The sequence below is a fragment of the Camelus dromedarius genome, chromosome 2 (assembly GCF_036321535.1).
Source record: "Camelus dromedarius isolate mCamDro1 chromosome 2, mCamDro1.pat, whole genome shotgun sequence".
In the NCBI taxonomy this organism is placed as follows: Eukaryota; Metazoa; Chordata; class Mammalia; order Artiodactyla; family Camelidae; genus Camelus; species Camelus dromedarius.
The window spans coordinates 5,277,562-5,565,919 of record NC_087437.1 but is presented as its reverse complement, the minus strand read 5'-3'; the positions used below and the strand labels follow the sequence as shown (position 1 = coordinate 5,565,919).

General features: G+C 45.3%; 2 protein-coding genes and 3 non-coding genes across 6 annotated transcripts; 4 read left to right on the top strand and 1 right to left on the bottom strand.

Moving 5' to 3' along the window:
- The first annotated feature begins 36,456 nt into the window (after positions 1 to 36,456).
- Positions 36,457 to 54,780, top strand: DAZL (deleted in azoospermia like). The gene is made up of 11 exons (XM_031469768.2): positions 36,457 to 36,654; positions 43,060 to 43,206; positions 43,482 to 43,573; positions 44,171 to 44,222; positions 45,354 to 45,417; positions 45,511 to 45,650; positions 47,049 to 47,120; positions 47,816 to 47,866; positions 48,683 to 48,796; positions 50,014 to 50,112; positions 52,807 to 54,780. Exons 1-11 carry the CDS (start codon positions 36,652 to 36,654, stop codon positions 52,858 to 52,860), a joined length of 888 nt encoding a protein of 295 aa, XP_031325628.2. The 5' UTR covers positions 36,457 to 36,651; the 3' UTR covers positions 52,861 to 54,780.
- A 45,390-nt stretch (positions 54,781 to 100,170) lies between these two features.
- RFTN1 (raftlin, lipid raft linker 1) lies at positions 100,171 to 277,918 on the top strand. Of its 2 annotated transcripts, none has more exons than XM_031469711.2 (10): positions 100,171 to 100,463; positions 118,240 to 118,392; positions 169,909 to 170,095; positions 193,555 to 193,663; positions 223,323 to 223,653; positions 230,565 to 230,768; positions 240,706 to 240,821; positions 264,628 to 264,731; positions 266,720 to 266,798; positions 276,550 to 277,918. In XM_031469711.2, the coding sequence occupies exons 2-10, from the start codon at positions 118,248 to 118,250 to the stop codon at positions 276,919 to 276,921; spliced, it is 1,647 nt and encodes a 548-aa protein (XP_031325571.1). In that variant the 5' UTR covers positions 100,171 to 100,463; positions 118,240 to 118,247; the 3' UTR covers positions 276,922 to 277,918. The 2 variants fall into 2 exon arrangements, with proteins under 2 accessions (XP_031325571.1, XP_031325521.1); XM_031469661.2 differs by lacking the exon at positions 100,171 to 100,463 and adding an exon at positions 100,733 to 100,822.
- TRNAV-AAC (transfer RNA valine (anticodon AAC)) lies at positions 144,249 to 144,321 on the top strand. Its single transcript has one exon. It is a non-coding gene; the product is annotated as a tRNA-Val (tRNA).
- On the top strand, positions 227,604 to 227,676 carry TRNAA-AGC (transfer RNA alanine (anticodon AGC)). The gene has a single exon. It is a non-coding gene; the product is annotated as a tRNA-Ala (tRNA).
- TRNAA-AGC (transfer RNA alanine (anticodon AGC)) lies at positions 249,406 to 249,478 on the bottom strand. The gene has a single exon. It is a non-coding gene; the product is annotated as a tRNA-Ala (tRNA).
- Positions 277,919 to 288,358: the final 10,440 nt, after the last annotated feature.

Genomic DNA, 288,358 nt, shown 5'->3' with positions numbered 1-288,358 from the left:
AAGACAGATAGATAAGGAATTAGTTCATGTGATTGTGGAAGCTGACAAGTCCCAGGATCTGTAGTCAGCAAGCAGAGACCCAAGAGAAGTGGTGTGGGTCCCGTCTGAAAGCTGGCAGGATGGAGACCTTAAAAAAGTGGATGTTTCAGTTCAAGTCTGAACACAGGAGGAGACCAAGGTCCCAGCTCAAAGTCAGTCAGGTAGAAGACATCTTCTCTTACTCAGCCCTTTTATTCTATTCAACTGATTGGATGAAGCCCACCCACTTTAGGGAGGGCAATCTGCTCTACTCAGTCTACAAATTTGAATGCTAATCTCATCCAGAAACACATGCACAGACACACCCAGAATAATGCTTGACCAAGTATCTGGTACCCCATGGCCGAGTCAAGTTGACATATGAAATTAACCACCTCAAATTGCTTAAAGCATTTCATAGGTTGTGTGTCAGTAACACAGGGAGTTGAATAAGGGGTTGCTCACTTCAGACTCTCTTTAGAACCTTGAGTGTATACTATGTATTGATTTTCTCTCATTGACCTTCACTCCTGTTTTCAGATCTGTTCTTACTCATTTTTTTAATCCTCAGCTCCAAGCAAAGGGCTTGGCACATAGTGGGTGCTCAATGGATACTGGTTACATAAATGCATGCTTTTAATGTGGAAAGAACCCAAGCAAAACTGTGAATAGTCAGTTACTTTAGGTGGATTTGGTCCTCACAAAGGAGTTGTGTTTAGGAGTTCTGAAGTCATCAGACTTCTAAATACCATTCCAGTTCTCCTACAACAACATCTTCTGAAACCTTCCTCGGGATATTCCAGAATGCCCTACTAGAGTGTTATATTAAAGTGAAAAACAAATTGATCTTTTCTCTCTTTAGGAATAAAGTAGTATAAAAATACAAATTTCAAGAGCTAACACTTTAAGTGTAATCAACTTATCAAGATCATTTTTCACCTTCAAAACATAACAATTAAGCAGCAGAACAATACATTCTAAAATCTGAAGCAGCAAGAATCCATCGGAAGAGAAAAAGAGCAAAGGAAAACCTCTATTTTCCCTCTATCCACAATAGATATCACTACATTCAACCGGAGATAAAAATCTTACAGATGTGAGAGCACTAAGGGAAACAAAATCATTGCTTCCCTAATTTTTCTGAAGGAGAAAAATGAAATTCTCCTGAACTTCCCTGATCATCAAGAAAAATCACATTATCTCAAAGAGGTTTTTAGAAGTCATATTATATTAAATAGGTTAAATAAAGGACCAAAATCTCTACTTCTGTAAACTTCATCATTCCATGATATTAATAATTTCTGAAGTTACTATGCCACTTGTGAGCTACATGATCTTGAAAGGGGGAAGGAGGAGTGAGATGGACCCTCCAATCCATAAATGGAAGCCCTCACCCAAGTGTGATGATTTGTGGAGATGGGGTTTGGGGGAGATAATTAGGTTTAGGTGAGGTCATGAAGGTGGGGCCCTTATAATCCCTTATAAAGGATTAGTGCCCTTATAAGAGAAACCAGAGAGCTTGCTCTAGCTTGTTCCCTCCTTTCCTGCCCCTTCCTTCTGTCTCTGCCACATGAGGACACAGTGAGAAGGCTGCTGTTTGCAAGCCAGGAAGAGAACCTCACCAGAACTCAACCATGCTGCCTCCCTTATCTCAGATCTCCAGCCTCCAGAGCTTTGAGAAAATAAATTTCTGTTGCTTAAGCCACCTGGTCTATGGTATTTTGTAATGACAGCCCTAACTGACTAGTGCAGGGAGGCACTAAACTTCTCTGAGCTTCAGTTCCTCATCTGTAATATGGAGGTAATTATATCTAAGCCACAGGGTTATTGAAAGATTCAATGAAATAATATATAATGAGAGCTTTTAATTAACTGCAAAGAATAGTATAAATGCATGATCTTATTCCATGATTATTTATATAACTAATTAGCATCTGTAGAGTACTTTACAGTTTATAATATACCTTTAAGCACTTCAATTTGATGGTTAAAACAACTGTATTCGATTTACAAAACAGTACGCTCATCTTGCTAATGAGGAACTGGAATTCGTAACTAGAAAACCAGGTCTTCTGACACCAAATCCAGCAGTATCCCCACTCTACTCTTAAAAGTACTGTTCAACTTTAACAAGACACCAAAGAGGTGTGATGAAGGCTCTACACAAATGTTAAGAACTTTCCTCTCTAGCTATTGCCCACCAACTCCTTCCATTCATTGTTTATATGGTGGGTGGTACTGATTTGTTTCCGGCACAAGTATGAAGTGTAGGCACTCCTTGTTAAGAAAGAAGGTGAGACGCTCCTTGACTTCAGACTATACTACAAAGCTAGAGTAATCAAAACAGCATGGTACTGGCACAAATAGGGACATGGATCAATGGAACAGGATAGAGAGCCCAGAAATAAACCCACACACTTATGGTTAGTTAACTTACAACAAAGGAGTATACAGTGGAGACAAGACAGCCTCTTCAATAACTGGTGCTGGGAAAAGTGGACAGCTACATGTAAAAGAATGAAATTAGAACATTCTCTAGCACCATATACAAAAATAAACTCAAAATGGATTAAAGACATAAGTGTAAGACTGAATACCAAAAAACTGGAGGAAAACATAGGCAGAACACTTTGACATAAATTGCAGTAATAGCTTTTTGGATCAGTCTCCTAAAGTAAAGGAAAGAAAAGCTAAAATAAACAAATGGGATCTAATTAAACTTAAAAGGTTTTGCACAGAAAAGGAAACTGCTGGCAAGATGAAAAGACAACCTACTGAATGGGAGAAACTATGATATGACCAATGAAGGGTAATATTCAACATATATAAGCAGCTCATACAACTCAACATCAAAAAAACCAAACAACCCAATTAAACAATGGGGAGAACTGAACAGACACTTTTTTTTTTTTTCCAAAAAGGACATACAAATGGCCAACAAGTATATGACATGGTGTCAGCATCCCTAATTATCAGGGAAATACAAATCAAAATCACAATGAGATATCACTTCACATTTGTTAGAATGGCTACTATTAAAAAGATAAGAGATAATAAATACTGGCCAGGATATGGAGAAAAGCAAACCCTGGTATATTTTTGATGGGAATGTAAACTAGTGCAGCCACTGTAGAAAACAGTACGGAGGTTTCTCAAAAAACTAAAAATAGAACTACCACATGACCCAGCAATTCCACTCCCGGGTATACATCCAAAAAAACCACAAAACACAAAAACGCTAACTCAAAAAGATACATGCACCTCAATGTTCATAGCAGCATTATTTTTAGCTGCCAAGATATGGAAGCAATCTATGTCCATCAACGGACGAAGGAATAAAGATGTGATAAATACATACAATGGAATATTACTCTTCCGTGAAAAAGAACAAAATTTTGCCATTTGCAACAACATGGATGGACTTGGAGGGTATCACGCTTAGTGAAATAAGTCAGGAAGAGAAAGAAAAATATCACTTTTATGTGCAAACTAAAAAATACAACAAACTAGTGAATATAAAAAAAAAGCAGACTCAACAGATGTAGAGAACAAACTGGTGGTGATTTATCAGTGGGGAGAGAGGGGTGGGGAAAGGCAATATAGGGGTACAGGATTAAGAGGTACAAACTACTAGGTATTAAATAAGCTACAAGGATACACTGTGAAAACACAACTATACAAAAGCCTTGGGATGCAGCAAAGGCAGTCCTAAGAGGGAAGTTCATAGCAATATGGACCTTCTTCAAAAAATGAGAACAATCTCAAAGAAACAGCCTAATCTACCACTTAAAAAAATTAGAAAAAAAAAAAGAACAAAACCTAAAATCAGCAGAAGGAAAGAAATAATAAAGATCAGGGAGGAAATAAATGAAATAGAGAATTAAAAAACAGAAAAAATCAATAAAACAAAGAGCTAGTTTTTTGAAAGAGTAAAAAAACTGACAAACCTCTGACCAGACTCACCAAGAAGAAAAGAGAGAGGACACAAACAAAATTAGAAATGAAAGAGAAGCAATAACACCCAACACAACAGAAATACAAAGGAACCTTAAGAGAACATTATGAACAACTATATGCCAACAAACTGAACAACCTAGAAGAAAGAGACAAGTTTCTAGACCACCAAGTATCAAGTCCATCAAAACTGAATCAAGATGAAATAGATATATTAAACAGATGGATTATTAGAAGTAAAACAGAATCAGTAATAATAATAAAAAAACAAACCAAAAAACTCCCTGCAAACAAAAGTCCAGGACTAGATGCCTTCACTGGGGAATTCTACCACATGTGCAAAGAAGAACTTATACCAATCCTTCTCAAAGTCTTCCAATAGAATGAAGAAGAGGGAATCTGCCAAACTCATTCTATGAAGCCATCATCACCCTCATACCAAAACCCAACAAATACACTACCAAAAAAGAAAATTACATGCCAATATCTTTGATGAATACAGATGCAAAAATTTTCAACAAAATATTAGCAAAACAAATCCACTAACACATAAAAAAAGATCATACACTAAAATCAAGTTGGATTCACCCCAGGGACACAAGGATGTTTCAACATATACAAATCAGTTAATGTGACAGCATACATAAACAAAAAGAAAAGACAAAAATCACATGATCATCTCAATAGATGCAGAAAAAGCACTTGATAAAATTCAACATGTATTCATGATAAAAACTCTTACCAAAGTGGGTATAAAGGGAACATATCTCAACATAATAAAAGCTGTTTATGACAAACCCACAGCCAACATAATACTCAACAGTGAAAAGTTGAAAGCCTTCTTGGTAAAAATCTGGACTAAGACAAGGATACCCACTCTTACCACTTCTATTCAACATAGTATTGGTAGTCCTAGCCACAGCAATCAGATGAGAAAAAGAAATGAAAGGGATCCAAATTGTAAGAGAAGAGGTAAAATTATCACTATATGCAGGTGACATGATACTATATATAGAAAACCCTAAGGACTCCACACAAAACCTATTAAAGCTGATAAACAAATTCAGCAAAGTAGCAGGATACAAGATTAATACACAGAAATCTGTTGCATTTCTTTACACTAACAGTGAAATATCAGAAAAGGAAAGTTAAAAAAATCCCTTTTAAAATCGCATCAAAAAAATGAAATACTCAGGAATAAATCTGACCAAGAAGGTAAAGACTTATATGCAGAGAACTATAAAATATTGATTAAGGAAATTAAAGATGATTTGAAGAAATGGAAAGATATCCCATACTCCTTGATTGGAAGAATTAATATTGTTAAAATGGTCAGACTACCCAAAGCAATCTACAGATTTAATGTAATCTCTATCAAAGTACCCAGGACATTTTTCACAGAACTAGAACAAATAATCCTAAAATTTATATGGAATCACAAAAGACCCAGAATTGCCAAAGCAATACTGGAGAACAATGCAGGAGGCATAGCCCTCCCGACTTAAGACAGTAAGTACTACAAAGCTACAGTAAAGTATACTATTGGCACAAAATCAGACATATGGATCAATGGGAACAGAACAGAGAGCCTAGAAATAAACCCACACATCTACAAATAACGTTCAACAAAGGAGGCGAGAATATACAATGGAGAAAAGACAGTCTCTTCGACAAGTGGTGTTGTGAAAGCTGGACAGCTGCATGTAAATCAATGAAATGAAAACACTCCCTCACACCATACACAAAAATAAACTCAAAATGCCTGAAAGTTTAAATATAAGACAAGATACCATAAACACCCTAGAAGAGAACATAGGCAAAACATTCTCTGATATAAATCACAGAAATGTTCTCCTAGGTGAGTCTACCAAGGCAACAGAAATAAAAGCAAAAATAAACAAATGGGACCTAATTAAGTCTATAAGCCTTTGCGCAGCAAAGGAAACTATAAACAAAATGAAAAGACAACCTACAGAATGGGAGAAAATATTTGCAAACGATGTGACTGACAATGGCATAATTCTGGAATATACAAACAGCTCATACAACTCAATAACAACAACAACAACAAAATAACCCAGTCAAAAATGGGCAGAAGACCTAAACAGACATTTCTCCAATGAAGACATACAGATGGCTAACAGGCACATGAAAAAATAGTCAATATTGCTGATTATCAAATGAATGCAAATTAAAACTACAATGAGATATCACCTCACACCAGTCAGAATGGCCAGTGTTACAAAGTCCATAAACGATTAATGCTGGAGAGTGGGGAAAAGGGAACCGTTCTACACTGTTGGTGGGAATGTAGTTTGGTGCAGCCATTATGGACAATAGTATGGAGATTTCTTTAAAAAACCAAAAATAGAGTTACCACATGATCCAGCAATCCCACTCTAGGGCGTATATCCAGAGGAAACTAAGTTGAAAAGACACTTGCACCCCAATATTCATAGCAGCACTATTCACAATAGCCAAGACATGGAACCAATCGAAATGTCCATCAACAGATGATGGGATAAAGAAGATGTGGTATTTATCTTCAATGGAATACTACTCAGCCAGAAAAAGAATGAAATAATGCCATTTGCTGAAACATGGATGGACCTGGACATCATCATTCTAAATGAAGTAAGCCAGAAAGAGAAAAATACCATATGATATCACTTATATGTGGAATCTAAAACAAAGACACAAATGAATTTATTTAAAAGCAGAAAGAGACCCACAGACGTAGAAAACAAATGGGGGGGGAAGGGGGAAAGAGAGGGATAAATTGGGAGTTTGAGATATGCAGATACTAACTACTATCTATAAAACAGATAATCAACAAGATCCTACTGTACAGCACAGGGAACTCTATTCAATAGCTTATAGTAACCTATAATGAAAAAGAATATGAAAAGGAATGTATATGTATATGTATGACTGAAACATTATGCTCTACACCAGAAAAAATTTTTTCTACACCAGAAATTGACACAACGTTGTAAACTGACTCTACTTCAATATACAAAAAAAAAAGAAGGAATATATATATATTTTTTAAAGGATATGCTGTACAACATGGGGAATATAGCAAATATTTCATAATAATTATAAATGCGATGTAACTTTTAAAATTGTGACCCGCAATCTTATACACCTTGTATCATATTGTATGTCAACTACACTTCAATTAAAAAATTAAAATAAAATAAACAGAAAGAGGATGAGAGAAGATTCCTGAATGACTATAACAATTACAAGAAATCTGAAAATTTGGCAGGCAGAGCAGAACGAGAAAAGAGAAATATAAAGGTTGGTTAATGACACAGATTCTTGATTCTAATCTCAGCTTTCTCAGTTATGAACTATGAACTGTTAAGCAAGTTAACGTGAATTGAGCCTCAATTTCTTCATCTATAAAACGAGGATAATAACAAAACCTACTTCACATGGCTGCTTAAGAATTAGGTGAGTTGACCCATGTAAAGTGCTTAGGACAGCTTCTGACACAAAATAAGAGTGCAGTTTATGTGACCTCATGAAGGTGACAGTGGCAAGGAAAAGGTGGATGACAACAAAAGAAAGGAGGATTCACAGCCCCTTCCTCTCTTTTCGGGAGACAGAAGCCTGTGTGCCTTCGTGAGCTACCAGTGTTGGATTTGCTGGCTGGGGACATGGGTAAAGGGACCACATAATTTATAGCTTTTGAGTGCAAAAGAGGATTCTAAAAAGAATTCATATTAGGTAATTTTGTGAAATAGTTTTAAATGACCATTTGCTTTCATTCTATTAATAGACCTATAAAAGAGTTTTATTCAAAAACTATTTTCAAAAAGAAAATTAATTCCCCAAAATAAATGCATTGCATATTTTGTACATTAAAGCTAAATTAAAAACTTCTTTATAGCGCTTATGTGCATTTTAAAATATAACCCAAGTAGAACAGTTATATTTGATGTATATTCATTTACTTTAATTAGGTTCTTAGCTGACTCTCTAACACCACCATTGATATTTTTCCAAGGTAGTCTTACTTTTTTCATAAAATAACCTGTGACCTTCTCTAAAGGTGCGTCTTGTGGTTAATAATTTCAAAAGTGTTGACACCTTCAGTGACTCCTCGCTGTAGACCACACGATTTAACTGAGAAGCTATTCCCTCTGTAGATGCTGAGGTCCCTGGTAAAATCACAGTAAATTCTGCTACACAGAAGACAGTCTCAACTCTAACTTTTAAATTTTAATATTTACGTATTTCAGCCCAAATATTTTTACATATTTTGTCTTTTTGTCTCCATTCCAAATTACCCTTCTTCAACAGACAGTATTATAAAACTTGTCAAATAAATTAGCTCTGTTAATGATCACTATAGATACTACAGAATACAGCCTTCTCAATCTCACTGCCTTCTAATAATATCAATTTATCCAATTTAAAATGAGGGCTCAAAGACAAGGAGGGGGAGCTCCGTCCCAAGAGTCCATCCCACTTCTGGAACATTCTTACTGCCCCTCTGCTCTCCGCCTACCTTCCCCTGACTTGGCCTCCACACTTTCTGTTCTCCTAGGCTACATACAACCACTTGTTACGTGATTCCACTCCATCCTGGCAATGTTCCCTTTAATGTCTCCTCCCACCTGGTTCCACAGGACACAAACCACGTCTGACCTGTTCACGGTTCTGTCCAGTCCAGTGCTCGACACGTAGTGAGACCTCAGTAAATAATAATGGAACAAGTGAACGAACAACCCACCCTAAGAAGGAACACATAATCAGATTCAATCTGTAAGAACCCAATAAGATCCCATGAAATCTGACTTAAAGCCATTTTTCCCCTTAGTAGTAACGTTACAATGGAGAGACCTGGTAGACCTACTATGTGATCAAAACTAACATCACCAGGAATAAAGCATATTGACACCATGTTCCCACTGACAGGATGCACTGAGAAAGGCACATCGTCGCTTCAGTGGTGCTCCTGCCAAAAAGCTATAACCTCAATCTAACCATGAGAAAACATCAAACAAACCCAAATTGAGGGCCGTTCCACCAAATAACTGACAACTGGCCTGGACTCTTCCAAAGTGTTAAGGTTACAAAAGACAAAGCCTGAGCAAGTGTCACAGAGTAGAGGCGAACACAGAGACATAACCATTATATGCAACGTGGGGTCTAGGATCGGATGCTGGAGCAGTAAAAAGGGCAAAAGGTAAAAAGTGAAAAGCTGGAAAATTTGAATAATGCTTGTAGATTATTTAATAATATTTTACCAATGCTAATTTGGCACTGACAATAGTACAGTGTCCATGTAACATGTTAACATTAGGGGAAATTGGGTAAAAGTTAAAAGAAGTATTTTCCCCAGTTATTTATTCAAAGACCAAAACAAATATTCTGCAAACAGCTACCTTAAATGCCAAATTTACAATGTTTTCTCTTGCCTGAGAACCTCCATTGGTTAATTTATTTTATTATTTTTTTTAATTGAAGCGTAGTCGGTTTACAGTGTGTCAATTTCTGGTGTACAGCGTAATGTTTCAATCATACATATACATACACATATTTGTTTTCATATTCTTTTTCATTATAGGTTACTACAAGATATTAAACATAGTTCCCTGTGCTGTACATAAGAAACTTGTTATCTGTTTTTGCGAAGAATCTTCTTGTATTTCGAAGTAAGAAATAGTCTGCCCACGTTCATAAGGTGTTCTATGTGAATTGATCGGTCTTAGTTGTAATTTTTGGCGTATTTGTGGGAGAGGATGTGTCCTTTTACTCTGCCATCTTGGCAAGCCCTCCTTCATTGGTTCATTATTGCTGACTTATCAAGCCTGCCCACTGTCAGTGCCCCTTCCTGCCTGCCTACCTGTGGGAGCAGACCCTCCCCATTCCCTGCAGCAGCTCTGGTGTTGTCAGCACTGTCCTTGTCTTTGCACACACCCGGTTTCCCAGTGGCCAATGTCTCCCCCTTTCCAGCTTCTGCCAAAGGCGTGGGCCCTCCCCATCTTTAATGTGGCCCAGAGGTCACCTCCTGAAGGCCTCCCAGAATTTGTCCTTCCAAGGCTGATGATTCCATCCCCTCTCATGGCCTGGCCCTTGGATGAATCTGTGCCCTGAGGCGTGACTTTATTATGTGCTGTGAAGTCTCATCTTGCTGGTATGCTGTGACCCCAAATAACTTATGGTGCCCATAACCCCTAAGGGTCCCTTCAGGCCCTTTCAATGTAGGATGCATGTAGCCTGTAATGAGGAGTTTATGAGTGAGGAATGTGAAGGCCCAGAGAGGCTAAGTGACTTGCCTGGAGTCCCACAGTGTGTGAATGGCGGGGCCCACACTGCCCAGCTCTCCTGAGTGGCTGTGCTGTGCTAAGCACCCGTCTCAAGACACACTGGGGAGATGAGCTGCAGGCAGGCCGAGTTGCTGCAAGTCTGGACAAGGAGTTTGGCCTTCAGCCTATTACAGTGAGGCACCATGCAGGATTATAAGCCTGGGCCAGCTCTCATCATGTCACTCTCGCACTCAAAAATCTGCGTGGTTCCTACATAATAAACTCTACACCACAAACTCTAAAACCCTTAGGGCAGCACTCAACCATCCCCTATCCAACCTGCTTTTGATTTACTTTGCCAACCTTACCTCCTACCTTTCCCTGTCACGTCATCCAAATTCAAGCGAAGGGTAGGCTTATCCACCCCCATGGTCTCCCCAGCACCCAGCAAAGTAGCTGACACGTTGAACAAAAGAACCCCAGTTTCTTCCCAAGTGTTGGGCAGTAATGTTCCCCCAGTCAGTGAAGCCTTTCCTTCATCTCATCTGTGTTTCCACCTCATTTATTAAGGCCTAGCCTAAATGCTTCCTTCTCCCCAAAGTCTGTTGTAACAAAATCCCTCCTGTTAGAAGAGTGGCAAGCTGCCGCCCTCCTCTAAGGGTTCACACATCTCATCTCCTTCCAAACGCGCCATCTTTGGCAGGGCCGGGTCTGTGTCTGTTTTGCCTCTGTTGTAGAGGCTGTGGTGCCCGCCGCCCCCTCCAGAGGCCCTCTGCCAGCCCCATGCCCCAGCTCCCCTGAGGACTGACTGCAAACGGCTCACAGATGCCTCCTCTGTCCTGAGACTAGACTTCGTCTGGCAGGCTCTCCCTTGCCCCTGGAGGTGACACCCCCGGTCCCTGCAGGGGCAGTCCACAGCCAACAACTGACTGATACGAGGTACAGAAAGCCAGCCCCCTGGCCTCAGTGGCCACCACCCGGAGCTGTGGGTGCTCTGGAGCCCCCACAAGTCAGGCCAAGGCCGCCCGAGTCCACGTCCTTGCTCAGCACCTCCCCCTGTCTCATCGGGCTGCACACTCGCCCTTCTAGGTCTGTCCTCGAGGCCATTCCCTCAATAAATCACTTTCAGGAAAATTCCCATTTCAGGCTCGCTTCTTGGAACCTGATGCAGAGCACGTGCAAAACAGCAACACCCAGCTAAAGACGGCGCTGACGGTGACCACGCGTCGGCAATGTGTCATACACAGCAGACATTTTACGTGCGTTATCTCATTTGACCTTCTCAACAGTCCTATGCAAAGGAACTGCTATCCTTCTTCTGCAGAAAAGGTAAGCGAGGCTAAATGCTAAAATCAGAGTCATGATTTCAGCTCAGGTCTGTTCTTCCCACCACGCCCAGCTGCCTCGTGAGCATAACCTCAGGTCTCAGAAGAACTCAGTACATGTTCGGTGAGCAAATGAATGAACCACAGAGATGCTTTCTCAACCCTATCTATGTAGTTTAGGGTTGGTTGTTGCTTTGTCCAACTTAAAAAAAAAAAAAAAAAGAAATGAGAGCCAGTACTGGGGTTCCTGCAATTGATTACGGGTTCCAGGGCAAATACAATGTGTTAAGCTGACCAAAGCATCACACAACTGGAATCAGAAAGGATCGACTTTTATACTAAGTCATCAGCAGCTTTTTTAAGTAACCCCACCCATTTTTTTCTGTACACTTATTAAACAAGCATCTTCAGCCTCTAGCAACATTTTATAGCTTGCTTGTTGATTTCTTTATCTTCTACCTGTTCAAAAATGCCGGACGGTTCTCATTGCAGTGGGAGGAAAAGCTTAAAAGAAGTAGGCACATAAGTCCAAAGACCCTCTTGTTTCCATAACAGACCTTGCAGTCTGGAGAAAACACAACTTTCTCTCGTAAAAGGCAAGGAAAACACAAAGTTCCCACACATGCCAGGCCACGTGACAATTGTTTCTTCTCATTATAACCCTTATTAAAAGTAAAATATAGTCATGACAGAAGGGAGCTTTTGCTCTCTTTAAAATGAAAAAGGAATAAATTCTAAAAGTAGATCGTGGTGGAGACTGCACAACTCCATAAATTCACTAGAAGTCATTAAACTGTACATTTATGGAGTGTGAATTTTATGGTATGTAAATTTTACTTCAATAAAGCTGTAGAAAAATAATAATCAGTAAGGGAGGGTAAGCATAGATGAAACAAAATTGATAGTATGTTGATCATCATCGAAGCTGGAAAGTAGGTAACGGGTTTGTTACGCGATGCCTTCTACTTCTATGGATGTTAGAGATTTTTTCATAATAGGAAGTTTACAAAGGAATGGAGTAGGGTCAAGACAGACCGCACCTTTGGTCTTCCCCATTAAACCCTGCCAATCAAGGGAATATTTTGCCACTTCTCCACACCGTTGCACGTGGTGAATAATTACAATGATAATTACAATAATAATGACGGTAGTTGCCACTGAGTGAGTTCTTACTGTGGCCAGGCGCTGGGCAAAGGGCTCTGAAGTGTTACATCTTTCCAAGAGCACTAGGAGGTAGGTACTACATTTTTTTTTTAAAGATGAGTAACATGACATCCAAATTTCTTTCTGTAATTTAATATCTTAGTCTGTTCAGGCCACTATAACAAAAACATCATAAACCAGGCAGCTTAACCAATGAACACTTATTTCTCACAGTTCTGGAGGCTGGAAAGGGCCAGCAGATTTGGTGCCTGGTGAGGACTCACTTCCTGGTTCATAGATGACAATCTTTTTGGTGTAACTTCACTTGGTGGAAAGGACCAGGGAGCTCTCTGGGGCCTCTGCTATAAGGTCACTAATCCCATTCATGGGGGTTCCACCCTCAATGACCTACTCACTTCCCAGAGGCCCCACCTACTAATGCCATCCCCTTGTGGGGCAGGTTCTCTATATATGAACTTGGGGGTGGAGGACACAAACATTCAGTCTCTAGCATTTAGTTACTAGCACTGTACTACTGTCAGCTTCTTCATTTTGACAAATGCTCCATGGCTATATAAGATGGTAACCTTAGGGGAAGGTGGGCGAAGGGCATACAAGAACTGTCTATAATATCATTATAGTTTCCCTGTAAATCTGAAATATTCCCAAAGGGAAAAAACTTAAAGATGAGTTACAAATGAGCAACATAGTAATCGCTCAGTGAGTGATGAAATCTTGCCCTTCCCTTCAGGTGGACAGAATTGAGAACTGCCTTAGCTACTGCACTGATACGAGCCATGTCCCCTCACCACAAAGAAGGTTTAGTTGTAGACTCCCCAGGTGGTGATACTGGATGAGAAAGAAATATTTCTTTATTTAATGAGAAAGGGAACTATTTTGTTCCTTCACCTAGGAAGGGAGGAAGAAGTTTATCCTTAAGGACCGTTCCCAGTGTCCCCTCCTTCACTGAGACCTCCCTGACCACCTGTTTTAGAGTTCATACACACACACACACGTCCACATCTCCGTGTTCTCCTGCCCTCACGGCTATTACCATTCACTGAAACCGCATTTATTTTCACTCCATCTTCCCCCATCCCACTAGCACATCAGCCTCCTGGGCTCAGAGCCAGGGTGTCTTGTTCACTGCTGTCTCATAGGGAGGGCGGTACTATTTCTACTCACATTTTACAGATGATGAAACTGAGGTCCAGGAAGTGTAAGAAATTTGCTTAGGGCCACCTGACACTATGAAACTGTTGGGGAAGAAAACTGTCTTTTTCCTTCAACCCTCCTAGGTACCCAACTGGGGCTCTGCAACAAAAGACAGATTAACAAGAGAAAGCGTACAAACTTATTTATGTCCTCCATGACACAGGAACTTTCCTAAGGAAATGAGGACCAGAAGTAGTTAAATCTGAGTGCTTTTATAGTAGGTTTGATGGAGAGTGTTAAGTTGTGGGAAAATGTGACTGGACAAAGGGCGTGCACTAAGAGTCTCCATCGGGGGGAACTTAGTAAGACCTGTCTTTTCAGATTCCTCTGTCTTGGAGATAAGGATGCTCCCTTCTTCCAGGTGTAGGGAGGGCACCTCTCACATGAGAGTCTTGTGACCTCCTTCAGAGGAAGGTCAGAGAGTGCTTAAACTTGCCATTTCTCATATTCCTTCAGCTTACCATATTCAATACTTCAAGGGGTCATATTTGGGGGTAGCCTGTCCTAAACACTCCTGGCGCCCCCTTCCTCGTCAAAACCATGTGAGAGTGCTACACCAGGGAGAGAGAAATAATGCGTGTGCTTTAAAAGCACAGGGGACGTGGCAGTTACTTCTGACACGGGTGGTGGGGTGAGAGCAGGGGATTTCAGAAGAATGTCACGAAGGGAGAGAAACACAGGTTGGGGCTTGAGGAGGGAGGAAAGAGTCTCTACGAGCAGGGGAGAAGGGAGCAGAAGATGATCTCAATGAGAGAGATCACCAAGAGTGGCAGTGTGGGCGTGCGGAAGTGCATGGCGTTTTGGGGACAGCCACAGGTGTGAGAGCTTGGGGGCCCCCGAGACCAGGGATGGGATCAACAGGAAGGGTAGGTGGGGGTAGGAGCCTGCAATGGTTCAAAAAGACACCCGCACAAGATTGGAAGTAATCCTCAATGATTCCAGCCCTTCTTTCCCTGAAGGGGGTCCTGACATTGCCCCCTCCCAAGGCTGTCCACGGATGACGGAGCAAGAGTGAGAACGGGTCAACTGGCCTCCAGCGCTCAGCCTGGCACCTGCCCACTCAGTAGTGCTGTCGGCACAGAGAGCCGGAAATAAACGCTCAGCTCTAACAGGACCAAAACACGGGTATTTTTTCCAGTAAACAGCCTCACTTCACCTCATTTGAACTCACAGGACACATCTCACTTTGTCCTGCTCGCAGGAAATTGATCCAGGAATGCAGGAATTTACTGATAAGATGTCTAGGTTGAAAGAAGAGCTGAAGTGCACACTCTTTTGTCCTCCTTTACCATATTTTTTTAAAACGAGGGCCATTTCTTAAGGAGAAACTCAACCTGGGTACGAACTTTTGCCCAAAGGGGTAAAAAATGTAGAAAGTCAGTTTCTGCAAAAAGCTTTAAAAACCAATATCCTTGCTCAGATTTTGGAGTCTAAATATTATTTAAGCAGGAAGTTTTCAGTTCTTAATTTCATACTTCCTTGAGCAAAAGGAGGCCCAACAGTTTAAATCAGATATTCTCATAAAAACAATGTTTATTTTTAAATGGACTTGAAGAAACTAGAAAATACTGTATGTATTTGATCTACATATGATAGAAAAGCATTATTAATATTTCTTTTTTGTTTGTTTTGATTTGTATTTATTTGATCATTAGGTAAAATAGATATAGATATATGTATATATATATATTTTTTTAATTGAAGTACCGTCAGTTACAATGTGTCAATTTCTGGTGTATAGCACAGTGTCCCAGTCATGCATAGACATACATATATTCGTTTTCATATTCTTAATATTTCTAAGTAAGCCATTTTGCCCTGCATACTAGTAATGCATTATACTTACTAGTCACCTGGTTCTAAATTCTTTATTCCCAAGTGCACCTGTGACAGTACATAAACTCTGCTAATGAATCCCAGTGCCTTGTCTGAGAAGAGATTTAGGATAATTAGAGGAACTAAAGTATGCCTTGTGAGTGAACTCGGAGCGGACCGCAGGAAGACGTTTCTGCTTCCACTGCTGCTGTCAGATTTGTAAGAGTATACACAAAGGCTGGAGACCACCTGGGGTGGCAACCAGGGAGTGTGCAGAGCCCGTGTCTGAGGCCCTTCCCAGACTTATCCCCGGCGCTGAGATCCATCCGCGGGGTAACCACGACCAGCACAGCCAGCAAGCCCTGGGAGACGCAGGAACAGCGCCCCCACCCTTGGGCGTTAGCACTTGTCCTCAGTCAGACTAGTTCACCGCCCGTGGTGGAGCAGGAAGGTTTCCCTCTCCTCCCCCTTTACTGTTCAGGTGGTTACGTCGCTGCCGAAACACCTGTGGATCACTCACTGGTTGTAGGCAGTGAACTTTCCCCTGTCTTGAGGTGAAATCCCCAGCAGGATTCCAGCCACGCTGCCAGAAGAGGGAATTCCTCTCCACCACCCACTGCCAACAAGGACTTGATTTCAAATCCCTAAATCTAAGGCAACCCTCAGAAGCTGCCTGGGCCGCCCAGCTTGGGGGACTGCAGGACCCCCTTTTGCCAGCAGCTGCCCCATAAAGATGGAGTTTAGATGGCTAACCATTGCGGGTAGAACACAGCCATTTCCTCCTAGGGAAAAGTGGCCCCAAATAGGTTACTCTACAAATTACTGTACAATAAGCCAGTTTTTCTTTAAAAAAAAAAAAAAAAAAATCCAGCCCCTGTCACGATAGCGCTACCATGTTATCCTAACTGGAATCTTAGAATTTGAGACTTTAAAAAGTGACTTTGTGAACTATTATGCTGTACACCAGAAAACTGACACAACATTGTAAACTGACTGTACTTCAATTTTTTAAAAATTAATAAATAATTAAAATTTTAAAAATAAATAAATAAAAAGCAACTTTGAGATGATCTCATCTAAGCATGCCAACTTACAGATGAGGAACTGAGCTCAGTGCATCCGCATAACTTACTTAAGACCCTCCAAAGGATTCGTATTCCCTGAAGCTAGAAAAGAAATCTCCAGGTGCTGGAATAGAAATCTCCAGGTCCCAGTCTGGTCCTTCTGGAGCTAAAAGGTGCTATGCTGGTGAGAAGCAGAGCCCCGGGATGAATATGGCCCATTCTCACAGAGAAATTTTCATGTAATGCTAATTTATTAACACATTATTTTTATACTAAAATACACGTTAATTTTTTTTTTAAGTAAAACAAGTCTCCTCAAAGAAACTTTGTGCTTGTGGGAGAGTTTAAGGCTATGTTCCCAAGCCATGAACACCAGAGCTGTGCTGTCAGTATGGTAGTCACTAGACACAAGTGGCTATGAGCACCGGAAATAAGACAAGTCGAGATGCGCTGCAGGTATAAAACACACACCTGGTTTTAAAGACTTAGTTCCAAAAAAGAAGAACATTTCTCAATAATTTCTTATGGTTACATGTTAAAATGATAATACTTTAGAAAAATTGGTTTAAATAAAAAACATTATTAAAATTAATTTCACCTGGATTTTTTAACTTTTTAAAAAATGCTCTTAGTAAATTGGAAATTACGCTTGAGGTGTGCATTATCCTTCTATTGGACAGTGGTTGGACCAAAGGGTAGATACCAGGGCCGTTCAACAATTGGGTTCTCTTCCGTCCAGGCACACAGCAGGACTGCAGGTCCCTGCCCCCTATGAAATTAGGTGTGGTCATTGGCTCTGGCCAATGAAATGTGAGCAGAAGAGACATATGGTCTTCTGGGCAGTGCACTGAACTGCCCTGCAGGGCACTGCAATGCCCTCCAAGCAGGTGGTGGACATGACTGTGGAGACTGACCGCCGTCAAGCTGTTGGGAGCTGAGGCTTCTGCTGACTTGCCCTAGATATGGAAGGTGAGCACAAAATTAAATAGAACTCTCTGGTGTAAAGGTGTGCAGGGCACTCTGCTACAGCAGCATCTTCCAAATTTGCTCAACCACAGAACACTTTGAAGGGGTGATTTACTGACAGGACATTAGCGAGAGTTCGTGAGATATAAAGCATACTTAGCTCAGTGAAGACAGCAAAAACAGATCGCACAGATCAATTAATTGGGCCAATGATCAAATCTGATTTGCATGTCTTATTATTCTTAGACTAAAACCCCAAATAAATCATTTTTATGTTAAGAATGAGCAAATGAAATCATTTATTCTACTTTTTCAAATACATTACATTTCACCAAAATTTTTCATGACAATAATATTTTGTGCCTTTTTAAAAATCATGAGCCTGCTTAATATCAGAAACACTATTGCTGATCAAATTGCTGTTCCTAAATTTTGTTTTTACTATATTATGATCTGAAAAAAACTACATTTTCCATAAAATGAAGAACAATCTGATCAGTGTGCTTTGCTCTATTTAGGGACGACTGAAGCAGGATTCTCCAAAATTTGTTTTATCCTGAATAGCTCACTTCCTTCCTTTTTCAGAAAATAAAGTCTGTAGTTTTTCACTTTCACTTTGAAGGGTTCACTTTTTTGCTTGTTTTAGATTGACACAGTTTATGAACTATTAAGATTCTGCTTTTTGTTTAAAACTCTTCTTTCCATCTTAAATCCACAGAGAACAAGTTTATGTAGTATAAATATTTTTACATGCAATCAAAGCTAAATATTATCAAATTAGTAGTTTGGGATTAGCAGATACACACCACTATATATAAAATAGATAAACAACAAGGTCCTACTGTGAAGCACAGGCAACTATATTCACTACCTTTTAATAGCCTACAATGAAAAAGAATATGTGTGTATACATGTATAACTGAATCACTATGCTGTACTCCAGAAACCAACACAACATTGTAAATCAACTATACTTCAACTTAAAAGACCCCAAAACTAAATATTATGATTTATTTTGTATTTAGATAAAATGTATCACAACTTTTTAAAGTGGTTTTTAGTATATTCACAAGTCATGCCACCGTCACCACTAATTTCAGAAGTTTGCATCACCCCCAAAAGAAACCCCATCCCTGTTAGCAGTTCCTCAGCACTTTCCTCTCCCCTCAGCTCCTGGCCACCCTTTTTGTCTCTGTTTTTGTCTTTTCCAGACATTTCTTACAAATGGAATTATACAAGATGTGGTCTTCTGTCTGGCTCCTTCAGTTAGCATAATGTTTTCAAGGTTCATCTATGCTGTAGTCTGAATCGGCGCTCCATTCCTTTTTATGGCTGTATAATATTCCATTGCATGGAGAATTACCACATTTTGTTTTTCCATTTATTACTTGATGGACATTTGGGTTGTTTCAACTTTGAGCTATTATGAATAATACTGCTATGAGCATTCGCATACAGGCTCTCATGTGAAAATGTTTTTAATTATTTTGGGTTAAATTAAAATTTTAAAGCAAAAGGTAATTTTTAAGATGAAATGTATAACACAGATTTGGGTAAATTCTGCCCCTGTAGCAAAGTGTAGGTTAGATAACATGCATCTGTGCATCAGGTGGTGACTTCCTGGAGACCAGGGGCATGCTGGGAGACTTCCAACTGGCCTGCTGTGGTCCCAGCTTCGGACAGGCAGAGGCTTTCTCTTCAAGCCCCCATTGTCCACAACCACCACCTTCTACTAGGTATCCACACCTGCCTCTGCTTTCCAGGGGGTTCCTGGGCATCCTGGCTGCTATCCACTTGTGGTGAGTTGGAGGGAGGCCCTGAGCAAAATCTCAGAGCACAGATGGCCACCTCTCACGCTGGATGGCAAACGTTCATCATGCTGGCCACTGTCCAATGGCACACCTCTCTAGACCACACCAGGAGGCACAGAAGGGCCCATGCTTGGCTTCGAGAGGGACTCCTGGGATTGGAAACACACAGTGCTGATTCTGGTGGGAGCTTACAGTCCCTCACTTGTATGCTGCACCCCTTTCAAGTGGCACCTCCCCATCTTTCCTGATATATTTCTTTCCAATCCCACATTCTTTTTAACTATCTACCTTTCACCAGCATATTTTGAATTCAAGACTCAAATATGCTACCTTTATTTTTTTAATTTCTTTTCTTTTTAAAAATTTTCTTCTTTTTTTGTTTTTTCTTTTCATTTCTTTTTCTTCTCCCTGCTACCCCTCCACCTGCCCCCCCATTAACAGGGCACTGGGGATTGGACCCAGGACCTCATGCACACCAAGCACGTGCTCTACCTTTCAGCTATATATACCGCCTACCCCTCCTCCACCTTTATTTTCTTGTCCTCAGTGCCTCTGTCCACGCAGAGGGGAGGGTGACTCACGTCTGGCTACCTAGGTTGGGGGAAGGAGGAGGTAAAAAGCCCAAGGAAATGAAACTGATTATCACACATGACTTCGGAGTGGAAAAGGAAGTGGAGAAGAACACCAGTTGTTCATTTGCAGCATCATCCCACCCAGCAGTGTGCTCGGGAACACCATGCCACCTCTGAGTGATAAATTATCCCATGAGACTGACTACAGGTTTGATATTTTCCTTAGACGTTTAAGAAGAAAGAAATTCACTAGTATCACTGTGACTCTTCCCCCACTGAACTCTACTGATGCCCAGCACAACCTTAACCCACCATGGGACTCAGTTTTGGAAATAAGGCACCTCAGGGCATGCAATCACTCAAAGTAGCTGTTTTGAGCTTCGTATCATTAGATGTCCTCAGTTGGCCCCATTGAGGAGTCAGCACAGCTAGGCTGTGTTGCAGAAACAAATAGCCCCAAAATTGAATTGGCTTATAACAACAAAGGTTATTTCTTGTGTAGCTCTGTGCCCACGTGGGTCTGCTGTGGCTCTGTTGTGTGCCATTCTCACTCCAGGATCCCCACCGACCGGGCCTCCACTATCTGGAACGTTGATAACACGAGGAAAGCGAGAACAGGGTGAAGCAGACACTGGCTCCTTGCCTTGCCCCAAAGGGACACACATTACTTCCTCCTACATTTCATTGGCCAAAGCAAATCAAATCACACAGCTATGCCTAAAGCCACAGGGTGGGGATGAACAATTCTCTCATGGGGAGGGCACTTTAGTGAGGAACCCTGAATTTTAGGGAATAATAAATAAGTCAACTACATGACCAGAACCAGAAAGCCTCACAAAATTTGGACCCTTGTGAGGGACCTCAGTCACCAAGCCATACCTTCTCTTCCCCTGCAAAGAGTTCTTCTTTGAGATCACTTGGGTCCTTTGGTTCTGGGACCACATCTCCTGGTCAAAGCCATCTCATTCAACTCCACCATCTTTCTCTAACTTTGAATCTCAGAAAGTAGGAACTGGGGTCTCAGACTCTTCCCTCTGAGAAGGCCCTTGGCTCCTTTTGCAAATTGGTCTCCTTCCTCTTTGGCAACGGGCATGGCATTCTCTATCTGTCCTAGTCCCTCCTCAGAAGCAATGTCAAGGGTAGGAAAGCCATCTCAGCAATGGGCTACATAGATAACTCCAACCCCAATCCCAGGCCAAGTCATGGAGGGCTCGAGACGTTTGAGCCACTGTTTCCCCATTCATGACTTCCTCCATACAGGGGTGTTGTCGAGTTATAGAGTAAGTGCCACATCTTAGATATAAAACCATGTGATCAATTAAAGTCAGCAGGAAATGTAGTAAGTCAAAGTGCTCAACACATTCTATCAAAGATGCATGCTTGTGTTTATTATCCTAAATCTAAAAGCCTTCCTTCTTTTAAAAAAAAAAAGTTACTTTAAAAATTTTGTTTTTTTATTAAGTGTAGTTGATTTACAATGTTAGTTTCAGGTATACAGCAAAGTGATTCAGCTATAAATATATACACACATATATATTTTTTCTTTTCAGATTCTTTTCTATTGTATTTTATTACAAGAAACTGAATATAGTTCCCTATGCTATATAGTAGGTCCTTATTGTTTATCTATTTTATATATAGTAATGTGTATCTGTTAATTCCCAAACTCTTAATTGATCTCCCCCTCACCCTTTCTCCTTTGGTAACCATAGTTTGTTTTCTATGTTCATGAGTCTATTTTTGGTTTGTAAATAAGATTTGTATCCTTTTTTTAGATTCCACATATAAGTGATATCATATGATATTTGTCTTTGTCTGACTTACTTCACTTAATGTGATAATCTCTAGGTCCATCCAAGTTGCTGCAAATGGCATTATTTCATTCTTTTTTATGGCTGAGTAGTATTCCATTGCATATATAGACCACATCTTCTTTACCTATTGATGGACACTTAGGTTGCTTCCATGTCTTGGCCATTGTAAATAGTGCTGTTATGAATACTGGTATGCATGTGTCTTTTTGAATTAGAGTTTTCTCCAGTTATGTGCCCAGGAGTGGGATTGCTGGATCATATGGTAACTCCATTTTTAGTTTTTCAAGGAACATCCATACTGTCCTCCAAAGTGGCTGCACCAGTTTACATTCCCACCAACAGTGTAGGAGGGTTCCCTTCTCCACATCCTCTCCAGCATAAAACCCTCCCTTTCTTTGATCATATCAATTAAGATTGCATTCACCTGCAAATAACAGAAAGCCCCAAAACTGACAACTTAAATAAGAAGGTACTTAAGGGAGTATTTTTTTTCATTTAACATGACGTTAACAAAGCTGGTACTGAAGCTCCACGATGCTACCAGAGTCCCACGCAGTTTCATTTTCTATTCTTGCACCTTTAATATGATGATTTTCAGGTCCGTGTTTGTCAATTCACGGTCCTCCAATGGTTACTGTCCCTCCATACCTCGCAACCACGTCCAAGGAAGAAAAGAGCAAGAATGATGGGCAAGAGGGCTTCCTCTTCAGGACGCTGTGCCTTTTCATTCAGGAAGTGACACAACGGGGGCTTCTGCCTGTGCCTCGTTGAGCTGAAGTGTGTCATTCGTCCACTAGCAGTGCTAAAAAAGAAAAATTCCGCTTTTACAACCTCTGTAGTTGGAACAGATAAGGGAGGAAAGGGTTGGAGGTTGAGTTTGAGTCAGCTAGCCTACAACGTCTGCCATGATCCCTCTCTTGTGAGGTTTTACCCAGAATCTCTTTGTCCGGTCTGTAGCCCCACAATGCCACCTACTTCTGTGCCTAAATTAGGCATTTGATTAGATTGCACGTATCTCCTGTGAAGCCACATGATTATACTCCTGGGAGTGGCTGGTTTCCCCAGCTTCCCTGTTTGAAACCTCTGCAGTCCTTCCTTGGTAAACGCTCTAACGCCAGTTGGTTTTCTTCCAAGTGTTACATAACCATATTATTCTTGGGTGATCAAAATTATGCAAAGAAATAGATGTTGCTTTCCGTTATATCTTAGAGACTCTAGTTGGTATTAATCTGACCTGATTTTTCACTAGATTTTTATTTTTAATTCTGTTCTTGGTTCAAGGCCATTTTTCTCAGATGGAGACCATTAATTTCTAAAATACTGATTGAACCTGGTCACACCGAAATATTTTATTCTCAGTTTTACTCCTCACTATTTGACTTCCCTTAACATGCACCAAAAAAGCCCATACTATCAGGCGATAAAAAAATTCCATTGCACCCTTTCCCTAGAGAAGTGGGTATCTCTAGTTAGATAAGTATGGAAGACCATTTCAAGTGATTCTTACCTAAATAAAAAAGCCTGTTTCAAAATAATTTGCTGCATCTTACCTAGTAGAGTCAGTGACAAGCAGTATAACAATTCAGTTGTAAAAACACTACCATGCTTTCAAAAGGGGATGTGCAAATAAGAACCTATAAATTCCAATAGCCTGTGTGCTAAAGCCAATAGTAAGCAAAGGCTAAGAAGAAAAGGCAAATATGATTACTGTCAAAGCATGTATGACCAATCTTATACTTCTTTGGATTTAGTGAGATGCAGGAAAATATGGAGAAAGAGGAAATGGACTCAGATTTCGGTCTCAAACAAAAATCTACAGACGTATTTAAATTTGGATGTCCCATCTGTTAGATGAAACAGTCATCTGTCGTATGTCTGTCCTCACCTAATTCCTGTAGCACCATCCTGCCCCTTCCAACTTCTGGGCAGCTTGCAACAAATATATGGAGGGTGGTGCTGAGGGCAGCAGAGAGAGTGTTTCAGGATATCCTATGGCAGCTTCTGAACGCTTCCTTAGAAGCCTGCTGGCATTCACCTGCTGCTCCTTGTCTTTCCCTCCTCCTTTTTCCTGGCCAGAGTGCAGACGTGATGGACTAAATGGAGCCTCCGTCTTGGACCACAAGGTGTCCTTGAAACTAGATGTCACGTGTGGTGGACTTACCAGACCCAAGCAGCCCTGAGACGTGGGGAAATTCCTCGAGCCACACCTGCCCTGGACTGCCCACCTCCAGACTTTCATATGAGAAAAAAAAATTATCTTCAATCTTATTTTTGCCACTGTTGTTTTGAGGCTATACTTCAGACACACCTAACCCCAGTATACTTAGGGAACAGCTGAAACATTTAAACACTTCCTCCATATTTTTACATCCTCTTTATGGGTGACCTGCCTTTCCCCTGTCCCCATTATCTTCCCCAGCAAAAGGTAGCCGAGCCTCTGGAAGGAGGAGGAGAACACAGGCAAGACCTAGAAAAGAAGAGGTGTCCCTTGTCGCACAGGTGCATGGTGGGAAGAAGAAAGGGGAGCACAGGCCAGGCTGTGAGGCCCCTGTGTCCTGACATCCTCACTCCAGGTCAAAGGCCCAGAGGGCCAGGATGTGTCAGAAGAGGGGAGGAAAAGCCAAAAGCTGAGGGATCCTGAGGGGAGGGCCTCACCCATGAGCTGGCGGGCACGTGGAGTAATGGTGGTGGAGCTGGCTGGGCAAGGGTTAGGACAGAGCCAGCCCTGAGCCCTCCCAGAGCCCCCTCGCCCCTTCTCAGACCCTTGCTGTGCCTTGTAGCATGGATTGTGGTGGGGCTTGCAGAGGGGTGTGGAGGTGGCCGCCGCCCAGACCCACTGTTACAGGAGTCTCAGGCTCCAGGGTCTACAGCCAGCAGGGGAGTTAGCCACTCTCAGGGACCCAGCCAGACTCCCCATGGTCATCAGCACAGGGAACCACCCGGTCACTCTGCAGCCACAACCAGTGAGGGCCCAGTGTGGATCAGAGGCCCTTCCTCTCCCTCCAACATGAGGCCTTATAAAACCTCCATCTACCAGCTGCCATTTTTAAAAGAAACAGAAGGGAAGACTTAATCTGATCCTAAGACACAAATCGAATGAATTCACCCCAAAGGGGACTACTGATGTCAAGAGAGACTGAAATACTACCAACAGGGCAGTCAAGAGCTTTCCCCCTCCATTCACACCGTCCACTACCCCTCACACCCTGTGACCCCACGGGGTTGAAGAAAGTTACACTTAAGGAAGTGGCCTCTTCTGTGTACATCTGAATGTGACATGGGTGGATACCAGACCTTGGTAACCCTTGCAGTATCAATAGCAGTGGATTTTTTACCCACTTCTGGGTATATATTCAGAGGGAACTCTGATTCAAAAAGACACCTGCACCCCAGTGTTCACAGCAGCACTACTTACAATAGCCAAGATGTGCAAACAACCTAAATGTCCATCGACAGGTGACTGGATGAAGAAGTTGTGGTGTATTTATATGATGGAATACTACTCTGCCATTAAAAAAACAATAAAATAATGCCATTTGCAGCAACGTGGATGCACCTGGAGATCGTCATTCTAAGTGAAGAGAAAGAAAAATACCATATATCACTCATATGTGGAATCTGAAAAAAAAGAAAAAGAAAATAGGACAGTATGAATTCATCTACAGAACAGAAACAGATTTGCAGAAATAGTAAACAATCTTATGGTTAACAGGGAAAGGGAATGGGAAGGGATAAGTTTGGGAATTTGAGATTTGCAAATGTTAGCCACTATATATAAAAATAGATTTTAAAAAGTTTCTTCTGTATAGCACAGGAAACTATGTTCAACATCTTGTAATAACCTTTAATGAAAAAAAAATGAACATGAATATATGTATGTATATGCATGACTGGGACATTGTGCTGTACACCAGAAATTGACACATTGTAATTGACTACTTCAATTAAAACAAATAAACAAGCAAACAAAAAACAGTGGTGGATTTTTAAAGATGAGAAGTCTGTGTATCTGCTGCCAATACTATGATAAGAAGGTGTGGTACTTATATAACCATGTCTTGAAGCACTTTGCTAAAACAACAGTGTTTATTTACTGGGTACAAGAGTACATTTTTCGTGGCTCTAATGTAAATTAGACTGTTTCTGCTTGGAATAAAAACAAAAAATGTATCCCCCTTATTGTTATTTTGGAGACATCTGTGGTCCAGTTGCAGCATCTGGAACCTGTTGAATCCAGCTCTTTCTACAAACAAAAAAAATTCTAATATTAACTTTGTTTTTTAGAGACATGGATATTTGCTTACACTGGGGCTGTTTGATATAAAATGTTTAGAGTGTTAGGAAAAAACAGATTTGTCTAATTTGTGGCTTGAAACAAAAGCTTTTGTGATACTGAATTCTGGAGAAATTTTGTTTTTACTTGCCAGGCTTGGCACAAATGCCCATTAAACATTTGATCTGTTAACAAAGTAGCATTCCTTTTAAACAATGAGCAGACATGTCAAAAAAACTCAAATGACTTTAGACTTAAAACATAGCCAAGCAGTCTTTTATTCATCTTTTAATCATTGTCAATTAAATAGGAATTTTTTGAAGTTCTTTAAGGGGAAATATAATTTGGTATCATGTATGCTTAAAATTGTTAAACTTTCCTATGAGATTAATACTATTCTGAGTTAAAAAGAAGTCAAGATCCAAATTTTACACTATTCAATGAAGGCCAGTGTTAATGTTTCTAATGTTAAAGTTTATGTGTAGCACAGCTTTAGCCAAAAGAAGGAAATTAAGAAATATGTACAAAGAAGCCAAATATACTTTTTCCTGATTGCTTCTTTGGAAATTAACTTATCTCTTTTCAGATTCTGAAAGTAATTCACGTCCTATGCGGAAAATTTGAAAGATTTAGATTAATATGATGATGGCAGACCCATAGTACCACCTCTTAGAGATGATACAACCACTGTTTTTATATTGGAGTATATCTCTTTATTCTTTTGTCAATTTGCTATAGTTCAGAAGATTATAAATTTATCAGACCAGCCATCTGGAACTGCCTTTTGCTAATCTGATAGATACTATATCACCATGTTTTTCCTTTCATCTGCTCTGGAACAGTTAAAAATATTAACTAAAAAAGAGTAGCGACCAACCAGCCAGCCAATCACTCAACAAGTATTAGGGATGCTCATCACCCCTCGTGGTTAATACTCGTTTAAGAACTACAGGAAAGAGAGTACCTAGTTGATTTCTGCCTGGAGGAATTTACAGGCTACATGCCAGGTGAGACTAACATGTGTGAAATCATTAAAAAAAAAATAGGACAGTAAATACTATAATAGCTATTATCAGTGATTATTAATTGAGACCATTTAAGTGAGTCTCCGGCTTAATCAGGCTCATCTGATTTCAAGAAATAGAAACCCACTACAAGGAGACTTCCTGGAAAGATGACAAGCTCTACCATCAAATGTAAGGCACCAAGGCACTGGCATCGGGAGCCGCTGATTGTTGAGTTCTTAATTCAGATTCTAATGGGAGAGAATCTGACTGACCCAGTTGAGTTCAACGTTCATTCCCAGCTGTAGCCAGAACTCACGTGACATCCTGAGTTACCCAAAGGGCAGACACGGCTGACACCTGTTTCACAGCCATCCCCTCTTCTTCCTTGACAATAGATCCCACTTCTGGATTCAAGCAGGAATGTGCCCAAGCCCACAGGGATGAATCAGGACTGGTTCAGGTCAGTTATTATAAATGTATTTCCCTTTTGCCAGATATGCACTTACCCAGACCCCACTCTGAGCTGGAAGTGGACACATTGCACAGATCTGGCCAATAAGATACAAAACAAGTCTACTACAAAAGATTTTCCTCCCAAATAAAAGAGAGGTGTCAGAGGAGAGTTCCTTCCTTCCTTCCATGAGGATAAGGCATGCTTTATGGTACCAACCAAAGAATCCCAGAGGTGCCAGTTCAGAGCCCTGATATCACTGAGCCTTGACAACAGCACTGGCACTGCTCACATCCAGACTTCATATTTACGAGGTGTTTTTTTTTAATCAGTATTATTTAATCACTTCTAGTCAGGCATTTTGTCACCTAGATCCCAAAAGCACCCCAACAGTAGTTATCTCTTTCGGGGCTGTGGTAGGAATAGGTTCTCTCAGAAGTGGGTTGAGGACGGGAAGGAAAATACTGGCACATCTGGTGCTGCTTTTTACCGTCCGGGAACCAGACACCTATCCTTCCGTCTACCCTCTCCTTCCACTGATCCTCTAAGTATGACCCCCCCTTTTACAGAGAAGAACACAGAGCTTCAGGGAGGTAAACAACTGCCCCTCCTCCCATCGTTAAGTGCTGGACACAACACAAACGCAACGTAAATCCAAGGACGGGCTAACCTCCTGCCCCAGTTGCACAGGTGTTACCACCCAAAATCGCACGTTACGTCCTCTGGGCACTGAAATGGCTATGAGAGAGGAAGATAAAGGTGGGAGAGACAGAACACTTCACAGAGGAGAGGAGGCTTGATTAGGCTTTCCAGAAGAGGGAGAGTTCAGAGAGGAAGCGCAAAGCCGGGTGGGAGTTCTACGTGGAAGGACTACAGAAGGCAGCACGAGAAGGGCATGCTGCTGGGACAGTCTGATTTTGGCTACGGAGCTCACATATTCAAGGGCTCTAAGAGTTGGGCTGAGAAGGTAAAGTTTAACACGCTAAAGCTGGAACCAGGGCATGCTGGAAGGTTTGTGAGCAGAGCAGGAGGGCAACACGCTGACAGTAGTGTCTGACGGAGGTTTAGGTGCCATGGACTCCAGTCACAGAGCCGTTGGAATCATTCAGGCACAGAACCAAGAGACTGTGCCTTGATTTTTTTAGCCAAGGGTATGTCCTACGGTCTAAAAGAAAGTGGTAAGAACATAAAGGAAGATCTGTTAGAGAATCAGTTTAAAGGAAACCAGAACTTGTTGACTGACCTGATATGGAAAATGGCAAGTGTTTCCCTCAACTATCTTTTTCTTTTCTTTTCTTTTTAAAAAAGTATGTGTAGTCTCTCTTTTCTGTGTCTTTTCTTTCCTTATTCTCTAATTTTCTTTCAACTTGTGCTCCAGTCTTCTGTCCTTTCACTTCCTTTTCCTCGTCCAGGCTGGCTGAAATGCTGGCTGCGGCTACAAAAAACAAAACATTTTGCCAAAAGGGAAGCCACAGTAGTTCTAAAATTATAGACAGATTTTTTTTTCCGTCCATTCCACATAGGACCCAGGAAAACCCTTAGTGGGGAAAAAGAAACATCACAGCTTCGCCTTTTGAGGTGATGAGAGATGAATTTATGTTGGAATCAGTCACGTTTTCTGAGCCTTAGATGTGAGCTCTAGACGCTGCTCCTGTGAATGTCGTGTTTATTCACCTGAAGTCTCCCTCCTTTCTCTGCAGATAATCTCACTCTAAATAGAGGGGACCACAGAACAGAACTTCAAAAGTTGTTGGATCTTACCATATTGCTGCCCTCAGCAGATTTCTTTGGGGTTTTTTAGGCAATGGCCTAAAAATACCTGAATAAATAGAAAAGCTCTTTAGAAATCATACCCTCTAACAGTTTTCTCTGTCTTTGGCAATTCCGAGTTCCTAAAAAAAAAAAAAAAAAGTTCTTTGAAAGTGAAGATTTAACTGATTCAAGTAAGAGCTCTTACCTGGTTTGTCAGGAGGACGTCCAAGAACAGGTTGATGTTCAAAGGCACTAAAAGGTTCAAGAGCTGTTGTTTACACCAGATATTTCCTTTTCTCTCGTTTGTGGCTAACATCTCTTCAGTTGAGAGAAAGTAATTCCTGGAAACGAAGGCAACTCTAATTCATTACACAGGACTAGAACTTCAAGGAGGCACCAATACCGCCACACACTCTGCCCAAGGGGCTGAGGAGGAAAAGAAAGAAGCCGGACTCCAACAAAACAATACACAAAAGACAAGCAGCCCAAAGGAAAATGGCCAAAGGCTGTGAACAGGCGGGAAGAAGGACCTGGTGAGTTAACAGACAGCAGAAGGAGGCTGGGCACCATGAGCAGCCAGGGAAACGCAAAGCCAAGTGAAAATGAGGCTGCAAAGTTCAAGGGTAGTAGGGGCCATATTGCCAAGTGAACAGACAAATACACTCACAGCTGTAAATCGGTATGTATCCGCGCAGCACTTTAAAGGGCAGCTTCCTGCTACCTAGTAAGACTGGAAACGTGCGTATCCCACGACCCAGGGGTTACACTTCTTGGTGCTCACTACAGAAAAATAGTCTTGTGGCCCCAATAGACAGGCCCATTGCGTATTATTGATGGCAATGAAAAAGTGAAAACAACCTAAACGTCCATTGACCAGGGAATAGCTAAGTAACGATGGGATATCTGTATTATGTAAAATTATGTCCCAGTTAAAAGGTATTAGGTAGATCTAAACATTGACATGAGAAGCCTCTGGGGCGTATTGTTAAAAGAAAAAGATCTACTTGCAAGATGCATCTGGCATGATACCCTTTGTGTTACATACAACAAAGTAGTACACATTCTAAATATACACAGAGTTTATAATTGCAAATACGTAGCGTAAGTGGTACGCATTTTCCACAAGTATACTGAAGACCAAGTACTTTTTCCATTAGGACAAGTATTTTCTATGAGCACAAAGAGCAAATATCTCATGTAAGTACACAAAAGGGGATGCTGCGCAAAAAGTCTTCAAGGATTCATAGTTCAGTGCTTACCTCTGGGGAGGGGTCTGGGATGCAGAGTTGGGGGTCAAAAGCGGCTTCAGCCTTTTCTTGAATGTTTTTAATTTCTTTAAGAAAATAAAACATATTCTTCCATATTCTCAAAAATGGATAAGGAGAAGGAAACGTTTAAATATGGAAAGAGCACCACTATGGAAGTGGAGGTGAAAAGTGACCAGGGCTGAGGAAAAGAGGAGACGGGTGAGCCCTACCAGACTTTCTCCCTGCTCCCCCACGAGGAAAACTGCTTCTGCTTCTCCCATTTGCCAAGTCTGCTCAGTGATGCCTCTTGACTCAGAAAAAGCAGCTTCAAAGCCACTGGGAGGAGCACATGCATGAGCAGGGAGCCAGCAGTGGGAACCGAGGCTCTGGAGACGAGGCTGTCACACACTTTAGATGTGGGGAAAAGGACTAGGAGATACTCTGCAAGGCAAAATTCAGAGGTAAATTTCTGTTAATCAGGTAACCTCCTCAAAGGCCAATTGTGTTGGAGAAACTCACTGGTGTAGGTTGGTTTGTGCGTAGAGTTGGGGGGTTGGTTTCTTCTTGATGGAATCTCTGAAGTCCTGATCCTGGCCCTATTTATTAATATGGGTATATCAGAAATTTTTTAAAAAAACTTTTTTTCTTTTTAATGAGAAAAGACTTGCAGCCTTCCTGTTTACTTGGCTGCTCTCATATAAACCAGAGATTTCATTTGTCCCACTGTATTAGCTATTTCTTCTTCGACGGAGTTTGCTAGGATAGCATAATTGTTAAGAACTCAGACTCAGAAGCCAGACTGGATTAAAACTGCCACTCTGATCTTTACCAACTGTGTGATCTTGGGCAAGGTGTTTGACCTCTCTGTGCCTCTGTTTCCTTCTCTATAAAATGGGGATGGTAATCATAGGATCTATTATTGTTATAAAGATTGGACAAACTAATAGAAATAAAACAGAGCAGTGCCTGGTACATAAGAAACATCATATCCATATCAGTGATTTTTGTCATCATTATTAACTCTAACAAGTCAGTCACTTTCGTGGTTATACGTTTAGGCCGGTCTTACAAGGCCACTGTGAAGATTAGGTCACCTTGGTTCAGGCCAATCTCCAAATTCAGGCAACTTGCTTAGGAGATTAAGTGCTGAATGAATAAACAATTATGTAGGTACTAGGGTTAAAAGTGAACAAGCAGGGCTTAAGCAACACTGCTCAGTGGACAGACATCCCTGCAAGTATGCACACGTGCACTCAAGATGCGTGTTGCCATCCTGAGCCATGTGAACACGGGCGCTAGAGAAGCTAAGCTACCATACCTTGAGATTTAAATGGGACTGCCTCAAACTCCAGCCCATGTGCAGTTGGAATAGCGCACAGGTCTCTTCCTCTCTCTGGGAATTCTGAGTATGATTTATGCATTTCCAGGTCATTTCTGGCTCCAAGCTTCTGTTCCTGATGAATTATTTCACCCGCGGATCGTCCTGCTGCAGACCATGCAGTCCCTGTCTATACGGTGTTGCCACAGAGAGAGCAAAGATGCCCTTCCTTGATATCCCTCACAAAATGCCACTGGCACAAAGCCTCTGTGATGCAGCAGTATCTTACAAAAGGTCGGAAGCAATACAGGGCATTATGCTATAAAGTCAGAGCAAAGAGCCATAAATTTTTCAGCTATTAAATCAATTCTTCAAAGACCTTTGGCTGACCTCACTCACCACCTCTCTGGTCAATGTTCTTTGTTGCAAGCAACAGCCACAGAGGTTTTGGCTGATCTAAACAGGAAAGGAATCTCACATGCTGGTCCAGTGAAGAAGCTTCAGCTGTTACTGCTGGACACTGAATTGCACTAAGGCCTGCACAACTGACAGCAATGGACATTGCTGGTCTAACTGATGCCAGGGCTGTGGCTGCCACCCTTCTCTCTGCAGTCACTGCTTTGTGGCATCATCAGTTCCCTATTCAGAACGTACAGTGGGTGCATCTCCTAGGTGTTGTATAGGTCCCGTGCCCAGGTCTAGCTGCAAGAGAGGCTGGGAAAGCAGTCCCTCCCTAGTAGGTGAGGGATTCTCAAATCCAAGAATACAAGTTGTTTACAGCAAATGTTCTCTATGTCAGTGCTTCCTGAACTCTAATGTGCTTGCGAGCCATCTGGAGATCTTGTCAACATGCAGATTCTGATCAGTAAGTCTAGGGTGGTGCCTGAGATTCCGTAACACTGCGCTGATGCAAAGCTGCTGGTCTGAGCACCACGCTTTGAGTAGCAAATCTCTACAACAAAATTCAGTTGCACAGTAACTTAAGAAACATTTTTTTTTTTAAATTCCAACGTCTGGGTTTCATCCTCAGCTGACTTACTTGGTCTGGGGTAAGTTTTGGGAATATGAACTTTTAAATGGCTCCAGATGATTCCAAGGTACTCTGATAGCAACTATCACTGCAGGCTCTAACTTCTTGTCACCTTGCTAGATTATTTCTTTTTTCTAAATTCCCATACTTTCACTTTTCCAGCCTTGCTTGGTTTCCCCTTCAAATTCAATTACCCTCATTTATCATGCAAAACAATTTGACAGCCCTCCTCCCAGTTGCCTGGACTTAACTTTGCATATCCAGAGACTGGATAAAGAGCTCTCCTAATCCAGTAGTATGTTACCTGTTGCTCTTGGAAATTGTGATTTGAAGTGATCCATGGACAAATATTGTTTTAAATTTTAGTTATATATTTTAATGTGCATTGCTTATAAATGTAACTAACAAAATAAATGTGAGTTCATAGGTATTTTTGCTTAGGACAAGTCAGTTTTTTTTTAATTACATAAATAATAATATAGAGATTCAAAGCAGATACCTAAGTTATGAAACTGGTCTGCAAATGAATGAAGTTTGAGAGTGTTTATATTGCTAATTGTAAGCCTTCTATCCAAAGTCACTGGCTTTAGTAGCACAAAGGAACTGGCAGAGGAGTTTAAAAATATGTCTTTTTTCTTCTCACTTCTCTATCAGTCCCTGGAGGATAAAGCAATATAGAGATTTATTTCTGAATTTATGTGAATTATACCACTAATCTTAATACAGTAAAATGGTTACGGTTTTGATCTTAAATAATAATTCTTTTTCTCTACATTAAGTGAAGATTTCATAGAGTTTTAAGAAAATACCACCTACCTTTGAAAAAGTCATGAGCTAGACAGAAATAACTGTAAGAATTGCTTACAGAATATGAAAAATAGGTTAAATTCCTTAATCGGTTAATCTTTGACAAGAAAATGGGTGATTTTTTAAGAACTGTTGAAAGCTAATCTACAAATCCAGGGATCCCAAAACTCCTAAGCAGGAGAAATTTTTAAAACTCTACACTTTTTCACACCATTGTAAAATTTCAGCAAAGAAAAACAGATCTTAACCAGCAATTAGACTGACAGCGGATTTCTCAGTAGCAACAGAAACCAGAAGATAACAGAATAACATGTTCAGTATTCGGAGGGAAAAAAATGACAACCGCTAACCTAGAATTATATATCCAGTAGAATTATCTTCAATGAACAAGGGCAAAATAACAGTATTTCGGGTGGGAAAAAAACTGAGTTTACCACACATCACACTCATTAAACGAAATTCTATAGAATTTACTATGGGCACAAGGAAAACAATCCAGAAGATCTGAGATAGGCAAAGAAATGGTAAGCAAAACATTTTCACATGTGGTTTCACACATGCAGATGAGTCTCAAACCATGATGTCTAACTCATAGAAGAAACAGGATAGAACTAAAATAGTGATTAATAATAGCTTATAAATTGGAAGGGGTGTGCAGACCTTTGAATTACTCAAGAGAAAAGACAGCAGTTTTAGATTGTTTACAAGTTATAAAATAGTAGAAAAATCACCTTAAATAAAATATAGTGTATGACTCCAAGTAAGTTGAGAAAAAGACACACACTCTCACGTGCACATATACACACACCCCAAAAGAAGCTTCTCTGTAAATTTCTGGCATTTAATCTTCATTGTCAACCATTCTTATTCATGGTAAACAGTATTTTATAATTTTTCATTGTGAGCTTAACTTTAAAGGGTTTTTTTCCTCATGAGAATCCCTTTCAGCCTTCTATGGAAGCATCCCTCCAGGCTGGTTTTATGCTTGTTTCTGCCAGGCTTTCCAACTGCACCTTATCTGCGGGGGGGGGGGGGGGGGGGGGGGGGGCAAGGTTAAAAGGAATTAATTTCTAGGTTTTGAAATTCCAACACACGAGTGCTATAAATTTAAACTCCAAATTCGTGAGATGCAAGTCTAGGGTTTTTTAATTTCATCAGAGTTAAATAATTTTCTTTCTTTTCATCCAGAAATGGGACGAGCTTCCTCACCTGCTCCTCCACGGGGTGTTTTACATTTTCCCCCATCCATTTTTTTCCTGAGGGTCAATGAATGGCTTTTTATAGTGTACAAGTTCCAGCTCCCAGCGTGAGCTACTCCAAACCCTCACCTCCTCCTCTGTACATTCAGGCCTCAAGTTACAGAGACTGACAACACCTTGCCCACACCTAAGATGACCAATTTCCTGGTCTGCTTTAGACCTGGCTTCCAAGGATGTGGGGGTTTTCAGTGCTAACACCAGGAAGGCCCAGGGAAACTACACCCCAGCCCTCATACGGATGGCCTGGGAAGAATCAGTTCAACAAGTCATTGCTCTGATTTTCAGTTTATTTACGTTTCTGGCATCTTGGGATTTCCCTTCATTTATGAGTTTAACAGCACATTCGAAATAAGGTTAGTTATTATCCAGTAATGCTAGGTGTTTGTGCTCAGTTTTCCAGTTACACAAACCCACCATTTTGCCAGCTTCCCCAAATAACATTTTATTGCTTTTTATCAGCACCATTAGCACAAAAGCGATGTTTGAGGATAAAGTCACAGCCAGGTACAGGTACACCCTGTGGATAAAAGGTGCTGGAGTGGTTCCCAACCTTGTGCGATTTGCTCCACCAACTGCCCCACGTCTCACGCCTGCTCTCGGCCCTGTTTCTCTGAACTTGAGAATGTTCTAGAACTCTCTAAGCAGGCCTAGCTTCCTCCTGTGAGGCCTAGAAGAAAAATTCTCCCCCTGGCAATTTATACTCCCCGGGCCAAGAAATGTTGGACTGTTCCGTTCTCTCCTACATCTTGGGGACCTAGCAATTGTAGGTCCATATAAGTGTTTCTATAAAGAACGAACATCTCAAAAGCCAAGCGGGCCTGCCCTAGCTGGTGTTTCTTCCAATCCAACCCCATCTCCCTCAGACGTGACAGAAAGTCGTTCAAGTTTCTGGATGTTTGATGTCTCTCTCCCTGTTCTCCACATGTGTTTCTATTTTCTCTTTCTGTAGGCATTTCAGTCGATTTGGGGGCCGCTGTGAGGGATAATCGCAATTTGGCTAATCCTGTGCGTTCAGGACGCCATTTTGAAACTAGCGCCCGGACACATAAACTTCTTTTTTTCATTTTAACATATATTTGCGTATGCGTACTTATTTCAGGAGTGCTTCTAAAACACTTTCGGGGTGACTTGCGCGTCTGTGGGTCTGCGGGCCCGCCTGCGTGGGGACGGCGCTCCCTGGGGCCACGCCGCCGGCCGGCGCGCACCCCCTACGCACCCCCCTACCGAGCGCCGTCGTGCCTCGTGAGCCCCCCCGCTTGGGGGCAGCGACGCTGCCACCCATTGGCTGAGGCAGCTCCAACGAGCCCCCGTGCCGGGCGCAGGAGCCACCCCCGGGCGCCCCGAGAGCCACGCCTCAGTCCGCCCGCGCCCCTCGGCCTCGCCACCCGCCTCGGACTCTCCGGCCCTTCCGTCCGCCTTTGCTTCCTCTGCCCAGTCGAAGGCGGGCAGCGGGCACCATCAGGCCTAACAGCCGCCCAGAGTGGTGCCTGAAGCGCAGCCTCTGCTCCCCCTCAAGCCCGTCGGCGGGAACCCGAGCTGCCGCCATCATGGTGAGTGGAGGAGGAGGAGGCCCTAGGGGGGTCTTCCCGGGAGGCCGGCGCGCGGCGGGGAGGGGGTCGAGAGCAGGGTTGACTGGCTTTCCAGGGTTGGGGCGCAGCCTGAAGGCGGGAAGACGCGGCTGGGGCGCGGCCTGAGGGGCGGGAGGCCTAGGCTGTCGGAAGGGAGGCCCGGAGTGGTCGCTGAGCACGTGCACAGCTCCGAGGCCTTCCCGCCACCGACTGGATATGGAGGGCCCCGTTGGCCCTCCGGTTGGGGTGGGGGTGGGGACTCCGCTCTCACCCATCCCCCCGCGGCCCGGAAGCCTCGCTTCCGGTGCTCACCTGAGGAGACGAGGCGGCGCGGCGTCCGCGAGGTGGCGTAAGGACGCCAGCGTGGCCTCGTAGGCGCACGCGCAGCCTCGAAGGCTCGCGTGTGCTGCCGCTGGGCTGGCGCTGCCTCGGGCGGCGGGCCCACCGGGTCCCGGGTCCGGGATAGGGGTGGGGCTCGTGGGGGGTTAGGGATGTGCCCATGCGGGAGGAGGGACGAGCCCCTGGGGCGGCCGCGCGTCCACCTCAGCAGAACCGTGCCAGACTCCATCGTTCCCGCAAGGGTGGCGCCACCTCCGCCTCCGAGGGACCGCAGGTTTGGGAAGTCGGGGAATTTTTTACTCGGGGAACACATTTCCCCTCTAGAGAAACGGAAATTTCAACAAAATGCCTCTTAGAGTAGCTAATACTCTTTTGGGTGACATTTCTGAGAGTTTTGTGAAATGCGCAGATTTACCATCTCGAGATGCAGCTAATTCTGTGATCACTTCTGACCATCAAGTCACAAGTGTATTATATGCTAAGTGTAGTTATTTGTATTATAATTATTATTCTCCGTTTTTAGAGGTAAAGAGAGGAAAGTTGTACACAATTTGTGTTAGTATGTACAAATTTTAAAGTAAAATTTATAATTATGCTTATTGTAATGTAAAGCTATTTGTAATGATTATTTGTGTCATGTAGTTATTCATGTCGATAGTTACTAATCACTACTAGTTACTATAATTGTTTATAGTTTTTTCTCTCCATTTTTAGAGGAAAAAGAGGGAAATTTAGTGGCTTTATTGATTTTTTTCTGATATAAAAGTAGTATATTAACTCGTTGATAAGTAATCATTGTAAGAAAGTGGAGGTCCATCTTAATTCCAGCGTTTAACCACTGTTAAAGTTTTCTTGTACGTATGTCCTTCCAGACTATTTTCATGCATGTATTGCATATAGAGAGGTGTATTTTATTTTCTAAAAATCGTACTGTGTCATATAATACTGTTTTACAGCCTGCATCCTTCAGTTAATATAGTGGGCCTTATTCCAAAGAGAAATTTAAAATAATTTGAATGTATAATGTTAGGATATAAGACTGTACCATTACAGGGGGAGGGTATAGCTAAGTGGTAGAGGGCGTTCTTAGCATGTACGAGTTCCTGGTTTAAATACCTAATACCTCCATATAAATAAATCAACAAATTTTAAAAACCTAATTACCTCCCCCCCAAAATTAAAAAAAGACTGTACCATTACTTTTGCCCAATTCCCTTATAATGAATAGTTTATCTATATTAAAACAATACTATAAGTATCTTTGTGCAAAAGTTTTGACATGCTTATTATTCTATTAATAACTTGAAATAAATTTTCAGAAGTGGAATCACTGGGTGAAAAGGTTATGCCCATTTTATAACAATTTTGAATTATGATACATCTTTCCTAGTTCCTCTTGGTAAATTATGCCTACCTGCTGATAGTGTTTAGAGTGATCTCTCTACATACTTTCCAGTGAAAAGTGTTATAGTTTTTACAGTTGCCAGTCTAATAGCTGGAAAATATTTCACCGTGCAATGTGTTCTTTTTTTTAATCATTAGTGAAGTTAAAGTTTGTCGTTAGCTTTTTACATTTCTTTTTGATAGATTCTTAATCAACCTTTTTATTTGGATACTTATCTTAGCGATTGTAAAAACTCTGTTATTAACTATTTGTCAAATATAGTGGAAAAAATTTATGGTGGTGATAAGGAGGTACCCTGATTCCTAATTTCAGTGGAAATCACTATCGTGTTTCACTTTAAACTTGATGATAATTTAGAATTACACTGATAGAAAATAACATTCTTCCACTGGGTTTTTCTAAAAATTAAGAAATGAATGCTGTATTTTATCGAATGCTTTTTCTATGGTGAATTACAGTAACAGGTTTCCTAAGAATGAACTATCCCTGCATTTCCAATATAAACTACTTAATTGTGTATATATATATATTGCATCTCTCTGTTGAGGGCAGGAGTGGACCATCTTAATCAGCTTTTGTTATTTAGATGGTGTTAGTTTTAGAAAATGCTTTTCAAAATTTAAGAAAAGCTTTTAAATTTCCTTTCTCTTCCACTTTCTTTACTTTGTACCACTTTTTGTCTAGGGTGTGCCCCTCACACAAATTGTTTCTTTACAGTTTAAGAAAACTCCCAATGAAACTGAGCTAGAAATTGAGTGTTCTTTCTTTTCTTAAGATTGTTTTTTTTTAAATGTGCATTTCTCTAGAAAGGTAGCCATGTAGTTGAGATTTCTAAATTTAGTCTTATAGAACATTCTTCTAATCTGTTCTCATATCCCGTTTTTCACAACTAATTTTCTTTTTAGCTTTCCCAGGATTGTTTGTTTATTATTTGAATGTTTTTCCCTTAAGAGTTCACTCTTTGATTACTTAAAAGGTTTTATTCTGATTTTCATTTTCTATTTCCTTAATAGAATTTCCTTTCTCTTTAATAGCTACTTTTTTCTGTGGATATAATGCTGATGACTGCAAATTTTATGGGCCTTTATCCTAGTCAGTATACATAGGTTTTAGTTGGCATGCATGTAAACATAATAGTTAAACGAAATGTTGTCAAAGACCTGACATGCCAGGCGCATTAGTAATGAAAAGTTTTGTTTTGTTTTTCAGCTTTTAGTTATCTTTGTTATTTGGTTATCCAAATATAATGGAATATATTACTGTAAATAGCAGTGATGAGAATTGTGTATATGATGGCCTCCAAGTTCATCCCTACTTAATATCCCAGCATCCCAAGTCACTTGAAGGTGTAATTAAGAAAAGTAATCACTACTTTAATTTACAGGCAATTTATTTTCTGCATACTGCTATTGATAGTTAAGACTTAATACTTTAACACCAAACTTTTTGCTTATCCTCAGAATTCATTTGTGTAGTATTTTTGGCAGCAGTTTAAAAGTGGTCAAAAATTGTTTATTGGTTGTGGATTTGTATGTATGTTATGATTGTATATAAATACAGACACAGTAGAAGTTTAAAAATTCCTGCTGTTCAATTTTTGTAAAAATGGAGTACTTTGCTTACTTTAGCTTTGAGCACCATCTGCTGGCTGAGGACTAGGACATAATGATGCTTTCTTTAAGGCTATGACACTAGTAAAACGATTTGATGAATTTTATGCTTAATATCTCAATTAAGCAGACAGCCGATTTGTACGACCCAACCCCAAACAAAATGTTTTATAGTATCTAATGGCTTTGTTCTTTTCTCAGATTACTGTTTAGTTGTTTCAAATATCCATTTTACTTTTGCAAATAGAATATGAGAATTAGAACTTTCCTTTTCAGTTCTGGCAACACCATCACAGAGTTTCTCAACTGCGCCCCCTTGCAAATTTGGGGCCATGTAACTCTTTGTTGTGGGGGCTGTCCTTTGCATTATAGGATGTTTACTATATCCCTGGCCTCTACCGGTCAGATACCTGGTGCACCCCTCAGCTGTGACAATCAAAAATACTCCTGGGCCAAAAAAATCTCCCCTGGTTGAGAATCAGTGCATTGTCATAACCCGTTATAATCTGGCACTGTTTCCTGACCTGATGTTAGATGTCTAAATTAAAACACATCTATCCATTATGGTTCACAGACATAATTCTACAAATAATTTATCAGATAAAGTGGTATTGAAAGTTCATCCACAAATGAAGGGGAAATTGAGAAGGAGAAAAGAAAGTCTACAGTAATTTCAGAACTGCTATTTTGTTTTACTTGTGCTTTGGATTTTTGACTGAGCTAATTAAAAGGGATTGGTTGGTAAATTGACGTGAAGGGAAATCTAATGTCAAATTCTCGATAGTTCGAGGTATGTGACTCATGTAATGTAATTCCCATGTTTAAAAAATTAAAATTATAAAAACTAAAATATAGGAAAGCTTTAGAAATAGTTTTACTCTCTTCCACTTCATTGTCATGAAATATCACTGTACCATAGTTAAAGGAAAAAAATTAGGAAGTGTGCAGACAGGAACACAAAACAACAAGTATGAATACAAGTTAACAGAGAAAAGCCAAAACACTCAAATTTGGTAATTATCTTTGGTAATTTTGTTTTTATCTCCAATTAGTATAGCAGTTTGTAGTCTTAAGTTTACCAGTGATTTCTAGCCTCTAACAAAATAGGAACTCTACATACTTTTCATTATTGTTAGTAATTTCTATAAATTATTTTGCTTATCTTTTTAAGAATAATTACTGGTTTCTTTTGTCCTTGTTTTTGGTTTCCTTCATAAGCTGATATGTAATAGTTTTATCTCTCTCTTGCGTCCTTTGTGCTCACTACTTATAAAGGGATTTCAGATAAGCTGATGTGTGTAAAATAGTTTCTTCAAGTTCCATGTCAAATTAGTTGTTAATTAGTGAAGTATCCACCAAAAGAGTACATAAATTGTAAAACCAAGAAAGAAACCTTTTTTTAACCTATTGAAAATAAATTCACATAACAGGCTGCTAACTTGTATTAGCATACCACTTTATACTTTACAAAAGAATTCATAGGTGTTTCCTTACTTCATTCTCAAAGCAGTTTTTCTGAGGGACATGAACCTAGATGACTAAATCAGTTTTTGTTTCAGTATGCTGTACAGCCTTTCCAACATACATATTACCAGTAAATTCTGCTTCAGAAAAATCTACGTTAATCTTAGTGCGGGAAGCCTAACGACAGAGTTTTGACCAGAATTCATGTGTGGGCCTCTATCTGAAAATAAAGATAGTTATTTATATCTGTCAGCCCACTGTGAAAATTAGAATATCAATAGAACTTATTTGATATTATTGAAGAATAAAACTGTTATTTTAAAGATGCTTTGAACACTCTAAGGTTAGGGAAAAGGATTATAAGCCCCCCAACTTTTTTTTTTTAAAGCAAGTTCTATGATATACAAACAAATAATGTCATAATCCATTTCGAAGGTAAAGCAGGCATACTAACACAGAGTGTTAAAATTACAAAATCCGTGTTAATTTTGGTAATAGAAAGATGAGGCAACTATTTATAATAGCCAAGACATGGAAGCAAAAAAAAAACCCTACCCAGACATGGAAGCAACCTGAATGCCAATCAACAAATGATTGGATAAAGAGGGGTACTACTCAGGCATTAAAAAGGATAAAGTAATGCTATTTGCAGCAACTTGGATGGACCTAGAGATTGTCATCCTAAGTTGCTGCAAATGGCATTACTTTATCCTTTTAAGCCAGAAAGAGAAAGAAAAATACCATATGATATCACTTATGTGTGGAATCTTAAAAAATGACACATAGGAACTTATTTACAAAATAGAAACAGACTCATAGGCATAGAAAACAAACTTATAGTTACTGGGGGGGAAAGAGTGGGATGGAGGACTAAATTGGGAGTTTGAGATACTACTATATATAAAATAAACAACAAGATCCCGCTGTATAGCACAGGAAACTATATTCAATATCTTGTAATAACGTATAATGAAAAAGTATGAAGAGGAATATATATGTATATAACTGGATCACTATGCTGTACACCAGAAATTAACACAACATTGTAAACCAACTATGTCAATTAAATAGAATTTTAAAAAAGATGAGGCAAAACAAATTAGTTTAAAACTTCATTTGTTTTCTTTTTGATGCAGCTTTTTTTTTAACTGTTTATCTTTAACATACTTTTGAATAAGGTACTCAGAAAAATGAAAATTTGCTTATTGCAGCAGAACAGGATGACTTTAGTAACTTTACTTTTTACAAATCTAAACTTTCACAAATCTAAATTGTTTTTTGCCAGTTCACATAGTATTTTCACAAACTTGATATCGGTATTCTACCCCAGCTTTGTACAAGAGATGGTGCTGAGCAACGTTGGGTTGGGGAAGTACTGAAACCTTTTGTTAAAATTTCATGTTGATCTGCTCTGATTACTCTAGATCCTGAGCCTGAATTCAGGTGTTATTGATGACTAATTTATGACAGTAATTTATATGAAAATATTTTGTACTTTCAAAACATATTTCACGTCATCTGTGATTTTAACCTGCTATCTAGTGATGATATCTGCTTTGCAAATTACAGTCTGCTGCAAATCCTGAGACTCCAACCTCAACTGTCTCCAGAGAGGCCAGCACCCAGTCTTCATCAGCTACGACCAGCCAAGGCTATGTTTTACCAGAAGGCAGAATCATGCCAAACACCATTTTTGTTGGTGGAATTGATGTTAGGGTATTGTATTCATATTTCATTTATTTTTAAAAGTATTTTGTGAATAGTGGGATTTGGGCCCTGTTGTAACCATAAGGCCTTTTTTGGACACTTTATGCAAGTTTGGAATTAATTTTATGTTTAACCTATAGGGACTAAAAATATCGTTGACAAAGAACTACAGGTAGTTTGGGGATACTTGGGAGAGACAGTTCCAACATCATCAAATCTTTACAGTATAATTGAAAATTTTGAATGTTGAATTTTTACTCTTAAAGTCAAATTCTTCTCCATAGATGGATGAAACCGAAATTAGAAGTTTCTTTGCTAGATATGGTTCAGTAAAAGAAGTGAAGATAATCACGGATCGAACTGGTGTGTCCAAAGGGTGAGTAAAACGTATGTTTAATATAAAGTGTCGTAAATGCCTGAACTATATAGCATTTGTAGAGTTTCAGAAAAGAAGAATTCAAAACTTATATAAATTCTTAAATTCATATAAATGAAATTGGCTGTTTTGTAATTTCTTTCATGTAGAGGATAAGTTTGCTGCCGCTCTTTTATTTAATCATTTGCCTGTTTGTATTTAAATGTTTTCCATCTTCATTTATTTCACATAAGTGGATTAATCATTTTTATCAAAGAATTACTTTCTTCACACATTTCAGTTTCTGAAATTTTAACAATCTTGCCATAGATATTAAGTTAAATTTACGTACATAGGAATTTTCTGTTAATGAATAAGTTTCCCACACTACCTTTTTTTCCTCACAGTCTTAATCTTAGTGCATTCTGATGTAGATCAGGGTAAGAAAACAAAAAGCAGTAGTATTCTGTCATGTACCTCTTACAAGCATTTATCTCAGTATATTCTTCATCCTTTATCATGCTTAGCTTCTGTCAGTTTATTTCATAGAATACCAGAAGTTTTAAACCATGTACTGTTATGGTGGTGATTTTATATTTCATTTATCTGCCTTTATAGCTATGGATTTGTTTCATTTTATAATGACGTGGATGTGCAGAAGATAGTAGAAGTAAGTACTTTTCTTATGGAAAAAAATCTCTTAACTAGATGCAGTATTTAGTATTGTTTGAGTCCTGAATATATAGTCAGTCTTGTATAAGATAACAGAAATAAATATACTTCCTGTTTGACGTCCGAACTTAGAGTAATCTTACATAACTTATCAGAACCTGTTTATTTTTTTAAAACACCTTTATTGTGGTATGGTTCCTGTACAGTAAGTTATACATATTTCAAATGTACAATTTGATGAATTTCAATAGATGTATGCACCAGTGAAACCACTACCATAATCAAGATAGCTAACATTTCCATTACTCCCCAGGAGGTGCAATTTTCAAATTCCCAATTTATCCGTTCTTACCTCCTTTACCCCCTGGTAACCACAAGTTTGTTCTCTATGGCTGTGAGTCTGTTTGTTTTGTAGATAAGTTCATTTGTGTCCTTTTTTTTTTGGATTCCACATATAAGCGATAACATATGTCATTTTTCTTTCTCTTTCTGACTTGACTTCACTTAGAATGGTGATCTCCAGGTCCATCCATGTTGCTGCAAATAGCATTATTTTATTCTTTTTCATGGTTGTGTAGTATTCCATTGTCTGTATATGCTACATCATCTTTATCCAGTCATCTGTTGGTGGACATTTGGGTTGTTTCCATGTCTTGGCTGTTGTAAATAGTGCTGCCATGAATATTACGGTGCATGTGTCCTTTTTAATTATATGTTTCTCTGGGTATATGCCTAGGAGTGGGATTGCTAGATCATATGGTGTCTTATTTCTAGTTTTTTAAGGAGTCTCAATACTGTCCTCCATAGTGGCTGCACCAGTTTACATTCCCACCAGAACCTGTTAATTTTTGATTGCGCATTCAGCTTCATGAACTAGAGACAGGAAAGATTAGAGATAAAGTATAAAAAGTGTTTGATCAAATTCCACAACACCTCTCAACATTTGCTTAGCATAGTGAGGATAAAGTAGCTTCATACTGAAGCTACTTTAGCTAAATTCTGATTTAGTATGTTCTTACCACTGATCTTCTCTAATAGTAGAAATTTTAGAGGACTTGGGTGTTTACCAAAGCTTTGGAAGTTAAGACTTGGACATTGATTCTGGTTTTGTTACTGTTTTTATTTTCAGTCACAGATAAATTTCCATGGTAAAAAGCTGAAACTGGGCCCTGCGATCAGGAAACAAAATTTATGTGAGTAAAGAAAGGAATTGTTTTTGTTGACGTATGTGTGGCCTCTCAGAGAACTAAAAAATAGGCTTTATTTTCTTTGTATTCTTTAAAAAGGTGCTTATCATGTGCAGCCACGTCCTTTGGTTTTTAATCCTCCTCCTCCACCGCAGTTTCAGAGTGTCTGGAGTAATCCAAACACTGAAACTTACATGCAGCCTCCAACCGTGATGAATCCAATAACTCAGTATGTTCAGGTAAGAATTATAAAATTCCTTGTTTTCATTTATTATAGTACTGGAACTCTTACAGATGGGGGCACCTTAAAAGTTAAGTCAGTCTCACTTCTTACTGTCTGTGGAATTATGTCTACAATTTCCATAATAAGTGACAATATTATCCTTGTTTGAGTACTTTTGAGGGACAGGAAATCTGTTACTTCTGTTAGAAACCTGTCATTCTTAGTGTTATTTCTTATACTAAGCTAAAATCTGCTTCCTTATGATTTGTAAGCCTTCGTCTTAGAACTGACCTCTGTAGCCAGGTGGAATATGTCTCTTTCCCCCTTTTTTCCCCATGTGATAACTCCTAAAATATTTGAAGGCAGCTTTCCTCCTGTGATAATCTGGTTCTTCTGTAGGGTCAGCTATTCTTTGTTTGCAGTGATTTCCAGATACCTTCTCATATAGATAATTGACTTCTGGATACAGTCTGCTTCTGGAATGGATAAATTTCTGATGACTTAACTATATTTATAAACCCCATGGATTTCTGGCACGTAATTTATCTTGTCTTGGTTCCCTTAGTATTTGAAGTGGGATTTGGAATACTTACCTACTATTGATGATAAATAACATTTATTTTCTTAGTTCAGTTTACTTTCTTCAGCTTAAAAGACATTTTATTTTTAGAAAGAGACAAAATAATAGTAAAATAGTTCTGCAATGTCTCTCATTTGTTTACATTTTCCATCTACCTGGAGTGTAGGGTATATCTTTTATTATTCCTACTTGAAACATGACTAGAAGAAAAGCCCTACTTGTTCCTAATGTTTACCGTGAGATATTATTACTGCTTCTGGTATATTTGTGTATGCTACTACCTATATATTTTCAATCAATAAGTATCTATTGAAAAATATAAGACATTGTACTGTCTCTTCCAGTTTGGGGTTACATACTTCCCTTAACTTTTAGAAGTGAAATACAGAAAGAGTCTTAAAGTCTGTAGAAGGGCTCCACATTACCTCACAATGCTGTGAAAGGAATACAAAGCTGCCTAAAAATATTTTTGCAAAAAAAAATAGCAAACATGTATTAATATAACTTTAACTTGGAAATCTATTCTAATAGATCCTGATCACCATGTAAGAAAGAACTTCTAGGTGGGAATAAATGCACAAATAAGATAAACCTAGGCAAGCAAAATCACTTTTCCCTTATTTATCTCTACCTCTTCTCAAACAAAAAGACTACCATTTGACAGAGAATACTTACTTCTTCATGAAGCCAGTCACTCAAATAGAATCCTGCATTATCTATAAAAAATTAAGATTCCCTTATTTTCTTATTTTTGTTATATTGGGAATAATAGTACTTTGAAATTTTTAAAAATGCACTTTGTTATTTCATTCTTTCTGTAAACTTTATTTTCAGGCTTATCCTCCTTATCCAAGTTCACCAGTTCAGGTTATCACCGGATATCAGCTGCCTGTTTATAATTATCAGGTAATTTAAGAGGGATCAAAATGATTTACTTTGGAATATTATTGAGGCCTTTATTTATATAAATTTCCCTAATTGTCATTTAGAGTGTGCCTAAAATTTAAGAAAAAAACTTAGAATTAGTCTAGAATTGGGGCTTCTCTATTATTGAGGAATAAAGGAATAACATTTTTACAGGAATGAGCTAAATAAGCAAGAAGTTTTCTCTTATACTCTGTTGCATGATTTGGTGTCCTCTCTGTATTCTAACATGTATTCTTCCATCTTTACTGTCTTAATAGCTGGAACATCCAGGCTTACTTTTGTAAGTTTTTCTAGGGGGAAAGGTTGAAATAAAATGATTAATTCTTAGTGCATTGAATTCCAGTTATGTTTGATAGTGTTTATTTAAGCTGACTGTGAATTTCTGCCCATAGATATGACCTTGACCATATCTATGGTAATAAACTCAAGGGCCTACTATCTGAGTTTTCCTGAAAGTCAACTCCAGAAAATTGAGAAAAAGATGGAGTTTATGTACAAAAATAAAAGTAAGATCCTCAGATATTAGAAACATGAAATACCTCTTTCTTTCATTTTGTTTCTTGTTATTATAACACATACAAGGAGCCAGCATGACAGATACCTCAACATTGTCTATCTCTTATCTTTGTGAAAATGTGAAGGAATATTTAAATAATTGTTATTTCCTTTTCAAGGTGCCACCGCAGTGGCCTGCTGGAGAACAGAGGAGTTATGTTATACCTCCGGTAAGGTGGTGAATTAGCCAGACATGTGCTTCCTATTCTTTAAAGTATTTTACTGTTTAATTCATGCATTTCTTAACCCTTTGCCATATCAGGTATTCTAGAAATATTTTAAATGCCTGTTTACATTATGTGTTAGGTTTTATTTCTTGTCAACCCAAGGATATACTCCCATGGGAGAACTTGTACTTTTTGTTTCTCAAGGGTTTTTTGTGAACTTAGCAATGGCTGCTCTGCATACAACAGTTGCTCAATTACTTGTTGATAAACTATGTAACTAAGAATAATAGTATTAATACCTTTGCTAATTCTAATTCCAGGGATTTAGAATTAGTATTGAATCTACCTCTAGTTTTCTACTCGTAAAAAAATCTTTTGAAGAGAAACAAACATGTTTTGCTGTGAGTACTGTTATGTGTTGTATAAGAAAAGAAATAAAACAAAAGAGGGTGCTACCTCTAAAACACCTGAGCTTTTGTTACCTTCTGCCTTTCATCAGGATTGGGTATTTGTAAGCTATGAGTTAAAATTCTCAGGCACTGGAAAATTCCCTTCCCATTTCCTTACTACATGTTGGAGTTCCTTTTTTCTTAGAGAAATTCTCCTAATTCTGATTATGTTGACATCAAAATAAAAGATTACCTTTATTGCATTTCAATTATTCAGTTTAAAATAAAGTTTCTAAAATAATGTATTTGAACCTTTAGCACAACCCACATTTAAACTTTCAGTATCAGCTCACCATTTTGAAGAATAGATTGTTCAGAAATGTATCTAATATACATCTCTTTAATTACATTTTTATCATTTTAAATGTAGGCTTACACAACTGTTAACTACCACTGTAATGATGTTGATCCAGGAGCTGAAGTTTTGTCAAGTGAATGCTCAGTTCATGAAGCTACTCCATCCTCTGGAAATGGCCCACAAAAGGCAAACATCTAATTTTTGTTTGTTTATGTTTTCATATTTTTCAGATTTTAATAATGGCCCTTTGAGAAGCAAGCATCTTTGCTCAAATTTAAACAAATTATAGGGCTTGAGTCACTGCTAACTTTGCAATTTATGTAAAAGTTAATGAAATTTTAGGCACCCCCAAACTTTGAATGTGTATATGTAGTTGCTGATTCACTAGTCCTTTTCTCTCTTCCTTTTTCATTGTTTGTATTTTTATAACCATACTTTAATATGTATTGTATTAATATGATTTGCAGAATGCAATGGGTAGGTTTCCTCAAGAGTCCTACTCTTCAAAAGAGCAATTAGTATGAATTATATCTACCTTGTCTTTTATCAATTTAAACATTTACTTAGCTAAATAGTAATTCACAATTATTTATAATAGTCTCTCTATAAGATTATATATGGTAGCAGTTCTCAGGAGTGGTGGAGTCACTACTAATTAATCAGTGTGTATAATAATTTATAAATTATATTTGTATACTTTATAAGGATTAATAATTATTTATAATAAGTATTACTAGTAATAGTTACTAGTAATAAGCAGAGTTGTTTCTTTTTTATCATTAGAGCAGATCCCTGTAATTACAGTGCTCTCACTCTTGAATTCTCATGTGTTTTCTTGAATGGGTGGGGATATGGAAGTAATTGATGTGGTTGGAATATGCATAATATTGAAGGATTCCCATCGGAGTATGTGTACTTCCTGTGTTTCTCAGTGGGAAAAAATGAGAACTACTAAACTGGGGTGAAAAAGTTCTTTGATTTGTTGCACAACTTAAAATTTGAAAAAAAATCAAAATAGCTTAGGGTATAATTATATTATCAGATTTTAACCTGAATAAAATATTTCTTGAAATGTTGATCTTCACCGTTTCTTATCTAACAGGAAAAATTAAAAGAGCCTTAGGCAAATATCTTATTAGGATTTTACTAATGGAGCGTTTTTAACCAGTACTCTTATCACTAAGGTCCTAAAATAATTCTTAAGTTTGGTAGAAAAGTTACATACTAAGTGACATGTGGTAAGAATGATAAATTACATGAGAATTCTTTACAAATATATATATGTGTGTGTGTGTATATATACATACATATATATATATATAAAATCATTAAACTTTTTCAGAAAGCTTATTAACAGTGAGTAAAAGTCGGAATAGTTTTTACTGAAAATTTCTGTGTTTCAGAAATCTGTCGACCGAAGCATACAGACGGTGGTATCTTGCCTATTTAATCCAGAGAACAGACTGAGAAACTCCCTTGTTACTCAAGATGACTACTTCAAGGTATGAAAGGAATAGTATGCAGGATAAAAAGCACGCTTTGTCAGCAAGAAACACCTTTTTTTCTGTAGTATATATATATATTTTTTATTTTTGAAATTACATAGAGTGTATGATTGAATCTTGGCATTTGACTATAACCCAGTAAACCACTTTGAGTGAGTTTTACATGGCAGTGTATTCTAGCTGCTCTGATCTTGATTTAGTGTGGTTTGCCCTTAAAGAAACTTTAGCAGAAGCCTGTAATTGAGAGAGTTCTCAGAAGAGTTGAAAGAGAGTATTGGCTTCATCAAATAAAAAAAAGAAAATTTTAGGTACAGAAAGCAGAACTTAAGAGTACAAGGATATTGGACTAAAGAGAAGAAAAGAAATTGATCACTTAGATGATGTACCTGAAGAATGTAGGGGTAGAAGAGGTAAAGAAAAAGAACTGAGTGAAAAGAAATGGAAGTTGATTTAGAGTTGCTAAAATGGAAAAGAATGTGGGTGTTTGAATTTAAGAAAGTTCTGGTTTCTAATCTTGGTTGTATCACCTTGACAAATCACTTAAATCATATTAAGGCTTCAATTTTTACAAGCCTAAAATGAGGATTCTCTAAGATCCCTTTAGTTATGAGTCCATGATACGGAAAGGAACTGGTCACTCCAGTGGGGGAATACTATTGTGCTTAGTAAAGGCAAGTTTTTTCTTTTCTTTTTTCTTTAATAATAGGTTTTTTGGTATATAATCTGAGAATAAAATAAATTCACCCTTTTAAAGTGTGCAGTTCAATACTTTTTAGAATGTTCAGAGTTGTTCAACTACAACCACAATCAATTTTAGAATATTTTAATCACCCCAGAAATAAACCCCCTACCCATTAGCAGTCACTCTCTATTCCACTGCCAACTTCCCTAGCCTTGGGCAAGCACTCACTGACTTTCTAAGGATTTGCCTATTCTGGACAGTTCATATAAATAGAATAATACAAAATGTGGCTTTTTGTTACAGTTTCTTTCACTTAGCAGAATGTTTTCAAGTTTCATCAGTGTTACAACATGTATCAGTACTTCATTTCTTTTCATTTATGAATCTAGCACTTTGTGTTTATCCATTCATCACTCATCTGATAGACATTTGGGTTGTTTCTACTTTTGGGCTCTGATGAGTTAGTAATGCTATGACTATATGTACAAATTACTGTGTAGACACGTTTTTATTTCTTTTGAGTATGTAACTAAGAATGTAATTGCTGAGTCACATAGTAACTATGTTTAACCTTCCAAGGACCTGCCAGAGTTTTTCCAAAATGTACCATTTTACATTCAAAGGGAATTTTTAAACCATTGCTTTGTATCTTAAAACAAGGAAAGGAGAATAGCTCTTTTCCATCCATGAGTAAACATAGGACAAAGCTGAAAGCAGTTTTAAAACGAATACTAAGGACTTCCTTTAGTGCAGAAGACTAGAGCTGTAGCAGAATTAAGTTCTTTACCATCTTCTCAGTAAGTAAGCATACTCATTTAAAGTTGACATTTGTTCCTCTGTTTTCCTACCTATATAGACAGTACAATTTAAAAGGAAAGAACTGGGGGTTGTATAACAGCTTCCCTTGCCCAAAGTTCTGAAGGTTAAATAGGTAGTATTTAAAAGATTTGTTTGTGAAGCAAAAAATCATCTTTAAACTTGAGTTTTCACCTAGTGTTAGAAGTCTCCCTTTGAATCTTTCAAAGTTTTCTGCTCCTCTGGGCTAGGAGTCAGAAATTGGTGGTCTGCAGTTATCTAGCATCTAGACCTACTATGATTCACTAAATGTTGTTACTGTATTAGTTGAATTTGAATGTACTGAGGCAGGGTAAACACTGTTTCCATGGTAAATTCCACTCAATTCCAACTCCTTCACAAGCTTTCATGTCCTACCTCTGAAGATACTTGATTTTGTGACCACTTTTCTGGGCTTTTGCCTAAATAGGATATTGCCCTGTTGATAGATTACGTAATTTCCGGAAGTCACCCTTCTTAAATGACAGCTGAATTTAATCCCTAGGAAAGAGGCACAGTTCAGCTAAACATGTGGGGAAGAAAATACTATTGTGTTATTACTGGTTTACTCAGCTCCATTCTTGTTTGTAAGGCCTCACTTCTATCTGAACATCTACAGGCAACATAAAGTGGAAGGAAAATTTTGTGTATGTTTTTTATTTTTGTAAAAATTAAGGTTTGATTTCCTAAAAAATGATATATCTTCATTACAGGTTAAGGATATGCCTTTAAATATGCCAAAACTTTTATCTCTTAACCTAAAAGCATAGGATTTCAGATTGAAGTGTAGTGCTGTTCTCAAGCCATAATTTCTATCAGATGTACTTTGATTAGTAGAAAATAGGACTTTTAAAATTTCATGTTTTTCACCAGCTGTCTTTGGGACATCTCTGCCAAATCATTAATTAAGAATTTATGTAAAAGGGTATATTGAATCTAAGTCTAATTTTTCTGAGTTACTGAGATTTCTTTTTTAACTAAATTGTTGAATAAAATTAGTCATTGACACATTTGTTATCCCAAAGTTCAAGAATGCTTCCCCAAAGGATCATTTTTCTCTCATTACAGTTTTTTAAACCCAAAATAAGTGCTTTAAGTATTTTGCAACTCTCTTAGGTCTTAGTGATAATAGGAATTTTCAGTGAAGTAAAGAGGACTATTTCTGTCTTTTCTAGGACAAAAGAGTTCATCATTTTAGAAGAAGTCGGGCAGTGCTTAAGTCTGTTTGATCCTCTCTGCTAACTTTCTGATCTCATGGGAAGTTGCAGGTTTTGAATATTAAGAGACTGAAAGTTTTTCCACTATTATAGAAATTTAATTCTGAATTTTGATAAGTCACACTCACTTTCTTTACAAGTTTTATTAGATTGCCTAGTTTTATTTTACAGTGAAACTTTCATTAGATGTTCATTTAGAAACTGGTTCTGTGTTGAATATATAGTTAAAAGTAAAAAAATAATCGAGACTGGAAGGAATTGCTTTAAGATTTATCTGTAAGGACTTTTTAATTGACATTTTAAGGGTTTAAAAGCAGATGCTGACTTTCCAAAAAAAATTGTTTTAGAAAACCTATTTCGAAAGGTCAGAATTTTGATAGTTTGAATACAGGCATTTCACTTTTCCAACAAATAGCTGTGACAGTACAACATCTACAGTATTGTGCTTTACACTTAGGATTTGTCCAGAAATTTACCACAAAAGCAGAGTTTAAAACTGCATTTTTAATCAGTGGAACTTAGTATATAGTTAGCTTTGTTGAAGTTTTCCTTATCTAAACTCAGTAAAACAGATTCTAAACAAACAGTCCAATCAGTGGGTCTTACATTTATTAGTTCAAAATACTTTATATTTTATCTAGAATCCACACATAGAGTTATCTGATTGGGATGGTAATTAGGATAACTAAAATTCCGGGCCTAACTTTTTTTAAAGAAGCCAAAAACAAACTAAACTTTACTAGGTACGTAAGCTTCTCAGTCAGTTACCATTCTCCTTTTTTTCTTTTTCATTTTTTTCCCTTGAAATGCTAAAAACTCAATGGCTGTATCTTAAATTGTGCAAAATACTGGTATTAAAGACAAACTTTTTTTATGTCACTTAAAGGTTAATCAGAGTATCTGAAAGGAATTGTTTTTATAAAAACATTAAAATATTTGTTATATGTTAAAGGACAGATTTTTATTTTTTAGCCTATTATATTTCCTTTTTTAAAGTGAAATATGTCCAGGAGAGTCAAAGTAGTTTTGGCGTTTCTAAACCACAAAAGTTTTTCAGTAAGCATATCCCAAAACTATACTAGAGTTAGCATTAACAGTCTATTTCTAGATTAGCGATTAGCTAGGCTCCTCTTAGATGTTGTGTATCGTGATGAACAGCTAGAGCCCCAGAGCCCCTTTGCCGAACCAGTCTTTCTGTTCCCGTCTGTACCACCATTCTTCCAGGAGGTTTGCTCCTAGAACAGGCGATGCAAAGAAGAGAAGTAGCAGTATAAGCAGTTGGAGGGTTAAGCCTTGGAAAGGAAGCAGTGAGATAAAACCTTTCTAAGGGAAACGCTTGTATCAGCATCATTTGACCTGCCATGGACATGAGTTTCATGGCTTCCTGGGTTTTCTTTCATTGAAAAGAAAAGACTCCTTCACTAAGACATGGAGACTCCATTTATCCCTATCCTAGTGAAGCTTCCATGGCCATATCATCAGTGCCCATTGTCTTATAATTCCTAATAATATTCATTCTGAATCTGAAGGGAAGAGTCTTTTAACTTAAGAATCCCCAAGAGGGCTTTCTAATGCCTCAGAATTTGAAAGTGGCCCTTAAATTTGTCCTTTTTAAAATTCTACTTTGTATGTGTGTGCTGTAACATTCTTTCATGTATTATTCTGTGATTAAATCTCCAGGTTACTATAAATGATACCAAATTCTAAAGAGCCAATTCTGATTATCCCAGTATGACCTTAAGAAAAGTAAGGGAATAAACTTTTTTTTGTCTGCTGTTTTGTTGGACTGAAGTATTTAAAAGAGTAATGTAGAAAGAAGAGGCAAAATCTTGAACCTTTCAAAATGGAAAATTAATTTTAAACTTAAAAGTATGTTCATATTGCCTATGCTGATACTGTATTTGCATAAATGAATAAATAAAAATAAAGAAACTTTTTTTCAAAAGTGTTTTGACCTACTTGTTCATATCATAGTATCTAAATGAACAGTGGAAATTTGAGTGGGTAGTATTTGACAAGGTTTCAGGTCCTTGACATTCAGAGGTGTAAATATTCAGTTTCTGAATCTGGCAAAGTTAATTTATAAAAGCAATTTTTGTCACATTGTGTTTTTATTGTTTTATGAAATTAAGAGAGAGATTTTCATGAGAAAATAATCCCTCTTACGTTGAAAATGGTTAACAGTGGGTTCAGTGCATTATTAACAGAGCAGTGCCTAGGAAGAATGCCAGAGAGTCATATTATGACTGCAGTTTGATGCCCAAGGGCCCTCTATAAACAATTGGGACTCTATAAACACTTTGCACACTTCAGGCCTAATAGGTCTGTGACGCTTTTATTTTAGGGTATTGCAGTTGCTGATTATAGAGGTAAATTTTACATATTTCATTTACTTCGTGTGGGGTTGCATTCAGAAGATCATGACTCACCACCTCTTCCAGTTCTAGCTCCAGTACTCCCAGTTCTATAAGCTGAGGCCATAGGAGAGAAAAGTCTCCCCTTGGGACACGCCAGTGTCATATTCCGTAACTGACTCATTACCAGAAAATGTGTTTTGATACCAGTTCTGAAAGATAAAAGAGTACCTTCTGAATCACCAGAGCTTAAATGTTGATGTTTAAAGTATAATTTGCTGAAGATCAGTAATCCTTAAATTTGTGTATATATAGACATAAATTCATACTAACCATTATCCAGATCATTTGGTTAGCCCTGACTAAGCTAAAGGACAGTGTATAACATTTCGAGGCCCCCAAACTAGACAAAATGTCTTTAAAAGGTTGCTTTAAACCTACTTGATATTTTAAGCATATGTGCAGTTGAGGGTTACCACAAAATTCTCGATAAAAAGTCGTCTTTAGGATTGAAAAAATTTAATACACCACTTTTTGATAAAAAGTTGCAAGTGACGGTAAAATCATGCAACTCCAAAAAGGTTGGTTACCCCTGTAGGAAGTATATTCTGCATACTTTTTTTCCCCTTTTCCTAATAAGAAAATGTTATCTTTGTAATTGTTCAAAATAGCATCAGTATTGATTAGCACCCTTAAACTGCAAGGAAGTCATTGACTTTCAAAATAAATACTCCACTGCAGTCCCCTTTAGTCATAAAGCCTCATACCCACTTCTCAAAGTCTCTTGGTTGTCTTTAAAGGTAAATTCATAGAGATGGACTGCCGCGTTGCCTGGTCGTCTTGCCCGCTTCCACTGCTGTAGTTGGACGGTAATAAGGAGCAGTAGCGATAAGGCAGCGTGCCAGTCTGCTCTCTCAAGGAAGTAGTGAGGGGGTGGGAAACCGCAAGGGGGAGAGAAGCTTTCCATTGACCAAGTTTTGCAAATGGGCCCAGCTGTTGAGTAGGATCATTTGGAATCCCTAAAACACTTGTAGATGAAGATTGCTCCTGTACATACTTTGATAACTGTAATCTAGCCCTTCCCAACATTATGTGTACCATGTCTCTCTGTGCGTAACTGAATCTTTTTGAGCAATTCCTCACCACACATCATCAAAGACTCTTGAGTTTTCCATCTGTAGACAGTACATTTGGTAGTAGGAAACAATAAACAGAAGTTCAAACTATAAACATTCGTTTTTGAATGCTCATGCAAAATATTCAATCTGCATAGCAAAGAAATGATAGGTAATTCTGCATTGCATTTGGAGTTAAAAACATCTGTCCAATATGGCTATAGCTGTGGGTGAATCTCAAAATGCAAAAAAATTGGCTTTGATACAGAAACTGAAACTACCACTGTACAGTTAGGCTGTGTGGTGGCTATATTTTATGTTTTTAACTGGTCTGAAAGTTTTCCAGTTCAGTTTCTAGTTTTCACAAGGCACACAGAGGTTTTGTATCTTATTTGCACCTTTACTAAGGCTGGATGCCAGGAATATGCCTTTTCTCACATATAAAATCCCCAGATACCAGTTCACTCGGTCTTTAACAGAACGAGTTCTTGCAATGACTGGGATATTGGGGTGTGAAAGCTCTTTATAAATTTGAAGCAAAAGTAACATTTCAAACAGTTCAGAGAGTTAGAGGTTTTAATCCTTAAATCAGTTCTTTTTTTTTTACAAAAAACAAATGCAACAGAAGTACATTAAGGCTCTAATCTATTGTGTTTCCCCAAAATAAAATAACTGGAGACACACTCTATTCTGGCTCAATTTGGAGTAGAACTGTTTACTATAGAAGAAAGGCAGGGCCAACCCAACTGATGCGCCCTGGTAAAGCCAGAGCAGCTGTGCCCTTGCACACTTGTCAGACGTTTTTAATATCACCAACCCACTTCTACCCCCTGGAATAAATCCGGCCAGACCAGTGAGAATGGGGGGGCAGGGAGCAGTAATTTATATTACAGAGGCCATTTTCTGTGTTTTTACCAAAGCTAGATCCCCTTCACAGTGTGAGTAAAGTTTGATATTTAATGCTAAATGAGAAAAGTTTCACTCTGTGCTTTTTTTTTTTTTTTTTTCCTTTTCTGAACATGGCTTGGTTGCTGCTCATCATTCTGGTTGGTGGTGGGTCTGTCTTTGACAAAAGAAAAACCTATACACTCACCATCCAAGGTTTTTGTCCATGATTAGATCAGCCCTGATTTAGTATGTCACGTTTCAGTGATGCCAATTTCACAGGGAAGTCAAAGAACATCAGAACCATCATCAGATGCTCGTCAGAGATTCAGACTCCTGGACCCCATTCTCAGATGTGCTTATTCTGCAGGCCTGGGTGGGCTCAGTAATACACATTGTTAATAAGAGCCTCAGGGGATTCTGATCTCAACATTGACCTTGAGAGATACTGTCCAAGATGGGGATCTCTCAGTTACCACCTCAGTCTACCCCTGGCTTTGGGATAGCTGAATTTGGGGAACACCACTGTCAGGTCCATTTTGATTCCTTCATAAGGGATTTTTGTTGACTTAATCAATCTTTCCCTGCCAAGCCTCTGCCCAGGACTGCCAGTTGTCCACAGGTAAGGGCGACTTACGAACAGGCTGAAAAGTGGGTTGAATGAAGTCTGAAAGCCAAGACTGGTGACCAAAATGAATGGTAAGAGTGCAGAAGAAAAGCTGGATTTTGAGGCCAACTGTATCGTCCAGCCGAAAGCGAGGGACCAGGCTCAGCTGGGAGGGGCAGAGTGGACTTTTTGGAGGCCAAGATCCCATACTTGCCTCCTGCAGGGAAGACCGGTGTCTTTGGCCCACTTGGCAAATTTTAATAAGAGATACTACCTGGATTTTAGAAAAATATGGCCTGTCATTTCTCCTGTTTTCTGCCTTGGGGTTAACTAATATGCCTTATCCTTAACAAAAATATTAGTAACAAATCAATATTGGAAATAATATGTTTAAAAAACCAAGTTCCAGAGAGAGTCTGGAGCATATTGAAATCCATATTGTGTTTGTGTGTGTGTTTAAAAAACTCCCCCATAAGTTATGTAAAAGTATAAAAATAAGTATACCTTTAAAGAATAATGGAATACCTAAATTAACTTAAGAAATAGGTATGTACCAATAAATAGCAATCCCCTCCTCAAAAAAAAAAAAAAAAAGAATATTCCATTAATTTAAAAGTGCTGGAGGGGTGGGTATAGCTCAGTGGTAGAGCTCATACTTAGCATGCAGGAAGTTCTGGGTTCAATCCCCAGTACCTCTGTTAAAATAAAAATAAGTAAAAGTTCCCTATGTGCCCTCCCTGATCACACCCTCTTCCTCCTTAACAAGAGGCAACCACTAGAAAGAAAAATACCGTATTATATCACTTACATGTGGAATCTTAAAAAAAAAAAAAGACACAAATGAACTTATCTACAAAACAAAAACTCACAGATACAGAAAATAAACTTATGGTTACCAGTGGGGAAAGAGGGGATATAGGAATAAATTGGGGCTTGTAGATACACACTACTGTATATAAAATAGATAAACAACAAGGTCCTGCTGTACAACACAGGGAACCTATGTTCAATACCTTGTAATGGCCTTTAATGAAAATATAAAAAGGAATATGTATGTATGTACAACTGAATCACTATGCTGTCCACCAGAAATTAACGCAGCGCTGTATATCGACTACTTCTATTAAAAAAAGAAGACATAACCACTAAATTGAATTTTGGTTTAATTAGGCCCTAAATCATTTGTTGTTTCTTTTCACATTTTTTGTTTTTAATTTTTTTTTCACCTTTGTTTAAAGATTTGTTTATTTAAAGACTTTTTAGAGCAGTTTTAGGTTCACGGCAAAACTGACAGGAAGGTACAGAGATTTCCCATATACCCCTGACCTCATAAATGCGTAGCCTCCTCCATTTGTCAGCATACCCCAACAGAGTGATACGTTCGTTACAACTGACAGATGTACATTGACCCATCATAATCACCCAAAGTCCGTAGTTTACTTTAGGGTTCACAGTTGGTGTTGTACATTCAATGGGTCTGGACAAATGTATAATGACAGACTCCATCACACACTGTATTTTCACTGCCCTATAAATCTGTGCTCTGTCTGTTTATCCCTCCAGCACTACCCGTAACCACAACTTCTTGTCCATATAGTTTTGCCTTTTCTAGAATTCCACATAGCTGGAATTATATAGTATGTAGCCTTTTCAGATTGGCTTCTTTCACTTAGTAATATGCATTTGTTTCCTTTATGTCTTTTTATGTCTTGATAGCACACTTCTTTTTAGCACCAATAAATAATAGTCTATTGTCTGGATTTACCAGAGTTTATCCTTTCATTACTGAAGGACATCTTAGTTGCTTCCAAGTTTTGGCCATTATGAATATGAATAAAGCTGCTGTAAACATCTGTGTGCAAATTTTTGTGCAGACAGAAGTCTTCAATTCCTTTGAGTAAATACCCAGAGTGCAACTGCTGGATCACACAGTAAGAGTATGTTTAGTTTTGTAAGAAACCACCAAACTGTCTTCCAAAGTGGCTGTACAGTTTTGCATTCCCACCAGCAATGAATGAGCATTCCTGCTGCTCCACATCTTTGCCAGCATTTGGTGGTGTCAGGGTTCCAGATACTGGCCATTCTAAGAGGTAAGTAGTGTTACCTTATTATTGGTTTAGTATGCATTTCCTCGATGACATACAACGAGGAGCATCTTTTCATATGCTTATTTGCCATCTGTATATCTCCTCTGAAGAAGTGTCTGTTATGGTCTTTGGCCCATTTTTTAATTGAGTTGTTTGTTTCCTTATTACTGACCTTTAAGTATTTGTATATTTTGGAAAACAGCTGTTAAATCAGATATGTCTTTTGAAAATATTTTCTCCAAGTCTGTGGCTTGTGTTCACATTCTTTTGAAACTGTCTTTTGCAGAGCAGAAGGTTTTAATTTTAACAAAGTCTAGCTTATCAATTATTTCTTTTGTGGACCATGGTGTTGGCCCATAAATGTCCATTGCCATACCCAGTGTCATCTCGGTTCTCTCCTATGTCATCTTCTAGGATTTTTGTAGTTTTGCATTCTACATTTAGGTGTGTGATCCAATTTGAGTTAATTTTTGTGAAGAGTGTCCAGATTTTTTTTTTTGCATGTAAATGTCCAGTTGTTCCAGCAACATTTGTTGAAAAGATCATCTTTGCTCCATTGCCTTTGCACCTTTGTCAAAAATCAGTTGACTATACTTAAGTGGGTCTCTTTCTGAGCTCTCTATTCTGTTCCATTGATTTTGTTTTCTTCTTTTCTTTTTTTTGTCTTTCTTTTCAATAGCATTATTGCATCATTGGGTACAATAAACTAGGTATATTTAAACTGAACAATTTGATGAGTATTGATGTATATACAACCATCACAACAATCAAGACAAGTAGCATTTCCATCACCTCTTCGTAAATCATTCCCCATTTCACACCCAACTACTAATCTGCTTTTTTTCACTAAAGGTCTGTTTTCACTTTCTAGAATTTTATATAAATGGAATCATAACAATCATAACTCTTGTGTCTGGCTTCTTTCACTCAGCATAATTATTTTTAGATTCATCCGTGTTGTTGCATGTATCAGTAGTTTTCTTCCTTTTTATTGCTGTGTTGTATTCCATACTAGAAATTTACCCCAGTGTTTGTCCATTCTTCTGTTGATGGACATTTAGATTGTTTCCAGCTTTAGGCTATTGCAGGTAAAGCTGCTGTGAACATTTGTGTACAAGTCTTTGTATGGACATATGCTTTTACTTCTTTTCTTCAAGCACCTAGGAATTGAGTGGCCAGGTCCCATGGTAGGGGCATTCAAAACTTTTAAGGAAACTTCCAGACTGTTTTCCAGAAACGCGTAAGAATAAGGTACCATCATCTTATCTCCTGTCACATTGGTGCTACTATAATGTTTGAAGATTCTTATACAATTGAATGTGAGCATCTGTTTCACCTGTGCCTTTGTCTGGAGATTTCTTTTCTTTGTTTTTGCTCCTTTAGTTCCTAAAACAGTCCTTTGTATAAGGTGGATGTTTAATCAGCCTTGGATGAATGAATATCAGGTAATGGTTTATCTGAAAACGATGAGTTAGGCACCAACATGAATAATAGAGCAAAATTTGAGAGATTGAGAGAAATAAAACTGGTAAATAAAGTAACATTGTCTTTTAAAAATTACGCAAGTAATTCATTATGGAAAAATCAGAAAATACCAAATAGTTTAAAAGAGAAAATAAGTAACCCGTGATCCTTCTCAATTCTCTCTTAAAAAAATGTGGTGGTGTTCTATTTCCCACCACCCCTGAATATGCTCGTAAAGGTAGGGCCAGTGATCCTCAATTCGGGCTGCACATAGAATCCCCCAGGGAGCTTGCGATGGGACGAAGCCCTCATGAATGGGACCAGTGCCCTTGTGAAGGGCCCGAGGGTGCTCTCTTGTCCCTTCTGCCATGCGAGGACGCAGTGAAAATCAGCCACCTCGGATGTGGGTCCTCACCTGACCCCCGAACCTGCCAGCATTTGACCTCGGACCTCCCAGCCTCCAGAACTGTGAGAAGTAAATTTCTGTTGTTTATAAGCCACCCCGTCTGTGGTATTTTGTTACAGCTGCTCAAACAGATAAGACAGAAAGCTCTTTTTAGTAGGTCCCATGCCTGAGTTCCATCCCAGAGATTCTAATTTAATTGGTCTGAGGTGGAGTCTGGGTGTCAACAGTTTCCTTTTAAATCAACTTTTTGGAGGTATCATTTACATTACAATAAAATGCATCTGTTTTAGGTGGAAAGATCGAGTTTACCAAATGTATATCCCCCTGTAAACATGACTCAAGTAGAGGACATTTCCATCATTCCCCAGGTACCTCTGTTCCATCCCCAGGTGCCCACTGGCCTGACTGGTCAATCACTGTAAGTGAGTCTCTGTAAGCATTAGAATTTCCTACACAAGGAATCGAGCAATCTGGCTTCTTCCAGTCTGCGTAATGTTTATGCGAGTCATCATATTGCTACGTGTTGCAGTAGTTCAGTCTTTTTTTTTTTTTTTTTTACTGCTGATTAGCATTCCATTGAGTGGAGGTACCACATTCTGTTTCTCGATTCACCTGTTGTTGGGCTGGACATCTGGGCTGTTTCCACTTACGAACCAGTATGAACAGTCACATAAAGGCTTTTGTGTGGATACGTGTTTTCATTTCTCTTGGTGAATACCGAGGAGTGGAGTTTCTGTGCCATATGCTAAGTGTCTGTTTAACTTTCTAAGAAACTTCCAGACTGTTTCCCAAAGCAGCTGTATTATTTTGCATTCCCACTGGCCACGTGAGCATTCACTTGCCCTACATTTTGGCCACAGTACTAGGTATTGCCAGTCTTCTCCATTGTAACCATCCTAGGGCAAAGCAGCTTTAAAGGCTCCCCAAGATAATGCGCTTTTCCGTATGTAATACATCAGTAGAAAGTCAAGGGGAAAGCAGCCCCCTAAGTGATTCCAGCGTGCAGCCGAGGTTGAGAACCACCGAGCTAGACTACACAAACAAGTTCCGAATAGTTGAATAATGGCAGATATTATACTTTTGCCTTCTTATGCCTTCACGGTTGGTTTTTTTCCCCTCCTTCACCCACTCATTTACCCCAAAAGAGCTCCTGAGCCCTTCACTAAGCACTGGAATACAGAGAGAGCACAACACCCTGCCCTCTAGAAGCTCAGTGTCAAGTAGTGTTTTTCTCTCTTAACCAGATTTCAACATATACGACCAGGGTCACTTCAGATAGCTTGGTTTTCTGACTGGTCTTGGGATTTTGCAGCTCTGGCCCCTGTTCAGTCCTGATGGTGGGGAGGGGCCACGGGGCCACAGGGTTCGAGATGCTGCTTTGTTGGTTTTGCGCTTTCCCCTCTCTGCCTCCTACCACCGGGATTTTCTTACGAATCTATTTAACTTTGGGCACAATGTCTTTAAATGAGGGCGCAGGGAATAGAAACAGTAAAAAGTAAAATGGTCATAGTTTTCCCCCTGTGATCACCCTGGTGCCTGCACACACCATCACGGCTGGTTTCTGATCTTTGTATTTTATTCCTCTCCCTTGTTTGTTTCTTTAAGATAGAAAATCGTCAATAAGCAGAATAGTCTAATAAAGATAAGACAAATTGGCATAATATTATAAAAATCATCACCGGAAACATAGTAAAGGAATAAAGTAGATGGGTGAAAATAAGACGGCGTATAAACCGAACAAAACTCATGTGTAAAATTGTTACTAAATAGCAAAATATTCTCTTATTTGCAATTAAATTTACACTATAAAAAAATTGTGAAATAGTACAACAAAGTCTGCCTCCCTGGAACTGTTAGAAAGAGGTATAAAATTGAAACAGTGTCTATTTACAATTTTTTTTTCAGTCTTCTAGGGCAGAGGACAATGTTGAGGTTGTTAAAATCGGCTCCTTACTTGCAAACCAGATTTTGCAGAGCAACTAGTAGAAAACAAATCCCATTCTCCTTTTCCTTGGGGCCTTAGTGGTTCCAGAGATCCCAGAAGTCCTGTGGAAAAGTGGCTGATGAAAAAATCTGACAAAGAGGAGAAAGTTATTAGTCCAGCTTTGCGTCCAAAGAAATCTCGTCTCCCACATGGATCAATTTTCATCCAAAAAATATTTTCCAGAGGAATTTCAAGCCAATTTAATCCCTCAATTGATATTCTATACAATGGAATAAAATCATTTTTAATATTTGCTGTGTTTATTTTTATTTCACTGAAATTTCTTTTCACTGCAGTGGTTCCTTTTCTATTTATATTGTTTTTACACAGATTGGATTCATTATCAGTTTTTCCAGCTTGCTTAAGGTATGATTGACAAAAACTGTATGTATTTAGGTTGTACAAGGTAATTTTTTAGGGAATACATGATGATTTTATATGTGTGTGTGTGTGTATGTGTGTATATAAATGATTACCATGATCAAGTTAATTAACACATCCATTGCCTCACATACTTTGTGTGGTCAGAATGGTTAAGATCTATTCTCAGCATATTTCAAAATGCACCACAGTAGTACAGTCAGCATGCTGTACATGAGACCTGCAGACCTTACTTATCCTGTAACTGAAAGTTTATAGCCTTTGACCAACATCTCCCCATTTCTTCTGCCCCCCAGCCCCTGGCAACCACCAGTCTACTCTCTAGCTCTGTGAGTTTGACCTTTTCAGATTCCATATGTAAGTGAGGTTATACAGTACTTGTCTTTCTGTGTCTGGCTCATTTCACTGAGCATAATGTCCTCTGGGTTCCTCCATGTCGTGGCAAATGGCAGGATTTTCTTATTTTTTATGGTCGAATAATATTCCTCTGTGTGTGTGTGTGTGTGTGTGTGTGTGTGTGTGTGTGTGTGTGTGTGTGTCTCCCCTATTTTTAATTCATTCATGCCACAGTGGACGATTAGGTTGTTTCCGTATCTCAGCTGTTGTGAATAAAGCTGCAAGGAACATGGCAGCGTAGATATCTCTTTAAGACACTGATTTCATTTCCTTTGGATACATACCCAGACGTGGAATTGCTGGATTGTATGGTAGAGCTGTTTTAATTTTTTTTCCGACTCTCTGTACTGTTTTCCATCAGTGGCTGCACCAAGCTGCATTCCTGCCAACTGTGTACCAGGGTTCCCTTTCCCCACATCCTTGCCAACACTTGCTATCTTTTGTCTGTTTGATAATAGATCAGCTTCTTGAACCACACCAATTTTCCTCACTTAGTTCCAACTATTGTGGTTTTGGTTTTTGCTTTCCAAATCCAGATTTCCCTAGGGTCACATTTTGTGTATGTAAATTTTTGTCAAGAAAATATAATCCTCCTGTCCTTTTTGAGTCAATAGCATTTTTTGCCATATGTAGTTTCCTTTGTCATCAGTTTTATTTTGTGTTCATTATTTCTACCACTAGTAACAATTAGGAATTAAGCAAAAATTGGTTGTATTTATATCCTAGATAATCAATGAGAAAAATTCAGAGTAATTTTGTGAGACAGAGATAGAGGAGCAGAAAAAGAGAAGGACTACCATTGCGTATGGATGGCTAAACTCCGTTACTGGTGGGATCAAAGGTACGCAATGGGTTCAAGATTTGCAAGTATTAAATACTATATGTAAAAATAGATAAAAACAAATTTCTTCTGTATACCACAGGGAACCATATTCAATATCTTGTAATAAGCTATAATGAAAAAGAATCTGAAAAAAAAAATATATATATATATATCTGAATCACTTTGCTGTACACCTGAAACTAACATTGTGAATCAACTACACTTCAATAAAAAATTTTTAAAAAGAGTAAATAGTAATATTGAAGGCTTTGTGGACCTTATGGTTTCTGCACAGTCAGCTCTGCCGTTGTGACGTGGACACAGCTGCAGACAGTATGTAAAGCAGTGAGCATGGCTGTGTGCCACTAAAACTATTTGCAAAAAAAAAAAATGATTTGGTTTATGGGCCTCAATTTACAGACCCCTGATTTAAAGAGAAAATACGTATCTGGATTTATTGACATGGAGAGTTCATCATAATATACTACTGGGTAGAAAAATAGCAGATTTGTTATTGTGGTGCCACTTATGTAAAATGAAGGTTTATATGTGTACATAGGCTTAGCGAAGGGTCTAGAAGGCTGATCAGCAAATGTTAATGAAGATACTATCTTTCGGTCGAAGGATTTGGGATGATTTTTTTCTTCTTTATGTTTTTATGTATTTGTATTATTAAAAAACATTTTCATTTAATAATATGTACCCTGGCAAAGTAATTCCACGGCTGTTGTTAGGGTCACTGCATACAGTTGTGCAGCCTGTGCACTGCACAATTTGAGAAGATGCCTTTCACATAGATGACAGTGTGAAGGATGCCCCCTGGAGTTGAATCATGGAACAGCCCTCCTACCTCCCAGTCTCTGTGTAGCCCTGTCCAGTTCATTCAACAGACATTTATTTGGCACCTACTATGTCAAACATTGTTCTAGGCACTACAGAAATATCAGCAAAAGTAGACAAAAGTGTCTGCCCTTGTGGTGATGACATTCTTGTGGGGGAGGAATAAAGACTGAAGTGTGTTAGAAAATAATAATAAGGCAGAGTGGTCAGAGGATCCAGGAAGCTGCAGCAGGGATCGGGTGTCTGGCGGAGGGACTAGCTAGTGCAAAGGCCCTGAGGCCCCTTTACTGAATGAAAAAAGGCAAACTGAACAACAGCCCAGGGAGGTTTCAGTGATGGCCTAGAGTCAAAACAGAGTCAGCACCAAAACCAAGGCCTTTTGATTCTGAGGTCAGGCTTCCTAAGAACCTGGGACCAAAGACATACACATCTACAAGATACGGTGGCATTGGTGAAAAGAAGTCTTGAATTCGATTCTGCAGACTTTTATGACAAGCCAAGACATTTGACTATATAATGATAGTAGCTAACATCACATGAAAAAAAAGAAAAGATGACATATATGAACCTGTCAGGGGATCCACTACAGATTGCTGCTTAGAAAAGGCAAGTTGAAAATTAGCATTTAGAGTATAATTTCTCTACATCCTTGCCAATACTTAGTCTAGTCAGTCATTTTGATTTAGCTTTTCAAATAGACATGTAGTGGTTTTAGTTTGCATTTCCCTGTGTTTCTCTGTCATCTGTATGTCTTCTTTGTCCAGGTGGGGAGGGTACAGCTCAAGTGGTAGAGCATGTGCTTAGCATGCACGAGGTCCTGGGTTCAATCCCCAGTACCTCCTCTAAAAATAAATTAATAAATAAACCTAATTACCTCCCCCTCAAAAAAGAAAAAAAACGAAGCTAACAAATTATTTGCCCATTGTTTTATTTAATTATTTGGTTTTTTAATCCCCAAATTTTGAGTTTTTATTTATTCTGGATGCAAGTCTATTATCAAATATATTCTGTGGAAATATTTCCTCCCACTCTCTAGCTTGTTTCCTCATTCTCTTAACAGTGTCACCTGAAGACTGAAATCTGATTTATCTATTTATTCTTTAATGAATCCTACTTTTGGTGTCATATCTAAGAAATCTTTGCCTAACCCAAGGGCATGAAGATTTTCTCCTTTGTTTTTCCTTCTAGACATTTTAACAGTTTAGGTTTTACATTTAGGTCCGTGACCCATTTTCAGTTTATTTTTACGTGTAAAGTGTGGATTGTTATTTTTCATTGGAATAGCCAATTGTTCTAGCATCATCTGTTGAAAAGACCACCCCTTCTCCATTGCTTGCATTTCCCACTTGAGGAAAAGAAATCAGTGCCCATGTATGTGAGTCTGTTTCTGGGCTCTCTATTCTGTTTCGTGGGTCTCTTGTCAATACCTGATGTAATTAACGACCAGCCGTGGGGAGGGACCGTGGTGTGTAGTTTGTCAGTGATGTCAGTACTCTCATTGTGGCCGATTTCAAGCTTCCTTTCCTCCTTCCTTCTCTTTCCTTCCTTACTCGCACCCCCCCCATTCCTCCCTCATTCCCTTCTTCCTTCTCCCTCCTTTCATCCTTTCCTTCCTCTCTTTTCTTATTCTCTGCCCCCTTCCTTTTCCAGAACATACACTCAATTACAGAAAGATCCAAACGTTTGTCTTAGCTGTTGCTTAAAAGTGCCAGACACACAACAAATGCTCAATAAATATTTGTTGAATGAATGACTCACCTATTTTTAATCCTGTACTTCCAGCATTTAAGAAGTGTTCAAAGTAAAATAAAATAAAAATAAAAATTTTGTTTTTAATTTTTATACAACTTTTAAATGGTACTCTCCATTTACAGTTATTACAAAATATTGGCTGTACTCCCAGTGTTGTACAGTACACCCTTGACATTCTTGAGCCTATCTTGCACCCAGTAGTTTGTACATCTCACCCCTTCACCCCTTCACCCCCCATATCGCCCCTCCCTCTCCCAACTGGTAACCATATAGTTTCTCAGTATCTGTGAGTTCACTTCATTTTTGTTATATTCACTTGTTTGCTGTATTTTTTAGATTCCAGTTATAAGTGATATCTTACGGTATTTGTCTTTCTCTGTCTGACTCATTTCACTTAGCATAATGCCCTCCAGGTCCATCTATGTTGCTGCAGATGGCATTATTTCATTCTTTTTCATGGCTGAGTAGGATTCCATTGCATGTATATAAATAATCACATCTTTTTTTTATCTATTCATCTGTTGGTGGACACTTAGGTTGCTTGCATACCTTGGCTTTTGCAAATAGTGCTGCTGTGAGCATTGGGGTGCACAGATGGCATGGATTCATAGTAACCAAATAACTTTCATCGCTTTCAGGTTCACAAAGCACTGCCTCACACGTCATCTCCTATGACCTGGGCACCATCCTGAGAAGTAGCCGTGTTCCTCTTCCCACTTTACAAAGACCCTGAGAGGGGGAGGTGCCTGGCCCAGGTCAGACCACAAGTGACATTCTCTGCAGGGTTTGACTCCCAGTCTGGGGCTCGTCCCCACAACTGCCAGTGACCCCCTGGCTCTGGTGGGATCTCAGCAGGAAGGCTGGTGGCTTCAGGGAGGGTTGTCCCAAGGAATAAGGGAGAAATGGAGATCGGGAAGGGGCAGTTGATACTAGGGGAGAGGCTCACCTGGGCCTCTGCAAGGCTGTGCCTCTCCCCTGAGGGCCAGTGCAGTGGTGATGGCAGATCCTCCAGGCCCATTCCAGCCACTGGATTCCCACGGCCCCTTCCCCCAGACCTAGCAATCCACAGAGCAGGCTCACTCCTAGCCTCCCCGTTTTCTCACACGGCTATAAAGATGAACAGCAGAGATGGGAAGCCGGAACCTACCTACAACCTGAATTCAGTCCCCATGTATGACTTGCTTAGCCCCTACAGTGTTTTAAAATGTGGGCCAGTTTACAGAGCAGGAGCTTCCACGTGGGTAGTCGATTTCTTTCGGCAAAGAGGAAAATCTGGCCACCCTCTGAGACAGGACACAATTTCCCATCACCTCTCTGACCCCGAGGACAGCATCACCTGCATTTAACTTCATGCTTACACTTGTTTTTCTTACTGTTGAGAAACATACCTCTGAACCCCCATCTCTACCCAAAGGAGGAAAACAAGATATGTGGGGCCTCGTGATTTTATTGCATGACGACTGGTAGTCCTCTGAGTCTGAGAGCCTGGATTTACATCCGCTTTCAAACACACCCTGAGTCCTCTCAGCAATCCCACAAAGACGGCTCCGAGAACCTCCATTTGGGTGAGGACCCTGGAGTTCAGAGAGGTTGAGGGGCTTACCCAAGGCTTTATAATTAAGTAGAAGTAGGTATAGAACTTGAAGATAACGTCTCACCCGGCAGGCAGGGAAATCTGCATACATTGCATTTGCCGCCCCAGGCGGCCTTTGTGTGCGCGCAGCTTGGCGGAACAGCCCTGTGTAATCTCCCACATGCCCGTTAGGTGGCGCCCGAAGCCAACAAAGCTTTCCAGGACAAAGTCTTTTGTGGAAATGGGTTTTCTTCCATTATTACTGAATTTTAAACCAGAATAGGTTTTCCTCTTTCTTTCTTTAAAAAAAAAAAAAAGTATTTCACACAAAATAGAGCGTGGCTTTCGTGCCAGGCGTAAAATGAAATTTGCCTTAATCCATCGCCTAGGGAGACAGTGCGTGCCACAATTGACATCTGTTAAATTTTAAATGAAGGAAGCGCGCAGTAAGAAGGTCTGAAACACATTCTTTGTTCAAGTCGTGCAGACGCTGCTCAGCTGCTCTGTACAATTAGGAATCAAACAAGCACTTTTCTTCCCCAGCCAGCGTGGCTGAAAGCCCCAGTGAGGGAAAAGGCAGAGGGCGGCTGGACCTGCGCTCCGGGCAGAGCAGGGATGAGGAAGCTTCATCTTACCTGCTCCTGCAGAGAGAACCTCCCCCCCTCCTCACCTGTTTCTATTTTTTTGCAAAGTGTGAAGAACTTCATATGGAGCAGGCAGATCAGTTTTTAACCATCGGCGTATTATGGTGAAATCTATTCCTACATCAATACCCATTTGTTCTCCTGTATTTCATACCAGCAAAGAAGCAGGAACCAATCCCTCCAAAGTTAGCCCTTGCTACCTCTTGCCCAAGCTTCCTTATTCAGAAGAGAATGAAAGGAGACATAATTCCGACATGCAGCTTAAATACCAGTGAACTATTTGCTCCTTTTAAAGATGTACTGAGATCATCAAATGAGAAAGCGAAGCCTTGGCTATCAAGCCAAATATTATAGTTATGGAATGTGGTATTTGCTGTATTGGAATTTTTTAATAAATGTGGGACTAGGCAGAAAGCCTTTCAGTTTTAGCCCTTTGTTTCATCTTTTTCCTGATCCCTGTAATGAGGTTAGGTGTCTACAGCTGTAAGAATCAGTGCTTCCCAACTAGCCACCCACATTTCCCAGCACCTGTGTGGCTGGGTCTGGCAAACAGGAATGTGATTGGAAGTGACGGGTTGCAGTCTGAGGCACTTAAGAACCAGCGCGGCTCCTCCATCTTCTCTTCCCAGCCTTGAGATCCCGGAGGCCACGAGCTCCAGATAATGTTCCTCTAAGACGCCGGGGAGACTGGAAAGCAGAGCCCCCTTCACTGACTGCCCTGGACATGTCACGAGAGAGAAAGATGCTTTTTTGTTGTGCGAAGCCATTGAGATTTGGGCTTAATTTGTTACCGTGGCATAACTTGTCCCATCCAAGAACTGGACTGCGCCTTTGATCGCCAGAGCCTGAGCCTCGGTAAGGACTCAGAAATGTTTGTTAAACCCGTGACTCGTTTGGACAGGCTTTCCTTAGGTTATTTGGAACTACTTCAGTATCTGAATAAACTCTCCTTTCTCATCAGTCAGAATCAAGGCTTGCCGTTTTCAACTAAAAACACCAGCTTAACATAAGGCATTCAAGAAGAGTTGTTTCTCTCTCTTGTTCTGGAATCATCTCTTTTTTTTTTTTTTTTTTTTTGACAGATTACTCTTCTTTTCAACCTTTTCTTCTTTTGTCTTACGATGTACTAATAGGTCAAAATGTACAATTGAGATACATGTAAGTATTTAGTCTTTTTCCTTTTATTCAGAAAATGTTTCCAAGTTAACAATGACTTTTTTAAAACATATGATCTCATTTATATGTGAACAATGACTTTCTTATTTCAAAAGCATGATGTGTTTATTAAAGAATAATCAGTAAATACATATGGGCCAACGAGGGGAAAAAGGGCCCATAATCCCCATGCCCAGAGAAAAACAGTTTATATTTTACTGTGTGGCTATAAATATAGTGTGACTTTTTACAGAATTGTTTCATATTATACATATTTTAAAATCAGTTTCTTTTCACTGAATATATTAAAAAAATGTTCATGTCAGTAAATATATTTCTGTAACACTATTTCAGTGACAACATAATATTCCATTTTGTGGCTATATGATCATTTAAAATTTTTTTCTTTATTTCTTAAGTATCATAAACACCTACCAGATCTTTGCCCATATTGTATCCTTTATTATTTTTTTAAGATAAATCCCCAAACGTAGATTTCTGGCTCAATAAAAAGACACATCTTAAATACTTTCGATATATAATGTCAGATTGCTTTCCAGAAAGGTTCTACCAAATTAGAGAAATAAGTGCATTCCCCTGCATTCTTGCAGAGTATTGTATCTTTAAAAATATTTCCAATTTGGTAAAACCCCCTGTTGCAATTTGTATTTTTTAATTATTGGTTAATCTATTGGTAAAACTTTCTTTATATGTTTATTCTAATGATTTTTTGCTCATATGTTCCATTTTTCTGTTGAGGTGTTACTGTTTTGTTATTGATTTGTAAGTGTTCTTTACATGTTTTGGAGATTAATTCCTTATGATCATGTATATTGCAAATATTTTCTCCAATTTTTTAGTTGCCTTTAAACTTCTTATATACAGACATTTCTTTTTAATTTTATATAGTCAAATGTATCTAGCAATTTTTTTTCCTGGAATTTCTTCTCAGCAGTCATGCTTAGCCAGGCCTTCCCCACCCTAATATGACATAAATATATACTCATATTTTCTCCTAGTTATGTTGTGGTCTTGTCTTTTCATTTAAACATTTAATCCAGTTGTAATATATTTTGGTATGTTATTTTGTAGCCAGCTGTTCCCAGGCTATATAGTTAATCTATCTTCTCTGTTGCAATTGCTGGTCTAGTATACAGTAAGTTTTGATTTCTAGATTTCTGATCCAGTGATCTATTTTTTCATTCCTACGTTGGTAACAAACTTCCTAAATTATAGTATTTGGAAATACGTTTTACCATCTGGTAGGGCCTGTCCCCTTCCGTTTTAAAAACCTAGTCACAAACAGTTTCTTCCAGGAGAACTTAAAAATCAACTTGGCAAGTTAAAAAAAGTGAAGTCCCATTAAACGTTCAGGTTGATTTGAAAATAACTGGTATCTTGACAGCCCTGAGCCTTCTCGTTCGGGTGCATGATGTTTCCCTGCACTGTTTGAGTCTTCTTTCTTGTCTGGGTGGTATATTTCTGCTGTTTTTCGTCCTGAGTGTGCTATGATTTTTCCTCATTCTATTTGCCAATTTTTATGGCTGAATATTATTCCATCGTATGTCTGTACCATCATTTATTTATCCATTTGTTGTTGGTGGACGTTTGGGCTGTTTCCACCTTTTGGCAGTTGTGAATAGCGCTGCCCTGGACGTTGTGCCCCTGTGCTCGTGTAAGTCTGTCCTCAGTTCGTTTGGGGACGTCCCTGGGAGTGGAATTGCAGGGTCATATGGAAATCCTATGTTGGCTGTTTGAGGAATTCCAAGCTGTTTTCCAAGCCACTGAACCACTTTGGAATCCCACCAGCAATGTACAAGTTCTAGTTGCCCCACATTCTCACCAGTGCTGGTTATTTTTTTTTTTAATTGCCATCCCAGTGGGTGTTGAGGTGGCACCTCAGTGTGGCTTTAACTTGCATCCCCGTAGTGACGAAGGACGCTGGCGTCTGCTCATGTGTGCGCCGGCTCTTGTATATCTTCTTGGGAGAAATGTCTGTTCAGCTCCTTTGTCCATTTTTGAAGGAATTGTTTGTCTTTTTATTGTTGATCTCCTAACTTTTTGACGGGAAAAACTGCTAATTGAAAGTTGCTATTTCGCACAGAATACTTTCAAAAGCAAACTCTAGAAGACTCAACACAAAATGACTTAAATGATTTTAAAAAATGTTCAAATGTTTGCATGGTTACTACATGCCAGGTACTACTCTAGCATTTTCCATGTATTAATTTATTTAATTCTAACAACACTACAGAGTAGGTACTGTCAGTATCTTCAGTTCACAAATCAGGAATTAGAGACTCAGAGAAGTTCAAATTCACACAATTGGTAAAGCTGGAATTTGAACCTGGGAAGTCTAGCTCTGCCATCTCAGGTCTGAGTGACTCAGTAAATAAGAAAGATTTATTTTCTCACGTAGTAAGTCTTAGGGAGATGATGCTAGCATTGGGTGGCTTAGCAGGAAAACATAATTCAGCACTCAGGATATTTCTATCTTCCTAACATGGAAAAGGCCATCCTACACATGCTGCCTTGGCCTCTCCTGGTCACAAAATGGCTGCAGTAGCTCTAAGCATCACATTCTTCCCCAGCAACATCCAAATGCCAGAAACAGCAGGTTTCTTCTTTTTTAAGAATGGAGAAAACTTCCCTGGAAGTCTTTCTGGCCAACTTCTCATTGGCCCATGTTAAACCAGTCACTGACACGGCGGATGGAACTACAATTTGGGACATAGCTGAACCCAGATTTGTACCCTGACACTCCAGTGGGGACCAGCCTTCCCTGCACCACCTGCTGCTCAGCTCCTGAACAGAAGTGGTTTTCTTTTAACCAGGGAGTAGATCATGGCCCTTAGGTTGGTGACCTACAGCTTCTGCCTCGTTGTCACTTGCCTTTGTGGGTTTCAAAGCCAGTGACATTTTCTCTGTGGGCTGGTGACTCCTCACCCTTGATTGTTCCTAAACCCTCCCTCTGATTCCTTTTAGGCCACGGATGCAATGCACGCATGCGAATCTGAACTTCTGTCGCACGGCTGTTTGCAAAACCCTGTTTGCCAGCTTCTCTCCTGCCTCCATTTCCCTCTGCCTATCACAGGGGCACGTGTTTCTTTAGGTGACCTTTGTGTGTTCACGCTGATTGCAGATTTAAACTGTAAGCCCCAACCCTCATAAAATCCTAGCTCCCCTATGTAAAAATCCCCCGAAGTAGTGCTTAATTTCACACGCTTGCCAAATCCTAAATCCAAAGGCAAAATCCAATATCCCTTTGTGCTGAAACTAAAGCTCTTGACTATGGGGCACTCCTTCTAGCAGGGATTTAAATTAGGAGTCCCCCGGTATTTTAGGTGTCATCGCACTCTCCTGGCTAAAAGGACATGGACAAAGCTTTCTTCCACATTTACAAGGGTTGCAGACAACCTCTCCAAATAGCCAAAGTGAAGAAGTCCTGGACAAACCATTTTAATCCACATTCATACGGTGGATGCACTGCCTGGGAACGCCTGTGAATGTGCCTTCTCCTCATTCTCCTGCACACTGCCCCTGAGCCAATTTTAATGTAGTTCTGATAATGAAAACAAGAACAAACATGCTTAACCTTCACTTTTTGAAGATGAATGCTGACCACTTCAGAATCTGAGACAAAGCTCTATCAGCATCTGGTCACCGAGTCTACATGGTGACCTTTCTGTAGTCCCTTTAGGCTTCTGCCAGGTGGCTGCCATCCCACAGAAAGCAAACTCAAGTCCTGAAGCTGCTGGGAGTGAATTTCTTGTTACAAGGTGGTAGAGAGTGTCCCATCACAGGAAGGACCCAAGCAGAGTAGCTGAGCTTTTGTTACCGAGTCCGAACTCGTTCTGCTTGCCACACGCCAGGGCAGTAAATCGGGAGACCAGGTGGCAGGACAAGGAACAAAGACTTTATTCGGAAAGCCGTCAGACTGAGAAGCTAGGGGACTAGTTTCTTGGAAAACCATCTTCCCAAGTCAGAATTCAGGCTCCTTTTACACTAAGGGTAAGGGGTGTGGCTGGTTGTTGCAAACATCGTTGGTGTTGCAAACATCGTTGGTGTCGCAATCCTTTTTTCCTGTAGGTCAGGTCATGATGTTCCTGCAAACCTCCAACAAGGCAAATGTTATTTTCTATTCTGCAACTTTTTATCTCTATACGAATGGGAAAGTGTTACACCCTTAAAGGTCAGAGCCTTGAAAACGGGCTCTCCTGTGTACTTCAGGCTCTAGGCAATGTTCTTTTACAGAAGGTGCACAACCAGCAGGACTGAGCCCAGGAAACAGAGCACAGGGTTTGCGCCAAAGGAACAGGTCTAATATGAAGTCAGATTTATTCTTCCCTACTATACTTTTGTCCAGATTCCTGAATTCGGAGAGGCTGAACATAAAGAATAGATTTAAGATCTCTCCCAAAGGAGTCTAAGATGAGTCAGGAAAAACTATGTATATACGGTGCTTTACAAATCATAGAACCCTTAGACACATTTTGTCTCATTTCAGCTTCAAACAACCGTATCAGGTAGGCAGGTTTACTATTTTCATTTTAGATATGGAGAAACCAAGGTTTGGATAGAGGTTAAGCGATTTCTCCGGGTTGGCACATTTAGAAAGTGGGTGGTCTCAGAACCCCGGGGTCAGAGACACGGCTGCACTCAGGACAAGGGACAGGCTGTCACCGTGCATGGCTGGGGCGTTGTCAGGAGGCAGCCACACAGAGAAATGCCTGCTCTGGCCCGGGCCTTTCTCCTACATCCTAGGCTGGCCCCCCGCAAAGCTGTGTGTCTTCAGGGCCCCTTAGGGATCCTCTGTCGGTTAGTATAGTTCGGAGCTGCCCTGTGTCCTCAGATGTAAAGTTTGTGAAGCTCACGGTTGAAACTTACCTGATAGTTCAGCCCATTCCTGGGGTGTTTCCTCTTTCAAAGGACCAAGGGCAGAGGCACCCTAAGAGTGGGGCTGTCGGGTGGGCCCTCGGCATGGGAGAAGGGGTTACTTATGCTCCGCGGGGTCCTTCTAGGCTGCCCACCCGGCCACTCCGCCTAGTTGATTGTGTGTGAGCACAAAGGACAATACCACCGCGTGGTGGGGAAAGAATGCTGGGGGAGGGGCCAGGATGTCCGCTTCAGCCCCCCACAGCCCCCAGCCCGCTGTAGACAGAGGACAAATCCCCTTGTGTCAGGGCCTGGGAACGGAGCTTTCTTCCACGTGGTTCTTCCTATCGGAGTTTGCCCTATTCTGGTAATTCAATGGGAAATGCATCCACCCAGGAGTCTGGGCTGGCCCCGAAAAGGAAGGTAAATATAACAAAGAGAAAGTCATTGCCAATTTTAGAGCCCGTGTGTTTGCAAGAATAAACAGCGGAGTGGGAAAATGGCGTTTCACCACACGTGGTAGCTAAACAGGCAGTAGTCCAAGCCAGAAATCAGCTTTGCATCTTTTTCCCATTTGGGTTGGCCAGTGCGGATAAAGGAGGGGGAAGCAAGTATACACGGATGCCTTTAAATATGATATCTCTGGGTAAAAAAAAAAAAATTAAGTCTTGCTATTCCTAACGCACCAGGAAGTAGTTCCATTTTCATTGAACCTGGGAGATTTTTTCTCTCTCTGCCTAAATATCTTTGACTGCATACTACAAGGTTTGGGCCTGTTGGTAATAGGTTTTCTGACTCTGAGGGCCTGACGAAACTGATGTGCAGAGAGAGGTTAAGTGACTTGCCCAGGGCTGCACAGCTTGGACACGTGGAGTCGGGACTCTCGCCCAGGCCCCTGACCGCCCCAGTCCAGTGGATTAAGGCAGAGGGGGGCAAGGCACCCCAATACAGAGCAGGATAAATACGCTGATACTAACATGATATTTCACCCCACGCAGTTCTTCTATGCAAACTACACTGCAGGCACCTGCTGGCTCAGAGGAAGGATGCTCAGAAGTAAATGTTTTCAGGGCTTGAGGGATACAGGCTCTTAAAAATCTGAGCTCGAAAGGAATGAAAGCCCTAAATTTATGCCAGAAACAATAGACTTGGAAGAATAAGTGAGTTTGCAAGAGCGGGTCCTTCTCACTCCAGAGAGCAGGAAAGAGAGGGGAGAGTCTGGATGTTCATACCTCTCATTGAGAAAGGCGGCTTGGGCAGGTACATTTCACACCCACCCACGGGGGATGTGGGCATCGCATGCTTCACAGCGGCCTTGGAGACGAGCAGGGCCAGAGGGGAGGTCTTCATGAACCAGGGACATGAAGGACACTGCCCTTCCTTGCAGGCTCTGTCACCACGTCAGCCCCTGGAGTGCAGACTCAGCCCTGGGAGCGATGGAGCCGAAATATGCTTGGAACCATCCACAGTTGCCACTGTGTGTTTAGAAATGATCAAACAGCAGCGATCTGATACTGTTCAGTGTCATGTCATAGGAACCCCAGGACTGCCTGCGATTCAGTGTCTATCACCCAGCAGAAGGGGGCTTTGGAAGGGCAAACAAATTCAGCCGCGGTCCAACAAAGACACTTGGACTTCTCCCCGCTGCCCGAGGGCTGCTCTGCTCTTACACCAACACCAGCGGTTCCTGAGATGCCCAGTGGTTCAGCAGTCCTTCTCCACGAGGAGATTGGGACGTCTCTAAGACACTCCACTCTGCTCCAGTTAACATGGGGTCTCCTCCACAACCTGCCATTTCAGACTGACACACCGTTTCCCGTGTTTTGGTGGAGCATGCCTGACACAGGGAAAACTCTCTCTCCTTACAGTTCAATCCAGTTTAAAGTCTTATCGGTGTCACAGGTGAGCACAGGATTGGAGGAGTGTGGGTCATTTCAGAACACGAGCAGGAGCCCACACGTCCTCACTGCCTCTTTGCAAGTGGGTTGAGTTTTGCTGTGGGCGTCTGACTGGGGTGAGGTGAGCAGGCGTGGTCTCCGCTGGCTGAGGACCTTGCTGGGAGACTCACTGGCACATGTTCCTCCCGGTGTGACACTTAGGGTGATAGGTAACCACAGGAGCCTGGGAAGAGCTGAGGAAGTGATCACTGGAGAGGTGGGAAGGCACTGCTTCTCCAGAAGAAGCCAGCCTGGGTGTGGTGCTGTGAATTGCACAGCCAGGGGAACAGGACAGCACTCCTGGACAGTGGTTCTCAAATTGCATGCCGAGGCACCCTGAGATGCCGCAGTAAACACAAAGGAGCACTGAAGGATGGTTTTGATTTTTTTTTTTTTTTTTTTTTTTGGTTTAGATTTTTGAGGGAAATGCATTAGCCTCTTAGGTCCTGACTAAAACTACTAGCTCGAAATAGCTCACATTTCAACATTAGATCATGACATCATGTCTTTGTGAAGCTGGGCTGCAGATGGTTGCTTTGATAAAAAGCATGCATTGTGCAAAAATCAGCAGGGGCTAGGAAGTAATGATGGTATCCAGTCCGAGTCCAAGGATGGAGACCTTGTGCCATGCCCAGCAGGCACACACGTACCATTAGTAAGCAATTGTGGTTATTTAAAAATGAAAGAAAATAGTATTTATTTTGATCTGTTTGTATGATTTTTTTTCCAAATAGCTGCTGAGTTATTTTAAGACAGACATGCTTAAATCATTTGAAACTGACTAATTCATAGACAAATCTTTAGGGTGTTTCTTTTGACCTGTGGGTGAAAAATTCCTGAGATGTTAAGGGAGCTGTGAAGCAAGAAAATTGGGGAATCTCTGCCCCAGAAGGTGGGCAAGCTAAAATGAACCTGGGTCCCTAGAGGAATTGCCCTGAGTTGCCCACTACCCTAGATGGTCATTTGGGGGAAACAAACTCTATTTTGTTTGTGCCTTTGTAGTTGGGGTCTCTTTGTTACAGCAGCTTAGCCTGTTTCCTTGCTGATACAGTGGGGCTCAGTAAACATTTGTTGATGAATAGACTTGGCGTTGATTTCCTCTATAGTTTCTTATTTTGGATTTGCTTCTGGAACAGTAATAAAATAAGTGAGTTATGAAAAAAACACATATATATATAAAACAACAAGGGGCCATGTGAAGTGAAAGGGAGAGAAGAATGGACACTCACTGGTTATTTGAGCTAGGGTAAGTTCCTTGAATGTCAGGTTCCTCATCTATAAAATGGGAATAATTCATCTACCTTACAGTGGTGGAAACTGGAATAATTTATACCTTATGGTGAGGGAAACTGGGTAAGGTAATAATCATGAAAACATTTTAAGGGGTATTATATAAATAGTTAGTCTTCATTATTGTGGCATTTATGAAGATACTGATGACTCAAGGATTATGTAAAGGGGTCTTTTCATAGGCGGGAAAGCCCGAGTTAGGGCAGTCTAAATAATTGACTTTCTTCTTCTTTAAATCAAACTTTATTTGCTCAAAAGCAGTTAAGCACTGCCATTTAGGGCTAAATTTTAACAAGTAAAGAATCGTTTATCCCTTGAAAGTAAAATTCCAGCCCAAATAACTGACCTACTTATATGGTGAGACTACCAATACATTCATTGGGATTCCAAAAACGTGTAATTCTCTAAAGTAGTTAAGCCATTTTCTGTTGTACAGAGACCTTGCATTTATTAGAAATGAATAAATGTCTTTCTTGTCTTTGTCAACACCATTGTTAAACTCCACTCCACCCCTGTCTGAGTTCTAATATCGTATTAATGGGATCTGATTTGATCACTGTTTTGGATAAATCAGTCAGATCTAAGGAACCCAGGAAAGAACAACTTGGGAGGGGGACCTGGACGGGACACTGGTCATTCAGAGGCTGTCCGGCATCCACTCCCCTCTGTGACCATCCTCTCAGGGATCTTCCATCATGGGGGGTCTGAGAGGGAGGAACACAGTCAGGGAACAAGGTCCTGCCCCTTGGGCTCAGCCTGCCCTCCAAGTTCAGAATCCTGAAAACCATGGGGCAGGTGGTGGTCCTGGTGCATTGCAGGCTGAGGAGGGGTGTGGACCAGATGGTTTCCTGGGATGTGGTCCTTTTCACAGCCCCCTTGGTTCTGGGACCCCAATCTACCATCAAGTCAGTGAGCCCCAGATGTCTTTCCAATTACACCCCTTTCTGTCCAAGAGAGCCAGAAGCAGGGTTTTTTTTTTTAACTTGTAAATAATAAGATATTTATCTAAATCTAGTACAAGCAGCCTCACTAATATGCCCTTTTCTGAACAGTTTTTCATCCACAAACACTTGTTGAGCTTAATCTAAGGTGTTATTGGTGCTAAGTGTTTAGCAAGAAGGAAATCAGAGTGATTGCAGAAACAAGAGCAGGCATCCCTGTTTTGATCTAGAATTCCTGAATTGCAGATTTACGACGTATCTGGAAAAAGTCTGTGTTCTCTTAATACATAGCCGTGTTTCCATAATTGATATAGTATGCCTTCTTCATGCTCTTCATCTGTGTGTGGCTGCAAAGATTATAAAGGAAAGTTTCTCTTCCCAAAGGAGAACTCCTTTACGGAAAATTGTCTTTTTTTAAAAAAACCACAATCAGGCTTCTGATTGTCTGTTTATCTCCCTTTACTAAAACCTCACAGGCATTCTTTATTCTGACACTTACAACTCTGAGTAAGAACACCATCCGTCTTGGGAGAAAAAAACGTAAAGAGATGGTTTCTTTCCCAAATATGCTTACTGTTCAATTTAAAGTGTGTCTGTGGTGGAGAAGGCGGGGGTTGGGGGGAGTGGTGGATTCTTCTTGAAACATTTGAGAGGCTAGTTATTCAGCACTGTCTATTTTCAATAACCTTTGTCATCTGAAGTTATGAAGAATGTAGGTCTTTGGGAGTTGACTTTCTTGATGCTGGAGGTATATCCTAAGGAAATAGACGTAACGGCCAAATGGCTATATTTCAGCTGTGATGTTTGCTCTGAAGAAGAGACTAATTAGGAATGCAATTCTGTCTTCTTGCGCATGGCATTATTTACCTTACCTTCTTAATTTCTGATTGAGTTTTGTCTGTGCCGATCGCTGAGTTCAGTCATTTCCCCCTGGATTTCTACTTCCCTCCAACTCTACTGCCACCATCTTGGTCCAGGTTTTTGCCACCTTCTGCTCATATTAACACAAGCTTTTATCTGCTGTCATTGTCTCCAATCTCACCTCCCACTGCCAGTCTCCATTTTCAATAGCTAGAGAGATCTGCTAAACCCACGAATCTGGTCATTTTGTCCTCTGTTACATATCACTCAATGTCTTCTCATTGTCTTAGGATGAAAAATAAACTCCTTCACCGGCTGAAAAGTACAACTTAATCACTTTATTTTTAGCGTTAAAAAAAACAAAGACCCTGAAAGATGAAAGGATCTTATAGTTCATTATTTCAAGCAAATTCACCAGAGCTGGATTTTTAAAATTTGTAACTTGCCAATATCCTCATCTTTCAATAACTCTTGATTAGTCAATGAATCTGTCAGATTTCACACTTTTGACAAGGACAAAAAAAAAAAACCCTCAAATGGTGAAGAAACAGAAATGCCTGGTTCACTGGAAAGAAGATGTTGACATTAAGCAAAAATGTTTAAGTTGGCAAAAATTAGAGCCAAGAAAGAGTGGAGGAAAGAGCCAAGCCTGTCCATCAGGGGTGTCTGGGACGTGCCCACAGCCAGACTGGAACAGACAATCCCCGAAGCTGAAAGATGTGTGGGCAAAATGTAACTCTGACCTTGCGTCACTCTTTTTTAAAGGGAAATGGGTGTGTGTGAGTGTGTGTGTCTGGATCAGTGGGAAGTAAAAACAATATAAGATTTTAGAATGAAATTGTTCAGACCGCCATAGCTTCCTGTGAACGTACATCCTAAGAACACTGGGAGCCAGAGGGAGAGCGTTAATGTCAGAAAGGAACAGCTCTAAGGACCCTGACTTCAGGTGACTCAACCATTGGGTGGCTCCCCCCAGAGTCCCAGTCTACCTACAAGAAAAGGCTCGTGCAAAACTCTGCTTTTGTATTCCCCTGGCAAGAAGTGATGGATCAATCTACAGAGATCCACTGCTTGCTGAAGGTTGAGGTCCCAGAGATCTGTCAAATGACAGGGCTGGCCGTGAAAATTCTTTCATCTGTGCTGGGGATGCATTCTTTAGAGAGCCCATGACATCACCATTGTTTTCTGGAGGAAAGGTCTGGAGACTATGACATATTGGGCACGTCCCATGAACCACACTATAGACTGTGATTTATTATGGCGTTGTGGTTATTCCCATTTTAAAGATGGAAAGATGGAGTCTTCAGATTGACACCTGCTGTTACCTCCATGCTCAGCATCCTCCCCCTTGGTTTCTGGTTTTCTTTGAAAGTCATGCCTTCCCCAGTCTTGGTGGGGGGTTGAGGGGAGGCTGCCACCCATGGTATCCTGCTCTTTTCTAGCCAGTCCCATGCTCTTCCTCAAGCATCCCAGTCTTGGTAAAGTATCACATGGATGGAAAATGTGATAAATTTTCTGCTAAAATGTCTGCTCCCGTGATCCCTGCCTATCCTTTCTGAGATCTGGTTCTTCAGCTTGTCTTCTTTGTACTTCCTTTCTGGCCTCAGTTGTCCAGAGTCCTTCTCTGTTGCTTGTGATCAGAGAGCCATGGCTGAAGCTGGAGGGCCAGCAGCTTCCTCAGACACATTCCCACTGCTCACCCCTAGGCATTCTGCCCCCTGTCCTTGCTGCCTGTGGTCATGATCTGCATGCCCTGTGCGCGTGATGCACGTAGGGTCGGACTCTTTTCCACACGAAGAGAGTGGACTCCAGGGTGCTTGCTGCGCTCCCTGCCGGGCACAGCTGCCCCCGTTCACGGCCGCGGGTTTGTGTTTCTCAGTACAGCTGCGCTGCAGGCGAGCTGAGGTCCCATCTCAGCGCGCTCTGAAGGTGGCCTCCACGTTCCCACCCGCTGAACTGCTTCTGCGTCTGACTCTCCACCGGGAGCATCACGAGACTAGCTCTGGAAGTTCCCGTTGAGTAGAGCAAAGCAAGGGGTTTAACTCTCGCGTGGCAGGAGGTGTGTATACATACCACAGTGTCTACTGATGATCCAATGCTTTATCTAACGCTTTCAATGAAATGCGATTCATCACAAGAGCACGTGTATACATCTGAAAACTAGTGGTATAACCCTGTGGGAGACACGTTAGAGACTGAGTTCATGGACAGTAAAGCTTGTGGGTGGATTTGAGGACCTCTTTGCACAAACTCTGTGCATCCCCACCCACAAAATCCTCACTGCCGACAAGCGAGGAACCAGCGCAATAATCCACGCGGTATTGGTTATCACAGCAGGACTCATGCATCAGAGCGCCGGGGCCTCGGGGAGCAGCAGCCGGATGGAGAAGTTGCGCTGGGCTTGCCCTGCGAAACAGACCCGTAGGGCACTCAGGTCCTGCAGGCACCTTGGAGAGGGTGTTTGACTTGGGTTGGGGGCAGCTTTGAAAACAAATTTTGCCACCTTATGGTTTGCTTGGATTTCTTTGAGCCAATTCTCTTTGAGAATGAGCAGTGGAAACTTAGCGAGTACAAGTCCTGCTTTTAGGAACTCCACATTTCTTGTTCAAACTGCCTTGTGCTTGAGAACTTGGGCCAGCAGCTGGGGTTTGGCAACCGTGCCCTGTACGCTTCAGATCTGGTGGAGTCTAAGGTGCAGTTGACTGGATGAGAGATTTGTGCGGGCAGGGGGAGTGGGGGGAGGAACCCCAGTCTGCAAGGAGAAAAGGGATGTTTGTTTAGTCTTTTAGGGGATGTAAGGCTAGAGGGACGGACCCCGTGGAATTGACTGAAGCAACCACAGCTGATGTTGGAGTCAGGAAAGGCCCATAGCGGGGCTCCCGTCCCGTCACACATCATCAATTACTCCAAACAGGGAGAGACTTGGGCCCTCTGACGCCATCAGGGAGGTGCTTCTACCTACTCTCCAGCAGGAAGAACTCTTCTCTCTGCCCTAGGCCTGCCCAGGCAATCAGAGACGTAGCAGCCCAACCAATGAGACACCTCCATGCTTTGCAACCCCAGTTCCTCCGATGGACTCTCTGGTTATCACAGCCCTGCCAGCTCCCCCTTTTCCTCTATAAAAGTGAGTTCCCCTTTCCAATTCTTTAGCTTTGCCTATGTCCACAGCTCCTGAACTGCAGTTCCTCTGGCTATATCCAAATAAACCCACTCTTGCTGGTAACATAACTGGCTATTATTTAAGCTGACAGCCCCAAATGGAAGAAAGAATGCTATGGAAGAGGGGAAATAATTAGGGTGTGACTCCAGCCCAGCCCCAGAGACTAATAATAAAAGCCAGCATTTATTGATCACTTAGTCAGTGGCAGGCCCAGTCCAGCACCTCACTTAGCCCTCGCAATGAAATTACTGCTGTCTCCATCTTAGGAGAAACGGAGCTTTAGGATGGTAAGTAATTTTCTCAGAGTCACTATCCAGATCTGTGGCTCTTGGGGACCTTCTTCATGTGTAAAATGGAGATGGCAATCCCTCTTATGTCAGGATTAGATTCTGCCAGAATGACAGAAAACACAGACTAATTAATAGTAGCTTAAACAAGAGAAGTGTATTTTTTCCTCACATAAATTTTGGAGATGCACAGTTCAGAACTTGTATGGTGGCTCCATGGTGATCAAATACCCAAACTTTCTATGTATTTGTTCTGCCATTTTCTCCACGTTTCTTCTACCTCATAGTCCTATATGGCTGCTCTACCTCCAGCCATCACATCTGCTTCCATTCATTGGGAAGGAGGAAGGAGTAAAAGAGCACACCCCTCCTTTTAAGATGACTTTCTTCCTGGAAGTTGCACATGCCCCTTCTGTTTACATCCATTGGTCGGAACTTAGCAAATGCCAAACCTAGCTACAAAGGAAGCTGAGAATTGTTTTGCTTCTGTGAGGCCACATGTCTTGCAAAAAATTGGGAGTTCCATTATTAAAAAGGAAGGGGAGACTGGATATTGAAGCTGCTTGTAAGATGAAATGAGTTAAATGTAGGTACGTTGTCCAGCTGAGGGTCTCCTGGCACTGAGTGTATACTAGACAAACACTAGTTGTAAATCTTTCTTTCCTTCCTTTACAGATTTCCTATAAAACATTCCTGTAAGACATTCCAATTTGGCCGTATCTGCTTTTATATATGAACAAAAAGCTGATCAAATACTTACCTTTTGAGGCTCTTATTCTTTTCTAATTTTTGTAATTTTGTTACAGCAAACATTTTTTTTAATGCATCATTAATTTTTTTACATTGCTTGCTGTTCCTGAAGGTTTCTTAGAATCTTAGAATCCTTGGCTTCCGCAACTTTCTGTTATTGTAATTAAGGCCCATCCCAGAAGGCAAATAAAAATGGCATCAGTGTCATCATAAAGTGATAACTGAAAAAACAAAATATCGCGCTCATCTTTTCTTGGCCTTGAGATCACTATTGACATTCCTGCCACTTTCCAAATGGCGAAGGTCTGCCAGGTACAAGCTGTAGAGCTTGGGCAATTCACCCCCTACCCTAAGCCTCAGCTTGCTAGTCTAGAAGACGAGGCCGTTTCTCCCATCTAGAAACGGATGGGAGAGACACTCTCCACGGACACCTGGCACACTGGCTGGCTGCCACACGGGGAAATTGTTCTTTGCTCATGTGGCGGTCCAAAAAGCCATCAGGCTTAGCTGGAGATTTTGATGGAGGCTTCAAGTTCACGGCATTTTAGCTTTTGTTATCATAAAAAGTAAGCACTTAACAAGATTGTTCATAGCAGATTTATTCACAATAGCCCCAAACTGAAAAATAGCCCAGGCCCTCAACAAAAGAGTGGCTAGACGAATCCCAGCCTGTGCACACAAAGGCGCACTGCTCAGCAATCAGAAGGAAGGAGCAGCTTGCAGACCCAGCCACAGGGCTGGATCTCAGAGCCATTTTGCTGAGTGAAAGGAAGACAGCCGCAGAAGAGTACATCATGTACGATTCCATGAGGCTGTGGCCAAATTAATCTGTGGTGGAAAAGACAGACAGAACAGTGGTTGCCTCCGGAGATTGTGGGCAGGGAGGGACTGAGAAGGGATTTGAGGGAACGCTCTGGACTGTTCCAGGGCCCCCCCTCGGGAGCATTTCTTACAGTGGTTATTCTGCACCCTTGGGTGGAATTCTTTCTTCCAGTCTGTGTCTTCACCAGACTGCGGGTTCCAGGAGGCAGGGACTAGGTTTGGCCTCACAGACCCCAGCACAGGAGCTGGCTTGGGGCAGATACCACTTAATGCTCATTGAAGGAAGGAGAAAGTGAGGAGGAGAGATGCGGCCGTAAGGATGCACCCAGCTCACCTCCAAGCACAGGGAGCGCAGGTGGTCAGGGGCCCGGTCGCTGTGCTCGGAGGTGGAGGTACAGCTTCACGTCGGCGTGGGGACCACAACCAGTGAGTGAGCACAGCAGAACCCTGAACCAGTCCTGTTCTGTGGAGACACAGGACCCCCTGGATGGCCAGCTTCGGCTCGAGGACTCCCTAATAGAACCGACTAAACCTCATCTGGATGACAGAGCCATCTAGACACTCCCTCTCTCCTCCGCCCGGGGCCAGACTGGCATCAATCACCACAGGACCACTCTCCAGGTCTTTCCCAGCTCACCTCCATTTTCTCCAGCAGGAATTCCTCTAATAAAACCCTTGCAAGTTGCATCCCATCACAGAGGCTGCTTCTCAGACAATCCAAACTCACATGGAGGAAAGGGACTGAGTGAGGAAGGGGCCAGCCCTGGCTTGGCCCGCAGCCACGCCCTGACTGCGTAGTGATGACAGCAACTTCTCTTTGCTGGCTGACGGTGCCCTACATTGCAATTCATATTTTCCTGACCTCGGCGTCTTGCCTCCCTGGTTAGCTTCCTGAAGGGGGACCGACTGACCAGTGTGCTGTGTGTAGTTTTCGCCTTTTCCAGGGTAGGAAAGCAGCACCCACCCACAGCACCTCGTACACAGAGGAAGCAAAGTCCTGGGCACTCAACACACAGCCATGCGAAGGATGACAAGTGATGTGTTCCAAACCGTGGCTGGTGACCCATTACTGGGTCAATCGAGTGTCGATCACCATTGAAAAAAAAAAAAAAAAAAGGAAACAGAATTAAACAGAATAGACCAGAACAAGGTATAAATACAGGATATGTCACCGAAAGAAGAGGTCAGATTTGCGTCCTGAGTGCTTTGTTGCAGTTCTTACGGATAAGTGTGTTTGGACCAGGTTGTGAGGTAAAATGTATTCCTCAATGGTGGTGGGTCATGGTCAGAAATGCTTAGAAAGTGCTGATCTCCTGATGTTGTCTAGTTCAGCGTTTCTCCAGGATGCATTTATCAACCAAAGTGTTCCTTTCAAAAGGGATTTCCGAGTCACATGGGTAGAACAACCCGGAGCAAACCACTGACCCAACGCAGAGGACATCTCAAGCCTTCTCAGCCTGCTTGGAGGTTCACAGGAGCTCAACATACTCGAGGCTGTGTCTGCATCATTAAATCTACTGAACATAGAACTTTTCAAACATGTTTGAGTCCTAAGTGCCTCCTCTCTCTTCTATTTCTCATCGCCCTGGAGCACCTACGGCTCTACATACAGGGAGACACGCTGACAGCTCAGCCCCGCCCCGTAGACTTCTCACCGCACTGTCCTTGTTAGCGGGATGGGAGGCGTGGCTAGGGAGGGGCTGACCCCCACCTCTTGGCGTCTGACCTCCTACCTGGACAATAATTTTATTTATTTATTTATTTATTTATTTGTTTGTTTGTTTATTTAGTGGAGATACTGGGGGTTGAACCCAGGACCTTGCGCATGCTAAGCATGCGCTCTATCACTGAGCTATACCCGCACCCCACCCCCCCAGACTATGATTTTGCACACAGTTTCTTCTTACACTCAGAGACCCACCCAGGGGACGTGGACACCAAATGGCTTTTCCCATTACTCCCCAGTAGGCCCCCAGGATGCACTTGACCTCTCCCCTGGCTCTTCTGTGCCAAGTGCATGCATCTGCAAGCCAGTCATCTGTCCCGGGGATGAGTCCTGGGCCATGAAGAGAGGGCAGTTAAGTGGCCCACATGGGGCCAGAGCTGTGACCTGGGCCTCATTCCCCCTACTCAGCATTATGGAATGAAATAGGTGCATCCCAACAAATGAAAGTAAGTCCTATCAGCCTGCCAGGACCTGCTTCTCTCCCCTAACGGGCAAGGACGTTAGTCTGACTCAGAGGACAGTCTCAGAGTCGGGAGGTCTGGGTTCCAGCCTATGTCCTTGCTGTGGGACCAGGCGAGCCCCTGGGCCTTATGAGTAAAATCAGGAGTTAGTCTAAGTGATCACATTGACAAGGAACAGTAGAGGCAAAGTAGGCCTCAGAAAGCTTCAGTTCATGTCTTTGGTTGAAAAGATGAAGAAACCGAGGCCCAGAGAGGCCAAGTAACTTTGATGAGTCCACAGAGCACAGGTGAGAACTGGGCTGTCTGGCTCCTGTTTTGGCCCATTCCCATCTGCCCAGGCTGTCATCTGAAGGTCCGCTCTATAGCAATATTTTCCAGTATGTAAAGTAATCACAGTAAAGGGGCAGGCAGCATACACAGCTCATCTTGGAGGTCCATAAGTGGCCTCTAAAAAAACAGGAAATAATTTCAGAAATTGTAATTGTTTAACAGCAGTATTTGCACACTATGATATTTCTAAGCACTTAAAAAAATCTTCTAAGCTCAGTATAAGAACATGAAGAATTTTTTCCATTTCCCCTTGATAAACTTCTCCCTTAATTCCAAATAAACAGCATGTGTGTTATTGGGTATTTGTCCGACCTCTGAATTAATCAAGACTTTCAGGTGCAGTGGACAAAAATCCAAGTAAACTAGTTTGAAAAGAAGGGGGATTTATGGCTCACATAAGTGGAAGTCCATTCACAATTAGATTCAGAGACTTAAGACTCGTTAGTTCTTTTTCCCTTGTTCTCACATGCCCTCTAAACTCTGCACATTTCTGTGTGGCTGTGGCCACCTTTTCTCCTTCTGAAGTTATGCTTTCTCCATATGGGAGAAAGCATACACTTCTGCCAAATAGGTGTTGTTTCTTCCCTCTTCCTTTTTTTTCTGATAGAAGATTGATGTGATACCTGGAGTTGCAGCAGCTATCTTTCAACCACGAGGGAAAGGCCAAAAAAAAATCATGAGTTGCAAACCAGGGCCAGCAAGTTGCTGCCTTGAGACTTTCTGTTATGTAAGAAAAACAATCCCGTATTTGTTTAAATCAATGTAGTCAGTTTATCTCATACTTGCAGCCAAAATATTCCTAACTAATACAATGGATAAATCAGATTCATTGTAGCCATAAATAAAATCTTAAAAGTTATAGAATCTGGTAGAGGTCTATGTCTCTATTTATTCTACTCTTTTGAGTTCTCAGTTATCCATCCTTTCAAACTTTGGGGAAGATGAAGAAGACACAGTTCTTTTACCCAGAGGAAGCTTACAATTAAATAGAACTTAAAATTTAGGCCAATGTTGAACAAAGAATTCCTGCTCATATTTAATTCCCCAATGCTGCAATTAAGCCCACTTGCTTTTTATTTCATCCTTTGTAGAGCTCAAGAATGGCTAGTTACCATCTTTTTAAATAAGGAAGATGACTTAATTAAAAATACACTTCTGTCTCTGTGATTGTGTGTGTATGTGTGTTTCAGTTTGTTTTCCCTGGTTAATTAACACCAATTTCTTTGACTTTCTTCACAGATCTTATTTTTCAAACTTCTAATATTTTATGAGATTTGATCAGACAAAATTTACAGGTAAAATTTATGTGATCTCTTAGGATCTCTGATCTAGCTAGAGAACAAAATTGTGAAGACCTTTGAGCCTCCTGCTTTCAAATCCCTTCAGCCTCAAAGCTGGAGCCACACAGCCTCTCCTGGGTGATTAAATCTCCATGTTTGTGACTCTGACTCCAAGCTCTGGAATCAAGATTGTCACTGGTAGAGGAATAAGATGCAACCTAAGCTGAAGGACATCTGACTCTGAATGGGGTCTATGGGCCTCTTTTTAAAATTGAAGTATAGTTAATTTACAATGTTGTGTTAATTTCTGGTGTACAGCATAGTGATTCAGTTATACATTTTTATTTTCATATATATACTATTTTTCATATTATTTCATATTACTTATTATAGATTATTATAAGATATTGAATATAGTTCCCTGTGCTATACAGTAAGACCTTGTTATTTATCTATTTATATGTAATAGTGTGTATCTGCTAATCCCAAACTCTTAATTTATCCCTCCTCCCCTTTCCACTTTGGTAAACATAAATTTGTGTTCTATGTCTGAGTCTGTTTCTGTTTTGTAAATAAGTTCTTTGTATCATTTTTTTTAGATTCCACATATAAATGATATATGATATTTGTCATTCTCTGTCTGACTTACTTTACTAAGTATGATAATCTCTAGGTCCACCCATGTTGCTGCAAATGGCATTATTTTACTCTTTTTTATGGCTGAGTAGTATTCCATTGTATAAATATACCACAGCTTCTTTATCCAGTCATCTGTTGATGGACAGTTAGGTTGTTTTCATGTCTTGGCTATTGTAAATAGTGCTGCTATGAATATTCGGGTGCATGTGCCTTTTTGAATTAGAGTTTTTTGATTTTCTGGATATATACCCAGGATTGGGATTGCTGGATCATATGATAAGTCTACTTTTAGTTTCTTGAGGAATCTCTCTACTGTCTTGCATAATGGCTGCAGCAAACTGCATTCCCACCAACAGTGTAGGACACTTCCCTTTTCTCCACATCTTCTCCAGCATTTATCATTTGTAGACTTTTGAATAATGGCCATTCTGGCTGGTGTGAGGTGATACCTCACTGTAGTTTTGATTTGCATTTCTCTGATAATTAGCGATATTGAACATTTTTTCATGTGCCTATTAGCCATTGTATGTCTTCATTGGAGAATTGCTTGTTTAGGTCTTCTGCTCATTTTTGGATTAGATTTTTTTTTTTTTTTTTGTTATTAAGTTGTTTGAGCTATTTTAAATTCTTGAAGTACATTTTCTTTTTGCTTAAGCCAGGGTAAGTAGGTTTTCTGCCCTGAACCCCACACGTCTGCTAAGTGCGTCCCCAAATCCTGTTTGGAGAAGACACCTAGGATGTGCCATGAATGGTTCTCCCACTAAACTCTTTAACACCCCCATCCTCAGGACTGACCTCAGGACTGACCTGAGACTCACGTCCTCCCCTGCTGGTCCCTATAGAAACCAGTCCCTGAACACACCCTCAGGTCCCTCCTGTAGCAGGGCCCTTGCACCTCACCCAGATTCCCAGCGGCTCTTCTACTGTTTGCTGCTAAAAGCTCGCACGGCCATCCTCACCTGAGAAATGCCCTTGGGAAACTGGAGTTCCAGCCCCTCACCTGGGGCTTCTTTGAACGAGTGCTTGACTGCTGTGGGTGCACAAGAGCCCTACCTTCTTGCCTCAATGCAGAACAGATACCGCAGGGCAACGTATGCCCCAGAAGTCCTCGTGAGATCAGACTGAGGCTAGACCTCATCTGAAACCACATCCTTGTTGGCATCACCTCCTTCCTACGGTCTTAAAAAGTGACTGGCACAAGGATCCCTATTTCAAGCTCTGCTTCTAGAGAACCTGACCTGTGGCACATTGTAATTTCCAAAGGTGGTGACCACAATGTCTCTCATCCCATGGGCTCTTCTTACCACGTGACTTCTCTCATTAAGGGGGGTGGTGTCTATGTCCCTCCCCTCAAATCTGGTTGAGTGTGTGACTGCTTTGAATAACAGGGTATGGTGAAAATGTCACTCTGTGATTCCAAGTTTAGGTCATAACAGGGGCCCTTGCACCTCACCCAGATTCCCAGCAGCTCTTCTACTGTTTGCTGCTAAAATCTCGCATGGCCATCCTCACCTGAGAAATGCCCTTGGGAAAACTGGAGTTCCAACCCCTCACCTGGGGCAGTGGAGCTTTGGCACTTTGGTGCGATTTGTTGTTTAGTGACAGAATCTGGAGACCTAAGACATCAATCTTTAGCCTTTATGCAAATGTGTATGATGGTCTGATCCTCCCTGGTCCTGTCTGGCAGCGCAGACAAGCCAAGTTCTGGCAATGTCCGTTGATAATCCTCCTGGCAAACACACTTGGAAAAGCTGTGGCTTTACAGGATTCCACTATCTGGAAATGGGACATCGCCATCATTTGTGGGTTATTGCTGTCATTCCAACACCCCGGCGGGTTTCTGTGTCAGGAATAGATGATGCTGTACTGGTTGTGTAGTCAGGCAGATGAGTCAGGGGCTGTATTTTCCCTTCTGAACACATTTTACTTATAATATGAATAATGCTTTCTGGGAAATCCCCAGATGTCAAGGTTTAAAAATCCTGAAGCAGCTGTTAGTTGTGACTGGGTTTTGTTTAAGTAAAAATGCCAAAGAAATTTTCTTCTGAGTGTTACAAGGAGAACCAAAACTGGGAACTTGAAAGTGAGGTATGCTACTCTCAGAAAGTAACAGGAATGATTACTATCATTGTCTCCTTGGGCCAAAGGCTCTCTCTCTCCAAATGAGCTGAGGATTGAATGAGTCTTAATATGCAAGTCCTACAAGGTATGCATAGATGTGTGTGTTTTAAAAAGCTTGGTGTTTTTCTTGCATATTTCAACCAACGTTTTTAAAACAAGAAAATGAGCATCTAAAGTATATAGACTCAGTTTTAAAAAGAAGACAGAGTCACAAAATGGGTACCTCCCCAGACAAAACACCACCGGGTATCTTTGGCTTAGGTTTGTTTTGCAGTAGAGACCAGGAGAAGCAGGAGGGTGGTCTGGAGACCACTGGGGAGTTTGCTTCAGGTTATTAACCTCACACTTAGAAGAACATTTGGTATGCCCCTGAAATCTCAAGATTTACGTTCATTCATTGTTCATTTTCTCATATATCTCTTTAGACCCAGGAACTCGGCAGCGTAAAGTCTGGGAGAAGTGGAGGAAATCAAGATGGTGAGAGGGTCCTTCTTGAACAAACTGTTTCTGGGCCTCTTCTTATACTCCTTTGTTCCTGACTGTTCTGGTTATCCATTGCCGTGTAACAAGTAACCCCAAAACCTAGTGGCTAAAACAACAGCCATTTAGTTTTTATCATGACATTTGTGGGTCAGAACTGGGGGAGGGCTAAGCTAGGTGGTTCTGGTGGTGTAAGTCAGTGAGGGCTGGAGTGGCCTGGGGCTCACTGGGCATCTCTTCCTCTCCTCATGTGCTCGCTGGTCCTCTCCATGTGGTCTCTGTGTGGGCTAGTTTGGGCTTCCTCACAACATGGCGACCTCAAAGCACTGAGCTGCTTGCTTGGTCACTGAACGTTTGGAGAGTGAACTCCAGCTATCTAAGAGGAAGCTGCATTATCTTCCAGCTACAGAAGTCACGTGGCTTTACTTATGCCACATTCTATTGGTCACAAATATGTCACAAACTGCTCAGATTAAGGACGGGGAAATTAGACTCCCCTTTTGGTAGGGGAATGGCAAGGTTCTTGGGCAGGAGATACTGTTGGAGGCCGTCTTTGGAAAATATAATTAGCTGCACAGCCCAAGTCTGGTTCCTCGAGTCCCTGTCGATCCTGTGAGCTGCCTAAAGAGGGTTTTCAAATTTTCTTTACACCTTAAGGTAGCCAGAGCCCAGGTCTCTGGTGTGCAATGAGAACCCTGCCTGACACACTCTAAGTTTATTTAAAATGACGTTTACATGTAGATTCTTGGTTAGAGCCTTTAATGGGGCTTAGAGCAAATACAAGAGCAGAGGCAACTTTTGGAACCAGAGTTTCCCTCCTGAAGATAATCAGATTAGTGTAATGACTTTGAAAGGAAAGGAGAGGTGAGAATACGACCTTGCCTTGTTATGTCTTGACCACTGAGGTCTAGTCCTGCATGACTTTACTGGCTGTCTTTTCAGAAAGTGCTAACACTTGTCAAATATTGATAATTTCTTAATAATAGCCTTGGGGCTAAGATGCTTATACTAACGCCCAGAGAAGAAGGCAGATGCTTGAGTCTGGCCTGTTGCTATCCAGCTGTTGCTTAGCTGAATTTGCATGCCAAAACCAGGCCTCAGCCCTGTTAAAAAGTTTCTCGTGCTCTCCTCTAAGGTGCCAGTGCCTTCAGCCTGACCTTTGATACTTTGACTTGGAACACTAGAGCCGAGAGAAAAGGCCTCGGTGATGATTGACGGATGGAGAACTTTATTCCAGGACTCCCACTTCAGCCGAGTAGAACTGATGAAAGGGAGGGTAGTGGACCTGCAGCCACTGGCATTTAAACCCTCTGAATGTGATTCAAAAAGGGCTGGGGAGAACAGAATGAGTTAGGAGGAGGGAGAGAGTGGGCTTTTCAAGAAACATTTTTTTCCCTGAACCTCCATCTCTTGTATTTTTATTTATTTATTATTGTTTTTTAATTCGAGTATAGTCAGTTTACAATGTTGTGTCAATTTCACATGTACACCATAATGTTTCAGAAATACATATACATACATATATTCCTTTTCATATGCTTTTTCATTATAGGTTATGACAAGATACTGAATAGATTTCCCTATACTATACAGAAGAAACTTGTTGTTTATCTATTTTAAATATAGGAGTTAGTATCTGCAAATCTCGGACTCCCAGTTTTTCCCTTCCCACCCCCTTTCCCCCCTGGTAACCATAAGTTTGTTTTCTATGCCTGTGAGTCTGTTTCTGTTTTGTAAATAAACTCATTTGTGCCTTCTTTTTCAGATTTCACATATAAGTGATATCACATGGTATTTTTCTTTCTCTCTCTGGCTTAGTTCACTTAGAAGAAACATTATTAATCCAACATGTAAGTACTGTATTAGCTCCTGGCATGAATGGTGCTACGGTCTGAATGTTTGTGTCCTCTCAAAATTCATGCGTTGACATCCTAATCCCCATAGTGGTGGTATTAGGAGGTGGGGACTTCGGAAGGCAATTAGGTCATGAGGGTGGAGCCCCCATGAATGGGATTAGTGCCCTTATAAAAGAGGCCCCAGAGAGCTCCCTGGTCCTTCCCACCATGTGACGTTATATAAAAGAGATGGCCATCTAGGACGTAGGCCCTCATCAAACAGCGACTAGTGGGGGGGGGGGCACCTGAGGGGGATGATCCTGGATTTCTCAGCTTCCAGAACTGTAGGAAATAAATGTTGTGTATAAGCCACCTGTCCTATGGTGTTTAATTACAGCAGCCGGAATGGACTAAGACAAATGGTACTCCCTTGTTTATCCTGTTCATTCATTCATTCATCATATTATTTTAGAAGTCAGGGCATTCCAGGAAATGGAGGAATGACTAGATCACAACCATGAGAGCCCTCCTGCAGTTGGGGAAATTGGAGAGGAATAAATGGCTACCTATCAGGCCATGAGGTTAAATCTCAGTTAACAAAACCTTTTGAAGGAAGCCCTTTATTAAAAAATAATATCTGGAAAGACTTTTTAGGAGCTGATATCTTGAGAAGCTGTGTTCACAGTGTACCACCTGGCCCACGTGCTAACGTTAAGAGTTTCCTCCTATACAGCATGGGGAGGGGTGGGTGGGGCACCTTATGTCCATTTGCTCATCATCAGTTTCAGCCTTCAAGTGTCCAGTCTCTCCCAACACCACACACATTCATCTCCTATTAGCATAGTAGCTACTCAGATATGCTAAGCATAAAACTTACCTTACATTTCTATAACAACATGTCAGAGGGGACAGAGGTGGTGGAAACTTATTCCCAGTCAATTTCGGGACTGGCCCCAGCTCCCCTAGAGTTGTGCATAAGTCCAAATTGGGCCAAAGCCTGAGCAGGCTTAGGGAACCCGATCAGTGTCACCGACATCCAGGGTGGCATCCATTCCAACAGCTTCACATCCTCTGGTTGCAATATATAGTGGCAAACTGTCTTCTCCAGCTGTCTAAATTGGTGCCAAAGGAGTTAATACCGAGTAACAAGAAGTACACTGGGGGATGGGAAATCAGATCAGTTAATGTATAAAAATATTACCCCATTTTTCTTCAATGAGTTATTTCCACAATCACCTTTATTTTATTATTTTTTGGCATCTGTGGAATATATAGGCTTCCTACATATTCATATGTATACATATTTTTTCTCCCTCAGGTAATAAACTTTTTTCACAAATGCAAGTTAATAGGTATGTCCCATGAATGGAATAACCAGGGAAGGGTATGGATATGAAAAGCTTTTGGTAAAGCCAGAGACTTCCTCAAGCTGCCAAAAGCCGCGTGCTTCATCCTACAATCCTGCAATTTATTCTCCGACTGCTCTTTGCTCCAGAAAGCAAATCCTATCTCAGCCACAGGAGGGCCCCAGCTCCCCGGAACAGCCGGGCTGACAGACTGAGAATTCAGAGGTAAAAATGAGGAGCAGATTCAGGAGTAGAATAACACTAATTTTTTTGTTTGTATTGGGATGAATGGAACAGTTGGCAATCATCCAAACATCTCCTCAGATTGACGCTGCCTGGGGGTGGCATCTGCCAAGTCTCAGTTTGATACACTCTGGACAAAAGTCCCTGGCCTCAGCCAATCAAGGCGTAGAAGCAAAATATCCTAACCAGCTCCCTGCCCTACCCGAGTTCACACTCCCACCTGGCTGAGGCAGTCACAGGTGTGTTTGGACACCGGCATGAGGATGCCGACTCCATTCTGACCAGGAGTGTCGGGGACTTGCCAGAGTGGGGCATCAATGAACACAGGGCAGGGGGCTCCTCCCAAACCACTGGCTCTGGGGCACAGAAGTCCGACCTCCTTATAGAAACGAGGGTCACCCTACATGGGGCCAGCTTTCTGCAGCCCTTTCTTATGGAGCAGCCACCCAGCCAAACTGTGATCTCACTGTGGCTGCAGACTCACTTAAACTATTAACCGTGATGATAAGGATGAATAATTCCTGTACCTCCAGGGCATTCACGAGGCTGCTTATCTCTCCAGTTGGCCCTGCAGTGTGGCTGTTCAGATCTGGTTTCCGTGCTCCTGCAAATAAACAATTAGGTCAGTAGCTCTTGAGGTTCCGTCACTTTTGATGGGTCTGTTTTCTGCATAAGTTGTTACTGCTCTCTACAGAATCATGGGGACTGGGCTATTTTGAGCTCCACTGGGAGAAGCCTGGTAAGATTGCGGGGTGGGGGTGGGAAAGAGGTGGGCAGAACAGAGGGGGAACTGGGATCCTCCTGCTCGGAGCCTCGGTGGTGCTGGGATGCATCACAATGCCTCTGGCTGCTGGTACCCATGGCCTTCATCATCTCCCGAGTGGGGCGGTGCAGCTGAGGCCAAGGGAGGGAATTGCTCCAGCAGTGGGGCTCCTGTAACCGAGCTTTTACAGGAATTGTACAGTCTGGCCCCGGCTGCTTCTTACGCTTGCCTAGGCTGGCTTAACTCCCCTCCTTTCCACAGGGGGTGTGAGCTTCCCTATTAACTTGGGGACTGCGTTTTATCGACCGCAAACACTCGGGAGCCCAGTTCTGGGGCCATCTGTGACCTGTCGGGCTGTAATAGCTTGGTTTGCCCCGTGTTCGGCTCCCTCCCTGAGTACTTAGTGTTAAATCATAGAGGGGGAAAGTGTGAGCAGAGGAAAAACAGCACTATTACATGACCCCCGATGAGACCGCTGTGATAGAATTAAAAGCTGCCGCCCTAGGACATTCTAACAGATGACATTGTGAGGTTGCCAAGGTAACCCACCAGGATACAGTTCCAGCATCTTTGGGGTTGATGCTGGGTAGGCGAGGTCAGTCAGAGGTGAGGCCCAGTGTGTCCCCTGGCTGGCCAGTCCACGACAGTCAAGTGGAGAATCAAGGCCGACCTCTCCAAACACAGATGAACCCAGCCTCGTCTCCTCATTGGCTAGTCCAGGTGAAAGACAATCAGAATGCTTCCTATGGTTCAATGTAGGTTCCCCAGAGCCGAAAAAGATCTGGAGACAAAACGACTCACCTGGTGGCTCCATGCATGTTTATTAAACACCTACCATGTACCGGGTAGGAAGCATCAGAATATTTAGGGGGAGAGGTCAGGAGCTCTAGGAAACCCTAAAGAGATGCAGATCCTAGCAGAGAAAAAAAAGACATTTAAGACATTTACACACCGTTAGTACTCAGGAAAATCGTGAGTGGAAGAAAATGAAAACAATCAGAATAATATTAATCTCAAGGACTGGGTGTTTAAAAAATGATGTGCAAAAATCATACAGAGTAGAAATGATTTGCTTTAAAAGAAATCAGCTTCCTTCCCCCGACACACCAAGTTATGATGCATTCCCCCTTTCTATCTTCTTGTAAATACTCTTGTGTTTACTTTTGAAAGTCTGGTTAACACCTATAAATGTTATTTTCTTTCTCCCATGTAAGGATCATAAAGATTTCAGATGTAGTAACTCAGGGCCTTGGGCTCCTTTTGGTGTCAGAGGTGGGTGTTCAAAACCCTCATTGGTACCATGGGACACTTGCCTTCACACAATACTGTTTGAACATGGACTTGGGCTGTCCTCCAGTCTTGTTACTTTCCTCCACTTGGTAAACTAAGTCTAAGTGGTGGGGAGGGTGAGGGAGGTCGGAGGTGATGGTGGTGAGAGAACCCAGCAAGTGGTAGGGGGCAAAGGGAAAGGCGCAAAGAGAAAAATACAAACAAAATGATAGTGGGGGAGGGGAAGGAACACAGGACGGAGGTGCCAGAGAAAAAGCAGACAAGGAAGAAAATCTCCGAGAAGCTGTGGTTCCAGGAATTCCTGACAACAACACAGTGCTTCCTCACCCCCTGAGGGGCGTTATTAGTACCAGAGGGACAATATTAAAACACTCATGGGGCCTAAACCAGCTCTCCATCCTGTGGCTCCAATGCCTGAGGTCCCCTTTTTACCCAACCAGAAAATGTAGGTAATTGATTAGATTATGTCAGCTGTCTTGTTGTAGACCCCTTTTTAATAATCTTAGTAATAATAACAAGGATAACAGCTAAGTTATAGAGTGCTTTTCTAAACACTTGACATGTAAAACCCATGAGAAAATGCTATTTAACGAAGGAGGAAGCTAGCCCAGGGCAGTTAAGTCACTTAACCCAAGTCATGCAAAACACGGATGGAGGCCAGGAGGCCCACCTAGGGATTTGGCTCTGGGGTTCCCACTATTGACCCTTACACTGTAATTTTGCTTTGTTTAAAAAGCTCCAAGAAGAAAGACTTTTATAACGGGTTCACTGCCTCCCATTTTTCCTTCACTAACGCAGCCCTGGCCTGGCGCTTCATTTATATAACCGTCTCCTTGGGCAGCCGAAAGTTGCGAAGCCAAGATGGTTCCCCAGATCTTCTCAAACCTTCTGGGCGCCTGAAGTTGGTGGGGACAGTGGCATCATCCCCCTCCCTAAGCACTAACTCCCAGATAAAGTAGCCGCCTGGGGAGGGGCCCACCTGTGGAATAGGGCGGAGGAACGGTGCTCTCTTAATGATCCTCCCTCTCCTCCCCGTCCCCCCGCCATCAGCAGTTTGGTGGCAGTAGCCCTTCAGAACCCCAGCCCCAATTCTGAGGGGTCCCAGTCCCCCACGCGCGCTCCTGACGCGCACGCGTTCGGCTAGGAGGGGTGGAGAGGGTGGGTGGGTGAGCGAGCCTCTGACCTCCGAGCCAAAGGACCGCCAGGGTCGCTGGCGGCGGGGGGCGGGGGCGGCGGGGGCGGCGTGCGTAGCGCGCAGGTTGCGGGCCTCGTGGACGCGGCGGCGCGGAGGGAGCGCGGAGCGGGCGCGGGGCGGGCCGGCTGCTGAGGCGGCGGCTGTCAGGGGCCGCGCAGCTCCCCCGAAGATGCAGCGCAGCATATTTTGCACATGAGTTCAGAGGAAGAGGAAGTGTAGCCGGCGGACGCGCAGCGGCGACGGGGGCGCGTCGGGGCTGGAGCCGGAGCGCGCCGGGCTCAGGGCGCAGCGAGCGGGAGCGCGGCGGCCGCGGGCTCTTCGGAGGAACAGACGGACGCACGAGTCGCGGGAGGGACGGACCCACGAGCACGCCGCGCCGCCTCCCCGGTCCCCACCCACCGGCGCCCACGCCTTCCCCGCGCCGCCGCCTCTGCATGGCACAAACTTTCCTCCCGGGACGGAACACGCTGTCTCCGGGAGCCCGCGCCCGCGCCTTCTCCTCGGCTCGTCCAGAACGGTAGGTGCGCGCCTGCAGGACTGGGGCGGAGGCGGGCGCCGGCGGAGCGGGACCCCGGCGGGCAGGGGGAGCCCCACGGGGCGCCTCCCTGCAGGTTGCCGGGGCTCGGCGTGCTTCCCAGGCGCCGGGGCTGCCCGAGGGCCACCTTCCTCGGTCCCCCGCGCCCCCGGCCGGGATTGGATGGGGTCGGGCCCGGAGCCATGGGACGCAGGGGTCTTGGGCCAACTTTTTGGTTAAAAAAAAAATCATATCTGGCGCGCTATGGGGAGAGGCACCTCAGAGCAGTCTGTTGGGGATCGTGGATTCCTCATGCTCGAGGACGCCTAGGAAGGAAGCGGAGGGAAGCTCCGAGGCTACAGGTGGGTCTAGGACACTGCTGCCTGGGGTGCTCGGCAAAGGTCAGGCTGGCCGCGGAGTCCAGGTTCGGGAGGGCGCGAGGCTGGGGTGGGCTGGGGTGAGGTGGGGTGGAGACTCCTCCCGGCCCTTCCATGTGCGCCCTGGGACAGGGGCTTGTTCCCGGGGCAGGGGTGCTGGATGGGCGGGAACAGACCTGCGGCGCGTTCAGAGGAAGCGACAGGGCTACTGGACGCCCAGAGACTCGGGGCACGGGAAGTCCCCGGCCCTGAAAACGGGCATTTCCCTCTGTAGGGTTGTTTTTGTTGTTGTTGTTGTTGTTGTTTTCCCCCTCGTCCTCATCCACTTTCCTAGGCTCCAGGGTCAGGGCGGGGGTGGTGGCGGCGTTTCTTTCTGGAAGCCTGGTGGCCCGCCATGCACAGCCCCCTCCTGGGCCAGGGCTGTGCCCTTGACCTAGAGTGTCTTTGGTAGCGAGAACCGCGAGAACGGCGTGGAGGCCAAGGTGCACTCCTTGGGCACGCTGCCTCCCTGTTGATTGCTGCCCTGTGCGTTGTGGCTGATCCCAGGCACCCTCGATGGTGTCTGTGAGTTCCTTAGGGGGCTTCAAACAAACAAAAAGTATTAAACAAAAAAATAAGTCTGACACCAATCCCTGCATTTGAGTGGCTGCCCCGGTTCCCAGCAACAGTCTCTTCTTGTAATTAGTACAGCTGTTTTCAGATGCTGGGTGCAGTCCTGCCAGGAGTCTTCCAGTCCCTGCTATCCTGTGTCATCTCAGGATAAGTGAGGCCCTGCCAGGCGGAAGGACAGGCGTAATGTGAGCGACCTTTGGGCCTGTGGGTGGGGCGTGCCCTACACCCCACGTGTCCCCTGGCGGCAGGGATTCCTAATTTGTCCCTCTGAACAGCTGAATTCCCCACCAAGTTCAAGTGACCCCAGATGTCACCATCCCACAGAAGGGTTAAGCAGCAGGCTGTTTGGGGCTCTTTGCTGCGTGTGTGCTAACCTCAGTGAAATCACTTTAACCTCGGATGGAGCTCTGCCTCCTCTTCTGCCTTTGGTGGGGTTTCTGGCCAGAGAGCTGGGACGTCATTCACTGGCTGCGTTTTGTATAGCAAGTCACTGGGTTGGTTTCTCTTTTGTTTGTCTTTTGGCTGCATGGACATGGGGCAGATGGAAGTGGGGTGCAGTGAGCTAATAGATTTGGTGCAAGAATTGAAAGGGAATAAATTGGGGGTACAAGTCAGTGAGTTCTTTTTCTCCCTCTTAAGCAGGAATTTTTGGCTTCCGTTCAAATAATTGCTTTGTCTGTAGGGAAGCAGGCAGAAAATCTTTGGCATGAGTGATGGGAGTTCCTGTAAAGCCACTTGTGTTCTTCCAGTCCTAACTTTTAAACAGAATTGAAATTAAAGGAACCCATGTCTTGGTGGTCATTGGTGTCTTGCTCAATTGCTAAGTTGGTGGGCTGAGGAGAGGGCACTGGAACGCTTTTCCCTGCCCATCTTGTTTTAAAAAATACAGAAAAGTGGCGAGAACATTGACCACCCAAATACCCATATCTAGACTCTGTGATTTTCCAGTATTGGCTTTATTATACACCTGACCATTATTGTTTTATGTATTTTAAATTAAAATACAGACATTGGTCCAGATCACTTCGAAACATTTCAGCACACATTTTATTATTCAATCTATGCACATGATTTTCCTAAGGTAAAATTTATACATAGGGTGAATTTATATATACATACATATATGCATATGGTGAAATGTGCAAACCTTGAGAGTAACATTTGCATAATGTTTTGACAGACGCGTGCACCTGTGTAACCTCAGTATCAAGATAGAGAATGTAGCTGTCACCCCCAGAAAGTTCCTTCACCCCCATTCCCAGTCAGTCCCTGCCCCGACCCCTTATGTGGCAACCGGCTGCTTTGGTTGTTTCTCACTCCAAGTTCGTTTAGACTGGTCTTGAACTTCCTAGAGATTTATCCATGTTTTAAGTACCAGTCATTTGGTCTTTTTTTTTTTTTTTTTTTTCAATTGCTAGGTTATATTCCAGGCTAGGTCTCTACCACATTGTGTTTTTGCATTCCCCTGTTGATGGACATGTGAGTTATTCTCAGGTTTGGGGGTAGGGGACTGTGAATGAAGCTGTGATGAATATTTGTGTACAAGTCTTTCTGGGGATATACGCTGTCCCGTCTCGTGGGTGAATGGAGTGGGGTTGCTGGGGCATAAAAAAGATGTATGTACACCTTATAAGAAACTGTTAGACCTTTTTCCCAGCGTGGTTGTACCATTTTGCACTCCCACCAGCAAAGAAGCCAAATGTGAGATTCCAGATACGACCACTGATTTTCCTCTCCCAAAGTCAGGAGCGTGGTCGACCAGTGTTCTTCCGGGGCCAGAGGGGGCCAGAAATTGGGACCACCCAAAACCATCTGAATCACGTTGTTTCCATAGGTGGAGGAGCTGAGAAAGGTCCCTGACTCTTCCAGGAAATGGGTTTACTCTTAAATTATTGCAGACAATCAGACAAATATTTTATTTTTAGAGATCTTCAGAGAAGGGAATTCCACAGGGGAACATACCCTTGATTATGAAAGAAGATTGAGTGCTTTCTATATAAAGAAAAATAACCCTCAAGAAGTTCCACGAAACTTCTGCTTCAAAAGTCCTGGGGGATTTTTGGCCTGTTGGTCTGGTTTCTGTGAACCTGGTGGAGATTCCTGTTGGATCTCACCGGCCTGTGCAGCTGGTTGTTGAAAGTGGTGATGTCTGCTTTGGGAGGTAGATCAGAGTTGAGGTTTTTGAAGGCTCTAAGAACAGCTCTCCTGTCCAAGTGTTTTGGCCTGTCAACACCCCCTTATTGTCCTGGCAGAGAACATGGGCTGTTCCCCCTGGGGTCCCCTTACACCTTAGTCCCTGTCAGTGGACCAGTAGCCAGACCTGGTTTGGCTGATCCAGGAAACAGGAATTGAGCCTCCTGCCTGATTGGGTCCCCAGGATGAAGTTTTTGCATCTCGCCGGTGGGTCTCAGTGGGGTCAGATGACAAATAGGACTGAGTCCTAAGACACTGGGCTGTGTGTGGGGGACTGTTCTCCTCATCCCACAGCCTAGTACGGCGCCTGCCACAGAGCAGGGGCCCCGAATGAGTCCTGCGACTCTCAGTACCCCTCTGGGTGACTGCCTCTCAGGAGGGGGACAGGGAGGGCTGAGATGTCAGGACCCCAAGACATATTTTACTGTGGCCTGGGAAAGAGGTCCAAAGTGTTAGGAAAACTGTGCCAACTGTGAACTTTCATTCTAGTAGCACCGTTCTTATTTTATTACAGATTTTACTGTTGTTCTTAGCAAAATAATAATCATAGCTACTCCCTTGCCAAGTGCCCACTCCTCACCAGGCGCTGTCAAGCACGTTGCGTGAAGTTCCTGAGTGTTGTCCTTGTGAAAGGCGGATACTGTTATTATATGCATTTTGGCCTTAAGGAAACTGACACTTAGCAAGGTTAAGTAACTTGCCCTGAGTTCACATTTTCATGTTTCCTAGACATTAAGGGAAGAGATTGGGATGTTCTGGTTTTGCAAATGCAGATTCCATCTGCAAGCACAGATTTCCAGATGCATGAAGCCATCGTAGAATAGAAGTGTTAACTGGAGAGGTGGAACAGAGTTGCAAGAAATGGCACCCTGGAATCACTCTCTTTTTTAATTTAATAAAAAGTTTCTTTTTTTTTGTTTATTGAAGTGTAGTTGATTTACAATGTTAGTTTCTGGTGTACAGCATAGTGATTCAGTTTTTTATACATATATATATATTCTTTTTCATAATAGGTTATTATAGGATATTGAAAAGAGCTTCCTGTGCTGTACAGTAGGACCATGTTGTTCATCTACTTTATACATGGTAGTTTGTATCTGCTGATCCCAAACTCCTTCTAATTTATCCCTTCACTTTGGTAGCCGTACTTTTGTTTTCTATGTTTGAGCCTGTTTCTGGCTTGTAAATAAATTTATTTGTATATATATTTTTTTAGATTCCACATATAAGTGATATCATGTATGATATTTGCACTTCTCCCTTTGACTTACTTCACTTAGTATGACGATCTCTAGGTCCATCCTTGTTGCTGCATATGGCATTACTTTATTGTTTTTTATGGCTGAGTAGTATTCCATTGTATAAATATACCTCAGCTTCTTTATCCAGTCATCTGTTGGTAGACACTTAGGTTGCTTCCATGTCTTGGCTATTGTAAATAGTGCTGCTGTGAACATTGGGGTGCATGTATCTTTTTGAATTGGAGTTTTCCTCTTTTGCAGAAATACGCACAGTAGTGGGATTGCTGGGTTAAGTTTTTGGTCTTTTAAGGAATCTCCATGTTGTTTTCCATAGTGGCTGCACCAATTTACAATCATACCAACAGTGATAGGATGGTTCCCTTTTCTCCACACCCTCTCCAGTATTTATCATTTGTGGACTTTTATTAAAAGATGGCCATTCTGACTGGTGTCAGGTGATGCCTCATTGTAGTTTTGATTTGCATTTCTCTGATAATTAGCGGTATTGAGCATCTTTTCATGTGCTTATCGGCTGTATGTCTTCTTTGGAGAAATGCCTGTTTAGGTCTTCTGCCCATTTTTTCACTGGGTGGTTTGCTTTTTTGTTATTGAGTTGTATGAGCTGTTTGTGTATTTGGAATCACTTTCTTAAGTCTTTTTTCTTTTTCATTTTGTTTTAAGCTTTCTGAGATCTGAGGCCTAGACAGAGGTATGCATTTTGGTGACAACTTAAGATGTTATTGGTTGATGATGACTGTCATTTTATTGTAGGGAAAGAAAGACATTGCCAGCTGTTTGGTTTGAGTGTCTGTCTCTGAGCTGTCCAGTACAGTAGCCAGCTACATGTAGCTATTTACATTTAAGTATGAATGAATTAAAATGAAATAAAGTAAAAAATTTTGTTCCACAGTCTCACTGACCACCTTTCAGGGGCTCTAAGGCCACATGGGGCTGTTGGCTGCCGAGTCGGGCAGGACAGATGTACAGTATTTTCATCCTCGCTGGAAGTTCTGTTTGATGGTGTTACTCGACAGTAAGCACATCTCTTTTTCCCTTCAGCTTAAGAATTGGCAACGCTCTTGGCTATTTTTCACTGACAAAGAGATAAATGTAGCCAGACATTTCTTTTATGTTTACCTTTTAAAGGTGTGTGTGTCTTTGTGTGTGTGTGTGTGTGTGTGTGTGTGTGTTTGTGTGTGTGTGATTTTTTTCCCTCCCATTCACATTCAGGTTTTGACATCAGTTTGAGTTTCCCTTTTTTCCTGGGCCCCCAGAGGGGCTTTCGTTATCATCACCGTGTATTTTACCAAGATGCTTTCTCTGAAAAGATCGGTACGCTGGCAAGCTCTGGCCACGGCTTGAGTCCTGTTAATTCCTCGCTCTCCAAATAAGAATTCTGTTCAGCTTTTAAATATGCATCTGTGGGACTTACTCCCTACCTGGGTGGAATTCAGGAAGAAAAATCGCTCTCAGCGGGGCCAGAACCAAAGAGCTAGAAAATCAGGTTGCATTGTATGTGTGATGGCTACCTGCCAAGACTGAGGTGGAGGAGACACCGTCTGGGGCACCTGCGAGCTGGTTGGGCGTTTTCCTGGGTCTGGCCTGTCCCCGTGGGTTGGGGGTGCTGGAGGGCCCGCAGCATCATGCCTGGTGGTGAATGGTGGTGGGGAGGGTGCTCGGCTCTCCCCTCCTCCACGGTGTCCACCACTTAGGGTCGGTTCAGAGGAGAGGGACCCCCAGACCCATCAGGGCTGGGGAGTCAGCATCAGCTCTGTTTGCCCAGCATGTTTGAGACTCATCAATTCTTATGTTACTTTATGAGGCTGTATTGGCTGTTTCCACACTTTTTTAAGCAGCAAGCCGGCTGCACATCACTGACAATTTGGTTTGGCTTTTACAACTGAAATATCCCGTTGGCCCATCCAGATGCCCCTGGATGGACGGCATTTATTCTTTGCAGAGGATCATCAGTTTCTGTTCGTGTGTGTGTGTGTGTGAACTCCCTACTTAGTGTTTCACCCCGAGGAAGTACTGCTGGGGAAGCCTTCAAGTTTTGTGGAAGAACTCCCAAATTCCCCAGATTTGGAGAAATGTTTATAATAGACCTTATCCATGAAGTCGAATGAGAAAAGATCAGATGCATCGCAGACTCTGGTTGATGGAACACGGCCGTATCAGGTGTAACCGAATTTCAGAAATACAGAGTACAGGACATCAGACTCTTCATGTAAATACTTCCTTAATTTAGAGAGGTCTTTCGGGACTTCTCCAGTGTCTTGGGACACTTTATGAGCACCATTCAGTGTGGTGTAATGATGTCAGGTTGACAGGAGTCTTTATACTGGAGAACAAGTCACACTAGTGCTGGTGCTGACAACAGTTAACACGTAGGCAGCTTTCTCTGGGTGCCTGGGCTCTTCCAAGCCCTGCCCAGTAGTCTCGTATTTAGTTCTCCCCCTACAGGTGGGTTCTGCGGTTATCCCCATTTCAGAGTTGAGAACCCTGAGGCTAAGTGGCTTCCTGGTGGTCACTCAGCTAGTGGTCCGGCTTGAGAGCCGTATGCTATGCTGTGCTGTTAGGAGGGTGAACTTGAGGGTGACAGGCTAATATTCCATCCAGAAACGTCCCGGATGATAGGCACCTGTCGTACTCCCAAAGAATGTTGATGGAGGAGGTACTTATTGTCCATTGTTGGGGCAGGGCATCGGGATAGCTGCTGTTGGGGACAAAAGAGATGTGGCTGCCTTCGAGAAGTTTGCTGTCCCTGGGAGGACGAGGCCATCCCCAAAGCCCCAGGGCTCTCCCCTGAACTCAGGACTGGTCCACACCACCTCCACCTGGACGGAGTTAACACATCCAAAGCAAACTTCCGTCTCTCCTTGTCCAGCTGCCCCTCCCAGGGCCGCCCCAGCCTCCCAGGTCACAGACCCTAGAAGCGTCTAGGGTGCTCTCTTTTTCTCATGACCTGTTTCCAAACCACCAGTCCATCCCACTGCCTGCCTTCAAAACGTATCCAGAATTCAGCTGCGGCGCCCTCCTCATCACCATCTGGTTTCCCTTTTCCCAGGGTCAGAGTGATTATGTCTTCCCTGAGCTGGAAACCACCTGAGGGCTCCCATCTCACTTGGGACAAAGCCAGAATCCTGACCACGGCTGCCCGGCCCCACCTACCTGGGCAGCTCCGGGACATTCCGGCCGTTTGCACCTGCGGCCACCATGCCAGTGGCACCTGCCCCCTTATTGCTCTGTCACCTTCCTTGGGATCTTGCTCACTGTCACCTTCCAGGGGAATTCTGCCCTGAGGGCTCTTTAAAATTGCGCCTCCTCCCCTGTACTTGCGATCCCTCTTCCCTGCCTCACGTGTCTTTACGTGATGTGCTTTTAAGATGAAAACTTCATTCATTATTTTTAATGTGTCTAGTATCTGTTTCTCTGCTCCTGAAATTAAGGTCCGTGAGGGCGGGGCTGTTCTTGTTCTGTTTTGTTTTGTGTCCCCTGGTTCACTTTGGTGCCCCAGCAGTTGGACATGTGCTGAGGGAGGGCGTGATGGTTAATTGTACGTATCAGGTTGGCTAGGCGGCGGTTTCTGCTCAAATGGCAGTCAGTGGAAGTGATGCTGCGGGGGATTTTGAAAGATGTGATTAACGTTTGAATTCGTAAAGCAGGTCACCCTTCGTAATATGAGTGGACTTCGTCCAGCCAGTCCGAGGACTTAGGAGAAAGGACTGCGGTCTCCCGAGGAGTAAGGAGGGATTTCTGCCTCTAGGCAGCCCTGGGACTCGGGTCTGCCATCACCACTTCCCTGGGTTTTTGGGCTGCTATTCGGCCCTGTAGATTTTGGACTGGCCAGCTGCCAAGCCCAAAAACAAGTCCTTTAAACAAATCTGCCCTGACTTCCCTCTCCATAGATCTCTGTAGATTTCTTCTCACACACACACACGCGCACGTGCGCGCTATCCTCCTGGTTCTGTGTCTCTGACCTGAGTACAAAAGGTGGAGATGGCAGGGAAAGGGGTGTCAGGCGGGGGGTCAAGTGGAGGTAAAGGAAGGGTGTCTGGAAGCCTGCTGTGTAGGCAGGACAGCACTGGCTCAGCCCAGCCCGGTTCCAGGGTACGTGCAGGGAGCAGAGGCTGCAGGGCTGGGAAGGAGGGAGGGTGGGTGAGGTCCAGGCTGAGGACTCCAAGCTGGGCAGCAGGTGTGATTTCTGCTCTTTGAGCCACTTGTGTGTGCAGAATGGTGGACCTGGCAAACACTGATGCTAGGCATCAGGTGGATGAGAGACCAGGGGAGCCGGGGGAGAGGAAGGCTGCCGACAGTCCGGAGGAGGCAGTGGCGGGATGGGAAGTGTCCCCAGCGCTTGGCACCCCGCTAGCTGCAAGGGTGAGAATGGTGGCAGGAGGAGGCTGATACCTGGCGTCTGGAGCCTGGATGAGATCGAGGGCAGTGGTACCACCCGCAGAAACCCAGGAGGAAGGACAGGCTTTAGGGCAGGATGTTGCATTCTCTTTGGGGTGTATTCATCCAGACGTGCCGGGAAAGTTCCAAGTGAAGATGCTGAAATGGGTCTGTGAGCATGTTCTGTGAGAGTCAGAGAGAAGTCAGGCTAGGAGGGGTTCTGATAGCAAAGGAGGAGATGATGCAATTGTGTGACGTTTTTGAGCCATGACACAGCGAGTCCCTATATGGGAGGTTCCCAAACTGCACAGGGCGCTACGGCAAGGGATGGTTTAGGTTTTAGAGGGAAGCATGGTGATACTTGCCATGTTGGACACCACACTCACAGCCAGCGCAAGGGAGTGCACACATCCACGTCAGAGGGCCCCGCCTTCCTTGCGATGACTTCATAGCTTTGCAAGGCTGGATGTTGGGTGGTCGCTAAGGAAATGACTGCAGAACAGGAAGTGAGGCTGGTGGTGTCCAATGGGATTCCCAGCTCTGAGATGTTGCCTGGTGCCAAACAGATGCGCACAGCCCATTAGTAATTATGGGAACTTAAGGGTGAAGAGAGAAGAGGTTTTTTTTCTTTCACCTTGTGTATTCTGTTCTTTCAAAAGGCTACTGAGTTGTTTGGACCTGACTACTTAATAAAGTGAACTGGAGAAAAATTGTGCTCTACACTGGAATTTGACGCAGCATTGTAAAATGACTATTACTCAATGAAAAAAAGTGAAAAAAATTACATAAAAGCAAATTCCAGACACCAAAAAAAAAAAAGCAAGTGAACTGGAGATGTGGATTTTAGCCTGGGGATGCTGTGAACTGGGGATGTCCGGACCTGGAAATCTCGGAAGCTTCACCCGGAATTGTTCTCGGTGTTATGTGTACCTTGTATAAGAGTAAGAACAGAGACAGAAGATCTGGGACAAAGGGAGGCACATGAGGGCTGCATCCCAAAAGTCATATTTCTTCAAAAATAAAAAGTGTGAGCAAATAAAATTTGTTCAGTCAGGGTACTGGGTACATAGATGTCTCATTTTCTCTCCTTATTCATATGTCTGGCATGGTTTATAGTGAAAGTAATTTTAAGAGAGCAGGACAGGAAGCTGGGGTAGAATTTAGGGGTGCGCTTGTGTTTGCGAGGGCAGCAGAGAGCCTGGGAAGGGAGAGTGTCAGGTCCGGAGAGATTCATAGGTGGGGGTGGGACCACAGGGGTGAGCGAGGCCACGTTCTTCTAGACTGTGCTTCTCAGCCCCAGCTCAGCAGCTTAAGAGAGACCCCAGGCCTCTGGGGCCTGGGTGTTAGGAGATCGGAGAGGGTCAGGAGTTGGAAAAGACGGGGTTTGCTCTGAGAGCGTTGAGTCTCCGCCTGGCATGTCAGTGAGAAACACTTAGGGCGATCTTAAAAGAATGATGCTTGGGCCCCACCCCCAAATGCCTGGGCATCAGGACGTCGAAACATCTCTCCCATGATTGCAGCGTGCATCCAGGGTAGGGAACAGCCCAGCCCAGGGCTGCTCCAGCTTTCCTGCGATTCGGACTTGAGTGAGTCACGTGTGGAAATGCGGATTCAGTGGTGCCAGGGCTGTTGGTCTGAGGACCACACTCTGAGTAGCAGGTTCTTCTGGGCGGGGGGTGGGGTGCGGGCTCTTTTGAGTTAAGGGTGGTCGTGATAGAGGCTGGCTGGAGAGAAAGTCTGGATCAGATGCCACCGAGACGTGGGGTGGGGTGGGGAGGGGTGGTAAGCAGGTGTTTTCTTTTGATAATGTAAAGACCCCTTGTTTGCCTTAGCTTTATTTTATTTTATTTTTTAACCCCTGTATTGTGGTATGGTTCCTGTACAGTAAACTACACATATTTCAGATGTCTACTTTGATGAATTTTGATAGCTGTAAATGCCCACGAAACCACCACCACAATCAAGACAGCTAACATTTCCATCATTCCCCAAGAGGTGCAATTTTCGATTTCCCCATTTATCCCTTTCTATCCCCTTTCACCCTGGTAACCATAAGTTTGTTCTCTATGTCTGTGAAAACAGAATACACATTCTTCCCACGTGCCTTATCTTTTGCCGTGTGACACGTGGCTCCCAGACTTAGCCGCCGAAAACAGTCATAGACATTTATTCTCTCCCACGGTTTCTGTGAGCTAGAAATCCAGCAGCAGCTGAGCTGGGTGGTTCTGACCCAGGGTCTCTCTTGAGATTGCGATCAGGATGCAGGCCAGGCTGAAAGCTTTTCCTGGAGCCGGAGGGTCTGCTCCCACCTGGGTGTGGAGTTGGTCGTGGCTGTTGGGTGGAGGCCTCTCTGTGGGGTTGATACAGCGTCCTCACAACACGGGGGCTGGCTCCCCCCAGAGTGAGTGAGCCGAGACAGAGCAGAGTGGGGCCCATGGCACCTCCTGCAGCTTCGCCTCGGAAATCACGCTGATCCATCACCACATCCTCCTGGCTACACAGATCAGCCCTGTTCAGTGAGGAGGGGCCCACGGGTGCACACCAGGAGGGTTAGCCAAGGCCCTCTTGGAGGCTGGCTGTGATACACCTTGTGGTCTTCAGCTGGAAAAGTAAAGTAATGCACATGCAGCACAGAAAACTTGAAATATAGAGAAAACCATAAAGAAAACGCTACCCATGACCTTACGGCCCGGAGGAAAGTTCTGTGAACGCTGTGGTCTCTGTCTTGCCAGCTAACGAAAGAACGTGGATTTTGATGTACTGATACACACATAGGCACTTTTTAAAAAGTGGCACCGTGAAATAATCCCATTTCATGTAGATTGTCCTCTTCCTGGTGTGGAATAGGAACACTTCCAAGGGGTCAGTTTTAGTTTTCCTGGGACTTCTGTCTTAGATGGTTTGTAGGATGTCAAGATTTGACGCATTCTGAAAGGTTGATTGGATTTTTGGGTTTTATTTACATTTCTGGGTGGAGAGAGATGTTCTTATCATGTAAAAACTTTTTTTTTTTTTAATGGAGGTACTGGGGATTGAACCTAGGACCTCGTGCATGCTAAGCATGCAGTCTACCACTGAGCTACATCCTTGACTCTGTGGAAGCTTCTTGATTTGAATCACCAGTGCTTACTTTGGGTGCCTGAATGATGCAATAAACACACTTACATCTTCACATGTGGGATTTGAGTGTAGAAATAAAGGATAAGTGTAGCAGCTGATCCAGCATTGTTGCATATCATTGCCCCACCTCTGGCTGCTTGTCTGGAGCTGTTGGCAGTTAAAATTAGCTTTACCGTCACCCTCAGATTAGCAGCTAGTGTGGTGAGTGAGGGCTCACTCTTAATGAAACTAATTTGTATTTGAAAATATAACTACTTTTATTGCCCCCATTATTTAAATACGTGCATGCTCACTGATGATAAAAAAGAACCTTTAAACTGAGGGATTTTTTTTTTAAACCCTAGCTGAAAAAAAAAAATCTTTTAAGGGTGTAATCCTTTTTTGAAGTGGTTTTTTAGGATTTTATGGGCATCTTGGGAAATATTTTAAAAACAAATTAGAAATACTTTGAAAATCAAAAGGTAAACATTTCAACATTTAAAGTGGCCCATGGCATTGAGCCCTATTGCTGATCAACCTTTTCTGGAGCCAAGTCTAGGGCAATGAGCCCTGTTTTCCATGATGGAGATTTCCTGTGTGTGTCCTGCGCTCTGCTCAGACTTCTACAACAGCCAGTCTCACTGCCCCGTGTGTATCTGTTCAGTGTCACCTGTGAGCTCCTTGAGGGGAGAGCCGAGTCTTTCCACTTATATATTTCCTAACTGAGGGCGTGACTCAAATCAGACCTTAATAAATGTGCGTTGGATGAGTGACTGTGAGATCTTGGAGCATACAGTCCTTCTCCGTGGAACTGACGGTGGCTGCATGAATTGGCCCCACCTTCTACCAAAGATACGCCTCCTTCCAGGTTTGATTCAGCAAGAATTGATTTTCCAGAATGTCATCACTGAAGGATCTTTACTTACGGGGCATTTGCAATGTCTAGTGTCCTCTCCGTGTAGTTGGGCCTCAGACCCTTCCAGTGGTTTCCTTATTTTCCTCCCTAATCAGCCTCCAGTTCCTAATTACTTTTAACCAGTTTCTGCTCGAGAACTATAAGTATATTTCTTGGTCTCTTCTCCCACTGTCTCACCCTAGGAATGGGGAAAGGACTCCTTTCTTTTTTCTGCCTTTGAAGACCTCTTGGATGATTTTTCTTGATGCCTTGATGCTAGAGAGACCCAAACGCATGGGTGCAGGGATGTCCTTTGGGACGATAAAGACAGAAAAAGAAGTGGGGGAAGGTATAGCTCAAGTGGTAGAGCAAATGGTTAGCATGCACAAGGTCCTGGGTTCAACCCCCAGGACCTCCTCTAAAAAATAAATAAGTAAACCTAATTTATTACCCTCCAAAAAGACATAAAAAGAGGAAAAACATCTCTGTATGACTGTAAAATAATCAAAGCTGATTGAGCAGTGAAGTCACACGTAAAAAAGGTCACCTGGTTTACTTTAGGTGTCAATGTCAAGTGACCGTAGGAATTTGGAGGGGCAGAGCTCTAGGGGTTGGATGGACCATAGAGAAGTAGTGGGAAAATATCATCGCACACGGGTGATTTTTAGCAAGTGTTCTTTACAAAACAGACAGTCACAACAAAAGGAAAAGTAGCCAGGAGCAGTACCACTGGTCATGACCCCACCAGGGACCTAATGCCCCAGGGTGAGCAGGTGCAGAGGGGCTCTAACCCCAGGGCTCCCAGAGGGTCTCACCTTCCACCAGGCTTCTCCCAGGCCAGCGTCTGGACACCTGAGTGGGTCATTCATGAGGAGGACCTGCACTTACTGTCCAACTCAGCAATCGCACTCCTGGGTGTTACCCCAGAGAAATGAAAACTTATGTCTGCATAAAAATCTGCATGTGTATAAACATACCACTGCTTCTTTATCCAGTCATCTGTCTATGGACATTTAGGTTGTTTCCACGTCTTGGCTATTGTAATAGTGCTGCTGTGAACATTGGGGTATATTATTATATTTAGTTGTGGTCTATGTATACAGTGGAATACTACTCAGCCATAAAAAAGAATGAAATAATGCTATTTGCAGCAACATGGATGGACCTGGAGATCATCATTCTAAGTTAAGTAAGCCAGAAAGAGAAAGAAAAATACCATATGATAGCACTCATATGTGGAATGTAAAAAAAAGTTAAAAGGACACAAATGAACTTATTTACAAAACAGAAACAGACTCATAGACATAGAAAACAAACTATAGTTACCAGAAGGGGAAAGGGGTGGGGAGGGATAAATTGGGTGTTTGAGATTTGCAGATACTAACTACTATATATAAAATAGATAAACAAAAACGTCCTACATATATATATATGTAGCACAGGGAACTATATCCAATATTCCTGTAGTAACCTATAATGAAAGAGAATATGAAAAGGAATATATGTATGTATACGGATGACTGAAACATGATGGCCGTGAACAGGAAATTGATACAACATTTTAAACTGACTATATACTTCAATTAAAAAAAAAAGAATTTATTTAAGAAAAATCCTCACATGAATGTTTATAGCCACTTTATTCAGAATTAACCTAAACTGGAAACATCTCAGATGTCGTCCAAGGGTGAACGGCTGAAGCAGGCCCCTGACTGCAGGCTGGTGCCCGGCCGGGGAGGCAGCTGGCCATGGTCATTTGGAGCAAACTCGGGGTGTAGATTAGCTATTATTACATGACCAGTCACACCAAAATGAGAGGCTGAAAACAGTAACAATGGCGTCTTCTGCTCCAGAGTCTGCCGTCTTGGCGGGTCTGGTGGAAACAGCCTGTCTCTGCTGCCACACATGATGTCAGCGGCTTGCCGGAGGCGGAGGTTTGACTTCCAAGACGGCTCACTGGCCCGATGGCTGGCAGCTTGGTGCTGGCTGTCCATTCCTCCCCACATGGCCTCTCCTTGGGGCTACTTGGGCTTCCTCATGGCATGGTGGCTGGGTTCCAAGAGCAGCTGTCCCAAGAGTTGGGCAGTGGATGCTCCCAGCTTCTCAAGGCTGGGGTCCAGAAACTGGCACTGCATCATTCCAACACTTTCTGTTGCAAGCAGTCAAGGAGCCCAGATTCAGGGGAGGTGACGCAGACCCCCACCTCTCGATGGAAGGAGTGTTACCTTTGAGAGCCATATTAAAAAAAAACCCATCATGCTTACCATTTACCTTCTGCCCTACTAGAGACCTCGACTCCGCTGAGACACGCACTGAATGTCTGCGATAAGGATGTGCAGCCTCGCTGGGCACCATCGGCCTGCATCGGGCGAGACTGTGCCTTCCCTCTTCCCTCTGCCTCCACCTCTCACTGCCCTCGGAGGCCCAGCCCCAGCCCTGGCCCCCACTTCTTGTGGGATTCTAACATGAGCGGGGGTTGGGAACCTCAAAGCATCAATAGTGAAGTTTACAAAATGTACAACATCCTGGAAGGCACTGTTGTATCTTTGTTTTCCTTTTCCTAAGCTAGATTTACTGACTTGTTTGAGCGTAGTAGGGACTACAGTAGATATTTTTCAAGTGATGTAGAAGTCTTTCCTGTTTTGACAGGGGTGGGGTTGGTGGAAGAGTGCAGGAGGGAACCAGGAGGGACACGGGTGTGCCTGTAGCAAGCAAGGTAGGGCCCTTGCATGAATGAGTAAGAGGAACACATTCACACTAAGCTTTGGGTGGCTAGCGATGACTCTGCATGCCTCTCTTCCCAGAGGAACTGTGTTTTAGATGCATTTACTTAACCAGAGTTGCATGCACTCCAAACAAATTAATCCCTAAAATTTGAGACCTCAAGGATTCAGCTATGTTCCTGGCTGGTATGGCTGACTGGTACTGTGTCTGATCACATAGATGATTTGCCCAGAGCCTCATCGTGTCCTGTGAGACAAACGTGGTGCCCTTTGGGGTGAATTTGGGCAGAGACCTCAAGTTTGAGATAGTCTGAAACCTTAAATTCAAAGTTATGAATTGGGAGTTTTTCTAATACTTTTTGGCATACACCCCAACCCCAAATTTGTCTGAGTCTTTCATATTTATCCCTGGAATCCTCTCTTTTTTTTTTTTCCTGCTGTCAGTGAACCTATCCTTGATAGAAGAAATTAAATCATACTAAAGTATTAATGGCTACCAGGAGCTTGGTTTGTTGCCCTTCCCAGGGAGATACTTGCAGACTCAAAGGTGATACGAGATAGGGTGTTGTCAAAGGAATGAATTTCTAATGCTGAAATTTACTTAGGAGGAGAGCAAGAATGGGAAGATTTTTGAGGAAGTCCCCAGACACTCAAACCTTAATAGAGAGGAAGACCAGTGAGTGACTGGGAAAGTCTCTGGGTTACTTCCAGTTCTGTTTCGGCAGTGACAGTACTCGTCTCACCAGGTTACCTGATCCCCAGCACTTAGGGTCCTCCCTGCCCATTTCTCTCCTGCTTTGCCCCAGTGATGCCAGCTGGCTTACTTTTTAGCAGTTAAGTGTGCAGCCTCTGTACATATCAGCTATTATATCTGCAGAACTGCAGAGTATTTTACGAGTAATCAGTTCATGCAGATTGCACATAAATCATGTCTGCGCTGGCCCTTTGGACACTAATGTTCCCTTATTAAGGCATAAGTAAACCTTCCTGTTCTCATCCATCCTTCCAGACTCTTTTTAATTACTGAAAAGAATAGCCTGGCTGTCCCTGCACCAGCCTCTTCCATGCCCCTCCCTCCACGGCCTCATGGCTTTTGTGAGGTTCCTCTTGTTTTTTCTGGAACTCGCCAAATTGCCGTAGGAAGCCGGGTACCTTATGAATGGATCAAGCGGGAGGAAATTCTTATCTTGAAGAGGAAGTGGCCACCACGTTTCTGTTGGTGATATTCTTGGCCAGTTAATATTTTGTGAAATATGTCCCGATAACAGCACAGGGGCCCCGGAGAAGGGAGAGATTGATCATGCTGAGTGCTCAAAAGGCAGCTCTCTCCCACTGAAGTCTGGGGAGAGGCTAAGACGGCATTTCATGAATGTCACTCTGCCTAAGTAAACAGAGAACCCTCGTTGTCTTCAATCCCCTGAAGACTGGACTCCCGGCCCGCCCTCGTGTGCACGTTCTTTTCACATTTCTCCATTTTCTTCCAATACCGTAGCCACAGATCTGTGCTCTGATACACATGGGTTTCTGCTTCCAGTGTCTTCGGCCCTGCTCTTAGCGTTCATCCAGTCTTCATGGGTCTGAAACGACCCTCCCTGAGGATTGGACGCGTACCCTGTCCCTGCAAACCTTTGGTCTAAAAAAGAATACACAGGGACTTTTAGACCAGGCCCATAAAAATACCGCCATCTGCTTTTAGAAATGGCTGGGGAATGTAAATTCCTGTCTAAATGATTCCTGTCCAGGGTAGACAGGACTTGGGAGTTTGGAAATTGTAACAACAACTCATTATCTTCTCTTAGCAACCACAGCCAAGTGACACATCTCGTTTTTTTTTTTCTTTTTTCAGATGGGCTGACAACATAATGCCCCATTATTGCTTTTTAAATCCTATTTTTTAATCCTGTATATGGGTTCTAGTGGAACCGAGGCTCTCTGAGGTATTATTTCCCCCAGATAAGGGAAAATATGATATAAAACAGGTATGTTTCTGGTGTCATTTCAAAATCACAGGCTGGCTGGTAATGGTATCTTATCAGTGAGCGGAGCCAGCCTGAGTACTGAGCTTCCATCCCCTGGTGTTCAGGCCGCAGGCTAAATTGTACTCTCGGTTTCAGGAAGGCTGAGTTCTTCATGGGTTCTTCAGGGAAATGATGGGGGTCTTTTCTACGACGGTGTTTAAAAACATCACCTCCGGAGAAAAAAAATCATCCCCCTCTTTTTTTTTTTTTTTTTTTTTGCTGACAGCTGCTGAAATGGGTTGCGGATTGAACAAGTTGGAGAAACGTGATGACAAACGGCCTGGAAACATCTATTCGACGTTGAAGAGGCCTCAGGTGGAAACCAAGGTGGACGTGTCCTATGAATACCGCTTCCTGGACTTCACGACCTTAAGTGCTGGTGAGGATGGGGCTCAGCACCGGGCTGGGCGGGGATGCGGCTCAGCTCAGTGGTGGGGGCTGGTGGGGGAGGGAACTAAAGGGCTGTCTAGAAGGCACTGCTTACAGAAATAAAAATACAGATTTTTAGGTGACATCTTTCACTTTTTGAATGCTAGCAACCCATTTAAGTGGTTACAAATTTAAAAACATGTGTGAGCCTAATAGCACAAGTGGGTGGGTTGAGTTTGGCCCACAGGCCAACTCATTTGCAGACTCTGCGTCCTGGAAGCCACGTGGGGAAGGATAGTCGGCCCATCACCTCATATTAGCCGCCTGTCCCCCCCAGATCCCCCTACCCCTTGTCCGCCGGTGTCTTTCCAGACTGTTAGTCCATTGGGCTTGGCTGTGCCACGCCCCAGCGTCCCAGTGGCCCCGGGGTGACTGGCAAGTGCGGGTCAGTGTTTTCATCCCGAGCATTTGCTGAGCACCGACTGTGTGCAGAGAGTTGGGAGGTGTCGTGGGGAAATCAGGTAGCAGGTCCTGGTTTACATAAGCTACCTACCCAGCCAGAGAGGAGACTGGCACACGGGAAAGCCCAATGGGGAATAATTGCAAGTGGGAACCACATAAACTAGGTTTTCGGATGGCCCGCAGTGTCCTCTCCATCTATATTTGTGGGAAACAAGATTGAAAGGAAATACAGCAGAATGTTAAATACTGATTGTCAGGTGCTGAGATTATGGGGGAATTCTTTTTCTTTTTTTCATTTTTTTTTTTTTTTGCACTGTGGTTACATTTCTTTTATTACTAAGAAGAGAACTTTTAGCTTTTTTTAAGAGTTAACTTCCAGAAGCACGTGCCCTCCTGCCGCCTTCTGCTTCGTCCCTCCTCTCTGAACTGTTCCCCTGGCCTCCTTCCTTGTTTCTCTGCTGCCTTGTGTACCCACACTGCTTTCTTTGATTGAATTACCTGTTGTTTTCTGACTATGAAGTAGACATAGGTCCATCAAAACAAGTTAGGAAAACCCTGGAAAAACCCCAGCTGGTCTCCCAGCTCCTCTACTCGCCCCTCTCCAGGTCCCGTCCCTCTTCTGCTCAGAGCCCTGCTGGGGTTCCCCCACCCCGAAGGGCACCAGCCTCCCTCTGCCTCATCCTCCTGCTGTTTGTCCTGTGTATTCTGCCTGTTTCCCGCACCCCCTCAGGGCCTTTGCACTGGCTGTCCCCTCTGCCTGGAAGTCCTCCCAGATAGACCCTTGGTTCAAATCCTTATCCCCCTTCTCTCTGAAACCTCCTGACCTCCTGCCTGTTGAACATTTCTAGCTTCCCCCCACTCCCCAGCCCTTTCCCCTCTGGATTTTCTCTGTAGCACTTCCTGCTGTCAACGTGCTATTTACTTTGCTTATTGTTACTCATTTCCTTGTTTATTGTCTGCCTTCCTTCATTAGAAGGTAGACTCCCTTCTGATGAGTGCAGGATTGTCTCTTTTATCCTCTGCTGTGTCCTCGGTGCTGGAAACAGTGCCTGACACACAGTAGATAATCACTAAATACTTGCTGAATGAGTCCTTGACATACATTTTTATATCCCACTTTTTTGCAACTTAACATCCTATAGTGAGGCACACACCCTGTCGTTCCAGATGTTTCCCAAAACATGATTTAATGCCTACATACGCTTTGATCACTCAGGGTGCTGTAATTTATTTATGGTCCTCTTTCATTGGACATGGGAGTTGTTGCGGGCTTTGGGCTGTTAAAAATCATGCTGTGATATGCAGTGTGGTACATACATCTTGGTGCGCATTTCTGATTATTTCCCTGGGAATGACTGAGTTGAAAGATACGACTGTTTGAACTAATTACCACGTCGCCCTCTAGGTGGGATGTGCTGGGTGGGGTACAGCACAAATCTGATCACACCGAACCCTTTGGCTGGTTTCCTGGATAAAGGATGGGGAGATGCCAGCTGGGGCTCAGGCTCTGCGGACCCCCTCACTTGTGCGCGGAGTGAGGGTGCCTGGGCCCTTGGCCTTGCTAGCTGTCCCCACCGGGACCCTCCCTTCCAGTACGGTCAGACCCCTCCTCCTGCCCAGGGCCTGCCCCACCCTCACTGTTGCCAAAATCCCACCCACCTGAAATTGCTCCTTCTGGACATGCGTCCCACCGGAATGGCTCTTTTCTGCACGCCTGCGCTTGGTCAGTACCATCCTTGTGACACTTTAATTCCGTCGTATGTGAAACTCAAAAGAGTGTTTCCTTGGGGGCAGAGCCACGCCCTGCACATCTTTCTGTCCGTCTTTCTTGTCCGCGCTTTCTGGCTGGGAACGGCGGCTCCTCAGTGGCAGGGTTCCAGTCCACCTTCAGAGACCCTGTTACACCTGCTGACTCTGGCCCTGCCCGCCTCGCAAGTCCCTTCCCAGGAGTTCTGATGCTCTCTTTCGTTGCTGCTCCAGAATGGAGCCGACATTTGTTGAGAGCCTGCTGTGTGCCAGGTCCTGTTGGAGGGCGTTAGCTCCCTGATCTCATTTCTTTTTTAACTTTTCACTTTCCCGAAGTATGATTTAAGCAGCCTACACCGCTCCCATGTAAAGTGTTCAAACCCATGGAACCACCTCATCGAGATGCAGTACGTTCCCGTCACCCCAAAGTGTCCTGCTGCTCCTTTGGGGTCTCTCCTTTTCCCCAACTCTCTGTCCCTAGACAACCAGCGATCTGCTTTCTGCCGCTGATTTTATTTGCTGGAGTTTTCTGTAGATGGAATCCTGTGGTATGGAGTCTTTTGGGTCTGGCTTTTCCCGCTCAACTGACTGACTTTGCGATTTCGTTGTTCATGCTGTTGGGTATGTCAGTGGTTCATTCCTGTTGTGCCTCTGAGCAGTCGTCTCGTGTACGGATTTATCAGTGTGTTTTTCCATTCACCTGTTGACAGACATCTGGGTCATTTCCAGTTTGGAGCTGTGACAATTTAAGTTGCTGTGAGCATTCGTCTTCATGTGGTTTCTTACGTCCTAGCATCCCAGTGAGGTGGGGATACACTCATTCCTTTCTTGCAGGAGAGGAAGCGGACCCTCTGAGAGGTTAAGTAACTTTTCTAAAGATGCAGTGCTTGGAAGTGGCTGGGAAGAATTGGAACCTAAGTCTCTTGGGCATCCAAGCTCTTGTGCCTCATAAACCACCAGGTGCCAGACAAACAGGCGTTAACACCAGGCAGAGCATACTGGCTAGAAAGCTTGTGTTGTCACGTAGAGGGGCCCCAGACCCCTCCTCCCTGTGCAGTGTGGGCCGTTGGGGATTTTTAAGAAGCGTGCAACGTGCTTATTGTTGTAGAGACGGTGCTCATCTGACTTGAACAAATGACGAGCTGGGGCGAGGGTGTCAGCCCACGTCCACCTGCTGGCTTAGGCAGGAAGGGGACCACCTGCACTTTTACAAAAGTCCAGGTTTTATTTGTCCCCTGCTTCTAGAGCGCGGTGCTGCTGTGGCTGATACTGGAGGATGCAGCCTCGCTGGTGGGGCTGGGGGGGGCTAAAAGCAGCCAGAAAGTCACAGTGAAGCAAGGAAGCTGCCCCAAATCTCAGTTCTGGGTGATCTGATTGGGCCTTAAATTTTCAACTAATTCTGGTCACCGAGGGGTGAATCTATCCTTTGATGGGTTTCATCACAAACGGGGGCCCATAAAACATCACAATTTCTGCAGAATGGTGCCTCATTATCCCTTTGATGCGTGCGTTTTGCCAGCTTCTCTGTGCCGGGTGCTCTCACACGGCTGGAGGTCTACCTGTGTTGACACAGAAAACAAACTTACGGTTACCAGCGGGGGAAAGAGGGGGTGGGATAAATTAGGAGTTCAGGCAGATACACACTACTATATACAGCAGAGAGAAACAACAGGGTCCTACTGGATAGCACAGGGAACTCTATTCAATATCTTGTAAATAACCTATAATGAAAAAGAATCTGGAAAGGAATATATACATATGTATAACTGAATCACTATGCTGTACACCAGAAATTAACACAACATTGTAGATCAACTGTATTTCAGTTAAAAAAAAAAAAAAGGAAGCTACTGGCGTCAGGTCCGTGAGAATCCACTGTGCTTTTTGTGTGTTTGGTGTGGGGACAGTGGGCACAGTCAGCGACCTGTCTGATGAAGTTAGTGCCTGAGGCATGATCTTTGCTTGACCTGTCTGGTCCTCCACCGTCCAGTACAGGAGCCACTTAAATACAGTCATTGATTACAACCGAGTGAAATGAAAAATGCGGTTCCTCTGTCACACTGGCCACACCTCACGTGGGGCCAGAGGCTACCCTATTGGACAGCGCAGGCGGAGAACCCAGAGTCACAGGAGATGCTGTTCTAGTTGGCTTTTGAGGGAGGAAACTCGGTTCCAGGTGTGACTGCATCTCTCGTGCAGGTGGATGTAGAATTTCTATTATGAAAGTTTGCCCTGGGCTTCACTGGGAACCCTAGGATGACCGTTCATCGATTCCACAAATACTTACTGAATGTCGACCAGAGCCAGAGGTGGTGTGCTGAGGACACACCGGCGAACCAGACGGGGGCTCCCATTGTCATGTTGTCCTAGTCCGCTCGCCTGCCGTCACAGAATGCTCCAGTGCTCCAGACTGGGCGGTGTAAACCGCAGGTATTTATTGTCTTGCAGATCTGGAGGCGGGAAGTCCGAGCTCAGGGGGCCAACATGATGGGTTTGTGCTGAGAGGGCTCTTCCTGGCTTGCAGATGGCCGCCTTCCTGCCGTGTCTCCATGTGTCTGAGACAGAAAGTGACCCCTGCCCTGTCTCTTCCATAAGGACATTAACCTCAGAGTAGTTACTTCCTTACTCCAAATGCAGTCACGTTGGGGGTTGGGGCCTCCACATGCGAATTTTGAAGGGACACAGTGTGGCCCACGGCACTGGTCTAGCCCACGAGTCCACATTGCTTCAACAGCTTTTACAGGTGAAGAACCAAGTGATTGTAGTTCTCGATGCTAGCGTGCTGGTGACAGAGGGGATGTGGTGGCCCATAGTCTTGTTGGAAGTGTGTGTGCGTCAAGGAAGATTTGAGATCTGCAGGTGGATTTGGAGTTAGCCAGGTGGGAGAATGAGGGCGGGGGAGGGGATCTTTTCAGGCAGAGGGGACAATGTGTGGGAGGGACCAGAACACGGAGACCACATTACGTATGTGGGAAGCTGGAGGTGGTTCAGGTTGGTTGGACTGTGGTCTTTGGGGGAAGTGAATGAGGGTCAGATGACTAAAGGTCTTATGTCTTAGGTTAAGAAGTCTGGGCTCTCTCGAGAGCCCTGAAGGCTTTTAAGGTGGGGTGAGGGTAGGTGACATGATCAGATTTGTGTTCTGGAAAGCCCGCTCTGGGTTTACAATGAGAAAGAGTAGAAGAGGGGAGGGTATAGCTCAGTGGTGGAACGTGTGCTTAGCATGAACGAAGTCCTGGGTTCAATCCCCAGTACCTCCATTAAAAAAAAAAAAGATGGAAGAGATGAAACTGAAGAGAAAGGAAACCATTTGGAAGCCATTGCAGTCATCAGGCAAAGGGTGAAGATGGCCTCAGCGGAAGGAGTGACAGGAGGGACAAGAGAACTGGGCGGGGCCAAGAGATTAGATGGTGGGCCCAGTGGCTCACTGGCAGGTGACGGGGCGGGGAGTGGGGGAGGAGGGTTTGCTGGGCACGGGGTTGCTCTGATCCCGCTTTAATGCATTTTCGGATAATGCTCTCACTTGGTCATCCAAGTAGCCCTGAGAGCCAGACGGAAGGTATTTTTCTCTTTTTTTTCAGATGAGAAAGTTACCTTGACAGGTAGTAAGTCATAAGTGGGAACAGAATCAGTGTTTGAACCCCATTCACAGAGGATTTTTCTCCTGCACCTGAAGGAGAGCTTAGTGCAAACCTGCCAGGCCTCCTGATGGTGTCTCAGTATAAAAGATAACTTTATTGGAGGGTGTGGAAAAGAATAACTTTATTGAGGTATAACTTACATTCAATAAAATACACCCATGTGAAGTGAATGGCTTGATGAGTTTTGGTGCAGGTAAACACGTGTGTGATTGCACCATGCTCAAGATGTGGACCTTTTGCATCACCCCAGAAGATTCCCTCATGCCTGCGCCCGACAACCGCTCATCTGCTGTCACTGTAGGTTAGTTTTGCTTCCTTTAGAGCAACCTAGGAGTGGAACCAGACAGGAGGCATTCTTCGGGGACTTCTCACACTCAGCATGACGCTGTCGGGATTTGCCCCCGCCCTGGTCTCCGTCAGGAGCTCGCCTTTGTGTTTCTGAGTAATACTCCATTGTTTGGCTGTGCCGCGATTGGTTTAATCGTTCTCCTGTGGACCGGCTTGGGCTGTTTCCAGTTTGGGGCTGGTTAGTAAAAATGCCGCTGAGAACATTCGTGAACATGTCTCATGTGGACACGTGTTTTCATTTCTATCGGGTAAATATGTCAGAGTGGAATTGATAAGTGTGTGTTCCCTTTTGTAAGAAACTGCCCAACTGTTTTCCAAAGTAGTTCTACCGTTTTGCATTTCCAACACCACGCGTGAGAGTTGGTAGCTTTGTTTTTCACATGTCATCACTACAGTTGCTCACTTAGTGTTGCATTTAATCAGTTTTTTTAATTCATTTTAAAAGTTTTTTTTTTTTTTAACTGAAGTGTAGTTGATTTACAATGTGAGTTTCAGGTATACAGCAAAGTGATTCAGTTCTCCAAATACATACATACATATATATATATTTTTTTCCAGATTCTTTTCCATCATGGGTTACAGGAAACTAGAGTCAATTTCTCGCATTTATCAGTTTTCAACAAACTAGCAACAGTCTTGCGAGGCAGGGGGAGTTAACCTCCATGGAATAAAAGTGTGCATCGAGATCTTGAGTTTGGAGTTTTACAAATAACTTGCCCTAGGCCACCGAGCTGCTGGCTGTTGGTAGCAAGCTCCATCCGCTTACTGAACTGGGGAGCCTTCACTCTGGGCTCTTTGGTTTTTCAGTCTCCTGCACGCTGCGCTGGGTTTAACCCAAAGCGAATCGCTGCACTGTGAAAACATTGAGAAGGACCTCGTGCCCCGTTGCCCGTCTCCTTCAAGCTCATCTCTGTTTCTCCTCTTAAACTCTGGCTTATAAAACATTCCCACGACACATATTACAGTTTCTAGCATCAGCTCCCATTGCCACATTTTTTAAATTCCCATCTTAGTAGTTTTCCTGTCTAAGAGGTCTTGAAGAGCTGACCTCTGGGATTTTTTTCTGTGACATTTTGCTGACCAGGCTCATACTTGGATTTTGGCTGCCGGCATGCTAGCCTTTAGGTCTGGATTTCAGTTTTGGGTGGTCGTGATAATAACCCAGGGTGACATTCATTATGCAAAACGTGTATTGTGCAATGAATCAGTTAAGGGTCCGGTTTTTATTTCGCTGCCGGCCTGGGGAACCTTATCCCAAAACACAACGGCAGAAGCAGCTGACACTCGTTGTCTCTTTCAGTTGTCTGTCTAATCTCTTTACAAAACCAGGAAAAAGACTAATCTAAGAAGATGAATCACAATTTACATGAAGGTGTAAAAGCTAACAGGTGAGAGTGTTTTGGGGCTAAGAGCTTGGGTGCCCAGTGGCTTGTTTTAAATCCCCGCACTGTTAGCCTGCCTGCCTGACTTCACTGGTCGTCCAGGGAGGGGGTAAGCAAGTTCTAAGGGAGCATCGAAAATGATGTTAGCCTCTGGAGAAAGACTGCGGGCCTTCAGAACTCATCATTTCCTAAAAGAGTGGTTCTCCAGCTTGATGGTGAGTCAGAATCACCTGAAAAGCTCTTTACAACCCAGAATCCTGGACCTCAGAATTCCTGATGCGTTGAGTCCGGGGCAAGGCTTGGAGATGCGTTTGTAACAAGTTCCCGGGTGATGCTGACACTGCCGGCCTGGGGACCACACTGAGAACCTTCAGAGACCAGATGGGACTGCAGATTTCTTTTTTTTCCTGAGTGGAGATGGCAGAGAGAAATGATAGTGGTGTGATTTTTTTAAGTATAAAAGAAATTCAGTAAATATTTGCATACATGACTCTATTTTATGAGCAACTCATATTTTATTTCCTTGAGGAATATATTGCAATATATTTGGAAGGACAGGCCGTATTCCTAAAACTAAAATACTACCAGTTGACACAATGATTCTCAAACTTTGCTCCAAAAAATTTGCAGGGAGGACCCCGGGCGCAGCAGAAGGAAGAGGGGTGAGATGTGGGTTGAAGGAAGACTTCTGTGCTCCTAACGGGTGTGTTGCCCGTGGTCCAGGGTCTTGGAAGAAGGGCCTTGACTAGAGAGAATGCCCTTCCCATTGTCCGGGGGGAGGGGGAGGGGTAGCCCGGCTGGGGGACAGTCAGTAATCTGGCTGTGGCCGCCACACACTGGGCATTTTAGGGGTCCAGTCCCCCACCACAGCATCTAGATAGACCTTTGTTTTTGTTTGCACGGCTCTTCACAGCGAGCTGGAAACACTCCACAGTAGAAGCAGATCTGGGGGCTGTGGCTGGGCCCCGGTGGTCATGTGATCCAGCCTCCTCCTTGGCCCCTTTCTGGAAACCTTGGCCTCGGTGAGGTCTCCACCACCTCTGTTCCCTGCGCCCCTTTTCTGCTCCTTTGCCTTGCCCTGGCCACTCTGACCAGGCCCGGTGGAAATAACCTGGAGTCAACAACCTAGACTGAGTGGTGATGGACTGAACTTGAGTCTGTGATGGATGAGGGGGCTGGCTAGGAGTGACACCCGCTCGGCTGCAGGTGCCTGCACGCAGGCATGAGTCCTGCTTTCAGGGAGGCCCAGCGTAGGAAGCTTCTGGAAAGGAGGGGAAGGACTTGGGGGATGGGCGGTTATTTGCGTTACAGGAGGAGTCTTGGTTTAAAGTGGGTTTCGCCACGGGGTTCCTTTAGTGGAGCCTGGAGTGCCCTGAAGTGTTTGTTTTGCCATCCATAACGAGGTATTTATTACCTCTCTCTAAAGATGATACCTGCAGTTTAGAAGTAACAAATTCATCTGTAACGTGGGCCGCTTTTCAGCGGAATTGAACATCAAGTCACTGATGTTGATGGCATATTTTTCTCAGGGAAAACAAACAAACAAGCCTGGAAGCAAAATGTCAGACGCCAGGAAGGAGGGGAGGCAGATGGAGAGGTGGGCCCAGGGCAGCCCTTGATGGGACCGCGTAAGGCAGGAGGGCCCCTGGCTGCGGTGGGGGGTGACTGTTCCCATCCTCAACACTCAGCTCATCCCTGAGGGAGGGTCCTCCTGCTGCAGCCCTAGCCTCGTGGCAGAAGGGCCGTCTGCTTCTGTGTCCTCTTGGTTTGCTGAGGACCCTTGCAGGTGACAAGGTATAAGGGGAGCAGCAGACTTGGATGATGATGACGACATTATTATGATTATTATCAGTAATGGTAACAATGGTGATGACTGCTAATGAGCCATGCATCGTGCTTAGGGTAAATTAATCTTCAGGGGATCCTGATTTTCCAGATGTGGACATGAGGCTCAGAGAGGTCACCCAACCTGCCCACGGTCACACAGCAAATATGTGATAGGGTTAGAATCAGAACTCAGGCTTGCCATCTTCAAATCTTTGGTTTAAGCGATGCTGCTGGTACCACACATCTCTCAGGTACAGCTTTGAGGCTTGGTAGGCTCTGATGTGTCATGTCTGAATGTTGGTCTTTCTACTCTTGGGGACCTAGAGTGTATGGGGGTTATGATATAAAAACTGGTTCCTACATTGGAGTTCGGAAACCACATTAAGATCATTGTGCCTGTAACCTGCCAAGAATCACCCCTTTTCTTATTTGCCAAGATCACGAATGCTGGTGAGTAACCCACTGGAGTAGAGTGTTGCATTGTATTTGTTGCTGATTTTAAAGTCAGGCTGTTTGATCTCTAGCTCAGATCTGGAGGCCAGGTCTGAACCTGGGCACGTGGGGGTGGCCGCCACGTGGTCTCCATCCTGTCAGCGTGCCAGGCTCAGAGTTCAGCCCGTGCTGAATATAGACTCTTCCTTTGCTGAAAATAGGATTTGCAGAGGGGTGGGGAAGCAGTTTTCTTTCCTAGAAAATCGCTCCTTGCTCCTCTAGGTTGCACTGACTTCTGTGAAACCATCTGTTCCTTTCAGTGTAATTTCCAGACAATTAGATTGAACAGTCTCTTCTGCCCCATGTTTGGCTTCTGTTTCCTCTCGCTGTTCATTAATAAATTGTGTAGCAGAGTTTTCACAGGTAGGGGGTGTGTGTATGTGTATATTTATTTAATTTCAGTTGGGGCAACCCTGGTCGAGCACTGTGAATTTATTTAATTTCCTACTCATGTTTCATTTTCGGTTTTTGTTTCTTTAACTGCTAAGAGTGGGTTGCATTTTTTTTTTTCCGCTTGTTTTGTGTTTAAGACTCAAAAAAGGAAGTCAGTTGCATGAGTTATGAGTTGAGGTTTGGGTTGGGGGTGGACCCCAAACAGACCCTGTCTTTAAGCAGAAGGTACAAAGAGCGGTAGGGACGTGGGTTCTCATAAACCCTGTCTGACTGCAGATAAATACACTTTTACAGAATCTGTGGGGATTTTGAAAGATAAATGAGATAATACGTATGACATGGCTTTAAGCTTTTCTGAGCAAAGCTACGAAATACATCTTCTGTATCGTTTTTGCTTTTGAGAGCGCAACCAAGACTGCTCTTCGTATTAATGTTATTGTTAAATGTTCACTAATGGAGGTAATAAGATTAGATTAGAAAGGAGGGCATTCTTTGCATTCCTTCCTTGATGTAAAAACTCTTTCTGCTCTTTTCCCAGCTACTCTAAATCCAGACCAAGAAACAACTCAGTCTTGTGTGAAAATGGACTCGGGGTGTGTGTATGTGTGTGTTTAAGCAGTAAATTTTCAGCAACTTAAGGCTGCCTTCAGTGAAATGAAATTCCTTGGTGATGACTGTTATCTGTCAAAGCAAAGCCAAATTATTTTTCTGTAGGGATTCATAAAAAGCAGCACTGTGGTGGTGGTAATAATTTTTATCTAATTTGGGTAAAAACAGAACAGAAAACCAGTTAATGTTCGAGGCACCCTACTAATGATTGTTATTAGCGATTGCGCTCCAAAGAATTTTTATCAAGCGGCTTTCTCCAATGTTTTGACCAGATTTTCCTGATACTTTGGAAGAAAGGGGGCCTGTCGCATTTTCTCTATGAAATATTTTCAAGTAGTGTGGGAAGGTAGGTGATTCCGCCTTCAAGTGGCTTGTCACTGCCATTGAGTCTAGAAAGTCATTTCCTCAGTCTCGTGTTTCAGACATGCGTTAAGCTGTTCTTTGTTTACAGGTCCCACCTCCTGAGAAATAGAAGTTAGGTAAGCAGTTGGTCCTCACTGGAGTCATCAGCAGCTGAGAGTTTTTTCCATCTCGTTGCACGAGCATGCTTTTCAGGTGCATGTATACAATTCATTATGAGGAGGGTGCGTTCATTTGACGGCCTTACTGGGCCCTCTGAAAAGAGGAAGAGGATTTTGCCAGTTGGGTATCCCAGGTGGGAATTCAGAGTTGCTTGGTAAGCATGGACACAGCATGGCGCCATATGGAAGGTATGTTGCCTTTGATGCAGGATTGGTAATGTGTTCCCAAGGGAGCTGGCGCACTAGTGGGGTAGACTTTCCTTAGTGGAGAAGGCAGTCTCATCTGACACAATTGGTTCATTGGCTGTGTATTGATTACCTGTTCTTTCTCAGGCTCCAGGCTGGGCCTCCAGAGGTGAACGAGGTGGCGAGGTCTCTCAACGTAGGAACCACTGTCTGAATCACCCCCATCCATTTCTCCATTAGTAATGTCTGAGCCCAGTGTCTGTTTTCCAGTATCTGGAAACCAGTCCAGGGTGACCATAGCCTTAACAGATGGTGTGTTATCTTGGAAAAGCATCTCCTTCAACTTAGTGTGATTTATCTTTGACCTGGTGGCCTGTGCGTGGCTGGTGATTTGTCTACTGTTTGGTTGGGGCAGGAGGGCCCTGGAAATCCTCCAGCAAGGCTGATCCCTGGGCCCACCAACCTGCAGCTTGGAAAACCCCTGGGCTAGTGCCTCAATCAGACCAGCTTCTCGGGGCTGAGGGACTCGTCTGGGCATCTGATGTCCACGGGCTGACCCCGGGGGACTTAATCGATCCATCCAGGACACCTTGGGCACGTGTCCCCAGACTCTCAGTCCACCGTGGCTTTCTTAGTCAGAAATGGTATGTTCTGCTCAAGTGAGATGGACCTGGTGAAAGGAAGGTGACTACTGCTCTGCCAACAACCTGGGCTGACTGAGGTGATGCAGAAACACGACCAGGAGCGGGGAGACGGGCACGGAGCATCCTCTGGGTCACCTTGCTTTATCCTCCAAACTGGTGGCCCAGCTGCCCCTTGTCAAAGCACTGTTTTTGCCAATCTGGAGACTGTAAGTTAAAACAAAAACCTATTCTTCTTTCTACCCGGTGGTCTGTTACCATAGACTTTGTGTAAATGGATTGGACCCAGATAACTAAAAGCCAAGAAAACTTTTCTCCTAATATCCTTTAGTTTCTTTGCTGTAAGTGAGACGTCAGAGCTGCTTAACGCAGGTGATAGGGGCCAGTGCCCCAGAGAAGTGAACCAGCCAAGGTTTTGGTCTCTGAACTGGGCAGAATCTTGCAGTCCTGGACAGAGCTTAGAGTTGGGAGCCAAGTTAATGGAGATAAAAGCAACTTTAAACTCAACTTTTCTGCTTATTTGTCGTGTAATGTTGAGCAGCATGGTAGGTCCCCTCCAGGGTGGCCCCCAGCACTCCCTACCTCCTGGGGTTCTTGCCCTTGGGGAAACCCCTTCCCTTGGGTGTGGAAGCACCTAGTAAGTTGCTTCTAGTGAGTAGGATGCCATGAAAGTGATGGATGTCACTTACAGGATTGGGTTACAAGAAGACGGTGGCTTCCATCTTGGATTCTCATTACTTTGCTCACTTGCTCTGAGAAAAGCCAGCTGCTCTGCTGTAAGCTGCCCACTGGAGAGACCCATGTGGCAGGGAACCACCAGAGGCCTCCTGCTAACAGCCAGTGAGGAACTGGACCTTGCCAAGCAGTCCCTAAGACGTTGAGCCCTGCCAACACCTGCATACATGAACTTGGATGTAGGTCCTCCCCCAGTGGACCTGGAGATCCCTTCCTGATGGGATCTCTTCCATGAGAGGCCTTGAGCCAGAGGCACCCATCTAAGCTGCATTTGGATTTCTGACTTTTTTTTTTAAAGAAATCACCAGGTTGAATAATTATAAAATATGCACAGAACTTGAACATTCCCATAAGATACAATTCAGGTCACAATTGAATTATACATGTAATGAGATATTTTGATATAATGGAAAAGCCTAGTTGGTTTTTTTAAAAGTCTGTAAACCATAAAAGAGAAAAAGCATTTAAAAATACACTACAAAATTCTAACCGGTAGGTTTAAATTTTGATTTTTTTAAAGTGAGGTAATAAATGTTTGTTTTAAGCCACCATGTTTAGGGATAATTTACTAGATGTCATTAAATAACTGATACCGGCAGTTTATGTTAAGTTCTTACTCCTCTGGGAGGGGCAGTGTTGTGAGTGGGGGAGAGGACAGACTCTTGAGCCAGGCTCAGATGCTGGTTCTGCCATTGATTGGCTGTGTGACTTTGGGAAAGTCACTTAACCTCTCTGTTCAGTCAGTTTCCTCATCTGCAAATGGAAGATGTAGTATTTTGGCTTCTAGCCTCTATTTTTGAAGAAGACTAGCTTGAAGAGGGTGCATGGGTTTTAATTGACACAACCCACAGTTTTTGCCACAGTGAGTAGAAAGAAGGGGCCGTAGTAGTAGCTTTTGTCACTCTCTCAAGCCTTTTAAATTCCCAGACCATTGGGCTGAGAGCAGTTTTCCAGGGAATGGGGCAGCTAAATAACACAGCACCTGGGGGACGGGTTTCCTTGAAGAGAGGCCTTCAACAGGAATGGTTGCTACAGTAAGTGATCTGCTTGTCTGGAAGCAAATGAGCACTGTTCATTTTTCCATCCTCTCTTTGATGCCTTGAGACATGCCCATAGCATCTCTAATTTTGTGCTGTAGGTCTTATTGAGCAGAGTGCATCTCTTCTCAAGACTGAATTATATGTTTAAGAAAAGCCTTCTGCTTCACCCAGTTATTCATCAGCCTAGATATGAATCGCTAAGCCTGGCTCCCATCTGTGAAAGTCAAGATTTGTGACATTGAAGCCTAGGGTGAAATGCAAATGCCCTGTGGTTACCCTTCCACAGGGCCCTCGCACTGAGACAAGTCAGTGCCCGAGGAGGAGCTGGAAGCCATGGGCCTCCAAAGCCCTCCGTTAAGCTGGAGAATCGGCCTTCCCTGATGCCAGCATCTGGTCACCCCAGTGACCATGACTGCTCGTCAAGAGTAATGAGGTTCAGCTCTTCCCAAAGATCTCCAATTCACTATGAGCTGTTAATTTGTAGATACAACTAGATTTTTTTTTTCCTCCTTTTTTTCCCCCTTCCTCTTTTTCTTCCTTCATCACTACTGTAAAAATAAGCATCAAATTTTTGTTTAGGGAAAGAAAAAAATATATACATATAAATGAGACTTAGCTCTCTTCAATTGTTGAGAGTTTTTTGTGTCTTCTTGCTCTTTTCACTTGATCTGCTCTCCAGCAGGAAGATAAAATTGCATTCGATTGGCACACTCTCCTGCAGGGAACCCAAGATCTGTCCCACCCTTTCTCTGTTCTCCTGCTTGTGATGAAATGGTGGGCACCTCTGGCAACTGAAACGGGATTGGTGCCGGCGATTTACCCGATATCAGGAAGGAACAGAGTCCTTGACTCATTTTTTTCCCTGTGAAAGAAACACTGTAAGGCTTGAAGCAGCTGATGCAGTGGGAATAGGAGTGGGTTTTAATGGGGATGCCATGAATAATTTACCCTTATAATGTGATAGTTGCCATTTTTCTAACCAAAAATTTTCTATTTCAAGCCCTGCTCTATGGATGAAAAGGAGGATCAATTAATATTGAGTGATGACAGCCTCCTTGCAGAGAGAAAATGGGAAATCTTGTGTCGTCATCTGCCTGGTGACTAAGAAATAGCTTTTCTTAATTGTACGGAACTGAGAAACCCAGGGGGATGTAATTCATTTCTCTCCAGCTTGCGAAATGTAAATTGAAAGGAAGGAAAAATAACCACACGCCGGAGTGGGGACGTGAACTCAGCCACAGAACAAGGTCTGACACGTGGGCTCGCTGGAGAGGAGAGGCCGGCTTCCCCCGGGATGGACCACATCCATCCACAGAGGTGTTGCCCGTGGACCGCGGTTGGCATGGTGGAGCCCCTGCCTGTAGGGCTGGCTCCCACGTCTTCTTTGGGCTTCTTCCTTCCCCTCTTCCAAGTCTCCGCTAAATGCTGCCTTTTCGGAGGGGTCTTCTCTCACCATCCTGCCTAGAACAGCCCCTCCCCTGGCCCCTTTCACTTGCAGCCTCCATCACCTATTTCTTTCCTTTGAGGAACTTGTCATCATCTGACATCATACCCTTGTTTGTTGTTATTTCTGGGGTCCCCCAACCATAATGTGGGCACCCCAAGAGCATGGCTTTGTTTTGTGCGCTGCTAATCCTCGGAGCCTCAGTGCTGAGGGCTCTTACTAAAGGAGTGAGTGAAGGAGGGAATGACGGATGTGACAATTCCAGGATAATTTTTAAACTCTTGAATGTGCACCGCAGACCTCCTTCAAGGTGTGTTGACTCCAGGCAGGGAACACAGTCTGAGCTGATCCTTCTCTGGATCTGTGCCAGGAGCCAGAAGTCCCAGGCTGCGCGCATTGCCATCATTCCCAGACCTCTGTGGCATGCCCTCAGAGGAGCCTGTTCGTCTTCATGGCAGTGATCATAGTGCCTTGTTTGCTCAGGGTCTTCTCCCTTGCTGGGTTATGAGCACCTTGAGGATAGCGGCTGATTCTTCCTCATTAACTGCTCTGTCCTGGGCATCTAGCACTGAGCGCCACGGGGCTGCCTCGGGGAGCAGTAAGAGATGCCGGGTTGGAACCATTAGCGGGTAGAGGGACCCCCTACATTTGGAAGCCCACGGAAGTGTGGGTCCTTGCCACCAGCTGTGAAAGAATTCGTGCAGCAGAGGCAGAGGGGCAAAGTGAACAGCTGCTTTGTTGCTCAGAAGAGGGAAAGGAAAGAAAGTGCTAGAGCGGGGAGCCATCAGCCAGCACGGCCACTGGAGACAGCTCCAGCTGCGGCTCCGGCCATGGGGATGTTTATGGGTGGCTTCTGCCATCGTGTCCTCCTTCCGGGGTGCTGGAGCCAATCGCCTTTCTTTTCTGTCCTTGTGCGGGCTTTTCCAGTTGTTGTCATGGCAGTCGTCAACTGTCATGTGCTGGTGGGTGTGTCGTTTAGCAGCTGAAGCATCACAGCGAGCGTGTAATGAGGCGCAAGGTCCACTGGAAGGCAGATCCCCGCCATCTTGGGCTCTGTTGGTTCTAACCAGTTCTTGTTTCTTCTCTTCGCCTCCTGAGATTCAGATAAGAGTAACTGGTGTCTATTTGAGGGAGAGATACGGGTACGATCCTGGGGGCAACAGCCTTGGTAACCAGGACCCTGCCCCAAGGCTGCACTATTGTTTCTTTTAAAAAAATTTTTTTTTTCTACAGGGGGAGGTAATTAGTTTTATTTAGTTAGTTAGTTTTTTGATGGAGATACTGGGGATTGAACCCAGGACCTCATGCATGCTAAGCAGGCACTCTACCACCTGAGCTATACCCTCCCCCTTGAGCTATACCCTCCCCCTTGAGCTATACCCTCCCCCTTGCACTGTTGTTTCTTGAATGTTCCTCCCTTGTTTCTGCATCCCCTCCCTTCCCTGATTAGCAACTGTTTGAATCTGCCCTTTGGGACTCAGGGAAGGTCAAGGAGGCTGAATGAAGTCTGTTTCCTGCAGACAAGTAACAGGGAACACCGAAAGAGTTGTACCTTAGGAGGACCCCACAGGGTCCTGCCTGGTATCACTTCTGCACATTCTTAACTTGACATGATGATGAAACAACTTTTTTTTCTACCCAACAAGATGCAGCTGCTCTTCATATGAGTGATCTTGCTCTTTGATCGAAAAGAGGAGACACAGAGTCCCAAATGGCACGGTGTCCTTTTCTGGGTGATGGGAACTATTTCCCTAGTGCAGCCTGCAGACTGTTCAGCTGGGACCGGTGCAGCTGGGAGTTGGCATTGCTCAGATATGGATACCATGACTGTTGGGACTTGGCTTTGGCCCTCGGCTGACTCCTCACCTGGCTGGGGTTCACTGCCTGGTGGGATGATCTAGGGCACTAAATCCTTAGCGGCTCTCCCCTCCCCAGCCCCCGATTTCCCCCAATTACTTTAATTTTTCCATTATTTCCTCTGGGATGTGAAAGTACCAAGAGAATCTCCAGAGACTTTCCTGGCGATGTCATTTTATGGCAACATCCAGTTTCCCTTTGGAAATGGGGACCACTCACCTAGTCAGTACAGTAACCACCATCCCAGCCTCTGATTTCTGTGGCGTTCATAGTCCAGAGTGGCCAAGGGGCAGTCTCACCTTCCTGCTCGGTGAAGCCATTGCTGCATTATCTGGCGGACACTTTCCTCCCTTGGGAATCAATCCCTCCAAACCAGCAGATCCAAAGTGGTGAGACCAGGAAGCAAAAATTCTATATTAGGTTTCAGAGGAGAGGGGTCATTCCTCTGTCTACCTGCTTGATCTTCAGAACTGTATGTTTTGGGAGAGGAAGAAATAGAATTGATTCCATTTCTATTCCTCTTCCTGCAGGCATGGCCTCCACCTTGTCAGGATGTCTCCCACCTGGCTCCGCAGGGAATGTTAGACCAATAAAATGGTTGGTTGGTTTTTCACTTTTGGGGTTTTTTTTTAGCAATATATAGAATTTTGCAAGCACAGTGGTGGCTGAGCTCTTTTGATAACACTGCATTGCGTGGTGAATCAGTGGTTTAAAAACTGCATTGGATGGAAGCCTTTTTTTTTTTTCCCTCATCTCTCCTTGAGTGCTTTAAAGTGGCCACCAGACGCCCATAGATGTCCAGTCCACAGTTCCCAGCATCACCCATCACTGCAGGGCTGGCTGGCTTCTCATGGCCCCAGGATCAGCCTTGTTTATCTTGGAGAAAGGGAGGCCAGTAGCAGCATTAGCTAATTAACCAGAGGCTGTATGTATCAGTCCATCACCCTGCACGTCAGGGAATAGCGCTGGTGGAGTGATTAAAAGCGTAGGCTTTGGGGAGACACAGATCTGGGCATGAGGCTGCAGACCTGCTGGGAGATCGCCCTCACTGGCTCTGTGACCTCAACACAGTTCCTTAGCCCCTCAGGGTCTCCACTCCTTATGTGTAAAATGGTGATATATTTCCCGAGGCTCTTAGAATTGAGTAAAGTCATCAGGTAAGGCCTTGGGTAGATCAGGCTCAGAAAACAGCCAGTTTGATCACACCAAAGAGCCAATTAGGGGCAGTGTCCAGGAGAACCTGGACGAAGTTACTACCCAAGATGGAAGTGATGTATATGATTTCTTGGCCTTTCCTTTCCTTATCTGAAAGTGAGGTTATTTTTTCCTAATTGATCCCTGTCCAGGGTCCCATCCACCTCTGGGTTGACGGCAGACCGCAGTTCTCCCCATTGTGTGACCAGAGACTTGGGTCGGCCGGGGGAGGTCAGTGTTCGCAAGGTTGAGGGCAGCCCGGAGGCGTAGGGCTTGATGCCGCCTGAGGACAGGGCAGGATGGAGAAAAGTGGGGAGACCCTGAGGAGGAGCTCCCCTTGGGGGCGGGAGCCTCTGGACGGGAGACACTAGTGATGCTTTCTGTCAGTAGAGCGCTTGCGGGAATACAGAGTGCCTTCGGGGGCTCTATCTTGTTCAGTCCTTTGACAATTAGGAACGTGAGTCTTACTGGGCTTCTCAATATGTGTGTGAGAAGGTGATCAATTTGGGGAAATCTCGTGCCTGCAGCAAGCCTGGTGACCTGTGTCACGGCGTCTGGCCCAGTTGTTTGTTGGTTGGTCTTGCCCAGTTTTGGGAGCTGAGGTCTTTTACTCCAGCCAGCAGTGTTGAGGTGACTCTGCTGAAGGGACAGACAGGGTGACTGCAGAGAAATTACGGTGCATGTGCTTGTGCGTGTGCTGCACATGGGTGATATGGGTGTTACCGGCGAGGACGTCCATGGTCAACGGTGATTTCCCAGGAACATTCAGAGGTCACCCCACCCAGTGTGACCATGTGCAGATAAGGACGCCGTGGCTATTGGTGGAGAAGGAGCTCGCCCAGGGCCCGTCCTGCCGATGGCGCCAGGTTTCTTGGCGGCTCCTGGTCTCACTGTGGCCCTACATTGGCCACGTTCCTCAGCTTTTGACCATGTGACACCGTGTTAATTACTTGGGCTTCAGACGTTCCCTCCTGTGTGATTAGGAAAGCAGATGATGGGCCTGGAAAGGTCATCGTGCGTTGGGACAAAGCCCGCCTCTGTTTCAGATGGGAAGTCACCGTCACCTATTGTTGGACACGACAGCATTGTCTCTGCCTTGCTGAGCTGCACACCTAGTCGGGCCGGCGTCCTGGTAATTCCAGAACATTCCAGCCGTGTCTCACCCCTGCCTCCCGCCGTCCCCCGGTCAGAAGTCCTGGAACCCTTTGGGCTCCTGTTCCGAGTTCTCCCTCCTCTTTCCGGCCTCATTGTTTGGGGTCTTGTTCTGAGAACTTTTTAGGTTCTGACTGCTTCTCCTCACCAGACGGGGAGGGGATGGGGGCTCCTGGCTCCGGTTTGTACCTGCCTGCGTTGAGGTTTTCTGCTGCTTTCATATTTTCAGAGTCTCATCAATTCCTGGGTCTCAATTCTCTGTCACCGTGAGGTGGAGGGCTCTGTGGGGAGGATGTCCCCTTGCTCCGTGGCTCCCTGTCCCAACACCTGTTGCCTTTTTAAAGGCAAAATCCCAAGTTTCATAAACAATGATAACACTCCTCACGTCATTCAGACTAAAAAAAGAAAAAAGAAAATGTGATTTTCCCTCCTCAACTCCTAAGCAGTTGCTTTTTTTTTTAACAGCTTAAGCTTCTTAATGCTGTGTCAGCCGTTAGGGAACGGGGAAGGAAAAGAAAAGAAAAGCAGTGAGAGCAAGAACCAAAAGCAGGAGGTGCTTGTCCGCCCCACACCCAAACCTGCAGTGAGGACTCCTATAAAGATGCGATCGGCGATCACGTGTGAGGCAAATTCGGAGTCTGTGTGTTGTGTGCGCGCTGATGAGATGATTGGGGAAAAAAGGCACTTGTGTAAATTTCCCAGGATCACTTTTTTAAAAGGATGGTTTCCTTCTAAACCACATCTTTTTTGGGGGGGAGGGGCAGTTAATTAGGTTTGTTTGTTTGTTTATTTATGTAATGGAGGTACTGGGGACTGAACCCAGGACCTCATGAGTGCTAAGCATGCACTCTGCCACTGAGCTATACCTTCACCCCCCAATATTTTATTTTATTTTATTCTTTAAGTTAAATTAGTTTTTTTTAATGGAGGCACTAGGGATTGAACCTAGGACCTCGTGCATGCTAAGCATGTACTCTACCACTGAGCCCCACCCTACCCCCTAAACCGTATCTTAAAGCCTTTCAAATTCAAAGGAAGAAAAGAAAATGTTTCAGAGTAAAATTAATTCTACTTTTTAGACGTAGTTTTTGGGTCAAATCTGTGACATGGCTGAGTTGTACTTTTCATGTGTTTTGTACATTTTATAATTCTTTTTTGGGGGGGGCAGTAATTAGGTTTATTTATTTACTTTTTTTTTTTTGATGGAGGTACTGGGGATTGAACCTAGGACCTTGTGCATTCTAAGCAGATGCTCTACCACTTAAGCTATACCCCTCCCCAATTTTTTAATTCTTAAGGAACTTGGAATAACCAATTCACTGTGCATTTGTGCTTCTCTGAAGAACTTTTATGAGGGAGTCGTTGAAAATGGAAGAACGGATCCAGGTGCCACTCCCAGTCCTGTCATCAGCCAGCTGAGTGGGTCTGGTCCAGTCACCTCCCCTCTCTTACCTCCTGTGTCTTCAGCACTTGACTCTGTGCCGAGGTGCTCTGTAGACCTGACTGTGAATTATCACACTACTCCTGCGAGGCATGGGCTGTTAACTATCAACATTTTCCAGTAGGAAACTGAGGTTCAGAGAGGCCAAGTAACTTGCAGAGGGAAACACAGCTTTTCTGTCATGAGTTGGAATTTGAAGCCGGGCTGTCTGACTTCTAAGCCCACAGCGGTGACCACTATGCATACTGTTCCCTCCTTCTGCACAAAATAGGCTGTAACATGTGGCTCAATTTTACTTTTTAAAAAGATTTCTGGTGGTAAATCGGCATTATAAGCTTTGATTTATAAGAACACATTATTTCTTTGGGATTATTTAAAAATATTTTTAAATAAAGACATTTATTTAAAAACATATTTAAAAAGATTGTGCATATTAAGAGAGTTTGCTTCAATGTACCATTTCTGGAAACAGACGTGAAAAAGTGGGAGCCACCTGTATTTTTATGTTGTTGATGTAGCATACGTGAAGCTTTTCAAAGCACTTTTTCTGGCTGGACCTGGCTTCTTTTCTGATTGGTGAAAATTGGCTCAGCCAGAGTTGGCTTCAGCGTGTGTCCTTCCCATTTTTAATCTGAGATTTTATTTTAGCCTTATCTTTTTTTCTGAGTCAAGTTTTGTTTTGTTTAAACTCCAACAGCTGGGTTGTATGCACAACTAATGGCATCGAAGTGGAAAAGAAATTTCCCTTGGGCAAGTGCTAAGCCAATCCACGTGAGTAGAGACGTAGATGGGAGGTAACAGAAAGGAAGACAGAGGAGCAGGCTCCAGACCCCATCACCACCCCATCTCCACTCTGCTGGGGCTGACTTAGCCATTCAGCATCTGATCCAAACATAGTAAAGACACTGAAAACATCTGAAAAGGTTTCCGTGGCTTGGAAGAGAAAACACCGCGATGGGGGCAGGGAGAGGGGACAGTGTGTCCCCTCCTTCTGTCAGTGCTCTGGCTCTGAGTCTGGATCCTGGGGTAGGGGTACAGTCAGTGGCCACAGGGTGTAGACAGACAGCATCTTAAAGGAGCCCTGCTTCTCTGTGAGAACTCTCAACAGAATCCAGGACATCAAAAATGAACAGCAGTGAGGATTGGGAAAATCCTGAAGATAAGTTTCCCAATGAAAAAATAAAAAGCGTGTTGCCTGAAAGGGAATGAGGTACGAGCCGCATAAATTAAGCTGACAGAATTTCCAGAGAGGAAAAGTGTGCTGAGGCATCGCCAAGGGGGACATCGAAATACAAGTCAGCCAGTTACCGCTCAGGGGCTGGAGTCTCCCAGCTGGTGTGCGTGTGTTCTGAGCAAGTGCTTCCTGAATGCTCTGAGTCTGCTGGGCTCTGTTTCTAGAGAAAAGACAACGATCATGACTGGGAAAGGTGCGCTGAGGATTCACTGGGGTCAGTGAGAATGCACCTGTCTTTCCCAGCCTCCTTCCCCAGGGCAGAACCCCTCACGAGGCACGGTGAAGACCGAGGGTCCACTCCCCACCCTGTTTGCTGTGAACAGCTCTCAGCCCCCTCCCTGGAGAGAAGGTTGCTTTCTGTGGTTGGTGGGTGTTTCATTTGAAAGCTAAGAATGGGCTTGAGGTCAGGCTCAGAAGGAAAGGAGGGGAGGCTGGTCCCCTGGAAACTGCCTACTGCCTTCTTCTTGGTAGTGGTTATCAGTGGGCAGAGAGGAGGAGTCCACTGGGTCCTTTCATGGGCTTCCTGAACCACTGATTGGAAATTGAGAGTAGATGCTGTCTGAGGTCTCTTCAAGCTTTGCAATTCAGTAAATTTTTAAAATATATTTTTATTGAAGTATAGCCAGTTTACAGTATTGTGTCAACTTCTGGTGTATGGCACAATGCTTTAGTCATCTAGAAACATATATATATTTGCTTTCATATTCCGTTTTTAAGATATATTTTTTCCTTTCTCAGTTTTATTAGGTAGAATTATTACAGTTCGATTGCACATACACGTTATATTGCATATAAATACATATATACGGTATACTGCACATTTTTTTAGTTTACATATGTGTACTGATCATTGATTCTAAGAATAGGTTAGAGCTTTAGCTTTTTAAACTTACATAATTATCCAAAGGAATAAAACGTTTTCATATTCTTTTTAACCATAAGTTACTATAAGATATTGAATATAGTTTCTTGTGCTGTACAATGTAAACTTGTTGTTTACTATTTTATATTTAGTAGTTAGTATCTGAAAATCGCAGTTTATCCCTTCCCACCCTCTTCCCCTCCTGGTAACTGTAGTTTGTTTTCTATGTCTGTGAGGCTGTTTCTGTTTTGTAAATAAGTTTGTTTGTCTTTTTTTTTTAATTCCACATATGAGTGATATCATATGGTATTTTTCTTACTCTTTCTGGCTTACTTCACTTAGAATGACGATCTCCAGGTCCATCCATGTTGCTGCAAATGGCATTATTTTATTATTTTTTATGGCTGAGTAGTATTCCATTGTATAAATATATCACAACTTCTTTATCCAGTCATCTGTGGATGGACATTTAGGCTGTTTCCATGTCTTGGCTATTGTATATAGTGCTGCTGTGAACATTGGGGTGCCTGTATTCTTTTGTGTAATTCAGTAATTTTTGCAGTATCTTTGCTGTCATAAGTAAATGACTATAGAGATTTTTATAGCTATTACATCTTTTTCTTAATTGAAGGATAGTCAGTTTACAATGTTGTGTTAATTCCTGGTGGATAGCATAGTGATTCATTTGTATATATATACAATATTCCTTTCCATATTCTTTTTCACTATAGGCCATTACAAGATACTGAATGTAGTTCTCTGTGTTATCCAGTAGGTCCTTGTTGTTTATCTGCATCTTTAAAATAGAGTAAAATACTGTGACTTTTTTCATGACAAATTCTGGAGTAGGAATGAGGTTCTCGATCAGAGCTTTATTCCTTTGCCTGTTGGGATGGCCAGATGATGTATCTTGAAGGGGTCTTCCTTTCAGGAGCAGGACAGACAGGACAGGGAGGATGGAAAGTGAGTTTGAGGAGAGATACAGGATTGAGGGTTCCCGTGTAGGCTGTGCTCAGGGGCTGGGACTCTGGAACTGGGCACTGGGAAGCCATGGAAGAATTCAGAGCATGAGTGACACGGACTGGTGGGCATTTCAATGGCTCACCAATGGAAATGGGAGCTACGTTCTGCTGTTGCCTTTCTGTCTATGGAAAAATCCAAGCACTGGGAGAACCAACTTTGGGTGGTCTGAGGGCCCTTTCTTCCTCATTCCTCACCTCTTAGAGGAGTTTATGTTTCTTTATAAGGACACGATTCCATTACTTTTATACATAAGTCTTTTTCCTCTCTTGCATCTTACTTTGCACTCTTCAGCCAGAAATGCGTTTTTCCTGGGAAAATGTGGCCCCATAGTTGGCTGGATGCAGACATGCTCAGCTTAGCCTTCTGCATAAGATAATAGTGCAATAAAAAAGACTAGCTGCTCTGAGTACTGTTTACCATGGCCCAGACATGGAAGCAACCTAAGTGTCCATTGACAGATATCTGGATAAAGAAGTTGTGGTATATTTATACAATGGAATACTATTCAGCCATAAAAAAGAACGAAATAATGCCATTTGCAGCAACATGGGTGGACCTGGAGATGATCATACTAAGTGAAGTAAGTCAGACAGAGCAAGACAAGTATCATATGATATCACTTATATGTGGAATCTAAAAAAATGAGACAAATGAACTTAGTTACAAACCAGAGACAGACTCACAGACATAGAAAACAAACTTGTGGTTACCAAGGGGTAAAGGGGAGGGTGGAAGGGTAAATTCGAGGTTTGAGATTTGCAGATACTAACTACTATGTATGAAACAGATAAACAACAAAGTCATACTGTGTAGCACAGGGAACTGTATTCAGTACCTTGTAATAGCCTGTGATAAAAAAAAAATGTGTATAACTGAATCACTGTGCTGTACACTAGAAATTAACACAACATTGTAAACTGACTATACTTCAACAACAACAGAAAAACAACTAGCTGACCTCACGGGTGTGTGTGTGTGTGTGATAATTTTGGTGATCTCATGATTCTGAAATTTTGAGTGTCTGTAATTGACATGGGGTGCTAAATTGCACCACTCATTAGATTGTACAATTTTATGAAAAAGAAGCAAATTACCATCATACTTGTTTGAAGCAGAGAAGGGAAAAAGGAAGATGGCCTTCCTCTTAAGTCATTGTTAAGTTTGAAACTGTATCAGATTTTTTTTCTGTTTTGTTTAGTCACATATTTGTGTGTGTATGTGTGTGTGTGTCCGTCCCCTTCTGAGTTGCCATCCTCTGTTGGGGACATTTCCCCCTCCAGCGCAGGGACTGCCTTGATGAAAGCTCCCAGCAATCAAATGCATAAAAATTGAACGCACTCCACAGGATTCTTTTCATTGTTCTGCCTTACAAGTTTCTTTTCTGAACGACAACAATAAAAAGAGCCCTGTGAAATATTAAGACTTTCTTACCTCACAGTGGCATCCTTGGCTACTTCCCTTCTCTTATTTGTTTCAGCAGATTTCCAAGGTGACTACTGAAATCTCCCGAATCTTCCAGAGATAGAAAGGCCCTTCATTGTGTTTGCTGGGACACCTTCTTTTCCCAGAGTGGGGCTGTCTGGTTTAAAATCGCCCCTCTCTCTTCGCTGCGTTCATCTTAAAAAATGATTACAATAGGGGAGGGTATAGCTCAGGGGTAGAGCGCGTGCTTAACATGCACGAGGTCCTGGGTTCAATTCCCGGTACCTCCATTAAGAATAAATATATAAATAAATAAACCTAATTATCTCTCCCTCCCCCCCCAAAAAATGATTACAATAAATCATGGTGATAGGAGGTCAATTAGAAGAATGGGAAGACATTGGGACTGAAAAACCAGGGGACCTTAGATGCTCTCTTATCTCTAAAATTGTAAGTCACTGAACAGTCTGAGGCTCAGTTTCCTGAATCCGTATAAAACGGGCTGGCGTAGAGGGAACAATATTAACTATTTTGGATTTTGGGGGCAATCTGGTCTCTTTCATAGCCATCGAACTCTGCCCTTGTCTTGCAAAAGCAGACACTCACAATATGTAAATGAATGGGTGTGGCACTGTTCCAATAAAAATGTCCCAAACTCAGCAGTGGGCTGGACTTGGCCTGTGGACTATAGTTTGCCAACCTCTGGTTTCAAAGATCAGAGTAATGAATATTGCCCGATTTTTTTCTTGTAGGTTTAAAAGAGGAAGATTAAATGTTGTAATGAAAGCTTTTTGAAAAAATATAAAGAGGGATTTCTGCTTCTGGGTAAGATTTAGTAGTTTGAGGCAAACTGATGACCCCAAGAGGAATAATGAGAAAAGCCATGTAAAATATATTTTACTTTTTTTGTATATGTATCTCTTTACTGAAGTATAGTCAGTTTACGATGTTCTGTCAGTTTCTGGTGTACAGCATAATGCTTCACTCATACAAGAATATACATGTATTCATTTTCATATTCCTTTTCCACCATAAGTTACTACAAGATACTGAATATAGTTCCCTGTGCTATACAGTATAAACGTGCTTTTAATCTGTTTTATATATCATAGTATCTGCAAATCTTGAACTCCCAATTTATTCCTTCCCACTTCCTTCCACCCCTGGTAACTGTTAAAATATATTTTAAAAGATCATTCTGTTGACAGGCATCTGAGAGGTGCTGAAGCACAGAGGACTTAGTCGGGGGCGGGGGGGTGGAAGGATGCTGAGATGTCAAGAAGGGCAGAACTACGGGAATTCACCTGCTGGTCTGCAGCTGCCGTATCCCTGGGAGGCATTTCTGGAATGGGTGTTTGGAAGAGACTAAAAATCCAGGCTTTGCCCAAATGGAGCATTGCTGCTGTGGGAAGAGAAGCCAGTGGACCTTTTGGTGGTCTCATGGGACTGCACTGCAGAGACAAAACCCGGGGGTGGTGAGGAGTCTCAGCACACAGTTTGTTCCCTTCCAGGCAGTCGCTAAATTCTGCAGCTTTGTGGGGTGGGTGGTTCAAGAGCTAATCAGAAAGCCTTTGGAAAACAGCGGGGAATGTTCAGCGGTCTTGGTGCTGAGAAGATAAAGCTGAGGATTCAGGACCTGCTTTGGGAGGTTGGGAGTTGGGGGCGTGGTGGACACACGACACCCTGCACTGACAGCCCAGTCCGAGGACGGTGGGTAGACCAGACCCTCACTGGTTCAGGGGGTCAGCCCCACCCCACCCAGCTGTGTCTGCCTGGTGGAAGGCAGGAAGAGCCAGCTCCCAAGGAATGTAACTTCAGAAGTCTCTGTAATTTTTTTACACACAAAGTCTAATATTAATCAGAAGTTATTAGTTATGCCACTGTCACTAAAAAAGCCAAGAGCGAAAACAGATAATAGAAGCAGACTCACAGGTAGCTCAGATTTCACTAATGAGATTTAGCAAAAAAATTTTTTTAATAACTGTGATTAATATGTTCAAGGAAAAATTTTTTAATGGGGAAAATAGATGAAGAGATGGAAAATTGCATCAGAGAATTGGAATCTATAAAGAAGCCAATGGAACCAAAGTATCGATCAAATCTATAAAGAATCTATTCATGGGGGAAAATATCTGAAATTAAGAACTCATGATACTATTCAGCCATAAAAACTGACAACATAACGCCATTTGCCAGCAACAAGGGTGATCTGGAGAATGTCATTCTAAGTGAAGTAAGCCAGAAAGAGAAAGAAAAATACCATATGAGATTGGTCATATGTGGAATCTAGAAAAAAAAACATAAATACAAAACAGAAACAGACTCATAGACATAGAATACAAACTTGTGGTGCCAAGGGGGTGGGGGGTGGGAAGGGACAGACTGGGATTTTAAAATGTAGAATAGATAAACAAGATTATACTGTATAGCACGGAAATATATACAAGATCTTATGGTAGCTCACAAGAGAAAAAAATGTGACAATGAATGTATGTATGTTCATGTATAACTGAAAAATTGTGCTCTGCCCTGGAATTTGACACAACATTGTAAAATGACTATAACTCAATAAAAAAAATGTAAAAAAAAAAGAGAACACATGGGATACAGTTGAACAGAAGATCATACAGAGCAGAGGGCAGGAGAGTGAGCTGGAGGAAGGTTCATGGAAATGATTCAGACTTAAGTGCAGACAGTTAAGAACGGAACATACAGAAAAGAATTTGAGACAAAGGGACATAGTGGAAGATCTAAGATGTGGATAATTGGAGTCTCAGCAGGAGAAGAGAGGGGACAGGGTGGGACGGAAGCAGGATTTGAAGAGATAATGGCCAAGAATTTCCCCAAACTTGTGAGAGAGATCAACCCACACATTCTAGAAGCCGTGCAGACTCCAATAAAAAAAGTTCCCTGCTTAATGGATAAAGATGTTATTTAAGAACCCACGACACCCTGGCGTTTTAGATTTCTGTGACTTCTGAGACCTTGACAGCTAATTCAGATTTTTTTAGCAATAACAACATGTAGTAGGCTTAAATAAAAACTTCCCTCTGCTCCATGGCTCTGACTGCTATAGGGGATTGAAAGGAATATGCTTACGTTTGATGAAAGATATTTAACAAGTGTTGTTGGAACAGAGTTGACTTTTCAAAGAGAATTGTGCTTGACTTATTACTATAATATTAGAATAAAAATGTTTATCAATATGAAAAAAAATTTCTCAACACTCATATTACTGTTTGATTCGTCAGAATTTCCAAGGCATGAGACCTGTTACAGGGCGAGCCTCCAGCCGTCTGCGTGTGTGTTTCCCTCCCTGGGCGTCTCCTCCAACCAAACCCGCTTAAGCGTAGTCGCTGTGTTTTCCTGCTCTCTGCTTCTGTCATGTTCAACCCCTAACCCCAGCCCTTGGCATTTCCCACTTCCGGGAACCCTCACCTTTGACCTTATCATTATCACTGACATCCTCAAGGCACAGTTTTTAAACTGGGGCAAGCGAGAGCTGTATCTCTTAAGGGGGTGCGTTAGTTACCCAAGGTTGTACAAGAAACCAGCCTGAGCAGCAGCTTAAAGCGACCAAAGCGTATTCTCTCATAGCCCCGGAGGCCGGAAGTCTGACATCAGAGTGCTGGCAGGGCCCTTGAAACCTCTCCGGGGAGCACGTGTTTGTCACCACTCTCTAGGGGCTGGTAGCATCACCTCCCTGGGCTCTGTCCTCACGTTGCCGTCTGCCCTGTGTGTCCTTTTCTGTGAGTCTCTCTCAGAACGCCCTCTGCCTCCTCTCCTAAGGTCGCATGGTGATGGAATTTAGGGCCACCTGGACCATCCGGGGTAAATAACCCCCTCTTCTCAGGATCCTTAACTTAAATCACATATTTTGCCGTGTCAAGTAATATTCACGGGGCCTGGGGAAAGGGGGGTGGACACCTCTCTCTGAGCCCAAAAAAGGTGGTGATGTTGTGATAATAATAGTAAGTGCTTAAAAAAGATAGTATGTGCCTAGCAGTGCGTTACCAGCCTCCTCTCACTTAAGTCCTGGGACCACCTCTCTGAGATGGGTACCATCATTACCACCCTGTTCAGGTGAAAACTCTCGGGCTTAGAGAGGTACGTGCTTGCCAGGGTCACCTTGCAGCTGATAAGTGGTGGAGCAGGATTTGAACCCAAGCATTTGGGCTTTGAACTCCTTCCCTAAACTGCTGCGGGTCAGTACTCTGGCTTTCTGTTCGGACTGCTGCCTGCAGCTGGCTTTTAGCCCTAGGTTCTGGTGGGACTTTTTAGCTCTCAAATTCTCTGGTCCTATGCATTTTTATCAGAAAAACAAACAAACAAAAAAACCCAGAACCCTTCAAACCCGGATTATGAAGAGTATAACAAATTTTAATCTGCTGGCTAACAGAACGAATTTGCTCACACTGCTTCCAGACGAAGTGGGTGTGCATTTACTGTGGCACATTTTACAGCTGCCGATGGTGGAGGTGTTCCAGAAGGAAAAATTACTTCTGGGCTCCCTGGCCACGCCTATACCATCTGAGTAAATTGAGGTAATTACTCAGGTTATTCAGTCCCTGCCTGCCAGATAATTGAGGGAAATGGGGTTATTAATTTGAAGTAGCTAGGTAATTGGGTCTGCCTCCCTTTGATAATGTAAACATGGTCATATTGTGTAATTGTGTAATTGGCTGAAAGGGCTCTATTCTTTCTCTCGAAGAATCTGCTGTTGTCTGTGGCCTGGCCGTCGGGTATTAGATTCTTACAGATAAACCCCGGTGCTTAGCTTGGGTTTCCTGGTGAGACATACATACATATACGTGGATGTATATAAATACATGTGTCCATGTGTGTGCGTGTATATATATTTTTTAATTAAAAATGAGAACATAGGAGGTCTTTTAACTTTATTACTGTTGATAATTCATGTAAGTGTTTAAAGGAAATATTGCCTCCAAGGTAGACCACCTTAGAGGCTGTTTGTCATTGAGCCCTGCCTACCGTAATGTCTGTATTTGAACGTAGCCGAGATTGTTCCTCGTCAGATGGTCAGAGGAAAACTAGCTTTGCGTCATTGGCTTCTCCCTAACCTTTGCCCACCCGGGGGTCCGGGCTGGGGTTTTGCTCTTGGACTGTCTACATTTTTCTTGATCTTGTTCCTGCCTCTGGGTCCCCGTTGTCACAGCAGCTGGGCGGCCTCGGGGGCCTTCCTGTCTCACTTTCCAAAACGACTGGTGTCTTCTGAGACTTTTCCATCTTACGTGGGGCTGGGCCTGCCTGGCCTGACATTCTGTGCCAGAAGTCTGGCCGTTCAGGGGTAGCGGCTGCCTTATGAAGGGTAAGATGCTGGGGTGGGAGTGGGAGGGAGGGGACCACATCACCCCTGTGGAGGTCACCTGTCTCAGAGGCTCTGGCATCATCTGCTTCTGAAATGGTCTTTCTGGCTTTGGACCTCACACCCTGAATTTTGGCTGGAAAATGAGACCCATGCATTGTCTGCTCCTGTACCTCCCATTACAGTCGTCTGCGTAACCGGCCTCTGGTGTGATATTTCTGCCTTACTCGGTAAAGGAGGAAACTGGGGAGAAAATTTCACCTAAAATATTCTCACCCAAGCTCTGATTGAGGTGTGCAGCTTTGGTCTTGCCCGTGGTGTGGGAGGCTGAGGTCCCTGATCCTCACAGAGCTGGATGTCCCATCTCCTGAGTCCCTCTGCTCTCCCAGGTGTGCTCCGAAGAGTCGGGGGGCCATTCACACCAGACGGGGCTCAACCTGCTCAGACGCAGTCAGTTGTCACCTGAGCCTCCTGAAGTTTTCCCTCTGGGCTTTGGGTTTATTTATAAGCTTGATGGGCCTTGGGGGAAGGAGAAAAGAGGAGGGGAGGAACTTGTCCCTAACATGGAAACCAAATATGGTTACTATAGAAGCTCCCCATGTGTGACCCACCCCACGAGCCTGCAGTAAACATGCAAATATCAAAATAACACACCATAGAAATAAATCACACTGGAAAAGGGAAATTGAGACAATCTTGGTGTTTTGCAGGCTCAGAAAATTCTACATAATTTACTCCTGCAATGTGTATTTTACATACTACATTATCTGACTTTATATATATATAAGTATATATTAAAATACATAAGTATATATAAATACATATGTGTGTATGTATATATGTATGTGTATGTATATACATATATATATAGTATCCCTGTGGAATTTCTGGATCACTGCTCTAACTCATCAAAATTCAGAACAAAGCTATGTCCACATACAGTGTTAGAATCAGGAATCACTTGAAAAATTCGTGTTCTCAAAAACATCTTGGCTTTAGTTATCTGAGAAGAAAACATCGCATTTAATTTTCTTAGTTTCTTATTTCAGTTTGCAAATGTCAAATAGCTAAAAGTTATAGAAACTCTCCCCAAAATGATAAATCTCTTTCAAAACCTAGTGTATGTAAATCTTTTGAGTGTACTTTTTTCTAGCATTTAAACAAATGATAATGGTCAACATTTCTGTAATAAGTTCATTTTTCGTCTCTTTTCTGCAGCATGACGATACTGACTAGGTCATTATAGATGTAAGTGATAGCTGTTTAGAGCAGGTGAATTCTGAGTACGGACCAGCATTTTTAAGAAAAATTTTAAGACAATTTTGAGTGTCGATTTGAGTTTGATTTTTTTTAGTTTTCAGTCTTTTGACTTAGGGGAAATGAGAAATAGTCTTTCATTAGGGCAAAGGACTCTTTGTGTAAGAGTTTAGACGGCTGAAATACTTTGCAGACCTTACTCAGACCTTTTTTGATTCTGTTAAGACTGATTTCATTCAGTAAAAATCAAGGTTTGTAACTTTAGAGAATTCATGAAGCTCAGCATCATCTTTTCAGTTTACTCTTCAGATTTTTGTCCTTTCAGTCTGCTGAGAAGAAAGATGAACAGATAGACAGCAAGTTTCTAACCGTACAGCACAGGGAACTCTATTCAATATCTTGCGGTAACCTATAAGGAAAAAGAATATGAAAAGGAATATATGTATGTGTATATGGATGACTGAAACACTGCTGTGCACCTGAAATTGACACAACATTGTAAACTGACTCTACTTAAATAAAAAAGAATGCAAAAAAAAAAAAATGAACAAATTTTCTCTCTAAGTATGTGAAATAAGAGTGACTTTAGCCCAAGACGCTTTCCAAAAGAGACTGAAGTTTGTGGAAAGCAGCCACGGTTTTGAGAATAATTTTGGCTGCGTTGAGCTTTGGGTTTGTCTTGTACGCGTCTGAGTTTTTAGTTACTGGAATCTGACATCTAAATAAGAGGCTGTTACTATGATACGCAAATAAAATGGATGGGTCGAACTGCTTGTCCTTAGGGATGTTGAAAGGACAATTTACTATTCACAAGGACGGAAGAGCTCTGTGAACATCCGTACTGAGGAGCTAGTGCCACAGGAAAGCTGTAGAGAGATGGGCTTTTGGGGGTTGAACTGAATTAATGACACATGAAAGGAAAAATTCACTTCTTGGGTAGGGAAGGTGTTTTCCAAATATCAGCAAGGACAGAACTTCCCTCTCTCCTCTGCCCTCGCCTGTTCTGAGACTCCACTCCCTGGGGCCCCAGGACCGCCCTGAGCGCCCTGAACTATGATGACAGCAGGACACGGGGCATGTCCCTCTGTTTCCATGCCTGCCCACTAGACTGTGCTGGCCCCCACTGGCCAGGCACTTTGTCTGGTTTCTTTTTATCCCCCCAGATGCCTGGTACAAGCCTGGCACATGGCAGATGCTCAGTAAATGTCTATTGAACTCATAAGTCTTAATGGCAATAAACCTTCTTTTTGTAAGAAAAATTTATGTATTCCCCACCCCACTACCAGAGCAGTAGTTGAATTTTTGTTTCAGGTAGCATTTGCCATTTTCAATCAGAGGAACTGAAATAAGAAATGACCATTTTATTGAATGAATAAGCTTTTAATTATTTTTTAAATTTAAATTTTTTGATTTACAATGTTATATTAGTTTCTGGTCTACAGTGTAGTGATTTATTTAAACATATATATGTATATAAACATATTCTTTCTCATACTCCTTTTCATTGCATGTTACTACAAGCCACTGAATATAGCTCCCTGTGCTGTACAGTGTAACCCTGTTGTTTGCCTATTTTATAGATAGTAGTGTGTATCTGCCAGTCTTGAACTCCCAATTCATCCCTTCCCTCCCTCTTCCCCTCTTGGTAACCATAAGTTCATGTCCCGTGTCTGTGAGTCTGTTTCTGTTTTGTAAGTAAGTTCATTGGTATCTTTTTCTAGGTTCCACCTACAAGTGATGTCACATGGTGCTTTCTTTGTCTGGCTTAGTTCACTTAGCATGATAACGTCTAGGTCCATCCATGTTGCTGCCAAAGACATAATTTCGTTCAGAATTCACAGAATTCAGTCATTTCTTTGGCAAGTCTGTAATGCTTGTACTTCTGAAATTTGAGCCTAAAACCACCTTCCGACCTTTGGGGTACCTTGTGTACCATAAAAGAGGGTATAATTGTAACTCATAACTGGTATTTGTTGAGGACTTCCTGTGTCTTAGATTTCCATGAAGATCTTATCAGGTAAATACTACTGTCGTCCCTCTTTATGCTTGAGGAAGCACAGACACCAAGAGATGAGTAACCTTCCTACCACCACTCAGCAAGTGGCCGAGATTTGAACCCGGGGAGTCTCACTGCAGGGTCTGCACTCCTAACCGCCAAGCCAGCCTGCCTCTCGGGGGTGACTGGCCTGCGTGCAGTGTTTGTTGAGGGGACTGAATTGACCCGGGGGATCTGTCCAGCTGCAGCGGCTCCACCGAGGGACAGCCCTGTGTGGCAGCAGTAAGTCACCTGTGCTGTTGAACAAACGTGGTCACGTGTGAGAGATGAAAAGAGCCCGTCTTCTCGTCATGCACCAGGAAGTTGCACATGTGCTTGTGGAAGTTCTTCGAGACCTGGCCATCTGTCATCCTGTAAAGTCTTCACTGACGCGTGGCACACATGGAGTGTTTAGATTTTACCGGAGAGGGGACTCTTGAAACAGCTGTCGTTTCTTTGTCTACCAGAGGCCGGCGGTTCTCAGGGTGCCGTCTGGACACCCTGGGACTTCCTCAGGGCACAGCTCTCTTCAGAATAACATGAGGATCTTTATATATTTGCCTTTTTCACTTGTATTCTCTCACGAGCACATGGCGGAACTTTCCAGAGGCCACGTGATGTGTGATGCCATCATCGCTAGTATTTAAATTCTCTAAAATAATAAATATCGATAGCTTTAACCCACATGCACAAAAGCTCTTAGAGGGTGGCCTGGAATTTTTGAGAGTGCGAAAAAGATAATTTTTCTTAAGAGTTTGGTCAGTGGAGGGTGTTTACACTATTTTTTTAAACAGTAAATTTATTACAAATACACCTGAGTTTGCAATCCCTTCCCAATGTGTAAGAAGTTGGGCAAAATGAAATTTGCCTTAGAAAGACACTGTTCTTTTTGAGCTGCCGGGCATCTCTTAGGATACTCTCACAGCCCTGGGTGTTTTACTTCCTAAAAGGAAGGGTATTCTTACTGTCTCGGGTCTCGGGTCTCCAGAGATTGGGTCTTCGTTCTGATTGGCAGAGCGCACAGCCCTGGTTACCGTGGTTGTGAATAAGACAGCTCGCCGAGTGCCAGAATCCACGCTCTGTGCCGTCAGAACTCAGCTGCCTCCAGCCTCCTCCCAACGGTTCCGCCACTCCCTCCACTTGGAGGTTTTAAGAATTCACTGTCCACAGATTAAGTGCCCTTAATCAGCTCCTCTTCCATTACACTGTGAAGTTTCTCTCCTGTTCAGCGGAGAACTTGATTTTCACTTGATACCTGCGATCATAGAATAGTAAGTGGATTCCCAGGAAATTTCGTGAAGAGGAATAATAATGTGGAGATGGAGGGAGGGGGAGCTAATTGATTAGTTTTGAATCAGTTTCCAGGAGGAGTGGAGGAGCCCAATTTATCTTTCTCCTCCTTGGCGTGGTGTTCTCGCAGATTGTCTGATGTTTCATTATCAACTTGACAGAACAGCTGATGTATAATTCTGTTGAGTAGGCTATCCATCCTGCTTTTGCCATGTGCATTTATTACTTTGTGATTAGATTATTTGGACTCTATTAGTTGATTATCTGAGAGCTGGAGGAGGGAGCTCAGAGGGGAGTGGACCTCTCTGGGTCCTGAATTTTCAGAGCCTCTGGTCCTTTGAGCATAGTGGACACCTCCTTCTCCAGGGCTAATAGACTGGGGTTGGGGGACCGTAAATGACTGGTGTGTATGTTCTCTCCTGATAAAACTTTCAGGGAGAATGCTCCCATCTTCAGAATTTCCCTCCCCTTACACATGAGCAGCCTCATTGTTTTCTGTCTGTCCTCACTGCCTGCTCGCCTGGTTCCAGGGTTAATTTGCACACTTGTCATCCTGGGGTATTTTTGTTTGTTTGTTTTTCCCACCCCTGACCTGTTTATGGAGCCTCTCCCCTGTGAGCTTTGAAAACCACCGGCTTGTAGCATGAGGATTTTCACACACGCATGCCAAGCTCCGGCGAACAAATTGTGTCCCTTTGCCCAAGAAGCCTCTTTGGTGTCCCCTGCCCCCTAAAAATAACATCGTTCCTCCAAGTGACACAGGAACTCAGCCCGGGCAAGGTTTTCTCAGCACCATGCACCCCCTGAACAAGCTGGAGTGGTTTCTGCTGCTGATTCTGCAGCTGCTCCCCGACCCTGGCAGTGCCCGACCACCTGCCTGGAGTCCCCATCACACACGCCCAGACAAGACCCGGGCTGAAGCAGGGCATCCGCCGGCCGCCCGCCTTCACTTGCCAGCCTCTCTGGCCTCATCTTTGGAGAATCAGAGATCCTGTGGGAGGCGGCGCGGTGCTGGGGAAGGGGCAGTTTTGCCGACTTGTCCTTCCCAGTAACCGGCTCTCTGTCTGCTCTTTCTTTAATCATCTTTTCATTTGCTGAGTGTTTACTGAATTCTGGTTATTAGCTAGGCAGAGGAGGCGGGTCGTGAGGAGACAAAATGAGCCAGCCCGGGCATCCTAGAAGTCTTTGGCCAACCCGGCGTGCTGGGTCAGAGGGGGTCAACTGACAGTGCTTTCTCCTGATCCCACTTCCCTGGCCTCTCTCCATGTCCTCCAGGCTTTCTCCCTACCTCTCTGGCTGCTCCTCCACCTCCTTTGCAGATCTGGCCATCTCTGCATGGCCGCTGACTGTGGGGAGTTTGCCCCTGCTCGGCTGTGGCCTGCCCTTTTCTCTGCATGGTCTCTCGTGAGAGCTTATCCAAGCCCAGGGCCCCAGTGAGAGTTTACGCCCCATAGGTGACTCGGAGTTCTCCTTCTGCACCGCAGACCTCATATCCAACGGCTTGCCTACCTGTTCCTCTCTGATGTCACTGAGGCCACCATGACTGAACCCAGCAGTGACCATCGCCACCGTCCAATCAGTCAGTCCCTGCAGAGTCGAGACCTCGTTGCTCAGCCATCTCTCTCTCATCTCTCAGCCGTTTCTTTGGTTTTGTTTTCTTATGGGGGGGAGGGGCGGGGAATAAGAGAGACTTGAAAATAAGGTCTCTCAAGAAGGTAAGAAAAGGCAAAATAGTACCTCTTCTGATGGCTGTGGAACAGATACTAGGTTCGATTTTTTAGCATTTGTTCATCCTGGGTTAAGAGTACTTGTCCTGTCTCAGGAGCAGTTAGAGGGGCAGGTTGATGTCTGCCTGGTATTATTTGATGAAACGAATTGCCTACAGAAGTCACTGGGGACAGCCCGGGTGTGGGAGACATTCTCCTGAACAGGCTGCTGGCGGATGTCAGGTCAAACAGCTGGTAAGGGGTGGCACTGAGATTCCAACTCAGGGAACCCCTGAGTTTTGTATTATTATGCTCTCCATTTTAAAAATGAGGACACTCTGGATCAGAGAGGTGGAGTAACTTTCCCAAGGTTGCATAGCTGGTAAGTGGTGGACCCGAGATTCAAACCCAGGCATTCAGAGCCTGTGCCTTTCACCACGGCACTAGGAAGTCTTCAGAATTACCAGAGCCAGCCCCCTCATTTTACAGATCATAACATGGTGTCCCCAGGGGTTAAACAACTGGCTGTGGACACAGAGTGAGCAGCAAGAGCAGGACTAGAGGAGACCCCTGGACCCCGACCCAACACTTTTTCCATTGTAGCACAGAGCTGTAACCTTGGCCCCTCCGCCACCCGTCTCCCCGCCTTAGCCAGCTGCGATACCCTGCGATTTCTCTTCCCCATTTGCCTGCATTGCTTAGAATTAAGACAAACTGTGCTGCACTTACAAAGAAGTAGTAATACTACCCACTTCTTACGGATATGTGGGAATTCAGAATGTCATGAAGTCCCCCATCCTACCTCCGAAGGAGCCAGGCAAGGAAGCCCAGGAAGGGAGACAGCTCTCTTAAGTCAGACGACGACCACAGGGATGTGTTTATCAAGTGCATAAGGGAGAATTCACATTTCTGGACTGTAATGTAAATCACCCAGAAAATCCAGTACAAAGTACTTCCAGGGACTCTACCAAACAGACTGGAGGGTCCACTGTCTGTTGATGTTTCTGATATGAGTGATCTTAGCTGCGATGCCGGCCAGCTGGTGGCCTCTGCAGCTGTTTCCAGTTTTGCCAGAGAAGTGATTCACAGGCGAGACTCGCAGTTTGCGATTCCCCACGTGGGGTGAGAGGTGAGACTCGGGGGGGTGCTTGGACCTGCCGACGGAGCAAGGATGGACGAAAGGTTGTGAACCCACTTGCTCCCGAGGGGTAAACACTTGAGAAGCTGGTGTGACGACGGTGTTACCAGATATTCTCCAAGAGCAGGTATTTACGGGTCTCGGGGACGAACACATCAAAGGCGAAGGCTGCAAGAAAGTTTGCCTTTTCCCTCCAAGCTGGAGCAGTGACAACTAGTAAGAAGAAAAGATCGAGTGTGCTTGAAGGCAGGTTACTCACTGATCCCACACTGTAAATATTTTGGCAGTTTTGCCTGGTTTCTTGGCGTTAATAGGTTTATTTTGGGAGAAGTGACTTCTCTGATAGTTGTAGCTAAAGGATGCTTAGTAAGGAGTTGAATTGGCAGCTTAACTAAAGTAGAGAAGGGATCATGTTTTTTGGACTAAGTTTAAAATAAATCAATTTCAATAAATAATTAAAAGCAAAAGGTTCTAGAACAGATCTGTCCAAGAGAACTATAATAGCCCTTTAATTAAAAAAATTTTTGTAGCTGCATTAAAAATTAAAATAGGTAAATGAATTTTATTGATCTATTTTATTGAATCCGGTGTATTCAGAATGTTGTTATCATTTCAACATACAATCCATAAAAAAATTCTTATTGAGATATTTTGCATTCTTTTTTTTATATGAAGTCTTTGAAATCTTGTGTGTTTCTCACACTTTCGGCTTGTCTCAGTTCACACTAGCTGCATTTCAAGTAGAAAAGAGGAATGAAATGAGGGAGGGAGGAAGGAAATGTTAAAGAAAACTTAAGACACCTTTTAAGCACACACATACCTGTCAGGTCCTCATTGGCAATCTCAAAGGCCAAGCTTTCTGGTGGTCTATTTCAATAAAATATCACAGGCCAACTCAGAAAAGTCTTTTTTCCTGCATGTTTAAAATCCATCTTTCCCTTCCTGTGCCAACTGTCATTGATAGATGGCATTTTTCGGGTGTAAATACACATTTCTTTTAGCCACGTTTCTTCTCTCTTCTGTTATTCTGAAGACTGTCCCTTGCTCATTTGCTCTCACCTAATTATTCTACTTGATATCATTTTCAGACTTTCCCCTCTTCCACTGGAATTCACGGAAAGGCCGCTGGGAGGGATGCGTGCGTGGATCCCAGACGCCATCAGGGGCTCCCTTTTTTATAGTAGGAACCAAAATGCCTCTTAAAATCAGTCTCCTGAGGCATCGTAGACTTCCCATCTCTTACACGGCAAAAAATAAACCGGAGGGGGCTGATGACAATTTTGCATGCAAATTGGTTGGTGAGCTCTTGCGTACGATTTCTATTTCCATGCACCATTTGGGAACTTGTGCGTGAGCGCAGTCATTGTTCACGCAAAGCTGGAAATGCAGGTGCGAAGCCGTTTTTAGAGCCTGAGGACTGTCTGGTCCTGTCCTCGTTTGAGTTTGGTTGACTCTTCTGTGACATCATACACAGAAGAATTTTGCTTATTGAAAGGCATTTGCAGCAGATGGAACTTTTTGTCAGTCTTGTGAGGGTATATGTGCCTGTGTCACTGAAGACGTTGCGTGTCTCCACTGCAGAGAGGAAAGGGGAGTCCACGGATGTACATCTGCTGGTGTGTCTGCCGATGGTGCCTTTGAACCCACGAACGGGTTTCCTTTGTGGGGAGATGTCGTGCTGAGCCTGGAAAGAGTGGGATTTATTGTCATAGTCTTGGACGTGGTGCCTTTTTATGCTCCCCTCCTCCAAGTAAAGACTTTATTGATACACCAGTGTTAAAGCTCTGTTACAGAGTTGAGACCCTTATGATAATTACTCAGGCCCAAAAAGAAATAGTCTGATTCCTCTTATGTCCTGTGGAAAATGCCAAATTGAAGTGTGCTTATTGCCTCTGGGCCGCCATGCTTTTGGGGAAGTTTCTTTTTCCCTGTTTTGCTCTGCCTGGGGTTAGGAGGCACAGTCTTTGTCCCGTCATCTGACCATCTTCACAGAGCGACATTTTTACATCCTTCCTTTTTTTCCATTGTTACATCAACCTTTGATTTTCTCCCAGCCAGTGGCAGATTTTCACATGTGGGAATTGTGGCTCGTAGCAGCTTCTTTTTTCTTCTTGCTGCTCTTACATCTCCTGCTCATACCAGAGGGGACAGAAAAAGGGAGGATGGTGGAACAGAGGTGACGTGTCCTTTCTCTTGGGGGTGCCGAGGTGGCAGGGTGACTGGGAGATGCAGCTGACACTGTTGGTGAGAAGAAGGGTTCCTGGAGATGCGTGGTGATGGTGGTTGCATTAGCAGGGCAAGTAGGGGTGAGGGTAGAGCTCAGTGGTAGAGTGCATGCCTAGTGTGCGTGAGGTCCTGGGTTCAGTCCCCACAATTCCCAGTACCTCCATTAAAAAACTAAGTAAATAAACCTAATTACATCCCCCTGCAAAAAACAAAAACAAAAACAAAAAGTGCAAGTGTACTTAATGCCGTTGAATCATGCACTTCAATATGATTAAAATGGTAACTTTTTGTTGCGTATAGTTTAGCATAATTAAAAAAAAAGTTCCCTCTGGGTTTTACACTGGGTGGTGGTTTTCTAGAACCAAGTGTGTTTTCTTTCATCTTTATATGATGGCTGATTGACTTTGGAACCCAGAACATTGGGGACCTCGGAGTTAAGTGCCCCCCAGAGTCACTGCAGGTAGCAGTTTGTGTTGGATTTTCTTTGATGGGAAAGGAGCTGGTGTGGTCATGATATGAGAGAGTTTCTTCACTTAATGGTGCAAAGTTGTTAATGAGCTGTCTCCAGGCACTCTGGGTTGGCCGGCTTGTTGGACTCTGGCCTGGTGGAACTTATTTATTGGGAAAGACAGAAAAAAAGTGAATGAAGAATTTCTATGATGAAAAATCGTGAAAAATGTTATGAAACAAATGATTAGTAAGTCATCGTAAGAACAGTGCTGTCCAGTGGAAATATATGTGAGCTGCATCTGTAAGTTGAAGTTTCCCAGGAGCTGCATTGAGGACAGGTAGAAACAGGTGGAATTAATTTTGATGGATTTTATGTAATCCTGCATAGATCTCAAATATTGTCATTTCAATGTCATCATTATAAAAAAGAACTTACTTAGGTATTTTACATTCTTACTTTCATGCTAAGATTTCTTTGAAACCTGGTGTATGTTTTACACTCACGACACAGTTTGGACTGGCCACATTTCCAGCGCTAAAATATTTCCAGTGCTGATTAATTTTTATTTTTAGAAAATTTTCTAACGACTTTATTGTGGTATAAGTGCTAATTACTTTTGTACAAAGTCTTGAGACTTTATCATCGAAATCCATACAGGGTCCTAGTTACATTCTAAAGAGTTTCATTTCCATGTTCTTTGTACATATTCATTAGTGGCTGGGTTTTGATGCAGTCAGTTTATTGTCGTCTCCACATCAAACGAGAATGAGTGTGAGCTATCGTGTTATCATGCTCGATTGAGAAAATGACATAGAATACTGACAACCAGCTTCCCTTCTGACTCACGCTAAGCTCTTCTAGGATTTGGTGTGGGTGAGTTTGGTTGGCAAAACTGAAGACCTGGTCATCCTGCGTGTCTCTCTTCTCCATCAAAAGTATTTTTTAAGTGTGTGAAATACTTTATTAATACTCTGAGTTCAGTTTCTAGCTGGTTGCTTTTAATACTTCAGGACTCCCATTGTGAAGTCTAAGCAGCATGGTGCCTGGTGTTTCTTGCAAAGCTTTCTTGATGAATCTCTGCCTGTGTATTCTCTGACAAAATGCACTGGTGAGGGGCGATGAACGGTAACACCATCTTTGGGCGTTTGGGTACTGTCACTAGGAATTATTTGGGCACTCTCCTTACGAACACTTAGACACCACATTTTTTATAGTGCGATACTGTGAGGGTGTGCAATTCAGTGACTGCATGTGACCGTTTGGAAGGACAAGCAAACCAGTAACAAACGACTTGACCCCCCCTCCCCGTGGCTGATACTGACCAAGCATTTGTGGTCCGGTGGCATCTTAGGAACTCATCTGATGAGACCTCGGTTGCTTTGTCAGTTACTGCCTGAGTGACCTGTAGAATCCTAGGTTTATGGGAAGCTTGAAGAACTGCTTTGAATCTCACTGAGATTCTCCTCTGGAGTTTGGCCATGATTTAGTTAGGTGTTGAAGAGTTGTGTTTTTTTTTTTTAACTTCATTTATGTATTTATTTTACAATATCGTATTTTTTAATTGAAGTATAGTTGATGTATAATATTAGGTGTTACCGGTATACAGTATAATGATTCACAATTTTTATTTGTTTATTTATTTCAGTGGAGGTACTGGGGGTTGAACCCAGGACTTCCTGCATGGTAAGCATGTGCTCTACCACTGAAGTATACCCTCCCCCTGCGATTCACAGTTTCTAAAGGTTATACTCCATTTATAGTTATTATAAAATATTGGCTGTATTCCCCATGGTGTGCAGTACATCCTTGTAGCTTATTTTAGACCTGATCGTTTGTACCTCTTAACCCTCCCCCTCCATCCTGCTCTTCCCCATCCCCTCTCCCCACTGGTCACCACTAGTTCCTTCTCTACATCTGTGAGTCTGTTTCTTTTCTGTTACATTCACTATTTTGTTGTATTTTTTTTAGATTCCACATGTAAATGAAATCTTACAGTATTTGTCTTCCTCTGTCTGACCTATTTCACTTAGCATGATGCCCTCCAGGACCGTCCATGCTGCACACCAGAAACTAACGCAACATTTTAAATCAACTGCACTTCAATCAAAAAGCAAACAAATAACCCGTTTAAAATATGGGCAGAACTGGACATTTTTCCCAAAGTGGAAATGCAGATGGCCCACGGGAACATGAAAAGTTGCTCAACATCACCAGTATCAGGGAAATGCAAATCAAAAGCACAGTGAGACACCATCTCACGTCTGTCAGAATGGCCATCATCGAAAGGCACACAAATAACAAATGGTGGCAAGGATGTGGAGAAAAGGGAACCCTTGTATGCTGTTAGTGGGAACGTAAGTTGATGCAGCCGCTATGGAAAACAATATGGAGGTTTCTCAAAAACCCCAAAACAGAACCACCATATGGCCCAGCAGTTCCACTCCTGGGCATATACCCGAGAAAAACAAAAACATTAATTCAAGAAGATTTATACACACTACTGTTAATAGCAGCACTGTTTACAATCACCAAGACATAGGAGCATCCTAAGTGCACATCAGTAGATGAATGGATAAAGAAGTAGTAACACACGTATGCAATGGAATGAGCTATGTTTTATGAAAGCAGGTTGCTGGTTGTCGGGCCCAGGGAGGAGAATGAGGAATAACTGCTCAGCAGATACGGGGTTTCCTGATTTTAGAACTAGGTAGAGGTGATGTTTGTACAACATTGTGAAGGTGTTAAATGCCACTGAATTGTTCACTTTTAAATGATTGATTTTACTTTTAAATGATTGAATTTCACTCTAATTAAAAAAGCAAAAAAGAATACACAGTATTTTAATGGTGTGATCTCCAGAGCCTGGATATGTATGTGTATATATACACATTTTTCAAGTTTCAGAAACCCAAATTTACTTGATAAAAAGATGACAGAAATCTGAACTTGAAAAGCCCTAAACTGAAAGTTTTATTCCAAAGATTCGGAAATGGCACCGAAGACCTGGGCTGCAGACGTGAGTTTAAAAATTGAATTCCTATTCCTTATTTATACAGTGAACACCCCCCCCCATCGAAAAATTATTGATTTTAGTGTTTTGTTCAATTGAATCTACTGTGAAGTCCAGGCAGATTGATGTTCAAGGAAGGGTGGCCTTGAAGGAACTTAGAGAGGGGGAAGAAAAGATGTGGTGGAACAATGTCATTATCAGCTTCACCTGAGAGGGAGATGGCCCCGGGGGAGGGTGTCTCCCCGCATTGGGCTCCTTGGTGTTGACAGATTAGCTAGGGGGCATAACTAAAATAGCAAAGTCGGACTTTGAATAATTAGGTTAAAGTCACATATGATTGCTACTCCACACGGCGACTTCTTTCTTGGATGGCGACTTCTTTCTTGCGTTGGACGCTGGTACCTTCCCCATGATGGAGTTTCAAGCAGTGGAACCCTTGCTCTGGCTCTTCTGCAGATGTCTGAAGGGCTTCGTTTCCAGGGAAGAACCAGGGCTGCAGAATGTTTTTGCTAAACAAAACACAGCCATAGCAAAAGCGAAGTCCACTTTATCCCCGGAGTGTTAAGAAATGTGTGGTTTTTGTGGATTCTGTTTTTTTCCCCCTGTTTTCATTCCTTTTTTTTTTTTAAACTCTTGGAATAATGGTTTATTTATTTATAGGGAGTTATTTTCTGAAAGAAAAACAAACCACTTATTTCAAAAGATCTTGGGACTCTCCTGCTCCCCAAAGTACCTTTCCAGCAGTACTTTCTGTATTTTGATTTTTTAGAAAGCCTCTTATTGGTAATGGAATGAGGGGAAAAAAGATTTGCAAGGGATTTAAAATCCGTGGTTCTAAACTCTTTGTTCAAGTCGACGTCAGTAGAGAAAAGGGAGGAATTAGATGATTCCTGCAGACATATCCTTGAAGGCTTTGATGTAAGTCGTGACAAGGTATGAATGAACAGTGGAGAGCTCTTTAGTGCTCCACTGAGGGTCACGGCGTCCCCTGACATTGCCACGATCGGGGTGGGAAGGGTGTGGGGTACCCGATCTCCCACGTTTATCAGACGCCCCAGCCAGACTCTGCAACCTGCCAAATCTTGGCTTTGGGCCACATGGGGTTGAAAGTCAAACTGGACTTACTTGCCAAATCTAAAGATTTAAGAGTTTCTGCAAGGATCCAGGTTTCTGACTTCTTGAAGGTCAGAATGAGAAGTTCTGACACCGTGAGACCCACGTGCCCCTTGGCCCCCACGGGCACCAGCCTAGAAAGACAAGGTGCCGCCCTGCTTGGCCAGGTGTGGCTTCCGTGTTCCTTGTTCATCCTCTGGCTCTGTCTCTTGCTTACTTTATCCGCCAGGGCCCTGCGGCCCCAGTTCCTGGCCTTGGGGTCTGTACCAGACTCTCTGCAGGTCATGAGTTGAGACCCAGCCCCCTGTCTGGGCTGGTTGGAGAAGCCAGCTAGAGAACTGGGCTTTGCACGGCAGCAGAGCAAGTCCCCATCTGGGATGAAGACAGCTCCCCGGGTGGGAGCACGGAGATGTCCAGCCTGGACCAGGCTTGCAGACTGGTCGCTGTAAATAAAGTCTGAGGGACATGACAGGTTGGAAAGTAGATAGGGAAGTGTGATCTTCAAGCAGGCCTTGGGTGGTGACACTTCCTCAGACTGGAGAGGGACGCTGACCGAGACAGCCTTGTCGGTGTCCCTGGTCTCTGTCCAGCAGTGATGTTCGTCCTGCCGTGTGTACCAGAAGCAGATCTGAGTCCCGTCTGACTTTCCGTCTCTCCACCCCCCTGCACGTGTGTGCTTGTTCCATGTCCTCATTTTGGCTCTGGTTTGGGGGAACTCTTTCAGTTCATGATGGAAACATTGATCGTGGTACCTGATGTCACTTCTTAGCTAGAGACTGGTACCTTAGTCTCCAAACTGAAATAATAAAGTCATTGCATATTCTAGTTGGAAGCTCCTTTTGGAGTTGCCTATCCAGGGTCTGCGTGTTATAAGCGAGGGACCCAAGAGACAGGGTGGGAGCTACATGACTTGCCCACGGTTACGTAATTTGTAAACGAAATCAGGCAGATATTACAAAACAAAAATAGTGGCGATGCTATTCTGATGAGTAGGGTGAGAAATCGCCCAAGAGGCTACCATTGGTAGGTTTATCCAAACAGATAAGTCATTCCTTTGCTTTGCTAGTAATAATACTGGGGGATTGGTCACTTTACAAGAACTAGAGGTTTTTTGTTTTTTTTTTTTTAAGATTAAGGTTCAGAAAAAACCTTGAAATTAAGGCCTTTAATCATATTTACAATAGATGCCTTTTTAAAATTGCAATGTTGAGATTCATTTTTATTTGTTTTTTTTTTTAACCATGAAACTCAACTTGCTTTGACAGCATGCGTCCCAAAAATTATAGCCATGAAATCGCCGAGTGTTGACAGGAGATACATCTTTAGGTTTTAAGATAAAAATTTGAATGGTATTATGTTTTATTCAGGAAGCATTTAGCTATAAAGCGGTTGGTTGACTAATATATTTAGTGCACTGATTTGGAGCATAGAGGTGCTGGGGTGGGGGGGACAATACGGTCCCCATACTGTCGTCAGTGGCTGCAGCTGGTCAGTCCCCCGTGGACGGCACCCCATCCTCTGCTGCCTCCACCACTGAGCTGGGTGGTTGTGAGCTTTATCTTTACACGTCCATCACCCCGTGGTTCCCGCAACCACTCTGTGATGGAAGACAGGCCGGTGCTGTCACCTCCGATTTATACGTGGAAACTGACTATTCATGTGCCCAGGATTGACGCCAGTGGGGACCGTAGCTGATCCAAGAAACGCAAGTCTTCTAAACACATTGCCTGCTTTTATTTATTTATTTACTTTATTATTATAGGGTGATGCAGAAGTGGAGAGGAAATATACCAATGATCAAAGTCTTCGTAAAGGCTTATTTTACTGTAGCAGTAAGCTACTGAAATGCATGAAACGTTCACAAAACACTGAACTGCAGAGACTGAGTTTGGGGTCTCCAATGTGACGGCACACAGATGCTTTTTATGTATAAAGTTTAATCAAAGGAGAGAGGGGGTCTTAGGGCTGTGTCGTATTTTTAGGTTTGGTCGATATTATAAAATTACCCTCCAGAAAGGCTTCCACTCCTACCTAAAGTCCGTTCTGTTTTTCAAACAAAACAACCAGCGTCGGTGCCACACAGGGTCGTACCATTTTGATCCTGTTGCTGCTTGATGTCTCCCTTGGCACAACCTACATACAGGCCAACTCCTGTCATTTGCGGCCCTGGAGAAAAGTGCAAGAGATGGGGGGCTGGGCTGGCACTAGGGTGAGGCCAGTGAGGCAGCGTTTTTTAAAAAGATCAGTAGCACATCTGTGCCTATATGAGAGCTTGAGGCAAAAGGAAACATCAGTAATAAAGAATAATCATAATCATATAGTTATATAACATATAATTTTATATATATATAATACTAAGTAATAAAGAGCCTGTCTTAGGGGGAAGGTATAGCTCAACTGGTGGAGTGCATGCTTAGCATGCACGAAGTCCTGAGTTTAATCCCCGGAACCTCCTTTAAAAAAAAAAAAAGAGCCTGTCTTTAGTAAACTTTTGGATAGTTTGTTCGTAATAGACTTTCTGCATTGATTTTTTCCCTTTTTGACATATTGCGTTACATCTTTATCTTGGTTACTGAGTCTTTGGTTCCTCGTTCAATTTTGCGCCTGCAGGAGTGCCTCCTTACTCACCTCCGCCTGGGCTCTGGGCCGCCTTGGGCCTGGGGGTGCGCACAGATTGGGAAGAAGCACAGTAGGCCTGGGGCTGTCTGGGCAGGGACTGCCAGGGGCTTGGCTGTGGGAAGTTGGGGTGCAGGTCACAGGTGGGCGTGTGCCCTTAGATCCATAGATCCCCTGCCTGTTGGAGGAGGGCCAAAGGGAAACCCTCTGCAGAGTAGTTCTTAGCCTCTGAATCTCCTGCAGAGCCTGTGAGGGCACAGATGGCTCCGATTCTGATTTGGTAGGTCCTGAGTGGCACCCAGGAGCCTCCATTTCTGGCAATTCTGGGTGCTGCCCCTCTGCTGGACAGAGGAGCAGGCTCAGAGGAATCCTGCTCCAAAGCACCAGGTCTGGGAAAGATATTTGCAACTGTGATCACAAATAAGAACTAAATTTCCTAATATATAAAGAGTTCCTACAAACCAATAGGAAAAAGATCAACAACCCAAAAGAAAACTGGGACCCCTCTGGCCCATCAGGTTTCTGTGCCTGGGAGTGTGGAGGGGCTTGGTGTTCTTTCCAGACTTACCTTTCAGTTTTTCATCTGGCAGCATATCTAGAATGTACTCTTCAAGGGAAAGAGTGCATACTTCTCAGCTCTCCTGGTCAGCCCTGGCTCTGTCCCTGTTGTTAATGGAGATTTCTCCAAGGTGCCGGACTTTTACTTTTTTCCCCCTGTAAATTTCTTGTCTGAGAGCTACAGTAAAGAGTATTCTTAAGTACTCCTAGATTTTGTTTTTAAGTTAGTTTTAAGGTAACACATTGCTTTAAAAATAAATTTTAAAATTTAAATATATTTTTACATATAAAGAAGAAAATTAAAGTGTTTCATAAATCCTCCACTCAAATGATTTCTGTTGATGGTAATAGTACTCAAAGAACAAAGTAGAACTACCTTTCCACCCTCCCCTCCCTACTCCAATCTCTCCAATATTGATGTTTTTGTGATTTCTTCCAGAAAAAAATTCTTATTCATGTCCCTCTATACTTCTGATCTTTTAATGTAAGAGTATCATGTGATAAACCCTTAGACACCTTGTCTCTTAACTTAGTAATGTGTTTTAGGCGTATTTTCAGTAGCATGTAACAGGTTTACCTTAATTTTCTTAATGGTTCGTAGGATTCATCATTGGGGTGTCCCAGTGTTTAGCTAGCCCTCCAAAGAACTCTTTGGTTCTAGGTTTTTGCCATTGCAGTGACCCTGTAGTGAATATCTTTGTCCATATATCTTTGAGAAACATTTCTGAGTCCAGCCATGAGCGTGATACCCAGCAATGAGTTTGCTGGACAAAGGGTGTGTGCACTTTTAGGTTTGAAGGCAGACACCACATGGCCCTCCAGAAAGGTTCACCCCATCATCCGTGGTGAGCATGCCTGTTTCCCCAACATCCTTACCCGTGATGGATATCATAGAAGTAAAAGGAGGAAAAAAATCTATGCCAATAGCAATAAAATATAAAATAACTAAGAGTAAACTTCGTAAGTGTGCAGTATCTTTGTGAGGAAAATTTTAACATGCACCTGAGAGACCCCCAAAAAGTCTTGAATAGGTGAAAGTTATGCCATGTTCTGGGGTTGGAACATGTAGCATGATGAGAATATTCATTCTTCTTCAGTTAGGCTAGACTTTGGACATGACCCAAGAAAAATATCAGCAGGATTTTTTTTTTGAGGGTGAATTTGATGAGCTGATTTTACAGACCATTTTGAAAAACAAATAAGAACAGACAGGAAGCTTCAGAAAATAAACAGGAACATAGGAAGAGTCCGAAAATAGCCTGATTAGATACTAAAACAGTATGAAAGCAAAATTGTTAGAATAGATTAATGGATCACAGACATAGACTTAAATATACTCAGGAATATAATATATGATAAAGGTGACATCTCAAATCAATGAGGAAGAATGGATAAATTGGGGGGGGGTGAGAAATGTTGAATTCATATTGCACAAATTCCGAATGGATAAAAGATTTACATGCAGAGAATGAAATCCATACTACAGGAAATCACAGAATTGTTTTATAATCCAGATCTCTCTGCTATGACATAAAACTCAGAAGCCATTGAAGGCAAGATTAATAAATTCAACTTAATAAAAAAAAAATTCTTCACAGCAAAACCCATGTTATGCAGAGTCAAAAGATGAACAATAAATTGTGAAAGATGTTTGCAACTGTTAATACAGATAAGAACTAAATTGCCTAATATATAAAGAGTTCCTACAAACCAATAGGAAAAGGCCAATGACCCAGTAAAAAACTAGGCAAAGATTATGAACAGTTAACAGAAAAGACCACATAAAAAGCATTTAAACTTGGAATGTTTAATAAGAAAAACTGCGAAGTACATAATAAGAGAAATGTAAATTACTACGTCACAGGGATTTTTTTTTCACTGTGAGATTAGCCAGGGTCTGGGGAGAGAAATACCTTTATTCACCACTGATGGGAGGTAAACCTATCCAACACTGTGGGGGAAATTTGGCAGTATCTAAAAAAATTACAGTGCATTTATGTTGAGCAATTCCACACCTAGGAATTACCTTTTTTAGGTATACTATTCACGAACGCATGTAAAATCACATAGGAGCGGTGATTTTCATTGCAATGTTGCTTATAAAAGGGCAGGTTGGAATCACCTGTGGTCCATTGCACAGTGGGATGCTTGTGCATCTGAGAGAAGGGTGAGGAGGAGCTCTGTGTCCTGCTGCCGAATGATCTGTAAGGAAAGGATACTGTTAATTGATAAAAATGGATAAAAAGCTGGGTCTGTCTGTAACATCGTCCTAACATTTATGTAAAAAAGAGAGGGAGATACACGTAATCTTATTTGCTTGTGTATTATGATTATTAACATGGATACAAAAAGATGGATAATGTCGACTGCCTCTGGGGAAAAGCCTGAGAGGTGAGGAATCTGGATGGAATACTTTTCACTGTGTGCACACATGCATCTTCTGACGTTTGAATCTTGTTGACCCCTCCTAAGAAACTTTTTTAAGTCCAAATTTTAAAATAACTCAATAGGTGAAGAACATTTATTTGTTTTGATACGCATTGTTCTAATGCTGAGTTAATTTGAGTATCCTTTCAAATATTGATCAGCCTTTCACCCTTTTTAGGCAATTGCTTGTTCATGAACTTTGCCCATTTTTCTTGTCTTTTTTTTTTTTTTTTTGAGTTGTTTTTGTTTGGTTTGGTTTGGGTTTTTTGTTTGTTTGTTTTTGGTTTTGTTTTGTTGCCCTAAAATTAGGAAATCGTCTTAATTGTCACAGAAGTTTTGTCCCAGTTTGTCTTTGTTGCTGCTGTTTTTTGCCACCTGGCAGTTTTACATTTGTGTCCAGTTGTCATCGTCTTCTGATCCTCCTCCTCCTCCTGTGTCTTTTCTTTCCTTTTTGTTTTTTGAGGGGTAGACATGACTGTCCCAATGTGATCTGAGAAAGTTGGCTCTAGAGTTAAGCCGCCCAGTCATCAGTACCCATGCGGGAGTTGGAAAATAACAGGCCACTTACATGTTTCCTTGAAGACAGTCGTTAGGACTGGAACAGACTCATTTTAGTGGGAGGTGACCCAGAGATCTTCTGGGCTGGGGCGAGGGGAGAGGGATGCACCTGGAGGGCAGCCGGTCTGGGTGGGTCTCTGACAGCTTCCCCTCTCTCCACCCCCAGCGGAGCTCCCGCGGTCCTCGGCCGTGAGGCTGGCCTCCCTCCGGGACCTGCCCGCCCAGCTGCTGGAGCTGTACCAGCAGGGCTTCTTGCTGGTGGCCCTGCACCCCTTCGTGCAGCCAACCCACAAGCAGGAGAAGACACCCCTCGAGCACATCTTCAGGGCCATCCTGATCAAGAAGACCGACAGGTAAGGCCTCCGAGGGCGGGCGGTTAGGGTAGCATCCTGAGGTTTGTCGAGTGGAGGAAGGGAGGGGAGAGGTTGGGCGGATGTGTTTGGAGTTTGCACCTGTTCCCAGGGCCTCTGCCCTCTGACAGGTAAGGCCAGACGTTGGACAACCAAAGGGTTTCATGTGTCCTGCTATTGTCCACACGGACAGCGTAAGTAGAGAGTTCATTTTACACCCTTTCCTCCTTTAATTCATTGGACTACACTCAGCTGGAAAAATGTCTCCGTTGAGGAGGTGTACTCCCAAAATGAAGCAGCTAGTACAAGTATAATACTATTCATCTGAAAAGCATGGCCGGAAAATACATTCATTTTGGTTAAAGCCTATATCCAAACTGACCGTCCTCCCCCATCCTCTAGAAAATACTTGAACATTTTGAACCCACCATAACGTTCTGTCAGTCACTTGGGAGGAAAAACAAAATTCTCTTGAATCAAGTGCTGTAATTGATTTGGTCTTGATTTTGATTCTCATTTCAGTAAGGCTTGCCCGTTTGAATGCTTACTTAAATTTTTATTGGGTCTGATGAAGGAAAGAGAGGTGGAGATTGGTTTTGCAAAAGGAGCACTATTAATTTTCAGTGCTTTTTTAAAAGCAGTGAAGGTGGGATAGAAGGCACATTGTGATTCTGCTGCTTTCATAAAAATAAAAACAAAGTCTGGCAGAGGAAATCAGATCTGCCTTTTGCCCAATTATGATGGGAGGAATGAAAGCGTGTCCTGGGTTTTAAACAGAGGGAGTTGGGCAGTTGCTCATCCTCCTCTCTGGCTTTGCCAGCTGGACAGACGTCTGGCTGGTGAGCCCGGGAGGGACAGCTGTGGGGTGAGAAGCTGTGACCAAGGTGGACTATTCCCTCCTGGCACACAGAGTCCTTCATTTCTTCACGGCTGATCAAGACCTGTTAGAATTTGAGGGGAAAGGGGGTGTCCGCCTTTGCAGACCCCTAGAATTACCATAGTTTTTGTAGAGCAAAACTTTTCTCAATGTCTGCCTTGTCTGTGTCTTGGTTCCTTTCTGTCCAGTGGCTGTGGGTCAATATCTGGTCAATTATAAGAGGAAATGGTCCTGGGAGCCCTGGTGGTTTTAGGTCCTGCTGACACAGAGGATGTGCATGAGGACGAGAGGTCACGTTTATTGAGTGCTTGGTGTGTGCCAGGCTTTGTCAGTGTCACGGCATCCTCATAATCAGCCTGTGAAACAGGTCCTGTTTTTATTTCCATTTTAAAGATGGGGAAACTGAGGCCCAGGTGTGGACTTAGTGATCAAGGTAACACACATGGCTGCAAGCATCCTTCCAGGCAGGCTGACTCCCATACCTGCATCTTAGCCCTGATGGGAAGCACCTGCTGGGTTCCTGCCCCCAGGATTCCTGTGGACAATCCCTTTATGCAAAAAAGTGGGGGAAGGTGTGTTTGATTTTTAGATGAGATAATAACGTCAGTACTCCACCATTTCCCCACTCAGAAGTCTTCGAATCAATCAGAATTTCAGAAAAGAAAACTTACTGTGTGCCTTCCAGGTTCCATAAGGCATTCACTGACTGGGCTTCAGTGTCTCTGTTCCTTGAGTCATTCTGTTGGCCTTGATGTTTAGAGGGGACAAGTCCACTTCAGTCAGGTCCCAAGAGCGTCCCTCAGTATAATTCCACTACAGGTGACGTTAGCACAGAACTTCCCATGACGTCTCCTAAATGTACTTGATTCTAAATGTAAAGATGTCTTTTTTCCCCCCCTGCTAGGGAACAGCACTTCTCAAACTTTGTTGTGCCTCTTGTGAGTCTCCCAGGGGTGTTGTTCAAATGCAGAGTCTGACTCAGCAGGTCTGGGCTGGGGCCTGGGACCCTGCATTTCTAACACACTCTCAGGTGATGCTGAAGTGGCAGAGGGTGTAGGGACCTGACTGCTTCTTGGCTGGCTCCTAGCCCGGCACGCACTGGCACCACTTGGCCCCCAGGGAGGGACTGGAGGACCAGTAGGAAGGCGCATAGGGTGCCTGGCTGGAGGGCCTGTGCTCTGTGCTGCACTCGGCTACTAGCAAGGGGTCGAGTGTGTGGGGCACATCAGTAGGTTTTTCTGGGCCTTCGTTTTCTAGCTGGTACCGTGAGGGATCTGTACTAAATGACTTGCAAGACCTAAACCAGCTCTAAACTTCAGTCTGATTGGATGAGGTGGGCTTCTCTTTGGGAGTGAGCAACGAAGACCCCGCTTTGGGGAACAGTTTATTGCAAGCCAGCGATGGAGCTGGGGTGCTCAGTAAGGGTTCTTCCCTCCCACGAGGACAGGCCCTGAGTGAATGAGCTTACCTTCCAGGAGAGAAAAGGGGTCACGCTATGAAGAAAAAGGAGGCGCAGGTATCCAGAAAGATTTCCAAGAAAGAGAAGATGGCCTTCTCCTTGGGTTTGAGTTCACTCTCTTCCAGAGGGTCCGGACCACCATGACTTTAATGAGGATCCCGGCTCTTTAATAAGCAGAGACAGAGGAAGAGTTGCTGGGGTAACTTGGCGACAGGCCTTTCAAAGTGCCCCTCATTGCGAAAGCTCGGGAATTTGCCAGGTAGGGTGATGAGAATGGAAACTTGCCATTCTCACAGCAAAAAATGACCAAAAGAACGTCCCCTCCTTCCATCACCCCTTAGTATTGGGTGGGAGCAGTTGTGGGGAGGGGCGGGGCGGGGAAGCAGAGTTAATTTTAGAGTGCAGGCATTTTCTCTCCTAGCAAGTGCAGTTAACTGTATGTTTTTACATCCTGAGGAAGAGACCCCCATGCTCTGAAAAATAAACAAATGAAACCCAGCAGAACCCTTTCTGTATCAGGCAGGAGTTAAAGTAGTAAAAAAGGAAACAAAGGAAATCCTGGGTGATTAATTTTTAATACAGGCAGTTAATGATGTTTTTCACAAAGTCTGCCAAAGTTCTGACAGCTATGGATGCTGGTAAATGAAGCGATCTGCTCTCAAAGGAGACGTAAGTGCCTGGTTAGTATTTGCTGAGTAGACCTCATTGGAAGAGCCCCACAGAAACTTACAGATTATGATAGATTATAGATTTGTGAGGCAAACGAGGTGAATAAGTGAAAAGAGCGTCTGTCCCTCCTTCCTTAGCCGGCTCTTTGGAAGACTGAGCGATTTTTAACAGACTGTATAGTTTCATTCATGCTGATTTCTAAGTACAGTTAAGTTGTCCATTTTTTTTTCCGGGCAGTTTTCCTTAGAACACGTTGCCAAAGATCTTAAAACTTGATGGCTAAGAGAAGTTATTAAAATGTCACTCTGATGTTTCAGGAGCGTGGCTTTAATTCTAGGTCGTTTTATGGTTGTAGACATAAGTACAGGAATGTGTGTGCCGCTCCATTTTTCAGCTGTTGGACTGCCGTTGTCCACACGCAGAGCGAGTTCAGGGTGTCACTGATGTGTTTTTTCCATCACTAATGGGTTGAAGCCATTTGGGTCCAGGTCTCCTGGAATAATGCCTTATATGGTACAGGGAACTGGGACATCTGTGCCCTCTGGTGACATTCATCAGGTGCCTTTTGGCTTAGGGTCAGGGAGTGGGGCACCCAGGGGCGCTGCAGCTAATGCTGGGGGTGGGATTCTGAAACCCTTGTGGAAGGTGAAAAACGCATATAATCAAAGCTGCCCTGGACAATCTCTTTAATTGCCCATGAAATGTAATCCTTTAACATCTCTCTACCCGACAAAGCAGGTTTTCCTTCAGGACTAGATCGGATTGGTGTTTCCAACAGTGAGCCCCGTGGGGAATAAGTTGATTCGGGTTTGTCGTGAGTGTTCATTAGAATCATATCTAGGGGGTGAGATGTTCGCGCCTAGAGAGGCTTTTGTGGGAACTGAGACCGAGGGAACAGAATCCCCACCCCCCATCTCACAGCCATTCCGGAGCACATCTGCCTGTGGAGGAGAATAACTGGGGCCGTTTCAAGTGGTAAACGTTTCCTCGCTTTCAGCGAGATTTTTCTAAGATAGATGTGCAAAGATAACTCCGAAGAGCTCCCAGATCTCAAGAAACTTCTCTGCTAGGGGGATGTCAAGTATATATGCAAAGCTAAACCTGTGGGTCTCAGTTTTTACTTCTCACCAGGAATTTGTGAATGGTGGGGCTTTAGAAAAGCATGCTCTGGGTCTGGGATGATGGGTGGATTTGAACGGGGGCACCAGTGGTGGGAAGGGCTTCGCAGGAAGGGGTATTGGAGCCTGAAAGAGGAGACCATGAGGATGTGGGGTGGCTGAAGGACGAGGTCCAGAGGGAAATGGGAGAAAAAGCAAGAGAAGCTTGGCGGCTGGGTCTGATGGCCCCTAATGGCTGGGAGTTTGAACTTCATCCTGGAGTCGGTGGGGAAACACTGCAATATTTTTGTTTTGTTTTAGAGCAACAGCCATTAGAAGTGCTGAGTTTTCAGAAGTCTCAGAGGGGAAGCCTCAGAAGGGAAGGAAGCAGAATCTGAGGGAACATGGCATCCATCATGGGGGGAGATGACAGGTAGCTAAAGTCGCTTGTAGTAAGAAGGGGAGGGTATGGGTCCCCTAGGAGGAAATATTGGATTTAATGTTTATGTGGAAGGGGACTGCCTGGAGGAAGGGAAGAATCGACGTCTGAACGAGCTTTGGACTCCGAGTGTCTGGAAAGAGTTACTGGAAGAGGCGGGGGGTGGGGTGGGGAGGGGCAGGGGGTGTGTCTGGGTGGGATTTTCCCACGAGCAGACCCCCTAGAGGAGGCTTCACGTGCAAGTGATTAAGGAAGTGCTCCCAGAGGAATCAGTTAGGAGTGGGGACGTGGGCAGGGAAGGAGGGAGGCCAACAGGGTGCCGAGCCTTTGGGGAGCAGTGAGTCTACCTTGAGGCGGGGGAACTGGTTCCCATACTCCTGCATCTGGGGGTGGTTGGCCATGAGCTGCACTGGACACTTCCAGGTCTGGGAAGCATCCAGGCAGAGCAGCTCCAAAAGCCAAAGAAGTGGGGTTGGATGGGGGTGCACAGAACCAGGAGGGGGGATGGGGGGCCTGGGTGGAGCACGACAGCACCCGCCTCCAGAGGAGATGAACAGCAGCAGTGAGTTGCTCTGTTCCAAACTGACGCTATGCTTGGCACCTGAGAAGCTCTTCCTCTCCGACCGCACCAGCAAGCTGCCCTCCCACTCACTCCGGCCACTCAGTGTCACGTGATACAGAGGGGGCCAAGTCTTGTGGCTTTTTTTTTTTCCTGTTTTATTTCCAGGAAAGCAAATCTCAGCAAGTGTTCAGCTTTACCCTCGTGTCCCTCTTGGGGTGGGAATCTGAAATCTTGAAGACTCTGCCTTTTTTTCTAGGGCAAGACTTGCAAACGCAGATGCCTAAAGGGGCCAGGCTCCTTGAGTGGGGGCCCTTGGGTATTGGACAGCCGATGCTTGGCTCTGCCCCATTGTTGCCAAGTGTTGCCAGATCTTGTACTTTTTTCAAGAAAAGCCAGAGTTTGGATTTGTATGTGAAAGCTCTTTTTTAAGCGTTGCCACACTTTTTCAAAATAATGGGGTGTATCCCTGACTCACCCCACTGGCTGCCATCATGCAGTCTTTTAAGATTTCTGAGTGATGCGTGCTTCAGTGGACTTCATCGTCCCTCCTCTGACCTGCCTGTTCTCCTCACTCACAGCCACCACCAGATTTCTGACTCTACTGTTACTGTTTTTCAGTTGTCTGCCCTCCTCCCTCTCCCCTTTGCTAAATCTTCTTTCATCTTTGGGTTCCCATTACTTGCTCAGAGTGCCAGGTGCTGACTAGGTGTTGCTCAATAGAACTTTCCTGATTGGAGTAGAATAAAACCATGCCCTGGAATTTCAGTACCATCTTTCACTAAATGACCATAAATTCATTGCAAGATGGGTCTGTCTCTGGTGTACGTATTTAACCAGTACCCAAAGTGCATCTTGTTAATGCAGCCACACAACACAAACCCCGAGTAATGGAAAAATACACACACACACACACACACACACACAAGCACACACGCAGAAGATCCGTTCTTTGCCCAAATAGCAGTGGTTTTCCACAAGGGTATATGTATGTTATTTTTCGCTCTTTTCTTTTTAAAAAACATCCAAATGATGGCCTTCAAAGGAAGGGAAGTCTTTGTGGACCTTAAGTGGACTACAAATGCATTCATTACGTTGCCTTTTTTTTTTGTTTAATAGCCTGCAAGATAAAATGAACATTTTCTTTGGCATTTGAAAAGGGCAAAATTGGGAAAGTGTGAAATTACACGGGAACTGAAAGAGAAAATTCTTTTAAAAATTATAGTTGAAAGCGGCCCCTTTAAGTGGCCTTGTGTCTCTTCCTGTCTAATTTCCACCAATTACTTTGACTCTTGGGACAACGATGGGGCTTCTCAAAAGAGGTTTCACAATTAAATGGAATGCACAGGGGGTGGTGGCGCCTTCTGGGGTGTGCCCTAGAAAACGCTCGCATGCGAGGCTGGGGTTCGGCCTGGAGCGTCTGATTGTTGGAATCGCACGTGGGGAAGAGAAGCAACGCCGGGCTTAGCGGTGATTGACACGTGTTACTGGCGGGGAGAAACCGCAGCAGCTGGTGCAGTCCCAGAGAGCAGAACGTGAGGAAGGGGGATTCAGTCCTTTTCTTCAATCAGAGGGGGAAGAAGACGGTAGTTGTTGAGCACGAAGGTCATTATGTGGGGTCCAGATGTCGAAGGGCCCCTCTTTCTGCTGGCTGGCGTGGTTTCGTCCCCCCTCAGTTTTCTCAGGCTTCCCGAGGTGTTGGGAGGACTTGATTAGCTCTCCGGGGCTGCCACCTTGCTCCTGGCAGAGCTGTGCAGCCTCACCGAAGACGACCTTAATGAATTCCTCCTGTCTCCCCATCTCACTCTGGAGTGACACCCTTCTCTGGCGTGCTGGTTTCAGGATTCACTGTTAATTATTGTGTTTGCACCTTCCAATCTAATATGCCAGCGCAAAGCCACCTTCTCTTGGGGAGAGAGAGCTTTTTCCAATCCACACCCCTAAATGGCTCGCCTCCCCATGCTTACTCTGTCTCCAAGTGTCGGCCTTTATCCCAGTGGAGAGAGCAGCGTTCGCGGGCAGGCTCCTTTCCCTCCCCTGTTTTATCATGGTGCTTGATTGCCTGTGTCTTTCTGCCACATTTTATATTTTATTTATTTTTTGTCTCCTCTGAGAGAGAGAATTAGCATACAAGTGATTTCCAATCTTTCTTGGAAGTCATTTGGAATGACAGAGAGCAGCGAGCAGGTACCCAAAACACAGAAGCACAAATACTGAATTTCTTTGAAGTTTCCTGTTGATCTTGAAACCTATGCAAATACTACAGTACCGTGAAATGTCTGTATGTGTTTTAAAATAAAATAAAATAAAATAAAATAAAATAAAATAAAATAAAATAAAATAAAAGCCCTCTCCTCCCAGACGTCCACACAATTTTTTTTTAATTAAAATGGGCTCTCCAGGAAGGTTTATTCTCTGGCATTGCGGAGGTACTCCAAGGACACTTATTATTTTGAGAGCCATGCAGGTAATTTAGTTGCAGTTTCTGCGTGTTAGATTTTCATATTTATGTGCCTATCCCAGATTAAATTTAGGACCTCTGATTGTCTTCAGGTATTCGTGGCAAAGTCTTTCCTGTCCCTCTTCTTTATTCATCAGAGGTAACTTAGATGGTGTCTGTTTCTCAAGCTAAGCAAGAGATTAAGGGCATTACCAGTGTTGGGGTCTGGGAGAGACTAGTACTAATTCAGTTTTGCATTTTTCGCTTTGAATGCAGTCGCAGGTGAGAAATAACTTCTAGATCCATAGACGTCCATGATGAGTGATTGCAGTCTTCTTGAGATTTTGAAAGAATGACTGTCTCTGTAATCCATCTTGCTGCTTTCTATAATTTTTTTTTAATGATTAAAAGACGGGCCCATTTCACAAAGAGGTAACTGCTGTAATAGGATGTCGTGGAATACAGTATTTCATTGGCTTCCTGTTCAGGGACCATGCACTGGAACTTTAAAATGGCCACAAAAACTTTAAAAACCAAATTAGGAACTCGTATTCACATGACACCTGTTTCTGAGGGGCTGAGAGCTCTTTTGCTTCATTCCTGGATGTGTTAAGTGTGATCATTTATTCTCACTACATCCTCATGATGGTTGTTTTCTGGCGGCTAATGTTGGTTGAAAACATGATGCGTTCAGCAGAGGTTTTAGACTGACTCTATTCTGTAGCTAAGAAGTACTATCACCTTCCGTTATCCCTGCTTCCCATTTTATATCCTGGGAAAATTAGACTGAAAAAGTTGTTAGCAACGTCTCAGTACTGACGTGTGGGGCGGGGAGTGGGAGGGTGTGGTGGGGGTGGGACTTCTGTACCGTCTTCCAGCTCACAGGCCCCGGACCTTATGGAAGCAGGCTCAGAGAATTCCCAGCATCCTCTGGGCTTTGCAGTATCCCGGTCCCCGTAGCCAGGCTATGGGACCAGAGGCTTGGTTATCCCCAAACTGGTTTCAGGACATAGGGCTGCACTGCTCATCCTCTGGAGCCCCCAGTTGGCTCCACTCAGCAGGCTGGCTGGGTCTTGTCAGTTTCTCCCCTAAAGGGGTCCATGCAAATGATGCTTCTAAGGCCATCAGTGTGGTATGTCCCTCTGTTCCCTGAAAACAAAATCAAAATGTACTTATTAGGTGTCTGTGTCTTCTAAGGTATTGCCTGTATTAGAGAGACAGAGAAGCAGTCTCTGCTCTAGGGTGATTTAAAACGTATGCAACATGTTAAAATTTTCATTGTCAACTTCTGTAGTTGAAGCCCCTGAAATTGCTCTGTCAGGTAACCTTGATTTTAACAGAAAGGGACCAAAAAGCCCACTTTTCTCATGAAGAACATTGATAGGTTTGCAGGCACTTCTCGATGTGATTTCTCATTTACATTGCTGGCTGTAATGGCTACCATTGATTTACTGCTGTGGCCAGAGTCCTTGGTCTTTGATTTGTGAAAGCCAAGATGAGGACTGCAGGACTCAGGCTGGTGGTGGCTTCTCCAGAGCTACCCTTCTGGTGGCCAGAGGAGCCCGTATTCCCGTCAGGATCCGTCCACTTCTACCACTGTTGATTTGTTAACCATTAGGGTTAGGGTTTGGGTTGATTTCTCAACCTCCATAGTTTCTATTGACATTTTGGGCCAGGGACTGTCCTGTGGATCATACAGTGTTCGCCAGCATCTCTGGCCTCTGCCCATGGGATGCCAGTAGCAAGCACCCCTCCTCCCCACCCTTTCAGTTATGGCAAAAAAAAAAAACGTTTCCAGATGTTACCAAATGCCCCAACGGGCAAAACCGCCCCTAGTTGAGAACCCCTGGATTAGAATTAGGGTGTGAGATAGGGGTCTAACTGTATCTTCTTCTACTTTTGTCAACAGGCATTTATTGTATTAACCCAACTTTGCCGCAGAGTGGAATGCCATCTTTATCATAGGTTGGATTTCTGTATATACCCCAATTTATTCCCCATTCTTTGTTGTTCCTTTGATCTATTTATTGATTTTTGTGCTAGATTACATTCTATTTTGACGGCAATGAATTTGTGGTGCGTGTTAGTATCCAGTCAGGCCTTCTTCTTCTTTTTAGGGATCTTGGTGACTTGTGCATATTGATTTTTCCAAGTATAGTTGAAAGTCATTTTCTCCAGTTCCCAGTAAACCCTGTTGAAATTGTAGTTTCATTTACATATTACTCTGAGAAGAATTTCTACCGTGAATTTTTAGAACATAGAGTTCAGTATTACTTTTGGAAGTCAGTTTTTTATTTTAGAGCTTTGTGATTATTCTGAAAATTCTAGGTACTATCGGGACCAGTGGTTGTCAAAGTGGGAGAGACATACCCATGTTGGAAGAGAACTGAGGCTTCTATGTGTGTTAATTTATATTGGAAAATGAGGAGAGAAAGTATGCATCGCTAATATTTAGCATCCAGATTGAAGCTGGTGCCCTGGCTGGGTGCAGACGTCAGAGGTCCCCTGTCCAGGAGGGGTCCTGAGGAAGGCTGAGTTCATAGGAGCACTTTCAATTGAGAACTCAGGGAAGTGGATTTGTGGACCGTTTTTTATAGTTTTTACTAAGTTAGCCATCATGAAATACACACATGGCTTAAAAAATTCCTGTAAAGTGATTGCAGATTGAGGAGAATATGGAATACTGGTGATGTAGACATGAAACCCGCCCCGCTCCCAGTCCTCTCCCCCCACCCCTTACACACACACACACACACACACACACACGCACACACACACACGGAAATGGCTACACTGACCCTTCTCTCACTGTGTGTAAGAGTAAGATAAAAAAAAACTGATGCCTACCTATTCAGATCTGACAGAAGATGGCCAAAGAAATTTTTGACTCATCAAGAAGACATTTTGAAGGGGGACAGTATATATAGCTCAGTGGTAGAGTGCATGCCTAGTGTACACGAGGTCCTGGGTTCAATTCCCGATACTGTCATTAAAAAAATAAATAAATAAATCTAATTACCTCCCCCGCCATTAAAAAAAAAACTTAAAAAAAAAAAGGAGTTCTAAGAAGACATTTTGAAATGTGGATTTACTTCCACGGTTATTAACAGTGAATCTCATTTTGAGTGTATATGACACCTTGAAATATTAATTATTAATAATAATTTGAACCTCCTGTGATTAGACTTTTGAAGTATTGCTTAGTTCATCTGTCTCACATCTTTTAAATTTCGTGTTTCGTGTGTCTTGCTTTCTCACATGTGTGGGATGCTGCTGCAGTTGTACTCAGGAGATTTTGAGTGACCCACAGAGCTTCTGGGTCACACTGGTGGTTCCTGAAGCTGATGGAGGCTTCCTGCTGGTCCGTGCACCAGCAGCAACAGCATCGCCTGGCCGGGAGGAGGGAACTCAGTAATGCAGGTTCCCGGGCCCTGCCCAGACCTGCTGGCTCAGCGTCTTCTCAGGAGCAGCGAGCGTCCCAGGTGGTGTGCGTGCACGGTTCAGTGGGAACAGAGTTAAGCTGTGCTTTTCTGTGGGGGCACTGCTAGCCATGTGTAGCGATTAAAATTAAAATTAATTAAAATGAAAGAAAATGAAACGTTCCATTCCTCACTAACCCTGGCCACATTTTAGGCGGTCAGTAGCCACTACTCTCACGTGGCTACTGTACTGGACAGCAGAGATGCGGAACACATCCATCCTCTAACTCGATCAGTCAGAGGGTGCACGTAGCAGGACCCAGAACAGACAGGACTGAGAAGCAAACTCTAACTGGGACGTGTGCATGAAATGTAAATTAAGAGACTTCCCTGTCACTCAGCTGGCTGTGGCCAGTGAGTAAGGGGCATTCATGTGGGCAGCTACTGTTGTGATTTTTGTTTGCAAATAGTATGACTTTTCTGAACCAGTTAATACCAGGCAGACCTGCCTTTATTCAGTGTTATGTTTGTGATAAATTATTATTTACGCATTAATGCCGCAGTCAGTCCCTTCTCCATCTTCCAGAGCCAGGAGGAGCCTTACCAGAGTCACGAGGAAGCAGGACCTGGCCCCGAGTCCCATTTCTTGTGGTGGTCGCTCTGTTTGCTGTCATCCAGTTGGGTGGGGGCTGGATTCCTTTCCCAGCTGCACGACACAGGGACCAGTGGGGCAAAGCTGGTGTGTTTGGTACCCTTGCCTTGCGTTTTAAGGCTAAAGGTGAACTCCAAGCGTTGTGTGCTCGCTGGTGCCTTATCTGCCAGAGAGGTGGCTCCGGCTGCAGACGGCGAGACAGGATGTGGCAAGATTTCTCTAGAAGAAACAGCAGCCCTGGCTCGGGGGGTGTTGGCAGGGACATGCACCCTCGTGTCGGTGCACGGCTCCCCAGAGAGTGTGTGGTTAGGTATCAGTTGCACATCTCCCCTGTCATTTCTGGAATGTTCCCGGAGATAAACTTGGTAGTTCGGTCACGAGAATTTAACTTGGCTTTTTTTGGTTTTTTTCCTTAAGCATTTCTTAAGCTTCACTATTAGGGGAAACTTTTGACTCCAGCAGCTTTTTTTTTTTTTTTTTTTTTTTTTGTAGATTCGGTTGATTTTGCAAAGAGGAGGTCATAGAGATGATGAGATCTCTTTTCCCGGTGGATCTGAGAGCATCTTTGGGGAGCAGTAGTTTATCCCCTTCCCCCACCCCGGCCACCACCAATGAGCAGAGACAAGAAACATCTAAAATTCACTCCCTCTGTGGAAATCCTAGCTCTCATTTCTGCCCTACTAAAGGAGGCTTCTCCCGCGTCCTACAGAGTGCCCCTGGCTTGGTCCTTTTGAGTCTGTTCTGGTATATTCTTTACTTGAGGCCACCGTGACTCCCTTCAGCTCAAAGTGAACGTTGGTCCTGTCCTGTCTCAACAACCCCCATCCTCTTCTTCTAACCCCAGCTCTCACTTCCTCCCCAGCCCCTGCCGAGCACCCCGCAGCCATCCGTTCCAACAGCAGGTTCACCATACGTTCCTTAGCTCGTGGTTACTGACCCAGCTGAGTTGTAGTAGGCAAGCCTCACTTTTACCTGTCTTTCACCAAACTGACCTATTGATTATTTCCATCCTGCAGCTCATGCTTGTTTTTCATCTACAAGCCCTCCTAATTCCTGTTCTCAATGCCTGAAATACCATTTTATCCATTGTCCCCCGGTGAATTTTCACACAGCTTCAAAGACTTCACTTACATGCTTCTTAAACTTTTTAAAAATTTCCCTGATCCCTGGAAACAATGGAGCTTTCATAGCACTTCTGTGTGGTTAGAATAAAGAGCAATATTGGATAGTTAGAGGCCCATAGACTCTCTTTCTTTTTCTAAAATTATTTTTAAAAATTCATTATTTATTAAATACCATGCTAGCGCGGTTAAAAACTCAAGTAGCTACCTTAATTTCAGACAAAGCAAGCTTCAGATCAAGGAAAATTACCAGGGATGAAGAGGGGCATTGCATAAGGAAAAATGAGTCAATTCTCCAAGAAGACACAACAATCTTCAGTATTTATACACTTAACAACAGGAGGCCAAAACTGACAGATCTGCAAGAAGAAATAGATGAATCCACTATCATAGTTGGAGACTTCAGTGTTGCTCTACTGGTAATTGGTAGATCCAATCGGGTGAAAATCTGTGAAGACAGAAGAGCTGAACAGCATCCTCAGTCCCCTGGCTGTAACTGACATCTGCAGACTGCTTCATCCAACAGCAGCAGAACATACTACTTTCAACTCCCATGGAACATTTACCAAGATAGACCACATTCTGGGCCCTAAGACATAGCTTAACAAATTTAAAAGAACTGAGATCACATAAACTGTATTCTCAGACCAGAATGGAATTAAAGTAGATCTATTTCTAGGAGGTAATTGGAAAATTCCAGAACATTTGAAGATGGAGCAGTGCACTTCTAAATAACACGAGATGAAGAAGAAATCTCAAGAGGAGTTGAAAAATATTTTGAACTAAGTGAAAATAAAAATATAACTTATCAAAACTTGTGTGATGCAGAAAAGCAGTATTTAGAAATTTATGTCATTGAACCCATGTATTAGAAAAGAAAACCAATCCAAAATCAGTAGTTTGAACTTCCACCTTAGGAAACTAGAGAAAGAAGAGCTATATAACCTAAAGCAAGCAGAAGAAAATAAATAATGAAAGTGGGAGCACAAATCAATGAAATTAAAGACAAGAAAACAATAAAGAGAATCAATGAAACCAAAAAAATTATAATTTTTTATTATAATTATTTTTATTTAATCATTTATTTTATTTTTAAATTTTATTTATTTAATTAAATTTATTTATTTTTTGTTACTTAAAAATATTTTTATTATTGAGGCACAGTTGATTTACAAAGCTATGTAAGTTTCAGCTGTACAACATAGTGATTCACAATTTTTAAAGGTTATACTCTATTTATAGTTATTATAAAATATGGGCTGTATTCCCCATGTTGTACAGTATATCCTTATACCTCACTTTATACCCAATTGTTTGTGCCTCTCAATCCTCTCCCTTTCCCTCTCCCCAGTGGTAACCACTAGTTTGTTCTCCATATCTGTGAGTCTGCTTCTTTTTTGTTATAGTCACTAATTTGTTCTATTTTCTAGATTCCACATATAAGTGATAAGATGCAGTATTTGCCTTTCTCTGGCTGACTTCTTTCACTGAGTGGGATACAAGACTCTAAGTTTCTTGAGGGCAGGCTCTAACTCCTGCCCTACGTGTGATCAGTGGTCAAGAAGGTGATGCCATGAACAGAACAAAAAGACAACCTACAGACTGGAAGAAAATATTTGCAAATGATGCAACCGACAAGGGCTTAATTTCCAGAATATATAAACAGCTCATACAACCTAATAACAAAAAAACAAGCAACACAATCAAAAAATGTGTAAAAGACCTGAACAGACATTTCTCCAATGAAGACATAAAGATGGCCAATAGGCACATGAAAAAATGCTCAGTATTGCTAATTGTCAGAGAAATGCAAGTCAGCACTACAGTGAGGTATCACCTCACACCTGTCAGAATGGCCATCATTCAGAAGGTTATAAATAATAAATGCTGGAGAGGGTGTGGAGAACTGGGACACTTGGCGGGAATGTCATTTGGTGCAGCCTTTATGGAAAACAATATGGAGATTCCTCAGAAAACTAAAAATAGACTTGCCCTATGATCCAGCAATCCCACTCCTGGGCATATATCCATAGGGAACTCTAATTCAAAAAGATTCATGCACCCCAGTGTTCATAGTAGCACTATTTACAATAGGCAAGACATGGAAGCTACCTAAATATCCATTGACAGATGACTGGATAAAGAACCTGTGGGATACTACTCAGCCATAAAAAAGAATAAAATAATGCCATTTGCAGCAACATGGATGGACCTAGAGATTATCATACTAAGTGAAGTCAGGCAGAGAAAGAAAAATACCATAAGATATCACTTATATGTGGAATCTAAAAAAAAGACAAATGTACTTACTTACAGAACAGAAACAGACTCACAAACCTAGAAAAAAACTTAAGATTATCAAAGGGAAAAGTGGAGGTAGGGGAGTTTGGGATTCGCAGATACAAGCTACTGTATATAAAATAGGTAAACAGCGAGGTCCTACTGTACAACACAGGGAACTATATTCAATGTCTTGTAATAACTATAATGAGAAAGAATATAAATGTATAACTGAATCACTATGCTGCACAGCAGATACTAACACAACATTGTAAATCAACTTACACTTCAATTCAGAAAAAGGTGAAGCAATGAATGAATGGATTTTTTTATGTCATTCGTTTTATATAATGTCCTGAAACTGGAAAAAACCTTCTTTTCCTTACACTGACAGATCTTTTTTAGATCTGCAGTTCATTTTTCTTCCTACTACTCCTTGTAAAAAAAAAAAGTCGTTCTGATCATTATGCTTGAACCTGGCATTGCCTTGAGATACCCATCTTCAAATTCCTTCCCGTCTCCCAGAGATAGAGAATTTGTTCCTGTCAACTGACATTTAGTGATTTTTTTTTCTCTCATTGGACAAGTGCCTAGTAATCCAAGTTTAGTGTTTGTCACTATTTCTTTCTGATTATTTCTCCATGAAGCAAAAATAGCCCTATTGATGGACTGCACATTCTGTCTCCTCTCTTTCTATAACTCAAGTTCAAACTGTGCCTCATGCCCTGGGAAAAAGATGTTTCAACTCGTGGTCTTTGAAGCTATCTGAGGGATTAATGAGTTGATGTGAGATCTGTTACATGTTTATTATTTAAAAGAAGCGTGTGTGATAGTTTTTATTAACATGTTTATTGTTTAAAAGTATAGTTTATAATCCTTTTTTTTTTTTTTTTCCCAACGGGCATTGGCTTTTTACTGGCCTGATTTCAGATCTGCCCGTGAGACCAGATCGGGTATTCAGTTCAGTGCTTGGCATTACATCAGAATTGTTTGAGGATGAACCCTTTGGCCTGCGACGATTTGGAAGGTTTAAAGCACCCATCAGCGTTCCAGGCTTTGGTCGCAAACACGTTGTTTTTATGGCTTAGAAAAGGTTGTGTCCAGCGCCTGTGAGAGCAGACAGGGGCTGTGTTGATGTCCCTGCTGTGGTCGAGGGGAGCGAAGCGTGGAGGCGGAGAGTCTGCCAAGTTTTTACAGGGGTTGAAATACCAGGGTCGGGTGTATGGGTCATTATTCTGGTTATGATGCAATTAGATAATCTGTTTGCTCTTACCCCTTGCCTGGCACCTAGCCTTCTGTGACTCACGCTGGAGTGTGGTGTATGGAACCCAGAGGCCAAGGACTCGTGGCCAAGAGGTCAAATTCAATCCCAAAGATGTTGGCCTACATAATAGCAATAAACATCGTTTGGAGCCACAGTTTGACAGTGGTGGCCAACATGAAAACATGGGGTGATGACTTCTTTTAAAAGAAATTAGAAGATCAGCCACATGGATGGACCTGGAGATTGTCGTTTAAAGTGAAGTAAGCCAGAAAGGGAAAGAAAAATACCATATGATATTATTTATACGTGAAGTTTTTTTTAAAAAGACACAAATGAACTTATTTACAAAACATAAACAGACTAACAGACATAGAGAACAAACTTATGGTTACCGGGGTAACAGGAGTGGGAAGAGATAAACTGGGAATTCGAAAATTGCACCTCTTAGGGAGTGATGGAAATGTTACCTATCTTGATTGTGGTGGTGGTTTCATGGGTGTACATATCTGTCAGAATTCATCAAATCGTACATCTGAAATACGTGTGGCTTCCTGCACAGGAATCATGCCATTATAAAAGGTGGAAAGGAAGGAAGGAAGGAAGGAAGGAAGGAAGGAAGGAAGGAAGGAAGGAAGGAAGGAAGGAAGGGGAGGAAGGAGAGGAAGGAGAGGAAGGAGAGGAAGGAAGGAAGGAAGGAAGGAAGGGGAGGAAGGAGAGGAAGGAGAGGAAGGAGAGGAAGGAGAGAAAGAAAGAGAGAGAGAGAGCTGGCAGCCCTGGCCTGGAATTCCTAGTATTGGCTGCCATTAGAAACCGCCCAGCTCACCCCAGCATCTCCCTGCTACGGTGGTGACTCGGTCTGGCCACGTGACTTCACTCCTGCCCTGGGACTGGTCTCCTGGTGGTCCAGTTTCTCTGCAGCCACGTGGCTCTCAGAGATAGGAACGGGAGAAAAATAGGAGAGAGCACATTTCTTGGCAGACAGAGAGACCATTCCTGTAGCTTTTATATGAGAACAAAGTATCTAGATCCTGTATTTTGGTCAAAAAAAAAAAAATCCTCTTTCACTCAGTGTTTGGGGACCTTGGAATTTGCATCCCTGGGTTTGACCTTCGGACCCTCCGGCTGCCTGGTCAGTGACCACACAGCCCTTGGCAGACGTGATAGGTGTGACGTGAGTGAGTTTGTGCACAGTTTTTTAATGACAGTTGATGTCTGTGTCTGAGTAATGAGGTCAGCGTGGCATGGAATTGGTGGTCTTTTATCATGGTCTTAAACAACTCTGACAGCTGGTGTTAGATGTGTTGGCCCCTAAGGGGCTTCAGCACATGGGCTCTTTGCTGTGCACATTTACGGTTAGCAAAGACTTGTGCACAAATGCTCAGGGTCTGAATCTGCCTTTATGTGTTTGTTTGACAAGCATTGATCTGAATTTTCCTATGTATTCACTTTCCTTTGTGGCCCAAGTCCCATTTGTAAGGTGCCAAAGGACTGAGGACAGCGGTTCAGGATGCTGAGAAAGTTGTGGAAATGGAGAGTGGTGACATGCTGAATGTATTTAACGACACTGAATGTGCACGCAGAAATGGCTAACATGGTCATATTATATGATGTGTATTTTGCTACTGTAACATATAAGAAGAGTGAGGAGAGCAGGGAGTGGGAAGGATTTTTGAGTTTTTCTAACCAACAAGAAGCACAGATTAAGTTCTCCAGTCTTACACTTCCTTAAAATCTGGTCTTTTTTCTTGAAGATTTGTCATCTTCTGAGAGATGACAATAAGAATTTGTCTTAGTCATCCTTGGCTTTCAGGACGTTGCATCTCTGCTCAGTAGTAGCCTTTCATTTCCTCTTCCTTTTAGAAACTCTCAAGGAGAGGGTATAGCTCAGTGGTAGAGCACATGCTTAGCATGCATGAGGTCCTGGGTTCAATCCCCAGTACCTCCATTAAAAAAAATAATAATAATAAATTAACAAATAGACCTAATGACCTGCCCCACCCCCAAATTTTTTTTTAAGAATAAAGAAAAATTAAAAAAAAGAAATTCCTTTGGAATGGCTGGGAATTAACCCCTCTCAACTCTCCAGTGTGTACAGGTGGGAGCCCCAGGATTTGAAATTGGTCCGAGGTCTTTTTATTGAAGTAGAGTTGATTTACCATGTTATGTTAGTTTCTGGTGTACAGCATAGTGATTCAATTATACATGAGCATATATATTCCTTTTCATTTTTTTCATTGTAGGCTATTACAAGATACTGAATATAGTTCCCTGTGCTGTACAGTAGGACCTTTTTGTTTATCTAGTTTATATATTGTAGTTTGTATCTGCAGATCCCGACCTCCATCCCCCCTCTTTCCCCACCTGATAACCATAAGTTTGTTTTCTATGTCTGTGAGTCTGTTTCTGTTCTGTAAATAAGTTCATTTGTCTCATTTTTTTAGATTCCACATATGAGTAATATCATATGGTATTTTTCTTTCTTTCTGTCTTACTTCACTTAGAATGACGATCTCCAGGTCCATCCATGTTGCTGCAAATGGCATTATTTTATTCTTTTTTGTGGCTGAGTAGTAGTCCAGTCGTACATACGTACCACAGCTTTTTTATCCAGTCATCTGTCAGTGGACATTTAGGCTGTTTCCATGTCTTGGGTATTATAAATAGTGCTACTGTGACCATTGGGGCACACATATCTTTTCAAATTGGAACTTTCATCTTTTCCAGATGTATGCACAGGAGTGGGATTGCTGGAGCATAGCTAGCTCAGAGTGTGTGCATTTAATCTCAGTGTACTAGGTATTAATTTCTAGTTAAGGGAGGCTTCTGCTGGTAGTTAATCCTGCATCTCCAGAAATGCATTCTGTGTCCCTCTTTTTTCTTACTGATTCAATCCAGACCTTTCTGCCCTGTCTGTAAGTGGAAGCCATCTGGGCTTCAGTCCAGGGGAAGTTTGGTGCTTTCCAGTATCCTTTTCCAAGACAACACAAGGACATGGCATTTGGGGAAACATACATGGGGTTTCCCTCCCCCTACGCAAGGGTGTCAAATGCCTGCTCAGCGGGCGATTCTCAGGAACTTGACTGACTGCATGATACCCGCTCTCCTGTGCTGTGGTCCCTTGGGGGCCAGGCCTTGGTTCCTGTAGCCCCTTCTAGGACATGCCTGCTTCCTGATGCCAGAGTGATCCTTGCCCTCCAGGACATGAGACACTCATCACCTACTGCAGGCTGTTCTCAGGGGTCTGGCTGGATCTGGGGGCATGGTCCTGGGCCTGGCCACCCATGGGAGGCTTGATCTGTGCGTGAAGCTGCCATGTCTTCCTCCTTGGCAACTGTATTGGTTTTCTGCACTCTGTAATAAATGACCACAAACGTAGTGGCTCGAGCAGCATACCTTCATTATCTCAGTTTCTGTAGCTTTTCTGGGGTCTCTGCTTCGGGTGTCTTCAGGTGCAGCTGAGGCATTGGCTGGGGCTGCAGTCTTGTCAGAGGCTCGACTGGGGAAAGATCTGCTCCCAGGCTCCCGTCAATGGTGGGCAGAACTCACCTCCTTGGAGTCCCAGGGCTGAAACCCCAGTTTCTTGCTGGCTGCCTACACAGCCCCCTTAGTGCCTGGCAGCCGGCAAGGGCAGTGTCTCGGTCTCATCCGCCAAGATGGTGTCTCATGGTGTAACATCAGCATGCAAGTGACATCTGTCCCTTTGCCTCGTTCTGCGGGTTAGAAGTGAGTCGCATGTCCTGCCCCCATGCAAGGGGAGGGTTTGTACAAAGACACAGACACCAGAAGGGGGAGGTCACAAGGGGTCCCCTCAGGGCACGTCCATCACAGCAGCCGTGTCTACTAGCCTCCCCCTGCCCTTGCTGAGGAGCCCAGAAACTCCTTCTGGCAGCCCAGCAGGCAAGCTGCAAGCTTGTGTGGATTTGACGCTGTTGTTCACAGGGCTCGGGGCAGGGAGGAGGATCTCTGTGGGACTGTCCGCCCACCCAGCCCTGGCCCCGCACCCTCACAGACGCGGGCTTGAGGGCTTGGGCCGCCAGCACCCGTCCTCAGAGCGTTCAGGGGTCCTTGCCACCTCGCGCCCATCAGCCACTGTTCCGAGTTCCAGCCCTTTCACTTTGAGCTCTGGAGGTAACTCCTAAAGGCAAGGGAGGACCTGAGTTGCTTACTTATCGCCCAGTATGTATGGAGCCCAAAGGCCGAGATGTGAGTTTTCATGTTTCATCTAGAAAATTTGTAATAATGCCCATTTTTATCACTCTTCTGTGCTCCTTTCAGTTCAGATGTAACCGAGTTAATTATCTGAGAAATGAACCAGAGCTGCCCTCCTTAGAATACTCCTTGTTCCAGAACCAGCACTGATGGTTATTAGATCCAGTGCTAACGACTGCCCTTCGTGTGTCTGGGCTGTGAGTTGCTTAAAGACAGGCTGGTCCCTATGAAAACGAATATATGTGTGTATACGCATCACTGGGACATGGTGCTGTGTGCCAGAAATTGACACATTGTAACTGATGGTCTTTCAATTAAAAAAAAAAATAAGACAGCTCTGTCTTCTCTCCATTCATTCTGTGGCTGTTTTACAGAGTGGACACAGTGTTGACTTACTTTATTTTTTTTGATTAATTTTTAAATTGAAGTACAGTCAGTTACAATGTGTCAATTTCTGGTGTACAGCAATATGTCTCAGTCATGCAGATACATACATATATTCATTTTCATATTTCTTTTCGATTAAAGATTTGACTTATTTTAAATGATGACCGTTTTTCAGCTGAATCATTTAAAATGGCAGTGGGTATTTTTCAGTAACCTTGTAGCAGCTGAGGTTTGTCCCCACATGACAGCAGCTGGGATTTCGTGTTCTAGAACTTCCCTCCTCCTATCCTGCCTTCATTGTCTGAGACCCCACATAATGCATATGACAGTAGCTTGGCTAAGTCTCCTCTTTCAAAAGTCTGGAATCTTCTGCTTTTGTTCCTCTTGATATGTCTTTTGTGTAGGGCGGGGTGGGAGTAAGAACGTGGGGAAAAAATGAGAACGTGAGTTCAGTCTCTGATGGGGTTTCAAGGCCAGAAGGCTGGGGTTCAGAACTGGTTGATTCTTTCGGAATTCACTGTTACCGTTTGGCCAGTTTGGAATCTGTTTGTTCTTTTACATTTTTTTCCAGTGATTGCTGTGAGATATTTTACATTTTAAGAGTATGTGCCTCTCAATTTCTTGTAATGAGCTGAAATGGAAAAGAATCTGAAAAATATATATATACACACATACGTGTATATATGTGTAACTGAATTGCTTTGCTGTACACCTGAAACTAACATTGTAAATCGACTGCACTTCAATAAAAAATTAGAATTTTTTAAATGTTCTAAAAATTAAGAAAAAAGAGTGGATGCTTCAGTCCCTACCCCTGAAAGGATATGTTAGAGGAAAAAAATAAAATCTAAAAATCTAAATAAGATATTAGCATTTCCTTACCCAGCCACAGTCGCACACCTGGGGAAACCCAAATCCTCTTTCATTTTTCCACTTTTGAATTTCATGTGACTCATACCCAGATGGTTAATGGCAGCCTAAATTGCTTTTAATGATATATAAGACTCCTGGAAATTCGTCTTTAAAGTATTATAGCAAACGTGCGTTCAGAAATGGTTTATTTGGTGGGATGCACGTGTCTCAGGAGTTCAGTGTGAAGCTGCCCACTCTGAGAATTTCCTGGCTACACCTGTGCTCATGGGGGGGCTGCCGGGGCCCCTCCTTGGCAGAGATCCTTCTAACTGGGCTGGGCTTGTGGGGGGCCCTGGTCTGCCTTGGGCAGTGGAGAGTCACTGTGCACGTGGTGTGAGCCTAGAGAGCTGAGCCGGGGTCTCCAAGTCCCCCTCCCCATGAGGATAGGGCTGGGCCTGAGACCCTTCGCTGCTGTCCACTTCCTGTTGTCTGGCGTCCTCCCTCCTCCCGAGCCAACAAATCACCTTGAATGTCTGACAACTGTGTGGCTTCCAGGAGTCCATCAGCCCACGTAGTGTTGTCCAGAAGACCCCCAAAGGAGTGGCATGCAGTGGTGGGCTTTCCTTCTGGTGACCACTTGCTGCTGGTTGTCCTGAGAGCCCCCAGCCTTGTGTCACGTGCGTGCGTGTCTCTATGGTGGGGATGGGGGTGGGAGGGGGGGTGGGGGAGCAGCCCCACCACCCGGCGGGGAGGGGCAGGGCATACTGGACGCCTTTGCCTCTACTGAAAGTTGGAAGGGGTTTGCCCCAAACAGCCCTTGCCATCCGCTCTTTCCCCGAATTTCTGCTTCGGTTGCCTTGTATTCTTTCTTTCTTGCCTCTTTAGTTTTGATAGATTTTGCCAGATTGCTCTCTCTAGGGGTTGAACCCTTTAAAAGTCTTTTAAAAATTAATTTTTCATTTTCTAAGTGATCTATGAATGAGTTCTCTTCAGAAAAGTTGAAAAAGTTGGAGATACCGCTAAAATCACTTTTGATCACCACCACCATCCCGCCCGTTGCCACCCAGACCCTCTCGTGCCCCCAGAGGTCACCACTATTATAGGTTTGCTGTGTGTGTTACTGGTTCTTTTTCTAAGCCCTTGCAGATGTAAACCAATGGGAAATACACATCACTGGAATGTGTGTGTGTGTGTGTACTTATTTTATTGGTATTCATTAGCACATAAAATTTTATTGTTGATTTTGGATGCATTACAACACACTGTTTTGGTCCCAGTTGCACAATGTTGATCGTTTATTGACTATATTAAACACCACAGCCTCCAAATTGCTGAGTTTTACACTGGTATTTCCTTTGGGATGGTGGGCGACTCCTCTCTCTGTACACGTAAAATGGTCCCTACAGTCCATGGTTTTCATATTCCTTTATTCCAGTTTTTTATCCCAATATTCCATGTTGTACTAAACCCATCATTCTATAATGTGTTTTCCTTGATGAAATGTCTTGGGAATCTTTCTGGGATGTAAATCCATCTTCCATATATTTCAGTTGTCTATCTTAAGTTGTATAATGCATATTATTTCAGTTGCTCACCCTAGGTTAGTTATTCAGGAGTGCCCTTTTGGCAGTTAGTTTCAGGAAAGAATTTGGGATTTCATGAAACATCCAGTGATTCTTTTTTTATATATATATATATATTGTGCAGAATCTTAGTTTGTGTGTGTGTCTCTTTTCAGATCTCAGAAGGCTGACCTTCATGGTGAAGGCTACGTCTTGGAATTAGATTGCTGTTCTTCCCTAGCCCACCTGACAGACCAAAAAATCATCCCAGAGTTCGTCAAGAAGGTGAGTGTTGCAGTCAGGATACAACTGATCGGGTTGGCAGAGCCCCTGCCTGAGTGAACGGGCCCGGGGCTGGCTGAGGGCAGGTGGGCTGCACCCCGCAGGCCTGCTCAGACCTGGGACTTTGGGTGACCCCACGGGGGCAGTCCCCTCCCACTCAGGCTGGCCTTGACCCTGGAACAAGGTGGTTCCCTCTTCCTCCCAGGATGGTGGCCTCTATCTTTCGGGGCCAGAGTGGCGTTAACAGCTGACAGGCCTGTGGGCCCGCTGCCGGGACCCCGCCTCAAATCCTTGAGATTGTGTGAGCTCCCACATCCCATCTCCTGCTCACCCTGTGGGTCTTCACTGCCCTGAGCCCCCTTCCTTTCCTGGCGTGGGAGCATGGCCATGGTCCTATGACCACTGGCCTGCGATCTTACCAGGGAAGATTGCCTATTTGAAGGGGATTCATTTTCTGCCCAGAAATGTGTCTGGTTTTGAAGTTTTCTTTGTGCCCTACGAGGGTTCCTGCTAAGTGCAGGGTGCACTCCATTTCAGTACGCTGACACTTACCGCAGAAGGAATGCGCTTGCCCAAACTGGGGCTGTGTACATCGCTTAATGCCTCCCTGGCCGTCCCCTCCCCAGTCTGCCAAGGTAGCTGGCAATTCCCCAGCCTAGAGGGGTGATCATGGTTTGTTAGAGAACCAGTCAATCAGTTAATATACTGTTGGCTGTCATTGTCGGCCTGGAAATAGTACTCTGTGCCAGGGGACAGAGAATAAGATAGCCGGGGTCCCCACCCTTGTGTCCTCAAAACCAGGAGTCTCTCCTCCTGGACGAGTGTGGCAAGCAGGAGTGGGAGGGAAGCTGCCCACAGACGTGGCGTGGCTGGGCATCAAGGAGGTGGCTGGGCTGAGCCAGCGGGATAAGGCCTCAGGGGGCTGCAGAGGGCGAATGGGAGCTCCTCCCAGCAGAGGGAGCAGCTGGTCTGAGGGCCTGAGCAGGAGGGTGTGGGGGGCTCAACAGATCACAGAGATTCACAGACATGGAGCACACACTTATGGTTACCGAGGCGATAAATTGAGAGTTTGAGATTTGCAGATACACACTACTATCTATAAAACAGATAAACAACAAGGTCCTACTGTACAGCACAGGGAACTCTATTCAATAGCTTATAGTAACCTATAATGGAAAAGAACTGGAAAAAAATATATATGTATACATACATGTACAACCGAATCACTACACTGTGCACCAGGAAGTAACACAGCATTGTAGATCGACTATATGTCAACAAAACAAAATGAAAAGAAGATCAGAGCAGCTTTGGCAAGAAAGGCAACGTGAGAGGTGGGAGAAAAGGCCAGGACTCAGCTGTGAAACGTGGAGAGAAGCTTTGCACAAGAGTGGAAGCATTGGGTGGCCCCTTGAAACAGCCAGTGATTTATTTTTTGGAGGGGTGGGGGGAGATTCACCCCCTGCTTCTCTCCCCTCAGCATCTGTGGAGTGTTCAGACTCTCCACGCCCCGGGAATAACCACTCAGGTCTGGTGGGGGCCCAGACCTGTCGACCAGGATCAGATGGCCTCTTTGGTGAAAATTTTGGGTGGTTTTCCTAGGACGAGGGAGACTTTCTTCTCCGGTAGAATTCAGATCGTTACTTAAGTAAAGGTGGGGAAGCAGTTTCTGTTCATACGTGTGTAAACCGGAGACGGGTGTTTCTGTAACTCGGGGAGATGTTGGTAGAAATAGGGCCATCTTCTTTGGATTGCTGCCAATAAAATGTTCCCATGAACTTGAGTAGGGACTTTCTAGAGGTGGGGTTTACCCCCATGATCTGAGCACTGGGGAATATTTGTTTTAGAAATGGTTTTGTCATGAAGATTCAGAGGCTTGGAATAGTTGAGGGGTGAGTTGGCAAGTTGAGGGCATGAGGCTCTGGCCATACAGCAAACAGGCGCTTGAAAAAAAAAAAATGGGATTTGATGTTTTTGTCTTAACCAAACCAGATCATTGTGAGACTGACCCATGGCCTTGTGCCCAGATCGGGTTGTAAGCAGCCTGTTAAGTGGACACTCAGCTGCTGCGTGTGTCCAGTGCCTAAAGGTGCAGGTGGGTGTCCATCCAACAGCGGACGTAACCTCAGAGTTACGGTCTGTGTGCTCTGAAGGCCAGTGGCCAGTGTTGTATTAACTTCTACTTTTATTCCACTGTTCTTTCCCCCGCACTGACTCTGTGTGTGTGTGTGTGTGTGTATGCACATCAGTATCTCATGGGTTGTTCAATAATTAGTTAAATTAGTCATTGACACCTGCCTCATTCTATGTTTTTATCAGAATTCTGTTTTTTTTTTTCTTTAACTTTTTTTGGGGGAGGTAATTAGGCTTTATTTATTTATTTATTTAATGGAGATATGGGACTGAACCCAGGACCTCACGCATGCTAAGCCCACGCTCCACCACTGAGCTACACCTTCTCCGCTGTATAAGAATTCTGTTTTGAACATTCTGAAAATTATCCACTTTAAGGCCCAGGGTGCCAGCCTGGCCTGTGCCCCTGGTTTTCAGATAAAAAAAAGGCAGACAAGACAGCGTGCACACCAGGGCAGCACTGACGTCTCTGACCCAGGGTCTGCCTCCGGGCGCGTGTCCCGGAGCCTCTCACCTGGGCTTCTCTCCATAGAGATGCAGGTCATGGTCATGGGCAGCAGAGCGGGAGGGAGCTCCCCACCCTGGAGAACCTAGGTGTGTGGAGGCGGTCTCCCCATTTGTCCCTGTCCTGTCAGTCTGTGGCCGAGGGCTGGACCTGGGAGGAGCCAGAGTTCTGGCTTTAATGCTGGTGGGGGCTTCAGTTCTAAGCCAGTGGCCACGCCAACCAGGAGACGAGGGACCAACCGATAGGACTGGGACCCCTTCCGTCTGCAACTCTTTTCCGTTGTCAGATGTGATGTCTGGAGAAAACACCGCCTCTGGTGCACAGAGCGTTGGGGACTGGCGGCCCGTCCAGGGTCAACAGCTGTTCCAGCTGGGGGTAGACTTTTACACGTGTGTAAATTTTACTGTCATCGCCTGGGTAGAAAACCACAGGAGCTCCTTGGGAAGAAAGACAGTAGAAATTAGTTGTGTATTTTCAGTAAATATTTAATGAATAGCTGGGGCTACGTGTATATGTGTGGTGGTGACACTTGTTAATTGCCGGTCACTTAGGCCCAGATGAAACTGTGTCACCGGCGGCTGCTGCCTCCAGCCATGACTTTTTATCTGGGTCATCACTTTGTGTGAGAGAACGCCTCCTGTTCCCCTGACAAGTAGATCCGTCTTGCGATGAGCTGGTAATTAACTCATTTTGTCATTGTGCCTTCACGCAGGCTAAGCTCACGGTCTTCTTCGCACCGTAGAATTGAACTCAAAGTGATTAGATTTTTTTTTCCCTTAAGAACAATAGCCCAGTATTATTTTGCCATCAAATGTTTCAAGTTTGCGGAACCTTTGGATGGAGGACATGGACAGAAGCAGGGAAAGGAGATGTGATTATTTCCCGCGATTAGGAAACACAAAGTCGTTTGCATCTGTGTCATGTGAAATTAGCTGAAGATGCCGCAGTTCGCCAGCCCCTCCCCAGCACTATTTCGCACAGAGGGTGGAGGGAGCCGAGTGAAGCTGACTCTCTTCCTTTCTGTGTGGCCTCAGGATTCTCTGAGCACTGGGGCTGAGCAAGTTAAATCTGGGCTGCTGCTCTGTGTTTCTTCCTTTTGTAGCCTGCTGTGCTCCATCCAACCAGCCCTTTATGTAAATTATTTATTATGGACTACAGAATATTTGAAATGCAAATTTATGGGCAGACTTGGAGAGAAGGTTTTCCAAACCAAATGCTCGAGAGATGGAGTTGCAAGGCTGCAGAAGAGCTTCGGTGCTGCCTCTGTTTCTCTGGGACAAAGACTGGGCCCGCCAGGTACTCCCAGGGCCTGTCTTGCGTGGCTGGGGGATTTGTGGGACCCCCTTGGAAATTCCTGTTCCCCAGAGTTCCCAGAGGATGGCTAAGAAGACGGGGTGATCTCTGTCTAATAAGGAGCCTGCATGTTCGTCTTCAAATGACTTTACGTTCTTTGGAGCTTCTTGGGAGAGCGTCTGCATGTTTGGAAAACACTTTAAAGTTTGCAGAGCCATTGCACACGCTGTCTGGTTTGTGCTTCACGTGTTTCCATTTAAGAGGCCACACTGGCAATGTTGTCACCCTTCTAGACCCTGGGAAGCAGCTCAGAGAGGACGGAGACTTTGCCAGGGGCTGGGATTGCTGAATGATGGGGCCTGGCCCATCCTTCCAAGGGGAGGGGCCTCCAGTGGGCGGCCTGGGACTGGGGAGGGGCAGGAAGGTTCTGGGGCCACCCCTGGAGACGGGTGGTGTAGAATGAGGGCCCGAAACAGTGAGTGATGGGCACTTGTCAGGGCGGAGGGCCTGGTGGACAGTGCGGTTCCTGGTGTGGATGGGAGTGTGGATGGAAGGCTCAAGGCTGAGAAGGAGCCATGTCCAGATTGGCTGGAGTGTGAGCTGCATGGAGGGAGGGGAAGCTGTTCTGGGCGGGGCTGTTTGTTGCAGGAAAGGGAGCCCTACTCAGGGCAGCTCAGGTGAGTCAAGGGGTTTACTATAAAGATGCAGGAAATGGCCTGGGCCTCAGGCCCCGGGGGCAGGAATACAGAAGAGGAAAAAAGAAAATTAGTTGGTCTCTCTCTGTATTATGTGCTGCTGGCTCATATTTATGCATTTATGCATTGAATTTTAAATGTGATTTTACTCCACAGAGGGAATCCCCCTACATGCCAAGTACACCCTGTGCTAAAGGGCTTTACAAGAACTATACTCTTTCTTTTTAATTTCTTTTTATTTATTAATTTTTTTTTAAAGTAGAGTTGATTCACAATGTTGTGTTAGTTTCTGGTGTACAGTACAGTGATTCAGTTATACTTACATACATATATGTGTATTCTTTTCATATTCTTTTCCATTATAGGCCATTATAAGATATTGAATATAATTCCCTGTGCTGTACAGTAGGTCTTCGTTGTTTATCTGTTTTATACATAGTCATGTGTATCCACAAATCCCAAACTCCTAATTTATCCCTCCTCCTCAACCCCTTTCCCCTTTGGTAACGACAGTTTGTTGTCTATGTCTGTGAGTCTCTTTCTGTTTTGTAAATAAGTTCATTTGTGTCTTTTTTTAGATTCCACATATAAGTGATACCATAAGATACTTGTCTTTCTGTGTCTTAACTTCGCTTAGTGTGATCATCTCTAGGTTTTTCCATATTACTGCAAGTGACATTATTTCATTCTTTTCTATGGCTGAGTAGTATTCCATTGTGTATATATATATATCTTTATCCAGTCATCTGTTGATGGACATTTAGGTTTTTTCCATGTACAAGCACTCTACTCTTAAGCCCCATCTCCCCCTTCTGAACACTTATCCCCGTTTTACAGGGGGAGAAACTGAGGCACAGAGAACTACGCAGTTTGCCCAGCGTTACATTGGGAAAGGGGGTCCTGGGATTGGAACACAGCCTATTGGACTTGGAGGCCCATTCTGGACCTTGGGGCCCTGCTGCCTCTTCTGCAGAGCCCTCAGGGATGAAGGGGGTGCCGCCTGAGCCAGAAGGTGGGGTTGGATGTGAGGGTCACTGCGTCTGGTACATGGGAACAGATTTTGGAGCAACTGAAAGGCCTCCCCTCTGGAGGCTGGGGCTCCAGGCCTGGCTGCCCAGGGGAGAAAGCCACACTCCTGGCCGCTGTCCCAGGAGACTTCCGGGCCTCGCCCTCAGGCCCTCTGCTCTGGGCTGTCTGTCTCAGAGTCACTCCTTTTCTGGTAGGCCTGCATGATCTACTGAGAACTAGGTTTGTTTTACACTGGACCATGGAGCCTTTAAGATGAGGACTCTGAGGGGAGGCAAGGCCGACCCTGCCCTGCGGGGGTGTTGCCAGAGAACAGGTTCTTGTCTCGTGCAGGAAAGCATCCAAGTGCAAGCCACGGGAAAGTAAAAGCAGGTTTGTTTAGAGAGACACACATTCCACAGGCAGATGTGGCCCATCTCAGAAGAGAGAGTGGCCATGAGGCGTGGAGGTGGTTAGTTTTTCTGGGCTGGGTAATTTCATGTGCTAGCACATGGGAGGATTTTTCCAATTACGTTGGCAATGGGCGGGGATTCCCAGGAATTGGACCCCTGCCCACTTTTTGGCTTTTTGCAGTCAGCCTGGGAACTGTCCTGTCACCTGTGGGTGTGTCATTTAGCAGTTAATACATTACAACGAGTCTATAATGAGGCTCAAAGTCCCCTGGAAGTTGAATCTTCCGCCATCTTGGGCCTGGTTGGTTCTAACCAGTTTATGTCCTGTCCTCAATGGCTGTGTCATTCTTTCAATGGTTATGCCCTGCCCTCTTCCCTCCTGTCTCAGGGGGACAACTCAGGGTCAGAAACTCAGTGCTGGATTTAACTCCATGCATTGCCCTTCAGAAAATTAAATGATGCTGTTCACGTCTTGTCCTAAGGAAAGGAACCTGATGGATATTTTAAATCTCGATGTCTCCTTGTAATGAAGCAGAATATCCCAAATCTCCAGGATTATGACACGCCACCTGTGGTATAGACGAGATGCAGCACTGACTCTCTGGCTGATGGCTGAGTACTCGGGGCTTCATTTCTACACACGCAGTGCAGAGTCTGACTTTAATTCGTGTAAGATGCCGATTGCGGGGACAAGGAGAATGACATTAAAAAGGCATCCTCTTCCTCGCTGCACCCCCCAACCTACTCTCAAACCAACAGAATCATGGCATTTTTAAGAGGCTAGTCTGGTAGGGGTCGGGGAGGAGCTAAGGCCAAAGGGGGTGTTGTTCTAGGAATGAAGGTGCCCTTTGGTGTGGACAGAAGGGGGCTGGGGGTGGGACTGGGCAGAGAAGAGGCAGAGTGTCCTGCTCACCGGTGTCCTTCCCACATGACACCCCAGGGACTGGAGTGGCATGTGGGGTCATTTGTGAGGAGGAGGGGCACACAGTCTGAAGAGACATTTGGGGGCAAGAGTAATGGGGTTGGTCATGGGCCTGTGAGGACTGAGAGGCTGGTGGGACACTCGAGTGAACATTCCAGAAGGCAGGTGTGGCTGGGCTGGAACTCAGGAGGCGGCTAGGAGTGGAGATGTGGTTGTCTGAGGTGCAGGTGAGGTGGTGAGGACGTGGTTCCGGGGCTCATCTTGGGGGCACATGCCCGTCTCCAGAGGGCAGTGACCGCTCAGCCTCGACTCATCGCTGCCCAGTGGGAAATACAGACCCAGCGTCTCAGGATTTTCTGTTTGGTTGGCTGGCTGGTTTGCTTCGTTTGAGAGAAGTTGATTGTGTTTTTCATTTTCTTATTGGGAAGGCTCTTGGTTTCTCAATGTAAGCAGCTAGATCAGTTTAAAATCTTCAAGATCTAGGCTAGCGTTTCTTAGGTTATCTCTGCTGAAGAATTGGTGTTGGCTGGTTTATTCGTTTGGTTTTGCCCCCAGTCCATGAAGGTGTGATGCTTTTGTCAAGGATGATGGAAACACCGCGGCAACAATGAAGACATCAGGAGTTAAAAATCAACTTGGAATTTCTTAAAATGGCATTTAGATGTGCACAAAACAGGGCAGCTTGTTGTGGCCTCTGGGGGCAGCCTGTGGCCACCAGGCCTGCATTCCTCTGTAGTCTCTACAGAGAAATCGCCCCAAATCCAAGGAGTCAGAAACTATTCTAGGGCCTGGTGGAGCAGACAGAAGACTGGAGAGGACACCGAACATACACCGGAGGGAGGTGGCAGGTGTCTGCCCAAGAACGCTTTGTTCCAGACAGAAATTAGGCCTGGACGTAACACTGTCTTAGGGTACCTTCCTGCCCTCCTGGGTTGCTTTTGGCATCTTGGAAAGGCTAATCTCTCCCCCATCCCCACTTGGTGGGAGGTTGGAGGTTCCAGGGCTCATGTAACTTCACCTGAGGCCAGGTGTTTGGGTGGGCGCGAGGCCAGCTCAGGAGCTCCTGTAGGTGAGGGACAGATGTCTGCTTCTCCAGGACACTGCTGTGGCCATGAGACATCTGAGATGTACTTTGTTCCCATAGCTACTCATGTAGGCCCTAGTGGGGGTCTGCAATGGACGTGCTGAGATAACCACCACCTTCTGCCTCCGAACTGTGCTTACAGCAGACAGTCGTCTTCCTTTAAGGCCAAGGTGAAGCCAAGAGGGCCTTCTGAGCCATCACTTCCTGTGATGTTCCTCAGAAAAAGAGGTTCTGCAGTCCAGAATGTTTGGAAAACATGCGTGGTATAAGCCCCCTTGAGGGTCATGATGATCCTTGGAGGAGTCAAGGCACTGACAACGTCTGCAGCAAGAAACCTGCTGACTTCGCTTCTCTCAGCATTTCTTAACTCAGCATTTCTCAAAGGTCATTTAATAACTTTCCCCTTGCTCCTCCTCCTCCTCAAATACCTATTATATTATATCATGAAGCATACTGGGGAAAATGCACCAAATCAGCAAGGAACTCATGGACCACTTATGGATGCTGGACAATCACAGATAGTCAGAAGGTGGTGGGAGCAGCCTCCTCTCTTTTTATACTGAGTTCCTGATACTCACTGTCTCCAACCGCACAGAACTGCCATAAGCCCGCAGCAGTTGAGTCCTTGATTGTATTTCCTTGGTTCTTTCTGCCCAGATTCTTGCCCCAGAGAGACATGTGCTTGGCACCTCTGTCGTTCTCTTTGCTTCTTTAATAACAGACATAGCAGTCTGCTAACACATCGTCAGCAAAAACTGGGTCCTTGGGTTTGTTGACAGCTGTGGAATTGTAGAGAGTGCTCTGCTGTCTGGGTCCGCCCCAGCTTATCTGATCTCCATCTCTTAATAGAAATACTGGCTTCTTGGATTTTTTTCCCCTTTGACTTTCTTCGCCCAGCCCCAGCCCCAGCCCTGGACGACTTCTACCACAGTTGTTAATCAGATCTTCAAATATATTGTTTTTTCCATTTTTGTTAATCTCTCCCCTACTGTCACTAATCAAAAGTGACATTTTATTCCTTAACTGTGCTGTCCAATAAAATACCATTTGAGCCACCTGTGTCGTGTAAAATTTTCTAGTAGCCCTGTTAAAAAAGTAAAAACAAAGGCGAAATTAATTTTAGTAATATATTCTGTTGAACTCAATATATCCAAAATGCTCTGTGTTCAGCGTGTGATGAGATTATTTTGTTCTTTTTTTTTTTTAAACAAACTAATAAATCTTCAAAGTGTGGTGTGTAATTTACACCTGTATCACATCTCAAGTTGGATGCTAAATTTTCAATACAGTGAAATGTCCTACAAATTCGAGTTGTGAGTGGGGAGGGTAGAGCTCAGCAGTAGAGCGCATGCTCAGCATGCATGAGGTCCTGGGTTCGAGCCTCAGTCCCTCTGTTAAAATAAATAACTAAGTAAACCTAATCACCTCCCCCCAAACCAAACAAACAAATAAATAAAACAAAAGGAAAATATCTTTAAAAAAATTGAGTTGTGTTTAACAGAAAAAATATTTTCTGCAGCTTCAGTCTTTAACTTGAATTTAAATTAATTATAATGCGATAAAATTAAGAATTCAGCCACTTTGTGCAGTCGCACTTGTGCAAAGCCACATGTGGCTGTTGGCTACTGTCTTGGACAACGTAGTTCTGTAGGACTCACTTACTTAACAGTTCCCTGTGTTTTCTGAGTCGACACAAAATGTTTGTGATTATGAGTCTTGTCAGCCACAAAGAGAAGGAGCATATATTAGAAAACCAAAGAAAACTTTCCCCATGAAAAGATCCGCAAAATAGATTGGGGCCAACTTTACTCTATAACCTTTAGGAATGTATTTGAAATAATTAAATTTCCTTTTGGAATATTAATTATTGATTTAGTTCTTCATGCATATTTTAAATTCTATAAAAATACGTAAATTTGGAAACAGTGCTTTTCCCGCCCTGTGTTTACATGTCAGGAAACAATTTTTATTCCTACGCTTTTATGCGTCTTTGCTGTTGGTGTCTCTGTCATCACCAGAGGGTCTTTGGGGAGCATCTGACACAGATTTCAAGCTCGTGGTGTTTACTTTCATCCACGTTGTGTGGAATTCAGCACTTTTTATATTCATGAATGGTGCTATCAATGGAAGCTCTACCCCAGGTCCTAAGTGCCCATTCATTTAACATTAGGAGAATTTTTTTCTTATCCATGTCACATATGAATAAGAAATCTCCATAAGGCAACCACTTTCTCTGTGTTGCTCTTTTTAGAAGTCTCTTTATTAAAAATAACATGAATAAGGGGAGAGTGTAGCTCAGTGGTAGAGCATGTGTCTAGCATGCCCAAGGTCCTGGGTTCAATCCCCAGTCTCTCCATTAAAAAAAAACCTAAATACCGCCCCCACCCCAAATAACATGAATACAGTAGAGGACATAAATCATAAGTGTACAGCTCAGTGAGTTTGCACAATGTGAACTCTCCTGAGTAACCAGCACCCAGGTCCAGAAACAGAACAGCTCAGGGACCTCCCTGTGGCCACTCCCATCACTCCTCCCCCATCCCCCCAAAGGTAGCCTCAGTCTAGTTTCTAACACCAAAGATTAGCTTCGCTTGGTTTTGGGCTTCATGTAAGTGTCATCTTTTATAAATGACATCTCTTGCTTAATACACTGAGGTTCATTCATGTCCCAAGAGTTCACTTTGTTCATTTACTTTTGCACGTAGAATTCCTTGCATTGCTTTGTAAAGTGATCTTTGAGAAGCATGCTTACTACAGCTCCCAGAGTTTTTGTTTCCTGCTCTGGCAATTATTTTAAATTTTTTTGAATGTATTTCCTTCCTCTTAAAAAATCAAGCCCATCAGATGACTTCAGTAAACGTCCCAGACCAGCTTTGATGAGCGTGCACTTTCCCCAGTAAACATTTGTTGTTCCGCTTACAGTGACAGAGAGTCCTTGTGTCCTGAGAGACTTGGTAGAAGTCTGTAAATGTATGAAGTAACTCCCTCTTTTCTGAGAAATAACATTTAGGGGGTAAAACCCAGGGGATATCCAGGATCCATCCAGGAGGAGACGCAGCATGGGGTTATGTATGGACGGTGAATTTCCCCTTTCGGCTTCCTAGGAGTCTGGTCGTCAAGTTGTAGTTTGTGAAAATTGCCTAACGCTTGGCGGGGAAGATCACTTTTATGGGCTTCCTCCCCTCCCCCAACCCCAGGGTATCCACTTGGCCAGCTCCTTCCCTCCCTTGACATCTCAGCTCAAGATCACCTCCTTGTGCCCGCCCACCCTGCCCACCATTTAAAAAAGAGCCCCTTATCCCCTGCCCCTCCCCATCCTAGTGATTGCCTTTTCTCTTCTGTTTCACTTGTATCTGTTCCTCTTTTTTTTTTAATTTACTTTTACTTAAAATTTTTTTTAATTGAAGCATAGTCAGTTTGCAGCGTTGCGTCAATTTCTGGTGCACAGCATCACGTTTCAGTCATATATGAACATGCATCTGTTTCCATATGCTTTTTCATTATAGGTTATGACAAGATATTGAATATAGTTCCCTGTGCTGTACAGGAGGTCCTTATTGTGTATCTGTTTTATACGTAGTAGTTAGTATCTGCAAATCTCCAACTCCCAATTTATCCCTTCCCACCGCCTTCCCCCCGGTAACCATAAGTTTGTTTTCTGTGTCTGTGAGTGTACCTCTCTTCCTCACCTCAGAGATTTTACTCTTTTTAATTTAATTATTGCGTTTATTATTTCCTGTCTCTTTTTTTTTCATGCTAAGACGTGTGCTTACAGTAGATGCTGAGTGAATGTTGATGGAAGGAGAGAGAGCTGTGGATTTCCAGGGCTTCAAACGTGTCAGGACTGTATAAGAACAGACACTCTTGGAAGTGAGGACGTGGAGACCGAGGGGATGGGCACTCACGTGTTTTCTCTTTCCTGTCCCTTGCAGTAGCTTTTGTCAGCGTGCAGGGTGGTTGAAACTTGTGGAGGAAGCCCTCCCGGCAAGTGACTTGGGAGGGTTATAATGTCACTTGGTTCTACTCCATTCTCCCGGCAGACATGTTTGCAAATACGGGATTTGCTGTCCTCACCAGGGAAGTTTCCAAAGCGGCATTCGTGGCGTGCAAGAAGTCTGTGTATTTTACGGGCGGGAAATGATGTGAGTGCTAATTATGCGCTGTCAGTGAACACATGGGGTAGCTGACGGGTTTACAGCCCAGGTGGAACTTTCCCATCTGCCTTGTTCCGAGGTGCTCAATGTCCCCGCCCGGTGAGACCTCCTGTCTGCCGGGTTTGTCTGGGACCCAGCACAGGCGATGAGTGGGAATTTGGACTCACCTCGTGAGATGTGGAGGGCAGGGTGTCTCATCTGAGAGATGGAGTTTATCCTGGCAGGTGGTTCTTTCCCAAAACTGGAAGGTTTCAATTTTATTGCCTGAGAGGATGTGGAATCTTTTCGGAGAGTTTTGAGAGCCAGTACGACAGGATGGGAACCCTGTAGTGCTTTCCTCTTTTCTGCCTTTGGGAGAATTCGCACTCTGAGAGCTGGATCCCATTAGGACCAGTCAGCAGGGCTGAAATGGCTTGGGGGGGGGCACCTGTACACTAAGTTCTCAATAACTGAAACCGACATCCCTCCTCAAGGGGAGGTCTGGAACTTTAAAAGCCCAGTTCCAGAATGTACCCCTGGTTCCGGTAAAGGAAACCCACTGCTTAACTAATCACGGGCAGTCATTTAGGTGGGGCACATCATTTTCTCAAATTCTTGGTTTTCTTTTGTGTAAAATGAGTTTTTGCACATCAATCATCTTGGATATTTTGTGATTCTCTGGTCAACCCGACTTTAAAATTATCTAGAAATGTGTGTAATTAATTCAGGGTTTTTGATGGTGGCATGCTGAATTCCAGTGCCATTTGCCCTCTTTTTGTGCGTTTTGCTGGACACATATTAGTGTTCCCTGTGCTCTTTAGCCAGTAAATCGATGTTTGTTGATTGACAACTATTTTTGTCTCCCCCTTAACTAATAACTGTAATTGGAGTTCGATATAAAGATCATTATCTTTACAATTTTTTTTCTTTTCTTAAGGTTAAAATGTAAACATGGCCTTTTGATACTCTGATGGAAAAAATCTATTGTGAGGAAAACCTAAACTTTAAATGATTCACTTATGACTTCTTAAGTGTTTACAGTACTGAAAAATAAGAGAGATTACTGTTTTGTGGGTGGTGCTGTAATCTGTAGAAGTAACACAAGATACGTATGTTTGGAGAAATGGCCCACATATTCTAATTGCTATTTTAAATCTGGCCTAAGCAGTAAGAGAAGACAGGTTAAACCAAAATTTCCCGTCTAATTAATTACTTCCCAGTGCATGTCTCCATTCTGTTAGCTTTACAGCAGCCTTCGCAGGTACTGAAAAGGTAGGTACGGAGGATGGCTGCTAAGGGTGTAATTGGTGGGAGGAGGGCATAGCTTAGTGTAGAGGGTATGCTTAGCCTTTGTTAAGAAAAAACAAACATGAATAAAAACATAATTACCCCTTCCACAGAAAACAAACAAAAAAAGAATTAAAAGAAAAGGATGTGATTGTTGGGGTAGCAGAGCTCTTTTCCCCCAGCTTTTTCGAGATGTAATTAACACAGAACATTGTGTGAGCTTAAGGTGTACGACACAATGATTTGATACACCTGTATATTCTGAAATGATTCCCACATCAGAATTACCATTTCTTTGTGTGTGTGCTGAGAGTATTAACATCTGCTCTCTTAGCAAATTTCAGTTATACAGCACAGACACTGTTGTTGACTGCAGTCCACGTGGTGTAATGACCTCCCCGGAAGGTACTCATCTTAGAACTGGAAGGGTACACCCTTTGACCAGGGGGCCCCTCATTTCCCACCCGCAAGCCTCTGTTAACCACCATTCTGCTCTGTTTCTGTGAGTTCAACTTTTTCAGAGTTCACCTGTAAGTGGTAATCTGTAGTCTTTGCCTTTCTCTGACATCTTTCACTGAGCGTAATGCCCTCTGGGTCCATCCACGTTGTTGCAAATGACAGGATTTGCTTCTTTCTAGTGGATGAATAATGTCGCATTGTGCACACGCACCACGTTTGCTTTAAGTGGGGACATTAGCCACAGCAGTGATAGGGACAGTAAGGATTGTTGTGGGACAAGGCAGGCCAGTATGGTTGGTGGTAAAAGAATTTACCAGAAACAAAGAAAAGTGAGGAAAAAGTTTATTAGATACGCTGCTACGGGCACCAGCAGGCAGACAGATGAGGGGTGTCCATGTGCCCTGAGGGCAGAGTCTTAAGAGTCTTTTATAAGGAAGGGCCTGACTATCGACGTGTTTAAAGGAAGGGGGTCATGTTGAAGGTTTCCAGACATTAGTTGTTCTTCATCTAAAGGCTTGACTTCGTCACACCTGGAGGAAGGTTCAGTTTACCTTTAGGAGGAGGTAGGCAGTCGGTAGGCTTGAGGAGTTTGGGGGGATGGAGTTTGTCAGGTCATAACTCAGCACTGTTAGTTGGACTAAAGCAACTACGCATTGGGAGAGGAATGTTCTTTGTGTTTTCTGGTTTATGTCTTATGATGTAAGGGATGAGAGTGCAGCCAGACATCCTGTGACCGGAGCCCCCTTTGTCTCTCTGGGGCCTCTTCCCAGTCCTTGAACCCCAAAATGATGTTACCACTGGGGTGACAAGACTGTTACAGAGCACAAGGAAGTCAAAGGTGCTTTTGTAAAGAAAGCTGCTCCCGAGAGAGAAAGATTGGGATGTGGAGGAATACTGCGAGTAGACACCAGAAGAAATAGACCCGAAGAGATGGGAAACTCTAAAAGAAAATACTGAAGTATATTCCTGGTAGAAATGAAGTTCGTTTTTGATGGAACTCTTTGTCGTTCAGTTGGCTTAGGAACTTTCTTTCAGTGACTTCCTACTTTGAACAAGAGATGCAGTTGCCACTCTGAGTTCTGAGACACTCCCCACGGGGCACTGGAAGAGTCTCTTCACGACGCCAGAAGACACCGATGGAGTTTTCCCTACGCCTCAGACACGGGGTCTCCGTGACTTCTTTTGAGTCTGGCGGTGCCAGGGAATGTGGGCATCACTTTGCATCACCCCTGAATAGTGAACCATCCTCACTGATTCAGGTCCTGCACATGTCACTTGTGATCAGCAAGACCTGAGCCTCCGCTGGCCTGCAGGTTTGCTCAGCCAATTAATAATGTAAGGCACGCGGCAGGGGCAGCGCTACCCCCAGGCGCCCACTCCTTCCAGCAGGTCAGATGCATCCTTGCCGATTCCAAATTGCTCTTACCTCTTCATTAAAGCAGGTCCCTCGGGGCCCAGTCCTTGAAAGTATTTGTGTCAGCCTTGTTGACATTTCTGCCTGTCTGAGAGTACTCCTGACTGCATCCTTGACAAAGGATGACGGATTTTACTTTAAGAAACTGCTGGTGTCTTCTCATGGGTGTGAATTAGTGAGGATTCCTGTGTGTTGAGGATGTCTATTGCTGTGTCGCAAACCACCCCCAAACACAGGGGTTTACAGTAACGACAGTCATGTATTCAGTTCACAGATGGGCGGCATAGGCAGGACTTGGCCAAGGCAGCTCATCTCTGCTCCCATGCGTCAGTGGGGAGGGAGTCCACTTTCAAGATGATGCTGTTGCACTGCTGGCAAGTCATTGCTGGTTACATGCGTCTGCACAGACTGCTTGAGCATCCCCAAAACACATGGCTGGGGTGGGGAAGGTATACTCAACAGTAGAGCGCATGCTTAGCATTCATGAGGTCCTGGGTTCAATCCCCAGTGCCTCCAACCTCCATTAAAATAAAGATAAATGAAAAAACCTAACTACCTCCTCCACAACAAAAAAATTAAACAAACAAACAAACAAACAAACAAAAGCACATAGCTGGTTGTCACAAAAAACAAGGTGGGGGTTTAATGGAAATTTTATGACCAGGCTGCAGAAGTTACATAGTGTCCTTCCTTTTCTCTTTGCTTGTTGGTCAAGGGCCACACTGGTCCAAGGAGATGGAGATAGACTGCTCCTCTTGGCGGAGAAGTGGCAAGGTTCTAGCAGGTCCTGTGGGATGATGGATATCGTTGGAAAACACAGCCTCCCACAGACATGAATTCAGAGATGCTATGTTCATTTGCAGTTCATTCTACTAGGAGAGAACTTTGAGACCATTCAGGGCTAATATGGAATACAGAAATAATAAAAATGAAGGCAAGAAGTGGAAATGAGTTGAATATTGACTAGAAGGGGTTTTGGGGCATTGAAAATAATCATTAAGTGTTAATCTCAACAGTTCTAAATGGAAAATCCCCGCCCTGCCCTGGCCGAAAAAAAAAAAAAAAACCCACCGTATTTGTTACTCAAAGAGATCACATATCTTTATGAGATCTGAAACTCTCAAATCATTTTCATCTTCTCGAAAAACCATCCCAGGGTTCTCCAGGGTATTTACAAAAAGAACAGTAAAACATTCATTTCTTTAGCACATTGTAATGAAAACCATCCCCAAGTACTTAGTTTTAACTGCTCTGTTTACTATGGGGTTTCAAATGCCATTGGGTCTGTGTTATATTTTTGTTGGTCTGGAGTCATGGGGATAGAAAAGTTTTTGGTTTTTTTTTTTTAAACCAAGGGTTAAAACTAGGACAGCATCCGTCCAACCACACCATCTCCACATTTTGTAAAAGTGCCTTTCGCTTGTGCTTTGGAAGCCTATGTAAATCAGGGAGCGAAGGGGGAAAAAAAGTCACACATCCTGGATGTTAAAGGAACGTGGTGTGAAGGGGAACATCTGCTCTCGGTTAAACTTTAAACTCAGGTTCTTTCGCCTCCATCACTGAGGCGTGCTGAGGTGCTGAGATTTGAGTTCCACGAAGACTCTCAAACTGATTTTCCAGAACATTCCCAGGAGTCTTAATGAGCCCTCAAGGTTCTGTGCCCCAAGCTTGTAATTCCAGGGTCACTGGTGTTTCCGAAGATAAAATTAGGGTTGTCAGACCTCAGCAGTTTCAAGATTCTAGATTCTGGCTAATTCTTTTTCTGTTTTCTTTTATTTTTTCCCCCTTCCCTTCCCTTTTCAAAATGCACTGTCTTGTCTTAGGCAGAGGCTTCTGAAAGAAGGCCCAGTGGAATGCCCAGTCATGAGGCCTTTTTTTACCTTGATGAGAAGTGCTGATAGGAGCAAGTTGTTGGTCTGTGCGTATTTGCCTTCTCCTGAGGGGAAGATGACCTGGTTTGCTAAGGTGAACTGGAAACTCAGGGGCCGCAAGTAACTTTAATACTGCTTTCTGGAGATATATCCCCACCCCTGCCCCCACCACCAGCTGCAGCCCTTTAATTTCTCCAGGCCTCAGTTTTCTTCACTGTTACAATGATACACGGAGCAAACGATGTCCACATTTTCACAATCTCAAATGAATGTATTTGTAAAACATAATTGGCCCCAGATGGATAATTTCCGAAATTGTAGACTCATAGACGTTTCCACTTAGAAGCAACCTCAGATTCTGCAGATTTAATCTCTTGCCTGTTCATTCCTTTCATAAACATTTATTGAGTATTTACTGGGGACCAAGACCTGTTCCAGATGCTGGGCCAAAATAGACAAGGCTCCTGCTCTCACGGAGCTCTCGTTCAACTGGGAAAGACAGACAATATGTTAATTTAAAATGTGGAAATAAGTGACACGATGTGGATTAAACAAAGAGGTATGCTGGAGAGTGACCATTTTTTAGACTGGGATTTCAAGGAAGGCCGTCCTGGGAAGAGGAGACCCTGGTGACAAGGAGGAAGCAGTCAGGGGGAGGTGGAGGGGAACAGCATCCCAGACAGGGAGCCCCAAGTGCTGGGGCCCCGATGGAAATGAACTGTGCATGTAAAATAACGAAGGTGGAGGAAGCGGCAGCCTGGGGCGGTCCCCGGGGGTGAGGACGGGAGCGCCAGCTAGAGGTGGGCAGAGGGACTGCAGGGCAGCCGAGCGTCCACTGGTTGGTTGTCTGGATGGAAGACCTTGAGCCTTCTTGTTGTGACCTTGAGTGGATCAGAGGAATTTACCCTTGTGGGAGGGGTCCACTAGAGAAAGACGAGGATGTAAGAGCAGGAAGGTGGTAAAAGAAGCGAGTCACATGCTGGGCAGGGAAGGGTGAGAGTGAGCTGTCATCTGTGTGTTTTGTATTTTTTCAAGGCCGCTTTCTGGGTCCTCTCTGCTGGTTGTATGTGACTCGGTGACCCCATGTCTCAGTTTGCTTGGACAGTTCTAGCTTATTCCTGTTGTTACAGCATAATTGTTAATAGTTTCACCTTTTACTTTCAAAAGTGTCAAACTGTTCAAAAGTTTGGACGATAGGTTACCGGTTGTTTAATGCATCAGAGCCTCGTGGTCTTGCCCTTTAGTCCCAGGTGGCTGTCTCTACTTTTAATCTCCCATCTACCTCTCCATCCTTTCCCGTGGCAAGGGTGAGCTCTTCTGACCTCTCCCATGAGCCCTGTGGTGCCTCCCAGGCCCCCAACCACTCTCTCTGCCTCCTAACTGCTTGCTTCAGTTACTCTCCCCCCCCCCCAATACCACATCCTGTGGAAAGATTACATTTTCCTTGGGAAAAGCCTGAATATATCACTGCTGCCAGAAACCATCATGGCATGTCATTGCCTGCAGAATAAAAGTCCAGACTGGAGATTTCAACATTCTTTAAGACTCACCCCTAGTGTTTCACAGTATAGCTTAGAATATAGGACATACTACAGAGAATGCACGCTGAGCAGTGTAATAGGTAGGAATATGGACTCTGGAACCAGACTGCTGAGGTTTAAATCCTACCTACCATTTGCTGGCTGTGTGCCCTGGGGCAGGCTGTGCAACCTCTCTGGGTTTCAGTTTTCTGATCTGTAACTTGGGGATAAAAGAGAACACCTACTGTTATCATTACATAAGGATGAAATGAGTTAATCCATGTGAAGCTCTTAGACAGAGTTTGGCACATGGTGAACTCAGTAAGCAGAAGCTACTGTTTTGATGGATTTTGGATGTAGAATATTTGTCCTTCTCTGCGTAACTTAGGACACCATCTTACCTCTTTGCCTTTGCTAGTCTTGTTCGTGCAGGGTGCTTTCCCCCAAACCACGTCTGTGTGCAGATTCCACCTGTGGGTTAGGTTTTTTTTTGCCAGTGTGGTTTTCAGCTGCTATGAAACCAACCAACCGTGAAATCTGGTGCCCATCCTTTGACTTACCCATGGGTCTCTGACAAAAATTTAATGCCTTTAAGGCTTTGCTCACATAAAGTTTTGAGACTTGATTTCTCCATTGCCTTTGTGGGTGTGCACAGGCGTTAGTGGAAGCTGGGGGCGGGGGGGGGGGCAGCCTTGCAGCCTTGGTGGGAGATACAGGTCCTGCTGCTGGTTCTTGTCCCTCAGTGCTCCTGCCTGGATGATGCCAAGGTCTTTGCTTTTGCTCCAGGATCCTGCTCTGAGCACATCCATGCTAAGTTCTGCCAATGGGCAGATGTTGAGGGAGACAGGGCATTTGCAGGATCCATGCAGATCTGCCAGAAGTGACATCCCGTCTATCTGTCCCAGCCCGTCCTGCCCCTCCTGATCCGGTGCATCTGCTGTGGCAGACTGCTCGGTGAAGGGCAGTGGGTGGGGCTGGACCTTGACTCCAGAAAGGATGCTTCAGAAACAGTCTTCAGGTATACCTCAGTAATGCTGAGAAAAGGGATCCTGAGCAGACCTGATGGAGGTAAGAGCTAAGAGGAGGTGTGCAGTGAAGCTCCCATCCCTCAAAGGTCTTCAGCTAGTTCCCAACGCCCCGTGAAAACCAGCCCACCAGAAGATCCCAACCTGATGTCAAAAATCTAAATCAAGGATGAAAAAGGGAAGTGAACAAGGAAAGGCAAAGCCACCCTAATGCTGACCAGAGCTGATTGGCCCAGAAGCAGACACCTGACCTCAGCTGAGCCAATCAGAGCCCTTCCCTGAGATCTGTCACTTGTGTGTAGCCCGGAGTTTTAGACATTCTTTCTCCGGTGGCTAAGCTATGAGCAGAAAGACTCAGAAACTGGCAATGGCCATATTTTCTCCCACATGGAGAAAACTAGTACTAGATGAGAAGAAAGAGGCTGAAAAATAGAGTAAGGAGAAAACTTGGAGCAAGTTTTCTGGCAGTGCTGGAGGTGCTGGTTGCAGGTGTTCCTGAGGTCCTGCTCTGGCCCTTCCCGCTGGCCGCTTGCTCTCTGAGACACCATCGGGTTGTTCTTCACAGACAGGCCTTTCCTTGTCCACCTCCCTTCTGTGTCTTTGATTGAGACTTCTGACATCCAGTTGGGATCTGCTGGTGGGCATTAGAAACTAGCTGAAGATCTTGGAGGGACGGGAGCTTCACAGCACACCCACTCTTGGTTCTACTTATTTCTCAAGAACTCCATTTTCAGTGAAGAGTGAAGTTACAGGCACAATCTAAGTAGAAGAACCGAGACCATGAACACAGATAAGGCCGGCCGAGAAAACTCCTGTTGTCAGAAATGCCTGCCCCAAACAGAGCCACCAGAGGATGGAGTTGTTTTCTTCTCCTTCCCCAACCCTCTACTCCATCTCTTCCTTTTGTTTTTAAGGGAGTTTGCAGTTTTCCAAGTTCTTTCATCGTTTCCCACCAAACCACTCCTAATAGCAGGAGAGAATAAAAGAGGACCTCTTGCCCCCAACCGCAGCCCTGCCGGAGGCTTCAGGGCAAGCAGTGTTCCCTCAAGCTGAGTGTAGGCAGTTTGAGAAGGATGGAGCACGTGGACTCTTGAGGGTCTCTGGGTTGCCCCTTGAGTTAGACCAATGCGTACTAAATCCAAGAGGTCAGGGATGGCCTGTTTGCTTCCCCATCACCTGGTGCCCAGCACATTGTAGGTATTGAGTAAGTACTTAGGGAAGGAATGAATGGATATCATTATCCCCATTTATATTTATCTGAGACTCAGATAAATCAACTGAGTTGACCAGTAACATAACTAGTGAGTGGCAGGGCTGGGTCCCAAGCTTTAGGCCTCAGATTCCTCGTCAAGGGCTGATTCTAAGAGCTCTCAGTCATTAAAAGAGAAAACCATGATGCCAGGAAGTCTGCGTGATCCCTCCTTGTGGTCTCGGGAGCTAGACACCCGGCAGTGCTTGGTAACACTTTCAGTTCCTGAAGCTCAGTGTTAATACGTCAGAACTAAAGGCAGCTCAGACTGGAGCTAAAAACCCGTGCTGTTTTTGAACCTCCTTTTTCAGAAAGCTGTACCAGAGTCGAGGTGGCAGAGGATGAGAAGGGTTGCGGGGTTGTGTGTGTGTGATAAATTATTCATCGTGAAGACTCACGTGTAACCGTGCCACACAGAAGAGCACTTCGGTGCCTGTTCTTGCTACACAGCACGTGCCTCTGTTTGTAGGTTCCCTTTGTATGTTGTGGGTCCTCCCCAAAGTCTTTAAAATGGCAGCTGTCGTGGTGGCTCATGAGTTGTGAGGGAGGGTCAGAGTGGACGGTGGTTTTGGTTTAGGGTCCATTTGGGATGCGTGTATGTGAATCTTAGCTTTTACCCTATATTATATGCCTCTCCAGTTGTCGAAAGCTCTGTTTCTTTTGCTCGGTTTTATCTGGCTTATTACGCTAGCACTGTCCAGGAGAGCTTCCTGGGGTGATGGAAATGTTCTGTGCTTGCGCGGTCCGGTGCCGGCGTCACCAGCCACAGTAGCTGTTGAACACTTGAAATGTGGCTGGTGTGACTGAGGAATTGACTTTTTCATTTTATTTTATTTGAATTAGTGGAAATAGTCACCCTTGGCTGGCGGCTACCATATTGGATAGCACAGCTCTGTGTTTTCAAGAAGTCCGTAGATGTCTGAGTCCCAGCATTAAATTAGTGCATTAGTTATAGGGATTCCAATTAGTTCATCCTAAAGTTAGAAACTGCCTATAACGTAACAGAAATTAAGTCTACCCATTACAGATTTAATGCCTTCAACTTAAAACATGGCGGGGACATTTCTGCCACCTGGGCAACAGTGGCAGCTGTCAGCCTTCTTGCTACGCTTCAACCTCTCCCCTGGGACCTTGAGTCAACACGAGGCTGAGTCCGAGTGACCTTGCTCATGTTTGGGGCACATTTCTCTCCCTGCCTGTTGGGAACGCTTAGCCATCTCTCCATTTCACATCCGGTCCAGTTTAAATTTGGAGACCTCCGTCAGCCTGCCCCCTGCCCTGAGCTGTCTTTCCCTTACTCTCTTTACCTGCTTTCTTCCTGTGTGAGAGCTCTCCAGAGCCACAGCCAAGACGATTGTCCAGCTATCTGTCTGTGTATCTGTATATCTGCATATCGAGAGATTAGGATTTGGGTTGATTTATTTTAAGAAATTGGCTCATGTGATTGTGGGAGCTGACCAGTCCAAAATCTGCAGGACCATTTGGCAGGTTAGAGGCTAGAGGTTGCAATCTTTTTTTATTATTATTTATTTTATTAATTTGCGGGGGGATGTAATTAGGTTTATTCATCTGTTTATTTAATGGAGGTACTGGGGCTTGAACCCAGGACCTCATGCATACTAGGCATCTACCACTGAGCTATACCCTCCCCCTGCTGTTGCAATCTTGAGTCTGAAGATTGAAAACTCAGGCAGATTGTCTGTGTTGTTGTCTGGAAGCAGAATTCCTTCTTCTTTGGAAAACCTCACTCTTCCTTCTTCTTTGGAAAACCTCACTCTTTAGTGGGTGGCAAGGCCCACCTACATCATAAAGGATAATCTGCTTTGCTTAAAGTTAATGAATTGTAGGGGGAGGGTATCGCTCAAGTGGTAGAATGCATGCTTCGCGTGCACGAGGTCCTGGGTTCAGTCCCCAGCACCTCCTCTAAAAATAAATAAAACCTAATTACTCCCTCCTACCAAAATAAAATAATTAAATAATACAATGCTAAATATTTTTTAAAAATGAAGTCAATGGATTGTAGGTGTTAATCACATCTAAAACTACCTTTGCAGCTCTTTACAGCAGTATCTAGACTGGTGTTGACAACTAGTCACCATAGTTTAGCCAGGTTGACACAAAATTAACTGTGACACCTTCTTCATTAGACTCAGACAAAGTGGCCCTAGACTGTCTCTGACCCCTCACCTGGGCCACCTGGTATGGCCCGTGGGTACGCCAATTTCTATTCACCTGTCAGCTGGAGCCTTCTCTGCTCCTTTCCCTGTATGACAGATAGCCTTCATTTTTCCCAAGTCCAGCCCATGTCCCATTTCTCCCTAACTGGTTTTCCCCTAATTGATGTTTCTTCTCTGAAACACCGAGACGTGTACAAGACAGGACACAGGACATATTTGCATTCATCATTAGCAGTGTGAAATTCATTTTGAAAGGAGAGTTACAGACAGGATGTCCTAGATTTTCTGGGACTATCCCAGTGTCATGTTGTTATTTTTAATAAAAATGATTCTTGAAATACATAACCAAAGAGGATATCATTTTTCCATTGAGACTTTTTTATTGAAGTCAGCTATTTAAAAAAGTAAAAAAGAAATCTTTTTCACATCATGATCCCTGGTTGGAGGTTGGGAAAACATAGTTAACTGTCCAATTTGTTCTCACTCATTATAAGAGCAGTTAAGTGAAGTCTGGGGTCAGTCGAAAATGATCTTATTTAATTTTTGGTGCCCAAACCAGCAGTTACTACTCTTTTAAGTGTTGGGGGTGGGGTGGTTCTTCAATGCAGCATAAATGAAAAAGACGTGGATGAGGGGGTATTTCAGTTTAATCTAGTATCCGACTGGGCGTCGGGGCACAGGTTGGATTGTATGCTATGGAACTATAGTGTCTTGAAGGAGCGCCAGTTTTCATTAAGATGTGCAGAGTCAGATCAGGGCTTTGCTGTGATCTAACTGCAGTTGTGAGAGCAATGCTATGGGCATGTGAGTGACAGTCTGTCGGCAGTGCCTTAACCAAGGTGGCCTGGGCATTCAGGATGTGATGTTCCATGTGGATTTGATTCTGTGCTCCTGAGGACCTGGTGTAGCTTGAAGGAAGGGTGGTGTCCAGCAGCAGACGATGAGCCCTGAAAGTCAAGTGATCTTAGGCATCTGGAATGGGAGAGAGGTCAATCTGGCCTGATGTGGAGAGTGGAGACACAGGGTTACAGCAAGCGGAGAGCTCGGGGAGACTCCGTGGCTCCGGCTGAAGGGAGAGGGTCCACCATAGACACATCAGCTGTAATCACTGGCCATGCAGGTCTGAACCCCAGAGGGAAGTCAGGGCTAGGGAATCTAAGCTTGGGAATAATTAACATCTGACTGGTGGCTAAATCCAGGTGAGTAGAGGTTACCAAGGGGAGTGTAGGGTGAGGAGAGCCGGTGGCCAGCAGTGAGCCCTGATGAGCACTGTCCAGGGCCCGCCTTTATCATGAGCGTGAGGCTTGCTTAAGGAAGGTTGTGAATCAGCGAATGAATCAATGCTTGAAGAGGAAACAAACAAAGTTCAGTTTGACAAACATAGTCAAGGGACGTTACGAAAAAGAGAAAAGAAAGTTCCCTGCCAGGACGAGGCAGAAAACCAGAAGTCCCAAGGCCCCAAGAGTCCAACCAAATATTGATCTTTATGAAATCTAAATGCAGGTCTTCTGGTTAAAAAAAGACTACTCCCCCTTTCTGGTAAACAGTGTGGCAGCCTGTTCCCAAGCCTTTGAAAGCTAATAGCCCTTGACCCACTCATTCCACTTCCAGGAATCCCCCCCCGAGAAAAGTAAACAGCCCAGCCTCATTTCTGGGCACTCCTGGCTTCCCATGTCAAGTTCCAGAAATGTTTCTAGAAATTTCTTCAATACTCAGGCTCTTCCACACCCCCAAGCCTTTGCCCATGATGACTGTTCCGTCTCTTTTCTTTCACCCTCCTGGTGAACTCCTCTTCATCCTTCAAAGCCTCCTGCAGATTTAGTCCCCGCATAGGTTTTATTTAGTGTTGTGTTTTGGGGAGCGGGGGGGATTTGAATTTGGAAGTTATAGGTGAGGCATGTGTACCCCAGTGCTGCCACGCCTCGCCTCTTCCGATTGTAAGACACCATCTCGTTTGTCACCTCCCACATCTTCCATGAGGAACTTTCCTCAGCGTCCCCTTCAGGTGGAAATAATCGCTTCCATCACCATCATTTCTATACCTTTCTATCTGTTACTGCGTTTATCACCCTTCATGAGACATTGCAGGAACATTAACTTTTTTCCGTTATAAAAGCAAGAGACATGTTTATTAGATACATTTTGAAAAATTACATGCTCATGGAAATACTGTCTCGGTGTCATAATACTGTGTGTAAAAAGTTTGGAATCTTGATTTTTTTTTTGTATAACATGATAATATAAGTATTATTGTGCCATGTTAGTGTAATGATTTTAAGTCTATTTACAGTAATCGGCTGACTTTTTTGAGAGTTAGGACTCCTATTTCGTATCCCCAGCACCTAGGTGTGATGTTGGTCTGGGCCAGTGTAGGGACTTAATAAATGTTTGTTGAATTCTACAGTTGAAAAATGAATTGATCTCCATCCTTACCTGCTAGGAACTCTTTCTGGGAGAGGGGACATGTGTACCCTCTCATTATTTTATGCATTCATTCAGTCATTCGTTCCACAGATCTTTACTGAGCACATGCTTTATGTGGGACGTCATTCTAGCACTGGGGACCCAGCAATGCACAGAACCCCTGCCCTCGTGGAAAGCATCTTCTAGAGCCGTGATTCCCAAACTTTACAGTACACTCGAGTTACCTGGAGGGCTTGCTCAAACACAGATCGCTGGGCTCTGCCCCCAGAGTTCCCGATTCAGTTTCCCATTCAGAGGGGCTTGAGAATTTGCATTTCTAGCAAGTCCCCAGGCTGAGGCTGCTGATATGAGCACCCGTGTTGAGAAACCCTGACATAGAGGATAAGTTTGTAGTCTAGCAGGGCAAAGGAATGTGGTCGTCCAGTTTGTCGTGGGAGGACACAGGTCTGGTTTATGTCAAAGCCTCTCTGATTCTTCAGGCCCCCGTGAGGAGGGAGGGTTCTGGGGTGCTACCCCCAGTGCAGGGTCCTCGACTCTTCACTTTGGATGAGCCCCAGCAGTCTCTGCAGAGTCACTGAAGTCCAGGACCGATGAGGAGGCAGGTGGAGCAGTAATGATGGCCACGGTTGCTTCTCTGTGCCTGTCCCACGACACCCTCGCCATGTGTAACGTCTCGTCTCCAGAGCAGCTGCAGGGGAGGTGTGATTTCCCCCCATTTAATAGATGAGAAAACTGAGGCCAGAAAGCTCAGGTCCCATACCCCAGTTCCCTAAGCCAGCGAGTCAGACATCTGGGGCTTCAAATGCCGCCTTTCTGCATCCAAACGCCGTGACTCAAATTGAGACCGACCTGTGGTTGAGCCCTCAGTGGTGCCGACTGGCAGAAATTCTTCAGCATCCCTCGGGGCTTCCTCTGCAGGGAGACGCTGGTAGCGGGGCTGGGCCTCAGCCTACGTGCTTCTCCGGTGTAGCAGCAGATGGAGACTCTCAGACTGGAGGTTCATGAGGGACAAAGCCACACTGGGGTGGGGGGGCCTCTTGAGAGCTATAATAGCAGGTGCCGTTTGTGGGGAAAGAGCTGAGTGTCCTGCCTGGACGAGCTCCATCTGGAAGTGATCCGTATTATTTTCTCAAAGGTAAAAGTTCGTGGAAGTTTAGTTTTAATTTATTTTACCTGCTAGTTCAGGGCGTTGAAAATACACATAACGTGTTCAAAACGACAGGAAAAGCCGGTCCTCCCAAACCCTTGTGAAGAACCATATGCCAGCAGCATCGTTTCACAAACAGTTAAGACTAGAAAAAAGCCATCTCACCGCTGCAGTGGGAACTTGGGGAAGGGGCCACTCAGGTGGTCCAGGGCCCAGGCTCTGACACAGTCTGGAATGCCGCCGTCTGTTGTGGTTGTCCACGTCTGTCAGATTACCTGGATTATTTCATCGTAGCTCCGCAGAGCAGGGCCTTCAAAGGTCTGTGCTCTACTCTGACGTTCACAGCAGCACTATTTACAGTAACCAAGCCATGCAAGCCACCTAAATGTCCACCATCAGAGGACTGGATAAAGAAGCTGTGGTATATTTCTACAATGGAATACTACTCAGCCATAAAAAATGAATTGATACCATTTGCAGCAACATGGATGGACCTAGAGATTATCATACTAAGTTAAGTGAAGTAAGTTAGGAAAAGACAAATATCACATGATACCACTTATATGTGGACTCTTAAAAAAAAGATACAAGTGAACTTATTTACAAAATAGACTCATAGGCATAGAAAACAAGTTTATGTTTTCAAAGGGGAAAGGGTAGGGGGAGGAATAAATCAGGTGTATGGGATTAATATACACACACCACTAAACATAAAATAAACAACAAGGAATTACTGTACAGCACAGGGAACTATATTTGCTATCTCGTAATAACCTGTCATGGAAAAGAATCGGAAGCTGTACACCTGACACTAACACAATATTGTAAACCACCTAGAGTTTAATAAGTAAAATTTTTAAAAACTGGAAAATAGAATTGAAGGGGAGGGATGTTTGTTTAAAATGAGACTTGGAAATTCTGAAAAACAAAGATCTGTGCCTTATCAAAATGTCTCCACCTTCTATCAAGAGTTAAGAATATAAAACAGGGTAAGAAAAATGTCTCTTCATTTTCTGTAAGACTAAGGAAGAAAATTTGCTGTGTATCTCAGCCAGCGTCATACAGCACTTTCTCTGTTTCTTACTGGCATATTATGCTTCTATCATATTGACCAGGAGTCTTTCCTCGTTTCGTGGGAGGACTGTGAAATCCATCGCATTTCTCTTTTCCTTTGTGCTGCCAGGGAGCTCGGAGCTGTACCTTGTCAGCTGTCCCTTAACCTAAGGCTCTTTGGGGTAATTATCTCCCCACTCTTTTCTTTTAAAACTTTTGATACCTATGTCTTCTTTTTAGAAGCTTTCCAAAGCAATTTCTAATATTAGGTAGATATCACAGATTCGTGGGTAAAAAATGAATTTTGAGGATGAAAAGGATGACTTTAAGTTTTTCTTTTTAACTTCTGAAATGTGAATTGAGCCAGCCATGGGCATGCATATGGGCACAGACATACCCAAGAACATGTATGTGCTTGATGCTTGGACAAGTGTCCACTTGGTCTTGAACTTAAGAGAGAATGAGCTTGGACCCGAGGCAGGCCTGGCTTTGAACCCTGGCTGCCCACAGCTTGCTTTATGACTTTAATGTCTCTGGGTCTCAGTGTCCTCATCTGAGATGAAGATAATGATACCATGCAGGGTCATTAAAGGATTTAGTAAAACAGTTTCTATAAAATGCACAGTGCAGGGCTCGGTGCATAGTAGGTCTGCAGCAGATGGTAGTTACTACTATTGTTATCATTATGTCTGGCACAGGCTAGACTTTATAGAAAGGCTGGGCTGTATATTCTTAACTGCTCCAGGTCATTTTCTAGAATGGCCCGTGTTGAACTGAAATGACCTTCTGCCTTAAGTTAGGGTGGACTATCCGGGGAGGGCTGCCAAGGCTGGCTTCTCCTTTAGAGAGTAGCTCTGTGCTAGAATTTTGTACTAATTCTCAATGCCAGGGGCCCATCACTGCGGAAGCCTTAGGATTTTCTGAGGTCATCCACTTGGGGGTTGGTGACTAACACTCACACAGCTCTGAGGCCGCCACCTCCTGATTATTATTGGTAAAGGGACTTGAGCATCCTTGCCCAGAAAGTCCCCTGAAACCTATCTCCTAGTTTTGGCCGGCTCTTGCTTGATTTTATTTGGCTGTTACCTTCCATTTTTCTCTCACTTCTGACTGTTAGCCAGTTGCCTGGGGTGTTTTTTAGGGAGGGGAGAGTTAACGTGGCACAGTACTCCGTGTGGCCGTTTGGCCCCCATCTGGAGGCTCGCGTGAGCAGGGGCCACCTGTTACCTGGACGGGGTACAGGGAGTGTGGCCGAGCGATGCCGATGGGCTGGGCGTGGTTTCTGGACGCCTTCGGCTTCCCTGTAGACTACTGTCATTGGATGTCCCCTCTCGCTGGGATATTCCCGCCAGCTTTTGCGCAGGGGTGATCCTCCCCACCCCTGCCCTTCTCTGCCAAAACTATTGTTTAAAAGAGGAAGCTCTTTGGGTCATAAAATGTCCCCTGGTGGTTAGTATCTGGTTATATAGACCTGTTGTGTTAGATGGTAGCCTGATTAGCAGGAAGTAGGTGATTCATCAGAAAAAAAGAAAAAATAAACCCTTACCAAAATGAACTTCCTCTTTCAGCCTCTTTGTTCCAGCTCATCCTTTTAGAACCTTTTTGTAGCCTCTTAGAAAAAAAATTACTCATCGGGACTAATGCAGTGTTTCAAAGGGAGGTCATCCCAGCCCTTCACAGCCAAAGGTTTTATTTTTCCGTAGTTTCAGAAAAGCCAGCCCCACGCTGTCTGTTCCCAGTGGGGCCGGGGCTGGGGTGTGGGTGCTGCCTTGAGGCGTTTCAGGTGTGGCAGGCCTCCCGCCTTTGTTAGGACGTCCCCTTCACCCGGTCCTTCCATTCTGTTTGCCCCACAGGTCCAGGAGGCTGCGAGTCGGGGCCTGAAATTCGTGGGGGTCATACCTCAGCACCGCGGCCCGGGGACCTCAGCAGGCAGCGGCCCCCAGACGGACGCCAGGGATGCGACAAAGGAGCCTGGCAGGTGTGGGGATGAGGAGAGCCTGGGGGCTGCGGACGGGAGCCCAGAGCCTGGCCAGGGCCCGGGAGAGGAGACACCCGCCGCCCAGCAGCCCCACTCAGCTTCAGGAGAGGGTGACGGCGCGGAATCTCCACTGCGCGGGGTGAGCGAGACCCCAGATGGACCGGATGGTGACCCGTCAGAAGCGCACGGAGAACCACTCTCAGGAAGTAAGTATGTCCTCGTGAGGACTCTGACCCACTTACAGAGGCTGCTAGCTTTTCAGGAATCCCCCTGGCATCTTAGGAAAAAGGAGTGGAATTATCTAGAGACGGCAGTCCATCAGACAGGAGAAACTGTCAAGCAGTGTCCCGGACCTCCTGACTGTTGCCTTCCTGAAGCTGTGACTTCCGGGGAGCAGGACCACGTGACACTGACCTGCAGCCGCTCCAAAGTGTCACGTGTGAAGTGGATTCTAGGTGGAGAGGTGTTTTACCCCCTGTCCTTGCGCTGCCCCGGAATTACCCTGCTCTAACACAGGAAGTCTCAACACGCTGGCCACCGGTGCAGAAAGTACTCTCCGCTTCAGGGCCGCTTGTTTTGATTATCTGCCTCAGGAAGGAAACCAAGACAGTCAGCTGAGGACAAGCTGTGCAGGAAGCTGGTGGTGCAGCTCACTCAGCTGTAAACCACCAGATTTCAGGGAGTTGATATAGCTGGCGGATGAGCACTGTGGAGGGGACACAGCCAAGGAGCCGCCACCAACAGGTGGACCCTCTTAATCACATGGTCGCGCCGGCCATTGGAGCCTGTGCTGCAGGTTGGGGATGAGAAGTCAACACAACGAGGATGCTAGCTGATGTTTATTTTTTCTTTTATTTAAAAAAAATTTTTTTAATGGAGGCACTGGGCGTTGAACCCAGGACCTTGTGCACGCTAAGCACGCGCCCCACCACTGAGCTGTCACCCTCCCCCTCTGCCAGCGGTTATTCCTGCTTGCCCTGAACCAGGCCCCGTGCCGGGAAGCGTTTTGCACGGTGGTCCCTGCCTCCTGCCTGTGATGCGGGTGAGCTCTTGTATCATCGCAGGAGGCCCATTTCTCCGTAGGCCTTTCTGGGTCATCTCCCTGGTTAATGTTATGATTTATTGACTAATTCTTGAAGTCAGCCTCTTATAAATGCCGAGGGACCATTGATGCCTGGGGAACAGAAAAGAGGGCGAAGTAGTTTCTCTTGTGATGTCAGTTCTTCCTGAAAAGAAAGCTGTGGGGCGGTTAGTTCTGGGGCTGGTTGGCAGGTTGACCCTGGCGGGGAGATCGGAGCAGCCTCAGTTCTGGGAGAGACTTAGGTCCGCCTCATCGAGGCCTTGATCCTTCTTAAGTATGTGTGACGTGGATGGCCGTGCGGGACTCTTCACACAGTGAGGGGTGGACTCGGCTCCCGTAGAGTAGCTGAGAGCACACTGGGACCCTGTGGGCGCCTCCCAAGGAGCGTCCCGGTCTTATTTCAGAGCCTCCGTGTCACACTGCCGTTGGGCTGAATCCTGAGAAGCAGGACGGGCCTCCTTGGAGCCCGGCTCTCCCATCCAGGGTTGTGGGAGGGTCGGGGTCGGGGCAGGAGTCATGGAGAGGCAGGTGCGCGAGAAAGTCACCTTGCACGCGCTCATAGAGTTAGACTGTATCTCGTAGTTGGAGCACTCAGCCTCCTTGAAGGCTGGATGTCCGGGGCCCTATCCTCGTGGGTCATGGCCCCCACCTGACCCCTGCTTCGCCCCTTGTTTTTCCGGGGGAGCCCTGCCTTGGCCTCCCCGGGAAGTCCACGCACTGCCCCCTCCCCGCCCCCACCGGCCGCCCCTCCCCGCTCCTTGCCACGTTCAGCTCTCTTTCTCTCCGGGCCCCCTAAGGAGGGCGAAGTGCTTTTACTCCTTGTTCTGCCAGGTGGGCTTAAATAGGCAATCACAGCAAGGCAATTAAAAAAACCCAGAGGGAGTCTGCCTCCTCCCCTCCGCCTCCCTCTTTCATTTCTTTCCTCTGTAGGAGCCTGGGGGAGCCGGGCGCCACTGCTCAGACAGGACTGTCGCAGCTCAGTCCCCATCCCCCAATGGGAAACAGGGTGCCCCTCCATCCCCCGCCCCCCGCGGGCCTCAAGAACTGCTCTGGCCCCGGAGTTCTGCTCCCCGTGGGAGTTTCTTCTCCCTCACAGACTTTTATCTCTGCATCCTGGGGAATGGCCTTGGTTTGATGTTGCGCTGTACACACATCACCTGAGCTGGGGTGGGATGGCCCTGCTCCAAGATGCTCCCTTCTCAGACCTCACACTTGCCCCCCTGGTTCCGGGGGAGACCCAGAATACAGCCCCCCTGCTGGGTTCCCCACAGTCTTCTGCGATGGGGAGAAGCTTCCGTCATTCACCATAAACAGGCCAGGGGGGAGGCCGGCGCTCAGAAAGGTTAGGGAGGTGTCGCTGGCCGTCCCCTGGTGTTTCTCTCCTGCCTCCCACATCCCCAGCTTGTCTTCTGCTGCAGCTGCAGTCGGAGGAGCAAGGAGGCCACGCAGGTTAGCGCAGATTAGACCTGTTCTCACGGTCACCGAAATAACAATCAAAGCCTTCCGAGCTCTGCCTTCCCACCTGCGCCTCCTCACTCCAGATGCCTGGAGGTGCAGCCAGAAACCCGAGCCAGGGACCTCAGTGTCCTCCTTGGGAGGGGTTCTCTCCAGTAGGTCCCCTGGGCAGGCACTCATGCTGGGGGATGCCTCCCAAGCCTGCCTTTTCTGATGGCGTGCCCCGTCCCTCGCTGGGCCTGTCCACTCTTCCTGGGGCCCCTGGAATATTTCCACCCTGTGGTTCTGTCCCCTCCCCCACCCCCCATCTGCCACCTGCCACCATCTCTCTGGCCTTTTACTCCGTCCATTAACAAACAGCTGTTGAACTCCCACCCACGGTCGTCGGCGCCCGCTTTCTGTGTGCCGATGAGATTAGCCTCTTGTTAGAGTTGGGAGGCAGCCCAGGGTTGGGGGTTTGAAAGACTCTTTGCCTCTTACCAGCTTGTGATTCCCGGGGATCCACTCAAGGCTTTTGGGCACAGAAGGGATGCAGTGGGGGCTGGAGGGTCACATGAAATGGTAGCTGTGGAGGCCCTTGACAATGCATCCATGTGCCTGGGGCCGCTGACATCCTGACCAGGGGACTCTGTGGATGGCTATGCGTGCAGTGGGTTCCATGCTTTGCCAGGCAAACAGGCCACCCCCAAGCATAGAGATGCCACACTGTTAGCACCCAAGCCCGAAGCAGCCTCCTCCCAGATTCAGAAATCTGCCCTCTTGTCCCCCGACGGCGCCCACAGCCCTGCCTTCCCAGTGCACACCTTTCGTCTTCACTCCCCTGCCCACCTCAGCAGACCTGAGCCCCCAGGCCAACTCTGACACCCGCTTGTTCCTGCCAACCCAGCTAACTCGCCAGCTGCCTTCTCCTCCACCCTCGGAGCCCCATGCTTCTGGCCAGACTCTGAGCACTTTCTTTCCTGCAGCGTGGGAGTCTCCTGGGATGCCAGGCCCCAAGCAGCCCACCTCCTTCCTGCAAGTGGTAGGCTCTCTGGAAGCCTGCAGACTTCTGTCCCGTGCCTGAGTCCCTCCTGCCTGGTACCAGCCTTAGAACTGGACATCTGCCTGCTTCCTCCTTGATCTGAGGAATTTACCAGCAAGGCCTGAACGGAACAGGCTGTCAGGCCGGCAGCGCCTGGCTGGCCCCAGCCCCGCCCCCTCCTCCCTAACTTCTCGCCCTTGTCTGGCTGAGGTCCACCCATCAAACATCTGTGTGGCACCTGCCATGTTTTCTGAACGCACACCTTTTCTAAACACAAGGGATCAAGACAAGCTCCCCCTACCCCCGAGTCAGGGGGCAAGAGCGAGACACCAGACATAAGCAGAACTACAAGACAGGACTGTCTCGGAGCTCCCTGGGTGCTGGCCTGGGCAGCTTTTCAGCCCTTCTCAGAGCATTCTCAGAACAATGTGTCCCCTCCTTTGGGACATTCTGTCCCATGTCTGGAAAAATCTTCTAGCTGGGGTCAGGACAGAGTCCCAGAGCAACTGAGAAAAGGTAAACAAACTTGGACTTCTTTTTGGAATCCCTGGTGTCTGCTCATGTGAGGACGTGTGTTGGAGGATCAGACTTCTGGTGGGGGAGGGTGTAGCTCAGTGGTAGAGCATGTGCTTAGCATGCACAAGGTCCTGGGTTCAATCCCCAGCACCTCCATTAAAAAAAATTAAAAGAATATTAAGACATCAAAAGGCATCATTTGGGGACAGTTTCTCTTGGCTGGTTTCCATGTGAGTAGAGAGGACCGTGGCCAAGGAGCCCGCAGGGCAGAGGAGTTTCCAGAAGGGTTCTGCATCTGAAATCAGGTTTCTTCCAATGTTTCATTGCTGCTCAGGCTTTGGTGGCTTTGGATTCTAACAGCCTTTCCTTTTCCTTCCTGAGAAGTTTATTTCTGTCCTTGGCTTCGGTCCTTCTCCCCTGGGAGGATCCAGACGGGAAAACTGGGGGCCTCTGTCAGTACCCCGCCATCCACCTCCTCTGCGTTGAGGCTCCGAATTCCCTGCCCCGCCCCGGCACTCTCCTCCTCCCCACGTTCCCTCTTTCTGTCTCATTATGCTTGTGGGAAAGTTGTGGTTTCCCCTGGCCCTGTAGCTGGGGGGGTGCTTCTGTGTGACCAAGTGTTGTCATGTAGTCTTGGACTTCGGCCACTTCTCAGTTCCCCACTCATCATGTGTTTGTGCTTGACTGTGGCAGACTATGGTGACCAGTGCTGTGGCCCACCTTGAGATCACCTGAGGACAGCTTTTTTGGGGTGGGGAGTGGTAATTAGATTGGCTTGTTTGATTGATTGATTGATTGATTATTTGTTTGTTTATTTATTTAATGGAGGTACCGGGGAGTGAACCCAGGGCCTCGTGCATGCTAAACATGTGCTCTACCACTGAGCTGTGCCCTCCCGACTAAGAGGACAGCTTTCTTAATCTCTGCCTGCAGATGTCTCTGGAATGGGGCAGATGCCCCAGGGAATTAATGCCTCCAGAGTGGCCCTCAGCCCCTGAGGACAGATGCCAGCTTCCTTTAACCCTCTTAGGGTGACCTGGGGTGTGTGTGCACAGTGTCTCGGGTGCCCAGCTGCCCTGGAAGGAACCTGCTCATCAGCGCAGCCTGCCTTGGCGTTCATCTCTGCCCTGTTTCTCCTCCCAGCTCCCTCGCTCTGTCTCCTGGGATCACTTCCCCAGCGAACTACTTGCACCCAGAAGCATACAGGGTCTGCTTTTGAAGAAATCCAGATGAAGTCAAGGACTCACTGGTGGCTTAGCCTCTGGCCTTTAGCAGCTGCAGCTCTTATTTGAGCCCCTGACACCTTGGACTGGAACATGCCCCCATCACTTCCTGACCCGTCCCTCAGCTCTGATCCATTGCTCCGTTCCCATCTGTTACAAGCCTTTCCCTACATGACCCCATTCCCCAAATGTGTATGTGAAAGTCGCGAAGGTCTAGGGATGGCTCACTCCGTATACCTAGCCCTGATTGCCCATGTGAAAGCACTTACTGGCTGGGATTTTCAGTGGCTTCCTGAGTCAGGTAAATGGACCAAGAAAGGTAGTTTGGGGTGGGGAGGATGAACGGGCCAGCGTTGGTTGTTGAGAATCCAGGTGGCCGTCAGTGAAGATGGGGACCCCTCCTTCCTAACTGGTTCTATGCAGTGGATGGCGAGAAATGCCTCCTCCCCCCCCCCCCCCATCCCCACGGCTGCTGACGGCAGAGCCTGTGGCCCAGCAGTGCTCCCCGGAGATCTCTGCTGGTGCTTGCTCAAATGGGGCTGTGAAAAGACTTCCTTTGTCCCAGAATACAGTCACCGTGTGGGATAATTTGAGATGCACGGGTGCACGTGTTTGTGTGAATTTGCCTCCTCCCCTCCTGTTTGTGGCAGACAGGTAGTGGCTTTCCTTACAGTGGTGAAGCTAGAGTTTCCTTTTTAGTGCCCTTATGTAGATAAAGGGAAGTGTGTCCATTGAAAAAAAGTAATGCATTCGGATACTGCAAAAGTTGTGAAACACTGAAACAGAGGTGTCTCAGCATGCGGGTCTAGGCGAGGTGTCTCCTGCGGGGAGCGTGCTTGTCCTTTGTCCTTCTTGCTAAGGTCAACCATTGTTCATGACCTTTCAGATACTTCTTTGGAAAAAGGGTGGGGATTTTCTTCTTACCCAAACATATTTTTGGAAACCCAAGCATATTCCTGAGTAGCCTGTGTAAGCATAAGCAAAGCTCTTTAAGCTGGGCGAACTCTGATGACTTGACTAAATGAGAAACACAAAAATAGACCTTCAGACTTAGATGGAAATTCCAGGTATTTGCTTCTGGAGGCTGATGCTGGCCACTCACGACCAGCAGCACATAGAGCAGGCAGGCAGGCATAGGACCGCTGCTGGGCGAGAGTGAGTATTGATTTTTGAAGAACCGAGCTATAAATGAAGGAGCGGGAAGCAGGGCCTGACTCCCAGTGCCTGCTTGGCTGTCGGAGCGACCCACCGCTCCGGGCAGGAACCCTCGTTTACTGGAACGTATTTATTTTTACATATCAATGATGTATTTTTGATGTACTTGATTAAGTATTATGGGTTTGGCCCCAGGAAACACCACTGCAATTTATAAATAGTGAGTTCAGGGGTGTGCACGGTTCCTGGAATCACAGCTGTGTTTTTGCGTCTGTGTGACTTTGTGCATTTGTTTTTTCTTTAACACCAAAATATGCCCACTTTTTCTTCCACAACACACATTGGTGTGGATTTCTAGAAATGTCTACGATGTCCTTCTCGCAGACACCCAACCTTGCAAATTAATCCCGGCTGAGAGCTGTTGGTTATATGCCAGATTCAAACCTGAATCCTCTTAGGACTCCACACTTGAAGTCCCTGTCACTTTCAGGGCACCTTACTGCTTGGAATCGGGTTTTATTTTTAGGCAACAGTGCAACTTAATAAATATTTTGCCTTTGGTATCATTTCCCGAGGCTCCTGAGAGGTTCTGTGGGGCCCGATGAGGCAGCTTCTCACCATTTGATCTCTTCTCTCCCTACCCCCCTCTTTACAAATCCCCGACAGGAATGGAGATCTTCGCCCTTTTCAACAAACCGAAGAGCGGCCAGCAGTGCCGGCAGTACTATCCCGTCACCATTCCTCTCCGGGTCTCCAGGAACGGCCAGACGGTCAGTGGTCTGGATGCCAACTGGCTGGAGCACATGAGTGACCACTTCCGGAAAGGAGGCGTGCTGGTGAATGCGGTCTTCCAGCTCGGCCTGGTCAACGGTACGGGAGGTGCAGCCCACCCCACCCCACCCCCAACCCCCTGGGCAGCCCTGAGGAGCTCTGCCCCCCACTCTGGTCACCTCAGCCCCACTTCAAAGCCCGCCCCGCTCAGAAAGCTCTGCAGTCGATGAACGCGCTGCATCTGACTTGTAATTAACACAGCCCAAGGAATCTCCCAGAAAGCCCACCACCTGTGCTCTGCAGACCCCTCTTGGCGTCGGCTAGGTATATGCTAAAATGACAGAGGCAGGAGTGATTCTGTTTCATTGGTGGTGACCTCAATCTGTGTTGCTTTTAAAGCCTTTTAAAAAGATTGTTCCCGGGGTTTGTTAATTACCCCCTAGGCTCCTTCCACTCCAAAAGTGTGAATTGTTTCTAGACAGGATTACATGTGAATGAGCAGGAGCGGCACCTTGGAATTGACAGTGAAGTGAATTGAACAGCCTGGCTTCCATCAGCTCCGTGGGGACACACGCTGCGCCCCTGGGTCTCACGGCCCCCATACCTCTCCCCCGGAATGGGTTCTCTCTGCGGGTTTGCTGTGTGGATGGCACTATTGGTGCCAGCTTTTCTAAGGCAGAGAGAGTTTGTCCCGAGTGGGGAGATGTGTTGAGCCGCAAGAGGGTTTTCGGGTTAACATGAAGGCAAGTCGGGTCACCAGGGAGGCGTCAGAGCTGGGAGACAGTCTGGGGAGTGGGGCCCACATGCCAGCGTGTGTGACTCCTGGGGGCTGCCAGTCAGCAGGATTCCTAAGTCAGTGGAACTGAAGTCACACCAAACTCGTTGATCCCGGGGAGACCTGGCAGGGGCACCGCCAGCACTGCGTCTTGGCTATTGAGCAGCTTCCTCTCTGAAAATTAGCAGAGTCAGGAACAGAGTTTGGATTCTGTTTTGTTTGCCATCCTTGACGTGCTGGCAGATATCCTTAGAAGAGACACAGGTCTAAATTCTGAACGTACAAACACGAAATCATCCCAAACCGTGCACGTCCCTTGTCACACTCTGCATATCGGTGTCGACTGTCAGCGTGTTTGTAGAGTAACAGCAGGCATTGAGTAGTGGGCCACGACGAGACCGACTGCGGGACGGATGAGTGACCCAGGAAAGGTGGTGGGCTCGTTAATACACCTCGAGCAGCGCGATCCAGTAGAACTCGCCATCACCATGAGAATGTTCTGTATCTGTGCCATCCAGTATGGTAGCTGCCAGCCACCAGTGGCTGCTGGCCATTGGAGATGTGGCTAGTCCAATGGGGGAGCTTAATTTCTAATTTATTTAATGTTCATTTAAATTTCAGTAGCCACGGGAGATGAATGGCGCGTGTATGGGACAGTGCAGTTGTAAAAGGTATTTTCGTTGATATAACCGAGGAAGAGGAGATTCTGTTCTTGGCGGCAAGGTCCGTAACCTCCCTTGGTGCAGGGAGGCCTTCCCTGGTGCCCACAGAGTTCCTTGAAGCCCGGGGTTGTTGGATCTCCTGTTGGAGATGCACTGTCAGACACCAGGCACGTACTTGGAGCAGCTGTTACAGCCCTTGCTCATTGACGGGGGGTGGGGGGTGCAGGGAGGAGCCCTGTACCTCCTGCTCCCTGCAGGGTCACCCCATCGCCCATTCCAGGTTGGGCAACAGCATCCTCTTTTATGGGTCCAGAGAGGCTCTCTGTGACCGTGTGAGGTTTTAACTATGTCCCTGGGAACCTGAAGGTTAGTTATACTAACATCTTAGAGCCGAGCAGGGAGGGGCCCTGGGCACTGGTACCCAGGCACTCCCTGCCGTGGAAGAACTGGGGCTTCAAAAGCAAAGTTTTCTCTTTGGCTCCTTCTGGCTGTGTGTGTCGGGGGCCACCTGAGCCCGAGGGGAGGACACCTTGAACCTGAAATTTCACACTGCCCTGCATTGTCTCTCTGGCCCTTACGGCTTTGGCATTCAAGGCTGTGTTATCGCCTCCTCCCCTCCCCCCACCCCATTCTCCAACCCTGAGTCCCCGAGACACAGATAATTTATGCAGTTTTTCTTCCACCTCGACTGGAGTGTTGGAAATGCTGTTCTCCCCTCCCTGGGCTTGAGCTGCATGAAACCCAGCCTTCCTTCCTTGAAGACAGAACATGAAATTTCCCCTGGCACGTGCAGCTGTGAAGCCGGCGCTCAGGCTGGGACGTCCCCACTGCAGGGCCTCCCACACCCCGGGCCCCGGGCACTTCTGCCAATTTCTCGGAACGAAATGCATTTAAACCCACTCAGAACCCAAACACGATTTTGCCCTTCTGCTTCCGATGGGCGGAGAGCGCGGTCTGGCAGGAAGGCTTACAGAGTTAAGGCGTCTCTGCTCTGGAAAAGCTGGTTTCCGTCGGCCAGGGATGCATATGTTCTTTTCCCAGAATTTAAAAAAAAAAAAAAAAAAAGGCGGCTAATCATCATTATAAAAGGAACCTATTTTGAGTAAGATAATGAGTGTCCTTACAGGTCAACCTGGCAGAGCTGGGAAGCACATCTTTAAGCTGTTTGCCATCTGGAAGAGCACCCGTCTTTACTCTGAGAGACATTTGTGCTTCAGACTGTTTTCCACAGGGTCGTAAAACGCACGAGAACTTTATCCCATAAACAAGGTGATGGTTAGACTGGAGCATACAGGAAAGGCTCCATCTTCTATTTTCAGTCTTGACCTCTCAGGGCCTGGAAGGACCTCTGCTCATGTGCCCCCCAGGGGGCTCCTCCCTTCAGAGGGACCAGGGGTCCTGGTGGGGAGGCCGGCCCTTGGGTCCTGGGGCAGAGATGATGGGGCATCACGTGAGGAGCAGCTCCTGTGCGGGTCTCAGCGGCTCCCACTGAGCAACCATCTGGTCCGACAACCCAGTAAAGTAGGCGCAGTGGTCCTGCCTGTGTCCCAGCCGTGGACACTGAGGCCCAGAACAATTACATCATGGCCACGGGTCCCAGCTAGCAAGGGGCAAGAGTGGTCAGAAGGAAGAGGATGTAGGTGGGGAGAGGGGGCATGAGGAGGAGAGAAGAGAGGTAGCCAGGCCAGTAGAGGGGGCTGGTCCCTGGTGGCCCTCAGGGAGATGGGGTGCAGGGTCACCCTTAGGGAAGTCTCGGGCCCTGGGCAAATGATCCCAGGCGGTGGTCAGACAGCAGGACGGACGGGCCCACAGACACTGCAGCCAGTGAGATGGAGGCCAGGATCTGCGGCCGGGCAGGGGACCCTCTGCTGCTGCTGAGGGTTGGACAGTACCAGGAGTTGGTGAGGGTAAGGCAAAGCTGGCTGCCCACCTTCTAAAGACCCACCTCGGGGGGCTTCTGGGCCTGTAGGGTCCCTGCGGCCACCACCGGCCCTCCTGGCCCTGTGCTCACCTCCCTTTGTCCCCTGGGCCTGTCCTTGCCCTGCCTTCCTCTTGTTCTGCCTTTGTGCCACCACCTGGCTCTGCCCTCCCTCGGCCTGGCCCTTGGCCCCTGTCCGGACCCCCCTCACCCCCCAGCCCCCAGCCCTCAGTCCCCCCTCCCCCTCTCCTAGCACAGGAATCCTCCCGCCTCCGGCAGTACTGTCTCTCCTCAGCCCATGTTCAGATGTTCTCCGCTGTTTCACAGATGTCCTTTGCAGCAAGTTGTCCAAACCAGAATCCAACCCAGCAATAGGCACTGCGTAGGGCAACCATATCCTCCCTTCTCTTTTATCTACAAGAGTCATTCATTCTTCATGACCCCGACTGCTTGAAATCAACCTCACCTCTTATCTGCAGAGTGTCCTGCATTCTGGGCTGGTCTGGTCAGTGCCTCCCCAGGTTGGCGTATTTCTCCAGCCTCTGTCTCCTATAGACTGGAATTGAGTTCTAAGGCCTTGATACGTTCAGCATTTTAGGACTAGAATACCTTCCAGAAGATGCTGTGTTGCACATGCTGGGTCCTATCAGGAGACACGTGTACCTGGGTGTCTCTCTTTGCCTACCTTTTTTTTTTTTTTAATGGAGGTGCTGGGGATTGAACCCAGGACCTCGTGCGTGCTAAGCACACACTCTACCCCTAAGCTATACCCTCCCCACTCCTTGCCTACCTTTGTAAAGATTAGGTTTCCCTTAAACTCTCTCTGATGTCCCAGCTGCATGTAAATCCAAATACCATTTGGTATTTATACCACCTTTTTTGATGCGTAGCGTAAATGAAAGTATCTTTATTTGCAGAATACATATGTAAAAGCCATGCACATCGCTCAAATAAGTACACATAGGACACATATTTTATGCAGACATATTTGCAAACCCTGCTGGGCCTGCTGCCTGTACCTGTTAGTGTCCCAGTGCCTGTACACAGAAGTGCACTGTATACAGAAGGCACCCAGTAAAGGTTTCTGGATGATGCTCAATAATGCCATAGTGAGGGAGGGGAAGCTGGTGTTGGGGTGTGCAGCACCAGGCCCCTGCAGATTGGGGGAGCAGGGGCGAATGAGGTTCCAGGTGGTTCACGGCCACAACCTTGGCACACCGTGGTCTCCGGGCACATTGGCCCAGTGGGGACAGTCGTGGCTTCTATTTCAGGGGAACCACTTAGTAATTAATGTAGGGGGTAGATTTCACTTAGGCAGTTAAATCATTTTTTTCTTCCGTCCGTGGCACGTCTTTAAGTCAGCTCTTGCCTGTGATCTAGTGCGCGTTCAGAAACCTGTGCGGATCCTAAGGGTACACAGCTCAGTGGATTTTCACAAGGTAGGCACACCTGTGCAGCCAGCACCAGACTGAGAAACAGAACACGCCAGCCCCATCAGAGTCGCCCTCACAGCCCTCACTGTCCCTCTCCCCGAGGGCGACCGCAGCACTGACCCAGAGCATCATAATTAAGGCGTGAACTTTATGTGAGTGGAGCCTTTCTTTCTTGTATTTGGCTTTTTCCCCCTCATTCTCTTTGTAATATTCATCCACCTTTTCCCATGTCATTGTGGATCGTTCTTCCTCACGGCTCTATACCATCCCTTGTGTGATATACATGGCTTATCCGTTTACACGCGTAACTTTGTTCTCTTGGGGCCCCATGCAGGAAGGCATGGCATCTGCACAGATTTGGCCCCAAACAGAAGCCATAAGGCCACCTCACTGCAAATCCACTGAGATGCCATGCAAACCACGAAGGCAGGAAGTGCTGCCCAGTGGTCAGAGCACACCGCCTCCACCAGGCTGGACACCTGGGCTGCTCATCGCCGGGCCCGTTGTTCTGGTGATTTGATAAAATCTCTCTCAGCTGTTGAAAGAACATACTCAGCTGTTAAAAGAACGTAGGCTTTGGAACCAAAGAAACCATATTTCAGATGGAGATTGGCCGTGGTGTTCACTTGAACGTGGACACGTGATTTCACTCCTGTGACTGGCATTTTCTCACCCACTGAGGGGGAACGATAACCTTTGCAGAACTGGGGGGAGGTTGCGATGAGAAACCACGAACCATGCCTGGCGTGGGCCTCGTAGCCGGCAAGCACCAAATCGGGGCGTGTCCTCCCCGTCTGGTGGATTAAATGACACTGAATTTGCAGGCGAACCTTTACTGGGATTGGAGCGGAGTATCACCTCCTCTGGCTTATTCACCACGTCAAACAAGGAGTGCAGGAGGGAGGGCAGGCCAGGAGCAGCCGTGAGGGCTGCAGAATAGGGAGGGGCAGCAAGCCTGCTCCCTTCTTTTGGCAGATTAGCCGTGACGTGATGGGGGAGACACACGGTCTCATCACCCTGGTTGGTCGATTGCCTTCGCAATGCGGTTGCACGTCTTTGTAATAACATGTGGGATCATGGCTGGTGCACACCAATGCTGGAACCCAGCGAGTGGGGTGAGCACCGTGCTGGTGGGGGAAAAGGGTGTTCAGGGGCCAAGGACATGTATTCCAGCGACCCCCAGCATGGGCAATTTAGACCATCCTAGCTTTGTGAAAGAACGGTAGCATTTTCCAATAGACCGCACACAGCGACCACTTGTCATGGCGTGAGGGTTTCAGGTTGGACTTGGGAAAAAGAGCAGCTCACCTAGGGTGAGTCTTGAAGGCCAGCTTGCTAGACGGAATCTCCCTGTGCCAGGGGCTGTGGTTGCCCCACGGAAGTTACCTCTTGGGATAATGGGACAGATTGCCTTTTCCCACATCCTTCTTGTAACTCAGAAGCTCAGAAAGTTAAGGTGGCCTTTTGCCAAAAGCCTGGCATCAAATATTTATACAATGCCAGGGCAGATAGCTTTCTGTGCACAGTAGGGGAGCATCTTTCCCTTCATGAAAAATGCAGTGATAATGAGCGTTATCCGTGGATGGAGAGTGGGTTCACCTTTTTGCACAGGGAGCTGCCCTCTCGGAGGGACTTACCCATACCGGCTCGGAGCACGTTACAGCAGGCCCGACCCCAGAAGGTGATGAGGAGATGGGTAGTGGACAGGACCGTCAAAACAAGGGGCTCTTTAAAAGCCTGGCTGTCTGCTCTCTGTGGTTCATGGACTATTTTTGCTGTTGCAGATGACCAGGTTTTGACAGCCCTTCTGAACTGGCTCGGCAGTTAAGTGGGTGAATCAGCACTCTGGGTTCAGAGTAACAGAGCCGTGGGCTGAGAGGCTGGAGGCAGGCTCTGAGGGAGGAGGATGGTAAATTAGGACCTGGTTTGTTCCTACTTCACATCCCCGAGCCTGGACCATGCAGCCCTCCCCCTGGGCCTGTGACTCAGGGGAGGGGGACAGGGAAAGGAAGGGATGCCAGGCGGAGGGCAGGAAGGGAAGTCCGGATGGGCTATATCATCGTCTCCTTCACCGTTCTGGACCTCAGCTCTTCTGCTGAGTGCTGATACGCTCATCAGGTTGGGCTCGCTGATACTTAGAGCACGTGGTCGGCACGTTTAAAGGGCCTGGAGGCTTTCCATTAAGAAGAGCTGTAGGCAGGCTTTGGAAATTGGGTATAACATGTTTCTGTAAAAGCCTTGAAGAAATTTGTGCTGTGTTGATATAATACTGAAGGAATCAGTGAGTATCTTCGGGTCCGAGGCATCCCAGGTCAGGACTTGGGAAAGCTTTATTCAGAGGGGTTCCAGAGGGCATTCCTACAGTGGCAGACTCACTCCAGTCGGTCCTGTGTCACCCAGAACTCTGAATGTGAGCTGGGCTAGGGTCCATGCTTGTCCTGGACCCCAAGATATGTATAATGTGACTCAGCCAAAGAGAAGTTTCTTCTTCCCTGGTCACCTACGTAAAATGTCTTAGGAGAGCATTGCACAGACACCTGGGGGAAACTTTTTAGCCGAGTAGACGAGAGAGGCCAGCTTAGTACTTTTGCAAAGGCTGTTTCATAACAGACTCTCCATATAGGAAACAAATTTTTAAATGGAGCATAATATTGATTAACCCACAGGGATCTGACTTGAAGTGGAGTGTCGTCTGGTCGGGGAGGAGTAATACCAGGGTGGGACTGCTGTGCTCCAGGAATTCTGCTCACAGCAGTGGTTTGTCAAGCTGGTCAGGCCCCTCTGTTATTCTGGATTGATCAGATCTGCAATGATCAGGAATATCCTGAGGCTATAGCAAAGTTCACTGATCTCATGTTTCTTAGGTTTGGGTTGGACGTTGTATCAGCCAGCTACTGCCACAGTCGTGCTGTGTAACAAACCACTCTAGAGCTCATTGGCTTAAAACAGTAATAATTTATTCTTGCCTATTTGCGGGTTGGCAAGAACGGCTCCATTGAGGCAGCTCTGCTAATATATATATATATATATATATATATACACATTTTTTTTAATGGAGGTACTGGGGATTGAACCCAGGACCTCGTGCATTCTAAGCATGCACTTTACTGGCTAATGAGGTCTTTTGGAAGACAGAAGCTAAGGACCGCTGTGGGTTTTTATCTGTTGGTCTTTTTCTTAGTGACTTCTGGAAAATGGGGACAGTTCCTGAACTCCAGCATGACTCAAGGGGCTTTCTGAATTGGTCACTTTTCTATTCCTGATAAAGAAAAGATCACATTGATGTGCGAATTGGTCTTTTAAAATAAAAATAGTACTTCCTTAATCATGTCCCATCACAAAACACCATGGATGGGCTGGCTTAAATGAGAGACATTTATTTTCTTGTGGTTCAGGAGGCTGGACGTCTGTGATCAGGGTGCTGGCAAGTTTGGTTTTGGGGGAGGCCCCATTTCCTTGCTTGCAGACTGCCACTTTCTCTGCGTCCTCACATGGCCTTTCTTTTGTGCGAGGTCAGGGGTGGGGACTCGTTGGGGGTGCCCTGGTGTCTCTTCTTCTTTTAAGGACATCAGTCCTGTTGGTCCTGGGCCCACCCTCATGACCTCACTGAACCTTAATTACCCTCCGAAAGGCCCTATCTCCAAATGTAGTTGATGCAGGAAAAACGGATGTGGGGCGTGAGAAGGGCCGTGTCCCAGGCTTCAGTTGAGCCCCTGGGATGTGCCCCGCCAAGTGAGGGTCCTTGGCTTCACACCAGAAAGAATTCAGGAGCGAGCCACAGTTGAGTGAAGGTAGATTTATTCAGAGAGATACATTGGAAGGCAAGAGAAAGGCCACGAGGTGTGGGGGTTGGGTGCTCAGATTAAAAGTACGTACACACTCCATAGACAGTGTGGGCTGTCTCCAAATGGGGGTTGGGGGAGGCAGTGGCCGTGAAGGGCAGAGTTGCCCATTTTTATGGGCTTGGTGGCTTCATATGCAAATAAGTAGAAGGACCAGTCTAACTAGCCTGGGGAAGGGGCTGGGATTCCCAGGAAGCTGGCCATTTCTCACTCTTTGACCATTTGTGGCTAGCCTTGGGACTGCCATGGCAGCTGTAGGCAAGTTTTCATCATGCTAACATATTACAATAAGCATATAATGAAGCTCAAGGCCTACTAGAAGTTAAATCTCCCATCATCTTGAGCCTCAAGGCCTCCTGGGGGTTGAATCTTTCACCATTTTGATGTTAATTGCTGTAGCATTCCTTGAAAGGCTGTGCCCTGCCCCCTTCTGGTCTCATAGTCACTTCAGAAGTTAGAGCCTCTACGTTTGAGTTGGGGGTGGTGGGGTTGGGACATAGTTCAGGCCAGAACAGTGTGACTGAGTGGCGGTTTGTAGAAAACAGTCTAGGGGCCAGGAGGGATTGTCTGTCCACAGTCCCCTTTCACAGATAGCAGCCCGAGCCCCTGAGACGGGCACATCCCTTTTCGGGCAGAGCATGGGCCCAAAGCACCTGCTTCCGAATCCAGGCCTCTTTCCCACAATCTCTTATCTAAGTGAATCTAGGGGATTTAGTAGGAGCCATTAAACAAACAAACAAAAAAAGTGTCTCCTTTAAAGTCTTCTTCAGGGGCAAGGACCCTCTTGTATTTTTCTTGATACCCTCATTGCCTGAGACGGTTCTGTTGAATTGTACAAAACTCAGAACCTTACCATTCACAATAGCAATGTCCAGGGAAACCCTTTCCGCAGATTTCACCTCCTGACAAGAGCTGCCTAAAGTTCTGCGTTACAGACCCACGTCCCCCAGACATCAGCACATCTGGACTGCGTCTGGGAGCCCAGATCTGCTGCATGACATCTGTCCCCCCTTAAAAATGATTTCTCTCACCTCAACACAGTCTTCCTCTAAAAACTGTCTCTCCATGACTGCATTTTACCCTGAATAAGTTCCCCCCGGGTGTATCCTGACGTCGGAGCGTGAAAAAGGAAGGTAACCGCGTGAAATCAAATGGTGATTGCTAACAATGAAATTTGGGCTCATAAAATCAAGGATATTATTCAGAGCTGCGAGGTAAATTAGTCTCATTCATTCTGATGGGGCTAGACTCTATGGCTGTGTGTGCCTTCTTTAATTAACATGCTGAAAAGATGTTCTGATTGGGATTATTAATGAATGCAGTGAACATTTTTGCTTCTTGTAAGGCCACAGACGGTTTACAGAATTCTCCCTCCCCCTCCCTCCCGCCTTTTCTTTTTTCCACAGATTCCTTACACGGCTTGACAGATGGAGTATTCATCTTTGAAGCTGTTTCCGCAGAAGATAGCAGAGCCGTGCAGGGCTACGACGCTATTGTTGTGGAACAGTGGACGGTCCTGGAAGTAAGTGTGGGACTGGCAGCCGGGCTGTTCTTGTTTGGACAGTGATTGTTTTATCGTCTTCTTCCCTCTGAGCCTGGCTGCTGTTGAACGTGGCTTTCCCCTGACCTCCCTAGACCCTGCGAGGACCCCTTTCATCCTTCCCCCCACTCCTGTGTCAACCCCCCGCCCGCCAAGTCGGGGAGTGAACCCCACTTTTCCCTTTCTGTAGGGGAAAAAACACACTGTGTGTGCCAGACCATTGTGTAGAAAGATTCTTCTTTTGTTCATTTAAAAGCTCTGAGGGACACAAGTGAGGCAGACACGTAGTTTGTGGCCTCCGTAATCACAAAAGCAGCATTATTATTGGAGCTAGACTCCAAGGCACCCCTGCCAGGCATCCTGAGAAAAAATCTACCTGCACATGGGCTTTTCCCCTTCCCGATGGGCCTATGAGTAAATGCCCCCATTTTATAGATGAGGAAACTGAGGCATGGAGGGGTTAGGTCCCCGACCCATTAAGTGCTGAAGGGTGTCTGTAAGAAGTGTTGATCTGCGAGGCCACCTAATTGCTGTGAGTGGAGGAATTCCTCAAACCTTGTGACATTCTGCTGGGATTTGGGAAGGGCCGAATTCTTTCCAAGGTTTGCCAGTGTGCGTTGAAGTGCATTTCTCCAGCTGTGGACACGTGGACTTGTTAGACTAGTCTTTTGTACACCCTGGCATCTGGGAGGTAAAGGGAGCAGCCATTGGAAGGCTGTATGTTCTTGAGGAAGCCTTGGGAGAAACACAGGGCTGGTGTCACTCCGAGGGTGGACCCCAGTCTCTGTGCCCAAGGGAGACAGATGAGGATGCAGCTCTTTGTGGAGAGGGTGGGATGCTGGGACCCACCAGACAGCAGATGCTCCCACATCCTTGCAGCCTGCGGCCAGGCCCTCGCCTTGGGCCGGGGGGCACCCCACAGACACCATTCCCAGCAGGCCTAAAGTGGGGAGCAGGGCTGTTGGGTGCAGTCTGCATCTGAGCAGGGATGGGAAAGAGCTGCTTGCAAATGAGACAGAACAGAGTCCACAAAAAAACTCTGAAACAGGAGTTGCAAACACACAGCATCTGGGGCCAGTTAGGTTAGGGGCCAGGAGTGCCACGGGCATGTGAAGTAAAGACAGTCAGGAGGTGGTGACCTGATTTGCACCCCCCGATCCTGGTCCTCTAACTGGAAATGGGGTGCGGAAGAAGTGAGGTACTGTCAAAAGGCAGTCAAGGGTGGGCGGGTCACCCCCCACCCCCTACTCCCATCAGGACCCTAAATTCCTCAGCTGTGAGATGGGGGTGGTCCGTTCACCCTGCCCGCAGTGGCTGGCGGAGGGTGGCCCCGGTGATGGGACACAGAAGGTCATCTATGCAGGGCTGCGGCCCTAAGGACCCGAGCAAGCAGGCCTGTGCTTGCTGCCCTGCCCCCACCTGCCACGGTGTGCAGTTTGCCCTGTGACCCGCGGCTGCATCAGCGACACCAGAAACGTGGTTTCTTGAACACGCAATGGGCAGGCCACAGGGATGTGTGTCCAGTCCCTTGCTGTCTGCACAGTAAAATGGCTGTGGAAGGCGGACTTTATGGTTTCCACAGGAAACATGACTTCATGGCAGTGATCGAGAATCATCTAAGAAGGTGATTCTCCAAGTGTGGTCCCAGGACCAGCAGCAGGACCTGGGGAGCTGCTAGAAATGCAGATTCCTGGGCCCTGCCCTGGGGCTGCGGAATCGGAAGCCCTGGAGGTGGGCCCAGCCGTCTGGGTGTTAACAAGCCCTCTGGGGGGTTCTGAAGCTCCCTCAGTTTTAAGAACCAGTGTCTGAAGGAGCGGTGTAGACACTGCTTTCACCAGATGTTTGTGTGGTTGTGTGAGCCTGAGGGGAGAGCACCCCCACTGACTTGTCTTTCTTCTGCCTTTAAAATACTGAAATTTTAAAATGTGATCTGGATGGGGAAACTGGAGTGAATACCTGCCATATAAAATGTCTTTGGAGGGGGTGGGGGGACGTGGTTACGGACTAAAGTAAGGACACAGTTGTCTTTTTATTTCAAAAAGAAGTCAATTTTCCGGGTTAGGAAGTTAGAATGGGAAAGACTCAGATTTATTTGGAAACTTTTCCTGGATATGCAGATTGGTTTCCATAAGGTTTATTTGCCAATTTTATTTCTTCCACAGATGTTTGTACTTTTTCCCTCTTGACCTCTTAGTTTTGTGTTGATCTGTTGGGTGATATTAGTTTCGGGTCCTCCCTGACACAAACACGCACTTCAGGAATGCGTTGGCGTTTCCCCTGGAATCCTGGGGAATGAAATAGGGTTTTCACCACCTGTGATGGGCCCAGGTTATGCACCAGCCCACCAAGCCAACTCTGTGTGTCACTTCCAAACTGCTCGTGCAGGGCCAGATTCAGTCGCATCGGTAGCTTGAAATTGGCCGTGGCGGAAGTATTACACCGTTGAAATTGGCAAATGCTAGAAATTAGGGCTTTCCCCCCTGGAGAGCCTGTTGTAAGCCTTGGCCAGCACACCACTGGATAGACCTTTCTTTCTTCACATCTCAACACTGTGATGTACAGGTGTGACTAGCATCCAGTTAGGTGGAAACAGATTCTAATTTTCATCTGGTGATGGTCTGGATGTTGTGGTTCACCCGTTTTCCCTGCACAAGTCTTCAGACTTGCTTTTCCCTCTGGTACGCTTCGGAGTGTCCCCCAAATCAGTGGACAGTGACCCCCTCCTCCATCCCTTTTAGTAGCATCAACCTCTCAAAGGCAAAAGGAGAAGTGACCTCTTCTGGACAGATGGTACCCCTGGGTGTGTGGGTTTCTCTTCCTCTTTGCAGATGGTGTAGGCAGCCTTCAGGGGTCAGTTTACAGGTCACCTCCTCCAGGAAGCCTTTCAGACTCCTTTGGGGTGAAAGACTCGTCGTCTGTGTTCCCACGATTCTCTGTGCATCAGCCTATTAGGGCTTCTTTTTACTCATCCTTATTTATTTATCCACTTCCCTCCTTTCACGGTGAGCTTCTCGGCGCGGGGGTGGTCTTCTTTGTTTTTTCAAGACACCCAGGAAGTGCTTCCTGAAGTGGGTGAAGGCCTTGTGGGTCAGCCCAAGGGCAGACCAGCATCTCTCAGAGGTGAGGATCAGGGTCACCTGGAGAGCTTTTGAAAGCATAGATGTCCAGGCTTTTCCCCCAGAGTTTCCTGTGCAGCCCGTGGTGAGAAGCCCTGCCTTCAAGGAACCACGTGTCTGCAGCTGTCACCAGCACAGCCCAGCGGTGTCCATTCGGGGATGGGCTTGCCACTGGCTCAGCTGTGGGAAGAGGCTCTGTTAGACCCCTGCCCCGACCCCCAGACAGCCCTCCCTGCACGTCCCTCCCTCCGGGTGTGTCTGCCCAGCTCCCTCACATCCATCCTCCAGGCCCAGCCACTTCCTCTCTTCCCCACCCTTCTGGCCTCCGGGGAAGGTCTTTCCCGTTCAAGCCCCAGGCAGGTCCCTCCTGACTTGCAGTTGACCCTGCTTTTCCGACAACCCCTGTCCTCCCGGAGCCTCCCGGAGCTCTGACCACAAAATCGTTCTGATCAGCTTTTTCTCTTTTCTCACGGTTCCCCCTCTTTCCTCATGTGCACATTAATATCTTCAGCTCTCTGTGCAGACGCGCTGTTGGGATTCAGCCACGTCTTCCTGGCTTCCCTCTCTGTGCGCGCACGCACGCACGCACGCACACACACACGCGCGCACACACACGTACACACACACACACACACACTTTCTCAAGGAAACCTACCTGGCTCTTCCCAGCTTTGCAAACAGTGCAATATGTTGAAGAGAAGGTAAATTCTAGAGTCTGGCCAGGGTGGGTATCCAGGCCCTTATCTCTGACTGACTCAGTGTATGAAAAGGAAACCACCCCCTCCTTGCTTTTCCACGTTTCACTTGTATAAATGGGGCCATCGCCTCTCAAAGTCGATGAGAATGAAGAGAGATAATGTATTAAAAAGTTGTGAAGGTAGGACTTGGCATATAGTAAGTAAATACCTCTTTCTTTTATTGGTCACCTGGGATCATCCCTTAGAAAGATCGCCTGCCTACTGCCTCTATCTCTTTCTGAAAGCACCGAGGAGGCCAAGCGAGGGGAAGTGTGGCGTCAGGGGCAAATAACTGCATTTTTCTCAGTTGGAAACCGATGGCCTGAAATTAAAGGCAGCTGTGAATTGGATGAAAGTCCATCTGCAGGGCATTGATCACAGGTATTTTGTTTACTTTCTTTGAGTTTAAAGTCTAGAGGGTGAGCAGAAAGGGTCATTCTTGGAAGCGAAAGCAGGGAACCACAGGGACCAACAGGTAAAGGGTAAGAGACAGAAAGGCGGAAGCAGGGACCGTGGTCTTCTCTCTGAGTCTGCGCGTCCTTCAGCCGGGGGGCCCGTGGGGGTTGGTGGACGCCCTCAGGAGCTCCGTGAGCGGCAGAGCCTTCTCCGTCCTCCCCGCCCCCCCCCCCAGGGTGTCCTCTCGCTCATCAGTGCTGCTTGTGAAATCTGCCGCCAGGACTGAGCATAAGACAGCAGCAGGGAAGGCACTGGGCTGGTGCACTTGGTATGGGAGCTGGTGGGTTAATGGGAAAAGTCAACTAAAAAGAACCAAAGAAAACCACATTCACACCTTACACGTTTTATTTTAATATAAAATATGTAAATACACAAGTGGTTGCCAGTCTTTCTGAGTTAGGGGTCTGCTGATTGGAATTCCACTTCCTCTTTCTTCTATAAACCAAAGCATCCCCGATGGCCAGTGTCCGCGTCTTGAAAGTACAGCAAACGGATCTGACCGTGGAATCCTTCTGTCTTCCTGGTTTTTCCCTGGTCTTTTCCAGCCCCCTCCCCCACATCTAACTTGGCCACAGTTATTGTTAAGCAACTGTCCTCTGCTGAGTCCCTTCCAAGCATTCGACTTAGTTTTCCTAGAAGCACCTTCTGTTGCCCTTCCTCTCCGTTTAAATCATTTACGTTAAGACGTTTGACTCTGACCTTGGGTCTAACTGACCTGAACGGCTGTGGGAACACAGAAGATCCGCCCCCCAGGGGCTCACCCGCACAGCATCCTGGGATCCCGACGGTGCAGACGTCCGGGAGAGCAGCCGCAGAGAACCTGGTCTGCCTAAAGCTGGACCTGGGCTCCTGCTAGTGCAGCTGGAGACTGAATGGGCTTTGGGGGCACCCATGACAGCCCCCATACCCCCACAGCTTTCAAGGCACTGTTGTCAGGTGCTGTCTCCAAAGATTGAACATGTGTGTGTTCAATCTTTTCTTTTCTTTTTTTTTTTTTCACTGGAGGTCCTGGTGATTGAACCCAGGACTTCGTGCACGCTAAGCATGCACTCTACCGCTGAGCTCTACCCCCCAACCCCAGCCCCCACTGTGTGTTCAGTCTTGAATTGACTCCCAGGACCTCTCCTCCCAATAGTTTCTGCCCATTTTCCCAGCCTGTGGAGAGAGGTATCTGTGATCATGATGGTCTCATCCTGCGTTTGGGGAGTGGTCCCAGCCTTGGCTTCTCTGAGCGTTTCCCATGTAGGCTGGCACCTGTCTGATCCAGTGTCAAGCAAACTAGATGGAGGACACGATCCTTTGGCACGCTGTGGGAATCTCTGCTCTGATCCCTACTGGGACCCCAGCCCCCTGTGCAGAGGTTTCAGATGGCTCTATTGTCCCACCAAAAAGTCACTGTCTTATCCCTGAGGGGATGGTGAGAGGCACGTCTGCAGTTGGAACCCACTCTGGGGCACGGTCCACCCACCTGTCCCACAGCCCCGTCCGACAACACGGGATGTCTGTGCCTTGTGCAGGCTTCTGGGGATCAGTCTTCTCTTTCCAGGTCTCCCGACCATCTCTGTGACCGTCCACACTGGGACTTGCCAGGGAGTCACGTCAGTGTCTTTGGTATCTACAATTCACCACCTTCTGCTCTGACAAGGGAGCCAATATTTGTTCTCTTAAACCATCTGGCATTTTTTTCATTGCCATGGTTTCTCCAAGATAATCATTTTGTTTCTGAGATCATAGCCTTTTGTGCCAAAGACAGCTGTTCTCTGCCTTTCTCCTGTGATAGAGACGCTTTTCCTGTGGATGGTCCCTGCTGTGGAAGGACCAGCCCCTCCCAGGCGGTAACTCCACTCTTTTTGGCCCAGAGCAGACACAGCTCAGATGATTTTATTTATATATAGTCTGAAATATCTGTCTATCTGTGTCTCTACCCATTCTGTTGGTTCTTTCTCAGAACCCTGGTCAGTACGGAGACACCATCACCAGTTTGATGCCATCAGTAGGAGAAAAACTTCACGAAATAATAGGATGTATATTCTGTGGGGATATGTAAATGCAGAAAAAATGCCTGGGGTGGGGGGTAAAGCTCAGTGGCTTAGCATGCATGAGGTCCTGGGTTCAATCCCCAGTACCTCCATTAAAAATTTTTAATTTAATTTAATTTAATTTAATAAAATAAAATATTAGGGGGAAGGGTAGAGCTCAGTGGTAGAGCAGATGCTTAGCATGCACGAGGTTCTGGGTTCAATCTCCAGCACCTCCATTATATAAATAAAAATAAATAAATAAGTAAACAAACCTAACCACTCCCCCCTCCCCCCAAAAAGCCTGTAAAGACCCCCATCAGGCTGATGATGGTGGTCCTGGGGGGCTGGGAGCGGAACACTAGGATGTAGCTTTATCTGTAATATTTTCATTTTTGTAGAGAGGAATATTCACCTTACTTGCGTAATTAGAAGTCAGCTTTTCGAAGGTGCCTGGCTCCGCTGCCCCTGCCCTGCCACCCCTGCCCCACCGCCCCTGCCCCGCCGACCCTGCCATGCCGCCCCTGCCCCGCCGCACCACACCCTTTGTTCTCTTAGGCTCTGCGCGTCCTTAGTTTCTCCTTGCAGGAAAGAAAGTAAAACAGGTGTCGTCTTCCACACACTCTTTTCTCCTACGACTTCTCGTTTGCAAGTAATTTTTAACACGTCGATCGCCACGTCGTCACCCAAACCTGGGTGACAGTTGTGTTTCCTCAGGGGCCCTGTCACCCAGATACAGGGGACACTTCCCTCCATCCAATTATGCAGGTTTTTACAATAACTTGCAAGAGTTTTCGTTTGTATTACAGGTATTTAATAGTGACAACATATAAGTGTATGTGCAGATAGATAAAAATATTTTCTTTTGAACAAAATTATATAATATTACGTTACTTATGATATCCACTGAAACAGTTTATACAAACAACTAGGACAATATGTTCCTGTCTTTTTTATATTTTTTTTCTAGCTTCTTGTCTTGAAAATAAGAAAAGAAATTTTTTTTAAAACAATTCCGATCACACCGGGAAAACAAACAGATGACTTGTAAGCACACACACTGTTAGTGCGTCACTGCAGTGAAGTGTGAATTCGAGCCGCAGAACACCCACCTGGCAGTGGCTTACATGGTCTGGATTCGTTGTTGCATCTCACCCGGCAGGAGGGCTGGAGGGAGGTGGGGGTGTTGGGGAGGTCGCCGAGTCAGCTTTTTCCATGGCCTGGGGACACCTTCAGGGCCCCGGGTGCTGCCACCTTCTGCAGTCTGGTCCTCGGCCTGTCTGCGGGGTCAGCTGCGGCAGCCCCGAGCATCTCCTGGGCACATGGTGACCGTTGGGAAGAACAGGGCATTTCCTGCCATGTGCCCTTTTTTATTAGCAAGTCAGACCTTTCCCAGGAAGTCCCAAGCGGAGTTTCCCTTGGGTCTCCTTGCCCAGGACTGGGTCACAGACCCTCGTCACTGTCAAGATCACAGTTAGCTGGGGCTGGAGAGGGTGTCAGCTGGGAAGACGGGCCTGGGCTACCAAGGGGCTGCCACAGTGTTTGCCGCTGAGCGGGACTAGGATGCTGCTGGAAGCGTTTTAAAGAAGACTAGCCTTGGACTTGGCGACAGCTCGCAGAGTGCGGTGACGAAAGGAAGAATTTGACTTTTACTCTCTCAGCACGTTTTTCTTCCAGAAACTCTGGTCCCGTTTTCTCAGATTCCTGTATTTCACTTCCTATGCAAAATTTAGTTATACAGATACGTTAGATCTTTTAAAAATTTATTCAACAAATAAATATTGAGTTCCTACTGTGTGTCAGCCACTGTGGAAACATGATGAATGGACGAAATTTGGGCAGAAAGGATTGATTCCTTTAACCGGAGGGAAGAGGGTGGTCATTAAAAATGAACACCCACCCCCTGGCCTTTCCACACCCGTAAATCACTTCTCTTCCTTCTCAAGCTTCCTGAGGGGTGGTGAGAGATCCTAAATCACCAGGAACCTTTTAAGGCTGCTGAGATGAGGAGGCACTGTGTGGTATGGGACGACCAGGGAGCATGGCGAATTCAGAGCCTGGCTGCAGAGGAGAGGAGAGTGCAGGGAACTGTCACATTTCCAAGATCCTGGGACAACTTGATCTTTAAAAAGTAGTCTGCCTTGAAACACTCATTGCAGGCCACAGAATGACAGAAAGGAAGCAGCCCTCAAGGTGATAAGAAGGGCTTTATTTATTTTTTATTTTTTTATTTTTTTAACGGAGGTGCTGGGGATTGAACCCAGGACCTCGTGCATGCTAAGCACGTGCTCTACCACTGAGCTACACCCTCCCCCAAAGAAGGGCTTTATCTTTAGGTCTTCCCAGTGTGTTTGGGATTAGAAGGGTGGGAAATAATTCTACAAGAGCTTTATTTATGTATTATTTTAGAAGCATAGTCAGTTTACAGTGTTGTGTCAATTTCTGATGTACAGCAAGCATCATGTTTCAGTCATACATGAACATACATGTATTCCTTTTCACAGTCTTTTTCATTATAGATTATTACAAGAGATTGATGTAGTTCCCTGTGCTAGGCAGAAGAAACTGGTTGTTTTCTACAAGAGCCTTAAACACACACACACACACACGCACGCACACGCACACAATTTATTGTCTTATACTTGCTGGAAGTCAGAAAGTCCAGGTGGCCTCCACTGGGTCCTCTACTTTGGGTCTCACAAGGCTGAAATCACGGGCTGGCAGAGCTGCATCCTTCTCCCAAGCTCATTCAGGTTGTTGGCCGAATCCAGGTCCTTGTGGTTGTAGGACTGAGGTTCTTGCTTCCTGCTGGCTGCCAGCCAAGGGCAGATCTTTGCTCCTGAGAACTGCCTGCATTCCTTTTCGGCTCTCCATGTGGCCCCCAGAAGAACTTTTTAAAGGCACAGACAGCCTGGGAGCCTTCTTAAAAGCTGAACCTCCTGGGAGGACAGGGCCAATGGTTCTCCAAGAAGTTGGCTTAATTAAATTAATAAGTACAGAGGGTTGGAGGGGGTTCTTGTAGTTACATGATCGTTCATCACCACTTCTTGAAATGTGTTCTTTTAAAATTCACTTAGCTAAGAATTTTAGTGAAACTAAATTAAAAGAAGGGCCTCTGGGTGGAGTGAACTAGTTGAGAGGCTACACTCAGTAAGGATCTGCTTTCACTGGATGGAGATCTTTCTTTGTGGGCCCAATGATGTCATCCTGTGTCTTGTCCTGGGTCACATGTTTTTCAGTGTCTTGTGTAGAGACCTGGAAGGCAGGGGACCCACAGCTGGGAGGCTGTGGTGTATACTGAGTGACCATCAGGAAGACCAGGGATGCTTTTGGGCTCCAGAAAACTGTTTCATTTGGGCACTGGTGGGTGAGGATCGAGGGCATGGTTGAGAGTGGGGAGTGGGAAAGATTCTGGAAAACCCACTGAAACCAATGGCAACCAGAGCTGTATTTTCTGAATCTATCTGCTTTAACACATTGGGCTTCTAAATTAGATTATAGCCCATGGTCGTGGGAAACCTCCCACTACTTTTTTTTTTTTTAAAAGAGGTAAAGAGACAAAACTAGAAACCCTGAAAATTACTTTTCTGATGCACCTTCTTTTTTGAGGAGGTTTCCCTGACTTCATAAACTCCTTTCAATCTCATTATCTATTCATTTTTGAATGTTGAGTCAAAACCAGCCCAATAAAACTTAATAGGATACGTTTAAGTATAAAAAAATCAATTACATTTAAGTGGGGGGAAAAGTCAATAATCCAGCACGGGGACACCTGATCTGAAAGCAGTTCTGATGCTTAAGTTTAATTCAGGTGAACAGTGTCCCCACTGCTCCCCTCCAGATACTCCGGATACTTGGAGTGGTGACAAAAGGGGGGGTTTCCAGGTCCCTCCATTTTTGTTCTCTCCTGCGGTTTGCGGAGTCCCGTGTCCACCTGTGCCTCCACCTGGGAGATGCTTCCTTCCTGGTCCAGCCGTTTGTGAGGTTGCCCTCGATGCCGTCAGCTGGGTGCGTGCTCGCTCCCTTCTGGCACGTACCATGTTGCACCTTCCTTTGGAGTTGTTTAATTTTTTTTTTAACGTGTTTTACAAACTCCTTGCGTCAAGGACTAGCCATTCTTGATACCCATGTTCCCTGGATCCAAATGAATTACCTCCTTGCCTGTGTCGAGTTTTCATCCAGCCTCGGTTGGGTGAATCTGGAACAGCGTGAGGTCCCTCCTACGCGTATGGGATAACTGGCCGTATTGTGGACACGGACACGGGAGGCTGTCTTCCTTCTGTTGTTCAGTGTGATGCCAGCTGACTAGGAGTCTCCTGTCCTACTGCTCTCCTGCATCTGATGGGGAGCACAGACGGACTGTGAGGTGGACAGCAGTGGAGGACGTGCCTGGAAATGGTTAAAACCAAGTGGGCATGTTTATGTTGGAAGAGGAAAAAACAAGGGCAGTCAGGTAGCTGGTTCCGTATTTTTGAAGGGCCAGCCTCTGATAAAGGAGGTCAACTCTGTTTTCCTCGATGGCAAGGGAAAAGCTAGGTCCTTTGGGGAGCTCTCATGGAACCATTTGGCGGAGGAAGTAGCTGGGACGTGAGGCTGTCAACTCCCAGGTACTGGGTGTTCACGTATTCAGTTCCCATGAGATGAAGGAGTGATGGAGGTGGCCGCCCTGCCTTGGGCAGGGAGCACTAGAGAAGTGGTTCCAAAACCTTATGGACCCTCAGAATCACCTCATGGACTTGCTACAAATGCACATTCCCAGGCACCACTCCGGGAGATTCAGAGTCAGCAGGTCTAGGGGTGGAGAATAAGCATCTTCATGTTAAAAATCCAACCAGCCAGGAACCACTGGCCCGAGAACCACCCTGATGCTTTAATCAGCTGGGATGATGCATGGTTGACCTGTTGCTTATAAGTCAGTGGCCTCTTGGAGACAAAACTCTTAAACATCCTCTTCATCTAAGGTGAAAGGGGGTTACCACTTGGCAAATTCGACAAGACGACTCCAAAGCTAGTCTGATGAGGCCAAGACATCTGTTCTTAAACTTTCATAACTTTTTTTTTTCTTATTACAAAAGTGATGCTTGGACAGTTCTTCACAACATGAAGCATAGTTACCCTATGACTGCCCCAGCAATTCCACACCAAGGCATGTATCCAAGAGAAATGGAAACGTAGGTCTGCACAAACACCTATATGTAAATCTCCATACTAGCGTTATTCATAATAGCCAAAAAGTGGAGACAGTCCAAATACCCATCAAGTGATGAATAAATAAACCGAATATGGTATGCACGTATAATGGAATATTATTCGGAAATGAAAAGGCATAAGTACTAACACGTGCTCCAACAGGGATGAACCTTGGAAACTCGATGCTAAAATGAAAGCCAGGGACAAAAGCCCACACGTTCTGTGGTTCCATTTATATGAAATGTTCTGATTAGGCAGATCTATAGAAACAGAAAGTGGATTAGAGGTTGCTAACGGGTACAGGAATTTGGGGAGGAGGTGATGAAAATGTTCTAAGCTTACACTGTGGTCATGGTTGCACAACTGTGTGAATATTGAAAACCACTGGCTTGTGTACTATAAACGGGTGAAATTTTAGATACGTCAGTGACATTTTAAGGCGTTTTGAGAAACTGATGCATGGTATTGAAGACAGCTTAGAAAATACAAAAAAAGGGAACAAAATCATCCCACTCTCGTGACTGAGAAGTTGCTCACGTAACGTCTCGGTGTGTTTCCTTCTCGTCTATATTCTATATACATTTGCATATTTTTTAATGAGATGGTATTTATACCCTTTCTATTTCAGCACTTTAAATGGCTGTAGACTATTTTGGTATCTGAACGATCATATTTAATTTATTTAGTTTGTTTTCTATCAGTGGATTTTAGGTGGTTTCCTTTTTTTTTTTTTTTTCAGTCCTGTAGGTCATGAATATTCTTTGGTTTTATCATGTGCTTCATGTCACATTTTGATTGAAAGGTTCTTTCACGATGGTTGGTAAGCAGTCAGGAATCTACTGTAGGTGAAGGTGATAACTTTGATGTAGTTTTGTTTGTTCATTTGTTTTTGGAGAGAAGGTAATTAGGTTCATTTATTTGTTTATTTTTTTAGTGGAGGTACTGGGGATTGAACCCAGGACCTCGTGTATGCCAAGCATGTGCTCTACCACTGAGCTACACCCTCCCCACCATGTGGTTTTAAATTCTAGAGTTTTTGCTGACAAACTTCCCCAGCCCCTACTCCAAAATAAATACCTTTTCATTTTGTACTGTGAGAAAGCTCTTTCTAATCCTTATTTTTTATTGAAGTGTACTTGACTTACAATGTCAGTCTCAGGTGCACAGCAAAGTGATTCAGTTATACATATGCATACACGTATATGTAGGAAAGCTCTTTTTAAAGCCTTTCTTTTCTGGCTTGTAGATAAGGTGAAAAATGAAAGAAGGAAGAAAGGTTAAACATAGGATCCGTCACCCACCTCATTTTGTCTAAAGAGAGTAATAAAATGACACATCCTGCTTACTCCCAGAAAGTCTTATTAATTTCCTCTCGCTCCTCGAAGCAAGTGGGAGGGACTTGGCCAGTCCCTGGATGGAGAAAATGTGTCTGGTTTAACTGATATCAAGCAAAGCTGTTTCCAGGTCTGCTGGAGAGGACAGGCTCACCCCCGATGCATTCAGGCAGCTTCTGGAGGAGGGCGGCCTCGCAGCAGGTGGTCCCTCAGAGCAGCCTGCAGCTTTGAGCTCCTTATCCATCTGCACTTGGCAACTGCAGCCCCGTCTGCCCATACTCAGGGTCAGAGTCTGCCCTGCACCCCCTTGACCTTGGAACGTCCAGCCTCATTTCTCTAACGTCACCTGGGGGCCCTTTATGGTAACACACCTGGCATGGTTCTCCTGCTGCCCACCGGGCGCGTGTCAGCAGGAGCTCTGATGCAGGGCGTGCATGCCACCTCCTGTCCTTCCCCTCCGCGGCCCTGACCCCTCCCCCGAGCTGCACACTCCAGGACCACATCACCCGCCCAGCCTGGAATCCAGGAGAGTGTTATCTTGCACTGCAGGTTCAGGGTTGCTGCCAGCTTGGCGTGGGTGGTGCCTCGGGAGAAGCCCGGACAGGATCTCGAGCCAGTGCGCTCTTCTCCAGCAGGGGGGTGTTTATCTCTGCCTCCCAGAGTGCGCCGGTGGCGTGGCCGTGCCTCACGGTGGCTTGTCATAAATGAGACATCAGGGCTGCAGGTGTGCCAGGGGGCAGTGCGTCTGTGAGGAGGAGATGAGAGCTGGGTATGCCAGCTTTGAGTGTGGTGAGAAGCTGGCCGCCCCGAGCTCTGTTCAGCAGCAGCGAGTACGTTCTGCTTCTCTCCGACCAGACGAGGGGACTTGCACTATGATTTTCCTCCTAGGGATTTGCCCAGGCATTTGGCTCTTCCTGGAATAATCATAATATATCAGTTTGCTTCTGCTGTGGAATATAAGGCACCCAAAGCTTAGTGAAATAAAATAACCGCCTTTGAGAGAGGGTAGAGCTCAGTGGTAGAGCACGTGCTTAGCATGCACAGGATCCGGGGTTCAATCTCCAGTACCTCCATTAAAAACAAACAAACAAAAAACACCCTTTATGGTTGTAGTGAGTGCACAGGCCAGCTGGGTGATTTTGGTGATCTGGTCTAAGCTCCTGTAACCTCAGCAGGACTCCCTCTGCTGCTGGAGTCACCAGTGGGTCACCTGGTGCCTTGATGGTCCAAGATGGCATCTCTCATGTCCGTCGGCTGGTTGGGCCACGTGACTTTCATCATCCAACAGGCCAGCCTGGGCTTGTCCTCATGCTGCAGGCACGATCCCAGGAGAGCAGGTGGAAGCAGCGAGGTCACTCGAGGCCTAGGCTCAGGGCTCACAAGGACCGTATTCTGCTAGTCAGAGCGAGTCACGAGCCCAGCCCAGATTCACAGGGTGGAGGAGTGGGCTCTGCCTCCTTATGGGAGGACCTGCCGTGTTGCCTTGTAAAGAGGCCTGGATGCCTGAAGGTCATCACTGAGGCCATTTTTGCAAGCGATCTGTCTCAAATAATACAACAGTCCAAGCATTATTATTATTATTTTGCTGGGCTCTCGAAGGGCTGCAGACTTGGTTGCCTTTCTTTGGTGGCAGAGAAAAATCAGGCAAAGATGTGAATTAACCAGCAGGGGTGGGTGGCGCGTCATGGAGAGGGAGCCGTCTACGCACTGTATGTATTTTCTGCTGCTCTCTTTTCTTTCTCTAAGAGCTAAGCTTTTTTTTTTTTTTTTTTTCATTTTTAACGTATTCTCTTTGAACGTTATGAAAGCCAAAGTTGTCTCAAATGATACCGATGGCTTTCTTAGACTCTATTATGTTGGCCTAATTACATATCAGCAAAATGTTTTTCTGGGGCATTGTGTGTAAAACAAAGAGGGAAACAACATCCCCAGCCAGCCCAGCGTCCCGGCCCCTCCCCCGGCTGGCAGAGGCTGTGGTCCTGCAGAGGGGCTGGGGGAGGGCGGGGGCCGGGAAGGCAGGCCCGCCGCAGCCACTACTGGCCTCAGATGGATTTTCCCTTTCCCCAGAGAGAACGGTGGTGGGGGGGAGTCCTTCCTTCCCGTCCCCTTCCCTCCAGCACACCTCATGCTGGCTTCCATCTCAGGGTCGGGGGGTGGGGGGGGCATATGTTTGTTCCCACCATCCCCCAGCCTGGGATTTCCTGCAGCAGGAGAAGGGGCTCACACATCTTTGCTCCCAACGTACCCAGCACAGAGCCAGGTTGACTGGATGTGGAGATTCATAAGTGAACAGAGATCCCCTCTATAGCCTTGTCCTTGGGGTTGCTGGAGGACCCGCTGAGTGTTCTGCAGGTCCGCCCCAGCGTTAGAGCGTCCCCTTTCCATTTGATAAATAGAGATGGACCAGTCCTTCTTTCCAGCCTGGCATTCCCCTCCTGCCCTGCCCTTTACTTTCCATCCAGTGAGAGCGTGACTCCTGTTTTCCCCCTGTGCTGTTGGGGCCAGGGTCTCTGCTGAGCCCAGGCAGAGTGAGGGTGAACCCCAGATTCCCTGAGAACACGTTTACATGCCCTGTTTTGTTCTCACTACCTCTTGGTGTCTGCCACTTCCCTCTTCAAGCATCTGGCCGTGGTCTTTGGAGACCCCACTGTCCATCCAGAGACAGTCTCTCAGGCTTTCGTGTTGTCTGCCTCCTCAAGGCATTACTCTGTCTTCTTCAGTGTGTTTCCTACCCTGGGCGGCTCTCGGCCAGTTCCTCCTGGTTATCCCAGTTACCATCTTCTGCCTCCCGGTCCCCAAGAGACCCCGTCCTCAGCCAGCCTCACCTCTCCTGGGGTTTTCATCTGCCCCGTGCTGGCCAGTGCCTCCAAGCCTTCATTTTCATCCTAACCTTTCCCTGGCTGTAGACTGTGTGTTAGTGTCCTATTGCTGTAACAACCTTAGTGGCTTAAAACAACACAAATTCATTCTCTTATGGTTCTGGAGGCCAGAGTCCAAAACAGATTGTAAAAGATCATCGAGGTGCTGGCAGGGCTGCCTTCTTTCTCGGAGTATCTGTTTCCTGCTTTTCCACTTCTAGAGGCCAGCCAGCCCGAGGCTAGTCCGTCTGCCCTCTGCTTCCACCTCTCGCCTCCTTCCCTGACTCCCACCCTCCTCCCGCCACTCTTCTAAGGACCCTTTTTCATAACACCGAGCGCAACTCATTAATCTCCCCATCTCAAGAACTTCAACCTGCCAGCTCCCTTTTACCGTAGAAGGTAGCCTCTTCCCAGGCCCCAGAGATTAGGATGTAGACAGATTTGGAGGGGTTGAATGGGCATTATTCTTTCTGCCACAGGCCCCGTTTTATCTTGCTGCCTCCTGCCCCCTTCCACGGGTTTCTCAAACTCAGCGTGTCAAAAGTGGAATTATCACTCTCCCTGCTGTCCATGTCCCGTATGCCTGGGTTCAGCACGCGAGCAGCCCTTACCCCAGCCCCCCAGCATCTGTTGTGGATCAACACACTGATGTAACCAGCCCAGCATTGAGGAACACGGGTGATGTTCAGTGTTTTGCTATCGCAGACAGTTCTCCAGTGAAACTTTGTACATGTGTCATTTTTTTAATATATAGGCTGAATTCCCAGAAGTGAGCTTGTTGGGTCAAAGGGTACGTGTATTTGTAATTTTGAGAGATACTGTCAAATCATTCTCCATGAGGTGGAATCTGCCCTCCTGCCTGCCTTGAACCAAGAATGCTCACTACCCCCACAGCCTTGTCAACTAAGTCGTTGTCAGACTTCGGGGTTTTTCCAATATGTTAGGTCAAGATATGATTTCTCAGGGTAGTTTTGATTTGCGTTTCTCTTATTGTGAGATTTGGCATTTTTTCCTGTGCTTTATAGCCATTAGAATTTCCTTATCTGTGACTCGCTTCATTCATCTTAAAATTCAGATTCTGAGATTTTTTTTCTCATCAATTTTTAGAAGCTCTTTTTTGACTATAATTTTTAAATATTTTATTTTACTGAAGTATAGTCTGTTTACAATATTGTGTTAATTTCTGGTATACAGCCTAGTGATTCCATTATACATATATATTCCTTTTCATATTCTTTTTTATTATAAACTATTACCAAGTATTGAATACAGTTCCCTGTGCTATACAGTAGGACCTTGTTGTTTGTCTATTTTATTATATAGTAGTTTATATCTGCTAATCCCAAACTCCTAATTTATCCCTTCCTACTCCCTTTCCCCTTTGATAACCATAAGTTTGTTTTCTATGTCTGTGAGTCTATTTCTGTTTCATAAATAAGTTTGTGTCAATTTTTTAGATTCTACATATAAGTGATATCATAGAGTATTTGTCTTTCTCTGACTTGTTGCACTTAGTATGACAATCTCTAGGTCCATCCATATTGCAGCAAATGGCATTATTTCACTCTTTTTTATGGCTGCATAGTATTCCATTATATATATTTATCTTCTTTATCCAGTCATCTGTTGATAGACATTTAGGTTGCTTTTGAGCTGCAAATATTTTCACATCGTGTCATTTGTCTTTTGACTTTCTATAACATGTCCTTTATCAGGCAGTAGGAGTTTTATGTCACCAAATTTATTTTTACTTTATGGCTTCTGGATTCTAAGCTATTTAGAAGTGGCTTCCAGCAGACCCTTTAAAAATTAAAATAATAAAATTGTGTTAAATGTGGGGGATTGGACCCAGGCATCTGTTTCTTCTGAAAAATCCTAGTGAAATGACACTAAAAGAATGATGGATAGACAGACGGACAGACAGGTGTAGTTAGAGTCAGTCCTTCTCATTCACAGATTCCCTATTTGTGAATCCTACTTGCTGAATTTGTTTGTAGTCCCCAAGGCAATACTGTTGGTGCTTTCACAGTCACTGGCAGATGTATGCTTAGTGGCAAAGAAGATAATGTTGCTGCTGTGCATGTTCCCAGCTAAGGGAACAAGTGTCCCATCTGCAGTCCAGTTAGTGCCACACCGTTGACACGTTTGCGCTTTGTGCTGGTGATTTCACCGTTTAAAATGGCCCCCAAGTGCAGTGCTGAAGTGCTGGCTATGAATGAACCTACAAAATATGTTAAACAAGGTGTCTTTAAACAGAAACACACATGAAACAAGGTTCTGTACTGATCAGGTGACAAACATCTGACCAGAGGCTCGCAGGAAACTAACCCTGTATTTCCCCAGGAGCCCTGTTTCAGAACCTGCTAATTCAGTGTTTGTGGAAACGCTATAGAACGTAACTCCCATGAACAGTGAAAACTTACTGTAGGTGATAAATAGGTAGATAGGTAGGTAAGTAGAATGATAGATAGATGGATAGATAGACACCTACAAGAACAAAAAGACTGAAAGAAGAGAAAGTGGAAGATGGGTGACTTCTACACATTTTTAGAAGGTGGAAGGCGCCTGGCGGAGGCTGACTGGCTTAGCAAAGTGGAGGACACTGCACCTGGGTGGGGAGGGAGCCTGAGGAAAGCTCTGGTCTTCAAAGCATGAGTCACCGTCGGGTGATGGGAGGTGAACTGCAGAACTAAAACCAGGGCGTTGGTTTGAACTGAAGCCCTTCCATGGTGTGGTCAGATCCCTAGCTCTCCCGACTGCCTCATGCAGCTGGGTAACTGGAAGTGACGCAGGGATCAGATGAAACCGCTGAAAATTAAGAGGTAGAGTGTATGTATCCATGAAACAAAAACAGGATGCTATAAAAAAGAAATGGCCAAAAGATCAGAGGGAGCTTTTGGGTCTGAAAAAGAGGCCAGAGGAGCATTTTAAAACATAGCAAAAAGGCTGAAAAACAAAATAAAGGACATCTTTTCAGAAGGTAAAATAAAAAGACAGAGTAAGAAAATGGGGAGAAAGAAAGGTAATAAAATTAAAATATCAGTCCTACATTCTGACTGCTAGGAGGTCTAGAAAGAAGGCAGCTGCAGAGGAGAGAAAAACTATCAAAGAAAAAAAAAAAAAAGACATTTTCAGAGCCAAAGGACAAAAATCCTTTGAGGGCAAAGCCATTCAGTGCATAGCCTTTTGAGTTTTTAAAAAACAAAACAAAACAAACAAACAAAAAAACAACTTTGAAGGCATATTGTGAAATTCTGGAACTATGTGGGAAAAAAATATCCTAACATCTTCCAAAGTAGCACAACAGGTTACAAAGTATTAGTAATTCAAATAGACATCACAGTAGCCACGCTGACTTCCCAAAGCTAGTGGAGGAATACTTTAAAAATGTTAATGGAAAAATAAGAGTTCAGCCTAGACTTCAGACTGTTGGTTAAGGGTGAAGACAATGACTTTCTTAGAAATGTGGGGATGCAGATGACTTCCAGGGCATTGTTTCCTAAGGGACCACAAGAGGATGTGCTCCAGCAAAATGAAGAGGAAACCAAGAAAGAGAAAACACCAGCCATAGAGAGTGGTGGAGGGAGAGCCCAGGTGTGGGAAGCAGCCACACCAAATTGGAGCACAGGTACAGAAAGCTCCAGAAATGATGTCTCCACGTGGAAAAAAATAGGAATCAGGTATTTTGATACATGGAATATTCATTGATAGGTACATAATAGAGGTGTTGGAGCATGTGGAGTCAATCAGTAATGGGTTGATGTACAACCAGACAGATGAAAAAAAAAATTGAGGCCACAGTTAACTCCAGGAAAGATAAAGGGTCGTATTTTAAAAGGAAGATATGGTTACAGGGCATGACTTGACCCAGCAGTGAGCAATATTTCCAAAGCTGTAATAGTACAGACTTCTGATTTAATTAAAATGACTTTATAGCCATTTGGGGCACCAGGAAAGAGAAGGTAAGGAGTGTATATGGGAGCCTTCATTTCCCACGGTAGGAAATCAAAAAATCCCTAAAACTAATACATAAGGACATAGTATATAAACGTGTCCTGCCAGTGAGTGTTAGACGTTAGTGCTTTGGTAGCAATTTTACAAAAGATGCACGTGCCCTCTCAGGGAAGGGAAGGAAAAGGAAGGACCCAGCAGGTGGGTACCGAGAGCAGAGGACCCCTTTCCACAGTCACTGCACTGCTTCAGAAGTGGAGACCGTCCCAGAGGCCCTGACGTGCAGGACACCAGCTTGCTCACTGGGCCAACGTGCTGCCTCCTAATATCCCCCTGCACAGAAGAGCTTTAGAATGATCAAAAGACAAATGCATTTCTTAGTAAACTCTGCATCGTGTTGTCTATATTTTCAGAGGGGAAGGAAAGGTTGTGTTGGTTGCCCGTTTTAGTGCATTTGCGACCACCAGAGAAATCAGAGGGAACAAAGCGGGGAGAAAAAAAGAGCCATGAATACAAACGAATTCCCTTTACACACGTTGAAGAACCACAGGACATGCTCCATTTTTTTTTTAAAACACTCCAGGTGTGACCGGAGATTACGGTATCCACACAGGAGAGTGGAGAGTTAATTAAAATGTTTGCTTCTGTTCCCAGAAAGAAAGGTCTTTTCGTTTGCTAAGCAGGCTGGCTTTGGAGTGCTGTTTGTGCGTTCCTGTCCTCACTGGAGTGTCACAGGAAAGCAGATCAAAGAGAGCCTTCCATCCGATGGGCTTGCTACCCGCTTTCTCAGCTAACGGACTTGAAAGCTTCTTCCACTGACTGCATGGGGCTCATATCATATTTTCCAAGTGTCGTCGTCTTACTGTATTGATGACATGCAAACCGGCTTTGATAGGTGCTTTGTGGAAAACCACATTTTCCATGAATTAAGTCAAGACCAGCCCAGATAGTCGGAGTGGGAAGGTCGGGCGGAGTGAAACACCTCGCTCCCCTCCCGCTTGTGTTTTCTCGCAACCCGTCCCGGGACAGCTGGCTGGGAACGCGTGCGGCTGAGCCCTCAGCTCCCTCAAGCAGGGTCGTGTTTTGTTGTGTTTTCTCTTTTCCTTTTGGTCTTTGTGTTTCTCTGCCCTCTGGCTGACATCCCCCACCCCGAAGGGAAAAACTGTTGGGGAGACATCCTGCCGTCTTTCTCTTTAAGACGGTGAGTAACTGGAATGAAACGGAGCGAAGCAGAGCAGCCCCGCCAGGCCAGTCTGGGCAGGCGGGTCGGGCTGCCGGGGGGCTGCCCATTGTCCTGCCGTGCCGGGCGCCCGAGGAGAAAACCCAGCCAGGGCACAGGCACCAATGAAAGGACTCCATCCTGCCACTCAGGGCTTTGTGAGTGCCATCGCTTGTCCTGGTTGCCATGGCTACTGTCTGATGGTGGCGGGTTTGTCAGCGTGCTTGATAAAGTGGGAAGGTTATTCTTGATAGAGCCAAGTAATCATAACCTCGCCAAGCTGGAGTGTGGCTTGCACATTTTCTCCCTCCTCTCTCTCAATCAGAGACGCAGGGCTGGGGGCTGGGGTTCTCGGAATAAAGCAACCTCGGCAGGGGGTGAGGGCCTGCCTGGCACGAGGGATGCTGGCCCTGCTGGCCTGGAAGGGAGGTCCCCAGGTGCTCAGGGGGCCGGCAGAAGCGGGGGTCGTTGGGTCATCTGTTGTCATCTCTGGCCTGAGTGGAGGTTTCAGGGATGGGGCCAGAATGGGGTCCCCTCCTACCCCTCTCCTGGAAATTGTACTGGCACCTTCTCTCCTCCCTTCCTGCTCCCCGTCCTGTATTAAGCCCTCTTCCTTTCCTGCTCCTCTTGCCCTGGCTCCTCCCTGCTTCTTTGCTCCCCTGCCCTCTCCCCTCCCCACTCCCTTTCTTTCTGCTGCCCCAATAGCAGTAACAGAGCTGAGCCTTTGAAAGTCTCTTGACTTTCTCCTCTCCTGAAGAATGAAAGGGAGGGTTGGATGAGGCTAACAGTTGATGGATTCTGGCCACAGAACTGCAGACTCTCTTCTGTCATCAGAAGAAACCTAATTGATTTTCTAGGCAGTGTCCTCTCAGACTTACCTGTACCTCAACTACTGGAAATGCCGTTTAAAAAAAAATTAAAGAGGGGAGGGTATAGCTCAGTGGTAGAGCGCGTGCTTAGCATGCACAGGGTCCTGGGTTCAATCCCCAGCACCTCCATTAAAGATAAATAAATACGTAAATAAACCTAATTACCTCCACCCCATTAAAAAAAATAGACCTGCCATATAATCCAGCAATTCCATTCCTGGGCGTATGTCCAAAGGAAATGAAAACACTGACTAGAAAAGACACTTGCACCCCAGTGTTCACAGCAGCACTATTTACAACAGCCCAGAAATGGAACCACCAACCCAAGTGTCCATCAAGAGATGACTGGATAAAGAAGATGTGGTACACACACACACACACACACACACACACACACACACACACACACACACAGTGGAATATTACTCACTCATAAAAAAGAATGAAAATTTTGCTATTTGCCACCACGTGGATGGACCTTCAGGGTGTTATGCTAAGTGAAATAAGTCAAAGAAGGACAAACATTTCATGTCTTTAGTTGTATGTGGAATCTAAAAAATAAAACAAATGAACAAATAAAAGAGAAACAGACTTACAGATAGGGAGAACAAACTAGTGGGTACCAGTGGGCAGAGGGTGTGGGGGGAGGGGCCAGATAGGTGAAGAGGATTAAGAGGTACAGACTACTAGATACAAAATAAATAAGATACAGGGATGTGATGTACAGCACAGGGAATATAGCCAATAGTCTATAATAACTTTATATGGAGTATAATCTATAAAAACATGGACCTACTATGTTGTACACCTGAAACTAATACAATATTGTAAGACAACCATACTTCAATTAAAAAAAAGAACGAAGCAGATTCCTGGGCCCCACCCCCACCACTTCTGGTTGTGCAGGTCTGGGTGGGGTCCTAAGACTCTGCATTTCTGACAAGTGCCCACCCAGGTGATGCTGCCAGCTTGGGGACCTCACTGACACAGGCCGGCCAAGACTAGCTTTATACAGTTGAGGTTCCCCAAGGGTAAGCTGCTGGCCTGGTAGCCACGCTGGAGTTCCTGGAACGCCTCTTCCCCAGCTCTGCCTGTCCATCTCCGCCCCGTCCCCAAGCCCCAGGAAGCTGGCCCTGCCAGCAGGCCATTTTATATGTCAGTGACTTGAGTGTTTGTGCCATGGCCTCCGCTGGACTTGAACTCTGGCCACAGGCCCGTGTCTTCACCCACCTCCAAGCCACCCCGGCTCCCAGGTACTGGCTGGATGAGTCCTGTGGCCACCTTGGCTGGAAGGAACTGGGCTCGTGTCGGAGGCGTTCTGAAGTCACTGTCGGGCGCCAGTGTGGCAGAGGTGGGGGTGCAGCATCTGCGCAGGGCAGGATGAGGACCCAGCTTCAGGAATGAGGTCCGCTGCATGAGAAAGCAGGATGGGGCACGGGGGGCAGCGGCCTCACAGCGGGGCGTTCTCCCTGTGGGAGGAGGACTGAGTCTTTTCATTTGGTTTGAAATGAAACAGCTTTCGTTTACTCTGTTACGGCAGAAGGTGTAACCCAGGTGAAGCTCCCTGCATGTGTGCACACGCAGGGGGTGTGTGTGTGTGTGTGTCCGCGGTGGCTGGGTGAAGAGGACCCCATCTTTTGTCAGACGTAACTGACCTCCCCATGCCACGCTCTGGGCCCATCCAAGCAGTGTCGTCACGGGCCCTGGATGCGTACATCTTGGAGGCGACGTGCTTACACTGCTTGGGTGAAACTCGGGCTCTTTGTCCAGACAGGATTAATGCAGAATGAATGGGTTCATCCGTGGGCTCTAGCTCCCTGCCGAGTGCCCGGACTGAGTCGGGCCGGAAAGAAATCCCGCTCTGGCAGTCGGGCTCCGAAGTATTTAAGCATCTTTGGAGCCGGAGCCAGAGCAGGGCCCCAGGCTGCAGGGCACCCCGCCCCTTCCTGCTGCCTGGAGCAGGCGGGTGGGACGGCGCATGCTCAGGCCCTCAGGCGCTGGCTTGAGGCGGTCAGCCCTCACGTTGGCCTTTCTCCCCAGGGTGTCGAGGTGCAGACAGACTACGTGCCCCTGCTAAACTCGCTGGCCGCCTATGGCTGGCAGCTCACCTGTGTGCTGCCGACTCCCGTGGTCAAGACTACCAGGTAACAGTAACAGTCGTTGCTCTAACTGAATACTTACCTGTCCTAGTAGGCTCTTTGTGACCTAGACCTGGCGTGTAGGCCCTTGCTGCGGCACGCCCTACAATTTCAAGTTCAAGTTCATCTGTCCACTCTCAACTCTGCCCGCCATCCCTCGAGCCCATGGGCTTATATCCCTGTCTTACCAACCCTAAAAGGCCTTCTGTCTGTCTTTGGGTTTGCTATCAAGCTAGTCCTAACTACTTGTTGGGTAGTGAGCAGAAATATGGTTCCCATTTTACAGATGAAGAAACTAAGGCTCAGAGAGGCTTCATCACGTACCTGAAGCCACACAGCCAGTAAGTGGGGGAACCTGGGACTAGAAAGTCAGTCTGCAGGATCAGGTGGTCCTACAACGGGCCGCCTCTTTGCTGACCTAGGGGGAGACCCCTCATGGCCCTCAGGGCTGCACCCTCCCCAGCCCCACTGCCTGCTCACCACTGCAGGATGAGGGACAGCGTGAGGCAGCGCTGGTGATCTGGGCAGACGGCGGGTGGTGCAGCCCTAGGGCACAGGCTGAGGGTGCTGGTGCCCATCCCTGCCTCTTTGGGGTCCTTATCACGTCTCCCCGCCCTGACACTTGGCCAAGTGGGACTGTGCACCTGCAGGAGCCAGTCTGCAGCTGCCTTTGCCCCTTGGACCAATGGGAGCCTCCATATTATTTCTCAGCCAAGACTTGAATGGGCACAGGGTGGTGGAGGGGAGAGAACCCTGGAGCTGTGACCTGCAGGCTTGAACCCCAGTCCTGAGTCTGCCACTTGCTAACTGTCCACCTTGGTCAAGTCCATGTAGCTTTTTTGAGCCGATTTCCTAGTCTCTGAGACCAAGAATGCCTGTCTGTCTTCCATTCCAGAAGTCGAGAACCACCCCCTGAGAATGGATTTGAACGTGAAGCCCCTGCTAGTTCTGTGCTCTCAGCCAGGAGGGTGCAGACGGTTCTCTTTGTCTCCGTCTCAGGTGGTCAGACCTAAATAAGCCTCCATAATCCTCCACTTTCCTGGGTCCTAAATTCCCTTGCAGTGGAGAGGAGAGGGCGTGGAACCAGGGGATCTGACCTTGAATCTCTGTGATGTGACCCCAGGCTTGCTCCTTGACGGAGCTGTCTTGTCCTGTCACTGGAAGTGGTCCTGTGGCTTGGAGTGCGACTCACCCAGCCTGGCCCTGGCACAAAACAGGAGTGTCAGTGCTCTCCCCTCTTTTCCTCCGACACCCTGTGTAGTGACACGTCGCCTTGGCAGAGAAGGCGTCTGCACAATAGCAACTTAAGAAAGTGGTCTCCTTTACAGTATTTCTAGTGTCTCTAAAGGCAGCCCGTGGGGTCCCGCCTGCCTGGGAGGAAGGGGTGCTCCCTGTGCCAGGAAAATGAGCAGCACCCGCAGCCCACTTTGCTGATGCGTCTCTGCCGCGATGCCCCCCGTGCCCCTCAGCCCTGCTGCTCACGGGGGACTCACGTGGTGGCCGGGACCCCAGCATAGCCAGGCCCTCTGCCTGGGCTCCGGGGACAGGTGACGGGACAGCCCGTTGCTCGGTTCCTCTCTGTCTGTCCGCCCATGCCAGCCAGCCCCTCTGCAGCCTCATTACCAAAGGCAGACTTGGAATAGGCCTCCCGCCCCCCTGATACTCTTGGAGGAGGCCACTTTGTCATCATTTGGCGGAGATAATTAGCTGTCATTTCACATCCCAGGGAGGGTGGCCTTCAGTCACAAAGCTGACTTTCAGGGATGTCCACAGAGTCTTTTTGGGGCCCCCAAGATAGCCCCATGGAAGCCAGGGTGGATGGCCTGGGGGTGGGGAGGGGTGAGGGGCTTCTTGACCTCTGCCCCCTTCGTCTCCGGCGCAGCCTCCCTTCCCTCGGGGGGCCGGCCAGGGGCAAGTTCAGGATGGCGGCCTCTGGGTGGGGTGTGGGCCACCCCTGAGTATGAGTCTCATTCTCAGCTCCACATGTGTTGCAGGGAGGGGAACATATCCACCAAGCAAGTTGTCTTTCTTCAGAGACCTTGTCTACCTCAGAAAATCAAGAAGGAATCAAAGGTGAGTGACCTTGGCTGCTTTGTGCACTGTGGCTCGGCAGGACTTCGCCTCTGACTGGATTTCTAACGGCGGTCAGAGGGCTGCCTGCTCCACCTGCCAGCAGCTCTCAGAGCTCGGGGACACCTGAGCCACTTGGCAAAATGCATCCCACCACTCCTGAGGCTGCCTCCCGCGGGGACGCTCGGGCCGCCAGCCGTGCCGCGAGGCTGAAGGTAGGGGCGCGAGGCCAGCCGCAGTCTGACCAGGGCTGGGACGGTTGAGCTGATGCCTGGCTTCTCTGCATCTGTTTCCTGTTACAAGCTGGTTGAAGCTCGGGCCTGCTCCCTGGGGCCATCAGAGGTGTGGTGATCTGGGCAGAGAGAACCTGCCAGAACACCCGCCCCGCAGGTCTCTGAGTGACAGTGGCTGGTATAGACGGAGAGCGGCCCTCACCTCACCCCTGTGGAGTGAGTCCTCATCCCAGGGCTGCCCTGGGATGGCCAGGGGCCTCCCCCACACACAAGCTAGACGACACTTGAGCTGTCCTGGAAACACAGCTGCCCTGAGAAGTGTGGCCATTCTCAGCATGTTTCCCGTGGTTCCTGAGGGTCAGCCCGAGTCCTCCCCTTGAATGAGATTCTGCTGTTTGCATCCCCACACTTTGCCCCTAGTGGGGGCTCCTCCCAAGAATCATTTGGGAAGAGCTGATGAGTCCAGGGAACCTGCCACACCGGGCAGGTGTCGCCTGGAGCCGCCTGCTGCCCTGCTGACGGCCAAGGCCACACTGCTAGGCAGAGACCCGGGACTCGCCCATCCCCTAGCCTGGCACCCTCCCCCCGAGCTCCCTGCTCGTGGTTCCTCATGTTCTTTGGACACAGAGCCAGGAACAGGAGCATCAGGACAGGAGCACAGATCGGAGCAGCCCCTCCCCAGCCAACAAACCCAAAGGGGCCACTCATGGGAGGACGCCAAGGAGATGGCCCCGTAGAGCCGGGTGGGGTGGAGCGCAGAGGAAGATCTTGCGCCAGCTCGGAGATGCTCGTGTGACAGGTGGCAGCAGCAGAGGACCAGAAGGCAGCCGCCAAAGCCACCATTACCCACCAGGAGCAGTCAGCGGCCAGCTGGAAGACGGATGGCCCCGCACCGCCACCAGCCGCAGCTTGGCCAGGGCTGCGGGGGCTGCGTGCGTTCAGAGTGACATTCCAGCATCGCCAGCAAGGTCTCCTGCCAGACGCCTGGCTTGTGCCGCCCCTTACAAGGAAGGGGAGGTGCCGTTTTCTCACCATCCCTTCCTGGTCAGTCATGGTGCCAGCAGATCCCAAAGCAGAGACGTGAGGTTTGATTCTGGGGAAGACTCTGCGTGTCACCGAGGGGGCCAACCAGGGGAAACTCCTGTGGCTGGGGGCGTTTTCAAGGTGGCGCTCCAGGGCTGCTGAACAGTGTGCCTCGGGGGGAAGCCAGGAGACGGGAGCCAGGTTTCTTGGGTCAGTCGAGGTGTCCACCCGCAGTGAGCTGTACAAATCCTGGCAGCCTGCCTTCTCTTTGAAGTACTTGCCCATCTCTGCCCCCTGTGGTGGGGATGGGCTAGTGAGGACTGCTGTTCTGTGTGTGACCCGGGGAGGTCACATCGCTGGTGGGGCCCCAGGAGGGGGCTGTACTGATAGACATCTTCTCGCCTCTGTCTCGTTGTCCTGTCACCCACTTCTCTGCTGATGGGGCGTCGTCCGGCTCCCGGGAGACCGTGTTCCCCCAACCCCATGGCCGTGGCAGTGGCTTCACCCCCTGGTGCCCTAGCTCACCCTTGGAGCACCTTTTTCTCCTGGCTGTGTGGTTTCCCACCCGGTTCCTCATTCCTAGCCCCATTTCTCCTGTCTTTCCTTACCTCTTCCTGAGAAAATCTTGTCTACCCCCAGGGTTGGAAAATCTCACTTGTCACCTGTGTCGGTGGCTCTTACCTCTGCATGTCCAGCCCGCGCTGCTCCCCTGGGACCCCAGCCCTAGCTCTTATGCAGCTGCTCGGCCGTCTCAGGGCAACTTATGACCTTGCCCTCCCCCTGGCCGGGCTTGCCCCCCACCCCCACCTAGAGGAGCCGCACCTCCACTGGCCCCGAGGCTCCCACCTGCCCAGAGGTCACCCTTGGCGCTCTTGCCTCCTTTGTCCCATAGTCAGTCTGTTCTTAATGCGAGTCTGTTTTAGGTCCTAGAAGCTCTGGAACCCCTACTTCTTCCCATCATCACCTGCCTGGACTACTCCGGTCTCCCCTTCAAATATGTTCTCCACGCAGCCAAGATGATCTTTAAAAAAAGCAAATCGAACCATGTCACCCCACTGCTTAAAATGGCTCTAAAGCTTTGGATTCTTCTGAAGATCAAGGTGGGAGCCTGTCCCGGGATCCACACGGCCCTGTGGGATCTGGACCCGCCTTCTGCATTCCGGGCACCCTGGCTGCCAGACTCTTCCGTGCCCCTCCCTGCCCCAGGGCCTTTGCTTTGGCGGTTCCTCTGCCTGGGACACTCTCTTCCTTTGTATCTTCTCGGGAAGGTGGTCTCTCCTCTTAGACCAAGCCAAGCTCCTCTGTGTTTGGAAGAACCAGGCTTCTCTCCATTTCTAACTGTTTGTGATCATTAGCTTATCCTCCACCAGTAGAATCAGACATTAACTCCTTGAGAGCAAAAACCCTTTTTTCCCTCGCTGTTGTGTGCCCAGTGTCTGCCTTTTAGCTAGGACTCAGCAGGTACTTGTTGGAGCAAAGGAATGAGCAATCAAAACGCCCGAGCCCGGCTCTCAGCTGATTCCTCTGCACAAACACTACAGGCTGGAAGGGAGGGGCAAGATCTATTCAAAGTCCTGAATGAAAAAAAGATGCAGCCTAGGATACTCTATCCAGCAAGGCTATCCTTTAGAATAGGAGGAGAGATAAAGAACTTCACAGACAAGCAAAAACCAAAAGAGTTTAGCAACACTAAACCCATGCTAAGAGAAATATTGACAGGTCTACTCTAAATAGAAAAGAAGCAGGATGCTACAAAAACGAGAAACTCTAACTGGAAAGGAGATAACTGCCATGAATTACAGAAAGAATAAACACAAAATTGTTAAAGAGGACATCTAAACCATTAAGAGTGGGAGAGGGAAGCAAGGAAAGCCACGGTGGAAAACAGTATGGAGATTCCTCAAAAGACTACGAATAGCCTTACCATATGACCCAGGAATCCCACTCCTGGGCATATATCCAGAAGGGACCCTACTTCAGGGTGACACCTGCACCCCAGTGTTCACAGCAGCACTATTTACAATAGCCAAGACATGGAAACAGCGTAAATGTCCATCAACAGATGACTGGATAAAGAGGAAGTGGTATATTTATACGATGGAATACTATTCAGCCACAAAAATCGACAACATAGTGCCATTTGCAGCAACATGGATGTTACTGGAGAATGTCGTTCTAAGTGAAGTAAGCCAGAAAAATAAAGAAAAATACTATATAAGATCGCTTATATGAGGAATCTAAAAAAAAACCAAAACATAAATACAAAACAGAATCAGAGTCATAGACATAGAATACAAACTTGTGGTTGCCAAGGGGGCAGGGGGTGGGAAGGGACAGACTGGGATTTTAAAATGCAGAATAGATAAACAAGATTATACTGTATAGCACAGGGAAATATACAAGATCTTGTGGTAGCTCATAGCGAAAAAAAAGTGACAATGAATACATACATGTTCATATATGAGTGGAAGATTGTGCTCTACACTAGAATTTGACGCAACATTGTAAAATAACTATTACTCAATTAAAAAATGTAAAAAAACCCAAAAAACAAAACGTTGAGCCTGGGGCACGGGTCATATGTCTAGCGCTGACATTTAAGAAAAGAGATCGCAAGGTTTGAACACCAAAGACACAGCATATTTAGTCCTCTTTTCATCTGTAAAGTGGACAAAGTTCTCCAAATAGAATTTTCAGCGTTTGAAAGAAACTTCTTTGTGTATATATGAGTGTAGCTTCCAAAGCAAATATTAAACTCCTTCAAAGGTAATAAGTAATTTCTACGTTACGGGAGAAGTCTGCCTTCCAGCTAAACTATTTGAAGTGGAGACGGAGATGGACAGTTTTTTAAATGTGTGAATTAAAGAAGGGGAGGGAATAGCTCAGTGGTAGAGCGTGTGCTTGGCGTGCACGAGGTCCTGGGTTCAATCCCCAGTAATCTAATTTAATCTCCATTTAAATAATTAAATGAATTTAATCTCATTAAAATAAACCCAATTACCCCACCAAAAAAAAAAAAAACTAGAAAGAAAAGAAAGAATAAAAAATAAAGTAAAATGTGTGACTTAAATCCACTAGCCCTGCTGACATGGGACTCTGGACACACTGCCGTGAAGAGGAGGCTTGTTTCCTTTTCCGCACTTACTTCTGGCGTGGATGGCTAGTTGGGATTTTTTCTGGTTTAGGCACTGGCAGCGCACCCGCGTGCCCAGGACCCCTGGCTGGGGAAGGCCCGTCCATCCTGTTCAGCTTACAGCTTGCTGCTTGAATTCAGAGACTCTCCATGGAATGGCTCAAGATGTACTGGGCCCTCCGGGCTGGACTGCCCGCCTCCCCGGGGTGGGTTACAGACCTCCCCTCAGAGCCTCCACCACCTAGGATCTGAAATAGAGCCGACCTTTGAACAGCGCGGACGTTAGCCCGGCTATAATTTATAATGGACCCTCCGTATCCGAGGTTCTCTGAATCCACAGATGGAACCAACCACTGACCGTCTAGTAGCATTTCCTACTGAAAACCATCCACACACAGCTCAGACCCGCATTGTCCAAGGGCCGACTGTAATTTCTGTTGCTGGTGAGCGGTGGTGGCCGTCCCCAGCAAAGGAGAGAGGGGAGCCTGCCGGTGAAGGGAGGCGGGCACGCTGCGGAGGTGGGGGCCGGGGAGGCCTCCCTTCCTCCCAGCTGTTTCTCACCCTGCCCAGGTGGTGTTCTCAGCTGCGTGCTTCTCACGCTGTGGTCCGTGATCCAGCAGTGTCGGCCTCACCTGGGAGCTTGTTTAAAATGCCACTCTCTCCCCTCCCCGGGCCCCCTGAGTCAGAAACCCCAGGACAGGGTGGGGGACCCATGTCTGAAGGAACCCCCCCCCCAGGGACACTGACACCCCCTCCAGTCTGGGAGCCAGTGTCTTAGCTGAGGGGTCTGGGGCTCCTGCCAGACCCACTTTGTGGTTCTCCATTCAAATTTTATCATTATTGATTTGGTAAAAATAGGCCTGTCAGGGAGCCTTCACTGTAGATACTCGTTTTGAATAAGACACCAAAGCATCTTTCCTGGCGGTGAAGGCCAGGCTGCCATTAGCTGACTGCCTGGCTTCGTGGGTCGAGCGCCTGGCTTCGTGGGTCGAGCACCTGACCTGGCAGATGGGTCCTAACGTCATGAGGTCCAGAAGCTGAGGCACCTTGTGCAACGGGCTGAGCTATTCCAAAGGTGTGTCACCCTTCCCCTGGCTTCCTCTCCTCCCTTCCTTCCCGAACAGGAGCCCAGAACCCCTCACCCACCAGGAATGAGAGGGTGGAAGTTAGTATGGAGCCAGAGGAACCTGTGCTTGAATTTCAGCTCTGCTACTTTCTGGCTGTGTGATTTTGGGCAAGTTACTTAACCTCTCTGACCCTCTGTGTGCTTATCATACAATGGCGCTAACAGTGCCTGGTGAGAGAACTGCTTTGGGGATTCGGGGAAGTGGGAAACCTCGTCACAGTGTGAGACACCTGGTGGATGCCTTGGTACGTGCTTTTCTTTCCTAAGTGGGGATTCTGCCGGCAGTCGGCCCTCAAAATTCGGAAAATTTAGCTCTTAGATGATATGGACCCTGAGTTTTGGCCGCTGCTCCTTCCCTGCATCATGAGCATGTCCCCCAGCAAAGAGGAGGCGGAGGAAGTGAACGACTTGAGCCAAAGCCTGCTGGTGAACCGGCTGCAAGCCTGGGGAGCCAATAACGTCACCCTGCGCCATCGGAGGACACAGAAAATGGTGCGGGCCTTGAAGGCATGTGGCTTGGCAGATTTTCCTGGGATGACTTGGAAGGACAGAAAGACGTGGGCTGGAATAGTTCCAGCCAGCTTGCCACATGCAGTCCCAAATCCCCCTCTGCCCGGCAGCCTGGCAGGGTCCTGCGGAAAGTGGCGGGTGTGCCCACCACAGGCCTCTCCCAGTCTGCATCCTTCTGTCTGTCCCATCAGGAGATCCACACAGTGGGACCCTCTCCGGGAAGCTGGATGTGGCCGGGCGTCCAAGGAACCGTGGAGGTCCTGTTGCTTATTTGGCGAGAGCAGCCTCAGGGAGAAGATGGGGTTTGCATTAGAAAATAACCAGGGTCCGGGGGGAGTCTGGCGCAGGGGATCGTCCTGGCTGTACGCGGCCCACCTGCGGGGGGCGCTGTTCACACCCAGCACGGACCGAGTGGGCCCCGGGGTGTGCACCTCCGCCCTGCAGGCAGGGACAGCTCTTTTGGACATGAATGCCCTGCCCAGGGACAGACAACCGAGTGCCAGAACTGGGGTTTGAACCAGGGCCTTAGCCGCTGTGCTATGTACGGGTGGTGCTTGGGTGTCGTAGCATTTAGGACCTTTCAGCCCCAGCAGCCTCACCACCTTTTTGGCAAAAGTAAAACTCCCTCCAGCCTCTCAGACAGCTGACATCTCGGATCGCCGTGTCTAGGCAGGCTTTACTGACCTCCTTCTAAAAACATGCAAAATGCAGAGGGCCTGGCTATTTGGGAACAAAACAAAACAAAACAAAACACTAGGCTCTTCAGTTTGGCCTGGAGTTAAAATGCAGCAGCAGCTGCAGGTGATAAGGCAGCAGTTAGGGACCATGACCCCCGGGTACCTGAGAGCCACGCAGGGCCAGCCTGGGGCCGCAGAAGCCAGGCTGAGGCCAGAAGTCCTGGCCCCGCACTGGTGGCTGTGGGCCTCGAGATGAAGTGGGCAACCTTTGGGGTGGGGGTCTGAGGCATCAGAGGGGGTCCATTGTTGGAAACTCATGGCTTAAGTAGCAGCCTGGCAGCCATCCCATGAGGAAATCCCCAAAAAGGAGCACCCGGGGGAACCCAGCCAACATCCTAGGTGAGCTCATTTGGGATTTGGGGGAGGGCAGGTGGAGGAGGACAGGATGGATGTTAAATCCGAACCTCGGCATGCACTTTGCTCCTTTCCCTCTTCTCTGATAGAATATTCTGTCGTGCCAGTCTTGTCCAAAAGGAGTTCAGCGCATGAACCCCAGGGTGTGTTCCGGCTGAGCCCCCCAAGTGTGTTCTGGCAGTTGTTTTATTTGAGGAAGCAGATCTCTACCATGGCAACCGCCACAAGGGTGGCAGACTTTTTAAGGATTTACGTGGCACAGGTTCACTTCTTCCCAGCCAGGCGCTCAGATTTCTCTGCGACATGGAAATCGTTTTTCCACTGGTGGTGCAGCTGCCTTCCTGGGCTCCCAGCAAGTCACTAGAACGGAGGACTCCCTTCACTTTTCTTTCCGTCACAGAATGGCTTAGATTGAAGTCCATGTTTGGTGAAGCCCGTGTGGCCCGATTCAAGTGGAAAGAAAGGAAACAAAAGAAAGAAGTGAAATTCAAGTGAAACAGCTGTGTGTCCCGTGGGCCGGAGCTGCACCTGTGGGGTGGCCCAGACCCTCCCCCCGGGATCCAGGCCCCCGAGTCTCCCCAGCAAGACCCCTCTCTCCAGCGGGGCCTCTGGACACCGGCCCTCACCCACCCAGCTCTCTATCCTCTGTGCCTGGCATGTCCCAAAGACCTCAGGGGTGCCATCACTCTGAGTGCACACCACCCAGCTCTCCAGCCTCTGTCTCTGAGCACTGGGGCCCGGGCCCCACCAGGGAGGACCTGACATCAAGACGGCAAAGTTGAGAGGGACCTTCGGCAGGAAGATTGGGGGACCCCTTACATTTGGAGAGAGGGATAAGGTCGCAGACCTCCCTGAGTTGTTACCTACAAAGCACACGCCTATTTTATTTTATTTTATTTTTTTGCACACTTCTTTTACAAACACCCTTCATGCTTCCATGTCTGCTCCAGCTCATTTGCCCAGATTTATTCCAGACAGTCTTCTGGAGCAGTTCCTGTCGTCAGCAGACTCAGCAGGACTTTGAACTGATTTTTCAAATTGATTTCTCTTTCTGGAGCCCAGCCAGACCTGATGTGTGGATGCACGAGTGCCTCCTCACTAAACCCCAAGCTGTGTTCTGACCAAAATCACAGGACTGGCTCACATCCCGCCCCCACCACCAAAACCCGGTGCAGTCAGCTTGGCCAGACTCCGTGGTCCTTGCATCCATCCATGCATCGCAGGAGAGGTTTGGAGCACCTTCCCTGCGCCAGGCTCTGCGCTGCATCCCAGGGACTCGGGTGCGCAGAGGACAGGTGGCATCCCTGACCTTGCAAGCCTACGCCTGGCGTCAGTAATGACAGCAGACGTATCTGGTATTTCGTGTGCTGGGCACAGCGCTAAGCCCATTACATGGGTTATTGCATCACCGAGTCGACATAAATACCCTCTCAGGCAGAGCTTGGCAAACTCCGGCCCGCCGCCTGTTTTTGTAGATAAAGTTTTATTGGAACACAGCCATGCCCGTTCATTACGTGCCATCCGTGGGCACTTGTGTGCGACAGTGGTGGAGCGAGCGGCTGCAGCAGCGGCCGTAGGGCCTGCAAAGCCTGGAGTAGTTCTCTGACTGTAGGAAAAGTTTTGGCCCTGATTCAGGTTAGAGTCATTCTCCGGGTTGTGTAGATGAGAACAGAGGCTGAGGAGTCAGGCGGGCGGTCTCGCTCCGTGGCTTCGATGTGACGCAGGGCTTGCCCTGCTCCGACACTGACTGTGCCCTTGGGCCTTTCTGAGCTCCGTGGACTTCCCTGTCCCACAGGGAAACACTCGGCCGCAGGTGGGGCTCCCTGGGAGCCGCGTCTGGGATGAATCTGGATGAGGTTTTAGGGGGAGTGCCCTTGGGAACAACACCCATGGGTAGAAGGGCGCGGGAGGGGGCGGGGGAGACTCTGGGCTGTGAGGCACTCGCAGCTGTGGCCTCGGCCAGCGCTCCATCCAGGTCTCCCCGGAGCTGGGCTGGTTTGTTAGCTTTGCCTCGAGCTGGAAACCGGAGGACGGGCCGTTGTCCCCGCCTGGATCAGTCACTGGTCGTAGCTTGGCCTGGAGGGAGAGAGCCTCTGGGGGTGGGGGGTAGCTGGGCTCTCTAGCAGAGGCAGGGGGCTGTCAGCTGCAGCAGCCCCTGCAGTGGTGGCAGGGGGCCCTGGGCGCCCACATCTGTGCCTTCTGACTCAGGTGACCTGGGGAAGAGGGTGGCCGGTGGGCGGTATGCACAGCTGCTCTGAGTGGGAGTAGCCGGAGCGCTGGCACTTGGGAAGAGCAGGCCCGCGTCCCCTCCCCCATCCTGCTTCTCCCGATGGCCGGATTTCAGCACTTGCTTTCCCAGGCCTTTGATCTGGGGCCAATGGAAAGAAGTACCTCTCGCCCATTCCCCAAACCCTGAAATCCGCAAGTAAGATACATGCCGTGGCCAGCATCCTCAGGCTCTCGGTGGGTGTGACATTTGGGCCTTGATTTGGTTTGGTGCCGGACACGCCCTGCTCCAGGAATACTGGAAATTGTGTGTCTTGCTGTGAGAAGTGACACTGTGTGAATGCAAACGTTCGTTGCAAGCTCTCCATTCACGGAGGCTGACGTATTTATCTCCATCTTCCCCAATTTCTAGTTTCAGTGGCGATTCTCCCGAGAAGAAATGCGCAACAGGCAGTCCAGGAAATCCAGGGGTAAGCGCGGAGCCAGAGACAAGCAGCAGACAGAAGAAAAGGAGAAGAATCTAGAAGACCAGTTTCCCAAAGCGGGAGACATGGGAAACCATCTGCCGGGGCTGCAGCAGGAGGACTGGGCCTCCCAGGAGAAGGTCACAGGGGAAAAGCTGTGTCCCGACGGCCAGCTCTGTGTGGATGGCGGGGCCGTGCAGAACGGTCCCTCTGGCCACAGCCCGTCCCCGGCTGGGGGCGGCGCTGGGCGCTCCAGTCCTGATCCTGGAGAGGGTGCCAGGGAGGGAGGTGCTGAGGAGGCAGCAGCAGAGGACAACTGAGTCCCCGGCAGGTGTGCTGAGGCCTGACCAGCCAGCACACTGGAGGCTCGGTGCCAGCGGCCAGGCTGGGGGCTGGTTTGCTCTGGTGTCCATTGTTACCCTTTGGCTTGGCTTGACCTCTCCTTGTGAGCTTACCTGGACCCTGTGAGGGCTGGGTCATTGACAGTGTTGGTTTCTGCACATCCATTTGAAACGTGTTGTGATGCCCCAGCGTTAGAACGCAAGAGGTCAGGTTACTCCTAGACCTCAGGGCTGGAGGCCCAGCCTGGCTCCACCGCTCCTCCTTGGACGGGCTGGACCATCCAGTGCCGGTGTCCACCCCCACCCCCAGGGCCTCCAGGGGGCCTTTGGGCCACATGCAAGGGCCTCCCTGGCTAGAGTCAAGGCCAAGCTATTCATCCCCAGCCCCTCAAGGGCAGAGGGCAGGGTCCATCCCTGCTGTTCGCTGCAGCTCCCTGACGATCATGACAACCTCTGGCGCCCTGCCAGCTGCCCTTCTCCCCTCAACCCCCCCTTGGACCCCATTGCTTTGGCAAAGAAAATGACATTGGGGAGGGGAGGTGCCCCACCTCCTGGCTTTTCTCAAAGTGTTCCCATAGATACTGGTAATCTGGAAATGAAGAGCTAATTCTGTGTGTGTACCTACTCTTGCAGAATGTCCAAGAAAGTATTCTGTGTTAGTATTAACGCCAAAAAGTTTTTTTAAAGGTTTTGTATTCAGCACATCATATGAACATACGCTTTGTCTGTCATTTTGGGGCACACCAACTGGGGGGAGCCCTGGTTATGTGCTGCTGTCATCAGTGTATCATTGGCCAAGTCACTTCCCATGGATGCTGTCACATGTTTGTATCGCCCAGAAAGTGTTGTTGAGGCTTTAAGTAGTGCAGCTGGCAAACCTTGAGGGGAGAGCGCCAGCCGTCTTGACCAAAACAGCAGCCTGTCTCTTCTCTTTCTTGTTTAGTTACTCAAAGCAATAAATCATCTGTGAGTTTAATGCATTGTGAGTATTGAGAATTTATCACATCGCAGTGAAAGGTCGTAGCCTCGCATCCAGAGGATTGGACCCTGGGTCCTCCATTCACATTGCCTAAGTTTCAGACTCCTGGCAGCAACAGGATGACTTTGGAGACGAGATAGAAGCTCCTGTGAGAATACTGGAGCCAGCTGAGCAGCTCTGCTTTCTGGTTATTTGTAGAAGGAAGACAGAAAACGAGAATCAGGTGCCAGCAGGTAAGTCAGGGTGTGGCCACCTCCCACCGCCCAGAGTGGTGGAGCCGAGAACAAAAAGCCCTACAGCAGTTTCTAAGCAAGTCTCCAAGCTTTTAAGTCAATTTCAAGAAGTGAGTCTTTGCAAATTTGCTAAAATAAAACACATTGTTTATAGATTTTTATGGGGCAGAATTGAAACCCTTAGATGGCCCCACTATAGTCATTTTTCCTGTTGATTTTTGAGCAGACTTCCCTCCCAGCCCCCCAGAGCCTACACACAAAGGTTGAAGGCTCTGTCCAAAGAGAAGATACTTTTATAAATATAGTTCTAAAGAAAGCAGCTTGTTCAAAGTTATTTTTTAATGACATTTCCCACAATTATACTCAGAAAGATCTACACAGCATTTTGACTTAATACACATACTATCTCTTAGCCCATATTTTAGAGGACCACGACCCTTGAGAAATAGGCTCCCCAGCAGCGGGCTGGGGCGGAAACAAGGCCCCCAGCTCTCAGGACCCCGGCCGTGCCCTCCAGGTGGACAGCTGACATCACTCAGAGTCGGGTCTAGTTTTTAATAATTAAGTGACATTGGTGGTGGCAGGATTTGTTGTGGAAAAAAGTTACAGGTGGATGTAGCTCATTTGAATGCGCAGCCTAGCATCCGGCTAACAGGTAACTCCCGAAGGTCTTACCCTCCTGGCTCCTCCACACCCCTGCTGCTGTCCGGCCAGGTTTCAGCTTACCTCGGGCAGTTCTCTAATTGGCTGCACCTTAGAGTCACTGAGGGGGGAGTAGGTTAAAAAATTCCTGACACCTGGGTCCCACGCAGGAGGCTGTGGGTGGTTGCCCTGGGGCGTGACCGGGGCCTGTGGGATGGATAAACCCTTCCGGGAGTCGGCAGTGAGGCCAGGAAGGAGCCCCACGGCCACGGGATACCTAGGAATCCCATCCCAGCTTCTCTGTGAGATGAGATGCTTTCTACGAAAGGTAAATAAACAAGCCCCTCAACCTGGTCCCTACATCCTGTGTGAGTGTGGGGCTGCCTGGAGGAAATTTTACTTTGCTGTGGTTGCCGGTAGGGGAAAAGGCTATGGTGCATGGGCCCTGCCCAGGCCCCAGTGACCAGTAGAAGTAGCAAAGACTTGCAGGGTTTGGCGTGAGACTTTTACGCGTGGTGGTCAGTCCTTGGGGCTGCGGCGGCCACAGCGGGTCTGGAGGGACGGGGGTTCCTGAGAAGTGATCCGCTACCAGAGGCAGGGACACAGGTAGCTGCTCTGGCCCTGCTGCCACCACCCGACGGGGCCTCCTGGGGAGTCCGAGGCACTCAGACTTGCGGGGAGGCCAAGGCCAGCCTCACGGAGGGAGAAGAGAGGCTGCCCTGGAGGGTTCTGGAAGGTCTTCGGGCCAGTGTTTGCCTGTGGAAGGTTTTTAGAGGGAAAGGGAAGAAAACCTCTCCCAGGAACAAGAGACGTTCCTCTGAAACTGTGGCTGAATTCTGAGCCTTTTACTCGAAGTGTAAATTTACCCATCTTCCTACGGATGCACGGTTAAGCTGCTTCCACGCCTGACTATTTTCAAACAGTGCTGCGGTGAACATGTTTGCTCGTTTCCTGGTGACCACGTATGAGAACGTCTTTGGAGTGTGTATCTAGGAGGCCTACTGGGTTGAAGGATATGCACACCTCCAGTTTATTAGATGTTGTCAAACAATTCTCCAAAGTGACTGCAGCAGTTTGTACTTCGGACGCCAGTGTCCAAGGATTCCTGTTTCCCCGTCTCTTCACAGCGTGGGGTTATTAGTCCACTGATTGTCGTCATGTTCGTGTTAATTGCATTGTCCTCGTGACTGGTCGGTTTGGGCGTCTGTCCTGTTTATTGGCCATTTGAGTGCCCCTTTCTGTGAATTGCTTGGTTATATTTTTTCCTCAATTTTCCATATGTTTGTCTTTTTAAATTGATTTATGCACGTTCTTTAGGGATTCTAGGCATTAATTCCTTGCTTATGATATGCATTGCAAATCTCTTTTCCCAGTTTTTAAGTTTGATTTTAACTTAGTTTATGTTATTTGCCTCCATTAAAGTTTTAAAGTTTAAAAAAAAAAGTGGGGGAGGATGTAGCTCAAGTGGTAGAGCGCATGCTTAACGTGCACAAGGTCAATCCCGAGTACCTCCTCTAAAATAAATAAATAAATAAATAAATAAACCTAATTCCCTCCTCCCCCTACACCCCACAAAAAGTGTTTTCAAGACCCGCTCCTCACCCGTAGGAGGTTCAGGAGAGGATGTGGGTGCTTAGTGCCACTCAAGGGGCCATCAGGGGAGGGGAAGGAAATCTTACCAAATTGGCTTGAAAAAACGCAGGTGTATTGCCCTAAAGTGCACATGGCCACAAGGTCAAGTACTGACCTAGGGAGGTCCTGAGGACACCTGCGTTAGGGAAGTCACCAGGTGGCCTGTTTTGTGCTGGGCTTCATGGGGTGGACCCGCCCAGCCCAGCTTTGGAATCAGAGCTGGGCTAGCTGACACGTGTAAATTCAAGTCAGGTTTTTCGCATCTCCCAGCATCCGTCTCCTCACGTGTGGATGAGGCTGATGCCACCTCATCAGGTTTTTTTTGACGATTTGTGCGCTGTATGTGAAGCATTTGGTCTGTTGGGAGCAGTTAATCATATGCCTTTGGGTAATAAACGTGGCAGAGACCACCCCTGTTCACCCGACACCCGTGGGCTCCTGTACTTCACAGCCCCTCTTGTAGTTGGGGGCCATGTGACTGGGTTCTGGCCAACGGGACATGAGCAAGTGTGATGCAATCCACTCTGGGCCTCACCTTTTTTATTTTTTTAATTGAAGTACAGTCAGTTACAATGTGTCAATTTCTGGTGTACAGCACAATGTCCCAGTCATGCATATGCATACATATATTCGTTTTCATTTTTTTATTAAAGATTATTACAAGATACTGAACATAGTTCCCTGTGCTATACAGAAAAAACTTTTTAAAATCTGTTTTTATATATAGTGGCTAACATTTGTAAATCTCAAACTCCCAAATTTATTCCTTCCTACCTCCTTTCCCTGGTAACCATAATACTGTTTACTATGTCTGTGAGTCTGTTTCTGTTTTGTAGATGAGTTCATGGTGTCTTTTTTTTTTTTTTTTTTTTGGTTTCACATATGAGTGATATGGTATATTTCTTTCTCTTTCTGGCTTCACTTAGAATTATGAACTCCAGGTCCATCCATCTTGTTGCAAATGCTATTATTTTATTCCTTTTTATGGCTGAGTAGTATTCCATTGTATGAATACACCACAGCTTCTTTATCCAGTCATTTGTTGATGGACATTTAGGTTGCTTCCATGTCTTGGGTATTGTAAATAGTGCTGCTATGAACATTGGGGTGCATGTACCTTTTCTAATTGGAAGAGTTCCCTCTGGATATATACCCAGAAGTGGGATGGCTGGATCATATAGTAAGTCTATTTTTAGTTTTCTTGAGGAAATTCCATACTGTTTCCCATCAGCAGTGTAGGAGGGTTCCCTTTTCTCCACACCCTCTCCATCATTTATCATTCATGGACGTTTGAATGATGTGAGCCCCACATTTAAAAGCATCTCATGCTGCCCAGCCCTCCCTTATCCCACACCCTTGGCAAGTTCAAGATGGACTGTGACCTGAAGGATAAGTAAACCTTTGCTAGCCCCTGAGACGATGAAGTTTATCAGAAGCACAGCATATCCCATCCCGACTAATAGAAATACTGGGGTAATATTTATAAAGTCTTAAGGTATTTGTTAGTGGTTTAAAAGTCACACAACGGTGAACATGAGTCCCACCCTTGTCTGAATATTTTCACATCTCTAAGTAGATCACCCTTCACCAGAGTTATGCTTAATGGGACTAGATTTAAGAAAACGCTGGAAGGAGACATTCTAATTAATTTCTCAGAAGCACACTTTATCAGTCCCCTAATCTAAACATATTAATCAAGCCCGTTCTAAAGCACAAGTCAGGGTTCAGGATGAGCTCTCAGGGAGCAGTGGAATACAGTTAGGAGTAGGAATATGCTGACAGAGCTCACTGCCCACCCCCAGTGCGGGCTGGGCTGGCCCTGGGGGACCATCCTGCTGGGCTCACCCCAGCAGGCCGGGAGCAGCAGTTGGGATTCAAGATGAGGTGGTGAGAGGGCTGGGGAGAGGGGATGGGGAAGGAGGGCTAGGGCACAGGCAGCCTGGAGGCAGCTGGGAACAACTCCCTGGGGGTCTCAGCGGCCCTGCGAGGGGTGCTGATGCTGCGTGAGCAGGGCAGGGCGGCCTCCCGGGGGAGTCCGGTTCTGCATCTGCTCCCAGAGTGGCGGCATCCCGTCAGACCCAAAGGCGGGACCCAGCAAGCCCTCCACTGGGGTTCTCGGTGACTGTGGCCGGAGAAGGAAGCAGGGCGGTGTGCACAGGTTCCTGTTAACTGTCACTTAAGACCTGCTGGCTGCGGGTTGCTGGTCTCAGCACCCACAAGAGGAGCGCCTGCAAGAGGAGCCCCTGTGCATTCATGTGGGCACGTGGGGTCGGTTTCCTCTCTAGACGTGCAGTTCGAACTCCCACCCAGAGTGCTGAGTGCTGGAAAGCGATGGAGACGGACCCAGTCCTGGCTCCCCTGGGCCCCCCGCAGACCCTGAGTAGTTGCCCCAGTGGTTGTAACTGTGCTGATTGGTACTGGCCGTGGAGAAGCGGGCTGCCATGAAGGCAGGCATGGGCCGGGGGTGCGCCCGCCCGGGACAGACTTGCAGAGGGAGTCAGCGAGCTAGGCTGAGACCTGAAGGCAGAGGTCAGGTGAGCCGTCCTGGGGAAGGCAGCCTGCCTGCTGGTGAAGAGCCCCCAAATGATTTTAATGGTGATGCTGGCAGTTACAGAAAACTGTGTCTTGGAAATGAGGTAAAGGACTTTGTTCAATCCAGAGGTGGTTTAAAAACTCAGGCTCCATGTTGGCTGACTGAGGAAAGAAGAAAAGTTTTTCAGCCTATCACTAATATAGTAAAACCTACACTTCTGTATTTAAATGGGTAGCTCACTAATCATTAAACTCAATGTGGCTTTGCATTTTTCTGCTGCCTCCAAATAATATAAAGGCTCAATGATGTTAAGAAATAGATTTCACTTACCAGGGTATTAAAATGCTTCCTGTGGTGGACCTCTATGTGTGTGCACCTTCAGTCCTGGGTCTTTTTGATTCTTCCATGAAAAAACAAGTAAATCATCTTGGAAGGGAGGACAGCCAGCAAGCCTGCCAGTTTCTGGATTCACAAAATGCCTAAGTTACTGATCTGCCTAAAACTTCCTTTTCTTGCAGCTGGGGATCTATCCATTTAGCCCCTGTCTCAGTCTAGCCCACCTGAAGCCCCAACAGGCAGATGTTGTCAGTTTTCTTCCTTATTAATGGTGAAGCTACCATTTCTCTTGAGCCCCAACTCCAGAATTTAATCAGCAGGACCGTGCAAGAGTCCTCTACATCAAACCAGACTTTCCCCTTGCTCCAGCCCCAGGCAATTTCTTTTTCTTCTGTCAATGTGGGAGATGCAAACAACAGTCACTGAAATGATTAATCAAATATTTGAAGACGGTTGAGACACTCCATGGTCATTACTCATCAGAATGGCCAACCTCAACTCCCCTTGGTCTCTAAGGCCTGTTTTCCCATCATGAAATTGTAGAACGGTGAAGCTGTAAGGGATTTTAAGTTGGCAGAGTCTTACCCACTTGACAGATGAGGAAAGCAGGTCATGGAGAGAGATGGGGGCAAGTCATGTGGGAAGCAAGTTGTAGAAACGGAGGATTCAGGTCTCTCTGCCTGGCGCCACGTTCTTTCCATCAGACCACACAGCCAACCACGCTCTTGTCTTGTTCTTGGCTTCTCTAGGCTCTTACAGTCTCTAACAACAGAGAGACTCAGTTGGATTAAAAAACTCTCATCAACTGGGATGCTGTGCTAGTGGGGTGCTCTGGTTAATCGAGACTCTCTAAAAAGATGGAGAGTCCACCCATGAGTGGCTGGGAGGATTTTAGAATAGGTCCAAGTCTGTTGAGGGGACGTCCCCTGAGAGGAGAGGAAGGAGGTCGGGTCCCACAGGTCTGGCTTTGTCACTCCCAGCCAGGTAACTGTGGGCGGGCCATCCAACCACTTCCCCTCATTTCCTTGTAGGTAAAATGAGACAGTATCATTCACCACCTACTTTACATAAACGTCGTGGAGAAATTTAAGGAGATAAAAAAACTCCTCATCAAATTTCAGGAACTTTGGTAGTGTTCAGTTGATAACAGAGCTCTAACCAAAATCCCTACTGCTGCAGAATTCAGGTTAAGCCCAGAGTTACTGTTTCCCATCACTTTACCTTTATCACTTCACCTGCAAAAATGAAGTTATATCACCACCGACAAGATCTATTTGTGTTTAAATAACCTGAGGATGAAAAAGATGTGGTAAAGAATATACAGGACGAACTGAAAAGATAAATTAATGAAAACAGTGTGATTTCAGAACAGGTACAAACAAGGAAACTTCCGAAACAGAGTGGTGAGGGGAATTCAGTATGTGATAAAGGAGTCATTCCAAACCATCGGGGAAAGGGGGGAATGTTTCATAAATGGTGTCAAGCAACTGGAGAGCCAGCCATATGGCAGAAGTGAGACCCCTGTCCCCCATCCAGCACAAAAATTAATTCCCAATGGATTAAAGACCTGCAAAAGTATCAGAAGAAGATACATCCATAAAAACCAAGGGGGAAAGACTGACATATCTGATTATATATAAATGTAAAACTCTGGTATAAGTTATAAGAAACAGAATTCAGGGACAGGGAATAGACTGGGGGAAGTGTTTGCAATATATATATAATGGACAAAGGATTAGCATCTATTGTATGAAGAATTACAAATCAGATATCAAAATGGACAAAATGTGAGCACACAATTCTCAAAAGAAGAGAGAAATGGCTAGAACACTTGATGGAAAAACGATGCTGGAGAGCAAACAGGAAATTAAAAAAAAAAACCTTTCATCTAACTGACTAGGAAAAACTGTGTAAAGATTTAGAATATCTAGTATTAGCCAGAAGGTAGGGAAATGGGTACTTTCATGAGCCGTTAGACTATAAATCGATCAGGCATTTATAGGGCATTTTGAAAATGCCAGTCAATTTTTGATCCAGAAATGACAATGCTAGCAATTGTACGGGACCATGTGCACAAATTTGTTCACTGTAAATTGTTTGTAATGGACCCAAACTGGGAAATGTCTGTTGGAGAGATATGGTTAAGTACATCCTGGTATATATATCCGTAATTTGCAGTGTATTAAATGCAATGAAATCTAAAAGCACACATATTTTATAGGTATTCCACATCAATACACTGTAAAAAGTCTAACAGGCTGCCCAGCAAGCTTTTTATGAAGTTCATTCTAGGTGAGGGAGTGGCATGGGGAGAGAACTTCAGAATTTTAGTTTACATACCTTTTATATTATTTGATTTTTTTAATGATCAGTGTATCAGGTAATTAAAAAAGAACAAAGAAATCGACAGAATCTTGGTATGCTCAAGCAGAGCGAAACGGGGCACGGGGGTGAGATGAAAGAGACCGGGCTAGGTGAACGGGCCCTGCAAGGTTGGTAAGAGCTCAGAACAGACTGGATCAAGACGGCTGCTCAACAACTGGGGAAGTCTGGGTTCCTGAGCACGAAGCATTTTTAAAGGCATGCCTGGGTTCGGTGGTGGCTTAGGAGGTATCTTTAAATGTCATCACTACGCTGGCTGTGTAGGCGCCTATTAGGGAAGAGTACTGTTAAAGACGAGATATCTCACTACTTCTCTGAGATGAGAGCAGGGTGCTTCTTTGAGGTTCACTTAAAATAAAACGAAATAACAGTTCTCAGGTTGAATTATCAGGATATGATCGTCTGCAATACCCAGGAATGAAGGATACTGCTGTTTTTTCAGAAAGAAAAGTCTCAGGCAGAGGCACATGACATTGGACGGTGTCTGACAGTCACTGTGTGTGCCCACGTACTGGTATTCGCACCTGCTCACATGGACACACTTGCGACACTGCATCGTGTAGGAACAATTCTCCCAGCACTGTCCCCAGAGTGGGTTCAGCCTTTCCCACTGTCCCCTCACCTCCCCATCACTGCTGTGAACCACCCTGTCATCCAAGTTCTGCAGTCTTTCAACCAGATATAGTTGCAAAACAAAAAAATTTTTTTCCCCAAAGCATTTCCACTTTTTAAAAAAAATTGAAGTATAGGTAATTTATAATGTTAGTTTCTGGTGTACAGCATAGTGATTCAGTCATACATACATATATATATATATATATATATACTTTTTCATTGTAGGTTATTACAAGATACTGAATACAGTTCCCTGTGCTATACAGTAAATCCTTGTTGTTTATTTTATATAAGTTTGTATCTCCTAATCCCAAATTCCTAATTTATCCCTGCCCCTCTTTCCACTTTGGTAAGCCTAAATTTGCTTTCTGTGTCTTTGAGTCTCTTTCTGTTTTGTAAATAAATTCATTTGTATTATTTTTTGAGATTCCACATATAAGTGATATCATATGATATTTGTCTTTCTCTGTCTGACTTACTTAACTTGATATGATCATCTCTAGGTCCATCCATGTTGCTTCAAATCACATTATTTCATTCCTTTTTATGGCTGAATAGTAATTCCATTGTGTATATATACCACAGCTTCTTTATCCAGTCATCTGTCGATGGACATTTAGATTGCTTCCATGTCTTGGCTATTACATATAGTGCTGCTATGAACATTGGGGTGCACGTATCTTTTTGAATTAGAGTTTTCTCTGGATATATGCCCAAGAGTGGGATTGCTGGATCATATGGTAACTCTTATTTTTTAGTTTTTTGAGGAACCTCCAGACTGTTCTGCATAGTGGCTGCACCAAATTACATTCCCACCAGTAGTGTAGGAGGGTTCCCTTTTCTCCAGACCCTCTCCAGCATTTATCACTTGTGGACATCTGAATGACGGCCATTCTGACTGGTGTGAAGTGATATCTCATTGTAGTTTTGATTTGCATTTCTCTCGTAATTAGTGATATTGAGTATTTTTTCATGTGCCTATTGGCCATTTGTATGTCTTCATTGAAGAATTGCCTTTTTAGGTCTTCTGCCCATTTTTGGATTGGGTTTTGTTTAACATTTCTTTATTGTTCTAGTCATTTTACAATGTTGTGTCAAATTCCAGTGTAGAGCACAATTTTTCAGTTATACATGAACATACATGTATTCACTGTCACATTTTTTTTTGCTGTGAGCTACCACAAGATCTTGTATATATTTCCCTGTGCTATACAGTATAATCTTGTTTATCTATTCTACATTTTAAAATCCCAGTCTGTCCCTTCCCACCCCCTGCCCCCTTGGCAACCACAGGTTTGTATTCTATGTCTATGAGTCTGTTTCTGTTTTGTATTTATGTTTTGTTTTGTTTTTCTTAGATTCCACATATGAATGATCTCATATGGTAATTTTCTTTCTCTTTCTGGCTTACTTCACTTAGAATAACATTCTCCAGGAACATCCATGTTGCCGCAAATGGTGTCATGTTGTCGGTTTTTATGGCTGAATAGTATTCCATTGTATAAATACACCACAGCTTCTTTATCCAGTCATCTGTTGATGGACATCTAGGCTGTTTCCATGTCTTGGCTATTGTAAATAGTGCTGCTATGCACATTGGGGTGCAGGTGTCATTTTGAAGTAGGGTTCCTTCTGGATATATGACCAGGAGTGGGATGACTGGGTCATATGGTAAGTCTATTCCTAGTCTTTTGAGGAATCTCCATAGTGTTTTCCACAGTGGCTGCACCAAACTGCATTCCCACCAGCAGTGAAGGAGGGTTCCCTTTTCTCCACAGCGTCTCCAGCATTTGTCATTTGTGGACTTTTGAATGCTGGCCATTCTGGTGTGACGTGATACCTCATTGTAGTCTTGATTTGCATTCCTATGATAATTAGTGATATTGAGCATTTTTTCATATGCCTATTGATCATTTGTAATTCTTCCTTGGAGAATTGCTTGTTTAGGTCTTTTGCCCATTTTTGGACTGGGTTGTTTTTTGTTAAGTTGTACTAGCTGTTTACACATTCTGGAGATTAAGCCCTTGTCAGTCTCATCTTTTGCAAATATTCTCTCCCATTCCA

Excerpts from the sequence above, each read along its gene's own strand:
- DAZL (XM_031469768.2), top strand. Across the intron at positions 44,223-45,353 it reads ATGTGCAGAAGATAGTAGAA|TCACAGATAAATTTCCATGG; the intron begins GTAAGTACTTTT and ends TTTTATTTTCAG. Across the intron at positions 45,418-45,510 it reads GATCAGGAAACAAAATTTAT|GTGCTTATCATGTGCAGCCA; the intron begins GTGAGTAAAGAA and ends TTCTTTAAAAAG.
- RFTN1 (XM_031469711.2), top strand. The coding sequence starts at position 118,248 with ATGGGTTGCGGATTGAACAAGTTGGAGAAACGTGATGACAAACGGCCT. Across the intron at positions 223,654-230,564 it reads CGGAGAACCACTCTCAGGAA|GAATGGAGATCTTCGCCCTT; the intron begins GTAAGTATGTCC and ends AATCCCCGACAG. Across the intron at positions 264,732-266,719 it reads CCCGTGGTCAAGACTACCAG|GGAGGGGAACATATCCACCA; the intron begins GTAACAGTAACA and ends CATGTGTTGCAG.